Raw genomic sequence first — 288,358 nt, forward strand, 5'->3', positions numbered from 1 at the left:
GTTCCTTACTTATAATGTCAGTTGATGTCACTATTCCCAAAAGTATTTATCCCATTCTCATAAAGATCATAACCAATTAATCAGCTTGAACGAATGACCCAAAAATTAAAATTTCCTTGCCATCAATTGAATCAAATGTTGCCTATACCCCAAAAAGTTTTCTTTCTCTACACTGAGGTGAGGGACGTTCACGATCACTCGCTCATAATCATCCTTATCCCAGCCCTATTTCATCCAACAAAAGTACAAGAGTGGAGCTTGAAATAACAAAACTGTCTCTGGGGAAAGGGAGCGTATTACACCTAGCGCTCAGTTTTATTAAATCGTGGCATCGGGGAGCAGGTCTGCTTTAACCGGGTTTATCATATGAGGGAAAAAAAAACAGAGCGAGCTGCAAGCCTTCATAAAAATGTGGAACATCCGAAAATATAGCGGCCTGAGCAGAAAGCGTGACATAGTTTTCACAACGAGCTGGTCTGGGATAAAATTACAACCCATTTAGGTCAAGTCTGTATGAAATTAAATTTTACATGTATTCATTTTAAGCAGAGACAGAAGAATAAGCAGTTAAGGCCACTTGCTCTTGGGCCCTAGAATGTTTTTCTGGCACTGAGATTTGAATTCACAACCTTCTGGTTACCTGAAGTGATGAAAAGTGAGCTTCACTGTCTGGTCTTGCCATCTCAATAGCATGGGTATGAAACTATGCCTGAAACCAAACCTTACGGATAAGCAGTCTGTTTAAAAAAAAAAAAAAAAGGCAAACCTTGTAAATAAGTTAACAAGTAAAACAAGGTCATAATTCTCTAAGCTAACAGAACTTATAGAAACCTTTAGGTTATTGCTGTTCATGTTATAAAATGATGTATGTTGAACAGGTAAAATATATAAAAGTAAGCGAATGTAAATATAAAAATGCATCACATACCATCAAAACATTCATAACTGGTTCAATCATGCCATATTCCTTATTGGTTATAGTGGATAAGGAACATTTAGTGAAATAAGCTAGGCGATGGACTAACGTCTGTGTTGAAATGATTCAGAAAAGCGAATCCAGGAAGTGAAATCAGTGTAGAAAGCCGTAGTTATTACTCAAGACATAAATTAATGGGAAAAAAGTGAAAGCTGCTAGTGATCAGTAGCAAACTATCAAATTATAACCATCGAAATAGAACCATAAACTTTATAAAATGTGTTTTTATGATCAAACCATTTCAGGAGCATACATATATTTGCATGTGCAGATGGTCAAAGTGCAAAGCTGAAAATGTCATTTAAAAAAGTAGTGAAAACAACAGGCAAGAGTTATTCATGACCAAATATAAAAGCCAGTCAGGTTCCAATACGCAAACGCAGGACATGCGATGATGTTTTCTCAGCATGATCTCATGAAAAATTCATACAAATTCAGAAAAGCAAGAAGGATTTTGTTTGATTTCATATAAATGGGGTATGGACACTAACTCCACAGGGCATGTCGGGTTTGGGGAGTTTCCAATTTGCATATTAATAGATAATTGCCTTATCACTCTATTTAATATTGTGTCTTTCTACTAGGTTTTGGGCAAATTTAACAGTTACAGCTTAATCGTATTTCCTCTGCAGTTTTTAACCAATAAGGACACAGTGTTTTTACTATTGTACGTAAAAAGTGACTTTTTAGGACCTCACTGTACACATTTTGTAATGAAAAAAAAAAATACTGAGATTTAGAAAGCAGCCATGTAGATGATTCAATTTCACTTCCTGGTTCGGAGCCAATCATATTACCGTGACTGGAAAGGAAAACAGAGCAGGTGTTTGGAACAAGTCCTTTCCTCTCTTCTGCCTCTAAAAGCTTTCCGCTTGCCGCTAACACCTTGAGCGTGCAAGCAGAACCGCTTAGCTGGTCATGAGTCTTGAGTAGAGAAAGAAAGACGTCTCCTTTCACTGGATAGAATGTGGCTTTCCTTCATAACGGCTACTTCCTTGTTAAAAATAAATCAACCGTTCCACCTAGCCATGCAGAATCCCCGGCACTGCCATCAAAGCGAAAAACAAATGGCGTGTGTTAGGAGGAAACGCCGCTTTCCTTTATTGTCCACATCAAGGGGGCAATCACTTCTTATTTCCCATGTGTGGTGTTTTATTGACACAGCGATTAGGGACGCTTCAAGTGACTTCAGCCTTTATTTCCCTTTTTATTTGTCTTTGCTTGCTTTATTTCTCTTGATGGAGTGAGTCCAATTGGGTTCGCAGGCTCACAGTGTGTATATGTGTGTGTGTGTGTGTAAGGGTTTGTGTTTGTGTGTGTTTTGGTTTTGACTTTCAGACGACCAGGACGCATCATCGCTGCCGTGGTGCTCATGCGTGTCAGACAGCTGTCCCCGGAGTAAATCAGTATACAGGTATATGTGTGTATGTGCGTGTGTGTGATGATGTCTATGTATCTCTAGACAGTCTGGAAGGCCTTGGTTTGGGCCGGGATCATCACCGGCATGGCGCCCATCCGTGCCAGGTTGCCTGGGCTTAGTTTGGGGCTGCTGTGGGGCTCTGGGAGCTTCGGGGGCGACCTGCGTGTACGCCGGGGGCACGGCTGGCAACGTCGAAGGCTGGACGCTGTCTTTCAGAGGCCCCATCGAGGGAGGGGGCGGGTGAGGTTTGTGGGCACGTGGTGCGCCGCTGGGAACCATGGACTGGGTGGAGGAGGTGCCTGATCGAGAACTTCCTGAACGGGAGGAGGAGAGAGAGTTGGGTTTCATCAGCTTGGCCTTGGGAGCTTCAGCATCCTCCCTGATGAGAGAAAGAATACGATCAAATCATGTGTTCAATAAATAATTGAATTTATCATTAATATTATTCACAATAAACTATTCTTCCACCTTGCAATGTAGTCTGTTAACAGTACGCTTTGGTTGCTAAGCAACATAACGGACAAACATTAGAGCATTCTATGGGCAGAACAACAGTATAAGTGTGAAAGGTTTAATGGATTAAAACCTGGTTCAATGGTACAGAATTCAGGTATTGTGTTGCGGTCATGTGTGTGTATATCGACAATTTTACAACAGCTTTGAACTTTGAGCCAATCAGATTTTAGAACTATCCGTTTCATAATTACACATTATTAAAAGTGGACTTTTTTTGTCATTGATCAAAGTTGATTAATGCAGGCGATGTGTCATGCTTTTGAGCAGAATTGGACAACAGGTCCATCTCTGATGTTGGAGATACAGTTTAAAGAGAGAAAGAAAGAGAGATTAAATAGTTAGTACAGCTGTTATGACTCTTTCATCAGTTCTATTATCATTTTTATAGCCTTAATAAACTTGTGATTAAGGAGAGGGAGAGAGAGAGAGAGAGAGAGAGAGAGAGAGATCCAGGATCAAAAAAAGACATGGGGAGGAAGAGCAATGAGAATGTGGAATTAGAGAGCAAGAGAAAGAGGGTAAATTTTAAAAGATGGAAAGAGAGGATTATGAGTGGAAAAGATGAAGAGAATAAGACAGGAAGGACAAGAGACATGATGAGAGAGAGAGAGAGAGAGAGAGAGAGAGAGAAGGTTGAGACAAAGTCTTTTCAGAGCGCTTTTCATTCATTTTTAAGAATCATATCTCAAATCCAAACTGAACCATACCCAAGCAGATGTAAGTTTTTCATTTTGTTTTTTGCGCCGGGTGAGAGAGAGACAGAGAGAGAGAGCAAGAGAGAGAGACAGAGAGAGAGAGACAGAGACAGAGAGAGAGAGAGAGAGAGAGAGCAGGGAGTCCTGCCAGTCCACTTTCACACTCGGCAGAAGACAGGCGGTCTGGACACCGCAGCATCAGCATTTTATTATATATCACTATAAATCATCCAATATCTTTAAAGCCCTGAGGACGAGGGGCCAGAAGGACTTATGGCACGCTGTTCCTGTGCCAGCGCTATAGCTTCGAGTGTGTTCCATCATCAGCACGACAATAAAGTCAAGTACATAAACACAGCGAGGTGAAGCGTCACTTCGCTGACGGCTCTCCTCTCTCAGAACGTACATTTTTGATGCACAGGAGTCTCCCAACCTGCATTATTCATCCTCACGCTCACAAATAAACCCTGACATGTACGGGTTTATTTTAGCCACTCTTAATACTTAACTGTCTCGAAGTGATAATAAAGCACCATAAAGGTCTTAAGTGTAGAGAATTTACCTGCATTTATTAAATATTTATTATTTACACCACAGCGCTGTTGGATTCTTAAATCCGATTGGTCAGAGGTGTTTTCTATAACAGCAGCACCGACTTTAGTGCAGCTGCAAATCACAGGTTTATATTCATGCGCTCGTTTTACCGCTTTATCCTTTTCATATAAAGACATTAACAGGAACTTGTACGGTGGAAGCTCTACATAAATGTTAAAAACCTGTTTTCATTTAAGTCTTCTGTACGGAGATGTTTATTTAACATCTGTGGAAGGAGTCTCCAGTGCCAGAGCCTTGTAACAGTCAGAGGTAAAGCTGTAACGTTATGTTTTTTTAAGTCTTTAGGACTGTTTAGAGCTGCTGTAATGTGATAACCAGAAGTAAGCTGATTCAGGGACGTCCCACAAACTTTAAATAGAACTATAAACTGTTAAAAGTACAATGTGTCATTCTTGAACGAAAAATTGTAATTGTTGACAAATTGTTGTGGTGTAAGAGGAATAAAACACTTCAGGACATGCTGTTATTGGAAATTTGTGGTGGTAACGGTAACTTCGCATCATCACACCACCCTGACCTTGATTATTTTCCTATAACCGCACGCCCCACAGTGTTTTATGCCTTACTTAGCATTTATTAATCGTTCTTGAGGCACTGGTGCTTACCTGATCTCATTGGGCGTCTCCTCTTCTTCATACTTCTTCTTTTCCTTCTTGCGGAACACCAGCCAAATGATGAGAATGAGGATTAGCACACCCAAGGACACGCCCACCACAGCACCGGCCATCACTCCCATACCTCGAACATCTGGAGAAGACAACAAAACGTCACAACTGTCAGGATTATACCATCAGACAGACTCTTTTTATCTACAGCTTACAGACTTTTTACAACCCTTCCACGGAATGGGAAGACAAAATGTTAGGAGATGGTGTTAAAAAAAATCATCTCTTCAATAATTTTTACAGTAAATTCTAAAAAGTTCAGCTTTCCAATCAAATCATGGGGGTTAATTGTAACCCCTGAGCTTCCCACTGTCCACACGCTTAGCATTTAGATACACAGAATATCAACCGAATGCACTTGACTGACACACCCTTGCTCACAAATGTGAGTTTAAACGCATCCTGGGAGAGATGCTGCAATTTAGGCTAACCCTCTGAACAAGCCTCTGTCCACCGCACTGCAGATAGAGGATCTAAAGCAATCCGTCAAACAGGGCCAAGAGAATACACAGCAAACACAACAAGCCATTAATCAAGCAACCAGGGCCACTATTCTCCTTGAATAAAGTAGCATATTTCTATGCATGAGTAAGTTTCTAACGCCAATTAATGTTTCCTCGTAAACTTCCCAAACGCAATTGTGCAGCCTTTTCAGATTCTTCAATTCAAATTTAAAGTATGCTGATGAAACCCTCTCTCTCTCTCTCTCTCACACACACACACATATGCACTCCCTAAAGGCTGAGGATATCATGAACATGCTAGCCTTGTGCTGCAGCGCCATAATGAGGAGGTGTGTTACAGCAAGTAGATAAAAATAAAATATAATAAAATATATCCTTAAATCCTTAGGCAGCTGTGATGTACAGAACACACTTCTGTGTTAGTGTGTGTTGGTGAAAAGCACAGTGTTTTAATGAGGCACACGCACACACACACACGCACACACTTACAGTGAATTTTGACCTCCATGGTGCAGCTCTCCTCTCCCACATCGTTGCTGGCTGTGCACTTGTAGACGCCCGCACTCTCTCGGCTCAGGTTTCTTAGAGTCACGATCTCCGGGTTCTTCAGGTCTAAACACACAGTATTTTTAGAAAAACAATTCCTGAGTGAGAGATTGTTTATTGTATAACTCGAATTAATACAACAAGCTTTTTTTTTTTTTTTAAATCTCTAAAACAGCACTTGAGAGACACTATAGTTTTTGTCCTGTTAGTGTTGCTATAGTTCAGCGCTGTATTGTTTCCTGAGCTGAAATCTTTCTATAGCCCTGGAAAAGATGTCTGGTAGTCCACTTGTACCAAGACATGAATTCACAGCTAAAATGTCATCATACACTTTATAATTAGTTCCTGTTTGTTCCCAGAAAGGAGAAGAGCTCTCCTGGGCATTTAATAGCACATTTTAAAATTTCAGTGCTACTAAATTTATAGAGATTATCCAGGACAATGGAGCATTTATTGCTCAGCATTGACGCTTTCATTGAAGCTCCTAAACTGATGGATCGGGAGAATATAGACATGGTTGATTAGCCCTGTTGATTTACACAAAATTTCAGAGAAATTTCAGTTACATCATGGTACAGGTCAAAGAATAAAAAGGAAAAGTTCTGCTTTTAAGGACAGGAAAAACTGAGATAAAGTTAAAGTGAGTTGTGCACTTAAATTGAAATGTTAGCATTTATTTTATAAGACTTCTGTTAAATCTATAGAGATGGTGTGAATCAATGAGCCGTTCCTTCCTCGACCGGTGGGAAGAACATGCTGAAGCAGTGCAGCTTTAAAGATCGTACCCAGGAGAGCGAGAGGTGGTAGTTTCCCCACATATCTGCCCTTGTCCAGCACTCTCTCCCATTTGTAATGGATGGGATCAGATCCGTCTGTAGATTTACAGCTCATCTTCACGTCACTGCCCTCCAACAGCTGTCCCTCCATCCAGCAGCGAGGCTTCGACGGTTTAACTGCGCAAAAGACACAAGGCTGATATTCAACAGGCACGTTCTTGCTTCAGATTAATTCCATCTGTGAGACGACTTTCTAGGAAAACAGTTTGGAGCAAGGCAGATTGGTTCAAGTTGCTTATTTTGGACAAATTTGACTATTTTTTTTCTACAAAAGGAAAAATTGAAAATAGGTTTACAAGCTAATTGTCTATCTTATGTGTAACATTTCTGTACAAGATGTGTTCATGTGTAAATCTAGCTAAGAAACATGACAAGAACTGATAGACAGCATGAACAATGATAGCTAGAATTAGTTACCAAGCTTGCATATGTTTGTCAGATTCTTTGATAGAAGATCTGACTATTTAAAAAGCCAAGATGTGTTTTTATCCTGGCTGAAAGGAAATGAGAACCAGAGGTGCAAACGCCTACAGTTTGTATAAAGTAAGCTTACACACTTGTCATTTTAGCATAGATTTGTCCTGTCCACCAGCATACATCCAGGTTTTGTGGTAAATCCCGCTCCCATGTAGGATTCCCCTGCTAGGATTTTTTTATTTAGTTAGGATGTTGGCACCTCTTGAGGACAAACATCTTAGGCATAGGAGGCTAGGATGATATTAATCCTGAATGAAATTCTGCTGAGGTTCCTTTTCTGTAAGAAAAGTGCCCAGGGAGAACAGGTACAGCTAAACCTGTAGGAATCTTACAGTAGAATATTGTGATAATATCATAACGTTGCAGTAAAACATTAAGCAATTATAGGATTTCTGAACACCTGCACAGATGTTCCCGTATTCTCCCCAAAGTACCATTTAGGGGCTGTTTGGTTCCTCAGAGGACATTCAATATGTAAGTGCAAAGGAGCCCCAGCACACCATTAGCTTATACTGCATCACCAATCACCAGCTCACTCACCCCACCCTACTTCACAAACCCCCAAGTCTCTGCTCCTAGGCTCGGGCTGGTTTGTGCTGAGTCTGGAGAACAGAAATGCATGCTCTCAGGCTCTCACTGCAGGATGCAATTAACAGAGTGGAGCCGGGCAGCAGTGGCCCTTCCATCTTCTCCGCTGTCAGGATCACTTACACAGAGGAGGAGGCACTCGGGCCTGCGCCAAAGCCATTATCCTCGTGTTGAACAAGACAAACGCTAATGCCCATCCCACCGAATCGAAAGTGTCGTCGCAAAGCCGGCGGCAATTTGTATAAATGTATGCGTAAATTTGCCAGCGCGCTCTTTAAAACGTCTTTATAGAGAGCAGAGCGTCAGCAACTTGAAGCAGTCGTAACACACGTTCCTGCTGTGCGGTATTATGCCGATTGAGGTAGTGCCACATTTTGAATAGAAAACCTGATACTTTACTGGTAAGCATGCAACATACAGAAGGCTGTGAAATTCTGAGCACGCTGTTCAAAGAGTGATTCTTATTGGCTGAAAGTGTTAATCACAATAACAAACATATAATGTATAGAAAAGGTACTGAGCCAATATCACTACGTCATTAATTCCATGTAGTGCGAGTATGACGTGTTAGCGTTTGGAGTAAAAAATGCACCACCATCACAATTTGAGAAAATGACACAAACTGGATTTTCAGAGAGACTCAGATTTTATACAGGGACTCCTCAAAGTGTTATAAAAATGCAATGTGATGAGTATGGATTAAAACACAACAGGGTGTACTGTAATATAAAATAACAACAATCAATACTAGAATATTTTCCTATAACAGCATGTTCCATGGTGTGCTGTTCCTCTAATACCAATGCTAACCAATTTTATTCATCAAAGAAAAACATGGTGTACTTTTTATCCATTTATAGTTATATTTAATTTTGTGGAACATCGATGAAACAAGTTAGTGTCAACTGAATAAAACTCACTCATTTTTTTGAATTAACATGTAAAAGAAAACCAGTTCCCTGTCGTGAACCTTTGTCACCATCGTGCCTTTCTGTCATATCATAAGTAATATTCAAATATCTTTTCATAATCAAAGTGACATTCCACTGCTATGGCAAGTGCAACTGTGTCACGATGCCATGGGGCAAGAGTGCTATTTTCAGCTTGCCAACTGAGTGACACAAGACTGTCACTTCCTGGGACAAGACTTCATTAAGCTTTGTCTTTTATATCAAAAAATATTTGTTTTTTTGATAGAAAAACACCTGAGATAATGGTGATTTTTGTAGCAGTTTTGTAGTCCCTCCACACTCAAGCATGGAAAAGGCTTTAGCCTCTGACGGTAAACTCTGAAGATATGACTGTGGGCAGTAGCACAGTTGAAGGTTAATCTGTAGTGGGTAGGGACTCACCGAGGACGATGAGGTTGACTGTGTTCCAATAGTACTTCCCTCCGTTCTTCACCTTGCAGCTGTACTCCCCCGAGTCTGTGAGTGAAAGGTCGCTGATCATCAGTGAGGCATCGCCCTTCAGATAATCGCCCGCTAGTGACAACCTGCCTGCCTCGCCCTCGCTCGGGTCGTAGATCCGGCCTGCAAAGTAGGTGATTACCTGCAGAGATATCAGGAACAAAACCGAATTTATTTGCTTCCAATGCTTCAAGCGCCACAATACTTTAGCGTGGCTATTCCAAACACAAAGCATTTTTTTCAGGTTTAACAAGTCTAACAGTCTGAGTTTACTACCAAGCACAGCTTTTACTGCATAGTTTATAAAACCTAATACAAATGATGTTTCTCCATGAGATCACATCAGTTCTTACCAAAATAGGCTTCAAACAGTGCTGGGAATATAACATCATGGAAAGATGTGCATACTAATGGAGCCAATACAGCTTTTAAGACTTTAGTAGATCATTATCATTGTGTATTACTGATGTGGTATGTGTGAATGAAATATATGAAAACACAACAATTAAATTAAAAAGACCTCACTAGTAAATGTAGACATTTGGAGCTGTGTTCAGAGTCAATGACATTGACTGAAAGTGACGTTAATATTTCAGCAGGGAAAGTATTGAGTGTATTTACAGCCCAAAACAAATATCAGCATGACATTTTATGGGTTATATCAAACCGTCAGATGGTAGCACTTAATACTGTTCCTCGCTCGAGCTGATATCATACAAGAAAAATGGGCCTAAGATCAAAATGAGAGCTGAGCATAACTGAGACATGCCTCTGACATGTGTCACACATGCAACTCTATGAGAAGCACTTCAGTCCGTATTTACGCCTGAGGTCTGAACACCGATGTACACAATTTCACTATTAAATCCTCACTACGCATGCACAACTCTGAATACCGCCCTTGGACTCTACTGTAGCTTTCCACTGGTTCTTAGTTTAAAGCTAAAAAATTATATTGAGATAATTTGTGATAAAGAGTCAAGAGAATATCATGACAGAAAGATTTAAGACCCAGGAACTTCAGACTCTGGTAGGGTGTGACGACTTTCTAATAAATTTCTAATAAAAATTATGGCCACAATCTTCAAAAAAAGTCTGAATTACTCCTCTTTGGGTATAAAGTGGGTGGGGCTAATCTTGGGTAATAAATGTATGGTGGGTAGAGACTGTGTTAGCTTTATCATCATCAATCATAAGGCTGATGTCATCATCAAAACTATCCATCTGAGCAACCCAGAAATCACAAGTTAATCTAGCAAGTGAAAACTACCCAAGAGAGTGAAGCTTATCTAGCGTAGCCTACTGTGCTAGCTCTGTAATTGGATGGCTGGTATTTAGAGGATGAACAGTCCTGATTCTTGAGTGCTGAGTGCTATAGTAGGCTGGGAGTCTTAGTGCTGCCAATCAAGTATGCTGATTATAATATTAGGCCATGTCCATTATGACATTTCTGAGACTTGTCTTTTCAGCAAGTTCAGGTGGAGTTTGAGCATTTTTATAACATCTCTATATTATTTTTATTAATTCAAACGTTGCTGGATACATGTCTACACCTGTCTTTACTTATTTAGTCCACAGTGTAATTCAGTGTATTTTTTTTCTTTTGTTTTGTTTTAAATTGAGAGTCCATGTCGTCTATTTGCTCTCACCAGATTTACTACCGCACAATGGATAATCAATAGCAGACTATTTGAAATGCAGAGCCATGCATAGCAGGAGATTCCTTTACTTTAGCTAAAAGTGAGTGTGTTAGATAACCAAAGGCCAAATTGGAATGGAAAATGTAAATGTCTGCCAATTCTGAATCATCCTTTCATAAAAGTAATTGAAGAGGAAAAGCCAGCGTCGGCCAGAGAACGAGCAAGGCTTGTAATTGAAGGGCGGCTTAAATGTTCCGAAGCTCATGATGTGGACCTTCATTAAACGGAGAGATGAACACGGTCATAATTTCCATGAAGTGATTGCCATTTTTCAGATTTTGGCAGTGTGTGTTCTCTCACCGCTTTCTGCTTGGCGTTGGGTTTCACCAGCAGCCACTCGATGTCCAGCAGTGAGGTATCGGCATGCCAAAGCTGATGGTGACATGGCAGCGTGGCGTTATCGCCCACCACTCGCTTCATCTCCGTCTGCCCACTCACACGCAATACACCCAACACTGCCGAGAGAGAAAGAGAGACCTGATGAACCACGATGTCTCCTCTATTGCCCACAGTGCACATCATTTGGAGACAAAAATCTTTCAGCTTTGTATCATTCTGGAAATTTCTCTACATAATGCAGTTCTCCATTGATAAACCTAACTTCCATTAGCATGTCTCCATAGCTTCCACTATTTTTGCATGTTTTATTTATTATGTGTAATAATCTTTATCAACTTGTATTGCTTCTGTTGTTCTATCATTACAAGCCACCATATATACATATTGATAAAGCAGTTATGTTTTGATGACAATTCACTCTTTGCATTGGACTGGCAAAATTACATATTGACACTCGCGCTAATCGAGAATTATAAATGGATGAGAAAGAGACAGAGTCAGAGATAGAGCTGCTGTGAAAAAGCTCAAAGCAATCTAGCAAATTTCCCATGTTTCCAGAAGATGAAGACGAACAAACTGCAGCTATCGTAGCTAAACTTATTACAGTTAATATGAATGAGAGACAGCAAGTAACGACACAACACTCTGTTTCTTCAACTTCAGACAACGGTCTTCATTTATTGTGCTAGATAAGAATTTTCTATTTGTATTAAAGTACATTAAATTCATTTTGCAGGTGAAAGTCCTACCAGAATGGCAAGTGTTTGTACCCAATCTAAAAAAACACATAAAAAAGATAAAGATATCAACGTAGTATGTTCTAGAGTTGATATAAATAAAATACACATTAGATTTTTCTTTTTTTATTCGTAGAATTCTTACAGTTTATATGTAACTGCATTAAAAACACTGCACTTTAAAACAGGAATGCCAATCAAGCGAATTAAACTGAATAACAGAAAGAGACAGATAGGGAAATGAGGGAAGGGTATGAGGGACAGAAATGCTAAAGCTCTTTGGCTGGTTGTAATTCAGATGCCAGGGATATTTACCCAACTGCCTGTATTTGAGGGATGGATCTGAGGATTCTGAAGTTTTGGCTGTAGCTTCAGTCTCAACGGAGATCTGATTCTGGATCACAGCATCGGATTAATGCTCTGATCATCTACAACTGGAAGCAGATGATTGTGGGATTGAGGGATATGACTATCTATCATTTCCCCTGCCATATGCCAGCATTAATCCACAGGAAACCTTTTTTTTTTTCAATTGGTTCTGTTCTCTCACCAGTGTACGGTAAATCATGCCAGTATCACAGTATACAGTATCATGTACTGACCCTTAAAAAAATACAAACTTTAAGGGTTTTTCAGTTGACTCTTTGGGGGAACCTTTAAAAGTTCTACACAGAACTTACATGTGTTTCTAAGCAGAACAGTTTTTGGAGAACCCTTTATTATCTCATGAATCCTTAAAGAATCATTGAAGAGTGCATGTATTATTAACTTGTTGGTCATTATATACTTCTTAATATGTGCAACCTGTCAGGTGTTTAATATTTCATTCTGCTGGTACTTGGTACACTCAGAAATGGTTCTTTAATGGTTTACTGGGTAATTGAGTGTTCTTAGCTTCCCAAACTTGGAATACTTTCTGAGAGGGAAACACTCTGGTTCTTGGTGCACTCTTAAAATTGGGGTTCTTCAAGAGTTTTTTAAGGTTAGATTGGATAATTAATGGTTCTTAGCTTGCTATAAGGGTTCTACATTAAACCCTTTCTCATAGTGAAACACTGTTATAGGGTTCTACAAGGAACCTTTAAAGAAATCTTCTTCCTCTGAGGCACTACCAAAGAGCACTTATAACAGTTCTACCTATTCTAAGAGTGTATTTAGTATAACAATACATATAGTCTATACATTACTCAAATAAAAAAAACCTCTAGATCAAAATATAGCATTATGAAGGATACTTTCATTGATAGGTGCCGTTTGTTTTGTCTTATTGTCCTAGAATATTTATGTCTCCATCCAGAACTGTTGTGTTTATGTTACATCTAGATGCATAACTGTAATATTATGATTATGTTTACGTCACAAATTGTTATATCTATGTAATGCGTACTTTTATGACTATTATGTCTGTTATATCTTCATCAGTGGAAGATGTAATAAATGATGTCTTTATTATATCTATAATGTTTATGCCAATATTAATGCAATCAACATATGCATGGGTGTTTTTGTTTTTTTCTGGGGGGTTGGGGAGAATATCTTTGTATGAATGTCTGTGATATTGCATTGCTGTATATCTTTTATTTAATAAGCTAAAGGACCCAAGATTTGTTTTTGCTTACTAACAATATGGTTAAGTGTCCCATTATTGTAACTACAGTAATACACAGATCCAATAAAATGCTTCAATAAAATGCCTCAAATAAAATTAAAAATTAAATAAAAAGGTGATGTTTCTCATTTTCATTGCCATCAAGGGGGATCCTAGTGCATGAAGCACATTGGGTGCCATTATTATTTAATATATTATATAATATCTTGGGTGTTGTTAAATACGTTTTACAATTGTATTGCTAACAGAATATTACATTACAGTTCAGCAAGATTCCAAGTAAATCCCTAAAAATAGGTGCAAAGCTTTAACTAAAGAGGGCGTCACAATTTAAAACAGATACGTATATAAGTGCTAAGTCAATGATCACATGGTTTCATGGCATCATAATTAGCAAGCTTGGAAACATGCTTTCTGTGTCAGTAACTGAAGTAGATTCATAGAGGCGTGCCCCACATCGCTGGGTATCAAATGCATATTAAGTTTCTAAGTGGGTTAAGTGTAGGCTGGCTAATCTGAAATGAGATCAGGCCCATCCAGGTGGAGTCTGTGTGGGGTAGTGATATTTTAGGACACATTTAGGAGCAATTAGCAGAATGGGCGTTCTTCGAAGATGTAAAGATAAGATCTATGCTCATTTTCGTTGCCTGATGGGAGAGATCAGATGGATATGAGAAAGGCAGAGAAGGGAAGATGGAGAGAGAGAGAGTAATGGTGGAATAGAGTACTAGAGAAAGAGAAGAGTAATGTGTAGGAATGCAGAGGCAGGGGTGGGGGCAGATAATGAAAGAATGAGAGGAAGATAGAGAAGTTTGGTGAAAAGAAAGATTGAGAATAAAGAGAATAAAGTATTTAGGGTGAGTAAGAAAGAAAAACACTGTGGAGAGATGAGAGAGAGAGAGAGAGAGAGAGAGAGAGAGAGAGAGAACTAGCTTTTTTGAAATTTGAGATCCAGTGTTCTCTTTTTCTCCATCTCTCTATCACTTTCTCTCTCTAGTCCCATCGCAGCATCACCCTTTTTTCCTGGGTTTCTCTCTCACTATCTCTCTCCCACCATTCCTTTTTTCTTTTAGTCCCTTTCTGTCAGACAATACTTATACCTTTTTTCCAAAAGTAATCCTTTTCATATTATTTCAAATTGAAATGGATGCTCCTAGAACACAGTGTTGAAGGAATACTTCAATACGCCATTTTTTAAACCTAATCTGTATTCACTGCATCTCTAGCATGCATGTGAGATGAGGATTTTAGCACTATGGGAAAAAAAACATGCGTAACTTCTAGGGGCAGTTGTTGAATTCTGTGGGGTGAAAAATGCAAATAAAGGAGCAAACGATTAATGACTTACCCCCTGATTGTGATTCCATCAGTAAGTTCTAAAATCATCCCTGATTTAAGTCAATAAGATGCCAATTTTCAGGGCTTCCTATAATGGAATATTTTAGGATATTCCAGAGTCCACAATTCCATTACTGGGACCGACAGTCACAAAGGCCACGCCTCCTACACCAACCTAATGACGGAATATTCATTTGTGGCAAGTGATTAGACAGAAGCAGTTCATCCTAGTGGACTCAGACCTACTTTATACACTCTTTGTGTGCTTTGGCCTAATGGATCCCCTTCACTATGCTATAATAAGATGCAAGTGTGTGTGGGGAGGAATTTAATAGAGCACGACATGCTCCGGGGCTTGGCTATTGAAAATCCGCTCCTCCACCAGCCTTTGGCTCAAAATACCGGCTTCGTATTGTTAATTAGTGCACACATACACACAGAGAGCACCACAGCCTTGTTTTGTCTACAAAGTGCACACCAGGACAACTGGAATCAAGGCTGTGTGGGTCTGTGATTCCAGCTACCTCACAACCGGAATCATAGTGAACTCAGGGACAACAAGAATCACAGGGCACACTGGGACTACCAGAATCACAGTCAGCACTGGGATACTTGGAATCACAGTGAAAACTGGGACAACCGGAATCACAGTGCACACTGGGACTACCAGAACCACAGTCAGCACTGGGACCACTGGAATCACAGTGCACTCTGGGACACTTGGAATCACAGTGAAAACAGGGACAACCGGAATCATAGTGCACACTGGGACTACTGGAATCACAGTGCACACTGGGACAACTGGAATCACAGTGCACACTGGGACAACTGGAATCACAGTGCACACTGGGACTACTGGAATCACAGTGCACACTGGGACAACTGGAATCACAGTGCACACTGGGACTACTGGAATCACAGTGCACACTGGGACAACTGGAATCACAGTGCACACTGGGACAACTGGAATCACAGTGCACACTGGGACTACTGGAATCACAGTGCACACTGGGACAACTGGAATCACAGTGCACACTGGGACAACCAGAATCACAGTCAGCACTGGGACTACTGGAATCACAGTGAAAACAGGGACAACCAGAATCACAGTGCACACTGGGGCAAAGGAATCACAGTGCAGACTGGAGCAACCAGACATGATGCAGATCTTGCATCATTATCAAAGATCCGTTGTATGAAAGATGCATTCAAAGCAGCCAACATTTTGAAAAGATTTTGAGCTGTTCCATGTAGAACAGTGGAATACTGCATTGTGTAAATAACTTGAGCTTTGAGGAGACTTCACACCTCCTTCACTGAGAAGTCTTTACACCACTGCAGACGTTTTCTACAGAAATAATGTGACAGAAACTGAAAAAAAGAGGCAAAGAGTGAAATTAAGCTTGCATAATAACGATCTTAAACAGCCACTGGGCTTATTTATTATTACAAACAAATCATAAAACCAGCCGCTGTTCCTTTCTTTAATAACAATTTCCTTTACTTTTCTGTTTCTTTTTTTTCTTTTCATTTTATAACTGCAGTCCCTTCGGCGACGTACTGTATCACTTGCTTTTGAACTGTTCTAGCTGTGGCCTGCATTTTGCTCGTTATTTATGATATATACACTGCTTGGAGAGGAATGAGGACCAACAAGCTTACATAAAGGTGCACTGGTCTGCATCGAGATGCAGAGAAGGGGATTATGGGTAAGCGTAACTCGCAGAGGAATTGGCTTGCACACCTCCAAAAGTTATATTTACAACGCGCCATGCAAATACGCAGTGCAGACCAACACTGGTCGCACAGGAAGCATCAGATAGCATTGGGGCTGGGATGAGACAGAACTAGTGCAAACCAGAACTAGTTTGAGGGTCAGTGGCCAGAAGGGGCTGTTACTGACCAGTTTCAAATCTGTACCAAAGATTGACAGGATATAGAGAAAATTTTGCCGGAAAAAAAAGAAGGTTTGCATCATGCTAGACATAATTTTGCATAATATGGTTACAGATATTACGATTCTCAAGTACAGTGTTAACTAGTAATACTTAATTGCAGGCAGCGTTTGGCCTTTTTTTATAGTGAAATGCAAAACTTTCCTCTTTTTTGTTTCACTTTAGTTCACTTGGTCACTCTAATGATGCCAGTGTCCTCTTTCCACATTACATGCAAATATGTGAACGTCTGTGTTGGACACCTTCTTATCATCAATCAAATATTCCTCTGCGTCTTTGCCAGCATTATAAATACTTCCTCTATAATGTTTATAGGGTCCTCCATGTCAGGGGTTCTTACATTTTTCCAGGGATCTCTTCCAGAGTAAAAGTATTTCCTTAACTTTAAGAACAACAGGTCAAATATTTATCATCATATCAATTTATTCAGATCTTTAGAGTGTTTTTTTTTAACTTCTGAATGTTATTGCTGAGGCATAAACTACACGCAGGTGATTCGCATAACCTGAATGGGGAAGCCAGAAAATCTACATAAGCAGCTGCTTAACCTGACTCTGAATACGCCTAACTTTCCCCGCATAAATACTGACGTAACTTTTGGACTCTGAATCCGGTCCTCTGTGTGCGTCTTCATGTGCATCACGTTTGAATTCCGAGTGAATCCCATCTGGATGATTTGTCTTCAATAAAACATTTAAAATCATAAATAGCTGTCTCTGAGAGAAAGCTTATAGAGAATGCTAAGGACCAAAGAACAATTAGAACAATATGATCCAAAATATCACTGATGGGGAACAGTGGCAATCTGAATATTGACAGATGAATATAGACTCTTAATGGAGGCTAGTAGCTCTTAATTGCTGGCCTTTTAAACCTTAGCACTGTATCCTATGGACCATGCATTTAGATTTTACAGTAATACAAGTGAAATACTTAATATTTCTATTTTTCAATCTAATTCTTATTCAAATGATCAGTATTGATGGAATGGAGCACAGAATGATGTAATTCTCTGGGATCCTTTTAAAAAATTATATTATTTTAGAATGATTGTTACAGACTTAGCTTCACATTAGAGATATTACACAAAACTTTTAGCAAAATAAAAATAATAAAGTGGGCCATTCTGACCCAAAAAGAACAGACGGCTTAGTCGTGAGCTTTGTTTGAACAATGCCAGCCGAGCGTCTTGGCTGTGTGTGTGCCAGGCCACATGCCAAGTGTCTTTCCCACAGGCCTGTTGGTTTCAGTCCCAGCTTTCACCCAGGAGCGAGCACACAGCCTGCGGCACACACACATACACACACACACACACACACATACACGCACACACATATTCTACACACTCCCTTTAATAAGGACCAAATCTTGTAGAGGGAATTGCTGCAGTCTCAGAGGAAAACCCAATGGAGCTCCAGTCTCACACACACACACACACACACACACACACACACACACACACATTGGGCTCAGTGCCAAAACGGTGGCCGCTGAGTGGTGCAACACTGACACAAAGTGTACAATAATTTTGTCTTATTCCTGCTCGACTCAAAAAAGAAAAAAGAAAAACCTTGAGAGATTAAGTGCATATTTTGAGACATGATCAGAGATCTGGGGTATTTAGACCTGTTTCAGTATATTACAGTGTAGTTATTGAACAAACAGTTTGACATTAATCTTTCAGAAATGGAAGGACCACACCTCCTTTAGTGGGACTAACAAACACAGAGGCCACGCCTCCTTCACTGAGAATCACTGACGGCAGACTGAATACATTAGAACTGACAGGCCACACCTCCTTCATTGAAACTGAGTCACAGCAGCCACACCTCTTTCAGCGAGATTGAGTCATAGAGGCCACGCCCCCATCTGTGAGACTGAGTCATAGAGGCCACGCCTTCTTCACTAGATCTGGTGCAGTCGGATAGTAAATATTGACGCCGGTGTATTGATTCAGTGAATTTTTACACATCTAGTGCTTATCCTCTAAGTCACCTGGAGCTTTTGCATCATTTTAGTGAGGAATAAAAGTGAAAGATTTATCACAGAGGGTGTGTATTATTGGCATTTCCTTTAAGGATGCAGATCACAGGCAATGAACGATGTTCTCTTGCGTTAAACAGTGTACAGTTTGTAATATCTTACACTCAAGCCATCTAAAAGTCTAGAATTCTATAATAAGCCAGACAATCAATAGAATTGTTTCAGTTGCCCTCCGAAATCAATAGGAATGCTCTTTTCCCTCTACAGTGGTCAATGGAAAATATTTCTATCCACATTAACACGGCACCTAAGTGCAAAGCAAATCCATGCAGCTCTGCTCTGTGTCTCCGTCGGCACTCTTTCTGTTTCAGGACTCCAGCCTTCAGGCCCGAGGTTCAGCACTGACCCGTGCAAAATCGATAACAGTACGCGTCTGCTCAGGCCAAGTCCATTCTGCTGCAATTTGCAACTTTTATGCCCGTTAGGTAGAAAATGTAGCTGACTAGGTTGCAGAGCGAAATACATCTTTGTCTTCCGGAATCAGATGCTGACTTAATCTACGATGCAGCAAAATTTTTACCTCGTCATTGTCTTCAGTTTCCTTTCATTAAAAAAAAATAATAAAATAAACAGCCAGAAGGTTGCGAGATGCTTTGGAAGGGGAAAAAAAAGACTAAATGCCAAAACACAGTGGCGCATAAAACGTGACTAATTGCAAGAGAAGCAAGAGAAGCCTTAAAGTCTACACTGGTGTTAGCCATAAACTCTAATGGTACATGCTGTTAAAACAGCGGTTTGGATGCTGCAGCAGGAGCAGAGCGCAAACCCGCAATGCGAAAGATGATGGGACTGTGGAGCAGCTGTACCCAAGCTCACCACTTCAAGGACACAAACAATTTGTTGTGTGCTTTCTGCTAGTAAACAGAGGCTAGCACCAGAGGCTTGGGGTTTTCAGGAGGAAGTTTGTGTGAGGAGGAGGAGGGGGGTAATAGTCTGGAAAAAAGTCCACCACTGTTTGAACAAATGGTAGACATTCCACAGGTTAATTAAAAGCAGACTTGGGGGAAAAACCTGGAGGAAAAAATGCTGCTTTTGGAAAACTAGCTGAGTTACAAAGTGAGGAATCATATAATGAATCATATAACACGCCGGAAAACATTTCAGAGTACGCTGCTCCAGACATAAAGAATGTTCAACTGTTTTCTATATTTAGTGAACTACACGTAAAGCTCAATTAGATCCTGGCAATTTTATCTATGTATATTAATCTTTATAATTAACATGATCTTCAACAGCATCCAAAATGTATTATGTACTAAATTCTTAGTTGACATTCAATTGTCAAATGTCATTCAACTCCCTGCTGATAGAGGTCCAGTGGGATTAAGCCTTCGCTTCATCTCTACCTTCAGAGAGCGATGCAGCGGCACTTTAGTCTTTTAGTCTGTCCAGCTCTCTCAACTCTTCACCTGTACACTCTGCTCAAACAGATCAACTTCCAAAGCTTCGACTTTTATGCTAACACTGCCGTCAATCTTGTAGATTGCTTATCAAGCCAAGCAGAGTCTCTGCAGCGCAACTGCACCGTGTACCTGCACTGCATTCTGGAACTTTGAGTCCAAATTTTGCACCAATGTCTCCACTACTTCCATGCTGGTTTCTCTTGTTTTTTTTAAATGTTTTTTTTAGGACATCGATACCTGATCATTAACCCTCATGTTTGGAGATTGCTCCTTAAACCCTGCTCCTCTCTCAGCATCTCAACACCATTCTGAGATCTTTGGGTGAAAATAAATGCAAGACAAATCAAAGAAAACAATCCACAATGAATCCAAGAACAATATTATAACAGAATAATGTTATCCATCTAAATTGTTTCTTAGACCAATGCACTTTAACTCAATATAATTCCAACCAGTCACCTGATCAATTGCAGAATGCTGATTATTGCTTTCAGCAGAATCATGGTAGTGTATGTAAGAAATAAAACATACTATATTGTGCTGTTATAGGAAAATAATCATCACCGGGTGGAGTGATGAAGTGGACTTACTGTTTTGAAGTGTTTTATTTCAATTACACCACAGCAATTTACCAACAAATGCAATTATTATTTATTGAAAAAAAAAAAAAAAAAAAAAAAACACATCATACTTTTTGTCTGTTTATAGTTACATTTACATGCTGTAGACTTAAATGTACCCTGGAGACTCATTCCGTAAAGGTTATATAAACATCTCCTAACAGAAATGTTCACCTTTCCAATGTCCATCATACAAGTGCCTACAAACAATAATGTATTAGAATGAGGGCATTAATATGAAACTAAGGGAAAAATACCCAGTCTGAGTGGACAAGTGTGAGGAGCGGGGGATGTTTGCAAGCTGATAAGAAAGGCCTCTCTTACTTTCAGCCCTCCCTGGCCTGAACCTCAGCTCCCGCTGCTAGATTAAAACAATGTGTGGAGAAACTGGGCCAAGGACTCGACTTCCATCACCAGAGCACACAATAAAGACCCAGGAGTGCTCCAAGGTGTAGCTTTTTTACCTCCAGCTCAGAGGAACCATGATGAGCACACCACCATGCTTTCTAATACATCAGCTTCTCTTACCAAGATTGAGAAAGCAGACACCTTGACTGCTCAGCAAACTAAAATAAATTTCACGACAGCCGTAGGCTATGTTTGGCCTGCGCATGTAATGAGGGTTATGAAAGCGTCAGTCATAACAACAGGAGGGTAATTATTTTTTTTTTGGATGGCCCCAATATCATTACTTTTCCTCTCGCAATACAACTCATCCGGATGAAAACACATCTCGCTTCGGCTTTCATCTTACTTTGGCTTTGGAGTCACAGTTGAGCACTCAAGGCACTCAAGGCGCTTCAAATGTAATCAATGTGCATCCCCTTTTAGCTCACAGAGTCCCTGAGTCCAAAATAAATGGATTTTCTGTTTGCATCAGGGTGTAAAATCTCATTTCTGCCCTGCCTTGTTGAGTGCTTTGTCCACAATCTATTTCTATTAACTAAAATAGAAAGTGTGTGCAGAAAATGAAGACGGTGTGGTAATGCATTCAAAGACAACGGTTATATTTAGAGCTACATGCGTGTCTGTAAAATGTTGTATAACGAATAAAAGAATAAAATGTGATGTATCTGAAAATTGTTGTGTGACAACAATTAAAAAAATTAATATAAAATAAATAAATAAATAAATAAAAATGTGATCAAAATGTCCAAGTGTCTGGAAGAAAAAAAGTTTGTCAAATAAAACCAATAAAAAAAAAATAATAAAAAAATTGGATAGAAATACGATAGAAATGCACTGGCTAAATAAATAATTTATAGCTAGATCTATACCTAAAACATGCTATATATGACAAATAAAACAAATATAAAAAATATATATAAATAAAAAATACCAAAAAAATTTATTTGCAATGAACATAATGTTGCAATGTATAAAGATTTTTTATGACAAATAAAACAAATCACGGGTAAAATAAAAATGTGCTAGAATGTATCTAAAATATGTAGATGTATCTGAAAGGTGTTGTATGACAGATAAAAAAATTAATAAATAAAATATAAAAAAACACGATAGAAAGGTGATGTATCTGGAAAACGCTATATGACAAATAAAACAAATAAAAAATAAAATAAAATAAAATAAATGAAATAAAAATATGATGGAAATGTGATATATCTGAAAAGCTACGTGACAAATAAAACTTAAAATAAAAATGTAATAGAAATGGAAATGCATTGGCTAAATACACAATTTATTTGCAAATAAAAGTACGTCATATGACTAATTATTTGGGTTTTTTGCTTCCAAACAGCAAGTGTGTCTGCTAGGTTTCTGAACTGAAAATGTTTCTATCACGATCACGTAGCACAACAGACTCACACAAACAGAGCTGCTGCAATCATAGCTTATTTTTTTCATAATTATATTTTAGGAAATGTAAATTGTTGCTTAAAATAAATTTAGTAGACGTAAAGTAAACTCTGCTTCATTGCTCCAGGACCCGGGGGTTCGATCCTGAGCTCCGGTTACTCGCTGTTTGGAATTCCACATGTGGGCTGCCTCTGGGGTTTTCACTTTCCAGGGAAAAAAAAAAATATATATATATATATATACATTTAGAGAGTGAGAGAGGTTTTTTTTTTTCATTTTTATAGTTTGCAAAAGAAAAAGCAACACACTGGTTTGTGATATCTAATTTTCATTAAAGCCTGCTCACTGCTGAATATTTGAACAAAAAATTTGAATCACACACACACACACACACACACACATTATGTCAAGGATTATTGCATTATTGTGTATTAAAGCCTCAGGGATATACAGTAAATGATGACTAGGGATTTCTCACTCAATCATTTTAGCGAGCAATCAGGTGTAATGAAAATTGGGCTCGGCTGACCTTTAGCGTGAAGTTAATGGTGCTGTGCTGATTCGTTTGCTAATGAACTCAGACACGCGATATTAATTTCTCTGAACTAAACAGTGCACGAGTGGAAACAGTGCAGTGGCAAAAAATCAGTAAGGTGTGTGATGGCCAACGCTGTACATATGGCTACACTATGCACACTGTGCATAATTATATACATATATATATATATATATATGTGTGTGTGTGTGTGTGTGTTTATGTGTGTGTGTGTGTGTATAGAGAGAGAAAGAGAGAGAGACCAGAAGCTGTGTTTTCTTTATCGCTAAGCAAATTTATATCCTTCCTCTAAACCTCACCGAGTTCCAGAAGAGAGAAAATCGGCATTCCGTCTGTTTTCACACCACTTTCAGAGTTCATTAGATTTCTCAATGACTCTTCCACTAATAGTTTCTCTGAAATAACCATCTAAGAAACCGAAATGATCACACATGATGACGCAAACGTTCGCGCTCAGTCACAGAAACCCTAAGCACAGTTGGATGATGTAAGCGTTTCTTGCAAGGTCGGCCTAATTCCAGCGCCATGACTGCATTTCTTCCTCGATTCAATTACCACAAATGGCCAAATCATCCTCAAGCATGCATGCTGATCAGAAAGAAAAGCAGCAGGAGGTTCGCACTGACGCTCACGAGTAAATTACAGCCTCCAGCTCCTGCATTCCAGCAGCTCTGCTGCGATTTATACTCTCCTCCATCCATGACTGAAGTCTAAAAAAGCCAAATGCTAAAATATCTATGAATTTCACGGAGTCAGAGATGTGCTGGAAGAAATGCAAAACTTTTTTTAACTTCCCTTAGTCCTGCTCCTAAACTCTAATCAGCTCCTAATCATCTACGGTGAAATTTTCTGTAACGAGACGTTTAGTTAACATTTATGGAAGGAGTCTCCAGTGTCAGTGCTTTGTAACAGGTAAAGCCGTAACTTTAGGTTTTCCAACAATACATAGATAAAAAGAATGACTTTATCAAAATCTCAAAATTGTTAAAATAATGACTTTATTACAATCATTCTTTATAAATTAAAAAATTGTAATAGTTGGCACATTGCTGTATAAGAGGATCTCGTAATGACTGACTCCTTTAACATCCCTGAGTTGCGCTCCTGGTTTTACTGTGTTGTTATTTATAGTAAAGACTTACATGCTCTGAAAAATTGCTAATTAAATGTAAATAAAAACCCCCTTCATACTCAGCTATCGGCTTGACGACGTATTTTACAGATAATTAATTTTTAATCTCTGAGCTTGAATGTCACTAAGCTGTAAGCAAACAGCAGTGTAAATTTGGACTGACAGCAGCACTGCTTGCTAAGGTGGAACACTCTTCCTAAATTTTTCACATCTCGTTAGATTGGTCTTGACAACTTTGCTCAACAACACACTCGAGTTTTACAAGTTTCCTTCTCACGGTTCACCAGCAGGGCCGCCATTATGATGATGTGCTGTTTTCTGACAGCAAACAGCAGCTGAGTTGCAGCCAGTGACTTGTCTGACAAATAAGACAAACAAACAGAAAAAGTAGCACAGATTTTCCAGAAAACAAGTTTCTAACTGATGGAGAAGCTAAACTAACAAAAAGGAATGTTGCTTACAAAGATCCAGATAAGCAAATAACATGACTGTCCAGTTACCTTTTAAGGCTTACAAATTAGTGTTAGTTCATGGCTATAAATAAGACCATGAGATACGACCATGAAGAATATCAGTTTAAAGTGGTTATATATGTTTTTCATAGCGGAGCTTCACGCAAGTACTCTTGATTAGTGCCATAAACACATGGATCCACATTTATGCTGCGTTCCATCAGTTCACGATACCTGCCATAGGCTACATAACATGTCTAAACTGCAGCACCTTCACCTTCTAGCACCCTAATGGGTTCCCCTTTATTTCATTTTTTTAACTGAAGCTGCCAAGTAAAGAAAGTTCCCTTTAGAAACCTAAATCCATTAACTATCCCGAAGAACCTCTGAGGAACCCTTATTTTCTACGACTGTTTGTAAGCCACTGCATCTGCAGAGCTACTAGAAGAGAGCACATCCAAGTCCTGATGTCTTAAATCTTTGCCCTGACAGAACAGTAAGCATTCCAGTGCACTGTTTGTGTTCGCTGAAGAGGGTCATGATCTCATGAGACGTCTCCGAGTGGTGCAGCTTCGACAAGGCCAACAGACAGCTTCACGCGCTGGCCTTATACAGGCATTAGTGAGAAATCCTCCTTTAATGGCAGGAGAACAGTCATTTCTGGATGACAGCGAGTTTAGTTAGAACAGGCACTGCATAAAAAAAACAAAAGTGTAGAGAAGAAAGATGTTGGTCATAGTGGAGAAATCTGATTTTTTACATATACGTGACCTTTGCTATATTTTTGTTGAAGCGGTTGATACTTGGTAATTGTGATTCACATCATAATATACTAATGCACATGGTCATAATAACAAGACTACTGATTGTAAAACTCTGAAAACTTTGCTACAGCACAAATCTAGCCTTCTCTCAGTCCAGGATTGACAGATCTTTCTCTATCTCTTCCTGTCCTCCATTTGGCTGAATTATTAGGTAATGGATCATGGACTTTCCAAGCCTCAGCACTTCTGCCCACCGAGCTGCCCTGCATTTATTACACATGGCCCCTGTAAATTTGTTCAACCGTGTCCGACCCCCACATCCCCAGCAATGTTTGATTCATACCATGAGCAAAGGTCAGCTTATTTATTCTCGATAATTCAATAGCTAGGCTCACTGAAGGCTGGGTTGTAGCAGTTGCTGGAAAAGAAAAAACAGTGAGTGTTTTTCTTCTTCAATAGAACAATCTCATCTTAAAACCAGCAAACAGGTTGTGTCTCAAAATATAGCATTATGGGTAAATCGCAGTTATGGTTATATGTATCTTCATATTTAGATTGTATAGCTTGTAGCTGTTATGAAACAAATTCATACTGCGTGCGCATAAATAAACTGCTGGATGATCCGAATATGACTCATTATGATTGCTAATGGCAATAATTTCTATTAAATCTCAAGTGGTGGCCTCTTCTTCACACCAAGAAGACACGGAGTACTGCTTCGCCTTTTCATTAGGCAGTTTTCCGAAGATTTTCCATAAAGAGTCCATTTTCCATAAACATGTAGTAACTTTACTTAGATTGAAAGTCTCGACTCATCACATTAAAGCCGATGATCCGTGAGAGCCTGAGGCATGTCCCTTTTTGAATAAAGGATGACCCAGCAAGTGTGTGTTCCAGTCTTTGAATTCTTGAGAGGCTGGTAGAAAAGAAGGTACCGCACATGTACATTTCTGTTCCCAAATGCACTCTGAAAGGCATAAATAATGGCCCTTAAGGTCCAATTATGTACTTTGTGACTCTTAAAGGTATTCACTTTCCCGGGTGAAAGACGTACCCTTGAGGGTTCCAGTCCAGTCACAGAGTTTTTAGGAGATCCAAAAAGTGTGTACAGCACAGGTTTCCAACCCTGTTCCTGGAGAACCTCCTGTCCCACAGAACCCCCTGCTCCCAATACATTTGCTTAATTATCAGCTCTTCCTGAGTTGAAGAGTGTGTGGTAGTGCAAGGAAAACACTAAAATGTGCAGGGGATTCTCTAGGACCAGGAGAGGGAACCTGTGGTGTAAGGGATCCAAAGGTAACACACTTCTGCACATAAATCAGTGTGCTGGATCATGACCATGGAATATAAAAATCATGTTTTGCCAGAGAATTTTTGTACACTGTGTTAGTCTTACTTACATTTCCATCCAAGTAGTTCCCTGACTTTTTGGCCTAACATCCAACAAGTCATCAAAAGAAAACACAAATCAGCGTGTGTTTCCAAAAGCTACTATTATTTGAATTATTGTCATTCCGTCCATCTATCCATCCATGTACAGTGTGATGACATCAAGTCTTCATGGACTTTTTTCTCTTTAGTAAGTATTTTATCTTTGTCAGGGTTCTGGTGGATCCCAGAAACTAGGTACGTGATCAGGAATACAGCCTAGATGGAATGCCAGTCCATCGCATGCATACCTACTGTAGCCAATCCACCACCAGAGAATCCAAGAGGAAACCCACAAAGACACAGGAAGAACATGTGAAACATGACAGAGACGGTAACCTGAGCTCAGGATCCAATAGGGAATCCTGGAGCTGTGAGGAAGCAACAGTACTCCCTCCATCGCTGATCACATGTTTGAAAATCGTAGTAGCTAAGAATCAAACTTGCTAAACTAATGAAAGGGGAACGAGTACACGATCACACAATCTCAGGAAAAAAGGGTACTAATCTGTACCTTTCCTTATTGCTGGGGTGGTACCCTCAAGTGAACACCCTTTGTACCTTTAGAACATTTTAAAGTTTTACATTTACATTTCCAGGTAAAAGATGCATATTAAATGTACAAACGATAGAGGAACCACCCCAGGAACAAAAGAAAGGCATCTCTTTATTTCTGAGTGCAGAGGTCGTTGCATTTTAAGGTACAACATGTGGATGTTGTCTTTTATAAAATGTAAAGTATTTAAGACCAAGATATGAGAGGGAGAGAGAGAGAGAGAGAGAGAGAGAGAGAGAGAGAGAGACAGGTATTTCCTCGTATTTGTCTCGGAAAGTTAGAAGAGCAGCCCAGACTGTGGTCTCGGAGTTAAAGACGGGGACTGCAGTGGAGAAAACAGCCAGATAAAGTGCATCAGCACTCAGCGACGAGGGAGGAAAAGAGGAGGACTGTTTCGATGGAAAAGTTCCCTAATGTAATCAATGTCTGGACTCGGCATGATCTTCTCTGCAACTGTTTCGGATGAAGGAACTACCATGTGGCCAAAAGAAGCAGCTGGGGCTGTGTGCCAAAAATCACTCCCTCCCTCCTTCCCTCCCTCCCTCCCTCCCTCCCTAAGCAGCAGGGTGTTCTGTGAGGCCCCTTCATTAAGACAAGCTCGTCTGATTATTTAATAAACCACACGTCTCCTCATGCTGGAAACACTCCACCAGGGATTACTGCACAGGCAGACGATAAATCTGTCGATGTCAAAAAGTATTACACGAATGCAAACTGTTTAGGGAAATTGTGCTTGAAGCTGATTGGATAATCGCAAGTTAACCATAGTTGCCATAAGCATAACTTATTTTCAGACAGCAAAATAAGGATACATTAAATGTCTTGTGAGCTTGTGAGTTTTTCCTCTCTCAGCTAGAGAAGCATCAAGTCGCCAAAGGTCTTTGTATATACACAGAACCAGGTTTTATAAACTGTTTAGTCTTATTCCGGAGTCATCTCCGTGTCCCAATTATACAGTGATTAACTATACAAGCTCATTAAAGTGTTATGACACATGAAAAATTGCATAATATTAAGTTATGAATAACAATTCATAAGTCTAAAGCCAAAGCGTCCCTCTGAGCTCTGTGGAAGCAAGTCTGTAAAATGATATTGCTGTTTAAAAATGCTTACGGGAGCTGTGATTCAATATGATGAGCTCATCCAGGGGAAAAGTAATTAACTCAGACCTAAACTAGCCTCACCATGCACAGTGTGAGCCAAATAAGGGTTAGGCTACATCACGGAGTTTAGCTCAGTAATTTGCTTGTCGACGTGCAGTGTAGTAGTGTACGGTGTAGTCTTCATGGTAAAAATAATAATCCATCCGTGTTATTTCTGGTTCGCTGATCTCAGCCAGAATATCTGATGATTTCTGCAGTTTTAGCTGCTATATGTGCCATAATTATCCACCATGTGTTGGAGATCAATATTCCTTCAGCGTAGATGATAGTTCAGCGTTGATGGAGCCTCTAGATAAAGCGTCAGCATTTAAATAGGCAGACGGAGCTTACATGATGGCATATGTTGCTTCACATGGATGGGCGATTGGAATTTATTGGTGGAAAGTTGAAATCTTCTCACTGGGCTGCAAGAGCAGCAAACAAATCTCCAAATCTATGGCACCAAATGGGATTTTGGAGAGGGGTAATGAATGCCTGGCCTGCCAGCATGTGCTTTTGGTTTAAAGCTCCTGCCATGAGCTCCATTTCCATCATCACTGGAAAGCTGCTAGTTGTGACTGACGGGCAAACAGTGTTCCATGGAGAGGGTGAACAGACTGGGATGAAGATCTTCTCCACTGCCAATGGCACCAACAGCATTTCACAGACTTGCTGGAGACATCCTGCTACCCACTGATAACAGCTCAACCAGCCACTAATCCCTCCGCCCAGCCTTACGGTCTGTGTGCTGAGTAATGGCAAGGCCAGTCGGATGGTAATTCTCCATATGGAAGCTTCACCAAACACTCTCTCAATCTCCAATACATGCTGCACAAAGCAGCTAAAGCTGCAGAGGTCCGGGCAAATCGAAGGTGTCACTGCAAAGCTGGTGGCAGTTTGTATAGTGTGCATCAATTTGCTGGCATGTCTTCATAGAGAGCGAAGAGTCATTACATTACGCTGTTGAATTCTCAATAATGACTGGTCAGAAGGTGTTGATTAATTTTCTACCCGCGTCTTTGTTTTTCTAATCTCTGGCTTTTTCAGTGACAGAAAACCACTTCTAAAAATATCAACCTGAAATCTCACAAAACCAATCCACACACATAATGGCATGCACGTCCTTCTCTTCCCTCCTGCCTCCTTCTTCTTAATGAGCTCCCAAACTAATTGGCACTCATGCCTTTCCACTGCTCTCTGAAAAGTGAAGCAAAATAAATCACACTAGTAACTTGACGGAATTTCAAAGAAACTCCATCGGCCACCAGGGACGAGGAGGAAACGTCGTGCTGTGTTCTAATAAGAAGAGCCAACTGTGCCACCTACAGCAATATCACACTACTGCTAAATACGTCCCAGGTTTAAAACAGCATCATCACAACCAGGAGTTAAACTGGGAATTGTAAAGAGACAGGAGATAGGAATGGGCGCCATTTTATTTGCCATTTTACATTTTTGTGCTGCGTAAATTCCATCAAGTTTAAATGGAGCTTTTTATTTAATCTACACATGATAAAAACAGAGATGGATTTCCTTCAAAATATATAGATTTATCTCCTTGTATAATTGAATAGTAATTCAAAATTAAATCACACAAAGACCAGTCCTAGATGTGCACTACTAAAGCCAGATATTCCCCAAAAGTAAGTGCCCCCTCATAGACTCGCACGGATTTCCACTAGAGTTTTAGGATATGTAACATTATAAAAGAAAGCATAATGTGTATTTTTTTCTTAATATTATATCTTTAATTTATTTAATTTATTATTAAGTCGGCGCATGTATCCTCTTTACACTGCGATGTGTATTTTCTTGTACACTCGTTAATTTACTGACTTACTTTCAACTGAATTTCATCAATCATCAAATGAGTTAATGATTCGCAAGTGATGAAGTAGACAACACACACATTATTTACACGTTAACTGTCTCGCTGAATGTCATCAGTTATCTAGATGTATAGACAAAAACCCAAAAGGAAACTTTGTGTCTAGTATAATGAGCACTCATCTTGTTCCTCTTCAGAAAATGTTGATAAAAGCAGAAAATTTCAGCAAATTAGTGAAATTTAAGATTTGGGTGAAAATTGGCATCTAGTGCTGAGATGAACCTAGAATTCAATCCAGGAGCAACGTGTAAGCAACATATATGTGCTCTTTAATACTCTTACACACAGCAGTGTCAGTAGGACATACGATGGGGGTAGAGAGAGGAGTCGAAAGTAGAGCAGCTCAATTAAAAACATATTCAGATCCCCCACAAAAACTTGGCTCAGGAAGTGCAGAACACACAATTAGGATGTTGTTGTAGATAATTTCACTCATTTAGAAGGTGACAGTGTGCAGGGATTTTTACTAGAAACAAAAAATGGGGCTTTTGGATGGATGTGAGTCAAGTGTTCTATGGTTTATGTTTTATAGTGTAATTGTTTCATCTGGTGATGAAAACAATTTAAACAATTTGTTTAGTATTGAAATGATCTACAAAAAAGTCTCTGAGTGAGAATTAGCCTGGAAATGCCTTTAGCTATTTGCTGAAATGATTCAATCAGGATGTATTTGGCAACCCAAACAATGCGTCTCAGTAGCTGCAGTGCGTTTGTGAGGAAATAACCGAACGGATCCGGCAGTCTGGCATCGACTCAGTGAGGCCGCTTAAACAATCAATGGAGCGCGGAGGAGGAAGAGAGCGAGTGATTAAAAAAGCTGCTGACTTAAGGAGGAGAGATGGATGGCATTCCAGGAGGCGGAGTAGCCTCAGTGTCATTTCACTCATGGGGATTTTACAGTAGCCACATGATGCAACGAACGCTGCGGTGTGTGTTTGTTTGTTTGTGTGTGTGTGTGTGTGTGTGTGTGTGGCTCATTACAAGAGAGTGTATCCACTCATAAAAACGTCAGAGATGGAGGACAAGATTATGCAGTAATAATGGGGTCTTTGAACAGCAAGGAAGTATCACAGTGAGAGAAAGAGAGAGAGAGACAGAGAGAGAGAGAGAGAGAGGTTTGACGAGAGTGCAGCAGCAGTGCTAGAACAGGTTGAACTATGAGAGAGATGTGCCAACACTGCAGAGATGGAGGGAGAGAAAGACAGAGGGAGGTAGAGGCGGAGGTAAAGAAGGTGAGATAGAGGCAGAGATGGACATAAAAAAGTAGAGATGGAGGCAAAGATGAAGAAAAAGAATAGAAAAACATATGGAGTTAAAGAAAGGAAGATGGAGATAAAAAGAAAGAAGGGAGACTGGAAAGAGAGCATAAATGGAGATAAAGAAGAAGTAAGAGTCAGAGAGATGGAGGTAAATGAGAAGAACAAGAAACAAGGATGGGGGTAAAGAAGGAGAGAGGGTGGCAATGGTGGAGGAAAAATGATGCAGAGATGGATGTAAAGTAGAGAAAATGGAGGCAAAGAAGGTAAAATGGGTGGAGGTGGGAGAAAAGAAGGAAACAGAGGCAGAAATCGGTGTAAAGAAGGAGAGATGGAAACAAAGGTGGAGAACAGAAAAGATGGAGGTAAAGATGGAGAAAATGGCAGGAAATAGAAGAAAAGAAGGAATGGACGTAAATAAAAAGATAGAATCAGATGTAGAAGCCAAGAAAGAGAGACTGACACAAAGATGGAGGAAGTAAAGAAGGAGAGATGGAGGTAAAGAAGAAGAGGCAGGGAAAAGAAACAGAAGCAGAGACAGAGGAAGAAGGAGATGGATGTACAGATGGTGGGAAAGGCTTTGACAGAAAAGGACACCTATCCATCATTTCATTTTTCTCTTTGAGCTTCATAGGAATATATTCTCTCTCTCTCTCTCTCTCTCTCTCTCTCTCTCTCTGCCACGTCAGCATTCTGCAGGACGTGAGAAGCTTGATCGCAGCATGTAAGCTGAGTCATGCCTCTCATTAGCACACAGAGGTGCCCTGTTCATCAAAACGCACACACACACACACACACACACACACACACAGAGTAGCGCAGTGTGTACAGTAAGGTGATGAGAAGGTTATATTACTGGCAGTGTGCAGTACAGGCAGCGCTCGATACCAGAGAATCCAATGCACCCGAGATCATACAGCAAAGTGAGAGAGAGAGAGAGAGAGAGGTGTAGATCGAGTGAGGGATTGTCTCAACACCTTGAAAAACCATCATAGAGACTTTTCTTCATTTGTCTTGCCTTTCCATGTATCACAGAATTGTCAGTAACACCCTTAATAATAATTTTCATTACACCACCGCACTCCTGAATTCTCGATTCTGATTGGTCAGAAGGTGTTGATTCATTTTCTATAATAGCGGCTCTGACGGTAGTGCAAATGCAAACCACAGCTTTACTGTATAATACATTGTAATACGTTCTCGTTTCTATAGCAACGGCTCATTCACAGGGACCTGTACAGCTCCACATAATTGATTTTTTTTTTAAATGTGTATAATCCTTGATACGGTGAAGTTTTTTGTAAAGACATGTTTATATAACATTTATGGAAGGAGTCTACAGTGTCAACGCTTTGTAACAGTCAGACATAAAGCTGCAACTTTCAGTGTTCAAATCCCTCTTTCCATTATTGCACAATACCACATGTAAACCTTTCAGCGCTAAGAAGACTTATGACATACACACACCATAAACACACACACACACACACACACACACAGAATGTCATCACTCTTAGCTTCTCATTTGATCTTCTTGAAGTTCATCTTGGGAAGGACACACACACACACACACACACACACACAAATACAGTATACAGTTTTTTTCCACGTGACCCTGCAGTGGATTTCAGAAAACTTGTGACTACCCGAGATTCCATAAAAAGTGCTTTTTGAGTGAAACATGGCCGCCGTGGAAGTGCGCCGTACTGACGTGCAGCAGGAATGATTTTCATTTCTCACGAATAGAGTGATAAGAGAAGTAAAGTGAGTGATTATGGACAGGAGCTGTAAGGCGTAAATGAAATACTGCACTCTGTGGGCACGTGTGTGCACGTGTGTGTGCGTGCGCGCTCAGGTAGGTGTCTTGTTTCTCAGCAGGCGGGTGGACAGAAGGCGGCCTGTAATGATGACCTGGATAACAGCACAGAGGGAGTGAAGCGACAGAGCAACACAGCGTTAGCACATTTCCAGGACGCTGTGTTGGCTTTTCTCTTGTTAGCGCCCACGTAAACCCGGCTTACAGCATCCAAGCTAGCGGTCATGTCACAGAAAATGGCTTGTCTTGTTAGCTAAGAGATAACACTGTGCTTTTCTAGACACTGGGAACAACTCTCTATATGTTGTGATCTCACACACAAACTATGTCTAGATAGCTAGAAAAATGTCACACAGATGTAGCCTACTGTTTTTAAGAGGCAGAAATAGGCTAGAAAATGCTAACAATCCTCTTAAATCCTTTTTTTTAATTATGTTTTAACACAACTGAGAGTCTAGACTAAGACTAGCTGCAGTAGTCACTCAGAAGCTAAACAGCAACGCTAAGCTAAACAGCTAAATGCAGCACTGTGCTAACATTCGTGAGTGCCTAGTGCATAGTTGCTGTAGTACGTTGCTAGTCATGTTAAGTTTGGTAAGGTTAGGCTATTACATTACACAATAACATCAGCTAAGCAGCAGGTGGAATAAAATGGCGGAAAATGTGAGTGGTGGAGAACGGGAAGATTAGATATGTCATACATTTTATAACTAATAAAGCTGTATAGTATTCAATAGAACAGAACACAATAGCTAATGCTAATAGTGAACAGGATGGATGAACGACTTGTGTCGCGTCCAAATCCACATTAGCCAGCGAGTAGCTCGCCGCTCCTATAAAGCCGCTCCACAAAGCCGCTCGTGTTATTAAGCGGCTAAAACACACACCGGGCAATTATCATCCTGGCGAAGAGTGATCCCTCAAGCTGTGTTAGCACAAAACCGCTTAATATGATTCCTCTCTCAGATCACACCCAAGCTGATAAGAAGAGTAAGCGGCTTAAGTGTTAAAGAAGCTGCGCTCTTTTTTTTTTTTTTTTTTTTTTGTTTCCTTTGTGAGAATCAGCAGCAGTTTAGCCGAGTCAGCACTTTAACCCCGTTTGCACCCTCCAGCCCCAGCTTGGGTGGATTTAATTGGCTTGTTAACGAGCAGCTTATGGAACAGAGGCGTCCTGCGCTTCAACTTAGCTCCGTGTCAGAAGCGCAGAGGCTAACAGAGCTCAAAGCATATGGTTATATATGCTAGTGCAGAGGCTAATGTGTTGTAAGAAGATGTCCACTCGCCCAATTAGAAGTTCTTCATTGAAATCATAGAGAACGCATGAGGCTGTGGGTTTATTAACCGGCTGGAACTGCTTCGGTTAGTACCTGGATTCTGACTGAGTTACAAATCACTTTGGATATAAACATAAAACTAATATACTGTACACTATAAAGTTATGTACTGTAAAGTTATGGAATTGAACAGAATGGAAGAAATAAAACACTCCATGTCATGCTGTTATGGGAAAAGAATCAACAACAGGGTGGTGTGATGAAGCAGAGTTACTGCTACCACCCCACAGTTGATTATTTTCCAATAACAGCATGTCATGAAGTGTTTTATTCCTCTTATACCACAGTACATGCTAACACTAACCATTTTTTATTAACAAACGTGATGTCATACTTTTTATCCGTTTATAGTTACACTTAATTTTGTGGAATGTCCATGAAACAGGTTCCTGTTCTCACTTAGGTTATAAACGTTTTCCACATCAACCTTACTTTTTTTCTCTTTTGAAGGTATTTAGACAAAGAAAAAAACGCAGCTTGTCATGTGACTGAGAAACTACAAAGTGTAAACTCCATTACTGACACTGGAGACTCCTTTCATAAATGTTAAATAAGGATGCGTAACTGAACAGAACAGAAACATAAACAGAACTCATTCTTACTTAGCTTAGGTGCAGCGTCCACCGTACAAGTCCCTGTGAACGAGCTGTTACTATAGAAACGGTAATGTATTTGAACGTGCGCATTAATATAAATCTGTGATTTGCCTTGCAGCCTATGAAAATCATTTATTTTAAACCTCGATGCTAGACGTCTCCTGCAGTCTAACACAAATGTCACTCCCGTGTCCTGTACTCTAAATGGCACATTGTTTTCTAAATGTCACATGTGGACACACACCGAGCTAGAGCACTCACACACGCAGAGACCTCCGGCTTTTGCCATTCCCGGCACTGCAGTTACGCTGTCAAACAGCATGAGCGGGAAGGTAAAGGAGCCCAAAATAAACACGGGAGATCTGACGGCTTAACGCGGAGAGGTGGTGGAAACTCAACGGCACCTGCATTAACCACCGGCTTTGACATAATACCAGACTGCCCGCTCAAATAAAGGCTTTCACAACGATGCAAGCTATTCCGAGCAGGCGCTGTGTGTAGGAAGTGTGTGTGTCTGCTGATGAATGCTAGGCCAGCCAAGGCATTAAAATAAATAAATAAATAAATAAATAAATAACATGTACATTTAATTAAAAAAAAAACTTGAAAACAGAACCATAAACAAGGATGTATTTTTTAAGGGTGTGTATCTGGGTCACTCCTATTTAAAAAAAAAAAAAAAAAAAAAAAGTACTTTTTTTATTAAATCATTTTTCAACACTGAATCTAAAAAAAAACATGTTTTTAACCATCAATGTCTCAGGCACTCTGTTTTTTTTTTTTTTTTTTTTTTTTTAAGGCATCATTATTGACAGGCTGCATTTGCTCTTTGCGTTGTTTTTTTTTTTTTAGCATAGCATTAGCAAATACACAAAATGTGCTTATCTAGTATTCTTGCTAATTTATTTTTAATCTAATCATTGAGTTTTAATCAATTATATCAGTATTTGTTGTGCTTATGCAAAAGTGACCCCGTCAATCAATACCACAGTACTACTGAAAATATAGAAAAAAACAAACTTAATGAAAATACGTTTCTTCTTCTCGTGATCTTTAGGAAATTCACATGATGTAAATAACTGCTCAACATGTGATTTGTGGAATGTTCTATATATTCCATAGGGGTGAATGTGTTTTTTTCAGCATAAAGTGTAGTTATAAAAAGCTGAGACAGACAAAAACATTTTGTTTATGAAGATCTATTAATGATTTTTTTAAAAATCTTTCTCATAAAACATTCTCATATGCTGTATTTATTTTTTTTTATCTTTACTTTACATACAGTACAGTAAATATCACCCCAATTTTGGAATCAACCCCACATTTAAAGCAGCCACTCAGTTTTAACAGAATAAAAAAGTGTTCAGAGGAGTGAAAAGCCACACCTTCTTTACAATACCGAAGGAAACCGTGTGCAACCTGCATTCTTTCTGTAGGAGGTTCATTTCTGCTCTGAAGTGCATCCATGACAGACTCTCGCTGCCCACAAAACCCAAAAAGTGTGTGTGAGATGAGTGCCCAGATTGTTGCCAGACTGAGAAGGAGAAAACAGGAAGAGCCGATTTGCTTCACTCTCCTTAAATGCTTTCTTTCTTTTTTTTTTTTACATAATTCAAACCACCTGTGTGCATCCACATGGTGCGCTTGTTGTAGGATCAAAAGCAAAAGTGGATCCTTAAAGCTAGCACTGGAACTAACAATAAAGACAGTCAAGAAACAATGAATAACTTTGCTAACCTATAATGTTGAGGTATTGTAGCTGGACGATAATAACAAAATAACAGTTGACGCAGTTAAAAAGAAAAAAAGTCCACCTTCTTGCTACGCTTAGCTGAAATGTAGCGTGAGCGAATCCTGACAGGAGCCGTGGTATGATTTCTGAAAGCCATGTTATAATTACAAGTTAGCACACAAGCTAGCGCTTTACATAAATCAAGACACGAGGCTAAATTCTGACCGAGTGGACAGTAATATCATTTCTCACAGTTCTCACTGCTCACAGTGCATTATGGGTAATACTTAAACTACTCAAGCTACACCGTAACACTCAAGGATTTTGTTAGAACATATTCTAGGGTAAGTAAATAAAGTATGGAAGTGAAGAAAACATAACAGAACATTGTTTCGATGTCATGGCTTTGAGTTATCGTAGCTTATTTAATGGCTAGTTAATATTTTGCTAGCTAGCAGGCTATGTATGAGAAAATAAGAGATGACACAGAAGCGAAGAACATCAGGATGTGAAGCAGAGATTATTTTCCTGAGTCATAACTGAATTATATGAGTCATTAAAGCCTAATGTTAGCAGTTTGATAGCATAACTACGTATTGCTACAGTGTGTGAGCTAAAATCTAGCTCTACAGACCACAGCGACTTTATAGTAATATTTAACTATTTAACTAAAGGAGCATTGTTTCAAAGTTATAACTGTGTGTTATTGTAGATTATTTAATTGCTAGCTAATATTTTGATAGCTAGCAGGCTAGTTTATATGAGGTGATACAAGAAAATAATGTGACGACATGATGCCGAGATGGTTTTGCTTGAAAAATTGTGAAAAATCTTCCATAGTGTTAATGTTAGCATTATGTTAGCAAAACTCTTGCTACCACAGCAACAGTTATGCTAACGTAATGCTACTGATGAAGCACACCTCACACCGCACACCTCATCTTCGTCAGTCGTTCTTCTTATTGTCCCTTAGCAAAAAGCTAATTTTAAACCACTATATATGCTTGTTGTCATGGCGACATTGCTAGCTCTCATGACCAGTATTCTTAGTGGCCAATGTCTATTTAGCAGTTACCGTTTGAGCTAGTATTTAGCTAGATTTTATAGAAATCAAGATATTTAGCTAAATTTAGACAGATTGAACAGTTCTATAATCTCTAGCTCTATTTTACAATTTATGTACATTGCATAGTGCATTACAGTGCATGATGGTTAATATTTTCAGACTGTAAACTACTGAAATTACACTTAAAATGAATAGTTTGTTAGCATGAGGACTTTATTTAACATGGCTGATGTTCTACAGAAACATGTGAATTGTAGTATTTGCGAAAGTTTATGAAAATATGTTTCCTCAGATTTATGAGTTAGCTTGGCGGGTCTGCTTTTCGGCGGGGGTGGGGGAAGGGGAGTGTTAGCTCCAGGCTACCTGAGGAGAATGTTTATAGGGAAAACACACAGCTTTATTAAAAGCATGTGCTTCTTTTCGGCCACCCTGAACTCAAATATTGTGTTTCTGGAGAAATGGATAAGAGCAGAGTGTGTGGCCACGAAGGTTCACTTCGTCTCCAAGATTAAGAATGATCGCCTACGCAGACGATTAGCGTTACGCTCATTTATCTGAGAGATAAACCGCCGAAAGCTTTTATGCCAAAAAACAGTGATTAATTAGTGTGTGTGATGTAGTTGTTTATTATGTTTCGCATTTAACCTGAGCTTAAACTGCAGAGAGTTAATGTTAGCACTTTCCTCCCCTCCATCCCTCTCTTTCTCTCTCTCATTCCTCTCGGCCGGGACTGAACAGATGGTGCCACTATTTCGGTTTGTTTCCGAGTCGTTAAACAGAACTCCTTAATGAAATTGAGCCTTTCGACTGTATCACACTTGTGTTTAATTTTTTTTTTTTTGGTCAGCTAAAAAAACAATTATTTCATTTATGCATTTGTTTTATATCTATTAAGCAAAGTGGTCAAGTACATTATTATGCTATTCATATCACAGTGGAGGAGGTGTGGCCTCTGTGTGTCTCAGTCCCAAAAAGGGGGTGGGGCCACTGTGCATTGCAGTACAAATCATGGAGGCATGGTCTCTCTGTTAGTCAATTAGAGGCATGGCCTCTGTGTCTGTCACTAACTAGTGAAGGAGGTGTGGCCGTTGTACATGTCAGTCTCAAAGAGGGGGCATGGCTGCTGTGCCTGTGAGTATCTCGTGAAGAGGGTGTGGCCTCTGTATTAGTCGTTCACAACAAAGGAGGCGTGGCTGCTCTACCTGTCAATACCTAGTGAAAAAGGTGTGGCTATTGTGCATGTCTGTCTCAAAGAGGGGGCGTGGCTGCTGTGCCTTTCAATCACTATGGAGGAGGCGTGGCTGTTGTACATGTCAGTCTCAAAGAGGGGGTGTGGCTGCTGTGTCTGAGTTGCCTAGTAAAGAAGGTGTAGTCACTATGAAGGTGGTGTGTCCGCTCTACATGTAAGAACCTAGTGAAGGATGTGTGGCCGTTGTACATGTCAGTCTCAAAGAGGGGGCATGGCTGCTGTGCCTGTGAGTATCTCGTGAAGAGGGTGTGGCCTCTGTATTAGTCGTTCACAACAAAGGAGGCGTGGCTGCTCTACCTGTCAATACCTAGTGAAAAAGGTGTGGCTATTGTGCATGTCTGTCTCAAAGAGGGGGCGTGGCTGCTGTGCCTTTCAATCACTATGGAGGAGGCGTGGCTGTTGTACATGTCAGTCTCAAAGAGGGGGTGTGGCTGCTGTGTCTGAGTTGCCTAGTAAAGAAGGTGTAGTCACTATGAAGGTGGTGTGTCCGCTCTACATGTAAGAACCTAGTGAAGGATGTGTGGCCGTTGTACATGTCTGTCTCAAAGAAGGGGCGTGGCTGCTGTGCCTGTCAGTACCTGGTGACGGGGTGTCTCTGTGCCTGTTAGTCACAGTGAAGACAGTGTGGCTGCTGTGGCTGTCAGTACCTAGTGAAGAAGGCGTGGCCTCTGTGTCTGTCAGTCACAATGAAGGAGGCGTGACCTGTGTTAGGATCTAGTAAACGAAGTGAAGTTTGTTCAATACTGAATCACATGTTTGTTGTTGTATGTGTCTCATTCATTCATTGTATCATGTTTTGAAGAGACACACAGCCCTAAAATCTCAGACTCAGAGAAATCTGAGTACATTTTTCTCTTTGATCAAATATTTGTTTAAGAAGTGTACACATCATTGAAGATGTTCCATGTCAAGATCCATGTTTAGTAACGTTTACAAAATCTGTAATCTAACATCACACACTGAGCAAAGCCACAATCTGCCTCCAAGATGCTTTACATGGGGACATGCTTCAGAAGCTTCCCCATGGACAAGATGAACTTCAAGAAGATCAAACGTGAAGCTACGAGTGATAAGATTCTGTGTTTGTGTGTGTGTGTGTGTGTGGGCTACTTTTATGAAAGTTCTCTGAACTTCACTCTTGGGAGTCGTAGTAGTTCTAGCAGCGCATCCCTCCTGCGGAGTGTGCTTTCTAATAAAAGCGGCCGCTAACGGCTATTTCTGAACTCTCTGTATTAAGTCCAGCTTCACATACTCCATGTTTAAGTTTGTGTGTATGTGTGTGGTTGTGTGTGTGTGTCTGTGTGTGTATGTGAGTCCCCAGAGGGACATAATGCTGTCTTTAATTAGCAGAGCACGTCTCAGCGGGGGGACACTGCTCACCGAGAGCCGTGTCAGAGTGCTCGGCCAAATCAGAGTGGCATCCACATCCTCCCACCAGACACACATGCGCGCACACACACGCGCACGCACACGCACACACACACTTCCTCATGCCAGAAACACACCATCATCACACACATCCTCTGATGTGTATGACAGACTGTGCTCCATTGGCACAACCACACACACACACACACACACACACATTTTTATATAAATGAAAGGCCACGCCCCCTTCACTGGGACTAACGGAGACAGCGACCTTGACTCCTTTTTTGGCACTGATGTACAGAGACCATGCCTCGCCTCCTGGGACTGACAGGTACAAAGGCCACACCTCTTTCACTGAGACTGACGGACACAAAGGCCGTGCCTCCAAATCACATTCTGGTCTGTAGGTTATTAATACAAATATGCAACACAGTAGTCTATTATGATTGCAATTTCACAAAAAAAAATTTGCATTTGTTACAAATGGCTACATTTAGACGCAGGGTTAGCGTTAGCAGCACCTAGAAGCTAGCCTTACCAACAAGAAAGCATTAGCATTACTCCAGTACAAGGAGTCAAACCAAGCTAATTGGCTCATACATAAAAAAACTGAATGACTAAGTAATGAAGGGTCAGACGCCAAGCTGTTCTCATTCCAAGTACCTCATGGAACCTGCTGCTAATGCTAATCACCTCGAGAGGTCGTGGCACAAACACGCAGGGTCAAACAGGCCAAGCCGATATATACACTTAACTATTCAACTGTTTCTCGCTGTTGTTATTCCAGTCGTTTGGATGAGGAACCCAGAGCACAGGCGAAAGAAAGGAGAGAGTAGAGAGGAGAGAGCAGGGCTAGTGTGCAGCAAGATGTCACTTCCTAACCTCTGGTTGTGTCCTCACTGCATCTGACAGATACTCCGGCCCTCCCTGGAGATCTGTCTCTAAATATAGACCTTAACTCATCTTTAACTTGTTCTTTAAATTGATTCACTGTTTAATGTGCAGGACTGCAGTAACAAAATAAATCAATATTTGTGCAGGATGAGAACAATTCAGGTTCTTAAGGCATGAGAATTCATGTGCTGGACACAGAGAATGTGCTGTGCTGTGAGATACGGTGTAGCGGAATTATTGTTACCACCCCACAGTTGATTGTTTTCCTATAACAGCACATCCAGTAGTGATTTATTCTTCTCATACCACAGCATCACTTTTTTTTATAGCAGCTAAAAACAGTCGTTCCCTCACCAGCCTCTCTTTTCATCTCTATCTTGATGTTAATAATGAAAAAAAATGCTGCTTGTCATGTTACCAAGAAAAGAAAAGTCCTCTGTCCTGAAGATGCCAGAAAATGAAAAAGTTACAGCGTGGGGCGGTGTGGGGCAATGTGTGTGGTGTAGGTTGTGTGGTGTAGGTTGTGTGGTGTAGGTTGTGTGGTGTAGGTGGTGTGGGCCAGTGTGGGCAGTGTGGGCAATGTGGGTGGTGTAGGTGGTGTGGGGTAGTGTGGGGTAGTGTGGAGTAGTGTGGAGTGGTGTGGAGTGGTGTGGGGTGGTGTGGGGCAGTGTGGGACGTTGTGGTGTCGTGTGGGGCAGTGTGGGACGTTGTGGTGTCGTGTGGGGCAGTGTGGGACGTTGTGGTGTCGTGTGGGGCAGTGTGGGGTGGTGTGGGGCAGTGTGGAGTGGTGTGGAGTGGTGTGGGGCGGTGTGGGCAGTGTGGAGTGGTGTAGGTGGTGTGGGGCAGTGTGGAGTGGTGTGGGTTGGTGTGGGGCAGTGTGGAGTGGTGTAGGTGGTGTGGAGTAGTGTGGAGTGGTGTGGGGTGGTGCGGGGCAGTGTGGGACGTTGTGGTGTCGTGTGGGGCAGTGTGGAGTGGTGTGGGGCAGTGTGGAGTGGTGTGGGGTGGTGTGGAGTGGTGTGGGCAATGTGGGTGGTGTAGGTGGTGTGGGGTGGTGTGGGGCAGTGTGGATGATGTAGGTGGTGTGGGGCAGTGTGGAGTGGTGTGGGGTGGTGTGGGGCAGTGTGGAGTGGTGTGGGCCGGTGTGGGCAGTGTGGGCAATGTGGGTGGTGTAGGTGGTGTGGGGCAGTGTGGGACATTGTGGGGTGGTATGGGGCAGTGTGGGACGTTGTGGGGTGGTGTGGGGCAGTGTGGGACATTGTGGGGTGGTGTGGGTGGTGTAGGTAGTGTGGACATCCCCTAAAAGTCATATATAGAAAAATATTGCTAGCTGGAATAGATTCAAACACTGGACGTGAGGAATGTTTGAAGGGCGTGTCTTTGAGCGTCTGAGTTTGAGTGTATATGGATGAACTGACAGGTCGGATCAGGTGTATGGGTGTAAGCACTGAAATTCCCTAATGTTGTTCAGTCATGGATATACAGGTCCACAGCTGATGGAGGTTACTGCAGAATCTGAAGTGTGTGTTTTCAGCTCTGCCACGGCAGATCGCGAGTCCATCTGTAAAAACGGCTGAGGCAGTTCTACACTTCTGCCCTAATGGACAGTCGTGTCCCCTGCTGAAATTCCCGACGGCATGAAGCCAGGCTCCTGAGTCAGGTCATGATTCAACAACGGAGTCTCGTAATGTCGGCAAGTCTGCACCATGAGGCAGAGCGCTAAATCACAGAACCACACAAACCATCCATCTTCAACTTTTAGGGTGATACACGATGCTGATTAATAAAACAACAGCTCAAAAGTAAATCATAGCTGGTGGGCCAGTCACGAGCAACACCTACACACTGATTCACTGATTCACTGATTCACTGAAGCAAAAAGTCAAACAGTACCACTGCCTAAAATGTAATGAAACTGAAAAAACAAAACAATAAAAGCATGAATATTAGAATAAATAGTTGCAAACACTTACAAAATGTGTCATAATAACATACTAATAAAACGAATAAAGTAAATAAAGGAAAAAAAGTAAAAATAAGTAATAAAGTAAAAGAGTTTGAAAGTATGTATCTTAATGCAATGGGTAAATAAACATAATAATAAATTAAATTTTTTTTTTAAAAAAAAGGATTTTTGTACAGAGTCAGCAATGTGGAAAACATTTGAGACACTGCAGTCACAAAATGAAATAAATAAATAAATAAATAAATAAATAAATAGGAAAAAAAGATGCATGATGCCATATTCATATAAACAAAAACCAAATAAATAAGTAATTAAAGTAAATAAAAAAACATTATGGGAAGTGATAGATAGATAGATAGATAGATAGATAGATAGATGCAAATATTTTTGTCAGTGGATTCATGTGCATAAAAGTTCATGCCATTACGGAATTAACGGGATTAAATAAATCTTTTAAATAATTAAATAATAAATAGGTAATAAAAAGTATGTAAAACACTACAAACCAAATACATAAATAAGTAAATAAAGTGTTTAAAAAGCAATACGGGAGGTGAATGATTAAAAACAAACACACAAACAATAAATAAATAATTAAATAAATAGATAGATAGATAGATAGATTATGTATTATAAATTCGTACTCATGCAAAAGCTGAAACTTACCCAGAAGCAGCAGCAGCAGCAGCAGGGACTCAGAGGTTGCGGACATCGCGAGAGTCCCGGAGAAGACCTGCTGTGATCGCGCGCTCAGGACGAGCCCGGTTCATTAAAAACCGTATCAGAGCTCAGTTAGTGCAAGCGCGCGACTTCGGGAAACGCCGCTGCGTCCTCTGAGCATCCTCTCCGTCAAAAAGAGCCAGAACGACGTGAAAGCGTGAAAGTTCCGCTGCGCTTCTCTCCTCTCCTCTCCTCTCCGAGGCGGATGCGCTGCTCCGTCCTGCCTCGCGTGCGCTCCCGTTAAAACACACATGCAGTACACGCGCGAGCGCGCGCAGTGCGAGAGCCGTGAAGGTGTGTGAGTGTGTGAGGAGAAGTGGGGACCTCTACAGTCTGAAAACGCACACACTCTCCCTCGAGGTACCTGCATATTTGTCCATTTTTTACTACCGCTCATCTGCATATTATTATCTGCATGTCAAATAGCAAACAAAACTTCTGTATAATATTTCTAGATGATCTCTAAAAGGTCATGCATATTACTGAGTTTTAAGTCTTAAGCCTGGATTATACTTGCGTTTAACTATGCATACACCTACACAAGATGGCTGCCACATGTAACCTGCGGCCGTTTGGAGCATCTCTTGTGCAATTAACGCTACACATCACTTGGTGCAATACCAACGTAAACAGTGGAGGCGCTGTAGTATGATTGACATACTGTCCATTTTCAAGACAAGATTGATTTAATGGCCTTCTACGCTGCTGGTGTTGCCAGCCTCCTCCACTGACTCCATGATCACTGTTGACATGCAAAATCAGAAACAGTAGCTAGTCATGAAAGAAGTACCAGTGACAGCCAGGGATGCTTCGCCCCTACACTGCCCCCTAGTGGACACAGATTTTAATCCTCTGGATACACATAAGGTACGCAGATGACTATGTTAACAGTGTTGCTTGCATAGCAACACACATATTCGTCAAGAAATTTGCAGCTTTATTCATTGTACCATTTTGTAAATAATGAAATGGCATTAAAAAAAAATGTGTGATGTAAACAATACCCAGATATCACGTGTGAGATAATGTCGCTGTTCACTAACAGGAAAGATATCAGCACACTGCCATTTTTTTGATCATCTGCTCATTTCAGCCATTCTTGAGTGTAATGTTTAATTGAAACCCATCATCACTGTAAGACAGCACCCCCTCTCAGTACAAATTAATTAAATTGCACTTTTCGCATAAGATCCGCAGATTCAGAGGAGTTCCCTGTATGCAACTTTCCTCCCTTGATTCATTATAACACGCTTCAGCTTGGTAACACACGTCTGAGTATAGTTAGCAACTATTCCAAGCTTTAAAGAGAAAGGAATATTAAAAATTAAAAAAGAACGTTGTGGCAACGTCTTCCCAGTTCGCAAACAAACTGCTTCAGACATTGGTGACATCAATTGTACACGATGTGCCAACTTGAAAAGTACCTTATATTTCACCAAAGATGCTGTCCCTACACCTTGTTCTGCACCACGGGTGCTGTTGCTCTGTCTCTTCCTGCACCAAGAATGTCATCATTCCTCCTCCTACCACACTAAGGACACTAGTGCTCTGCCTCTGCCCACACGGAGGGCACCAGTGTTTCCTCTCTACCTGCACTGAGGACACAATCGCTCCATTTCCTGTTGCAGACAAGGAACTCGTGCCATTCGTGAGTGAAATGGGACTCCTGCTACCCAGCTCTGAGGCAAGCATTCAATTAACATCTACGTTGACTGGGTTTCTCTCTCACCTCTAGGCAATAGGGTATTTTATGTTCCGCCAACCCTCTGGTGTGCTGGTTTCCTGACCCTTCTGCTGGTTTCACTGACCTGTTGCTGGACGCGTTCCCAGACTCAACAGCCGGTTTAGCTGACCCACAGATGTCCAGGTTCCCAGACTCTCCAGATGCATTAGGGGAACTGCTGGTATCCGAGTTCAAAGACCCTCCAGAGAGCTTAGCTGACCCTCTGATGTACAGGTTCCCAGACCCTCAGATGCATTACCTGACCTGCCTGCAGCCGAGTTCCCTGATCATACAGAAAGCTTTGTGGACATGCTGCCCCTTGCCCCTCATGCTGGCTTCGCTGACCTGTAGACATCCAGGTCCCCTGATCTTCCTTTCACCTTTGGTGACCTCAGTACAGATGGTCTTTTAAAAAAAAAGAACTAGAAGAGTGTGTGTTTTTCACAACATTCCAGGTAACTTCACTGAATCAGCATAATGAAAACCATTGATCTGCTGCCCAGCCTCCCATGCCATCACCTGTGGCCTTCACTGCACCTCCCCTGCAATACCAGCCTTCAGTCCTCCTGGTGACTGACCAGGGGCATGGGACACCCTGTCTGTCCTTGATGTCAAGCAGTTAAAGTGGGGTCGTGGTTTCCCTCCCTGGTCACACTGCAGTTCCCATGGCAATGAAGTTTCCATAATTGTGTTCACCTGCTCCTTGATTCCTGTGTTCCTTATTTCTGGTTTTGACCATGATTTCTTTGACTGTAGTTACAGATGATCTGTATTTAAAACTGTCTGTCCGTGTGTTCACCCTTGCTATGGATAATGGTTGTGATTTCTGACTTTGCCCCAATAAAATGCCTGATGAATTTATGCACTTGTGTCCAGCCTTCAACCCACTGTTAAAATTTATAATGTTTATATGCCCCAAGCATGTGGCAGGAATGCTCGTACAAGCGGCAGGCAGACCAAAACCCGAGCACAGACCCGGGGGGATGTAGGATTGCGAGAATAAGCACTGCTACTGGAAGAGCTCAGCACAGAAGATGAAGAGTAAACAGTTTCCTGTGGTGAAGGGGAACTTAAATGACCACAGTACAGACTGTCTTTATGAAAGCAAAGAATGAGATCAGAGAATAAAATGTGGTGAACACAGATTTCCAGCAGGTACAACATATTAAACCCCAAAAGCCCAAACAGTGTAAACAGAAGTGGGGGAAAAAATGATGCTAAGAACATCATATCAACAAAATCACATGGGACCTGAGTGAAATCTTAACAACAAATCAGCAGAATCTGATATCACTAAGATTTGTATATGAAATACACTGATACTCAAAAGTTTGTACACCCCCTGCTCATAGAACGTCTTCATTTGAACTATTTTAGAATAATAATGTTGAGGCAACACACAAGTGTGTACACTTAGCATATTTAAGGACAATCGAGATTTGTAACCAGAGTTCATTGTTGGGGTAAACACACCTGCAGACAGTGTTAATCAAGGATAATCCATGATCATAGAAGAATATATTAGACATAGGTCAAAACGAGAAAATGCTAAGATACCAGGAGCAAGGAAGTTTTGGCTTAGGGATGCGAGCACAAGACTTTGCATGGAACAAAGATACAACAGGGTGTAAATAAACAGATTAATCAGGGGCTAATACAAAGCAGGTGAACACAGTGGGCAGCAGACAAATGACAAGATGAAGGGTGGAGTCAGGACCAAAACAGAAACCAAAAACACAGAACATGGGAAGGAAGAAACTGTGACAAATAATGAAGACAGTGCCTTTATCCAAACGATGATATATATTTAATTCTAAACAGTGTTCCTGATGAAGTTGTGTAGAAATCCCTTCTCAACATGGTTGAATGAGATAACCTGACCCAGAAGGCCCTTCATTTTCACACTCACTTCACACACTTTTTCCAGACCATGAGGCCATTTGCCCCAAGAGTTCAGTTCATTTGGTGAAGTATGAAAGCTGTTTTTGAGCCTGGGAGCTATCCAGAGAACCAATCCCTGGTCCACTTGAAAATGGTGGTCTAAGGCTTGCTTTAAGCAAACAGAGTAATATGATTGGTTCAGCTTGTCATGTTATTTCCTGTTTCAAGTTTAGTCATGGGCTGGAAATGGTTATGGTCAGGAGGAGACAGAATGATTTATTGGCATATAAAACCAGACTTTTATAGGACTGGAGGACTATAATTAGGTCACCTAATGTCATCAGGTCAGCTAATGCATCTGCAGGGGGTGAGTGCTTGGACTGATCGTGAAAAACGCACGTCTCATGCCTAGCTGCAAGGCTAAAAATAGCCATGTATGAGAATGGCTCTTCTTTTGCAGGTGTACCTTGTTGGTACCAAAGGAAAAGAATAAAAAAAAAAGCAAACTGATGAATCTAGTGCCTGTACACTCTGTACAAAAGTGACACATGAAATTGCACAAACAACCCACAGTTTGGAAAGATTTCTGAAGGCAAATCTGTGCTTAAGAGCCCCGCCCCCAAATGAGTCCCGAATTGGTCCTGGGACTCAAGTATTCAGGCCAAGTGTGAAAACACCCTTAAAGTTTCCAAGTAGGCTGAGCTCTTCACATTCCCAGGAACACTGAGCGTGAGACAAGAATACATCCGCACACACTCATTTACACCTTGGGGCAGTTCATCTTAGCCAGTCCACCTATTAGCATGGTTTTGTGAGGTGGAAGGAAATAAAAGGAACTTGAAAGAAATCCACATGAAGTGGACTAAGTCCTAATCAAAATGTTTTTAAAACAATTAAATATATAGATGTAAATATTCAATCATAGTGGTAGTGTATATTTAGTGTGTGTATTTTACAGGTGTAGTCCTGACCTGCATCCAGTATTCCCATCATTCCTTTTCACACTCCGGATTCCCTACAACCATGACCAGGATAAAGTGCTTAGTGAAGATGAATGAATGAATGAATGAATACACATTTGCATATACAGTTTCCTCAAAACTGGAAATCTTTCCCCAAATAATTATGAGTAGTAGACATATGCAGTAATCTCTGTTCTGACTAGTGACACATTTATACACATTATATTTATGTGAAGTAAAGCCGCAGTGATGGTAGCAGTAACTCATTATATTATTCGTCCTATTGCCCAGTGTGATTCATTTCGGGTGGCAGCACGAGAAACTTCAAAAGCTTACTCTGCCCTGTTTTTTTATTTTCCCCCTTCCAATTATTCATGAAGGTCTCAAGAAAAAATGCACGGTGGGAGGACGAGACATATAATTAGAATAAGCTGGATATGACAAGTAGCAGAAATTCAAGAGGAATATATCATAACAGTGGAAAAACTAGGTTGTGGTTTAAAAAAAATAAAAACAGTGACGACTGGGATCATATAATTATACATTATCTATTCTGCTGTGTTGAGAGTGAATCTTCGCTCCGGGGTTCACGCTCTATCTAGATTTAAGGAAGTGCTTCAAGTGCAATTTCCCTTCCTTGCACTCCTATTAGTTGCCTATTCTGGGTGCCAGCTATACAGGACAACGTTCTCTCTGCATGATGTGATTAATTCAGCATGGCCTCAGAAAACAGGCATTTAAGTTTAGCATCCCAATTCAGGTCAGACAACAGAGCGAGACGTTCACGAGAACCCAAACGGCTGCATAACTCTAGCGCAGACATTTTAATGGATACATTTTTACGCCGTATTGATATCATATCAGTCAGGGCTTTGAAGATGACGCCAGTGTTTAAACGACATGCAAACAATATGCAAACGGCCGTGCCAGAAACGAATTAGGAGCTAAGCTTGAGGTTTTGACGTAAATAGAGGCATGGTGTAAGATTGATTTTAAAGCCTTAGACCAATGTAACTTCTGGTGGGACTGCAGAGGAATGAGGGGCTTAAACCAAAGCCCACTTCATCCTCACTCAAACACCCACACACAGCCACCATCCTTGTTTACAGTGAGCTGTGTGAGGAATGAAAGATGTGAGGGCCACGTCGTCGTAAATCTGCCACTGCTCAGCTTGAAGCTGCCGAGTGGGACTCACAACGCTCCGGCAAGTGTTCATCAATCAATCGGCTCAATTAATAATCGTCCTGGAGTGAAGATTCACCAATAAATCGTCCAACTCCATCTCGCTCCTAGTTGGATAAAAGACTGAAGTCAAATCCAATATATAATTTTTTTTTTTTTTTTTTTTGCATTGGACTGCTGTTTCATTCAGCTCCATTCTCTTCTCTGGCCTCTTTTTTCGTGCTAGGATTCCTAAGCATAAAAGACACATCTCTCCGCCTCTGGTAGTACTTTCGTTTCTAGAATTTTCTCCTAATGCATTCTGAAAGGCCAATCAGGAAGCAGTCTGAGAAAAGGAGTCACAGAAGTCCTAAAAGAGTGCTCGAGGACGGCATGGCCCCAATAGGTTTCTGACTCAGGAAACAAATGAATCACCAAAGAACTGAAAAGGCTGATGGGAAAATCTGCACCGAAATCAGAGACATCGTCTGTTTTCTTTGTCCACAAAGGCCACGTTCGAGGCTTGGCTGTCAGAGAGATGCGCTGCGGCAGATAATTTGTTTGACAGAAGGCCCGTGGAAGAGAAATGAGTGTGCACGTGAGGCTGGGATAAGTGATGCTCGTAACACGGCAATGCATCAGCGTCAGGGACCGAGAGCATGATGACGGCTGTCTCAGAGACACATGAACACGGTTTAGTCGCACCACGGGATTACATTCCAAATGCATCACTGGGGGACCTGTTTAAACACAAGCTTTAGTTTGTTTTCTTTAGCTGCCATTTCAATTAATGAGATTGCTTTTGGTGAAAAAAGAAAAGTTCACATTGGAATGGAAGTGCATTAAATCAGAACTGCTTCCTAAAGCCAATCAGTCGAAGTGTGTTGGAAAGCTTGAAAAGCTTTCGACATGAGAGCTGACGTTAAGGATTTCAATCAATCATTTCATTTAGAGCGTGGTGAGCTTGAATAGGTCCCACAGGAAACACAGCACAGACAAGAAGAAGGATGGAAAGATCCAGAAGAGAGGATCAAGATAGTGAAATATGAGGTTAATTGGATAGAGAACAGTATGATTATTTACAGAACTGTCAACAATAAAATAATGGAATATAAATGATTATACATAAATCAATCAATTAACCATGATTAAGCATAAGCAGATAGAGAGGTAGGTTAAGAGAGCTTTTACTTTGAGGATCTGAGTTTACAGGATCATCCATCATGTGAACGATTGAGTAATCATCGCATAAAAATTCTCCTGAAGAGAAATCTTTACACCAAATTTAGGGATTTATACTTTACACTGGAAGGAGTCTCCAGTGTCAGCACTTTGCAACAGTCAGAGGTAAAAGCCGTTACTTAACGTTTTCTGACATCTTCAGGACAGAGGAGATTACACTTCATAAATTCAAGTGAGAGAAAAAAAGAGAGGACTGTTTACAGCTGCTATAACTATAGCTGCTATGTGAGAACAGGAATTAACTTGTATCATGTAAAATATATATTTCTAAATGGATAAAAAGTACATTTTTTAAATAAAGCAAAAATTGCTATCATGTGGTATCAAAGGAATAAAAGACATCACATCACCCTGTCATTGATTTTTTTCCTATAACAGCATGCCCCCAAAGTGATTTATGCCCTATCTGTATATCTTTTATTCATCTTAAGACACAGACTGTATGCATAATGTAATGACACTGTAGAAACCGGTTAATGTGATAAATCTGAAGAAGAGACGTGTCTCTGCACCACTTTTTAAACAGAGACGTTCCTGAAAGAGAAACCGTGGACTATTTGCATTGTTCATACAATCAGCGGTTATAAACAACGTAATCAAGCTCCCAGTAGGAGCATTTCTCCCAGCACTTAAAGCATGTGGAAGGGATTATGTTCAAGACAAAAGAATTGATTAAAGCTGATTTGTGCTAAGGGGTGTGTGCAATTACTGAGCTTTGAAGTCTGAGCATTTTTTTTCTACAGTTAAAGTCCAGTCAATCATTGTCCTTCCATCCATATGCATGTTATACCACATAAACTATCCACTGCACTATGCATGACAATATAGAGGAGTTATATACACAACATCTTTATTCATTTAGCTGACACCTTTATCGAAGAACGACTTACAAATGAGACAAAACACGATATATAAAGGTCTTGCTAAAGGACATTCAGTAGCAGTGTGTTGGTGCTGGGATTTAATAAGGAATACAGTAAGGAGTAAAAACTCTGTAGACTGCTGTACAGGAAAATAATCAACAAAGGGGTGGCATGATAAAGTGGAGTTACTGTTACCACCCAGAAGTTAATTATTTTCCTATAACAGCATGTCCCAAACTGTTTTATTCCTCTTTTACCACAGCAACTTATAGTAAAGATGTGAACTCATAAACTAGCATTATTGAAAAAATGTTAACTTACAAGCTAGCATTATGGTAAAGAAGTTAACTTACAAACTAGCAGTATGGTAAAGAGGTTAATCCATAAACCTAGCATTATAGTAAAATGTTTAATCTACAAACTAGCATTACAGTAAAGTGATGAAACTAAAACCTAGCATTACAGTAAAGATGCTAATTCACAAATGAGCATTTTGAAAAAGAAGCTAACTAACAAACTAGCAGTACAACAAACAGGCCAACATGTGAACTAGGATTGTAGTAAACATGCTAAACCCATCTAGGATTGTAAGCTATATAGTAAGTTGCTGAGTTGTTGTTATTGAGTTGAAGATAAAAAAAATCAAATCAAATCAAAACACCTAACACAAAGCTAAATTTGGATCTAACTGAAGAAAATATATGTATAAAATTGGAACCTATATTTTGAATGTATGCAGGTATCAATTTTATTAATTGAAATCTTATTCGGTTTGTGATAACGAAATAAAATTAAGTGAATATTAAATAAATCATTTCTCCTGAACTAAAGAAACAACAGGATTAGTGTGCTGACTGTAAGAGATAAATCGAGCTCAACAAGCAAACACTGTGGATTATTTCCTATCAGAAGAAGCTTTGCACTAATTAACCTTGTGCGACTGGGTTACAGGTCTGGCTGTATAATAAAGTGCTGCGTGTGCGCGTCAGGTCTTCAGTTTGTGTAAATGTGAAATGGGATGAGGAACGAGGCATTTAAACCTTTCCTCTCCCTCCTCCTCTGTGATCACGGCCCGTTACAGACGGAGCGACCGGCGATCCTCAGACGACATGGATACCAACGCTGCAGGTGCATCAATCTTTCAGCTCACGCGTTAGAACTTTAAGTGGGTCATTAAAATTCATTAAGTGGCTCTCTTCCAAAGGGCCGCTGGGTTCATTAGATTTGCAAAATGGTGTTTCTGTAAAAGTATCTAGTACAGGCATATTTTACATGACAGCATCTTCAGGGCAAAAGGGAATATCCCAATTCTCTGACTAAACAACACACACCCACACCCACACACACTCAGATCTGCCACCTGAATAGCATTTCACCTGGAATGAGTGGCATATTTATCTTTATAATTAACACACTGACTTTGTTGGTTTAAATGTCTTTCATTGCTCTATTTTCACTTCGATTAACAGTTTACTACATTACCCACAATGCTGTTGGGCTACCTGCTGTTAGTCATTCAGTGGGATTAATGCTGCATTTGACTTACTTTGGAAGTTTTTATTTTCGACCTCTATGCATTTGAGCAAGAAAGTTGGAATGAAAAAGCATAGACGCCTCCGTATTTATCTTTTGTTGTCAATAAGCTAGCCAGCTAACTGTAATGAGTGGTGTATATTTAGCTCCTTGAAATAGCAAACTTTATACGCTAACTCATTCAAAGGTAAGAAGTGCTAATTTGTTTACTATTTCTGTGAGCAGCCATGTTGATTGGACGTCGCTTGCTGAACTCGGGGTCGAGGAAATTTCATTTCTACCTAAAGAGAGCAATGCAGCCGTACTTTAGTCCTTTAGTCTGTCCAGCTCTTTCACCTGCTCATCTGTACATCCAGCTCAAACAGATCATCTTTTATGCTAATAACGCTGTCAACGACATTGTGCTCGTCATCTCATAGATCGCTAACTAGCCGAGTCACCTTGAATATCTGCATTGCATTGTGGGACTTTGAGTCCAGAGTATGCACCAACATCTTCAGTACTTCTGCGCTGAATTTCTCTTTGATATGATGTTAAATATGACGTCTCTGGAAAATGATGAGTAAGAAAAGAAGCTTTGTATTTGGGAGCTCACAGCGAAACGTGACCTGTCTGAGATCGTCAAAATTTTTTCCTCCTCTTAGACGCCATTGTAACTGCGTTAGCAACCACTAACTTCACACGAGAATAACGAAAATATAGCACCAACCAACAAACTAGCACCAGAATATTAGCACATCACAAATTTCAATCTTACCATATATAATGTGTTTCAGGGTGGAGTTTTCCTTCAGTGACTAGATGGTTATGAGTTCAAATCCCAGGATCTTTGGAAAGTCCAGCAGGAGACATGACAGAGTGTGTTACGAACAGTTTAAAAATATAAGTGATATATATTTAATAATTTGTCCTCACATATAGTCCACAGTGGAAAAGCCACGTGGGAAAGTCTCAATATTTAATATCTGTTTAAATAAAAACTCCACTTGAGTTATTTTTTAATGATGGTGTAACTGAACAAAAACACATCACTGTCCTGCTGAAGTTCCCTCATGACCCATGACACCTACATTACCAGTGAAACCTCTCTCTCACACTCTCTCTCTCTCCCTCTCTCTCTCTCCCTCTCTCTCTCTCCCTCTCCCTCCCCAGGGCAGCTAATGAACCGTTTACACTGCTGTGGGTTCAGTACGGCTCTCTGCAGCAGCCATGCGACACCGTGCGCAATACACACACACACACACACACACACACACACACACCCTAGTTTACCACCTCATCCCTGAGAGAGCAGAAACCGATCTTTTTTTCACAATTGCATGTTGTAATGATTGCTAAAAATCACCTACAACATAATTTTCCCTTTTTTTCCTTTATTGCAAGATAAAATGCCAAAATTTTCTTTCTTTTTTTTAGATTTATTACATTAAAATTTAAAATTTAAGATTGAAGTTAGGATCATCTCTCAAAGGGCTCAAATCTCTCAAATATAGTTTGGATTTTAAGAAGATTTTTCACTTATTTTGGATTTATTTATTTATTTATTTATTTAGTTGCTTTTTTCCCCCATATAGTACATTTTATTGCAAGATAAACTGCCAGAGGTTTTTTAAAAACTCCACATTTTTGTTTGTAAAATTAAATTCAGTTTTATTTACTTTTTTTCTTATTTTGGATTGAAATATAAATTGTTGTGGTTTATTTTTTTTATTTAGTGAATTTTGTTGAAAGATACATTTAAATCAGTTCTGTTTGAGGAGCATTAAACCTTTGTGGTATTGTTGGGCAAATTGCCTAAGCACCTTTTTATTTTCACTCTTGGTGAAACTGATCCATCTCCTCGACACGCTGGGTCTCGGTTAGAAGCAGCCCAGGGAGGGAAGGGTCACCTTGCTCCAAAAACCACAACACGGGGAAAAAAAGAAACGTTAGACCTATCATTTGTCTCCTTCTGAGAGTACAGATCATGTGATCACCTGATATGCATAGTCTTATGCTTATAATATTACACAAGATGCATTAACTTAGGATTATAATATTACACATTATTCATTATCTTATATTTAATATTACACATTCATTATCTGATATTTATAATATTACACATTATTTATTATCTCATGTTTATAATATTACACATTATTTATTATCTCATGTTTATAATATTACACATTATTTATTATCTCATGTTTATAATATTACACATCATGCATGATGAAGTGACATGATGTGCATGTCAGTGAAAATGCACAGCGACGATCGCAAAAGGATCAATATCGTGTATATTTATATGACCCTTGTGCCCAAATTCTGTTATTCACTTGTGTTTACGGAATAATTAGGGTTGTATGTGAGAAAATAAAGCGATATAGTACACGCGCACACACACACACACACACACACTGCAGTGAGTGGAGAGTCTTTGGCAGGCTTGCATCTGTACCCGAAGGACACACTCTGTAAAACAGATGGTCAGCAAAAACAACCTGATTCTGTCACACACACACACACACACACACACACACAGACACAGACATGCTTAGATAGGTTGTGTGAGTCAGTGCAGCACATGCTGACCACTCACAGCTGGACAGAAGAAAGAGAGAAAGAGAGAAAGAGAGATGAAACAGAGCTTTATATTAGCTGTATCTGACTTCATTAACAATGCTAGATGAACATTAATACCCATAATTCCTCATTTCCGCAGAATATCAAGCAGAAGTGGACTCCACACTGAGAAGAGTTTGCTGTAGCTCTAGGCCGCTGTTCCACCCACGGAGGGTGGAGCAGTGTCGCCTCCCCGCCAGCCTCAGCTCCACCGGTGCCACCGACGCACCAGCTTCTATAAATAACTAACCCTTCATTCATTCATCCAACGAAAAGAGGCTCAGAGAAGGCCTCATGCAGAGGCGACTCACAGCAGACTGATCCAGAGGAAACATTATCAGAGTGGAGGAAATCTGAGTTATAAAAGCACACAGGATCGAGGGTTTAACCCATTCATGCAAATGCTGGAATTATTCATTTTTATATAAATATATTTTATAAATACACTGAATCCAAATCAGAACATTAAAAAAAAAAAAAGAACAAATTCAATCAGCGTATTCAGACACATTTTTGTTAGTCTTTGGCCCAAATTTATTTATTTATTTATTTATCTATCCTGAATTTTGCATATTTAGTTTGCAAAAAGGTAACCAATTTTTTTGAAAACAGCAAAAGAAGAATGGGGTAAGAATTTTTTTTTTTAAATCATACTATTGTATATATGGATAATTTGGATTTGGATATATGTCAACTTTTATCAGAAATTAACCACTGAAGTTATTTTTGAAACTATTTATTTATTTTTTTAATTCAAATATACTCTGACCCAGTCATCTAGCCATCACAATTTGGCCCTTGTCAAAGTCGCTTAGATCCTTACACTTGCCCATTTTTTCCTGCTTCCAACACATCAACTTCGAGAACTGACTGTTCGCTGGTGTAGCAGCAACTCTGCTTCATCACACACTCTGTCGCTGATTATTTTCCTATATAAATCATTATACAGAGTGTTTTATTCCCTACTTGTTGACTCTGAGCCGTTCACATCTCCTGCTGTTTTGTCTGGGTGAAGATAGCAGAAGATCAGATGAATCGGAATGAAGAATCAGGAGTGGCTGAGGTAGAAAGCTGAGCTGATTTTTGCTTAGACGGCATGAGGTGTCAAAGTTAGAAGCGTACTTTATAGAAGTGACCGTTCCTTTCACCTACGCTGATGACAGCACAGACTACTCTGTCTCTTCACGTTCCATCACAAAGAGAGAGAGAAAAAAAAATGCAGAGTGACAACCAAGTGACAATCCTCCATTATTTACAGCTTCAGCATCTCCATCAGGACTGCTGCCGACACAAACCCGTCTTCTGTACGGTTTATTCTGGAGTGATCGTGGCTGTACAATACTCTTAAAAAAAAAAAGGACCCTAAAACAATGTGTTTCTCTAGCAGAATGGGTTCCAAGTAGAATTGTAACACTTTTACAAGACTAAGAACCTTAAAACAAATCAGAAATGGTTGCAAGTAGAACCCTGACCCTTTAAGGAAGCTAAGAACCCTGAAACAAAGTGTTTTCCTATCACAAACAAACCCTAACACTAAATATTATCCGATCAGTAATGGTTCCAAGAGAACTCTAACCCATTTCGGAGGCTCAGAACCCTAATACAAAGAATTTTTATATCAGAAATGTTTCCATGTAGAACCTTAACTATTTTACTGGCTAAGAACCTTAAAACAAAGTCGTTTCCTGCCTGAAATATTTCCAAGAAGAACCATAACTCCTTTAGAAGGCTAAGATGCCTAACTATTTTTGGAGGCTAAGAACCCTGAAAGAAAGTTTTTTTCTATCAGAAATGGTTTCCAAGTCGGACCTTCAGCTTTTTGGAAGCTATGAACCCTTAATTAACCAGTAAACCGTAAAAGAACCATTTAAGATTGTATGTAACAGGATAAGTATGTGGTACGAATGCCTAATTATTGGTCAATATTTTCCTTTTTAATAACTAGAACCTTGGTTCTTTAGTGTTTTTTTTACAGGTTCATCAGATAATGAAGAGTTCTTAACTAAGCAGAAGGGTTGTATTTGGAATTATTTCTGATAAGGAAACACTCTGTGGTATTTAGCATACTCTTGAGGGGATCTTTAAGGGTTCGTTGGATAATTAAGCATTCTTTCTTTTGTTGTAGCCTTTTACATAGAACCTTTAATGGTTCCAAATAGAACTCATTTTTTGGAAGAGTGTACCAAATGTACCAAGTGCCAACACAGTTTAGCTAAACATTTGGCAGGTTCTAAGTACAAAATTGCTAAATTATGTTTAGAACCCCGTTTAGAACCCTTTCTAATAGGAAAACACTCTGTTATAGGTTTACTTCATGTCTGTTTGCTTGTGCTTAGACTTTAGATCTTTAGATGATGGACTTTCCCGTCTTAACCTGCCTGCCGGTGCTCTGACCGCTGCTACACAATCTGACACTGCTTTCTGGAAAAGCCTCAGTGAAACGACTTTTCTGTTGCATCCTGTCACCTCGGGTACCTGCATGACAAATGCACCAACATGACAGTGCTTCCTTTCATGCCTCATCTCCTCAGCTGAGGCCTGCAACACCACTCTCAGAATGCGAACGCAAGCAAAGGTGCACCATTTCAATTCCATCGCCCTCGCTGGCTGAGAACGCATGTCAATATTCAATCCATAACGTCGCTTACAGGATGAGACAATCCCATAAAATGGAAAAACAGGCATCAGCACTTTTCTTCCACCAGCTCCTGGCGTGGTGGTACACAGCCCGCTGAGCAGCGCCGCCCATTACTCAACCTGAACCTCGCTCGGCAGGAGCTCAGAGAAGCGCAAAATCAATGGGATGTAATTTCTTCTGATGTTCTGAGGAAAGAAAGAGAAAGCGAGGGAGGGATGTGCCACCTACACATAACAGGAGAATGTGTGACCACCAGCGCAGTGGAATCCCAGACTCCAAAGACACAGAGTTAAGCTGAAGTTTGAGTCCGAGAGTGTTTATTCAATTCTGAATAAAAAAAAAGAGACAGCTCTCAAATGAAAAAGTAGCTGAAAGATAGTCCTGTGCATCCACATTTATATACAAAGAAAGGAAAAAGTCGAACAGAAAGTTAAAAAGTGAAATAATTATTACCTTATATATACTATAGACTATATACCTTAGGCAGATGTACTAGAAAAGCAGAAGACCACATCGGGTTCCACTCCTACCAGCCAAAAACAAAGTTGGAAAAAGACTAGACGATATTTTTCCAATCTGTCCAGTTTCAGTGACCCTTCCCCGAATGTAGCCTCAGCTTCCTGTTCTTGGCTGTGAGAAGCAGAACCTGATGTGGTCTTCTGCTGTTGTAGCCTGTCCGCCTCAAGGTTTGACGTGTTGTGAGATGCTCTTCTGCTCACCGTGGTTGTAAAGAGTGGTTATTTGAGATACCATAGCCTTCCTGTCAGCTTGAATCAGCCTGGCCTTTCTCCTCTGATCTCTCTCATCAACAAGCCATTTCTGCTTGTTACCACTCACTGGATGTTTTTAGGTTTTCACACCATTCTGTGTAAATTCTAGAGACTGTTGTGTGTAAATCCCAGGAGATCAGCAGATTCTGAAATACTCCGACTGGCACCAACAACCATGCCACGGCCAAAAATTTTTTTTAACATTCTGATGTTTGATGTGGACATGTGTGAAGCTCTTGACCTGTGTCTGTGTGGTGTGTTTATGCCTTGCCCCGCTGCCACGTGATTGGCTGATTGGATAATTGCATCTACGAGCAGGTGTACAGGTGTTCATAATTACACTCATTTGGACCTATAAGCAAAAAGAGAAAATAAAACTCACACACACACACACACATATATATATATATATATATATATATATATTCATTCAAAACAATACTTATTCATTTATCAATGTAGATGTTTATTTATCAACTTACTAGATCGTTCAACACTCTGAGTGCTAATAATTTGACAAAAATGAGACACTGAATCAGTTCTGCTAAACGAAGCCTGATCGAATGAATCACTTAAATGACTCTTGAGCGTAGCCTTATGCCATTTTGCAAACAGTAAACACAAAATTACAATCATTACAATCTCTTTCATCGACCAATCTTTGGGCTTGAAACCTGTGAAGCATCAAGTATAGAACGCTGTCGTCAGCCAGCACCGTAGCGCCCAAGGGTCCTGGATGACCTCAAACAGGTGAGTGACGTGCGTCCCTATGCCCTCTGCAGCCATCACTGCTCATAAAATCTCGTCGGGCTTCAACACACACTGACATGCACTAAACATCATGCAGAAGATTTACAGTAATAAGTAATAAGTCTTATCTGATCTGTGTGTCAGAATGAATGGCAAAGCACAGGTTTATCCCGCAGCATTGACTCATCCATGCCATAAATACCTCTGCTTTGAACCAGGGGCCTTATGGGATATGAAAGGAATTCAGATCAGTGGCACGGTGTGTAAAGAACAACATAACAGGTGTCTTGCTAACATCATGGAAAGCAATGAATGCTAAACATATAGCATTTTTCCATCATATATTAATAGACTGGGTGCTATGTCTCTAGCATAAGCCACGCCATAATTCACTCAGCTCTAATCCGCTGGTTCCAGTATAATCAAAGAGGGGCTACGTTCTGTAAACGGTCACATGGTACAACAGCTCCATGCCAAATGCTAGTTAGAGCTCTTAGAAGACAATCAGCAATTTTAAGACCCCTTTTTTTTTACAGCCCTTCAAATGGATTCAATTAGCCAACTGTCTTCAGGTTTGCACAGGAGGCAAATAGAGCTAACATGGAGCTAAGCAACACCATTTGCACACACATAAACATTTTTATGGCATTTACTGTATGGCCTTTTGTCCATTTTTAACAACATTTCTGTCATACAGCGTCAGAAACCACATCAGCAGGTCTGTCAACACCACAAAGCCGATTGAGGTGATTTAGGAATGGAGCTGTTAGCACTTCCTTAGCGCAGTGCGTAACTTATTTGTTAGCCGGTGATGCCGACGTGTACAGTTTAGCCAAAGCAAGATTTGCGAGACTCCTGAAAGTTATTCTTGTCTGCTTTTTTCTCACTAAGATTGTTGTGAAATTACTTTGCAGCTAAAGCAGACCAAAACCAAATAAAATTCACAGAAGAAGAAATATTTCACGTGTGGGATGTGAAATATGAATTTGCCTTGGTTAGATGCTAGTTTAGCTTAGCGCTGACTTTATGTAGACAAGCTTATGACAGCGCTGTTAAGCTCTGTGTTAGCTACATTAGCCTTGTAACTCAAGTGCAAAATTAGAGAAGCACACTTCCTGTCTGAGCTGATTGACTGCATGTGCAATTACAAGGAAATTGTATACGTACATTTCATTTTTGACTGAATTTTTTATTTTTTTTAATCGAAATGAATAGACGATCCCTGGCTTCTGTAGCATATAAATGATCGCTGAAGATAATGTGACAGCTGTCCAGTTCAGCACACATTAATAGACTGCTGTCAAGCAGATGCTGTTTATTCAAACATGACTTCATGTCTCTGCTGCCCATCAAGTCTATATTTCAAAAGTTCAATAATTAGAGTAAATGTCAGTGATTTGTCAAAGCTGTAGTTTAATTAAACTGTGATGGAGCAGATTTGTCAGCAGATTTGTCAGTTGTGTGCAGTGATTGTTGAGTTTATAGATTTATGATGGATCAATTTAACACAACTGTTTCTCAATAAAGAGCATTAAGAAGGATTATTATTAGCTTCAGACAAGAAAAAGATCCAATCTAGAATAGTATCAGAGCATAGGACCTTACTCTAGATGTCAATATGCTAATAAATCTCGTCAGAGTACACTTTACTGAGAGATCACAGATATTGACAGTGCCTTAACTCTGTAAAATATTGCTGAGATCACATTGGGTGCCAATACTTAAGCACTTATTTGTGAACACAAATATTGTGACATATTGTGAAAAGCTACAGGCATACAGGTCACTTTGCAGGTGTATCATTACTCACTGTACCCTATCTGTTGCTGTGCACAATGTATTGGCACGCTTTTTATTTGTGTAGTTTATTTTCAGTACAGCACTGACACCAAGCATCCAGTTCCCCTGAATAAATGAATAAATAAATAAATAAATAAATAAATAAGTAAGTATTAAAGTGATGTAAGTAATCTTTAACATAAAAACTAATGTGCAGTATGGAAGGTGTGATGCCTATACTTTATTTCTAACACAGTGCTGCTTGAAAACACAGAAGAAAGGTGCTAACTGCTTGGCTGAAAGTTTGGGCTTGGTGATGTGTCGTCTGTGAGCAAGAGTCTTTTAAGCTTTTGCTGAAACAGTGTTGTGTGTGTGAACAGTGAAAATTTTTTAATTCTCAAAATCATACATTTAATTTTTTAAATAAAAAAAACACCTTCAATGTTTAACTAGCTTTAAGTATCTGTCTTAATTTATTACTATTTTTATTATTGTACTTTCACTATTTTATTCTCTTATATTTTAAATATTTAATATTATTTTCCTCTTTTTGCTATTCTGATTGCTATTATATATTACTAATTACTGCACTATTATTATTTGTCTATTTTACTAGACACTTATAGTAGACACTACTTCTGGCTTATTATTTGAATTTCTTTTTTTCCTTTAAACTGTAAAGCATTTTTAGCTGCATTTTGAAAGTATGCAAGGTGCAATATAAATAAAGTTTAGCACTATTAGATGTCATATTATTATTGAAACAGTTCTAGCATACGTTTTATAACAAAAACTATGTGAAGTATAATGTTATATTGTTAATAAATATGTAGAGCAAGATTTAATTGAATAACTTAAGCAATAGACAGGCAAAGATCCGTGACTCTGGACAGTTTTTTGGGAAAAAAACAGCAAGGAGCCATTTGGGAGTCAGAAGAATCGGTTCTTACAGGTGAATTGAACCGATTCCAGACTCACTGAAAAGAGGCGGAATGTCCTTTACGATTCTGAATGTGAGTTGTGTTTCTATACTGCCACCTGCTGTACAACTCTGAGTACCACCATCACAAAAACAACCAGTACATGCAGGAATTTATTTAAAAAGAAAAAAAAGCGTAGGACAACAATGAAGAGAGAAGGATCAGTGTTCACATTTTGTATTTGTGCTCCAGCAAACAGCAACATCACAGAAAGATGAACAAATTCAAAACACTTCAAGAACAAACCCCTAAAGAAATTCCACTCCTAACTTTAGTAGTAATAAGATGAGAACTAAAAGAACGCATGGAACTAGTTGCGTATCAGGTGATAAAATAAGAAATACGGAACTGCGCACAGACACAGTCTCACACTCGTACACACTCTTTCATACTCACACACACTCTCACAGGCTCAGGGTTATACATGCTGTGCAAAGTTAAGATCACTCTCCAAAGCCAGAGCAGGTGTGTTTTATGCTGTGTGTTTGCTCTCTCCGTTTTCAACAATCTTCCTCTTCTTCTCTTCTCCTTCAGTTTTGAAGACAGTCGCTCTGTAAAACTTGAGCTCTTTGATGCTCTCTTGAATGTCATCCAGCGCTCTGGAAAGACCGAAAGAGCAGCAGTTACAAACCGCACTCAGGAAGTGTCTCAAATCAACATCTGTAGTGCACTAGCAAAGCTTCAGGGTGAGTGTAGAGCACTATTAATAACAATGTGCTCAGAGGTGAGGGGCGAACAGAACCAGCTGGGATCTGAGATGTTTACAAATGGCTGACACCACAAGCAAAAAGTTTAAAGCAGTAATTTTAGGTTGTAAAATGGGTGTGGCCTTCGTGTCTCAGTCCTAGTAAAGGGGAAGTGACCCTTGGTCACTATGGAGGTGTGGCCACGCCTCCTCCATAGTGACTGAGACTCATAGGCCACACCTCCTTCATAGTGACTGAGACTCAAAGGCCACGCCTCCTTCATAGTGACTGAGACTCAAAGCCCACGCCTCCTTCATAGGTGTTGCCTTTGTGTCCATGCTAGTAAAGGAGGCATGGTCTCTGTGTCTCAATACAAGTGAAGGAGGCGTGGCCCCAATGTGTGGATGCTAGTGAAGGAGGCGTGGCCTCTGTGTGTCAGAGCTTGTGAAGAAGGTATGGTCTTTGTGTCTCAGTCATAACTGCGCCTGTCAGTCCAAGTAAAGAAGGTGTGGCCTTTGTCTCTATGCTAGTAAAGGAGGTTTGACCTTTATGTCTCAGTGAAAGAGGCGTGGCCTCTGTGTCTGTCAGTCCCACTAAAGGAGGTGTGGCCTTTTTTCAGTCCCAAAGTAGGAGACGTGGCAGAACAGCTCTAAATCACATGGTATTAACTTATTGGCTGATTTACGTCACATTATTACTGACGTGTGGAGAACTGCTGTCTTTTAAACACTGACCTGTGTGAAGCTTTCTTCTGAGGCGCATGCTTGTACTCGTCCGGAAACCAGCGTCTGAGGGATGAAAAGGAGAAAAGCAACACACTTTTACTATAGAGTCACAGGATAATCTTTTACAAATACACTGCAGTATTCAACACAAATTCAAACCTCCGGACAGGCAGTGTTTATGACAGCTGTGTGTGTGTGTGTGTGTGTGTGTGTGTGTGTGTGTGTGTCCCAATAAAAAGCATTGCTATTATTCACTGCTCACACCACTGCTCAACTACAACACTCCTGATGGATACAGGGCTTATTCATCAGCATGTGTGGAAACCACGGGTCACTAAAGTTCATGTAGAAAAGCAGCACTGGTCGCTGTGTAATCACACACACACACACACACACACACACACACACACACACACACACACACACACACACTCACCTGCAGAGCTCCTTGACTGTGCTCACGTCGATGATGCGATAGTGGAGATGACGCATGAACTGGGGCATGTACTTGTCCAGAAACTTCTTATCAGCATGCACTGAGTTTCCTTGGAACACACACACACACACACACACAAACACACACACAAACACACACACAAACACACACACAAACACACACACACACACACACATTAAATGACTAAACAGTCACAAACACCTAAAAAACAGAATGGTAAAAGAGCTATATTCCTTTTTTTCCTGAAATGATTGTGTGATGATGAACATGAAGACTGTGTGTGTGTGTGTGTGTGTGTGTGTGTGTGTGTTACCCGCGAGAGGACACTGGCCCGGAGGTGTGTGCTGTCTGACGAAGGACAGGACCTCGTACTCGGCCTGCTGGAGTGAGATCTTACTGTCCCGCACCGCCTGTGTCAACCCTGACTGAGCACACCAAACAGCAGCGCATCGTGACACACACACACACACACACACACACACCCTGAACACGAAATACACGTCTGATCACGTGTGGATAATCATGAACTCGTCACGTACCTTCCCATGATGCTCCTTGCACCAATCCGACATGCCGTCGAGCAGCTCGTCCGGCTGATTGATGATCAGATTAGGTCCCTAAAACAATAAATACCGAGCACATCATGCAGTCCTACTACCTGCCTGAAGAAACAGGTTGAATTGGAACACGCCCCAGTGTCGAACCTCTACACTGAGCTGTTTAGCACTCCTTTCGAGTTTGCCCACACCCCGGTGCACTCTCTGTAGCAGTCTTAATGTATGTTAAACCACACTAATGGGAGTTGTTTTACACGTTACATCACTAACATACGACTCTGTGGCTGATCTGCATCACAGTTCTTCGTTCTTACCTCAGCGATGATGTTGAGGTCCGAGTCTGTGATGATGCATGCCATTTCAATAATCTCGTCCTTTTCTATATCCAGTCCTGTCATCTGAAATAAAGGCAAACGGATTACAGATTTCATTTGTAAATGATTCGTTATAAAGGCTCTAAGACTCTGAATTGTCCCTGGAACGTCACACACACACACACACACAGATGTGAGCATTTTAGACTGATGTTCCGCTCATGCAGATCATCACACAGTTTATAAACCTAGATGTACATAATGATGGACTTGCTCACAGGTTAACTCTTATAGCCAGCATTTTTAATGAACAATCATCAAAGTGAGTTTGCTAGTTACAGGTCAACACAGTGAGGATAAAATTGGGAAAATAAACTGGAAAGCAAAAACACTGATATTAATGTAAGAGCACGCTATTCTGTGTTCTTCAGCATTCCCTGTGCTTCGCTGTTCAGTGTTTTTCGGTGTTCCCTGCACTTCCCTATACTATGCTCTTCTTTGCTATTCCCTGAACTACCCTATTCCATGCATTTCACTATTTTCTGCTCTTCAGCATTCCCAGCATTTCATATTCCCTGCATTTTGCTATTTTCTGCACTTCAGTATTCCCTGCATTTCGAATTCCCTGCTCTTCAGTATTCCCTGCCTTTCATATTACGTTCTCTTTGGCATTCCCTGCAATTCATATTCCCTGCTCTTCGATATTCCATGCTCATCAGTGTTTCCTGCACTTCGTATTCCGTGCTCTTCTCTGTTCCATGCACTTGGGTAAATCCTGCGTTTCGCTATTCCATGCACTTCAGCATTCCCCGCATTTCATATTCCCCGCTCTTCAGCATTCCCTGCTCTTCAGCATTCCCTGCCTTTCATACTCTGTTCTCTTCGGCATTCCCTGCAATTCATATTCCCTGTGCTTCAATATTCCATGTTCAGTGGTGTTCCATGCACTTTTCCTACACTTAGCTATTCCATTCTCAGCGCACTTCTCTGCACTTCATATTCCGTGCTCTTCTGCGTTCCCTACACTTCACCGTTTCCTTCATTTCATATTCCGCACTCTTCGGTGTTCCCTGCAGTTTGCCATTCAGTGCTTTTCGGTGTCCTGTGCTCTTTGTTACTCCGTGATCTTTAGTGTTCACTGCACTTTGCTATTCCGTGATCTTCAGTGTACCTGACGTTTACCTGCTAATCAAAAAGTAGTTACAACAGAAAAATGAATTTACTCTTGTATTAAACATGCACTGGTGTGACAGTTAATAATTCCTTTCTCCACAGACCTTGTGCCTTTCTCTAAAATCTCAGTAAATAGTCACAGAAGCCCTAAATGGAGTGAAAACACAGGGAGGGAAAGATTTTGGCCTGGAATGATTAAGCATTCCCATCAGCATGCAAGCTGACTTCTCCAGCAAGTCCGGATGTCAGGAAACAGAAAGAGTCTTACACAGAAAACACAATTACAGTGCAAACAAATATTAAGATGCAGTTTCCCTAAACACTGTCCCAGAGATGCAGAGTACTGAATACTGACACCACATACTGATAAGAGGGAAAAGATGGAATAGACCCTGAAAGAGAACACATGGAAAACAGTAATATTACATGATAATGCATTAGTCATGCTTAGAAATCAGTCCAAGTCCACATACAGAGAATTATTGATTCTAAAAGTGATTTATTTACCTCTAAATCCACCCACACCATCCTCTGGCTCATAGTTTCAGCAGATGATGATGATGATGATGAGGATGATGTGGAGAAAGAAGCTGACATTTCCGCTGGATTTTGCAGCAGGAGGTTACAGAAGAAAGCTCTGGCTGTATGATGATGAATTAATGAGTAAACCGTTAATTCTGGCTGCTGGAGTTTAGTCCTGAAACATAAACCAGCAGCCACGCGAGTGTAGGCAGAAACCCGGCGTGTACACGATGCAATTCTCATCAGCGCCGCCATTCGGGCCAACTTCCGATCTGAAGTGTCGTAAAAAAAAAAAAATTCGGTTTTCGGCAGGTCTTCTGGGATTTGTAGTTCAGCGGTAATTTTGTAGTTCAATCTTCTCTTTGCCTTTCTTTTTTACTTTCGTTTTAAAAATCGCGTCTTGATGTTTCTGGTTTAGTTCGACGTTTTAAACTTTATTTACGCTTATCAGCGTGGCAAAATGGAAATGCTGTCACTTCCAAAATTATTGGCACCCTTAGTGAAAATGCAAATAAATAACTAATGTAAAATAAATCATAATCATAAAGAGTGATATTTTCACCTTGATTATATAGGGTGTAATTTTATCTATCTATCTATCTATCTATCTATCTATCTATCTATCTATCCACTTTGTAAATGAAAATACTGTTATTTAGTAATACGAATAGTTTTAATTATAATAATCAGAATACTACTACTACTACTAATAATAATAATAATTAAAAAAAGAAGAAGAAGAAAGAAAGAAAATTAGGTCATTTATTCAGTTATTCGGTGTGTTTAATTTTTTTTTTTATTATTATTATTTTATCTGATGGTTATTTTTGCCCATTCTCTTGAGAGGTGCCAATACTTATTTCATGCTTCATATTATTTCATACTTTTTTTAATTCGAGAAAATTTATACTACACAAAACACTTAATACTTTAAATCTATAAACTTTCTCCAAGTTTGTTGTGCTGTGCTTCTGTTTATGGCCACAAGATGTCGCTAGATCATTACTAATCATCATCACCATCATCATCATCATCATCATCATCAACCACTCAGCATTTATTATACCTCCCTCATATCCTAAACATGCAACATCACAGACAAGAGGTCACTTTTAATCCAAATATTATCCAAGATGTATTATTATTTACATGATAAAGAAAATGCTGTCAAAACTGGAACACTGAGCTTGAAATAAAAAAAAACAACCTTTTCTGCAGCAGTGTGTCATGTTCAGCTCACTGATGAACACATCTGAATCCTCAAAATGAACCGATTCACACACACTGAAGAGTCTCTGTCTGGCTCAGAAGCAAATCCAGCAGCCAGAAGTCCATTAGAGCCAACAGCTGGATGAGGAGTTTATTGGACAGCTGTAATGGGGAGACATTAAATTAGTCTCAGTCTACTGGACAAAACAAACAGCACTAATTACGGGTGAATGAATAGACTGGATTGATCTGGATATCCCAAAGCATGGACGGGGTAAATACCTTTGCTGGGTGTGTGTTTGAAAAGAAAAATTATATTTTTTATATATATATAATTTAAAATAAGTGAATAAAATAAGCAACACTTAAAATAAGTGATTTAATAAAACCCTAACTTGATATAAGATAATGTTAACATTGTCAGCATTATGACTCTATGAGAGTTTCTGTGTGTGTGTGTGTGTGTGTGTGTGTGGCAATAATGTTGCCATTTTTAAAGTTAAATATATTTATTTTATATTTATTTCAATTATATTGAAAAGCACATATGATCATAATCTGGGCTTAAAACTGGATTTCTCTGCTGAGTTAGCATTAACCTTTACCAGATCAAAGCTTTTTAGAAATGAAATGAAACAGTATTTGAAACAGTAAATAAGCGTCTGTCAGTGTTTCTTCTAAATGTCTCAGAATTTTGACATTGTGAATTTAACGTAGCTCTTGTTGAATGTGTAGCGTTAATTATGGTACATTAGCGTTCTGCTAATCAGTGTTCTGAAAAGCAAGATGGTGGCGCACATGGATGAAGCGTCTCCTTGATTCTTGAACCTTGCTAGCTGGAATGTCAAAACTTTGCTGCCCCATGTCTGCAAAAAATAAAGAAAAAAAGTGACGAGGACTGGCACCTTAAACGAACTGCTCATGAACGATGATTATTGAGATTCTATATTAATTACAGCTGAATACATATTAATTTAGCTTTAACAGTGTTATGATTATGTTATGGTCATGTTACACAAACCTCCATTCGCTTGTCTTTTAGAGAAAAGAAGTAAATGGATTCGAGTTCTGTTCTCGCTGTAATCTCAGCAATAGCGGCTAGCCAAATCAATCTCAGCTGTTCGACTGTGTTTGTTAGAGACTTGGTCTTTGCTTTCAGAGGCAGTCCTGCTAGTCGGCGTTATCTCCAGACACTCGCTCGCTCACACCGTTCACGCTACACGACGAGTGCTTATCAGATCTGCCTTGGCCTCTGAGGTCGCTGTGGAAATAATGTCTAGATTTTAGCTCTTCTGTCCGAATTGGCGGGGAACGTCATATTTCAGATAAGACATGAATGAATTCCAGGCTTGAGGTAATCTCAGTGATACAGGCCAAGTCCCTTTTTCTCACGGTCAAACATGGCAGGAGGAAATGAACAGCAGCCGAGTGAAAACATGGACGAGTAAATTGCAATTCATACAGTTTAGCTGAATAGTAACAAATTTATTCTTGTAATAAACTTTTATAAACTTCCTTACTGCTGAAGTGTTTCTCTTTGACATTGAGGAGATTTAATAGTGATTCTCAGCTGTGTTTTTAGCTTTGAGACCAGTTTGTTTTATAGGACTAGCCCTTGGTTGCACACACCTGCACAGAATTGCTGCCTTGAAGCTTCTGCAAGGATGGTGATGGTATCTTCAAGGTTAGCAAGTGAGCACACTCCTTCCTCAATGTTTCGCTGATGAGTCCATGACATTTCCAAAGGGTTGAGCAGTGAGGATTGGTGTTTTGATGCCTGGGGTTCAGAAGAGAGCCTTCCTCTTCATCCAGAGCCACTGTCTGCTCATCTAAGTGGCGTCAGAGAGAGGGGTTTAATGGCTTGATAATGAGCCTGGCCTCATACTCCTGACTCTTTTCATTTTCACACGTGGCTGTTTGTGCTGAGGGTTTGGCACACTTGGTGAAGTGAAGTGAAAGCTGTATTCGATCTCAGGAGAGTTCCAGAGAACCTAATGCGGGTCCTCTTGAAAATCTGGGATTCGCCCAAAATCAAACTGCAGGGCGGTCCACAACAGGCTTTGATGGCTTGATGATGGGCCTAGCCTTGCACTTCTTACTCATGTAGGTCATTTTCACACTTGGCTGTTGGCACCGAGAGTTTGGTATGGTTGGAAGAGGTCCAGGGAACCAATCCCTGGTTCTCTTGAAAATCTGGGATTTGTGAAAACTGAAACATAGCCCAGTCTGCATCCTGTGTGAAAGCTTTCCACTCTCGACACCAAAAAGTTGGCTACAAATCCTCAACCTATATTTGATGGATTCTGACTCTCCAGCCAGGTCGTTGTGCGTCCACTGCAAACTCAGCAAACCTCTTGCCTTGTCCACAGCATCCTCCAGGATAAACTGTAAAGAGGACTACAGAACAAGGTCTAGCCTGAGGTTTTTTGAAGCAATCTCAGCTGGGAAACAGAGCTTCTGGTCCAGGTCAGCCAGCAACTTCTAGTTCTGGACCTTGTCTCTTTTGTAGCTGTAAGGAGCTTGGAATGATTCTAGCCATCACTGAGGTGGGTTACAGGAAACAGCGGTAGGTAGTACATTGTCGTTCATCAAAAGGAAACTTTTGTGAAAATAAAAAAGTGAAAAGTGAAAGAAAAGAAGCCATGCTCAGCATCAGCAAGATTCAAACATATAGCGTCATGATCACAAGGCAAATGCTTTACCACTGCAACACCTGTGAAGTTGTTACCTGGTGTGAAAAAAATTCTTTTTTTCCTGTTCACTGGTTAGTTTATTGGATCAAGTTATTTTTCAAGTCTTGGCCAAAATAGTACTGTAGCAAAATAGTATTACAGCTATAATTGTACTGTTTTTTTCTTGCAGGTTGGTTTTTATAAACTTTTAATTGTGAAGGACATGATCACGATGTGCAGGCCGGTCTCCAGGGCATGAGCAGTGGGAAGCTGCATGCCAGCAAATTCCCTTGTAAAGGAACCGCAGCTGAAAATCCTCCAACTGCGCCTGATAACAAGGCGATTAATGAGGCAGCAGATCCTGCTGTGGAGCTGCCGTGGGCTGGAGGGTCCACACGAACAACCAGCAGGAAAAAAAGATGAAAACTGATGAAAGCAGTGCATATGAGAAACTTGAAATCGGATCTAAACAGAGCCCATGGCCGTGAGGAATGCCCCTTGGAGAAGAATGGACGATTGCCCCCCAAGGAAAATGATTATGAGAACATCAGAGCAATGTGAACCCCAGAGCTCAGTGGATTTAAGTGCTGCAGGAGGTAGAGCAAAATTTAAACACAGAAACCGTTTCATTGATGTTACAACACAAAGGTTGAACAATTTTATCCTGATTTACATACATCATGGTGCTCAAATTCTCAAATCGTAGTTCATCACAAATCACAGGTTTATATGAATATATGAATGTTTATATTATTCTAAAACATTATCGTTAGTAACAACTTGTTCTGTTTATGGTTGACTCTCCACATTATCCTTGGGTAATCACTGGCAAATTGCTGTGGTATAAGGGGAATAAAACACTTCAGGATGTGCTGCTATGGGAGAATAATCAAGTTTGGGGTTGTAACAGAAAGTTGATTACTTTCCTAAAAGAGTAAATCATTTTGAGTGATTTGCCAATGTAAACCAATGGCTTGACATTACTAAGTCCCAAGTCAAGATGTTCTCTCACAAACACACTGCATGGAAAAAGCACTAAAGTAAGAGATGAAGAACGTGGAAGAAGAGATTATAAATACGAGTGCTTTCAGGAATTAGAGTGATGGAGCAAAAGCTGTCATGAAAAACTATCAAAAGAGTGAGGCCATAGAGAGCACGGCTCCTCAGCTCAATGACATGGATGCATGCTCGCCGTTCTTTTTTTGAGATTAGAGGGAACAGCTGGAGAGAAGAAATTTCCCAGATGGAGGAGAGACTTCACACAGGCAGGAAATTGTGTCACTTGGACTGTCGCTTTGTGAAAACCTTTACGCAGTGGAGCAGGACTCCACATGAAGAGAGCGCTGAACTGGAGACTTCTGTTCATTTGATGAACTCAGCAGAGGTCCAGTGGTGAAATCACCCAGACTGGACAGACTTCTGGTCCTTAATTTGGTCTGACCTGCAGTCTCAGCTGCAGTCGTGACCTTCAGTGGTTTAGCCAGGAAATAATTTCAGATGGGAGGTGAGGAAATCTATTAAATAAATCCTCAGTAGTAGCAGTAGCAGGAATTTGTTATTTAATCATAATCTCTAATCAACCAGAGCCACCAGTAACAATAAAAACATGGCCATTTTCACTGAAAATGATTAATATAAGACACCAATAATGAGGGGAAATGACATTTTATCTTATAAAATGAGATCTCAACCTTCCACCTCCTCCATTTTTTCTTCTCCCAGAGTAAACCTCTGGTGGTCACCTCCCTATACCCCTGAGATACCAGATCAGAGTGTAGCTAGCTGGCTTTGAAACAGAAATGCCTAATCCTGATCACTTAATCATGCTTTTAATCATAGCAAATAATACCCAATTAAATATGTTTACACAAACTGAGAGATGTGTTTATTTGCTGGTTTGAGGATAATTAAATATAGAGTCAGAATGATGCATTATAGTGCAATTGCTGGTCAAAACAACACTGAATAATATTTTTGTGCAGCAGTTGTGCTATAATGAGGTTCATAAAAGGTATAGTATATTGTATAATGAGCTGTATGTTACAGTAACCATGGGATGGATTAAAAAAAAAAAAAAGTCCTGCCCACATGTCTGTTTGAGACCAATTATGAAATGGAGTGATGTAGCTGAGGTTGAGGAACTGTCAGAGACAGAATTCACTTCTACATCTCTTTTTTTTCCCCAGTGTTTCCAGTTTAGGCCACGCCCACTTTGGTTTTAAATCTGAACACAGATACAAATATAGATATGGATATGTGTTACACCACTACTGAGAAGGCAGACCTGGGACTTTTCTAATCAGCAGAGGAATACAGCAGAACCACTATACTCAGAAACACTTTACTTAAGAGTAGTGCTCATAGGCCTGCATTATACCTACATAAGCCCTTCACAGCAACTGACATTTCTAAAGGCTTATTCTAATGTGTCTGTCAGCTATCAGCTGCTTTTGTCAATTTTGATGTCAAGTTGACATGACACCTGAGACTATAACGTGAAATAAGGTTGTTATGACATTTTCCAGGATGACTTAAGTAAATGATGTCAGAACAGCTGACTTTGTAGCTTATTGATGTTAATGTGACATGACAAACATCGAACCCAAACTCACCCAAATTTACCGTCATTCATAAAATCAACTCATTTTATAAAAGATTAAATCATTACGGTGCCATGACACTGTTTATGTGTTCATATAAGCAGTAATAAGACGCCCTTTACTAAATTCTGAGTTTACTTTTCTTTCATCAATGTTGCGCTATATTCACTTTGGTTTCCTACATTACCCACAATGCCGTTCATCTACCTGCTGAGAGTGTTGATTTAGCCCTTGGTTCATCTGTAAAGAGAGCGATGCAGCGGCGCTTTAGTCCTTTAACCTGTCCAGCTCTCTCACCTCCTCATCTGTACACTCTGTCACAAACTTCTCATAGGAATGACGAAAATACAACACCAACCAACAGCTTAGCACCAGAATCACTAAACACATCATTAATATTTCAATACAAACATATTTAATGTGGTTGAGGCCAGAGATTTCCTTTAACGCGAAACAACAGAGACTGTGAAGTTTTAAAACTGTCCCGTATTTTCTCCGATTTTTTGATTCTCACTTCCTTGGATTCTCTCAGATTCATTGTTCATCCTCTTTCTCAGATATTCTCCTTCTAGTTCTCGATTCCTCTCACTTTCAGATTCTCTTTCTCAGGTATTCTCTCTCTCTCTCTCTCTCTCTGTGTATTTTCTTTCTTTTGGATCCTCTCTCTGTCTCTGATCCACACACACACACACCCACACACATACACACAGACACATGTATAAAACATTTTGTGGATGACTCAAGAACACCGGTCATTCCCTCTTTGCGCTTGGCCTCATTTAGTGCTCAGACACACTTTTCCTCCTACACACAAACACATACACAATTCATAATGACTATAATAAAAGAAAAAAAGTGATGAAACAGAGAGAAACTGCAGCCTCGCTTCCCTCAGGATATTGAATCTTTTTTATCTTTAAAACCTTAACACACACACACACTTGTGCACTTTGTCAAACAGCTCACATTAACGCTTCTGATATAATTAATGGTCTTAAAAATAAATAAAGCCAAGTGGCTCTGTGAGAACATTTCACACACCACAGATATTTCCCTGCTATTTTTCATTCTCTTTCTTATTCTAATTATGTGACCTTTTTTTGGAAAAAAAAAAACAATTTATGCATTTTTTATTTTTATTTTAATTATTGATCCATTGCTGAAGACTTGGTCTTCATGAGCACTGTGATTGGTTGAAGTTTTCTTTTCAAACCGCCACCATAAAGCTGTTTCGGTGTAAACAGGAGCTATGTGTGAAATATGTAATATTTTGTGAATTATGACATCACTCAGCTGTCAAACAAACATAAAAGAAGCCCAAGAGCAAAGAGCGAGAACAGAGAGAGAGAGACAGAAAAGAGCATCCTGAAGAGAGAAATCAAACACACATCACCGTCGTACTACACCCTGCACTTCTGTTGTTCCCATTCCTCATGAGCTGAGTAAATTATCCTAAACCACAGCACTGTGAAATTCTCGAATCTGATTGGTCAGGAGGTGTTGAATTATTATTTGCTATAACAGCAGAGTGACTCAGAGGTAAAGCTGTAGATTTTCTGACGTCTTCACCTTACAGGTTCTCAGTAACATGACAAGCTGCGGGGTTTTTTGTTTTATTAACTTCATAAAAGAGAAAAAGGAGAGGCTGGTGAGGGAACGGCTGTTTATAGCTGCTATAACGTAAGTGAGAATGAGAACAACTTGTTTTGCAGATATTCCACAACACTATAAACTAATCATAGTACATACATAAAAAGGTACAACATGCTGTTCATAAATAAATAAAAAATTGCAAATGTTGGCAAATTATTGCAGTATAAAAAGAAGAAAACATGTTGTGTTGTTACTGGAAAATTTATCTTTGACTGTACAACATGGAATGTTTGTTATTCATTCATACCTTTTCTTACAAATCAAACACACTCCAACCCCAATGTCATCGTGGCTTGAAGAATCTAAATTTCCCCTCGGAGTGACTGAGTGTATGAATGGTGTCCCGTCCAGGGTGTATTCCCCTCTAGTGTGCGTAGGATCGACTCCATCATGACCCTGATCCTGATGAAGTTTAATGGGACGATATAAGAAACAGAGATGTTGGAATTCAAGTCTAGTTTGCCATTGACGTCTGGTTCTGGAGTGGTGATGTTAAAAGGGACGTAGGAAGAGGAAGTCTTAAAAGAAGAAGAAGTGATAAAAACCTGTATCAAAATGCAGGGATTATTCTCGTCTCGATGGACCTTTTGTTTCCTGAGCAAGCAAATGTCCAGCAATCCTCTAAAATATTAAGGATTACAGAGCTAAAGATCCAAAAAAAAGTCCAATAAAGCTTGGATTTAAGGTCTTAAAGGCTGTTAGGGCATCAATCCTACACTTGGACAAAATGGATAAAACAAAAGGGACAGGGTGATATAGGGTGATATACTTCATGATCAGATCAGACTCAGTGTACACCAGGTCGCTGTCTTCTGAGAGAATGATCCCGAATAACTCTGATGCAAGAACCACAAATCTGCTAGCCAGCTGTTTTTATGTGATAAGTGGAAGCTATTTATGGTGCGAGGCAATTACAGGCGTGTCCACGCTGATAAGAGGATGTGATTACACACTCGGGGAAGGGAACTGGGAAAGGCAGCTTAGGAGCGCCAGCAGAATTAATAACTAATGACTCAATCAATATCCACGTGTCAATTATTCTACAGATCCATGAAACGAGACGGCAGTCATCTCATTTAAAGTTAAGCTTTCGGTTCAGCCAAAAAGTTGCCGTCGTAAATTTATCTCAAAAATTGGCTTCCACCTCGAAACAACACAAGGTGGAAGGTCGGCAGGAGCACGCGAGCCGCTGTGGAGCGCAATAAAAAAGCAATTATTTTCAAACATTCTGCACACGGTCATTATCCCAACACCCACACGTCCGACTCTAATTGCAGTGCGTGTGTGTGTGTGTGTGTGTGTGTGGGGTCAATCGCTCGCCTAGGGAGACTAAGAGCTTTCTGCTCTAGACCAGAAGATGGAGTCATGCAGTGGGCGTTGTGGTCCACTATAATTTTTTAGCACTACAGTCCTCCTAGGTTCGGTCTTACAGCTCTAATAGCGCCAAACATAATTGCAGGCCTCATTAAAGGTCTTTAAAAGCCGTCAGATTCGTCCCCGCTTGTTGTGTTTGCGCACTTAGAGACCAAAATAAGCCTGGATGTTAATCTGCACCACCGATGCACACTGACGCATTAGCATGACATTGTTTTGAAACGTTTGTTTTTTAGCAGGTTAGTCACATTATCCACAATTGAAATATAACTTCAATGTTTCAAGTAACAAGTTCTATATATATATACACAATGGCACTGTGGTCTAAAGAAAAAATATCCCTCACTAAAAGGTACGAAAGTCATATTTTCTGCATTAACAGATTACATACTGATATTTCCGTGACAATGTAAGCAATTTGTGGTGCGCTAGCGCTTGAAAAGTGTGCAAGAACAACAGAACAATTTCCCACAATTTGTGAGTCATGAACATTGCGTGGTGTGTTGATGTATTTTGTAATCATAGATCATTCTAGTGGAAATCAGCAAAATCAGGTAAAAATTGCGATTTGTGTCACGCCACTGCTAATTCCTCCTTCCAGCCTGTTAACGGTTTAGGGTTGTGAGTTTGCTGGTGAATTTTGGCAAGATCAGATTGACTTTTTGTCACATTTTTTTTACTGTTTATAATGCCTTGAGAAACACAAAACATATTATCTCTTATATACATAATGAGTATTATAACTAGATAAAGTAGCTAGTAGCTAGCTAAGAGCCTCTTTAGTTAATCAGCCAACTGGCAGCTCAGATAAGAGAGTACTCCATGTTATAGCTCCACATTACACACACCACAATAATGTTTTTCTAACAACAAACCTACAGCTACCTCGAAGTCTTGTTAGAATGTTTATAATGTTTGAAGATCAGCACTGATTTTTACACTGACACCAAAAATACAACCAGCGATTCCACCCTAGGTGAAGGAAAGAAGAAATAATCATTTTTGCCCCAAGCCAAAATGTTGAAAGTGAATAAAGTTTTTAGATATGCGTCTCATAAATAGCAATGTGGTGACTGCTTCTGGATTCACAGTGAGAGGAATTCTCTTGAGTGTGGCCCAAGTGACTCTTTTAAAGACAGACGCATTATTTTGCTTCATGGAGGATGTGACTGTGAGATCAAACACCTCCCTGGCTTTCTGATAGCACCAAGACAAAGCATGCAGGTTAAATCAAGCCGAACGGCTAATCACTCGTCTGCCTGCAGTGTGTGTGTGTGTGTGAGTGTGTTTGGAGGATGTGAAATGAGCACTGGGCCTTTGGATGGGAATTTGCACATTACAAAAACACCAGAGTAGAATTATTCATTTTGTTTTGCTGAGTGCTACAACCTGGATGGAAATGAGTGCTCACACACACACACATACACACACACACACACACACACACACACACACAGAGTAAAAAACAAACTAGTAGTTAAATTTTCTACTCTAAGGACGTTTTCACAAATATTATTCCCTTTGCTGAGTTCGAATCAGAGCAAAATTGATTCTTTTGGTTCTTTTGCTATTTGATTCAATTTGGTTTCACAGTGCACATAATCAAACGAACCTAAAAGCAAAAAATGTTGCCTGAGGGGTGTGTAGAGCTGAAAAAGGACTCTTTTTTTCTCCATGGTCAGAAATACAGAAATAAAAACATACATAATAGCAATGAATATTGGCTACTTTACTGCAATGATCAGGCTTCATGTTTGGGCAAACTGTGCAAATTGGAATTGAATCGTTTATTTAAAGTGACTCAAATGACTCAAGTCAGTGAGACAACTCAAAAATTTCAGCCCTAATCTTTTGTGATGCGAACATGGACTAGCTGTCTGTATAAAATCCAGTTTGAATGTGACAAAATCAATTGATTTTCAAATATTTTGAAAGTACCTTTTTGTGTATGTGTATTTTTTAAAGAGTAGGATCTTCTCCTGTAGCCTACAGTGAAGCTGAGTTGATTTATTGAGCCTCCAGGGGTCATCTAACAAACTTCACTCATGCTAATCAAGCACTGGAAAGTCCTTAAAATGCCAACGTGGATTCTCTTGAGGAGAAATGTCGCGGCCATAAGTGTGCACTAAGACAAAACACTCACCGTCTCTCCTTTCACCTTTTGATCTTTATTTTTAACAGTTCACTCAGATTAGCTATTTGAAAAGCAGAATACACAATTTATTCCTTTTATATTACAAGCTGCTGGCTTCACAGGTGTCTGAATCTGAGATTTGTGAGAGTCGAATTCCTTTTAAAGCCATACAAAGCCGAACCTTGACAGACGACGGCAAGATTTTAATGAATCTGCTGAGGTATACAGTATGATGAAACTATCGTGACAGTTTTGAGTTGTTGACATGCGTGATGCCCATGCAGCTCGTTAGCGCATATGCTGAGAGCAAACAAGAATGCATTACGTCTCATTAAAACAACACAGAGAATGCAGGCCATCCACAGCAGGCTGTTTATAGAGCTTTGAAATAATAGCTGCTTTTATTTTTGGAGCTCTAATTATAAATTTATGCACATACAAATCTCTATGACTTAATTAAGGAATCAATGGAGCATCATAATTAATTATGTTTAGACTCAGTGGGAAACTGTTTGGAGACTTGGAAAAGGGCAGTGGAATGAAATATCATACCAATCGTAGAATTAGCGGAGAGCCACAGTTGGGCCATTGAGCAAGAACCTTAGAGGTATCTCCAATTGAATGTATGTCAAGCCTGATTCATGGTCCTTAAATTAGTGTTTCATTCCTCTCTCATTCAGCAGGTCAGTGTCTGAATCAGTGAATCATTTCAGTCATAACTGAGATTCACTCTGCTTTCATTCAACAGAGCTTTTTCATTCAACAACGGACCTTTCAGTTGTTCAGTCATTCGAATAAGTGGGAATTGGCACATTACAAATACACCAGAGTAAAATTATTCATTTTGCTTTGCTGAGTGCTACAACCTGGATGGAAATGAGTGCTCACACACACACACACACACACACACACACACACACAGAGGAAAAAATAAACTGTCTACTCTAAGGGCACTTTCACATTTGCTGAGTCTGAATCAGAGCAAAATTGATTCTTTTGGTTCTTTTGCTATTTGATTCAAGTTGGTTTCACAGTGCACATAATCAAACAAATCTAAAAGCAAAATAAATAAATAAATAAATAAATGTTGACTGAGGGGTGTGTAGAGCTGAAGAAGGACTCATAAAACTCTTTTTTTTCTTGGTCAGAAATATGGAGAGTCAAGTGTATGTAGAAATTACAAAAGCCATCTGGGCATGAAGAACACAGAGTCTGTGCCAGATAAATGATTCAATAAATCAATGAATAATGAATGAATAATTAGATTAAAACCTTTTTATATATCACATCCACGTGTATCTGGCTTTTTATTCAGCTGTCAGTTAATTTATATCTGTTACGGACATGTTAAATTCATGAATGATTCTGTCTTTCTGAATGAGTCACTAAGCTGAATGCGTCAGCGTCTGTCATTAAAACACTGAGTCATTCCTGTCATTCAGGTGCTGATTCACTTCACAACTGCAAACTGAAAAACCGACACGTTGAAGCTATTTCTGTACATATCCATAACAGATTTTCACACAGACATATTATGTATATATCCATAACAGATCCACACAGAGATTTTATGTAGGTTTACTTTTTGTGTTTATCTGTGGAGCGAATCAGTGAATCATTTCGGCCATGACTGAGCTTCACTCCTCTCTCATGCAGCAGGTCAGTGACTGAATCCGTGAATCATTTCAGCCATGACTGAGCTTCACTCCTCTCTCATGCAGCAGGTCAGTGACTGAATCCGTGAATCATTTCAGCCATGACTGAGCTTCACGCCTCTCTCATGCAGCAGGTCGTGATTGAATCAGTGAATCGTTTCAGTCATGACTGAGCTTCACTCCTCTCTCATGCAGCAGGTCAGTGACTGAATCCGTGAATCATTTCAGCCATGACTGAGCTTCACTCCTCTCTCATGCAGCAGGTCGTGATTGAATCAGTGAATCATTTTGGCCATGACTGAGCTTCACTCCTCTCTCATGCAGCAGGTAAATGATTGAATCAGTGAATCGTTTCAGTCATGACTGAGCTTCACTCCTCTCTCATGCAGCAGGTCAGTGACTGAATCCGTGAATCATTTCAGCCATGACTGAGCTTCACTCCTCTCTCATGCAGCAGGCCAGTGACTGAATCAGTGAATCACTTCAGCCATGACTGAGCTTCACGCCTCTCTCATGCAGCAGGTCGTGACTGAATCCGTGAATCGTTTCAGTCATGACTGAGCTTCACTCCTCTCTCATGCAGCAGGTCAGTGACTGAATCCGTGAATCATTTCAGCCATGACTGAGCTTCACTCCTCTCTCATGCAGCAGGTCAGTGACTGAATCAGTGAATCATTTCAGCCATGACTGAGCTTCACTCCTCTCTCATGCAGCAGGTCGTGATTGAATCAGTGAATCATTTTGGCCATGACTGAGCTTCACTCCTCTCTCATGCAGCAGGTAAATGATTGAATCAGTGAATCGTTTCAGTCATGACTGAGCTTCACTCCTCTCTCATGCAGCAGGTCAGTGACTGAATCCGTGAATCATTTCAGCCATGACTGAGCTTCACTCCTCTCTCATGCAGCAGGTAAATGATTGAATCAGTGAATCATTTCAGCCATGACTGAGCTTCACTCGTCTCTCATGCAGCAGGTAAATGATTGAATCAGTGAATCATTTCAACCATGACTGAGCTTCACTCCTCTCTCATGCAGCAGGTCATGATTGAATCAGTGAATCATTTCAGTTATGACTGAGCTTCACTCGTCTCTCATGCAGCAGGTCAGTGATTGAATCCGTGAATCATTTCAGTTATGACTAAAAATATGACATAAATATGGAATAAAATGGATGTTTGTGTTCACAAGCCGATTCATTCCAAATCAGATGACTTTTAGGAGCTCTTCTTCCTTTAATCATGGAAACTTTACTAGCGCCCACTGCAGTCCTGGGCATGTAGCATGTGAATACAAGCCTTGAAGATATTGTCTCTGCATTATGCTGAGGCTTTTACGTGCAAACACTGTGGCAGTGTGCACGTCAAATGGCAAGTTGAATAAGCGTGGAGCTAACGGTGATAATAACTCTGTTTTTAGTACCCTTAACCTTCATCCGCTGCGCAGCCTGCTTAGATTACATTCTACATCACCTCTAAATTCATCACCTCTAAATTGAATAAGAGAATCTGCCTGTTGAATGAATGCAAATGACGCTCGAGGGATGTGTAAATGCAAAAGTAATTATGGATCTGTGAAGTCTCTTAAGTTCTTTTAGTATAATATGGGGCTCTATGGCATAAACTGCGCATGTGTGATAATCATTTACACAATATATTGCAATATGTTGCATCTGAGAGCAGCATTTCATTTTAAAATAAATAAATAAATAAATAAATAATACATGTAAACGCTGTGCTTTTGAGTGTAAAGTTTTTAAAAAGTTTTTTTTAGCAGAAATTAAAAAAAAAACTAGACAAAAAAAAAAAAGAAAGAAAATGCAATAAGTAATATCAGTGACAGGAAGACGAATGATAACAAATATAAATATATAAAAATCACAGACTAAAATGGGTCTTAATTAAGGTAAATGTAAATTAATGTGCTTTTTTTGATAGATGGAGCCTGTCAAAATTTTATCCAGATCACTGGTGCATAAAAAATAAAGTGCTGCTCTAATTTTCTTTATCTTTAAAGCTAAAGAGCAATGGTTTAGTAATATAGTATGTTTTTTTAACAATAACATGATAAAAGGTTACGCAATTATGATGATATGTAAATTTATTATTATAACATGACTAGCATGAACGTGTCATCCAGCTCGCTGCATGTAGACCATTTTCCAAATGCCAATAAGCACACAGTAAATTATCTTTGGCTCCTGTTGCGAGGTCTGTGTCGATACTAGCCACTGATTAATTGTGTGGTTTGGCGCTCACTCCATCACCTATAATTTATGTGGAACACAGCCATGACCTCAAAGGTATACTGAGTGCAAGCTGCAAATATAATTAACGAGAAGAAAAAAACGGGATCTTGTTTATAGATTGTTTTCCCCTCCTTCTCATATTCGATTGCCTAATTTCTGATTTCGGATTTGCACAGGCCTTGAATTCATTCGGTCATGACGTACGCAGAGCGAGGAGGCGTCCCATTAGCGTGGTATAAACATGAATGATGAATGAATTCAGGTGTTTCTCTGCATCCCGCCTCAAGCTGTTGATAAAAGTCAACCTAATTAGGCCATGATAGTGCTGCCATTAATGTGTGTGTGTGTGCGTGTGTGTGTGTGTGATATTAATGACAAATCAGTAATTATGTAGAAAGTCGCAACCGGTGCTGTTAACTTTACTTTAATGTTTCTCCTTGGAGGAATCCAGTCACCATCTTGAACTATTTTCCCAATAATCTGCTCTTTTTTCTCTACTACCTTTGCTCGTTTTTCTTAGCCTGAACATGCTAGGCACCATTTTGACGCAGGTTTTGTTCTGCTAGTGAGTTCGAAAGCTAGCTAGTTAACAAGGCAATACGACAATATTGTCTGTCGTGTCTGCTAGACTGATTGTTTTTTGCTCAACTTTGAGATTTTAGTCTCAACCTGATCGACCTGTCAGTGTTTTCTGCAGACAGATGTTACCTCATGTGTTAGCAAAAAAAGTTTTTTGTTCACTACTATTAACCATATTTAGTCTTGTAGCATGCAAATTCATACTAAACCCTTACTAAAGGGTTGTAGTTGTAGTTGAGAAACTACAAAAAAGTGACCTGATTACAATGAGAGGTATATATACGAGTGTATGTACACATACTGTGTATGTACACATACTATATATGTACGTACAATTTCTAGAAATGAATGAATGAGACGTTGTATCGATTCCAGCTCCTTAATCATCTAAACTTAGATATATAGATAAATATAATTATAAATGCAGTAATGGTCACTATATTCAAACCCAGAATACATATACAACAACATATGACCATGTGTGACGCAAACATCAGGGTTAAAAGGTTTAGGGTTAACCCTAACCCTAACCCTAACACATGGAAACTTACTCGTCGTACGTGTGAATTTTATCTCAGTAGACACTTGTAAAAATTTATATAATAGAAGTTACCCAGAGAAACTAATCCCATCTGAATAGGGCTTTTTTTTATTGCCCAGAGATATTAAAGTAAGTTGAGTGAAAAAAAAGTTTAAAGTAGTGGACTTTATTAATTACTACTGAAATCAGTTTAATGTAGTCACACAGTCATTTCCTTGTCCTGCTCACGAGGAAGACATTAAGGTAAGAAGACATTAAGACGTTAAGAGACATAAGGTAACATTAAACACAGCATAGAACCACACTCTGGTCTTCCACGCATGACTTCAGAGCAGTTATGATTAATTATAAAGCTGAAAAAGCACAGAGCTAACAGAGCTCTGTATGCATTTACGCAGCTCTGCAGCACAAGCCATAAATTCCGTGCAATTCTTCTCGAACCCTGATCCATTGCAGGGTCATGACCAGGAGAGTTGGGTTTCATTTGTAATTGTTACTGTTATATATTATTTGTCCAGGACATGAGATCAAGCTGGTTGCTGGGAGGAGAGCACTGATAAGCTCACTGATAATCTTGGCCTACTTTATGCCAATGCCATTAATCACAAATCACATTCATCACATTAGAAGTTTTGAGAGAATATCCACTCTCTGGATTTGATTCAGACTCCAGACAATACAAAAGATCTGTACGTACTATAAATCGAGACAGTCCAAACAACAACCCAATAAACACTATAGATCCCAACGCACAATAATCCTATGGTACTATGTGGTTCGATGTTTCTTCAGTTCCCCTCTCACATCTTTAACCTCCTACCTGCAATTATCTCCCATTTACTGCTTACTGAAAACAATATGACCATGGTTTCCTTTTATCCTCGTTAAATGTGTAGAGAAATCAGACCTTTACAACTTGAAGCTTGGAAGGAAGTAGCACAGATTGTTGGTGCCTCTGGTGAGTGTACGTAGCTAGCACATTTAGCTTGCTTTGCTCATTTGTTAGCGAAGCTAGTATGAAGCCGAGCACATAATGTAATTCAAATAAGCAATTTTCACACAGAGTTAATTTGTGTTTATCTTTAGGAGCTATATATTGCTACCACTGTTTCTCATCAGACCTAAAACCTATTCAGTGATTGCTGTCAAACAGGAAGCCTGTATCTTAGCAACGCTTTGTTATATTGACACCTATTTCGGTCGCTGGATTTAAGACCATTATAAGTGTTGTGTCATTCCACCACTAGGTGGGGTTGGTTATAAACAAATTAAAGGACAGACTAAAATACTTTTACAAAACATCTAACAAAATGGTTTATCACGGAACCAAATGAAAAGGATCGACCATTAACACCACCCCAGTCCATGATGTAGTGCTTGGACCCCTTAATCGCTGCTTGCGTCATATTTTCTACTTTACTGCTGGAAAATAAAGGTTTTGTAGAAGTGACATGTCTGAAACAAAGACTATCATCCAAGTTCAGACATCAGATATGTTGGTGACATCACTGTAGCCTAAAAAAACGTCCAGCAGGAATCCGTAATCTTATTCATAAAAGGTCAACGTTGCTGTAACCAATCATTCCATCCAAACCAGATTCCTCTTGATTGACTAGCTGTTCTTGCGCCTTAAACAATGATTAGCCATGACTTTTTTTTTGGCTGGGATTTCAAAATAAGCCCATGTCCATGAAACTGTTGCCTTGAGGTGCGGAATTCTTGTGAAGATGTGCGAATGTGCTGTAGACAAGATATCTGACATCTTGTTTTTTTTTTTTTTCACCGTAGGTAACACGTACCTTCCCTAACATTAAATAAATGATTACAGGGCAGCAGGATACTTTCATGCATTGCCGATGAAGCCAGGCTTTGTGAAGGATGAAAAGCTGACCTCCCAGCTCGACATGGAGATCTCGGTGGTGGTGAACGACAGGCGTGCTCGATACTCGTTAGCCGCTGCGTCGATCCTCGGTTGTCGAGCAAGCCAATTAAACAATGATTGGTCCAAAAAAAAAAAAAAAAAAAATGCATGTACATCATTATAATTACATGAGGAGAATGCATTTAATGATTCCTTATTGATAACACTGATAATATGAAGTGACAGCGTTCGGGGGAATATTTTAACATCTGAGACAACAAGGAAACAGTGATTAATTAAAAGTACACTTTGTGCATCCCTTTTTTTTTTACTTCAATCATTTTAAACATCTTTATTTATTTCTGTCTCTCATTTGCCTAGCATCAGGATCATTAGCGTTCTGTTTATTTTCTCTTGCAGGATCAGTCGTGTCAGTACTCTTTTCTGCTGAGGTAACACAATTTTATATGATCATCATATACAGTAGTTCTGCTCGACTCTCATGTAGCATGGCGGATTGATCTCCATGCCGTGCTACGCTATTCAAGTTCTGTACGTTCTTTATAGCATCTCGACTTCAAACTTCAATGCCATTTTATACCGCGCTATTAAATCTACAAGGAAAGACGCCGATCACACTTTGTACCCATTATAATATACACACTGCTGAATCCGAATCAGCCAACTGTGAAACAAAGTTCATTTTCTCTCTTTTTTTCCTTTTCTCATTAGCTCTTTTTTATGAACACAGCAGGAACCAAGAAAACAAGGAAGAGAACATGTTTGTAATTGAGCGATGGTGTATCGTTTAAAGCGGTGGAGCAGAACCGTTCGTAAATAGCACATTTACGTTCGTATGGTAATAAGTTCATTATACTGTACACGAAAGGAAAAACAAAAGCGAAGGCAGAGACAATAAGGAAGCTAAATATATTAGTTGTGTAATTCATTTCTCTGTAAATTTGGATTGCTGTTTAGTTTTGAAAAAAAAAAAAAACCACACAACTTGTCATTCGTGTCTAAACGCAGCACCACAACGTTCAATTTCTTATTCAGTGTTTTCTTTTCTTTCTTTGTCCATTTAATGCAGACTCCTTTTCAGCACCAACGTACTGCTTTATACAGAACGCATCGTGTGTCAGGATCCGATCTGAAGCACGGCACAAGATGGTTTGGAGCTGTTCTGATGTTATCAGGATGTTCCTGTTTTTTGTAGTACACTTCAGATCTCAATTGTGATCACAAACCAAACAGCCGCCGAAACTGTTGCCTCCTCTGACCTCTATAGCCTAGAGTCAGTGTTCTGTGACCTTCAACTTAGAGTTTCAGATCGTTAATATGGATATACGATCATGCAGTAGAGATTATTTCCAATAACGCTTCTTTATTTATTAACCCTGATCCTACACACCTGCTGATGTTTCAGAAAAATCAGTTTGAGAAAAAGTGCAAGTTGAAGCATTTTGTGTGCAAATATGAACAACAACAACAACAAAAAAATAGCTCATGTCCTTATCAGTCCTAGCTAGTACCAGCTAACTGCCTATCTTAGTTTGCTCTCTACAGTAGATTAGATTTATTATTGTCAGTAATGCAGGTAAGTAAAGCTCGCTGTAACTCTGGTCATGAGGAAAATGAGTTTGTGTTACCTGGTTGTATGCAGTTAAAGCGTGACATCACATCACATACCGGTGAACGTCCCGAAAATAGACATGATGTTATTTTTTGTTACATTGCAACCTTGGAATATTGGCAATGAAAGATCTCTGATTCAATGTATCGTAAATCATCTTATATTCGCTCACTAAAAAAAAGACAAATATTTTCCACTGTTTGTTTTTCTCACATGCCCCCAAACTGCAACCTGATTGGTCAGGAGGTAAAAACTTTACTTGTCTGTCTGGTAGAACCGTTAAAGTTTCTATGTAGAAATCTGCACCAGAATGTTTCCCTACAAGAATACGTTACAAGTGAGAATCCTTAAAGAACCCGTTAAGATCCCATTTTTCTAACGAGGCTTTCACAACTACAGTATTAATCCATCTGTTAGTTCGTTTGGTTTGGCTTCAGAGTGTGTAGAATTATACATATGAAAAAGAAAAACAACAAGCAACCACAAGATTTTTGGTAATGCATGAGATATCTCATATAATACATGAGATAAACCCATTCACACACATCGAACTGTTTCAAACAAAAATCTTGAATCAAAAACTGTACATTATAATTATCTTTTTTTTTTTTTTTTTTTTTTTTTTTTTTTTTTTTACATCTTGTGACTATATCTTGTTCCAAAAAGATAATTGTATTTTTTTTCCCTGAAAGCTTATTTTCCTGCCACAAGGAAGTACATTTCCTGAAATATGTAGCTTCTGAAGTGATTCACAAGATTCTGAAGCTTGTGGCCAGAAAAGTGTACAAAAGATATCAGACTCTCCTTGCTGCAGGGCGACGCATCTGAAACGGAGACGAGATATCAGTATTGTATCGAAAATGAAAAAAGGAGGGGCTTCTATAAGGTAAGAGATAACAGGAACTTGTTTTGTGGAAGTTCCAGAACTTTAAATGTAACTAAAGTATTTAAGCAAAATTAAAAAGTATGAATTGTCTTTCTTTAAATAAATGAAATTGTAATCGTTGGCAAATTGCTGAGTTATATGAGGAATAAAACACTTTGATTATTTTCCTAAACCAGCACACCTGCATGTGTTTTATTCCTTCCTTAATCTCAAGGCTTGCTATGTTTGTATGATCAGTATTTGTTTGTTACTGGACTTACATACTGTATATTAGTAAAGAATGACGAAATCTCGATCTTGTGATAACTGTAAATAAAATTTGTTCTTGATAAAGGACCAAGACTTTTGGTCAGAAATTCCAGCACAATGCGGTCCAGTCTAAGGATCGCAGCTGAATCTCAAGTGTCCGGTTAAATGTCTCTGAAATCCTGTGGACTGGAGCAAATGAAATCGTTTACTTTGCATCACTATTGCTCTTTTGCGAAATCAATAGAAAGCAGAGTTTGGCGAGTGGCTGTAGTTGTCATTTACCGCTCACAACACAGCCCACAGCACATCCTTAGAAGCTTCCAGAGAGCGGAGGCGAGTCAAAGAATGTGCTGATTAAGAGTTCCCCCCAACAGCGGCGCTCGTGACCCGACTTTCAATTAAGCAGGCAGAGCAAGAAGAGCTGCCCTTTTAAAGAGCCGCAGCGGCTACGCAAATACAACAGCACGCTTCCCATCCGGACGATGCATCATCTTCTGCAATCCATTTAGTTTCGTGATGGATCCAGTACGCTTGAGCCAACCTTTAAAAGCCAAGATGATGGATTAAAACCATGCCGTGATAACTAATTCATGCGAGGATGTTATGAAGGTTTATGAAATCTCCCTAATGCCTTCATGGAGGTTTAATATATGGAAACAGAGAGACATAAAAGGCTGAACAAAAAGGATTGATTGAAAGCGGGAGTCCGTCCAGGTTGACATCGTAATGAAATAATGTCTCCAAGCATGAATATTCAGCATTGAGAATATATATACGATTCGAGACGGGTGTGCATTAAGCATTTTTATGATGTATTAGAACAGAGTCCATGAACTATTCATGGCAAGGCATCAATAAGACATGAGGAGAGCAGGCAGATTTGCCCTTTGACCTGCGTACACACACTTCGGATGTCTATTTACAGAAAAATGATTGACATGGCTTTAACGATTTTGTAACGTTTTCCAAGTTTTTTTTCTTGTTTTATTGACCACTTACTTTTCGCCCATGATTATCTGATTCATTGGATTGCAATCGTTTTCAATCACACTGTATTTTTATACAAACTTCCACCTAGAGCCGCCAAAAGGAGGCACTTGATGCTCCAACCGAATGGCAAAACGGCGAAACGTGATGGGCTCACTTAAAACAGCGGCCGTAAACATACATCCATCTCACATCCCATGTAGATCTTAAAAAAAATGAAGAAGGAGAAGAAAAAAATCCCATCAATCCATCAAGCTGACAACATTACAGTAGACTCGCACGGAAAGGCGGGATTTACAAGCGAGTGTAAACAACACACTGTAAGCTGAAATAGAAAAAAATGTACACACTTGGATTAAGCGCTTGAGGTCACTTAAGAGAGTTCACATTGAGTAGGTGATTTCAGACACCGTTCCACGTTCCTTCCCCCCGATATGTAAACATCACGTGATCTGCATCTGCCATGCAAAATGAGTTTTAAACACACGTAGAAAATATCACGCTGAAGAACCTAAAGAGGGAAGAGAATATACAATAATGAAATAACTTCAGGTACAATTTTGTGTGTTCTTTTTCTGGGAGAACGTGGCTGCGATCCAGCTACTTGAAAAAAGTCTGAAAAACCCGAGTGGCGCAACGGAAAAGCGTTCGCCCAATCGCTGGGAGATTACGAGTTTGAATCCTGATGATGTCACAGCCAGCCATGGCCTAGAGTCTGACAGCAAAATTAGCTGCTCTGTCTGGGTGGGAGGGGCACCCACTCTCTCTCTCCTGTCAATCACAGCGACATTAGCCAATCCCAGGCATGTGATTCTCATGTATTCAGAACAGGGACGATCGTTAGAGTGGGCTAGTGGGCGGAAATTGGAAAAAGACCAATTTGGGAGAAAACGGCATACAAATCCAAAAATAAAACAGTCTGAAAAACGTGACGGTGGAGTCCTGATTGTAATGGAATGATATTCGAAGAGAAATGTTCGGTATTCTCAAAACAAGTCCAAAAATGTTAAAAAAAAAAAAAAAACAACTGTGACGATGGAATCCTGATTGTCATGGAACGACGTTCGATGAGAATTGTTTGGACAGTGTGTCACTGTGTAACGACTGGCTCAGTAAAACGTACAAAATATGTCGCTTGTTAGAAAATACCGACGTGTTCCACGTTGGGCGTCATCCAAGCAAACATCGAATATCTCAAAGGTTTCTGGTGGAACGTGTGGTTCCTGGCGAGGTTCAGTGAGAGTTTATCCTCAGACATGCGTGAGCATGCGCTTCTGCAGCGGCCGTGTCAGGTCCGAGTTCTGTGACGACGACTGCGAGTGGTGCGTCGAGGACGAAGCCGAGGCCTTGCTCGCTTTGTCGAAGTAACTGCTTGCGCTGCTGTCGCACGGGGCGTCCTGGAAGGATCCGGAATCGCTGAGTTCGCGCTCACACAGCTCGATGGAGCTGGAGCCCATGGCCAGCACGAAGCGGCCGCCGTAGTCGTACAGTCGGTGGTTGGGCGCGGCTCCCAGCGTGGAGTAGATGTTAGTGAAGGACATGCCTGTGGGTACTCGCTGTTTACCCAGCGTCGCTGCTCCGGATGGGTTGCGAACTTCAGCCGACGTAGTGGCGTTGTGCTCCTTGAAGGTGTTCACGCTGTAATAGCCGTTGGTCGGATCCTGAAAACACACGAGACACACACAGAATCAGGGGCGGGCCATATTATGACACATTTCAACAGTACACAATTATTAGTATTATTATTACTATTATTATTATTATTATTATTATTATTATTATTATTATATACACTTATTTCTCACAGAAAATGAGGGAAAATAATGTAAAAAATTTATTCTTTAATCAAATTTTAACAGATTTTAAGGTTTAATATTAAAAAGAAAAAAAAGTATTGTGACAATGTAATGATAAATTCTGTGATTAAATTTCAACATTTCATCATTAAAAAAAATTATACAAAATTTTAACATCAAAGAAGCTGCTTCCAATTAAATTGTGACAATTTAATCACGATAAATTTTAGGATTTTCGTATTTTAAAGATTGAGTTCACATCAAAGCATCTGTTTTTAATGCAAATGCGAATTAAAAAAAAATAATTATAAAAAGTTAGTGCAATATCTGTGACAATTTAATCACAGTAAATTTGGTAAATTTGAAATTTTTAAAATAATTATAGAATTTTGTGATTTAATATTTTATCAATTTTATGATTCAGTAATTTAATTGATTTTAATATCATAATTTAAACATGATAACATGATATTTCAGAAATTGTTTTGCGACATAATTTATCATAATATCGATATTATATCGTCATATCACCCAGCCTTAACACCAAATGTTACCTTCTTCCAAAACTTTTATTTTTCCTTTGATTTCCCATCCTAAGATTAGAGTCTAGTTAACAGCCACATTCACGTTAACACCATCACAGTCAACGAGAAACCCTGAACGCGTCCCACAGCGGGATATTCAAACAGGTTTTCTGTCTTTTTCAGCCCAAAATAAGCTGCATGAAATTATTTATACACACTCGAAGCCAAGGTCAAGTTCGAGCAGTGTTAATTATACTCAGCGTGACATGAAAATTAGGGAACAGACTGAGAAGTGCCTCGTGTTAAAAAGATTACATGGTTTAGGGGTGTGAAATAGTCGTCTCGTGCATAAACAGTCAAATCTGGTTATCGGCTAATTAAATGGGCCTCGATGACTCGGGCTGGAATTAGTGTTTCTGAAAAACAAATCCTCTCTGTTTATTTTGGTTTCATAAATAATTATTTTGTAAATAATTTTCATAACGGATATTCTAGGAAAGAGGAACGTTCTCCTGTATAAAGATTACAGTGCTAAAGATACAGTATACGAGAAATCCAGCACAACTGTAACACGGCATGATTTTTTTTTTCTCTAAATGCACACATGCAGCCGTGACTTCATAACATTCATATATATTCCTGTCCAAAACACATTTAAAAAATTATGGGAATTTATAGAATGTTTCTGCTGTTGCTGGAGATAGTTGTGAAAAAACTCCAGATAAGTTAAAAAAAAAAAAAATAACTAATCCAGATGTTTTTCTCTAATATTATTTTTTGTACATGTTCAAAAACTGAAATCACACACTTGTGGTCAAGGTTTGTGCATGCTAATTCCATTTAAAAGATCGTGAGTAAAAAATAAAAACAAAAAAAAACAAATAACGTCTTTCTATACTCTGGATCTGCAATTTATTATTACGGGAATTCATTTACGCGTCTTTTCTTTTTCTTTAAAAATTTCCCCTTGTTTTCTTCCCAATCTGGTGACCTGCCATGTCCCACCCACCAGCTAACTCTCCCCTATCATACGACAGCTAGCATCAGGAGAAAGCGAGAAATGCTAACACGTTCTTCCTCCGAGATATTTTCTAACAGCTGCTCATGCTGCCTCACAGTGTAGTGTAACACATCTGGAGGAAAGAGCTATCTGCCCTCTTCTGCATACACTCTTCTGCATACACTCCATGACTGGCCAGTGCTGCTGTGATTGACAGGGGAGAGACAGTATGCCCCGCCCACACACGGCACAGGAGTGGCTGTTGCGTTGTCTGGATTGGAATCTACAATCTCCACCTGCCACCTTTCACTTTTTTTTCAACAGTCCGAGAGTCTCTGAAGCTGACTGCTGCACATTTTTAACACGTGTTACAGTGTTACAAGCTTTCTCACAATCTTGCAAACAGAATTAGCATGCTAACAGCTAGTGTAGAGCTAAGTGGACACAATTACACAGATTTCAGTTTTTGAACAAAACGTAATATTTTGGGGTTTTTTTTAATAAATTTTTTTTACCATATATGGCACAAACTGGGTTTTTAACAAATATCTCCAGCAAGTGTGGATGAATCGTGCTGTTTTTTTGGACAGACACGGAGAAGTGTCACACTTGTATATGGACGCATTTACAGAAAACAGGTGTGTTACAGTCATTAGCACTGTACCAGTTGTCCTGTATATATGTCACACAGAGTAATGAATTATTAATCAGATTTCTCACGATGTTAACATTATTCACATGTTAGAATGTTAAAATTGTCCCGGCTCTCCTTTACCGTGATATACAGCTGTAATTACAGTGATATACATGAGTCTGTTTTTAGTGAGTGAAGTTTAAAGAAGTTAGCTATTGGTTCATTATTAGTGACTCTGCGTACTTAATAAAGTCAGCGCTAATAAACTGAGGCTTTCTCCCGACTTATTTGAGATGTGACACAAGTAGAAGTAGAAGCACTCGAGGGCGAAGTTCACTCAGTTTATAATTCTTTTCATTATTATTATTATTATGATTACATTCGAGTGCAAAAAGCTCAGGCCTGTCGACTGAAGCCTGAAGCAAATATTAATTGGCTTTTCATTAAATGGACTGCGCAGGCATGGGAGCAGCGTGACCCCTATTACCTCCCAATTTAACCAAAAATGGATGAAAAAATTTAAAAAAAATCACACTTCAGCACTTCATCCAAGCTTTACACTAGCACTTTGATTTAAAAGTTATTTTGAATCCATATCAATTCTCACTGAAGACAACCGAGCAATGATTTAAAATATTAAAATGGACAGTACAGCGGAATACATGATTTTTTTCTCGACAAAACCCACCGACACATTTATCACTGAAGAAGCAAAAAAAAAAAAAAAAATCGACGATTTATTTGCAGTGGATGCACCAATAACAAGAACAAAGTGGAACAACTACTTTTCACGAAATGGAAAAAAAAATTCTTTAATAAATAAATAAATTAACTCATTTAAAAATATATTAACTTTTGGTGTTTTATCATAATATAACTTAAATGATATGCTTCATATTCACTATTCATTTATTTATTTATTTATTTATTTGCAGTGTTAATTAGAGAATTTTCAAGTTCTAGTGAATGATCTAAATATATACTAAAAATTATATATAGTAAAAATATATATTCTATATGGTAAAAAAATTCTAAAGTCCCCAATAAGCTTTCCAAATAAATTCTGTTTTGTTATATAAACAATTTTTTAAATTAAAAAATGCATTATTATGATTATGATTAAGATTGATTACAATGATATTTATTTATTTATTTATTTATTTATTCATTTAGTTAGTTTATTTAAACTGCCAAAGTTTTATTGGGATCGTATTGGGATTTCATTAAATCAAACACTTTAACATTTTTTCTTAAATGCAATATTTAAGTTTTATTTAGTTATAATAATATTTAGTTTTTGTGATTATACAGTACTGAGACCCAAATTAGACTCTATTTAGAAAGGTGTAGGAGATATTTTAACAATAAATTAAATTCATTCAATTCTGAATCAGGCACTCTGAGGAGCTATTTCATGAAATTTAATTCCTTCACATTGAATTTATAGAGCTCCAGCGAGGATGTCAGATTTGTCTTTTGCGTTAGCTAGCTAGAGAACGAGTTATAGTGCTATAGCTAAAGCTGCAGTGTGTATCTGCAGTGTGTAGCTGTAGTGTGTAGTGTAGCGAGAGAGTCAGAGGTGTTAGCTCCTGACACACAGCGTAACCTCTCACACCGTATCTATCCCGACTTGCACCGTCTGCTTAGATAAGTGAGTCGGACACGACTCTGCCAGACAAGTGTGCTTAATGAAGACAGACGAGTGAGAGCAGCTCATCAGCTTCACCTTAATGTGCTGGAACTCCTCCTCCTCTTCCTGTAGAACCTCCAGCTGCTTCAACACAGACTCCTGCTGGAACTCCCCACGCTCCATCTGCAGCCGAGAGAGAGAGAGAGAGAGTGAGGGGGAGAGAGAAGAGAGAGACGAGAGCAAGGGAAAGAAAGAAAAAAAGAAAGAAAGAAAGAAAGAAAGATATGAGAGAGAGTAAGGAGAGATAGAGAGGGAGAGAGAGAGAGAGAGAGAGAGAGAGAGAGAGAGTGAGGGGGAGAGAGAAGAGAGAGACGAGAGCAAGGGAAAGAAAGAAAGAAAGAAAGAAAGAAAGAAAGAAAGAAAGAAAGATATGAGAGAGAGTAAGGAGAGATAGAGAGGGAGAGAGAGAGAGAGAGAGAGAGAGTGAGAGAAAGAGTGAGGTGGAGAGAGGAGAGAGAAGAGAGCAAGGGAAAGAAAGAAAGAAAGATATGAGAGAGAGTGAGGAGAGATAGAGAGGGAGAGAGGGAAAGAGAGAGAGTGAGGTGGAGAGGGGAGAGAGATGAGAGCGAGGGAAAGAAAGAGAGAGAAACAAAGAAAGAAAGAAAGAAAGAAAGAAAGAAAGAAAGAAAGGAGAGAGACGAGAGCGAGGGAAAGAAAGAGAGAGAAGGAAAGAAAGAAAAAAAGAAAGAAAGAGGAGAGAGACGAGAGCGAGGGAAAGAAAGAGAGAGAAGGAAAGAAAGAAAGAAAGAAAGAAAGAAAGAGAGAGAGAGATTACCAAATCATCACACTGTAGAAAACTCGGCAACAGAAGGACGGAATACTTGACTCAGGGGCGCGGGGTGAGACGGGCTGCAGCTCGAGTCCAACTCTGTTCAATATTTATATCAGTGAGTTATCAGGGTTACTGGAACAATCTGCAGCCCCTGGACTCACGCTAAACAATACGCAAGTCAAATGTCTGCTCTACACAGACGACCTGCTGCTGCTGTCTCCTACTGAACAAGGCTTACAGCAGCACCTGGACCTGCTGGAGCAGTACCGTCAGAACCGGGCCCTGACAGCCAACCTGGCCAAAAGCAAAACTGTCATCTTACAAAAAAAGGCCAGATCTCAGGAAAACAGACACCTGTGCCTCAGGAAGCTTTGGTCTGGGAGTGAATGCACTAAGAGAAAAAGCACGAGGAGAAAGAGCACGAAGCAGCATCGTTGATCCTATTGCGCTGTACAGATGTGAGGTTTTTAGACTTTGCTCATCAAAGTCTAATCAGAGTCAACCAAATTACTGAGCAGATAAGAAGAGCGTATCTGGAGCACTGGGACAGTCAGAACCAAACCCAGTCCAGATCACACTGCTATCGAGCCCTAAACAGAGAGTATGAACTGGCAGAGTGTCTCTTCACTGTCAGAGATATAAAGCAGAGACACATCCTGAACAAGTACAGGCTGAATGAGCGGAGTCTCGCCGTGGAGAAGGGCAGACACAGGAGAACCTGGAACACAGGAGAACCTGGTACACAGGAACACCTGGAACACAGGAACACCTGGAACACAGGAGAACCTGGAACACAGGAGAACCTGGAACACAGGAACACCTGCAACACAGGAGAACCTGGAACACAGGAGAACCTGGAACACAGGAACACCTGCAACACAGGAGAACCTGGTACATAGGAGATCCTGGTACACAGGAGAACCTGGTACACAGGAACACCTGGTACATAGGAGAACCTGGTACACAGGAGAACCTGGTACACAGGAACACCTGGTACATAGGAGAACCTGGTACACAGGAGAACCTGGTACACAGGAACACCTGGAACACAGGAGAACCCGATACACAGGAGAACATGGAACAGAGGAGAACCTGGTACACAGGAACACCTGGAACACAGGAAAACCTGGAACACAGGGTAACACCTGGAACACAGGAACACCTGGAACACAGGAGAACCTGGAACACAGGAACACCTGGAACACAGGGGAACACCTGGAACACAGGAACACCTGGAACACAGGAGAACCTGGTACATAGGAGAACCTGGAACACTGGAGAACCTGGTATATAGGAGAACCTGGAACACAGGAGAACCTGGTACATAGGAGAACCTGGAACACAGGAGAACCTGGCTGCTCAGAGAACAGAGCCTGTGTGCTCACTGTACGAGTGGTCAGGTCGAGACAGAGCTGCACTTCCTCCTCCACTGTGAAAAATATCAACCCCAGAGAAACACCTTCACTAAAAAAATCACACACAAAATACCAAATTTCTGCAGTTTAACAGGGGAAGAAAAATGAAGAATCAGTCCAGGAGAAGGAAACACTGCAGCCTTCACGGTACAGTGTGTGTCAGAATCGAGAGCCTGAGGGACAGCGAGACACAGAGTGTCCTACACACACCCTCAATATACACACCATGTTCACACACTCACCTGTCAGGTTGTTGCTGCTGTTGTTGTTGTTGTTGATTGCTTGTTATGTTTTTTTCTTTTGTAATGTTTGTAATGTCTAATTAATGTGATTTATAACATTCATGCCAATAAAGTACTGTTGAACTGAACTGAGAGAGAGAGAGAGAGAGAGGAAAGGGAGAGAGAGAGGGAAAGAAGGAAACAGAGATAGATAGATAGATAGATAGATAGATAGATAGATAGAAACAGAAAGACAGAGAGATAGATTCAGATAGACAAATAAAAACAAAGAAACAGAAGACAGAAAGACAGAGAGAAAGAGAGAGAGAGAGAGAGAGAGAGAGAGAGAGAGAGAGAGAGAGAGACTTTAAAGTGAGGGATGACAGCACTAAGCACACCGTGTTTCAGTATTTTGCTTATTGAAACAGCACCGTGAGCTTTTCGCTCCAATCGAGCAGATTTTCACAGCAGGAAGCGAACGCTGAGGGAAAAAGGGAACTGGCAGGACTCACCATCATCTGCTTCACGCCCGCGTGCTCCTCCGTCTCCCTCGCCGCGTTATGATCCTTGTGAACGATCTCCACCCGGATGTCATTTTTTGCCGAGACGACCCCTTTGAGACCTGAGAGACAGCGCAGTGATTAGTCAGAGCCGTCATCTCAGAGTCACTGAGCTTCAAAAGCACCGGCCTCCCAAATCCCCACTGAACGTCTAGCACTACATCACAGCGCTCTACTTAGCTCATTACTGCAGCGTGCATTGAATTGTTCGCTAAATGGGGGAGAAAAAAATGAAAAAAGTGAGAAGTGAGAAAGGAGAAAGGAGCATGCAGCTGGATCTTACTTTCAGTCTTAATTGTGCTCGAGAGTTCTCTCTGGCGAGCAGAGAGCGAGACGGGCAGTGAGGACATTACCAGGTGCATGTCTTCTGTGGCACAACAACACAACAACAAACATGCAAATAAATATGATAGGGTCAGAGGGGGACAAAAAAATTCCACCACGACTCTATTATTTAACTTCATGCAAAACCAGGGCTGTGTCTCAAATCAAATATGACCTTCTACATAAAAGAATACACTGTATAGTAATATTTTTATTAAAAAAATTATTTATTCTGAAGGAAAATAATGAAGGAAATAAAAGCTATCCAGACTAAATAATATTTTACAAAGATAAACATATCATTTTAGATATGGTGAAGTGGTTTTTTTTAACATCGCTGGAAGGAGTCTCCAGTGTCAGTGCTTTGTTACAATCAGTAAAAGGAGCTTATGCTTTGCTGTTCTCAGTAACATGACAAACTTGTTTCTCCTACATTCCACAATATTAAATGTAGCTATGAATGGATAAATAGTATGACATATCGCACTTTCATAAGTAAAACTTCTAATCGTTGAAGAATAAAGAGGAATAAAACACTTCACAATGCGCTGTGATAGAAAATAATCAACTTCGGGGTGGTAACAATATCTCTGCTTCATCACACCACCATACTGTTGATTATTTTCCTATAACAGTCTGACACAGAGTGTTTTATTCCTTATTTTTTTAGTTCATTCTGCGAAAAAAAAAATGCTGCCTGTAATTTCTTATGTTCTGTTCAGGTTAAAACCAACTTTGCTTGACTTGCATATTGAGCAGGAGAGAAAGTAGTAACTAGGTCAAAATTTTAAAAAATTTGGAAAAAAAGTTATTTTTTGAAAACAAACAAACAAAAAAAAAACCAAGGTGTCCCATTTTGTTTAAATTCCTCACTACATGGCCTGGTGAGTAAGACAGAACTTTACTAAGAAGTGAACAGAACATAAGGGGTTAATATTTTGCCATACAGCCTGATTCAAATCATGCGGAACGAAAGAAGAAAAAACAAAAACAGCGCCTCTCTAAGGACATGTTCCAAACTGGAGGTGAGGACTAGCTCTGCTTGCTGCTCTCGTTCTTCGCACATTTATCAGCCCGGGGGAGAGAGGGAGAGAGGGAGGAAGGACGGGAGCTGCGGCACTTACTCCTCTGCAGGCGAGCGCAGCAGAAAGCCCCCAGGGTCCCCATGAGGACGATGAGCGCCAGGAAAGCTCCCACCGCGACCCCGATGATGACGGCCAAGCGCAGGGACCCTACGGAGGACACACAGAGCCCGGGGGGAGTAATCAGTGAATAAAAAAATGCAGCAAATACTAAATCTGAAGTCCATTCGTCACTTGAGACAGAATAGAGGCGAGGTTTTCTTAACATCAGCTTCAGAGGAATCCTACAGGGAGAGTCACTCGCTCTTCGCGAGACAGATCTACAGTAATAAATGAAAATGGGGCAACGTTTGAATGAGAAAGCACCATCTAATCCCACATAAATATTTCAAAAGGCTCATAAATGCGAACAAAAAGCGATTTAGGGCAATTGAAATTAGATTACAAATGGAAGATCGGAAAGTCATTATGGAATCTCACAGACTTAAATTGTTGACATTTACCCAAGTAAAGGAGCTTACCAGGGACTCGTTGCCCTCGTACTCGAAATAATCAAGGTGGTGTGCTTAATCACTCCAGAACAGGGGTACAGGAATAAATTAAACTGTCTCTCTCTCTCTCTAGACACAGACACACACACGCACACACCTTGTTCCTTGAGGCGAATGATCTCGGTGTCGGAGCCGAAGCTGTTCCAGGCCGTGCAGTTGTAAATGGTCTGGAAGTCGGCGGGGACGATGTTGCTCATGGTCAGAGTGGAGATGACGCCTTCCTCCGTGCTCACCGTCTCCACCGTGTACCTCCCCGACGTTCCCGACTCCAGGACTGTCTCTTTCCAAGACCAGGCCTGGAACAGATATGGAGATTTAGGGGTTTTTAGTTGTAAAGACCTTCATTATAGACTCTATATGAGACATACACAGTAGATATGACACATCGTAGACATTATATGAGAGATAGATAGCAGATATTAGACATAATAGATGCTATATCAGGCATCACGGTTGGTATAAGACATTATAGACAAGACATCTATGATGCATACATTTTAGATATTAGACATTATAGATTCTATATAACAGATATACAATAGATATTAGACTTTATAGCACTATACGAGGCATACGAAGTAGACATTAGACATTATAGACACTATAAGAGGCATAGATAGTAGACATTAGACATTACAGACACTATATCTAGATATTAGACATAAAAGACACTATATGGGGCATATAAAGCAGGTATGAGACATTATAGACTCTATATGAGACATGGTAGATATTAGACATCATAGATGCTATATCAGGCTGTAAGACAGCAAAGACACTACAAGACAAAAACACAAAAGATATGAGACATATATACAGTATTTTATGAGGCATATACTGTAGGCGTCATGCATTATAGACACTATGTGAGGCACAGATAGTAGATACGAGACATTATAGCCACTACATGAGGCATGGTGCTTTTATAACACATTCTTAAGATAAACATAAATTCCTTTATTCCTTTATAAAGCAATGCTGGAGAATTTATAAAAGGTTTATCTGAGTAGATGTGAGGTGACATTCCAGGCTTTATCACTGATCAGGACTGTTACTTTTTTTTTATATTTTTATCTTGCATGTTATTGGTTTGTTATTTGTTATGAAAAGCAGATTCAAGACACTTTTGGAAAATCACAGGATGTATACATAGTGCTTTATAACCATATTTTAAATGAAGGCTTTAATTTTAAGGCATTAAATCATTCCTTAGGCATATGGGTTTTCGTAAGTAAGTGAAATTATACTGCAGCATTTAATTTCATGCTCCTGTAAGAAGATACGGTATAAGCAGATACAGTAAATTCTCAAAATATCCATGCAAAGATTATAAATGTGTTATAAACACCCAGAGGAGGAAGTACACAAATAATACGTTGCCAAATATTGCCCATGAGGGACTAAACACTACACTGCATGTGGAAAGAGAGTGTGAAAGGCAACGTAAAAGCATCTGAAGTGAGAGATTTGGTGTCTGAAGTCTCGGGAGGACAGAAAGGTAAGGAGTTATTTTAACATCCTGTCCCCAGATATCACACCTGCAAAAAACCCTGCAGCTAAACATTAGCCCGGCTAGCCTGGACATGGGGCATAAAAGAATAGATCAGACGCTAATAGCGACCACTTTCTGTCAATACGAACACACTTTGTTTACTTACTTTAGTTAAAAAACAAAGGAATGTAACTATTTTTTTAGACTTTTGAATTTCTTGTGTTCTCAGTGCCCACACACACTGAACGGTCCTCAAGAGACAAAACACACATTTCCTTTAAGCCCTATTAGTCTCGGATGATAAAGTCGGCCATGCTTCAGAGGACTGGGTGTCTTATCGCCGGCCATTATTCAGCTTTATTTTCCAAAAAAAACTCGCCTTCTTCTCCATGCAGTGAACATACGGAAAGATTTAATAAAGGAGGACGCTTTGACGTTTGGAAATCATACAGAACAAATTTATTAGGCGTTGTGTTTGTGTGTTCTCTCGCTCCTTTTCTTTCTTTTCTTTGCTATCTGCTTGATGGTAGGAATATTCTGGAAAAGATGATAATTCAGCAAGGGGATTGGTCAAAAGAGAACAATGTTACAGAAACATATAGCTTTAAGCTAGCCTTGTATTTTTGTATATTTACGCTCTATAATCTCTGCTATCTGAATACCCAAGTGACAAATTTGTTTTGGCACAACTGCTTTTTCTCCTGTTGTTTTTCCTTCCTTTTTTGTTAGATAGAGAGAAAGGGTAGACATTGTGTTTTTGTTGTTTGAAACAAACAGATAGTTTGGCATTTCAGTGATATTTCAGTTTAATATTTTGGCATTATCCACCCACAAAGGCAAAAAGAATAAAAACAGAAATATTTTGAAATAATAATAATAATAATAATAATAATAATAATAACTCCGAAAAAAAAAAAAAGAAAAAAAAAACAGATGAATTTTCAGTCTCTCAATTTCACATTATGATATAAACTGGGGATTGAAGGAAGGGAAGTAAGTAAGCAAGCAAAAATTATACACACAGACAGACAGATAGATAGATAGATAGTTAGATAAACAAATACATACATACATACATACATATATACGTTCTTCTAGCGAGTACTCTGTCCTTCATTCCTTCCTTCGTCCCTCTCTCCCTCCCTTCCTTCCTCACTTTAAGGAAGTATTCCTTCCTCCTTTCCTTCTTTCCAGCAAACATTTGTCCTGTATCCCTCCCTCCCTTCCTTCCTCCCATTCTTTCTTGCTTCTGTCCTTCTTTCCTTCTTTCTTTCCTGTATGTATTTGTCCTTCCTTCCTTCCTCCCTCCCTCTCTTCAAAAATCATATCAGAGGACGCATGTATTAAACACACAGGCATGTCACTTTCATCCTCTCAGCTTCGTAATCACAACGTGAAGGAACAAAAGCTGCCACTCTGTAGCTCCGCTCCATCTTGTAGTAAGTGTAACATTTCTGTCTGTATCAGTGCATCTTGTTTTTGAGAGAGAGAGAGAGAGAGAGAGAGAGAGAAAGAGAGAAAATGGAGAACAGCACTCACGATGCGATCCGGAGGAGGAGTGCTGCGGATGAAGCACTTGATCTGGCCTTTCTCTCCGTACAGAGCCTGCTGCGTCTGGGTGCTGGAGATAGTGGGAGGGCCTGAAAGCGGGCATGACAATCAGTCTGTGTAAGTGCCTATCACACATACACACACACACACACACACACACACACACTCTGCCTGCAGGGGCAGGACCACACCTACACACCACAGAAATTCAGAGCATTTATTCCTGTTTATTTCTCAGCCCATTATTAAATATATATGTAACCGAGCTGACATGAGACTCCACTCACATGGCTGATATTTTAAAAATACTATGAATGTAGGTTGCAGTTATTATCAGTGTGGCCAGGTCAGTGCTTTCCTCCAGGCTCTAATTTCTTTTTCTCTTGCCAGCAGACGCAAGGCTGAGTGTTTAGATTGAGTGTTGAGTGTTTGGCATACATTAGATTCATTATAAGAATGAATAATGGAGGAAAAGTGGAAAAGTATTTTTAAAATGGAAGAGGCATCCTAATTTATTACACACGTATGATTTCATAGAATCAAAAAAATGCTATAATACACAAACGTAGAAATAAAAATATAGATATCCTGTACATACAGACAAAAAAATGCAGGTTTGTAGATTAAAAGGACAACAACGCATTTTTTTTATCGTATTCCCATAGAGAGTTTTATTTATGACAAAACAGAGTTGGTTTTTACCCACCATTTTATTATTAAATATGCATTATGCAAGGAATAAAACACTTGGTGTCATTCTGTCACAGGAAAATAATCAGTGATGGAGGTACTGTTACCAAACTCAAGTTGTTTTATTCCTCTTACACCACAGCAACTTGCCAATGATTGCAAATTTTTATTCATCATAGAAGGACATGCTGTTTTTTTATCCATTTATAGTTACATTTAATGTTATGGCAACAAGTTATAAATAGTAAATGTAAATAACATGTAAATAAGTTACAGCATCGCAGCTTGTCATGTTACTGTGAAACCACAACATGTAAACTCCTCTGTTCTGACTAGTTTCACGTTAGCTGGCACTGGAGACTCCTTCCAAAAATGTTCTTCACCAAATGAAAACTTCACCATTTCAACGATTAGTTTTTTTTAAAATTATTATCTGTTTGTGTGGCGTGTCCGGCGTACAACCCCCTGTGAATGAGCTGTTACTATAGAAACAGGCCTTAAAAATCATGTGTTAAGGTTATAATTTCAAATCCCAGGACAAACAGAGAGCCAATGTTGGGTCACTCTGGATTTAAAAAAAAAAAGTCTCCCAAATGAATAAAAATGTAAATTCAGAGCTTTGCCTCTGCCTAAGTCATTATGCACCTCCAAGATCAGCAGATTTTCCATTTTAATTGGATTAAAATCTTGGGATACACACTCATGTTCACGCCGGTGAGCTCCCACAGAGGCCTGCTCTGTTCTCTTGCAGAAAAAGTGTGAAACAAATGTTCTTCCTCCTCCCCTTCTTAATTACACACGGCTGCAAAGACGGTAGGGAGGCATGAGATAGCGTCGTGGCCCTTTTCAGCAGCGGCGCTGCGTTTCGATTGACTCCGCCTTGGGGAGCCGAACAAAATCAGACAGGGGGATCGGCACCGTAAACGAGTACTATAATTAGACGGCTTTATCTCGTGGCCTCAGCCTGGGAGCTGCTCCCGAACATTGGAGGATAGAGAGAGAGAGAGAGAGAGAGAGAGAGAGAGAGAACTCGAGGGAGGGATGGAGGATGTGGAGATTTATGGCTTGTGAATAGGAAGCAGGAAGTCATCTCTCGCCCATACACACTGGGAGACAGAATAATAACAATATGTCCTTTTATTTACATAATGCCCTTCTCATACAAAGAAAGGAAGGAAAAAAGAAAGCCAGGAGTAAGGGAGAGTAGAATCCAGATTCCCGAATCCAAAGCGTGTGTTTTGACCCGATGCTAATCACATGCTGATGCTAATTCTGTCTGAGTCAGCAGTGTTTCCCTTCATGCTAGGGGTTAACAGCTAAAACACTGCAATTGATCTGTTGCTGCACTTCAATTTGTTCTTTCAGTTCTGTAATATCGCACTCATCACACACACAAACACCCACACACACTGATTATTAACAATCTGTCTCGCTAATATAGCCACATTACAAAATCTAAAGTGGCTATTTTTGAGAATTGCTCTTAATTACATGTTTTTTTGCATGCAGAAAGTCTACATGGCGATTTAAACATTTCCAAGCCCAACATAGCATAATGATTCAGGTCAAATATTTAAGGAAAGTATTCCTTTTCTGAAAGAACTGAACGCGTTTCGACCTAGCCAGGTCCTCAAACACTATGCAGGGAATAGAAACCAGATAAAGAATTCATAAAGCATTAAAACGACTTATTGCCTTGCTGAGGAAAGGGCCAGGTTATTGCAGGAGCTCAAGGGCGCTGGGCCCTCCATCAAAATCAAAACGATCCGAGCTCACGCCACAAGCCTTTTCCATCAGACTGAATAAGCATAGCCATATCTGACGCTAAAACCTGCCCTTTAGTAAAGCATGAACAAAACACAGGGCTTTTTTCTGCACCCGGGTGCCTTGGTGGAATTTCTGACACGATCACGCACACCAACCCAGGGATTATACGTCCACATCTGTGAAACAAAGTCCCGAATAGCCGGAATAATCGATACTTTAAGATCAATTACATCGTTCTCGAGGCACGTTGCTCAACTCCATAAGAATTTTGCTTATCATTTATTGATTACTTCAAAGCAACGGTGGAATTCAGAGCAGATTCGAGCGCTCGGAGTGGTTTTGGCCGCCAGGCTTTCATAAAGTGCAAGCAGCAGTACTGGCTAAAGAAATCGCACTTCAAAGTCTCATATAGAAACATTTTGTATACTACACTGTCTTAATTTCCTGGAAGATGTCATTACATTTGTTATTGTGTAATGTACTTTTTAAAAATGCATTGCTATCTAACAAAGAAAAAACTTACAGCATAATCGTAATGGTGAAGTAAAGAGAGATGTTTACGTAGCATTTACAGAAGGGGTCTCTAATGTCAGTGCAAGTTTTCCACCATGAGAAAGTCTTCAGGACAGAACAGTTAACGCTTTGTGTTTCCTTGATAACAAAACAATTTGCGTTTTTTTGGAGTATTAACTTGATGGAGATTTTTGGATTATTAAAAAGATGGAGAAAACAGAAAATAACATGTTTCACAGATGTTCCACAACATTAAGATAAGATAAGATAAGATAAACTTTATTGATAGTTAAAACTATAACTATATATACACCCTTAGGAATAATAAAAGAAATAAAATTATATAAAATTTATAAAATGTCACAACATTAATCGATCTGTGACAAATAAAAAAATTAGAATTGTATTGCCGTGGTATAAGAGGAATAAAACACTTCGGGGCGTTGTACTACAGAAATGATAATGTATTAGAACGAGCGTATTCATATAAACCTGCACTACTGTCGGAGCTGCTGTTCTAGAAAACTAATCAACACCAGAATTCAGAACACAGTGGTATAAATGAATTTAAACATCAGTGCCAGTATAACTGCTGGATGTTACAGTTTATTTTACGGATTGCATCATCTTCTTTCCTGAGCCCTCAGAGAGAGTTTACGTATATTTACCGTTGACGGTAAGAGTCACCACCTTCTCCCCGACTCCGACTCGAGGAACCACGGCCCGGCAGACATATTTCCCAGCATCCTCCTGTTTCACGGCCCTCAAGGTCAGCGTGTTCTCGTTGCTAAGCACCTGAAAGGAAAGCAGACTGCGTAAACTTTAACACTGTCACTTTAACACATTTCGCTCGCACGCTGTCTCTGTCTTACTTCATTAGGAATAAAAATGGGCAGATGCTCCGAGTTCTCTAAATAGAACGTGCGAGATGAGATCTGCTAACATACGGCACACATGCTGCTGAATCTGTGATTGGAAGGAGTAAGTGATTATGCTGAACATGTTGGGAAGGGGATGGATTGCACATATGTGATTGCACATATATCTAAACTTGTTAATTACCATTTTAAGAAGAGTTATGGAACCTATTTATAACAGTGCTAAAGTTTAATGAAGTTTAATTGTTTCATTATGTTGAGATGGAGTAAGCATACCACGCCGTGGCCACGTTTCATCCACACGATGGTGAGCGAGGGATTTCCCATCCAGGCGCAGTTAAAGACGGCGTCCGAGCCCAAATCCACCTGCAGGGACTGAGGTTCGGCTGCGAGGCGGGGTCCGACTGCACACGTTACAGCAGCGAATATCATAAATCTCAAAGTTATATGCGTCTATTTGACAGAGTGGTACAGGAAAAGTGTAACTCACAGTAGACGTCGACGTTGCGGCTGATGTTGGTGCTTCCGAGCGCGTTGGTGACCTCACAGGAAACCGGCTCGGTGAAGAACGAGTGATCCACAGCCACCTCGTACGTCTCTCCCACTGCATCCCGGATCACAGTGCCGCCTTTAGCCCATCTATTGTGAGACCAAAAAACTCTTAAGAACACATCAAAGATGCTCCCTTTTTTCCCGCAGCCAAATCACTGCGCTTGTCTTTTATTCGCAAGCTCCTGTGAAGATCTGAAAGCGACGTGTCTAATGTAGGTATTTTCACAGTTTTTTCCCCCATTTGCGCCTTTTCGTTTTCTTCCCGTCAACAAAACATGATAGAATAATGGAGCAGCCATTATGAGATTCTTGTGCACTGTCACCGCTATTCACATGCCCTTTAATGGAATATTGAAAAAAAAAGACCTTGGCCAAGCTGGAGCTCAGTTTAAAAGGAACGGAACGAAAGCACGGCAGATGGACAGCCATTTGTGTTTTTGAAGGCAAAACCAAATGTGTTCATAAGATGAAATAAATCAAGTGGGATTTCAGTGATTTTTTGTGCACTTGATATGCAAAGGCCTCTTTTTTGAATGTAAAAAATGTTTCAACTGTAAAAGGAAAATGAGATTTCATTTCATATTAGGCTCGATGAAGAATGTCTAATGTTTCATATTAGATAAAATAAGATGTTAGAGTGACATGACTGTCTAGCAGATGGCTCAATCATGAGTTTGAATCCCAACAAAAATGAGAGACTATAGGCTGAATTGAAATCTGAGACTTAAGTTCAAAAGTTACATTCAATATTTTTACGTTGGGAAAGTTTTCTTGTATTCGGCTTATGCAGACACACAACTTTTCTGGCCGACCCATTTAGATGCACATGCAGTCCACGTCTCTGAGGTTGCCTGATTTTCCTTGTGTAGGAGTATTTGGAGTTGTATCTAGACTGCCACCTTTAATGCACTTTCCTTTAAGTCTGAACAAAAAATGGGGGATAGAAAATGCGGACTGAAATGCAGACTGCATGTCCATTTTTGTTCACGTGCAATACGATGTAACGTACATGAATGGAACAATTAAAAAAATACAGTTTATACAATTTAGAGTTATAACCTAATATACAATTTAGAAGGCAAAATATTGAAAATATAGTAAGGATGATCATCATGAAAAGGGCGCTAGTAGTGATAATCATTCTAATTACGCTATCACATGCAACTGTATCAATTTTTTTTTAATTTCCCCCCATTTTTCTCCCAAATTTGGTCACCTGCCAATTCTCTCCCCAATCATACTGCAGCCAAAAGCTGAGAAGAGTCTGGTGAATCCAGCCAACTGCATCTTTTCAAACTGCTGCTCATGCTGCACCACAGGGCAGTGTAACACACTCAGTGGAAAGTGCTTTCTGCCCTCTTCTGCATACATGAGCTCACAGACGCCCATGATTGGTTGGTGTTGCTGTGATTGACAGGGGGAGAGAGAGTAATGCCATCCCAGTTGGTCAGTTTTGCTGTCTTGGCTCCACGGATGGCTGTGGCATTGTCAGGATGCGAATTTGCGATTCTGCAACGATACGGTGAACACATTTCCACTTACCAACACATGTTCCACCCACATTAATCGGTGGTGAGACTATAAAATAGCACTTGATGCAGCACATTCTATTTTTTGCATGATGAACTAGAGCTCGTAGCTAATATTTTGTTTCTCTGTGACAAAAAAATAAAGAAAAAAAATCACTTTCTATAGATGGGTGGTTGTGTCGCTTAGGATTAAATGTAAAACGTGAAAAACACCTCCATTGTGACAGCAGATTCAGCCCTCAACCTCGCGGAGTGATATCAGGAAGACCTGGAAAATGAGCTGGCAATCGACGATGACTAAACTGAAAGGGAATTGGGAACATTCCCACAGCCACAGATTTGCATATACATTAAGCATTACCATTGAGAGTGAATGAAAACGAAGATCAGACGTGGATTACGACCTTCATTTTAAGATCAAAGGAGTGACGATGTTGGTTTGTTTTCTTCAGATCTTCTTAGCAAAATTCAATTTCCTCACAAGCTGTTTAGTTTATTACTGTAAACCTTTTCTAACAGTGCTAACAAAAAAAAATGTCAGAAACAGATTACATGCGTCTTTGACATTTTAAATGCACTGCTGCTTTTCGTTTAATCAAATCGGTCTCGGTGTTACAGCACTGTTACAGAACACGCTTCCTGACAGATGAATAGGTCTCTCAAATTCCACCAAAGTACAAACTACATATGTACGCTACGTTTCGCCGTCTGCTAAAGCAACAGGCGTCATGCTGTGAAGAGGCGCGCTGAGTAAACACAGCTTCATTGTCTAAAAGATACCGTCTATCTGCAAACCTCCAAACTAGACGAGTGCAGAGGAGAGGAAATCAGAGGAAATCATTGTGCTCTGTAAGAGACTGAGGCCCCCCGTCGCTTTTTTCTGCAATGGGAAAGAAACATGCCGGGTGGCACATGCTATCTCCCAGAGGCTCCACATGCCAGAATAAGCCCTCAGACGTGGCAAGGCGACACGAGACACGGTGAGGCGAGGTGAGGCGAGGCGAGGCGAGGCGAGGCCCACCCATGACACCTGTTAAACCCTATTCGTGTCAGGCTTTGACTTTTTTCCCATTAAATGCTTCTGAGGTGACAGAAGATGAATCAAGAGACGACAAGTTTCACCTCGCAACAGATTCTGTTGAGGAAAAAAACAAATAAAAGCCTGGAGAGATGTGAAACAAGCCTCATTTACACGTTTACATCACACTGTGCTCAGCAAGAAGCAAAAAAATGCACTTAGTCCTAATGACACAAACCATAAAAAATACACTTATAAAAAGGTAACAGCATTGATGAAAATATAAAACTGAAACCTGATGGCCGGCATCAAAGATGGAGGAACAGATGCAGCCTTTTTCCTTGTTTTTTTTGTATTTATTTTATTTATTCTTTCTTTTTTTTTAATGAAACAGAGATGTACAACCTTTAATTTAAAAATGTTTTTTATGGTTAAAATATATTTTATATTCAACAGAGAATTAAATCAGACACATAATGTGATAGAAAGTTTGTTTTTCTTTTGTAAACTATTGTTTAATATTTTTTAAATATTTTTAATTGCTGCTTTAATATTTCAAACAAATATATATATTTTATTTGAATAGAAATTTTTATTAGTTTTTATTCAATACATTAATTTTTTTTATTATCATATTGCTTATTAAATAATAATATTTTAATAGGACTTATTTAATAATATAATATAGATTAATATTTTGACCCAAACAGAATTAGTATTGTATTGTGTAAGGTGAGTGAGTATTGTAATATTTTTTAAAGTATTGTTGTAATATTTTAATTGAATATTTCAATTTAATTGCTATTTTTGTTTTTGCATTCTTATTTCTTTTATTATTTATTCTTTAATTATTTATTAATAACAGAGCTTTAATATATTATATGTAATAATACAGTATACTATTTGACTCAAACGGAACAAAGTTTCACTCGCTCTTTCCCCTCGTGGCTCGTTTGGATCTCCGATCGTCTGATCCTCTCCATTTGCTTCGGATTCTACCTTTTGTTCCTGTGTATTGAATCCGGACGCATTGTTAGGAGAGAGCTTTCATTTTTGTGCTATGATTGAGACCAAGGTTAAACCTTTGAGACTCGACTTTCTGTGCTGGAGAGAAAGAAATTCTGAGCACTTCATCCCAATTTCACACACAGCTGAGCGGCCTGTCTGTCTGTCTCTGTCTGTCTCTCCGTCTGTCTCTCTGTCTGTCTCCCTGTCTGTGGCTGTGAGACTAATGCAAACTTCTTCCACTGGAACTGAATCCATTTCCTTTCTCATCACTAAAACCTCATGCAAACCTGAGCATCAAGCATCAAGCATAAAGCGCTGTAAGCAAACTGCATTGTTTCCTATAATCACGCTAACGCATCGCTAATCTCCATAAACACCGAGTTTTGTTCTGACGTGTTTCACATACGAGAGGCGTGATGATGCAGGACGCTGAGCCTCGCACCGCAATTCAAACCAATTCAAATATTTATGTAAGCAAAAACGTGCATGAATATCTCATTGGGTAGCGAATGAAATCCTTCCTCCTTCCTTGTTTTTGCTTTTCCGCTCTCTGATCCCTTTTGAAATGTGCACATGATGTCCCAGAAGCGGTTCTCCCGCCATCAATAATTTATATCGTCTCTCTGCCGTAATTAAACAGAGGAAGTCAGTTTATTATATTATTAAAGCTGTGTTTAAGCAGGATGTGAATTATTCTCGGGCGAGGGAGTTGAATGAGCGATACATGATGTTACATCTATTCTGTGCTACACAACACAACAAGTCATTCATTCATTCATTCATTCATCCAGTTTATAGTTATTTATACATCAGATGGATTTATCTTTAAAAAAAGAGAGAAAGGGTTTTTTTAGTCCCCTTTGACCACACCATAAACCCCCTCTTCAGCAACCATAACTCACTTTACAGATTACACTGGGGAAAAAAGTGCAAGTATAATGTGATATCGTTTATTGAACGCTGAACTCACTGAACTGCGTTACCCCATCCTAAAAAAAAAGAGTAGAAGAGAAACAAGTAGAAGTCAATACCAACATTGTTGACTGGGATGCTTCTGTAATTTGTATGGCTGAAATACTGCCTTAAAATATATTTCAAACAGGAAGGAAGCTACTGAAGAAAAACTATTTCAGACATTTGACCTTGCTGTGACCTTCACCCTGTTTGGACCAATTTCAAAATCTAATCAGTTCATCTGTTAGTTACAATGATGATTCCAAATAAATCATATGAACATTCAACCACTCGTTCTTAAGATATCGCTGTAACAACAGACACTCAGAGAGACGCACAGACAACCCAAAGTGTGCAAAGAGCTATTTTTCTCTCAATGTATTATAAAAAGTTAGCAGGAGTGAGATGTGTGGGCTGATGAGGAACAACGCTAGTGTGTAAACTCAAAAATCATCGCCTCAAGAGCGGGGGTCTATACACGAGTGGGCTAATGCTAAACTAAAGAGCTCTATAAACAAAAAGATAAGGCAAAAAAGTGGGAAGGAAACAAGGCTCAGGAATGCATGAGTAAAGTCTAGGAGACTTTGTGACAAAACAAAGGAACAGGAGGAGATAAAAATGACAAATGAATTAAAGGCAAAACTAAGAACAGGTGGCCACATTAGGAAACAGACCAATGATAGACCAAGGACAGGGGCGGAGACAGGACCAGAAAGCAAAACAAAAGCATGTTTAAAAATACGTTTACATGCAGCAAGATTGATGTGAAGGGTATGTGATGGCTGGGTAGGTTGTGTTCTTTATCCAGAAACTTCCACAACTTGTGTGTATAGTGCTAGTTTATTTCCTCGGCCTCTGCTCATCTCACTTTTATGCAGCTTCTCAGAAAAACATATGAGATTGACATGGATTTTATGAGGACGCCCTTACAAAAAACCCCAAGGCTAAATGAGGTTCCATGAGGTTGTGTTATTTTAGCTTTTGTCGATTGCCGTTTATCGACATACACATGAGAATACAAAGAAAATCAGTGTTTTTATGAAACTTTTGCAAATCCAGCATAAATTTTTAGCTAGGTTTGGCTTACGCAAACATTTACGCACAACTCTACACAAAGATTCGTGAATGAGGCCCAGTGTTAGTTCAGGAAAACTATATAAGGTAGAATTTTTAGATGAATTCAAAATTTCATGATTTGAAGTTTTCCCAGGCTGCCACTTGTGTAGCTCTAAACACATTTGACAGCTTTACGTTTAATTTAGCTACACTAGCCTTGTACATCAAGTTTAAAACTAATGATGTTGACCTCGTGCCAAAAAATGTCTTCGTTTGGGGTAAGAGTAAAATTATGTATTTAATTTTAAGTCATGAGTAACAATGGTTATTAATTCATGTACAAACTTTCCAACATGTTCACTGTCGGGTTTGCTCAAACCTGGTATTGTAATTCAGGTCTAGTAACATGTTCAGAGCTGCCTGGCCACAAAACCACGGACAAAAAAATGGCGAAACCATTAGAAGATGTTCGGTTCTCTCTCACCTGTACTGAGTGACAGGCGGATTGGCCTTGGCCGAGCAGTGAAACTTGACCGGATTTCCTTCCAGAATCGGCTGCGGCTCCACAGAGAGGTTCACCAGAGGAAGATCTGCAAGAGATGGAGGAAGAAGTCAGCCTTAAACACACACACACACACACACACACACACAGTGAGCCCAACACTGCAAGGTGGTTCTCGCTAATGAAACATTAATCAGAAACGTTCTTCATAGATAACCGAACAAACCCAAAACTAATGATGCAAAACAAAAACAAAAAAAAAAAATTGGAATGCTTGATAAAAAGGCTCGATAATAAATTTTCCATTTAATGCGAGCGACTTTGCATTATGATTACTGTGACTTGTGGCTCGCCTGCTAATTGCTGAATTAGAATTTAAAACATTTTTTAAAAAAGTGCTCATGATTAAAGAGAGTGCTTGCTGAAAGTTACACAGTGATTATGCAAACGCCGTCCACATTTCTCGTGAAGCCAGGAAGACTTGAGCAGCCAGGCTTTTTAATTGATGGGTTTTTTCTTTCATTCGCTTTCGGGGACAAATAAAGCAGACAATACACTAATTACAGTCAGTTTGGACATGGATTGTCTACAAATGAGATATGTAGCGCTCATATCGAATATCTTATACCAGAAGTGTTATAATGCACCTGAGTAAGCTCATAAGCTCATTACCAAAGCCCTTGTGGGTAGAATTTCCCAGATCTAACTAATCATTTAATTCCTAGCCCCTTTCTGAGTTAACATGGAGGTGTACGAACAGTGAAAATACAACCAGAGTTTTTTATGACCACTAGTTTAATAAAGCTAAAAGTCACAGCTGGTCACTGACTACTGCATGCGGCGTGAAAAGAAGTCAAGCTGATCTTAAACGTAGAGAAAAATGACACTGAAGCATTCTAATAAATGATTAGAAATATGAATAAAATGGAATATATTGCACCCATGGCTAACACAATAATGGCATCAAAAGTCCGTTAGCAAGAACTGTTTGGAAACTGGAACATATAAAGAATAAATCACTCCATGTCATGCTGTTATAGGAAAATAATCAGCGGCCTGTTGGTGTGATGAAGCGGAAGTTGATTATTTTCCAATAACAGAACATTCTGAAGTGTTTTGTTCCTCTTATATCACAGCAACTTGCTAACAATTACATTTTTTTACATTAAAGACTGAAATATTATAAAAAAACATTTAACATTTAATGCTAGTTCCTGTTCTCGCTTATGTTAGAGCGACCATATGAACAGTCATTCCCTCAACAGCCTCTTCTGAAGTTAATAAGATAAATCTATTAGAAGCAGCTTGTCATGTTATGAAGAAACGTAAAACGTAATCTCCTCTGTCAATTTAAGCCAAGTTACTTTTTGCATTTGTTTTTGCTACAGATTTAAAGAAAATAATGCTGTATTTAAAAGGGGGCCATCGGAGATGCTTCTCTAAAAGAGCATGAACTTATCATTTGGACTTAAAGGAAACTGAAGGAAGCTATTTGGCATTTCTTGTCTGTAGGCATTTTCAAAAAAAAAGAAAGGGAAAATATTGATTGGTGAGAAATGAATGAGATGAAACACACACTTTACAGTGTACAAACATGCTCATGGCAGGGGAGGCTTTTAAAGTGACCTCCAACTGGAAGACAATCATTTTCAGGTGAATAAGAATCTTGAAATTGATTAAAACTTGTTTTTTTCCTCCTTTTGCTGCAGTTGTCTCAACTAGAAAATACTCCTGGAGATACAAGACATAAGAGAAAAAAAAAGAAAAAGAGAGTGTCAACTGTACCATGAAGATTCTTTAATGATTGAAGAAAATTAATATGTTGCGTAATTTACGTCTTCAACCAACGCTATCCGGGTAAATACAGAAAAGAAGCTCTTACAAACACAAATATTCTTGAGCGAGCTTAATATTTTGATAAGGATATTTTTCTTTCTATTAGCATGTTCTGTTTAGATTTCGACCTCACAACTAGCGTATATGTAGCTGTGTTGTAAGCTTGCCATCCTCCTATTGGTGGATTTTAGATGAGCGCCATAGCAGCGCTTACACGCTGAGATTTTAATCTAAAATTTCAGACACTTTGCTGTCAACTGTCTAAACGAAATCTCATGTTGCGATCTGCGTTGTAAGACCGCTGACCTCAAGTCACGACCAAAGAATTCTTCCACTGTTTATTTGTGATTTTTTATTTGTGATTTTTTTATCTGTGTTTTTTTGTCTGTGGTAGCAAAATCAGGCCAAAAATCGCTCAGCATGATGTGAATTTGGTTTCGGAGGCATTTACACTCAGTGACTGACACGCAATGAACACCTTCTTTTAATTTCCACCTACGAATAGAGGTAAAAATATAACATGTCTCTTCAAATTCTAACGAACGACGTCTCCAACATCTGATTGCTGCACTCCGATCTTGTTTAGGCATTTTTCCTGAAAGCGAGGCGTACACATCCCTCATCTCTGGAAGGTCCAAATGTGATTGAAAACAGCAGCCTATAAAAACACTGGCCACCCGCGAGCTTCGAGTCCTCATTAACAATCGAGTCACGTCAGAGAGAAAACACGTTTGGACCTGAGACAGATGTTTCATTCATAATGCCTTATAGTGACTGCTGAGTAACAGAGCGCACAAATACCGATGGGGTTTGAGGAAAATAAAATAAAATACATTAAAACCAACAGTTCATTAATAAATAAAACCTAGTAATTATTCACAAACTGCTGTAGTGTAAGAGGAATAAAACACCTCAGGATGTGCTGTTCACTTAAAGTCAGGGTGCTAACACTATCTCTGCTTCATCACACCACCCTGTCATTGATTATTTTCCTATAATAGCACAACATGGAGTGTTTTATTCCTTATATATTTTAGGTTCACACATAAAATTGACAAACAGTTCAGAATAAATCAGAACAATTCTTGCTAATGGACTTTTCACCCCTACTGTGTAAAATACTGGTACATTTGGAATTCCAACATCACTCCTTTTTTTTAACTTTTTTTCCTTCAAATTTCTAAGTGTATGATGGCATTTATCTAATAAATAATTGCAAATGGATTTGATCTTAAAATTCTGTATTGAATCTTTTTACAGGATTTTTCGTTTTTTTTCTCCTTTTCAGGGTTCAATAATTAAGTATTTTAGACATTAAATAAAAGCATCATTAAAACATGCACTTTTGTCTCAGTTTTAATTTAATACAACGTGACAGTGTTGATGGAAGTTTCTTAGCAAATACATTAAAAATGTATTGTCGAAAGAATTTGATATTTTTGTCATATCGTCCAACCCTTGCTCTTCATTCTGGGCTAAGTTTAATAAATGAAAAAGTGCTGCAGAAAGAAAATGAGAAAAATACAAAAACATTATGCTGCCATAATAAAAATGCTGTGATAAAATTCCTGGGTGATTTATAAGAAATCAGAAGCACCTCTGCCATCCAAAAACACAACAGAAACATATTTTCAAACTAAACTGCTGCAAAATTCAGCATTAACATCTGTTCTTAAAAGTTTGCATCAGGCTTTAATTACGCGAAATGACAGAGGAACATGTCCGAAGTTGTTCTACAGTAAGGTCTCGTGAAGGAGGAGGCTATTTTTTGCGTAAGGAGCTCTGGAGGGAACTGGGTAGTGCATTTCTGTGAGTTTAATAAATCACCTCTTGTCACTTTTTCCCTTGAAACAGAATCAGAGCGTCCTCAGAGATGAGAAAGCTCACATCCATGTTAGACGCCTGCTTCACATCTGCATTATTAATTATTCCTCAATGGAGCGTATTGTTTTTTTTTTTTTTTTTTTTTCTAGCTGCTCTTATTTACAGTGTAATTATGGAAGAGGCGCTGGGAATCGAACGCACCCGTGACCCCGGTGATGAAGAGACGGGACGGAGGGAATGAAACAACTCCACCAGGGCAGAGTTAGCAGAATTAGCAGAGTGGCTGGATGATATAACCGTGATCTTTGTTGGTCTGTACCAGACACCATTTTAGATTTTAAACCTAAAGCCCTAATGGTGAATGACCAGGCTGGTTTGGCTGGTGCTTCATTTTATTTTAACCTTTTTTTATTTTATTTTTTTATAACATCACCTTGTTGCTTGCTCTAATGCAGTGATTTTAGTTTTTGGGAATTCATTCAGGATTTGTGAAACATTTTGGATATCAGATGACTGTAGCAATACACTTTAGCTGTAAATGTAACAACAAGGTGGTGGAATGAAGTGAAGTTGATTACTTTCCAAAAAAAACCAGCATGCCCTGTGCTTTATTCCTCTTATACCACAGCAAGTTTCTAACAAATCCAATTTTTTAAAAAATTATTAAACAACATACTTTTTATCCTTTTATAGTTATATTTATGGCTGCAAATCAAATTAGTTCCTGTTCTCATTTATGCTAGAGCAGCTACAAACAGTCATTCCCTCACCACTCTCTGTTTTTTCCTCTCTCAAAGTAAAAAAAAAAAAATACACGCAGCTTGTCATGTTACTGAGAAACCATGAAGCAACTGAAAAGTTCTTAAAGTTACAGCGTTACCACTGACTGTTACAAAAGCCCTGACACTGGAGACTCCTTCCATAAATGTTACATAAACATCTCCTCAAAGAAAATAAATGAGTGGTGAACAGTAATGAGTGTCAAGAGTTCAAACTTTCGTAGCATTAATCGACTGGACATGAAAAGAAATGTTTACGGAAAACATGCCGTTGAAAATCGCTGCTATTAAACATTTAGTGAGGCATGGCTATAAAAACAACATGCACGACTTGTTAATAAGCTCATTTCTTTTATTTAAGAAAAGTTCTTTTAGTTTAGTAGTTCTTCGCCACCTCATCCAGAAGCTTCCTGGTGTGACGTTCGCATCACCATCTCCTGGGAGTTTTCTTTCAAACCCCAGCAGGGGTTCGAATCTGCTCCATCATCTACCAATCTGAGGTGAAGTACAGCATGTGCTCAGAAAAAATATCTCAGATAATTGATAATAATAATAATAATAATAATTGAAGCCCACATCTCCATTTACCTGCACAGGTTGGAAAGGAAATGAATCCTAACACCCGGTGTGAGAACGTGAAGACTTGCTAATTGCAAAATTAATCACAAGATCACACGTTTGTAGCTTGTATCGCTCTCAGAGGATGACCTGCATCACAGGAGCTTGAACCTGATGGTAAATATGCGATGTGAAAAGAAAGAAAAAAGGTCACAGCAGGGTGCTGAGGAAACGTGGTGGGAAATGGCTTGTAGGGAAAAATGCACCATTGTTTTGCATGACAAATTGATTTAAAAAAAAAAATAAAAAAATAGCACTTTTCAGGAGTTGTGTCACAGATAAAAAAGTAAAGTGGAATTTAAACCCAGGAACAATGAAGCTGTCAAAAGTAAAACAGCTTCTTAAACCCCAGTTTACGCTGCATTAGTCATGCTAAATATCTCCGAGGATTGAAACACACCGAGGAAAACGCATCTTGTCAGATATGAACTGTTTACTTCGTAATGTTTCTAATAGAATCGGTCATATTCGCGATTTTTTTTTTTTTTTTTTTAACTTTTTTCCCCACAGATGAATGACTAGTGACAGTTGAGGTTATATAAATGCAAATACACACTTTTTTCAACAATATGTCTGTCAGTGGATGCTCGTCTAGTTAATAGCAGAGTGTCTGGTAGCAAACAGTAAAATGTGGAAAAGCATGCACATGACATGGCACATGACACACGACACACAACAGTAGTGGATTATTTCTCATTAAAGCCAGGTGTTTGAGTGAGTTAGTAAAATTAGGCTCACGCTGGATGTCGATGGTGACTGTGGCCTCTTTGCCGTTGGGCGCTGCTTTGTTGGACGCTCGGCAGGTGATGCGCTGGCCGCTCTCGATGTTGGACGCCGAGACGTACAGCGTGCTGACCGTGCTCTCCCTCTGGCCGTCACGCAACAGCGTCTACAAACAAATACACCAGCAACAGATCAACGTAAACCGCAGACAGCGTGGAAAAACGTCATATTTACGTCTTGTTTAGCTCCGAACCTGTTTACTGTTTAACTGTTTATCTGCCGTACAACAAAAAGAAAAGAAAATATTCAGATAGTGCAGGTAAAAGAGGTGAAGAGGAAGAAAGAAAGAAAGAAAGAAAGAAAGACTGATATACTCCCAACTCAAATGAAACTTTGGTAACACTTTCTATCACACTCATATACGTAAATCATTATAACTTTGCTTTGAGTTCTTTGTAAGTCCTTTGTAAACATTTTATAAACTCTAAACGCCTCCTAAAGCTCTAATAATGTGCTAAAAATAATTCTTTGATAATTTGTACAGTAAGTGCTAGCTTGAATGGTTAGTTAGCTTAAAGCGTTCATTAGCTTAAACTGTTCATTAGCTTGAACAGACGCTGGACGATCTCTTTTGAATCAGGAATACATAAGTATAAGAAGAAAAAGTAAAAGAAATAGTGACAAAATCTTCTCTATAACTCTGATGCTAACACAACACACAGGTACCTACAGTACAAAGTGAATGAAAAGATGCTAGCTAGACTCCGTTAGCCTTTTTATCGAGGGTGCAGACACAGCGCTTCATCACCTGAGACATGATCAGGAGAGGATAAAGCTGTAGCTACAAAAAAATGTCCCACAAATGAATCCAAATACTCGTTAATTTCCCATAGTCTCTATTAAAGCACGTAATCAGCATGAAAAGCTCTGAAGAAAAAAAAACGTTTTTATGAACTTCATTTCTTATATTGCATTAAGTTTTATAATGAAGTCCCTAAGAGCACAATAGAGAGGAGAGATAAGTTCAGTCCGATACGTGTAACCGCGCTGACATTAACACATAACCCAGGATTTAAATCAACACTGTGTCTTCTTAAAAGAACAAAAGAGATGCTATCGTTTTCATATTCCTCACGAGGCTCATCACGCTTACGGCGACACTGTCGGAGTGTTCAGACTTTTTTCTGAAAGAAGAAAAAAAGCAGAAACGAAAAGGAGAGCAACTCTGTCAATAACAGCAAATCATGCAATGAGAAGTTAAATAAAAAAAAAGATCTGTCTATCTATCCGTCCGTCCGTCCGTCCGCCTGTCTGTCTCTCTATCTATTGGTCTGTCTGTCCGCCTGTCTGTCTGTCTATCTATCGGTCTGTCTGTCCGCCTGTCTGTCTGTCTAAATTATTTTCTGGGTACTTTGGCCTTTGCTGTCAGCTGGTCTTTAATTAATTATTTTATTAATTTCCTTTTTTTCTTGGCATTTATTTGGTTTATAAACTTCCAGCCATCGCTATCAGTCATTCACTCATTCATTCATTTATTTATTTCTTTTTTCTTGGTATTTATTTGATTTATAAACTGCTGTCATTCATTCATTCATACATTTCCTTTCTTCTTGACATTTATTGGATTTACAAGCTTAAGCATTGCTATCTTTCATTCATTCATTCATTCATTCATGTTTTTACTTATTCATTACTCATTTTCTTCTTTGGACACCTCTGATTTGCACATTACTTTGTGATTAACTATCTTCCTGGCCATTTCCTCATCATGGAGCCTTCATTTAGTAAATGTTTGGAAACGTGGACTGGATTGGAAAGTAGTGGTGTCTCTACTAGAGCTAAACAACTAGTAACTAGAATAACTAATGACTAGGATCTGAATTTGGAGTGAGCAATTAGTCGATATTCTCCAGTGTGCATCGGAAGGGAGGAAGCGCTCCAACAAAGGAGTGAGAGTACATCTTTCTTCCCACCACTGTTAGAGAGAGAGAGAGAGCGAGATACAGAGGGAGAGGGAGAGAGAGAGAGAGAGAGAGAGAGAGAGAATCCATTTTCCACCCAGAGCATATAAAATTGAGCAAACTGCCCTGAAACCCATCCATAATTGAGAGCTGTGGAATGTCTTCCCTTTTTGTTGTGTTTAAATCAAGACACTGAAGCTTCAGACGGCCACCAGGATTAAATTATAAAAAAAATTTCACTTGTCATTAAACTGACACGGCTAACCATTCTGAGGACACGAGGAGACGGTGGCTTCATGAAATAATAATGCTTCGCTGCAGTGTGAAGCGATCCGGCATGTCATGTAAGGAATAAAAGGAATAAAACACTCCGTGTCATGCTGTTATAGCAAAATAGTCAAGGATGAGGTGGTGTGATGAAGCCGAGTCACTGTTACCATCCTGACATTGATTATTTTCCTATAACAGCATGTCCTGAAGTTAAAACAACAGCATGTCATAATTTCTTTTACTAAATATCAGTGTGTAGAGATGAACACAGCCTCACACACACTTGCTCTGGAAATTGCAGACGATTGCGCAGCAGCTTTGGAATGGTGTAAGGCTCAGTAAGTGGCAGCGTTTGCCTCCTGTGCCTCTCTTTACTCTAACACGCCGATTTAAATGCAGAGTGAATGCAGGTGATACCTTGGAGTACATGGCACCGTTGAGCACCTCTCCGTTACGGATCCAGATGATGGAGGCTGCCGGCTTGGCGTTGTCAGCGTGGCACGTCAGGTTGAGCGGGTCACCGGCTCTCAGACTCACCACGGGCGCTCCGATGATCACAGGGTCGTCAGGAGGAACTGGAGGATAAAATGAATAATGGATGAGATGGTGATTCGTGCAGAGAGGACGGCCTGTACAGCGAGAGAGGATGGACAGAGAGCCATCATCTCATCATACCATCATCATCTCATCATCTCACGGTTAACTTGAACAGGGTCAATTATTAAAACAACAGACCTTCTACCCTAATGAATCTCTGATATTCTTGTATTTTACTGTATTGGATGTTTATCAGTAATTTGCATTTATTTATGCAAATGAGCCTTCATCTATTTAAATTATATATTTGCATATTTGCATATAATTAATACTAGCAAAAAAAATTCGAGGCTAAATGGAAAGAAAAAAAATGTACAAAACAATTTGTTGGAATTTAATATTATTTGTTTACATATTAAAAATGTTTTTAATTCTGTTTTTTTTAGTAGAAAATCATAAATCCAATACAAAACATGAAAGTAATGACTAAAAGCATTTTGAGAAATAAAATAACATTTATACCTATCTCTAATATCAATATCTATTATATCATTCTCTAGGGATAGCGATGAACATGTAAAATTTCATATCTTTACTTCTAAACATCGAAAAAAATAGAAAAAAATTTGATAAAAATGATTCAAACTAAAAATAGCAAATAAATAAAATAATAAATAAATAAATGAATAAGTGCAACAACCAAGCAAATAAATAAATACAAAAAACAAGCACATAGACACACAGATAAGTACATAGACAGACAGACAGACAGACAGACAGATAGACAGATAGATAGATAGATAGATAGACAGACAGACAGACAGACAGACAGATAGATAGATAGATAGATAGATAGATAGACTTCATGTTTGCACTTTAGTTTATTAAATGTAGTTTATAAAGGAAATGAACACATATCATAATGACACATAACCTGATATTTATAGCAGGAAAAAGGTTTTTTTTTACGGATAAGTGACATGACGTGATTTTGCCTGGTCTTCTTCAGAGTGGCTAAGTTTCATGTAATGTGGCGTTTAACAGGAAAAAACAGTAAAATAAACATTAGTGCTGAGGGTTTTTTTTATTAATACAGTTGAAGAGAAAACATGTTGCAGATGTAATATATCCCGAAAATTTTTTTGAGCCAAATCATCATTTCTACCTGTAGTAGCTGACTTTAAAAAAGAAAAGCCAAATGTCAGCTAAAAACAGACAAAAGCAGTTGATGGGATGAGCAGGGAGGGGAAAAAAACTGGCGGTCCTGAATAGCACTGATTGCGACCCTCTCTTTAAACACCTCTGATCACTCTGCTTTCCATTCCCACTCAGCTGAATTATTGATTGAGCACGCTGCTCATTAGAGAGCATATCTGGGGCAAGTCGAAATCAAAGGCAGCAAGCAGGTGGCACATCCTGGCTACTCTGGAGAGACGGGAAATAGAAAGAGAGAGAGAGAGAGAGAGAGAGAGAGAGAGAGGTGAATGAGTGAAGAAGCCAAAGGGAGCACTAGGAAGAAGGAGTCGCTAACTTCATTCCCAAACACACACCTCTGACTTCTAATTAAAGCCACAATCAGTGTTTACTTCTCACATATTTTCAAAAATTAAAAAAAAAAGAAATGAGTACTGTGACATTTGGAGAGACAGTGAAAGAGAGTCGTTTATGTCTACTGCCATTCTGAGAACTTCATATGAGAAATTCATATCTCTCAGAGGCTTGTCAGGTTTGGCCTTGACTCGTCTGTGAGGAAAGCTCGAGGTGATATATTACCCAGAATTACCTCACCAGAACCAATCAAGTCGCCTCCTCCAGCTCGGGGAGTCGCACACCTCTGAAAGTGAGCAAGCAGCTCTCACGCTGGGCGTCGTAAATATCGCACTCACGCCAGCCATCTTTCTTGTTGCGGAGGAAAAATTATTGTGCGTGGAGAGCTGCAAGATGAATACACAAAACAGCGCTCTACTGTTAAGTCACTCTACTGTTAAGTAAGAATTAAAACACTTGGGGCCGTGATGTTATGGGAAAATAATCAATGCTAGGGTAGTGAGATGAAGCTACTGAAGTTACTGAACCCCCCCTGAAGCATGTACCGGAGTGTTTTATTCCTCACATACCGCAGCAATCTGCCAAAGATTAGAATTTTTATTTATTAAAGAATGTCACATTGTAATTTTTATCTGTTTATAGTTACATTTAATGTTATATATAACTTACAACAGCTATAAACAGTCACTCTTTCACCATCCTCTCTTTTTTCTCATTGTTGAAGTTAAAAAGACAAAAATAAGCAGCTTATGTCATGTGATTAAAAAAAACTCACATTGTATAAACTGTTGTTGGGAAACTTGCAAAGCGCTGACACCGGAGACTCCTTCTAAAAATGCTAAATGAACGTCTCCTAACAGAAAACTCAAACAAACAAATCAACAATTCCACAATTTTCTTGATCCGCTTACCTATAAGTCGTTACTATAGAAACGATAATGTTTTAATATAAAGCTGTGATTTGTAGCTGCACTATTGTCAGAACTGCTGTTATAGAAAATTAATCAACACCTTCTGACCAATCAGAACCAAGCGGTCAAAGACACTGTGCTATAAACAAAAAGCAAAACAATACCTCTATGGTGTATCGACCCGCCGTTCCTGTGCAATCGTTCTTCAGGTTGAGGGAACATTTATGACATTGTATGAACCGATTACCCAAGACAACTCACTTCATCAAAAAAAAAAAAAAATCCCTAACTGTCGCCTACCAGTGCCTTCCTCGTCTAAACCATCATTAGTATGGTCATGTTTGCAAATATTCCTTAGCGTAATGGCTCTAAATTGACGGTTTAACATGGCCAGGCGATAGATTTCTCTCGAGTGGGCGAGTGGACCGAATGAATCGCCCCTATTTAATTGGCGCTCACAGCAGCAGAAACACTCGAGTGATGCCCAACACAAGCCCGGCTCCTTGGCACCAAATTACTTTTCTCGCTGCCCTCTTGATACATGTGGCCCTTGGGACATTTCCCAGACTTGATCGGTCTGCGGAGGTGAGGTGAAAGAGGGAAGAAAAGAGAAAAATGGAGCAATTTCATGTTGTAAAAAAAAAAACCTGAGAGGAGGCGGCGCTGGGGGGAAATGTGACCCATTTTCTAATGTACCTGCAGCTGTTCACTGATCGGGAGATGCGTTTTCTAACAGGAGGAGGTGGCAGAGAGGGATTAATCACATTCATGCTGCATTCGGATGCACATAAGCGTCAGTAATTAGCCTTCTCTTCCAGCCAAATGAACTGCAAGCAGTCATGAGAGCTCTCTTAACAAGATCGGACCACACCATCTACGTGAATGTCTCAGTGATATAACTAGATCTGCAAAGGTGTTTGCGTGGTTTTTTTGGGCTGACGTATGTTGTTGTTGAGGAAGGCAATAAGCTTAATGTGGCAAAACAAATTCATTAAGAATGATGGCAAAATAAAATAATCACCTACTGGAACATGGTTACCACCTAATGATGCTATTATGATTGGAGATAAATATGCTTAATAAATACCACCTGATGATGCGAGGAAGGAAATGGTGGAAAGAGGTAGTGCTGGACAAAAATAAAACCATTAACATGGTAAAATAGATAGATAATGGTCTGTGTTGCTTAAGTAAAACATTTTAAGGTGTGCTGTTAGAGGAAAATAATCAACAGCAGAGTAACTTACCAGTAACAGCACATCCCATGTATTTTATTCCTCTTACGCCACAGCAATTTGCCAGTGATAACAACAACAACCTCTTTTTTTTCCTTTTTCTTGAAAGTAATAATCCAAAAAACGCACTTAAGATACTGCAAAGTGTAAATTCCTCTGACACAAAGCACTGATACTGGAGACTCCTTCCATCTGTCTCACCTCAACACCTTAACAGTTAGACACATTTTCAATCAGGTCCGTGCGAATGAGCTGTTACTATAGAAACAATAACATATAAACCTGTGATTTGCAGCTGCACTACTGTCAGAGCTGCTGATATAGAAAACAAATCAACACCTCCTGACCAATCAGAATCCAGAATCAAACAGCACTCTGATATAAAAACCTTTATAAACAATTCCACTTTCTACGTCGAGGAGTGAGACAACAGATTGGGGATAACGCATTATTTTAAATATTTCCAACAAGAGAGATTTTCTATTTCTAATAATTTACAATTACTGAAGCAGATTTTTACATCGCTAAATGATTTTCAAAGACACTTTTGGTTATATAAGTTGCTAAATCGACACAAAGATGCAATGTTTAAAGGTTTAAATATATAACGTGTGTAAACTTGTTGTTTAGGATTGTTTAGGTTTGTGTGGATTTTCTATATCTGGTAAACATTGTCCTTCACGTCCTATTCACTCAACAGCTCACAATACCTTTATAAACAAACACAATGCACACATGGCCTTGCTGCGCTGACATGTAAGATACCGCACAACACTGTGTGCATCATCCTATTCCAGATTATTTGCTTGTGATGAAAAGCATTGTGTACCAATCCTCCTGTCACACACCTCAATTGAGAGGCTCTAAACCCGGAGCTCAGAGCTGTCCTTGTGTATGTGTGTGTGTGTGAGACTTCACAGTGTGTTGTGTTTGCTGTGTGACTTAAAGACGTTATCTAAACGTCTGTGAATATTTGTGGCTGTTGGCATAGTCTGGTGAACAAACTATAATTTCACTGGACAATCAATATATTAAAAAAGCACATTTTTATTACATTTGATGTCATTAACCGCCAGTGAGTAAATATACACACACACACCTGGTCATTGATGCAGTTCAGCAGTTCAACATATAAAATCATGCAGATACAGGAGCTTCAGGTTCAGAAGCTTCAGTTGATGTTCACATCAAACAACTTTCACACACAACAGTCTCGAGAGTTTACACAGAATTATGTGGGAAAAACCATCCAGTGAGCAGCAGGTCTGTGGGTGAAAAAACCTTGCTGATGAGAGAAGTCAGAGGAGAATGAGAAGGCTCCGCTAATAACCATTAAAATAACCACTCTTTACAAGCATGTTGAGCAGAAAAGCATCGGAGAACGCACAACACATCGAACCTTGAGGCCTTGTAGCCTACGTACTTAGAAATGAAGGTCTCTTTCACCAAAAAATATATGATAAAATGTCATTCAATAAATAATTAAAAAGAAAACAGTAGTGGACTCAGAGACTTGCACTCCATTGCAGGAATGACTCCACCTCTAAGATGTTTAGAATCATAACCTAAGGACAAACCCCATATAAGAAGCAGAAATTACCCACTGGAGAAGCACAAAAACAACCAAAGCAAGGCACTCAGCTCTGAGTCTACATTCTTCAGTTTTCATCCAGTTCCTACCTGTTCTCAACTCACAATGACAGTGTCACAACAAGAATAGCAGAGCAGAGTGTATGACAGTGTATGACAGCTCACCCTCCTCTCCTCCCATTCCTGCAGCTCCCTCTCAACCTCAAATGCCATAACACCATTATACTCTGCGATTTTATGATTTCAAAGCAGACACATAAAGCCAAATGTGGTGATTCTGGGACTGGGGTTCCAGGATGTTGGCGCTTATGAAGTTTGGATTTTCAAGGAGCGGGAAACAAATGCATCCTAGAGGATAGCTGCCACCATGATGGGGCAATCTACAAGCTAGAAGCTGTCAGTGGAAAAGAGCGGAGCTGCAGATGTGCCCACTCCATCGCCGTCTGGCCAACAAAGTGTGGCATTTGAGAAATGAGGACCAGCTGTTCCAAACTCTGGCGATTTATGGAAATTAAAGTTTAATGGTGTTTGCAAATGGGCAGTTAGATCACCTCGAGCTCACATTTACATCACAAAAGGCTCTTTAACAAAAGAAAAATGGAGGAAGGAGTACAATATCCAGGCCTCATGGTTGGACTACTCCAATTTTCTTTTCAGCCTGTCGTTGTTTGCTTTTTATCTAGACCAATCTACCACAGAGGAGGCAGTGTTCGGTCTGACATTAACAGAAGGCAGACAGGAGGCGAGGAGTGAGAGGATTGTTTGGCGAGGGCTGCAAATATTGGCTTGCTTGCTCACCTAAAAATGGAAAAAAAAAAAAAGTTTGCTTGCTGACAGTCTTTCCCAAAGCTGGTGTTCCAGCTCAACTCGGTGATTATCTCCGGAAGACAAGGAAGAGAAGCAAGTAAGCAAATAACTCATTTGCTTTAAAAGGCCAAAAAGAATTGATGTTTTCCATCATTACAACTGATTTAGACAGAGTACCATATATTGTTCAACAAGACCCTAAGACAAATTTTTGCCATAAGAATATTGGGACAGAGTTGGAGAGTTAGGTAGCTTCCATACAGATTACTCTGTTTGTCAAGTCTGTATCAGAATGAAATTGCCACCATTCTGATGCCCCTTTTAAACAAGAGACTGCTGGTTTGTATGGAAGCTAAAAGGTAGTACTTGGGATCTAATTAGCCTGAGGTGTCCCTGCTTAGAATCATTTATTGTATTGGCTCTTAACCTATTCAGCAGCCAAGCTTACATGATTATCCAAGTCTGCTCCTGCTTGGAGGTTCAGGAGTCATATTACAATCAAGTGAGGAAGGTAAACCTCGCTTAGATTTACAAACGGCTTTAAACACTGAGATGAGACATGGATAGAGTGCTAAATTTCCACAACAAGCCAACAGGCCTCATTAAATTAGCTGGCTAAATATCAAGCTTTTAATGACAGATAAGCAAAATCAAAAGAGGAAGGAGTTTGCACGATCCCTGGTGGAGACAAGGTATAGGAGACCAGAATGGGCCTTCCCCTGCTATCGGTCTTCCCCTACACATTCTGAGCTTTGCTTATCAGGGTGAAGAAAGACAAAGCGATTGTAGACTGTCTTACTAGTTGTGGTCATGCTTCGCTGTCCTCGGAGGAAATGAAGTGACAGACTGCACTGGATCATGACACCACCCATACATTAACTTCATTACCTCAGTGAAGGCTTGGCTCACAGCTTTGAATGCAACTTCTCAGAAATCTGTGCGGGTTTAAATGTCAGGCTAATGGCTATGCCCAGGGAGAACCTGATGATTTGTCTCTCCTGCCAACGGACCAGTGAAAAATAAATAAAACATAAGAAACTAAAGAATAAAAACAAATGGTTGCCCCCTCATCTATAATTAATCATTTTAATGGACCTGGAATCGCCAAGATCTTCACTTCTCTCTAAGTAAGTGGCTTGAGATTGCTTTGCCGGAGCTTTGGTGCTCATGAGCCAGAATAATGAACTGATACCTCTGGAATCCATCATGGCTTTAACAAGCAGGAGAGATCAATAATGATAATTAGGCCTCGTTTTGCCTGCCTGGAGGTGCACATTTGCATCGGAATCTCATTGATTGATAATCACAGGAGATGGAAAACATATCTGAGGTCTTTTACTACAGTTGATTAGCCCTGATTTGAGAGGGTTCCGAGCTTATCTGATTCCAATGATTACCAAAAACATTTGGTCTTTAAGATCATTTACTTTTCTAAATTTTAGGTGCTGGAACACATACAATGGATATAAAAAATCTACACATCCCTGTTAAAATGGCAGGTTTTTGTGAAGTAAAAGAAAGACACTAAGATAAATCATGTCAGAACTTTTCTCCCCTTGAATGTGTAATTGCAAAGTATACAAATAAAGTGAAAAACAATCAGAAACTTACAATAACCTAGCTGCATAAGTGGGTACACCCCTAAACTAATACGCTGTTGAAGCACCTTTTGATTTTATCACACCCCTCCGTCTTTTAGGCTAAGAGTCTATCTGCATGGCACATCTTGACTTGGCAATACTTTCCAACTCTTTCTTGCAAAAACATTCTAGATCTGATAAATTGTAAGGGCATCTCCGGTGCACAGCCCGCTTCAGGTCACCCCACAGATTTTTAGTTGGATTCAGGTCTGGGCTCTGGCTAGGTCATTCAGAAACACTGATCTTCTTTTGGTTAAGCCATTCCTTTGCTGATTTGGATGTGTGCTTTGTGTCATTGTCATGTTCCTTTTTATCTTCAGCTTACTAGCAGACACCTGAAGGTTTTGCACTAAAATCGACTGGTATTTGTAGCTATTCATGATTCCCTCCACCTTGATAAAAGCCGCAGTTCTGGCTGAAGAAAAGCAGCCCTAGAGCATGATGCTGCCACCACCATGCTTCACCGTGGGTATGGTGTTCTTTTGGTGATAAGGTATGGCACCTAATAAAGTATGATACCTAACATACCTTTTGGAATTATGGAATTATTATACCTTTTGGAATTGGTGTCATCAGACCATAACACATTTTGCCACATGGTATGGTGTGGATGTTTTTTTTTTTTTTGTGAGAAAGGGCTTCCGTCTAGCCACCCTACTCCATAGCCCAGACATGTGAAGAATATGAGAGATTGTTGTCACATGCAGAGAGTAATCAGTACTTGTCAGATATTCCCGCAGCTCCTTTAATGTTGCCGTAGGCCTCTTGGCAGCCTCCCTGGTAAGTTTTTGTCTTGTCCTTTAGTAAATTTTGGAGGGACGTCCTGTTCTTGGTCACTGTGGTGCTCTATTTTCTCCACTTGATGATGGTGTTCCATGGTACATCTAATGTTCTGAAAAAATTTTTGTACCCCTCTCCTGATCGATTCCTTTTGATAGTTTCATTCTGAACAAAGCCAGATCCCCAATTATAAAAGGGTGTGCACACTTATGCAACCAGGTTATTGTAACCTTTTTTATTTTTCCCTAAAATGTTTCTGATTGTTTTTCACTTAATTTTTATACATTGTAATTTCACATTGAGGGTGGGAAAAGTTCTGAAATGATTTATCTTGGTTTAATTTTTTTTCATCACAAAAGCTTGCCATTTTAACAGGTGTGTGTGTAGACTTTTTATATCACACTGTAATTTCCTGGCAATTTTATTGCAAACTGCGACCTTTTCTACAAGAGCAGGCAAAACCATCTTCTCTCACTACAGGTTAATAATACAAAAATGCAGCATGTCAGAAGACATTCCCATGTTAGAAAACTTAACAGGACAGCTTTACCTCTGACTGACTGTTACTATGTACTGACACTGGAGACTCCTTCCATAAATGTTACACCTAAATATCCTCACAGAAATCTTCACCATATCAGTGATCATACTGACCTAGGACAGTGAGGCGAGCGGGTCGAGACCTGATGCCAGCCTGGATGCCCTGACACTCGAAGCTTCCGTCATCAGCGAGCTCTGTCCTCTGGATCAGAAGGTGGTACTCGCCTTTGCTGTGATCACCCACTACATCGTAGCGTGGATAGCCTGGAAAACAAGAAGGTTTTTCATGAAACATAACCTGCTCATTAACTAACATAAACTTCACCAAAAAGGCAACCGGATGCAAATGTACAACCCAGTCATTCATTTCCCTTCCATTTTTCCTAGTGGGGGGGTCGCAGTGGAAACTCCTCTGTGTATGGCTACAGATTAAAACTCCTCTTGGATCCACAGACATTGAGACAACTGTGAGACATAAGCTGTCCAGGGAGTCCTGAGTCTGCCCCTGGGTTTCTGTCCAGTGGGACGTGGCTGTTACAGCTCTATCGGAAAGCTGACCAGAGGGCATGTATGTAAGGTGCCCAAACCATTTCAACTCTGGCTCCTCTAAGTTCTGAGGAATAGTGGCTTTACTCTGAGAATATCCCAGATTGTCGAGCTCCTCACTCTAATGTAGAAAGTAAGCCCAGCAACCCTGCAGGGGAATCTCATCTCTGTCACCTGCACTCATGACTTTATTCTTTGAAAGAACTTCTCACCCTATTGTCCATGTCTTATACCAGTGATCAACACTGTTCCTGGAAGTCTACCTTATACCAAACTAACACTTTCCAACCCGAATCAAGTCAAATTGTTTGGATTATGGCTTGAAGTGAAATCAGTTGCTGACCATCATCATATTCCATGTAACTGTGACTACCTTGCCTCAATTCAACAGCCTGGTTGTACAACCAAGGTATAATTTTCCCTCTTTTGCGGCATTCATCCAAAAAAAAAAAAAAAAAACACCCCGCCATGATAAAATAGACCTAAAATAAACTGGATACAACATGCAAAGCTACACGGTTATCCTTGACCGACTCTTCTGACAGAAAAATTAAATAAGAGCTGTAAACATTTCAAATCAAGAACCTTGACGCTTAAGTAGTGACATTTCTGTTTTACGTGATTACGTGCGGTGAAAAAAAAAGTTATACTGTATTTAATATAGTCATGAAAACATACAGAATGAAAAGATTGGCAAAGATCCATGAGATCCTTAATTCAATCTAAAAATAATATTTACTAGGAAACTCGTGGCCAAAAACAACATGACCTGGCATGTGCGTGTAATAAAGAATGATGGAGGAATTAAAAAAAATGTATTTGTCTACTATTGTTAGTAAATGTGTTAATTCAAAGATCATTGGTTAATATTTGTCAAGCTAACAGCTCGTGACGGAGCAATCTAATACAACACTCGGCTGACTTTGGCCCTCATTAAGGGGTAAACCCCCACTACTACGAAGTCATCCAATCACCTATTAATGCAGATGTTTTCTTTGTCGAGTACCTTGAAGGCAAACGGAGCTAAAGAAGGTGGACTGCAGTATGATGGTGATAGCCCATTGATTCATGCTAATTCAGTGGAAATGAGCAGTGAGCACTCCTACATCCCATTAGCTTTACTGTTTTGCTGATGGTCTCATCTAGAATCAATGTAGTTAACTTTTATCATTTGCTGTCCTGGGGCTCCATTTTGCCTAAAATCTACTGAAGCAGAACATCATCCTCTTAGAGTAGGAACCTATTGTAGTCATTTTTCATTTTCCTTTTTAGTAAAAGTCAGAGGTAAAATGGCCTGATAAAACCTGCAAAAGTGTTTCAGGTTAAGTCTTAGATCAGCCATGATTTAAGTAAGAGTGGGCTTAGGAAACTGGGATGAAGGATGATCAAAGCAATAACAGATGAAGAAGACGGTTAAAAGAATAAGGCTGATGTAAAAAGAGAAAGATGCCCGAGTGGCACCGTGATCAGTTCAGCCCGTGTTCATTTCCAGGTGCTTTATGAGTGGAGCTTACAGAAGCTCGAGAAAAAGTCTTTTTTTATTTTTAACATTTTATTCGAATAAAAATGAAATGTTCAGTTAGAAACAAATGTTGAAGAGAGAACGAGCCGAAATACTAAACATTCAGAAAATGTACCAATATAGAGGTGGATGAATCAATAGCTATCTGTGCTATCATTTTTTTCCCCATTTGTAGCAAACAAGTTCGTTCAGCAACCAGAAAACGAAAAAAAACAACTACTCTTTACTGAATTATTATGATTATGATTATTATTATTTATTTTCCCCTGAAATGTCAATGTCAAGCACTTTACAGAGCTCCTTTTCTGAATCCCACTGCCTGCTGCACTAAACACATCAGCCGAGACATGATCCTGTTGACGCTAGATCGTTTTTACCAAGCGGAATAATTAGCATTGTCCATTAATTAGCATCACGACGGATGTCCTGATTTTGTTCAGAATTAGGAACATTGAAGTACTTACGAAACTGAGCAAAATAAAGGCGTGAGGCTATCGAATAGCTCTCCTGTTTACTTCATGCACTCAGATCGAGGTTAAACATACCGAGAGAACCTAAAGACGCTAGCTAGATTAGAATAATATCTTTTACGTGTTATGATGGGAAGTACATCACAGCTCAAAATGTTGGCCACATGTGATACACAATATGCTCGTATACTAATTCATTTCATTTAGTCTGTATTAATACACTTAACTAGCTAACTAGTTGGCCATACATTATTGCATTACATTAATCATTAGCTACCAGTTTTTACGTTGAGTACGTGACAATACTGCCATATGAAGTGCTACGGTATACCGCATACTAGGAGCTAAGGAAGAACCACTTTTCCTGACTAGGATAATAAAACCCTCGACTTGGGGTTAGTGTATGTCATTCAGTGTTATCTTCTTTGAAAATGAACGCGGTGATAAAGACACAGTAATACACCAGATATCATGCACACTGCTAGTATACGCAGTTATCACAATGGGGATGTTTTAAAGCGGACTCTGCCTACATTCTGCACAATGGTAAAGATTTGGAAACCCCTCCAGCTCGCCATTGATTGCCCACAGAAGTGAAGAAGTGTTTATCCCGTGTAGCAGCTGCACAGGAGCGGTTATTGAGTAGCTCACAGTGTTTAGCTAAGCGTCGGATTTCAGCCCTCAGCACCTTTATACTGCAATCCAATGAAACACCCACCTCAGGGGGATGCCTTCATGGCTTAGAGTGAGGCGGAGTGAGTGGAATGGGACAGCCGAGCCCTTAGAGGCTCAATTAAAGAGCTCGGGCTGTGACTAAACGCCGCCCAAGGTCGCTGCTAAAAAAGACAAATTTGCAGTGAAGCTAACGCAGCAGCTGACGCTTATTCCATCATCGAGAGTACGCTTTAAATCAATAACACACACAGCCTGGACAAGTTTCTCCCAGCCAACAGATCATCAACAGATGTGCTCCAGCTAATAAATCATGACTCGATGACAACATGTAAGTTTCATGAATAGCTTATGTTCTGTTGTGTGGTTGTGACATTTTGTACGAACTTTGGCCATTTTTTTTTTGAGTAATCTTTCCAGTAGAGCTCTTAGAGAATTTAAATAAAGTACTAACATAAAGGTTTAAATTAATGTAACGTTTAAAACTGTGTATACATGCTCTAAATGTAGGTTTGAGTACGGAATAAAAAATCTCAAAATTATATTTAGATAACGTATTAATATGTACAAAAATAAACAAACAAATCTGTTAACTTCTTTATTTTACTTTATGTAGTGACAAAAAATTATTATCTTATACCATATAAAAAGCCTTGGTTTAATTTTTATTTTATACCGAATATTTTATACTATCAGTCTCAGCGGTCCCTGGTGGTCTAGCGGCTAAAGATCCTGCGTTCTCACTGCCGTGGCCTGGATTCGATTCCTAGGCAGTTAACCATCAGAAAATTTTGCTAAACCAATCCAGTCCACACCAATATCACCTTGATAGTAATGTTAAGGGTTAAATTATCCCTAATTTATGACAACAAACAATTGAGATTTGAGAAATGGTGATTCATTGGGGAACGTTCTGTTTTTTTGTTTTTTTTGCCGCAGTGTTCTTTGGTTCTACTCCTTTATCATGTCTTTTTTTTCCCTTCGTCTTTACTTACAGTTTCTCTGCAATTAGGTTTTCTGCGCTGACTTTTTGTTCTTCTCTCTGTTGTGTAATTTCTCATTATTTTTGCTTTTGTTTCCTCCTACATGTTTGTAGCTTCCAATAATCTGGGAGGCCGCCAGGGTCAAAAATGTCCATTTATAAAGAAAATATTTTTCTTGAGTGGTATAAGGGCATCAGCGGGGAATGTGTCTCTGCCGTATCTCCTGATTGGCAAAACTCTGCAAATAAAAGAGTCACACAGTGTTGGCGAAAAAGCTCAGATTTCACGCCCCTTTGTTCTTCCTAAATCTTGTGGTTAAAAAAAGAAAACATGCTGTTGTTTACGTGTTCCCCTTGTCATAATTAAAAATGGGTTTCATTGACCTGGATTGCGCCTCACAGGTGCAGAAGTGATGTTCAGGACACACGTGCAAGCTCTTTGCGTCTTTATTTGGGTTATTGCATAAATTAACAAAAAAAAGAAAAGAAGAAGAAATCGAATTCCTCCACACTCTCAGAAAAAAGGGTATTAAACTGTCCCGTTCCTTGTCTCTAGGGTGGGTCCTTTATCCTTTGTACCTTTGTATATCCTTCACCTGGAAACGCTGATACAGTGTACTTTTAATAACAGAATTAGACCATCGTTCTCTTTTAGAGGAAAGCTTCAAAGCCTCTACACACATGTTATTATGCTGTACTAAGGGTACCAAAGGTGTGCGTTTCGTTGTACCACCACAGCGACGAGGAACGCTACAGTGTAATACTCTTTCTTTCTGAGTGCACTCGTGCGCTTAGAGTGAAGCGTCACTACTGCAAATCAATACAAAGTTCTTTTATCTCATGATGAACTATTTCCATCCTGATGGGCGTGGTGTCTTCCAGGATGGCCCCGCCCCCATCCACAGGGCACGAGGGCTCACTGAATGGTTTAATTGAGGATGATAATGATAAATCATATGCTATGTCTTCATCTTCACCACCCAACTGAGAGAGTTGGAAGATTTGTAGTGATGTGTTAGACAGTGCTCCATCATCTCCATCATCATCATCATCATCATCATCATCATGCTAAGGAAGTGTTACTATCAGCTCATGCTTACCCAACACCTTTATGGTGACCTAACACACTTTATGTTGTTTTTTTTTTAATCCCCCATCCACCAAACAGACATTTAAGAAATTGAACCTTACGGCTAAATATACAACTGCGCACAGCAGCATGGAATTAATTCTCTTTCATTTCACAGTTTATAATGCACAAGATAATAACGCTGAGTCGGGCCAAATTACTTCATTAAAAACACCAAACGTGCAACCGGATTCATGGTGCGATGTGACGGCTGTGTTTCAGAAATTATTTAAACCTACCTGAAAGCATGAATTGGGTAAAATTGCTTCACCGTACTAACAGAGTGTGATTTCATTTTCTTTTAATAGCAAGCTTTTTTCCCTTATCAATGTCCATGACATTTGATTTGGCTGGAGACAAACAGTTAGTTCCACGTCCTCTCTGAGCGAAGAGCAAAGAACAGCAACATGAAGTACAAGTTATGTTATGTCACCGACCTGACATGTCCCGATTAACTCCGAGAGCCAGGCCGTCTTTGACCCACAGGACCATGCCGTGATAGCCGGTGATTGCGCACGGTAGAGTTACAGGCTGCCCTGCCACCACGACCACATCGTGAGGCTGCTGAATGAACACAGCACAGGATCCTGAAACAGAGAAGACGAAAAAAAAAACGGTATTATCACTTCATGATCACACTTTGAGCACATTCCAGAGGATAAAAAAAGACCTTTTTAGTTGAAGAGCAGTTGTAGATGTTGTAACACACACACACACACACAATTACAGAATGAGAGGAAAGCAACAATTTTTCTGAAGAGAAGTAGAAAAGTCTGTACTTCAATTATTTATTTATTTATTTTTTTACGTAAAGAACAGTCCGTGTCCTGCTGTTATAGGAAAATAATCAACAACGGGGTGGTGTGATGAAGCGGTGTTACTCTTACCACCCGGAAGTTGATTATTTTCCTATCACAACACATCCTGGAGTGTTTTATTCCTCTTATACCACATCAATTAGCTAAAAATTACAAACTTTTTTAGTTATTAAAGAAAACAAGTCATATTTTTTGTCCGATTGTAGTTACATTTAATGTTGTGGAACATCTGCAAAACAAGTTCCAGTACTCACTTACATTACAGCAGCTATAAACAGTCATTCCCTCACCAGTCTGTCTTTTTTTCTTAAAAAAAAAAAAAAATCCCCATCAGGTGTAGTACCGCAAAGTGTAAATTCCTCTGTCCTTCACATGTGAGAACCTCTGACTGTTACAAAGCACTGACACTGGAGACTCCTTCCATAAGTGTTAAATATGTTTCCTCATAAAATGATTCGGCAGAGCAACGATTATGTACTTTTTTTTTTAAAAAAATAATAAAATACAAAAGCTAGCACAATGCTGTATTATATGAAGTATTGCTGTACAAGTTGCAACTTGTAATTCTCCACCCACAACCAGTAAAAACCAGCAAAAACTTGTAATTTCAACTCGTCAACTTGGGGTAGTCTCAACTACCAGTTCCTTCCCCGTTTACAGTGTGATATCAAATCAGCATAGCCGCGCACAATGTGGACAGTGTAAAGTCCATGGGGTTTTTTTATGTTTTTTTCATGTTTTCTTTTCAAGTCCATGTCGAATGTGCCGAAGGTGGGAAATGATGTTATTACGCTTGCACATTACCGCTTACGAGGCACCACGGACGCAGCATAACGCTGTATTGTGCTAGCATAACACTGTCAGATCGTCTCATAACGGAGCCTGAATGCAGCAGAACTTAAGATGATTATTGAACCTGCTCTTTCAGGTAGATTTTATTGAAATGGCTCTTTCAGGTAGATTTTATTGAACCTGCTCTTTCAGGTAGATTAGGTAAACATTTTTGCAAGGTGGCAATTGCACGTGTTAATCCCCTTCCACCCCACTGTGCACCATTTGCGCGTGAAGTGTTATCTCATTAAAGCCGAAAGGAACAGCTTCTTCACAGGAACAGTAAGACATTCTACAAAAACAGGTGATGAAGCTCAGAGAAGCGTTTGCTCTGTAAACACATTCTTTGCTCTTTCTGAACATCATATTGACATCTCAAGCAGACTTTGTCTCCTGTTTACCAGAGCAGCTCGTCCTTTCCCCTCAGCCTCTTTTTTCTTTTTTTTGGTCTTTAAAGTGAAAGCAGATGACACAGTTTGGTTCTCTGGGGATTCCTCTGGTAGCGTTTGTCTTAAATTCAATAAACTCTGGCTCTCAGATGGAGTTTGCATTAAAAAAAAACATCTTATATTGTTGTAAAGGAATGTCCATGGGACAACGGGCATCATTTATTCGAATTTAATCGGAAAACGTTCGCATTCACATAAGAAATGTGGTACTCATGAAAATCCAGTTAGCTGGGAAAATGTTCTTATGCTACATTACGCTCCTGAGTTTGTAAGTTTCTATATAAGAGGAATCACTAATGTGAACCTCAACTGATCATATAATTAGCGATGAGAAATTACTAGAGAAACTCTAGTCACATTATACACATCTTTTTCTTGACCTTTGAACAGTCATTTAGCTAGCGCATCCATAGTTCGGTTAGCTTATATAACATCCTGTCACTTTGTCTTCTAAAACAGCAGTGCTAATGCATACACATAAGCAGGGGTGTATGAGGACTTCTTACATAAAGCAGAGAAGAAAAAGGAGCACACTAAAGAAAGCCGGAGGAGAGAAAGAGACTCAGCTACACTCAGACGTCTCTTTGTTATTTATAACCACTGAAAATGATTCATTTGTTCAAACCAAATCCACAAGGATTCAGCAAGTGATAACAATTTCACTGAATTCCATATATGTAAAATATATGACCACTAACCCCACCCCTTATTCCAACCTTAACCTTAACCATTTGTAAATGCTCTTCCTTTTTAATCCTTATAGATGTGAAATTATGTGTTTGTGCTGGAAAGGAAAAATGATCCTGAGAGTCCTTCGTTTAGAAGACTGATAATTCACTGATGCAAGGCTGTGGAGAAAGAAAGAACATCAGCAGTCTAAACTTAGCCTTTTTTCTGTGCTGAAAAAATTCCAATTTGGTGTGGCATTTCAAATATGTAAACCAAGGTATAATATTTTCCTACAAGCAACAAAAGTTTCTTAAAAAAATCTTCATCATGAATGTAAGACGACTGCTAGCAGTGATGGTTACAAAAAGGCTTAACACTCGCCAAGGAATGCAGTGTAAAATAATCAGTTGGCCTTGTGTGCACGGGGAAGACGATAACCATACGGAAGTTCATTTTTCAAATAATTCCAACATTAATGGTCACATTTGTGACCAGAAAACATCAGAACAACATGGACGATCAATGTGGACTACAAAATGATGCATGATGTATCATGATGAATGTAAAAATGATACAGATGATGAATAGTGAAGGGTCGTGCTTTCCCAGTTTTCTCTCTACACATTTCCACCATATGGAATCCAACACGATCCGCCTCGCTTGCTAGAATTCCAGCAAATCGGTCATAAGAGTTTGTCATGCTTCTAAGTTGAAAGTGCTCAGAACAGCCAGTGCTGAGGATCAATACGAACAGAAGCTATGGCACATATGATGAAATATGATGGTGGCACTGGTCCAGGATAATACCAAGAGCTACTGCAGTCATGCCCTCGAGTGCTAATCCAGAGCATCGATGCAGATCTGAGCTTCGGATGAAATTAATCACTAAAGCCTCAGGAGCAGGACGAGCGGGAACACCTCGGAGTTATTTCTGAATACATGGAAACCTTAGCAAGCACCACTTCCTACATTTACATGATCAGTTTATCAGTGGCACAGCTTCCCTGGGTCCTGGGTTCAAACCTGAGTTTGTGTCAGTTTCCTCCCATATCTCAAAAACATGCTGGTATGTGGATTGCCTATGCTAAATTTCCTAGCATCTAAATCATCTCCTAGATGTGAAACAGCATGAGAATGGTGCCTTGTGATGAACCGTCTCATCCATGGTGTATTCGCACCTCCCATCCAGTGTTCCTGAGATAAGCTCCGGATAAAGTGCCTACTAATTACTGAATGAATGAATGAAATGTTACTTGGAAAAAAATCTGATATTCTTGTCTGCTTGTTGTTTAGCATTTTTACATGACTAATGTGTGGGTGTCATGGGAATGGACTCCAGTTCCCAGAATGCACCATGGCCTTCAAACATGGCCGCCATGGACAACACATCCCAGTTCACACAGCCATTGATTCACATATATATATATATATATATGGTCTCCAAACACACATAACACAAAGTATTTCTCAGTGTTGTGTATCCCCGCTCGTGTTCCCATTCACATTCAACTGCTTTTAATTCTGCTTTCATGTTTCTGGTTTTTGATTCTGGTTTTGCCCTGATTCCCATTTGCTAATCACCTGAATTTTTTTTTTTTTTTTTGAAAATGATATTGTTTCAGGTTTTTGGATCTGTTTGCCTTTCTTTTTAAAAAATAACACACTTCCTGTGACTGCAGCCGGTTCTGCCGCCTGACAGTGGGTGGCGTCTCTGCTTCAGAGATTTTAGCAAAATTTGTCCTTGAATGGCTAATCTATTGTTCAAAAAAAATTACTCAATAAATAGTTACAAATTTATTTATAAATTCGTATATTTTATTATCATTTTTATAATTGATTGTAATACTAAAGAATACTAAGGAAAATTACTAATACTAAATACTAAAGAAAAAAAAAACACCTCTATGACTTGTTAGAACTGTTTCTATATAAATAGTTATGCAATAAAATCAGGTAGAATAATAACATAAAAGTGATTTAAAAATGATAAAAAATACACGAAGTATTGTAATAATAAAAATAATATGAAGATTAAAAAAAGTAATCTAATAGATCTAACATTAATTGTGTGAAACGGAAAATGACCATATTGTTGCTTTAAACAAAAATTCACCTGATATTTTCTCTTGGAGTTGAATGGTTTAGATCCAGATTTATTTAATACCCCAGAGCTAAATCCCAACTTAATCAAGGTGAGAATTGAATTTTCCTTCATAACTCGTGCATGAAAAATGACATAAGTAAAAAAAAAAAAAAAAAAAAGGAAAGATGGTTTAACTCAATAGCTCAACATAACAGCAAAGTGAGATTTATTATTATACAAGCGCTTTTGTTTAAGATGAGCCCAGGCGCTCAGGAAAGCATGCACGCTTCGGTTCTAATGAGAGCCTCGGCTGAATGGATGAATCTGTTCATTATGTTCTGATGCTCTGCACGCCTCTTCCCCGTGGGCCCACGTCAGATCTAAACAAATGAATTTTCTTATTGCATTCACAAAGCCTCATTTCCTGCACCTGGAGTTACGGATCACTGATTTGCTGTTAGCACAGTGGCTAACTTTGTTCCAGCTACATGAAGGGGGTTTGTCTTTTGGCCAGGAAAGTTTACTAGTTTGAAGAAACAACATTATCATGCGTCATCAGAGGATCTGAGGCGTGTTCTTTACACAAAAGAATCAATTAGCTCAAATCCGAATACGCCAGGTATTCGCTTTCCTTAAAACGTTTAATTTTCCAGGGATTTAGAGAGCACGCTTGAGGAGAATCATTACGGTGGGCTGATCGGGGAAATCGACGTATGAGAGTCTCTGGGTGATGATGAGATAATTCCAGGAAAGATGGACATCTGCTCTTGTCTGCCTGTTTAGGTATTAAAGACTTGAAGTTAAACCAACAAAAAGACGCTCACTGGGGAAAAGAAACAACGGGAAAAACAAGACAAGACGACTACAGAGCTGTTACTTGGTGCCATGTTTGGACACCATCTGCTCATGTTACACAAGTCCTTCCTGGCAAGCTGATAATTAACATCATGGCAATCATAAGTACCATAAGCATCTTTCATGATAGTTAAGATTATGTAAAATTTTTTTCTCCACTTCGCTGACCACATCTACAAATATATATGTGTGTGTGTGTGTGTGTATCTATATATGTATATGTTCAATTGACCAATTGTTGTGGGTGGTATGAAAGACTGAAATCCAGCATGCAACTAAGGCCCCGCCCACATGTTTTGAAAATGTATCCCGTCCACATGAACGGTGTTTTTAGAAATATCAGGAAAATATTTGAAAATGTGAAAATGCTCACATGAGCCCTATACTGTATATTTTCACACCAAACTCCTCCAAATAACGTTAAGAACTGTGTATCGAGCAGTAGGTGAAATGTGACGAGAAAAATGTTCTACAACCAAAAAAGACCAAATACAACGACGAATTTGTGTGGAGAGACATTGAGGTGGAAATTCTGCCTAACATTACAAAGTGTTTTGTCCAGGTCTTATCCAAAGTCCTCGCTCGCAGTGTGGTTTGTAGCGCCGGAGCGGTGGATTAAGGAGCTGTAAGAGTAGCCTGCTGAGTGCTCGTCAGTTTATCCTTTAATCCTCTCCTATTTTATTAATGCGACAACTTGAAATAACGAATTAAAAACATGATAAAACAGCCTAGATCCTGTGTACGCTTTTTCATGACCTTGATTTTCTTTATATTTACTTCTTTTTAAATGTGTGACACTGTATTGCAGCAAATATATATGGGCGCTGTAAAAGGCAAGAGTTTGTCCTCAGCGATGGTTATATACTATTGAAAAACCCTGTCTTGGACAAAAATCTGGCAACATCTGGGATTTTAAGAATCTGAATGGGGAACCCAAAAATTCAGCGTAAGCATCTGTGTAACCCAACACTGAATATGCAGAAATTTCCCTATCATAAATCTGGATATAACTTTTTTTAACATAATTCACTGACTTGGAATATTGCCCATAAGACCCTTTTATTGCCCTTTGAGAAGCATAAAGCACAAAGCTGCCTGAGAAACAAGCAAGCATCAAATAACAGCCTTATTACAAATGATTATTTTTGTCTGCATGAGCTAGTAAAAATGGTGTGAGGACGCTGGTCATGAATTGACACCCAGGATGTGGAATTATCATCTCAAACTGTGAGCAGGAAATCCATGAAGTATTAGATTGTCACTGTTACGCTTCTGGAAGATTGCACCTGCTTTAGAGGACGAGCTCCTGTACCAGAAAACAGGTCCGTTTTTGTCTCTTTCTCTCCCTTTTCACAGAACGACGAGTGGATGAGAGTGGGAAATAGAGCGCGGATCACTTTGATTCCCGGATGGATTCCATGAATGAAGGAAGAGTAGAGTACGAGGTGGTTCAGGAGAAGAAGTGAAGTGCCAAATCATCTCAGCAAGACTTTCATCGATTGCAAGACAGCTGAAAATGTCTTAAAGCTTAAATATAAATATCAGGCAAAGAAACTGAAGACTTTGGTGTCCCGCAGCTTTCGTTATTATTAAACACTGACTTCCAAAGGAGCAAGATAGTAGATTCTCCATTAAAACCTGAAATGGAGCCAACTATTAATCAACCACAACACACTGTGCTGAACTGAACTGTGCTGGAGAAGCTGTTCCTTTTCTCCTTTTATCATTACCATAAAGAAATTATTATTCAACTATTTTTATCTTATCGTAATTTAAATAATAAATTACGGCAGTAAATCTTCTCTACAATTTCTTTCTACAATCTACCAGCAGCTTTCAACTTTTCAATTTTTTTTCAATTTAATTTTTTTTGTGTCCTTGTTGCCTTCCTGTTCATAGACCTTGTTTATTTGTTAGGCAGAATAACATGTATCTCTATTTTATTGTATTGGGATTTGAACTTGAATTTGAACTACTGGATTGTTATTGTTGAGCTACCAATTCTTTATGTTTTTTTTTTTTAATTAATTTATTTTTTAATATCAACAGGAATTCACGGAAGTTTTATTAAGCTACACAATACAACATAAAAAAAACCTCCACAAGGCTGGAGAAAGAAGCATCCTTTATTGCAAGCTCCTATTATCTCAGAGAAGTTCCAGTCGTGAGTTGTTACTACCATGAGAGAAAATGTTTCCTCAGACCAGATGTTTACCTGACCCTGAAACCCTGTAATACAAAATGACAGAGAACATGACTCTTCTTCTTTTGTTGGAAGATGTTGTGTGCTACTGTAAAGGACAAGGTTTTGTTAGAAATCAAACAAAAAAAATAGAGTGTTAATGAATGTCGTCAATCTGATAAAAAAGGGGTTGATATGGAAAAGAAAACATGCATAATTCTAACTGAATTACCTACTTGAGTAAGGAAGAAAAAACTCTTGGGGTTGTGCTGCTATAGGAAAATAATCAACCACAGTGTGGTGTGATGAAGCTGAGTTACTTTTACCACCCTGAAGTGTTTTATTCCTCTTATACCACAGCAATGTGCTGTTTTATAAAATTGTAAACAGTTACAATTTTGATATTTATTAAAGAACGACATCCTATTTATTATCCATTTCTAGATACATTTAATGTTGTGTAACATCCATGAAACGTTAGTCAAACTAACCTCATTTTTTTATTTCTCTTAAAGTTAATCAGACAAAAAACATGCAGCTTATCATACTTCTCTGAAAGCACAAACCATAAACTCAGAAACCTTAAAGTTACAGCTTTAACTCAGTTACAAGGCACTGACACTGGAGACTCCTTCCATAAATGTTAAATAAATGTCTCCTAACAGAAAACTTCACCCTATCAACAGCTGTACATTTTCGTTTATTAGATAAGCTTTATATTAGATATTAGATTTATTAGATGAACCATATAAACAATAAGGTATTAGAACAAGGGCATTATTATAAACCTGTGATTCGCAGCTGCACTACAGTCAGAGACACCTTCTGACCAATCAGAATCCAGAATTCAACAGCACTGAAGTTTAAGGTATTATAAACAGATCCATGGGCAGTGTAGGACTTCCCGAGAGAAGCTGCGGAGACAGAAAGACAGTAAGTCCTGCACGGATACAGAATCACGATGCCAAACTCCCACGTGTGCATTGTTACCGACTGTGGAAGGACTCCGAGTTTGGTTGGTCTTCAGTTAGAGGGGAGGAAGAAAAAAAATTCTCAACACTGCATAAACAATTCAGCAGCAAACACAAGTGAGGAAGCCGAGAGGTTCTGAGAGGAAAGAAACGATGGCTAAGGCACTAATGATCTCCTACTACAGCATCTCCAACCTGCTGCATGTTTTTATAGTTTGATAGAGTGGGGAAGATCTCCTGCGGTCGTGGAGATCGCTAACTGAGGCTTTTTAAGTGTTTTGCTCAAGAAGGACGCAAGGCGGTTTGTCTTCTGGAGACAAATCATTTATAAAGTGCCAACACAGGGCTCTTTTCAGACAATAAAAAAATAAATAACCAGGATGCAAAGTGATTAACACTCATAATTCTGACTAATTTCCTCAGCTCCTGTGCTCTTGGCTCCATGTTATTTAGTAAATTAGAGCATTGAATCCAAAATAACAGTACATCTGGGCTAATATCATAAATATTCATGGCTCAGGTATTGTCCCACTGTTGTTTTTCTCTTATTGGCTTCTCTAATAACCAGAGTAGAACACACTGGAATATTTCCCATCAGCCCTTATGATGGAGCCAGCAGCGCATGACAGAGTTCATCATCTCCACTACACAGCCTAATCTTGTTCCCCGAATAGAACACATCCTTCCTCGCCAATAACTTCTCTTCCTAAACCACAAGGAGCAGTGCTGTGGATTATGTTTTATTTTTCCCAGTGACTCATAAGGTCCCAGAGGGAAAGGTGCGCTGGTCATCAGCTATTAGCTGTCATGTTGCTTCTCCTTGAGAGTCAGGCAACACTGACCTCATTTTCTACACCTGTGAAAGGTGTGAGTGTTGTGTAGCGCTCTCTCTCTCTCTCTCTCTCTCTCTCTCTCAGCTATTCCCGAATGAAGGCATGAAGTACATGTGCAATTCAAAAAATATCTATATAACTATTTCTGCTGTCTGTTACACCGCAGTGCTGTTGAATTCTCCATTCTGATTGGTCGGAAGGTGTTGATTCGTCGTAATCGTTGGCAAATTGGCTGAGGAATGAAACACTTCAGGATGTGCTGTTTTAGGAAAATAATCAATGTCAGGCTGGGAACAGTAACTCTGTGATTTATTTAATAAAACTGATTGGGGTGCCATGAATTTCACTTTTTGCAGATGCAGCAAATACTGATTAGACCCCGAAGCATCTGATTGGTTTTCCATAGACCTCTTTTATCAAAAAAAAACATTCAATGTGGTTGAATAGTGATAGAGTATACAGAGTCCACATTTCCATTATACATGGTCAAACTTCACTCCTGCTGTTGCATTTTTTTAAAACTTCATTTCTCCTTCAGAATGAGTGTGTGTAGCAGTGGTCAGAGCAGCAGGAGTCATTTTTTTTTCTTCTCAAAGCCCTTCCAGCAGAGTTAGTGTCGGGGGAATATAATGTTGCAGGTAAACTCCAGGCCTCCTGCTTTCGCTGGCCTTTCCTAGCTCGCTCTCAGCTTCAGAGCTGCCCAGGGCTACAGCGGTGCTTCATGGGAAGTCCAAGATTCTCAACATGTCTACAACAACTTACCTCTCATATAAATCTGTTAATGGAGATAAATAGATTCTTTATACAGATGATACATGCTTAAAGGTGGCTAAACAGGGATGATAGAGGCATTGTGAATTGCAAATTACTTCTTTAAACCAAATGAGAATGGCAACTGTTACATACGTACACGACAAGTGATAATTGCAGCTATGGTCGTAAAAAAAAAAAGGCTGCGCAACAATAAGCAGCACAACGTTCCAATCTCATTAACACTGGTGTGCAGGCGTTGGTCCCACACAGGCAGCGCACAACACACTCCAGCACGGCTAATTAGAAAAGGGATCTGGGAGCACGCGCTGCGGCGCAGGAACCCGATCAGCGACTGCGTTTTTTTCCCCACTTGCTTTACAGTTCGGCATAAACTCATAACAAAGCGCTACATTATTTAACGAGGCGTTTCTCACAGCGACAGGCAGCCCGAAATTACACACTTCTCCCAGTCTAATGTTGCATTGATGTTGTGGAGGTTTATATTTGGCAGCAGGAGGAAACAAAGACAGAGACAATGTGCAAAATGTATTTTTACTGACATGAAGCAATTACATTAACTAAGTATGATATTCATTATTAATTGATTTTGCTGTAGCAGATAAAAAAAACACACGTTGTGAAAGATTCTTTGCTCATGAGGTCCTAGAGTGCATTGTATGACATGCTTACATTATTGGCAGCTGATTTTAGTGCCACTCTGAACAAAGACAGCTGATGACAATGTTCCAGCAGTGTCAGAAATGTTTAAAATCCACCAATAGGAGGTTGGCATATGACGACACTGAAAATGACAGCTGAAAAAAACGGAAACGGAAATGGCGAAACATACATGAAAGAACATCCTTATTACCTCACTTTTTTTGCAACCTCATTTTGTCCGTTTGTTCACATTGGTTGTTGATGTAAATGACATAGCATGTAGTCAGTTTCTGTTATCATTAGAGGACCTTCATCATATAATCTGACATGGAGAAAACATGTCATCACAGTCTGCTATAGAATTCATCCACGATTTTATTGGGACCAACTCACATTGTCATGTATTGTGTTATGTGCAGTATGTTGAACTTGTGCGAGTCTCATGTTCTAATATCATTTGTGCTAATAAGAATATAATCGAATAATCTAATATGAATACGCTAATTTACTCAATCAGATTCCAAATGTGTAAATGTGTCCTTGGTTGGTGGACCAGATTTACGGACAGATGAAGTAAATTATGTATTCTGTTGCCACCTCAGAGTTCAAGGGTTCAATCCTGAGCTTGGTTAGCCATGGATCTACGGTTGATGTATGTCCTCCCACATGCATGTGGGTTCCTCCGTGTTCCGCCCACCTCCCAACAGCCCAAAAAGTTTGACTGACTTCTATGAATTGCCCCTAGGTGTGAATGTGTGTACTGTATGCTTGGTGCACTGGCATCTGATCAGGATGTATTCTCACCTCACACCTAGTGTTTCTGGGATAGCCTCCAGATCTACTGCGACCCTGACCAGGGTAAAGTGCTTAGAGAAGATGAATGAAAGTATTTCATGGTTGTCACATTAAATACGTTTTGATTCTGATGTCTGGTCCGTACTTTTTATATTACCTCTAAGCCCAAGTGATTCCACTGCTCCAATTTCCAGAAATTTGAATTTGATTTGTTTGAATTTGATGTATCTGGCTCGTGTGCACTTCACGCCTCCACCACATGCTCAGCTTGGCTTTTGATTCACACGCCGACATGTGGGCTTCACCTGTGGGCTGGTAAGTGATGAGGAAGGAGTCGGACTAAATTACTCATGCTTGGGGAAGCCACTGCCTAAAGGGTCCTGGATACGATTTCCCCTGTATGGACGAGTGACCTCGCTGACAGCTCGCTCACGGCCGAGCCTCTCCTGGCTGAACTAATGGACCTAATATGTGGTGGAAAGGTCAAGTCAGTGAGGATTACGGTGTACTCCTGAGCTGACAGGCTGACCTTATCATGAATAATGTCCTGGCAAAGCACTCCCCTATCATCATCGGGCTCCAGCTTAGTCTCTGTAGCAGTAGATGGGGGGAAGTGCTTGGAGAAAGCTTTGCTAGAGAGAACAAATCTCTTTATGGTAAGCTCTCCTTGTCACACCCATCATTCTCACGCTTTGTCTTGAGGAGCGTGTCTTCATTCGGAGCGAAATTAGCAATAAAATACAGGTGTGTTTTCTGGTTTCTTATTGCTTAAAGGACATATTTGTGATGGCTTAGTGATTCTGGAGCTAATTTGTTGCTTGGTCCTGTATTTTCGTTATTCCAGGGAGAAGGTAGCACTTGTTATTGTTTTCGCTAGCACAGATACAATGGCTTTTAACAGGAGAAAAAAAATCTGCAATTCCAAACACTCAGGTCTAGCTCCTAAAAAAAAGAGCAAGAGCTTCTTTTCTCACTCACCAATTTCTAGCGAAGTTCAACATCATATTAAAAAGAATTCCAGCATAGAAGTAGTGGCGACATTGGTGCAAATGCCGGATTCAAAGTCCCAGAATGCAACAGAGCTACATGACACAGTTGCTCTAAGGTACAGCAGAGGCTAGTTAGTGTTCTGCAAGCACTGACAGCGATATTAGCATGAAAGCTGAAGCTTTAAAGCTGATCTGTTTGAGCAGAGTGTACAGATGAGGAGGTGAGAGAGTTGGACAGACTAAAGGAATAAAACACTGCTGCATCACTCTCTTTATGTAAAGACGAAGCAAGGGATACATCCCACTGCACCACTACCAGCAGGTAGGAGACAGGAACGGCATTGTGGGCAATGTAGGAAAGCATTAATGAAAGTGAAATGAGATCAACATGTCAATGAAAGAGGTTTAAACCAAAACATGCAACTGAGGATTTAATTACAAAATAAATGTTGTAGGTCATTGAAGATAACATGTTAATAATAAAGATTAATATGCAAACAGCTTGGTATATTTCCTCCTCCTCTAACACACTCATGAAAGGCTTCATAATCAGCATATTGTTTAAAGGAGCCAGAGAAACCCTCCAATGTTCTCCTCCTGGAGCAAAAAAATCAAAAGAGCTTAAATGTCAGAGAGGATACAGCAGCAGGTTAAGTAACCTGTACCTTGCTAGGTATTACCTGACTCGGACAGAGGCATAAGACCGCGAGTAATGGAAATGTCAATCGGTGTGGAAGTTCGAGTCACACACACACACACACACACACACACACACACACACACAGTGCAGGAGCACGGCATGCAGTGTCATAACCACACTAGTCAAGCTGCAGTGAACCGTGCTTGGCAGCGCCCCTGGCTTCATCCATGTAAACAATCCGCTACGACGTGGGAGGGCATGAGGAAACCGCAAACACCCACCGCTCAGACTCTACACTGAACATGTCCATCTCTGAAAATCTCACTCGAGAGCCTCGCCAGTCCAACAGAGAAGGTGCGAGAGAGATGCAGATAATGAGAGAAGATACGAAAATGCTGAGGATGAGACACAAGTGTCAGGTTAAACAAGCTTACACCAAAGCGCTGCTGAATTCTCGATTCTGATTGGTCAGAAGATGTTGATTCATTTTCTATAACAGCAGCTCTGACAGTAGTTCAGCTGCAAACCACAGGTTTATATTAATGCGCACATTCTAATACATTATTGTTTCTATAGTAACAGCTCATTCACAGGGAATTGTATGGCAGATGATGTACACAAGCTACCGTGAATAATAAACACATTTGAAAAACGTGTTATTTAAATGAAAAATGTATAGCCATTGATATGGTGAAGGGTTCTGTAGAAAGAGATTTATTTTACAGTTGTGGAAGGAGTCTCCAGTGTCACCATTCTTCACGACAGAAGAGTTTACATTTTGTGGTTTCTTCTTTGACTTAATAATTTGAAAAGATAAAAATAAGACAAGCTGGTGAGGGAACGACCCTCTATAGCTTCTATAATGAAAGTGAGAACAGGAACTAACTTGTTTTAAATGTAACTATAAATGGATAAAATGTATGACGTGTCATTTTTCAATACATTAAAAATGGTAAGGAAGAGAACACTTCAGGATGTGCTGTTATAGGAAAAGAATCAACTTCGGGTGGTAACAGTAACTCGGCTCCATCACACCACCAACCTGCTGTTGAATATTTCCCTGTAACAGCATGCTCCCAAGTGTTTTCTTCCTTGATGCCAAGTGGCTAGTCAGACAGCTGATTTTTTTTTTTTTTCCCAGTTGTTCTCATAGTCTTCATGCCCAAATAAACTTCAGTGACAGACAGAAATCACAGCTCAATCTTTCATTCAGCTGCAGTCTTGTGATTGCCATCAGGGCCTCTGAAAGTCAGCAATTAGACACACACATTTCAGTGATTAGCTCAGGCTCAACAGCCTGGCAATCACGTCATAATGAATTCTGTCAAACTCGGCAGCTTCCTCTGCCGTCTCCCAGGCTAAAGAGATTTCACCCAGTCCCAGTTCTGAAGCACTCAACCAGCTGCCGCACTATACATCCAGAAAACTCTGACACACGCTTGTTTAAAATATGTCAAGCTGTTTTCACCCTTGGTGTTAATTATGCCAGATAGCTGTGGGTTCTGTAAAAGAAAGCATTAATCTGAATGTCCCAAATCATCTCTCCAAGTTAATAACTGACTGGAGATCATTTCCAAAGTAATATTCCGATAAAGAGCCACAGTGAAAACCTTGGGTTTTTCTTTTGTTATGTCAACTAATTTTAGAGTAATAAAGTTGGAATCTGGTGGTTCGTGGCTGCTGGATGTCCCAGTGGGAGATGTTTTAGTTGACAGACCCCTTCGGTTAATAACGCAACTATTTCAGGTTCTCATCTGGAGAAGGTAAAATGATCAGAATTTGCTTTGTGAATGCTCAGTGTTTTCACTGCTCTGGCTTTCATTAATTCTCACATGCCAGATCTGTCTCGGCGAGGGATACGGAGGTGTGAAGAAAATTATAGAGTCTCAGTTTGGCTCCACCATCGCACAGATCTGCAGCTCACTTCGAATGGATGTAATCCAATTTCTGAGAAACAAAAGCAAACAAAAGACATAAAAACCATAAGTAATGGCCTAATCTGAGAAATGCTTGATTGGGGCATAAATAGCTTAAGTTAAGTTAAGATAAATATTAAAATAATGAACAGTTTTTTTTAAACTTTTAATAGAAATAAAGAGTCGGCTACAAAGCCAGATTCATTAGCTGTTGAGCTAAATGAGTCAATTTAAGGGTGTAGGGCTTAAAAGCTTCACAGATGTAGTATACAGGGGATATTCGGATTAGAACACATACGTTTGTCTTCTTTGGAAGGATTTAGACCAAACGAGCCAGTCTGGGAGCTAAGTGAGAAAGCAGCTTTAGAAACAACAATACTATCGATGGGTGAGACAGCAAAGCAAAAGTGACTCTCTACTGCCTCAAGCATGCTGAGCAACAGCCACTTTAAGCTCACTTTAAGTATATGCAGTGTAGCCGGAGCTTTTCAAGCCTTCTAATTTCCTTCTTCTTAACACTGACAGCCTGGTATAAATGCAATAAAGGCAGGTTTGACAGTATCAGCAGTATTTACATGAATCATCAGAGTAATATTATTCAATTTGCACCCGTTGGTGCTCTAAACGGATTATGACTACGGAAAAGAGCCAGCTGATACGCTGTAATCTCCTCCATTTACAACATTCTTGACATACTTAAGGGGAAAAAAAAAAGCTAATTCAAAATTGAAAGCGGTTCAGAAAATAGAGCTGCTAATGAATTTACATTGGAAATCATCATTCTTCTTCTAGTCCTAATATTAATGAGGGTTTGGGCAAAATTTTCGCATGATTATATAATGGTGTTTTAATAGTTAATACTGATAATGACCTTACTGAGACTGAGTAATGCTGCTTGTGCTGAAGGTCAACTCGAGCCTCATTTTTTTTTTCTTATATGTCAAGACACGCTGCAGCCCCGGTCCTGGCTAATTAAGTTCTCTAAATGAACCGTGTCATTGCTGATGAAAAGAGGAAGAAGATCCTGATGGGTCAGCAATAATTGTCAGTCATATCAGTGAAGCTCTGTTTAAGCTGAACTGTTGGTCATTTTTGAAGGTATACATCCACATTTACAATCCAAATAGGCTAGCAGAAATCCAAACTCAAGTATGATGAGCTAGCAGAACAAGTAACTAGGAAAACCAGGGGTCCGTTCTTCACACTTGGATCACAGAGTTAGCTAGATTGGATTGTTGATGATATGATTTTAGATTGACCTATTTTTCAAAGCCGTAGTCTGATTTGTTACCAAGACAACACATCCGCAAGCTCAAACCTCTTTCAGCTTACTGAAAGTGAACAGGATTAGATCACACATTTAGGAGCACTATATATCTACTAAATCAAGGTTGTTATTGCAAGTTAAAGTTGTGCTCTTGTCTAAGTTAAAAGTGATTTGAACACACTTACGGTTTAGTTGGTAACTCTGCACTATGGATTTATATCTATAGACATTTTTAATTAAAGTGTTAGCACAGGCATGTGAGATATATTGCCATTGCCATCCACAGCATAATTACAGGAGGACTACTGCAGATATATTTTAAATATTTTATGGGTCTATTCATAATAGAGATTCAACTATGCCTTCTTAAATACATTGTGTGCACAGTCTCTTTAGATGAGTAAAAATAAACCAAAATGTGACGTGAAATGTATTGCAAACTCGAAGTAGAAAACTCTTGTGCAAGCATTTTGATTTCCCGACTCTCAGGACTTCTCTGGGCTTCTGTAGCACATGCATTAGCCAATTACTGACTTCATTATCAGATTCTCAATATATAAGCCCATTCCAGGCAAAACAGGATCACTGAGATATCTCAAGCTACTCAATCCGGCTACCTTATTCAAGATGTCAGGTGTGTGTGCGAAGAAGCAAATTAGCCTATTTGGAATTATCACAGTTAGAAAATCTGGTTTACATTATCTTATCTTGGATTTGTTAAGCAACGTGTGAAGAATGGAAGAATAAGAAGACCACAGGTTAGAACTGCAAAAGCATGCAGAAGAAAGGAGGTTAAATAAAGAGACGAAAACAGTGAACCGATAGAACAAAGTACAAGAGACGTGATTCAATGGAAAGCAGAATATGAGCCTGTGTCACTGCCTGAGTGAAAGTGTAAGACAAAATACCCTGATCTGTTCAACAAACGTCACGGATATCCTAACACTAACAACCAATAACAATCACTTTTATCAATATCTGATAGACATGGCTAAGAAATGCAAAAGGAGGACAGATGCTGCAAGGAACAGTAAATAAGGAGCAAAAGTAAAGGTGGAGAAAACAGTGAACAGGTACAAGTGATGTGAGTAAATGAAAAGCAAATGAGTGATGTAGAAAGCCAAAACATTGAGGCAGGTGCACAGAGTTTGGGACACCAAAGGGGGCCAGTAATAAATCCGGATATGATAGCGACTCTTGGTACAGAATAAGCACCAACTGTACTCTCTGAGAGATACTGTAAAACAAAATAACCTGAGCTGGTCAAAAAATTCACAGAAATTTGCGCTAACAATTAATAACAACCACTTTTCTGAATGTCTGACCCATGGATTAGAAAAAAAACAAAAACAGTGGATAAACAAGGAACATTTTAATAACAGTTAAAAGGTGAGACTAATTAGAAAAGACATGAGTAAATAGATGGTAAACGAGTAGTGTAATTATGTAAGTATTGTGATCACTGCCTGAGAGTCACTACAGGACAACGTAACTGAGCTGGTCAACAAAAGTCACAAAAATACTAAAGATTTATCAAGTTCACACAAGAGAAGTTATGAGTCCTAACAACCAGTAATAACCACTTTAATTAATAGCTGATAAACAATGCGTAGAATTGCACAAGCATGTTAGATTTTACTAGGAACAGAATAAAAAGGAGCTAAAATGAAGAGGCAAAAACAGTGAACTGGTGAAGTGACATGAGAAAATGTAAAGCAAGCAAGTGCAGAGCAAAGTACACAGTTTGGGAAGTCAAAGAAGGTAATACTGAGAATGGATATGGTACCGAATATGTACCAACATCACTGCCTGAGATCCACTGTAGCACAACATAACCTGACCTGCTCAACAAGAGTCACACAAATACTATAACACTGAGCACTATAACCAGTCACAAACACAAAGCTGCCAATCTTCACACATTTCACACAGGAGCTCCAAATGTTAACGTCTGAGTACACTGCAATGGCCAGTGTCAAAATACGGCAAATGAATCTTCTTATTGTCTGCAATAAAACCAGCAGATGTGCAAATCGACATATGAAGCTGGAATGATTGACAGCCGTGTAGGTGAAAGCCCCTCCCCCTTCTCACAAACAACATTGGTAATGTTTCAGCTGGTGTTCTTGTCTCGCTCTCATTTTCTCTCAAGTTAAACAGAGAATGTTTTGAGTTCAATGTGACATAAAATCTACCGATATATGTTCGAGTTGTAAACAGACAAGTATCTAGTTATCATCAGTTAACTACATTTATTAGGGAGGCCACCAAAAATTTGCAGCCAAAAATGCAGGGGAAAAATGGCATTTTTCGTTTAATAGTTTAAATAGGCATACAATGAGGCGTCGAATCTAAAACAAGCTCCCACTCATCTGTTTCAGTTAAGATGTAAACACTTACATCTAGACTTTCTTGTTAATTGGTACATATAACATTTTTCTTAGAGCATGAATAACGTGTGCATGTAAACTTTTTTCTAGTGTCTACATCTTAAGGAAAACAGACGACCAGCAAGCACCTGGTGGTTCCTGCAAAACCTCACATACATGCGCACTCAAGTGACTTGTAAAAGGTCTATATCAAAAACATACTGCCAACCCCAGGCAGCTTACATACATGCTGCATGAGCTTTACACTTCCATCTGCTGAGATTATCAATGAGGATTGGAGCCAAAAATGTAAGAAAGTCCCAAATTTCTTTTCTCAAAAACTCCAGCAACATCAGAGCCATTTTTCAGGCTGGTGCTCAGAGCGACAGGCCTGATGCTGAATGACTCATTCCACAGGGACTGAAGGGACGGATTGAATCAACCTCAAAGTCATATAACCAGTCTCGGCCCATCAGGAACGTTCAGGTGCTGCGAAAACAAGTTATTTCATTTCTGTCACATGGCAGGAAAGATGGTGGATGAAATGAGTACTAGGGCAAGTTCAGTATCAAGATGGATTTTATTATTAATGGATGCTCACTGTTATTCTGCATCAGACTCAGCAGGGATGCATTGATCTTGTGGTTTTTACAAGTATTGAACTACATATCTTTGTATAATTCATAGCAAAGTTACACACTGAGTCAGCATGTTACCTTCTCTAATCTTTCACTACTGTGACCAAAGTGACCACTGGCCCAAGAGGAACCCTTTCCTTTGGAGTTGATCTTGCTGTGTGCTGAACACATCTGTGTTCACTAAGTTAGTAGGGATTTTTTAATAATGTTAGAGAACAAAGAAAAGTGGGACAACTAACGAATAAAACATGAAGCGTGCATCATATTTGAGGAAAATAATTAATAATAGCAGGGGGCAGGGCTGGGGGGTATGATGCCAAAGAAAACACTATTTTCCTAAAAAAGCATGCCACAAAGTATTTTATTTCTCTTATACACAGTGTTTTCTCCCACAAATACATTTTTTAATTTGTTCTACAACAATAACATGTACATTTTATCCATTTATAGTTACATTTCATATTGTGAAATGGCAAGAAACAAGTTACTGCCTATGTTATACTGCATGTTACGTTTCCAACAAACCATAAACTCAGCACAATTAAAGTCACCACTTTACCACTGACTGTTACCAAGCACTGACACTGGAGACTCCTTCCATACATTTTAAATGTCTCCTTATAGGAAATTTCACCATATCAATGATTATACATTTTTTCTTCATTAAATAACAAATCATGTGTAGAACGACGGACACCTTTTGACTGACCTGTCACATATTGCACCACAGAAATGAAAAGGTGGGGTTTGCATGATACAGAGTTCGTGTTAATTTTAATTTTTGTGTAAACTTCATACGTAACAAATCCCCCCTTGTATGATCCTACATCAAAGTGTATCCTATCATTTTGTTTTTAATCCCATTTTTCTTGTGATTATCTGTTACTCAGTTTGTATACACTCTTTGTGCAATAAGTTCCCTTGAGTAACTTTTTCTATTTTCCAAATGATTCTAGCTTTCAGTTTTATTTACGAGTATGGGTTCACCTTGCCTCACTCTCAGTGATTATACTCTTGTTATGGACAACAGAAGTGATTATTGGATTAACCCAAATAAAGAGACAGCACTCACATCACTCATGGTTTTGCCTTTACAGCGGTCCAGACGCTATTGAAAAACAGTCTCGGATACTTCAAATCATTATCATTACATGACAAAATTTTTAAAAATCCGGTAACCTTGGAGACACGAACTGCACACAGGTGGTTTTTATAATCTGAATGAGGCCTGCGGAAAATTGACTTAAGAAGCTGCGTAACCTCAGTCTGAATATATGCACCTTTCCTTGTGGAAATATTGACCTAACGCTACACCTGTACACTATAATGATTTCTCAAGTTTTCATCCTCATGCTGTCTCAAGGAGTTTTGAACATCCAGTTGTTTCCACATGTTTATGGCAATTAACCGTATCAATCTAAAAGATACAGGTAAAATATGACAGTCATCTTTATCTCTATCCTAATCTACCTAGCCATAGACTCAAATAAATCATAGTGCCAAAGTCTCTTCCTTAAATTTAACTGATTCTTTGCGTGTGATCCACAGAGAACATAAAAGCCTTATGAAACAAAGGAAAGGAAACTTCATTCACGACAGAAGGTAGAGTGAGAGAGAGGAAAGAAAGGAGCTGAAACTTTTTTCTCTCCTGTATAATTTCTTCTCTAATTTACACATCTACCAAACGTCAATGTGTTGCATAAATAATTCTTCCAAAATAACTTCTTAAATTCCTTCTCTCTCGTCTCAGAGTCAACAACCATCAGTGAAACGTTCAACAGATGAGCGGAGGATGAAGATTTGCACTGAAAAAAAAAAAAAGAAATATATTCTCTCTACTGAATGCATTCATTTGAAATTACAGATATGACAGGTGAGCCTGTGATAAAGTGTGTGTGAGTGTGTCTGCGTGATAGTAGATGGTGTGTGAAGCCATCATGAGTGCGTTCAGGGTCCGGCGTGGATGTGGGAAGGAGCAGGTTTCACTGCGAGTGTGTCCTGGTGTGATGGATGAGTTTGGACAGACGAGTGCCAGGGCTGACACACGGCATTAGGATCAGGGCAGCGGCACACCGGAGCCACGGCTATAATACACTCTCTCTGGGCACAGAGGGGCAGAGTGGGGAGGTCAGAGAGAAGAGCCAGAGGGACGAGGTGTCAGGATGAATAATCATATCATGCAAACTCAGAGGACACTGGACAGACATGCAGTCCGTCTCGACTGTATACTGAAGAAACATTCAAATGACAGTGTGGAATTCAGTAACTATATAACTTATATATAGCTTATGCTTATATATATACATATATACAGAGAGAGAGAGAGAGAGAGATAAAGTCAGTACTCAATATCAAGACCACTTTAATTAGATTTATGTCTAACTATTATTAAGTCTTAGAAGCATACTAATTAGGTCCAGGACCTTTTTCGGTATTCAGTCGTCAGAAGTATTATAACTCAAAGATAACATGTTATTCAGAGGCACTGCTCATCTTGAGGACTAAAATTTTTAACAGATAACATAATTAGTGATCAAATTATAGATAAAAGAATAATTGAGCTGAGGAGTGCTCGGTCAGCTTATCCTTCAAACCTTGAGCACGTTTTCTTTACAGGCGAGCACATTGAATTGACAAAAACATCAGCATTATTTTGTTTACTCAAAATTAAAAGCAGGATAAAATAGCTTGTGTTTAAAGTCAGTGGTCTAGACTCTACTGAAGAATGCTGTCTCACACACTACAACTCGAAAAAATCTGGCAAACCAGATCTTTAATAATCTGAAAGAGAGCACAGAAAATCAACTTTAAGCATGTGCGTAACCCGATTCTGAATACAAGGAACTTTCCTTGTATAAATATTTGTGCCAACTCTGAATATCTGCTCTTCCCGAACATCCTTTTAACACACTTAGTACTGTTTGCCTTTATTCTTCTACACTGTAATGATTTATAAACCCACTATCCGATGTCACTCAGAAGATGGTGGTTCTGCTTGGAGTCTGATTCCTCTCGAGGTTTCTTCCTCATGTCATCACAAGGAGATTTTCTTCACCGTTGTTGCCTCTGGCTTGTGCATTATTGGTCTGAATCTACATTGTGTTAGAAATATGTTAGATGTCTATAATTTGTGTTTTCTGTTGCATTTGTGCTCTTGGGAAAGATGCTGTTTGCACTCAGGTGTATGAGCTGATGTTCCTGTGTGGGCGATTATGACCGATTTAGATCAATCTGATGAAATGCGTAAACAGTTTCAGTTTTCATGGTTTTAAAACTCTGTAAAGTTTTTTTTTTTTTTTTGAGGTAAAGACAAAATCACCATGCAATAATAAGTACGAAATACAGAAATACAGAAAGCAGCATTAAGAATACATTTAGGCAATTTATCAGAGCCCGTGAGTTACACAGCGTAATGTTTAATACGAGGACGCTGGAGAAATGGGCCATGTCTTTATGCTAATGTTGCCACGGGGTAAAGGGGCACGGCTCCAAGCAATCCGAGCGCGAGCTGAGAAATAAAATTTTATTGGGGTTGATGTTGCTCAAGAGCTCAAACTAGCCGTCATGCATGCAAATGAGTTTTATAAATGCACGAGCATAATATCAGCAAATAGCCATTTGGTCTGTGGCAGAATTAATTATTATTTTGCTTCCCTGCCAAAAAGTCAAACGCCCAACTGACGAGCTTTTGTTTGGGAAAAGCAGATAATTGTTGGGCTGTTTCTTTGAGAAGTATGAAAAATAAAAGCAGAAGGAATGAACGCTGACTCACAAGTTGTTCAATTTTGTCAGGCTGATTTGTTTTCTTATTCACTTTGAATGAAACAAACGTAAAAGCAGAGCAGAGATCGTCGCGTTGTCTCTCTGCCAGGTCTTTTATATTCAGTCCTGTGTTTCTCTCTGACACACACACACACACACACACACACACACACACACGCACACACTCTCATGTTCTCATAGCAGTAGTGAGATATGATGCAGCGGAGCTTTAATCTTTTTCACCCCAAGGTCTCTGACTCCATTACAATGTGACTCCTCTTAGCTCTCGAATGTGACGAGGCCTATTGTGTGTCACATCTCACCTCATCATGGCTATAAATGAGCACACAGGGCATCGTGTATCATCGCATCACGAGTCTCCACTCTATAAAGCCCGGCATCGCAAAGTCTGAAAATCTGAATCAGCTACATGAGCTAATTTAAATCTAATCTAATTAAAAAACGTGCTATTTTGACATTTTATTACCTTGGACAGATGGCAGGTTGGTGTTGGCAGCCGTAATCGAAAGCCAAGACCAATTAATTAATATGCAGTGTATCATAAAATAAACCTTTCTTTCTCTAGTTTTTTTCTTGCCTTCCTCATTTTTCTTCATTTTTTCGTTTTTTATTTTCCTCTCCAGAAAGATAAATCTTTTTTGACGTGCTAATATCACTGCCATCCCTGCACTCTAAGACCGTGATTTCTAATACCTTATTATTTAATTCTTCCTTAAGTGGCCATATTGGCAATTTCATTTCTGTCTGAGTGTGACTGGTCAGAAGGTGTTGATTAATTTTCTATAACAGCAGCTCTGACAGCTTACTTATCTGAGCATGAAATCAAGAAAAAAAAACACTTATACGAGAATTAAATTCAGAAAGAAGCACTTATCTGAGCATTAAAACCAGAAAAAAAAACATTTATCAGAGAACTAGACCCAGAAAAAAAAAGTTATCTGAGAACTAAAACAAGAATAAGAAAGAAAAAAAAAAAAAGAAAAAAAAAAAAATTATCCAAGCATTAAATCCAGAAAAGCACTTATTTGATAACAAGATCTATAAAAAACATTAATCTGAGCACTAAGTCCAGAAAAATGCATTAATCCAAGAATTAAATCCAGAAAAAAAACTTACCCGAGCACTAAGTCTCACTGTAATAGGTTGTACTTTGTTAAACAACAATACGTTTTTAAAATCCGTTTACTATTAGTCGTAGATAATATGGAGCGTCCGCCGTGCAAGTCACTATTTTTGAGCAGTTACTATAGAAACACTAACATATCGGCACATTAATATAAACCGATCGCTCATTTTACAGCCGGAACTTCTGTCCGAGGCAAAATAATACACACCTCCTGACCAATCAGATTCGAGCATTCCACTGCACTGTGGCATAAAAGCTGTAATTACAATACTAACGTTAAAACCACACTTTCCTTAACATATTATAGTGAAGCATTAAGGACTCCTATTTTTTTTACAAGCTAATGAAGTTAAAACTGCTCAGTCTAAGACTTCTGGAGCCTGCAGTAAGAGCTGATCTGTGTTCACTCAGGGCAGCGTGAGGAAAATCAGGAGCACCGTGTCACATTATCACCTAAATGACCAACAAACCAAACGGCACAATCGTTTCTTCCTGCAACAATCCGGCTGTTCTGCGCTGCACTTTCCTCTCCGGCTCGGTCATTACAAACACATCTCTCAAAGTCTAAAAAGCAAAAGTTTCTTGGGGTTAGTTTGAGTTACCAAGAGCGCTCTGTAATGAACTTTTTGCCAGCACCAGTTAAATGATTAAGGTTCTCTCCTAACTGCAGTTCATTACATTCAGTTAGAATTAAGAATTATTCTTTCATAATAAATGAATAATTCTTAAGTTAAATCCAAAGAAGTGTCCATTTGTTTTTGTGGCTATTTTTTAAACAATATAGAATTAATCATTAATCATTACAGAATACAAATTATTTTTAACTATGAAAAATAATTCCTTTCCCCACAGCCACTACACCATAATAATAATTTAAAAAAAAATAAATAAAAAAAGCTCGTACCCAATAGACTATTTGTCATTACAGCCACCAAAATGTCCCAAAATATCTTATGCAATGAAAAATGTCCTCGGTATCTCCTGACATGCTTATTCCCTTGAAACTGCCTTAGGCAAATTTAAAGTTGTTCTCTTCTTTGCCTTTTTGTGTTGTCGCGATCCCATGAGGCAGAACGTAATTTAAGGAAAAACCCAGTCTGGGCTGATGAATTTGGCAAATATCGGAATATCTTGGCTGAACACTGGCAGTGAAGTTCGAGCTCTGAAAACACAGTCTCCTGCAACATGAACTTTCATCTCCACTGCATCTTACAGAAATAAAACCCTTTTTTTTGTGGCAAAGCAGCAAAAGATTCACGCGCAATTAAATCAAACAGACACAGTATTCATTTTATTGCACTCAAGTATATTTACTGCATTTATTTCCTTCCCATTTTCCCTGAAAGTCATCCAAGTTTGGCAGTGAATGTGCTTCTTGTTGTCAGGACAGGATCTTAGCAATTAAAACTAACACTTAAGGTGGAAAAACCGCAGTGCAAATAAAGTCTAATTGAAACTGCCAAATGCCTCAATAAGTGCTGGGCTTTTCATTTCCATAAATACCTCGCCAGATATAATGTCGTCTCTGAGGATCTTGAAAAAGGTTTCAGACGGCAAAAAAGCAGACGGGTGTGGAGAGAACACGGGAAATGAGACACTTCAGTCAGCTACAAAATGGGAATTTGCTAAAAAGAATAAGATGATATAAGGGGGAAATAAATAAATAAATAAATAAATGAGGAGGAGGAAAAGTTGCTGTGTAGATAAAGATAAAAGATTTTTTTTTTTTTAAATAAATGTTCACATAACAGATGTGTTTCTGTCTCTCCGTGACTGTCATGGCTGTCTTTTCATGATAAAGTCCTTCTGCTTCTTTTTCAGGCTTCTTTCTTTTACTTATTTCAGTTATTATGTTTCAAGGTAAAGTGTAGGTCTAGTGAGCTGGAGTGGGCAAAAATGCTGTTTTCTAACTGCTCTAGGCGCCAGAAGTTTACCTGTGTTGCATTTGTACGTATTCCTTTGTATAATGATACTTTAATATATACAGAAATAAATTAAGAAAAAGGAGGAAAAAGAAACAATTCTGTAAAAAAAAAACATAAAACTGTTACACACGATATCTCAGAAGAGTTTACTGTGACATAATGTATCACGATATCGATATTATATCGTCATATTGCTCAGCCCTTGTTTAAAATCCCCATAAAATAGTTTGTGAGCTGTGTTTTGATTCCGTACATTGACAATTTGGTGAACTAACTAAATATGGAGAACAGTGAAGAGTTTAACAAGAGCCTGTTTTCAGCTGTGGGTGGATTTCTCACCTCCGTTTTCATCCACGCATGTCCACTTTAACAAGGACTGTATCCTAGATGATGAAATTTGGTGTGTTTTTGGAGTTGTGCCATATATCGCTGAGCCGAGGTTGACCGTCAGTGCCGCTGTCACAATATCAGTCAATATCACAATAACACATATCAGTCTGAGGTAGTGATCAGTCTGAGGTAGTGATGAGTCTGAGGTAGCGAACAGTCTGAGGCAGCGATGAGTCTGAGGTAGCGATCAGTCTGAGGCAGCGATGAGTCTGAGGTAGTGATCAGTCTGAGGTAGTGATCAGTCTGAGGTAGTGATCAGTCTGAGGTAGTGATCAGTCTGAGGTAGCGATGAGTCTGAGGTAGTGATCAGTCTGAGGCAGCGATGAGTCTGAGGTAGTGATCAGTCTGAGGCAGCGATGAGTCTGAGGTAGTGATCAGTCTGAGGCAGCGATGAGTCTGAGGTAGTGATCAGTCTGAGGTAGTGATCAGTCTGAGGTAGTGATCAGTCTGAGGTAGCGATGAGTCTGAGGCAGCGATGAGTCTGAGGTAGCGATCAGTCTGAGGCAGCGATGAGTCTGAGGTAGCGATGAGTCTGAGGTAGCGATCAGTCTGAGGCAGCGATGAGTCTGAGGTAGCGATGAGTCTGAGGCAGCGATGAGTCTGAGGTAGTGATCAGTCTGAGGCAGCGATGAGTCTGAGGCAGCGATGAGTCTGAGGCAGCGATGAGTCTGAGGTAGTGATGAGTCTGAGGTACTGATCAGTCTGAGGTAGCGAACAGTCTGAGGTAGCGAACAGTCTGAGGTAGCGATCAGTCTGAGGTGGTTATCAGTCTGAGGCAGCGATCAGTCTGAGGTAGCGATCAGTCTGAGGTAGTGATGAGTCTGAGGTAGTGATCAGTCTGAGGCAGCGATGAGTCTGAGGCAGCGATGAGTCTGAGGCAGCGATCAGTCTGAGGTAGCGAACAGTCTGAGGTACTGATCAGTCTGAGGTAGCGAACAGTCTGAGGTAGCGATCAGTCTGAGGTAGCGAACAGTCTGAGGTAGCGATCAGTCTGAGGTAGCGAACAGTCTGAGGTAGCGAACAGTCTGAGGTAGCGAACAGTCTGAGGTAGCGATCAGTCTGAGGTAGCGATCAGTCTGAGGTAGTGACATTCAGGCATCAAACAGCCCCAAGTTGGTAAAACGATTCTCCGAAAGCTCACACAAACTCCACCCTCTTCAAAACTCCAACCATTTATTCTCTGGCAGGTGGTGGTTGGAAAAGTGAAAAAAAAAAAAAAACGCAAAGATGAACCATGCCTGTTGCTAACATGGTGCTTCTGTAGAGCAAGGTCCTAGAGAGCATTTCACTGGACGATACCAAAATTAGAATGGTTCTGAGTCAACAGAAATGTGTATTTTTTCCCCAGAAGTAACAATCTATATAATTAAAACAAGAATATATCCAAATATTGTGTATTTTTTCCCCTAGACATCCTATCGTATTGGCATCCATAACCTTCCAAACATCATTACATGTTGATGAAATGTTCTGCTTCTCCTCCATCACTGAATTTCTACAAGACGCTAAGATGCAATCAGCAAACAACAGGTCAGTACACTTTCCCATGAAATAGCACCACCATGGCAGCTGAGACACACAACCTTATTCATATGATCTACACACAGGAAGGAGCATAGAACACGTCAGACAAGTACAGGGTGAAATATCTAACACCGTCAAACAGAATGTGCTGGAAAGGACCAGGAACGTTTCTATAACGAGAGTCTGAGATGTCATTTAAAAAAAAAAAATAGAGTAGAAATAGTTTGTAAAGCAGGAACAGCAGCATTAACCAACCAAAAAGTTCCACAATTAGATCAGATCTTCTCACGCCAAGAAGCCGAGCAGCGATCGAACTTTTCCGAGCAGATGCATTCCTTTTTAATTTGCTAAATTTAATGATCAGCGCAAACGTGCTAATTATTTCAGATGAGCAAAAGTGTGAAACGGAAAGACAATAGAAAAATCATTATTCTGCAGGAATTAAAATGATCTAATGAGTAAATGTTTTAGCTGGAGGCAGGCAGCCTTGCGAGGCAGAGCGATAAACAATCGATGTGTTTTAGCAGGGCTAAGCAATTGCTGGTGAATGCAAGACCATCAGATTCGAGAGGAATCAATACTCATATGTGGGTTTGTGCAGCTACAAAAGGAAACACAGTAATTTAATGAAACAAACCTCTTATTATATTCTGTCAGGAGCGCACGGCTCTGCCTGCATTATCGACCGAGTCACTACTTGTTGCAGCGCCGATCCTATTAAACCTCTGTGTAAAGCCATAATCTCAATATTATATTCAGGCCATGAGAACATTAGACACGTGCTGATAATCGATTTGAGGAAATATTGTAATATCCAATGCATATGATATTGTGAAAATATTGCTATTACCCCTGTGCTCCATTTAGTGGGTCTCTAGTTGCACAGCGTTATCAGAGGACATTTGTGAGATGATGAGAAGAATTCAGAAGGTCACAAGTCTCTGTGTCGTGCTGTTACAGGAAAAACATCAACGACATGAAGAGGTGAAGAGTTACTCTCACCAGCCTGAAGTTGAGTATTTTCCTGAAACAAGTGCTGAGGTGTTTCCTTCGTCTTATGTCACAGCAGTGTGCCAACAATTTAACAGATACAACATTACCATATATTTTATTAATAATGAATCATATATTTTATCCATTTATAGGTACATTTAATGTTGTGGAATGTACCTGATAGCTTGTCGTTCCCTCACCGTCCTCTCTTTTTTTATTTTTGAAGTTAATAAGACCAAAAAAAGCTTGTAGTGTTACTGAGAAACCACAAACCATGTCTGACGTCTCAGAAAACGTAAAGTTACAGCTTTAGCTCTGATTGTTACGTGTTACAAAGCGCTGACACTGCAGACTCGTTCCATTACCATCAAATAAACACCTCCTTACAGAAAAAAGGTGCCATTTTTAATCCATTTGTGTGTAGCATACACAGTATGAGTCCCTGTGAATGAGCCATTATTACATAACTGTTAACGTATTAGCATGAGAGTGTTAATGCAAACCTGTGATTTGCGTTGCAGACACATTCTGACCAATCAGATTCAAGAATCCAGCATTGCAGTGGTATAAATAAATTTCATCTCAGCACATCAACCAGGACACAAGGAGCAGTGTCTGTCTCTGTGGTTGTGTCAGCATGCCTTCACAGAACCACAGGATATCATGTCACCTACATTTTGTGCAGATATATTTAGCTGCTTGTGGTTTGGGGCTTATTTAGAATGCAGTGGAAATTTTAAAACGGCTCATTTAGATCAAAAAAGACCTTCATATCACCACTGAGTGGCTCATCAATTGGATCATGTCATGACACACGAGTCAACACAGCTATTACAGCGGGATGAAATATCAAGCCTTGAGGATGACAGTGCAACATGCAAGACAATAGCGGTGTAAGACAATGCCGCTTTCTGTATCTGAATCTGTTTACTGCTCCAAATATCTGAATGTGGACTTACTGCTGCTGCTACTCAAAACTCGGAAAAAACCCGATCTAGCCCGAGTTCCTGACAAAACACACCTGATGTCACAACAACATATTTCCCTTTGCATCACTGTCTACTTGCTCAAGCTTGATTTTATTTGTAGCGTTCGTGTTTTAACAGCTTTGTAAGATTTGTAACGAACACTATAAGGCCAAAAGTATGTGGACACCTGAGTATGGAACATGCCACTCCAAAACCATGCGCATTAACTTTGAGATGTTCCCCCTTTATACGTATCATAAGCTCCACTCTTCTGGGAAGCTTTCCACTAGATGTTGGAGCGTGGCTGTGGGGATTTGTGTTCATTCAGCTACAAGAGCATTAGTGATGTTGGGTGAGGAGGTCTGGGGTGCAGTCGGTGTTCCAGTTCATCCCAGAGGTGTTCAGTGGGGTTGAGGTCAGGGCTCTGTGCAGGACACTCCAGTTCTTCCACTCCAACCTTCACACACCATGTCTTCACGGAGCTCGCTTTGTGTTATGTTGATCGTATACACCGTTTCTTATCACTAATCACTCGGAAATAATCTCTGTTTGTAACACGTTATCTGTTTATCCTGAATATTCGGTTACATCCCTAATACACACGGAACAGGTGGTGCAGAATCAGACTGATCCATACTGCATGACTGACTGCATCCAAGCATCACAACATGATATCAACCAACACGAGCAGCAGAGCGAGAACACAGAAGCCTATGAAGAACATACACTGCCATTCAAAAGTTTTACAACACCTGGAGTTTCTCATGTTTTATTCCAGATTATTCCTGATTATTACCATTCATACCAGCACTGGGGTTAACTTTAACCCACACATACTGTATGTGCTGGGCTTAAAGAGTGATTAACACGTAGATTAGGTCTTTGCTCTAATAAAATAACGTCATTTCTAACATTTCTCAATCCACTTTACATTCTTTGGTCGGATGTTCAAATTATAAAGTATTTAAAATGAGATCATTTAAACAAAGCTGCTAGAATAGCGTTAAAATACAGACCATCACAAGATGATGAATAAACAGAGCAGCCAGAATTAGTCAGGCTTTATTTAATCCGATGTGTCATTATTTATTCAGATGCATCACTGCTTTGTGCCAGAAATGATTCCGCTAAAAATAAAAGAAAAAAATAAATTAAAAAACATGTTACACCTGTTCCACATTTATTTTAAGCATTTTTCCTTAAAAAAAAAAAAAAGAACATTATTACTTCTTAATTTATTGTGGACATTTTTATTTTATTCTAAAAAGTTTATTTATTCAATTAAATGTTTATTTATTCAATTATGTTATGTATGCTTCCTGGAGAAATAAATAAATTTCTTCATTTATTTAAAAAAAAATCTTGATAAAATCCAATATATTTGAAACATTGTTCTTGTTAGAAAATGTATTTCTTGCTGCATTATTACTTTTAAATCATTTTAGTTAATGAATCATTATAATTCATTTTTTTGTACTTTTGTAAAATTGATTTTCTCTCTATTGCATTGCTTTCTTCTGGACTCCTGACCTCAGACAGCTGGTGGATTGAGAGTGTGTATATATGTGTGTGTGTGTGTGTGTGTGTGTGTGTGTGTGTGTGTGTGTGTGTGTGAGAGTGTGTACTCATGTTTCAAACCCACACACACACACCGACAAGCTTCCACTCAAACCCACCATGAGAACATCAACTGTAAAAAGTTGGATCAATAAGAGTTCACTGTTCACTCAGTCTGCATTGTGCGTTTAGAGAACGCTGCACTTTCAGGATCTGAGCTGAGAGTTCGAATCACTTCATTTTTTCTGAGGAAGAACAGCTTGAGAGCAGCAGAGCGAAGTCTCCGTCTCTGAGGTCAGCAAAATGCTGATCTTTAACGTGTCCTTCATACGCAAGCTCTGAATTTTAGACACCAAAAAAAAGGTCTTCTTTCACTTCTTTCATCATGTAAGAGCAAGTGTAGTGAGGACAAAAATGAGCTGATTTGTGCAGAAAACAAATACACACACACACACACACACACACACACACACACACACACACTGTCCAGTCCACCATAAGGGCTGTGAGAAAATTGCAAGCAGACGGCAGATGGCACATAAGCATGCAGCCCGCCTTCACTCTGAGCTTTTGCACTATGCATCAGATTTACCTGACACACCCCCCCCAAAAACACACACACACACACACACTCAAACAAATTGAATCTCAGGATTCTCGCTATGGGTGAGGCATCTATTCTAAAACCCACTCTCATCTCCCTCTGTGCCAAATGCCTCGACTCAGCAGAGGCCGGAGAGTTTGGTGTTTTTGCATTTAAAGTGTCTTTCCTTCAGACCGTGAATGAAAGGTGTGTATCTTTAGCTACAAGTTCCAGTGTGTGTGTGTGCTGATTGTTCCCAAACCATCTCCATGTATCTATCAGCCCACACCTAACAAGGGTGGAGGAATCAGTAGCTCCTGCACCTGTGATAAAAAGGTTACAAGTCTATTTTATTTTTTAATTTTTTAATTTAAATCATAATTGTGGGGTCAGTAGACTAGCAGTCACCAGCATTTTAGGGGTTTCTGTTAGTTTTATGTCTTCTTTTCTTGTTCAACAGCCAGAGAAACAAAAAACCCTACCTCGATCCTAAAACTAACATTGTCATTGCGCTGTCATCGTCACTGCACAGGCAAAGAATTTCCGTGTACAGCCAACACACATCATACAACATGACTCAATGTATAATACTATATATATAACTCTCATATATCTCTCCTGCTACCCTGAAAAATTCATTCTCAGATCAATGTACTTTCTTGAAAAATCTGTTAATTCAGGGCAGATTTTCCATTTAAGTAAAATATAATGGCAGGTTTATGTTAAATTCATTAAACAGAAATGCATACACTTATGGACTTATTAGACTTACTGGAGTATGTAAAAGCTACATATAGCCATAATCACTTTTTTAGAACGTTGTCACCTGGTTAAACATGTCGATGTCACTAATGATATCTTCCACGTGCACCGTGAAGAGAAAACACACAGCTCATAGTGGAAATATTAGCCAACAACTTGCTAGTTTTTTATCGAGGGCACAAACACGATGTACTCAGACACTTTCTTGGAAAAGGATATCTACAATGGCTACGAGTCTCCCTGTACACAGGAATTCATACATTCCTTTATACTGTTTACACACTCGGATACACTCATGTTAATGCATTTAACTAGCTAGTTAGTCTATTTAACATTTATAGAAGGAGTCTCCAGTGCTAGCACATTGTACCATTGTAAGAGAAAGGCTTCAGGACAGAGGAGTTTACACTTTATGGTTTCTCAGTAACATGACAAACTGTGTTTTTTTTGTCTTATTAGTTTGATGAGAGAAAAAGAGAGATGCTAGTGAGGGAATGATGGTCTTTAATTGATTAAAAAAAATGGTGTGCATGATGTTGGCAAATTGCTGTTTATAAGACGAATAAAACACTCAGATACGTCCTTTTATTGGAAAATAATCAACTTCAGGGTGATGACTGTAACTACTATTTTTATATTACAGCCTTACATATTTGGACTTTAAGGACAACTGATGTACCTGGAGGTTTTTACACTTAATGATAATTATATGTACACTACAGCCACATGACCAGGTAGAAGATGCATAGGTACTGTCATCCAAAAACAGAGTTCTGTACTCATGAAAACAAATCGCTAGGTAAACATGAACAATATCTATAACGCTAACCAAATACTAACAATAAAGATCGAAGAAAGCAATGAGGAAGTGAATGAATAAACGTTGTCTACTGACTAAATGTATATACTTCTTGATGTATGAGGTGCACTTAAAGAGGATTAAATATACCATGAATTATTCTGAATAAAAAAAAGTGATTTTTTTAAACAGACGTATCAATAACACCTTTCTCTCACCACTTTTCTCTCAAACAGTGTCTTGAGAATGTCAGAGGATGATGAGATAACAGCAGGGGGTCGGATTTGTTCTGTTCCTCCAGCCTCGGCGGACTTCTCCTCGTCTCAGCAGTACGAGTCTGTGGTTCACAGCACCTGACAGCTTCATCAGCGTGGCGCTCACCTGTCAGGGCTCAGAGTGCGCCGGTCCTGCTCTCTCCCTCAACCCCAGGCATGTTACAATCTAACACCATCGCTCCCGGCCGCGTCTCATTACCACGTGCCACGGGAAATTACTTACTGGAGGTTACTCGCATTTCCACAAGGCAGTGCTTCTTCCCTCCATCAGAGCCGCTAAAGAGTTTGTGGCTTCTTCTAGACATTTTACTGAATTCCCCTCCTACTCTAACGCTCAGCTTTTTTCAGCTAATCAGCTCATTAATGCCGGATCGGTGTGCTCGAGGAGGAACGCATGCGAAAAGAGGCGAGAGGGTAGTGCCATGTGGGGGTGGATGGTGTAGGGATTTATAGGAAACACAATTATGCAAATGGGGAATAATGAAATTATTATTATGGATCGAGTTTGTGTGTCGTTTGTGCACTCTTTGTTACAGACAGAAATCACTTCTTCATCTGTATGTACTTAAATTAAATCATATTACATATTATAGAACTCACAAGTTTTCTTTCTTACTTGACTAATATATATATATATATATATATATATATATATATATATATATATATATATATATATATATATATAAATATAATGTGTGTGTAATTGTGTGTGGGAAAAAGGCTTGCATTAGAAAATTGAACACATCTGCTCAAGAGATTTATCAAATAAAGTAATACTGAGCCACGTCTGATCCAGCGATTTCATTTACATTTACATATTTCACCAAGACTTTATCAATTATGACGAGAAAAAAAAAACACAAGACCACATTCCTCATTTTCACATTGTCTGCTTTCCACTCTAATCCTTTCTAGCGCATCTGTAGGCAACAACACATGCAATCCATTTCATTTTCTTGTTAAATTAAGACTTATGTTACTACTTCAAACAGACATCTCTTTATAATCCTGCAACAAGACATTTGGTCACATCAATCTTTTTTTTTTCTCAGATTGTTGGATACACCGCATGTCTTCTGCCAAACGGTTGCAATTAAATAAAAACTTAACAAAGAAAATGTTTATTTCACTGGTTTTGTCCACATGTGACCATCGCATTATCTGAAAACGTCTTCAAGCTCCGCCCACTTGGCACAACCGTGTCACGTTGTATATCACAGACGAGCTTGTTTTCTGATATTTGTGTCAATGCATGTGTCATTATGATATACATGTCAGTTTGCTTTGTAAATCACACTGTGTTATAAAAACCTTTTCCTCACAATTTTTTTTCTATCATCCCAATCATGCAAATGATTTAGCTGAAGGCAGCTCATCAAGAAAGAGATGGTTTCCACAGCCATAGATTTTTTTTAATTTCATTTACTCTCTCTGGTCTGATTAGTGAAGTGACGACTAGAAAAACAGAAAGATGATTAGACAGAGAATTATGTGTTTATTCACCGCCTCATGGAGTTCAATAAGTTAAAAAAGTGGTAAGGTGAAGCGCCAAATGCGAAACATAACCGCTTCAAATCGATGTCTTATTTAGCTCATTAGCCATGAGCTAATCACTAATGGTTAAGCATTAAAAGGTAACTGCTGTCTCCATCCAGTCTTGGAAAGTAAGTAAGGAATTTTATGTAACTGGATCTTCACAAAGTTTACTTGAACACGCTTGCTCTAGAAAGTGCCATAAATCTGTGCTTAATTTTAGGATAAACTCAAACTGAGCTTTGGATTAGCTTGGAATCAAAGCAGGTCAACGGTGCCAAAATGTTAATTAGCATCCCGCTTTTGCCAACAGGACATTACGGCTGGCACTGACTCCGAATCTGCACTGGAGAGAAAAACATGCCAGTGTTTGTGTTGTTTTTGGACTTTGTTACGAAGCACCTGCTCAGGCATTGTTCCACGGTTCGAAAAGCTGCCGTTCGCTCCGCAGGCGTCTCTCAGACTCGGAGTGCCAGGTAAGGTGAAGGTGCAGGGCGGCGTGGGCGAAATGTCTCGGAGCAGCTGCTGCCATACGAGCCTGGAGGAGCAGCCAGAGTCAAACACAGACCCCCTGCATGCTGAGGCTTCGAGTGCTTTCACCTCAGAGACAGCTGAATCCTGGCAGCCGCAGCAAACCTAGCATTACCTCAGCAGCTGGGGCCGTGAATGGGTGCAATTACAGCCATTAGGTTGCTTAATTAACAGATTGCTGTCAGCCTGAGGAAAAAGAAAAAAACAGTGACTCATTTTCCTCCCTCTCCGCCCAGTCTGTGCCCTTTCAGGAGGCTATGCACACTCACGACTACTCTGCTTTAGCATACAGCTTCATTTAAAACTTAATGAGCTTTCAGCAACTTCACTAGGGTTCATTATAGCATGAATTAAAGGGCAAAAAAATTCTTGGGAAAGCGTCAAATCAATAAGGTCTGCAATAAGCTCCACTCACATGGCAGGAACTTCAAGTCAAAATGACCTGCTGGCACAGCGCTTGCTCGTTTGCTCTCTGTCACATGGAGACTGAAATATTTTTCCATAAGCATCTGAGGCCACTTCTCACATCTCCACCTCATTAACCCACCATTAACACTTTGGTAACTCTTAGAAGCAATTTGATCACAGGCTAATTCACTGGGGACTTAAGTCATACCGTATGATTAATATTAACAAACAAAAAATGTTATTTAACAAATACAAATGTGTAATCATTGATATATATGGTGAAGTTTTCTGTAAGGAGATGTTTATTTCACATTTATGGAAGGAGTCTCCAGTGTCAGCGCTTTGTAACAGTCAGACATAAAGCCGTAAGTTTTCCAACATCTTCAAGACAGAGGAGTTTACGCTTTGCGGTTTCTTTGTAACAAGTGAGAACTTATTTTGTGAACGTTCCACAATGTTAAAGGCAACTATAAATGGTTAAAAAGCATGACAGCTTTACATTAATGCACTTTTTCTACTATTATTGAATTACTGTTTCTATAGCAACCACTGCATGTGCATGTGACATCTGCCAGTGCTGGTCAGGTTTGACTGGAGAGCCATCAACGTGCCAACAAAGCCTCAGCTTCTACTTAACGGATCAAGGTTCAAGAGTTTAGCAGTAAACCAGAGTACGCAAAAACATAGCGACATCCCTGTGACATCTCCGCCCACGACGTGTTCACATTGCATGCGGGATCTGTTTAGCAGCTCAACGAAGTGTTTGACAATTCACATCTGCTGCCTGTCCAGAGACTGCCATCACTCCTGAAGCAGCGGGCATAAAGCAGACTCATCCGTGCCAAAACGTGGACGCAGTCGACTCAGAGCTGTTAGACGAGCGCAGCGGATTATTACGCCATGGAGATGCCGTTGATCTCCTGTCAAAGTGAAGACCCAAGGTCCGAAACCTATCAGACAAGAAATATGGATTGTGATTTTCATATTTAGAATAATGCTCGTGTAGTTCTCCAGCCTGAGTGACAGCGATCTCGCTGCTTCTCGATTCAGTTTTAATAAGGACACGGAGAGCGGAGCACACATGGCACCATCCTGTCAGTCGAGGTAGCAGCGCCACATGCCTTCCAGCTGATGCGTCACGTTCCACTTCTCATAGCCGTCCTTGATTTGTGAAAGCATGTGACCGGGTCACGGGCTTCCTCTCCATCAGCCACATTACAGAATGTTCCACTTCATCCTCAAATTAACTCTTGTATTTTTTTATTCCTAAGTCATGGATTTCTTTTTCACCTGAATCAGGGCATTTTTATATGTATGTGTACATATATATATATATATATATATATATATATATATATATATATATATATATATATATACACACACACATATATACATATACACACATATATATATATATATATATTATATATATATATATATATATATATATATATATATATATATATATATATATATAGAGAGAGAGAGAGAGAGAGAGCATTCTTACTGTAAAGAAAGTAACAAAGTACAAAAGTTCTTAAGTATTTGGATTTGAGTTTTTCTAAAGTCATATGGTGATTTTTATCATCATACAGCTTCAGATCTAAATTCCTAACAAATCTACATCTTTGTATTTATCAATTGTGGCGGCTAGCTGTTAGCATTCAGCTAGTTTTTTATGGTCAGAGTTATTAGCATGCTAGCTAATGTTTAGGAGATTAGGAATAAAGTTGGTGTCAGCCTTAGCTAATGTTTTCCTACATTCCTTGGTTTCTTTGAATTTTGTGAATCTTTCTTCCACTTTTACTTTCATCCTTTTAGTAAATTTAAGTAATTTCCTTTGATTTAAGGAAAGAATTCTGGTATTTTCTCCACCTTGAAGGTTACACTGTACTGTATTTTGTACAAAACCGTAGCGTATTTTTTACAGGACTAGGTATTTATAGCAGCATTTTACTGTAAAACCCACCAAATATACCTTTTAAAAAATTAACTGAAGAATCTGTTTACTAAAGCAGTTCATTTCAGTACACGAAAAAAAATCTAATTACACAACAGATACTTGGTAAAATTGCCAAAAAAAAAACAACCCACATGGGTTATTGATCTAAAATATCAGGCTAGCTAGCTAATATTAGCTAGTGTACAAAGCTTAACTAGCATTACTGAGCAATTTCTAGCTTTACGTCATGAATGTAACAAATAAATAAATGAAAAAAACTTCAGATAAAAAAACTAATAGAAGAATTCACAACACAAAGTTCTGTTACTGCTTTTAGTGCTAGGTTTTACTCTAAAATTAACGATGCGGTATGTTTTACTGTATTTTTACAATGTAATCTCAGCTGTAGCTGTACAGTATAACCTACAGCACTGTAAATAGTTTCCAAGAATACAACATGGGTACTGTACAACTGTAAAACACATTATACAACACAGTGTTTTATTGTAGAAATGACAGAAATCTGTCGTCTCAGGCATTTTAAATGCAAGACACAGATAGCATCACCTTCTTTATATATATTTTTAAATACTTTTTTGCCCCATTATCTTTGGAAGAATTGAGCCATCAAAAAAAAGAATTAATGAAATAATAATAATAATAATAATAATTTTTACTGTTGGGAAAAAATAACATTTTTGTATAATAAATAAAATAAAAAAAACCCAGAGTCTTTAACCCAGCATTAGTTTTAATCCCACTGAGTTCGTTTGCTGTCTGCCTGGTTTGAACTCTGAATTAATTTAATTGAAATTTCAGTTGCCTCATTAACCTCTGTAGGAGTTAAATGAACATGGTGGCATTAGTGTGCAGATGTGAGTGATGTTTGCGAGTTATATTGTCTCTCTGCAGGGATAAAATCTGTGTGTGTTTTAATCCTTAGTAAGAAGCTGGTGGTAACACCTGACTCACACACTTCACACTTTGTGATGTAAATAAATGACACTCTTCTGACACGAGCATCATCGTCTGACGGCGTGACAGATTCGCACTTCACCACACGACCAAATAAACAAAGTCATTTTAGAAATCCTGAAAATTAAGTGATGCGTAGTTTTAAAGGTAAACAAACAAACGCTTTTTTGACGAGAATGACGAGAAACTGAGATATTATAATAGGTAGGCTTGGGTGATATGACAGTATTATATCGTTATCATAATAAACTGCATTGCGAAACATTTTCACGATATCAGGAAAGCAGTTTTGTCATATCGCCCGGCCCTAACGTCAGGTGTAAGGAGTGTGTTTTGAACACAATGCTGAACATTTCTGTATTTCCCAAACCAAACAACTAACTGTTACTTTATCACTCAGTGAAGCCACAGTGATTTTTTTTTGTTTTGTTTGAAATGTGCAAGTCATTCTGTTTCTAATGGTGTGTGTCTTATTTTTGAGAGATAAACACTTGTTCCAAGAAATGTTAAGTGTTTTCTGAGATGGTCCACTGCCTGATCCATCCTGATGCCCTACTTCTGGTTGGAGTTCTCATCAACTGGAAATCACTCGCTGCTGCTGAGGATGGCCTTATACGGACTGCCTGAAGATCACTGAGATTACTGAGGATGGTACCACTTAAAAACCATGAAGATGGCATTGGACCACAATTCATATGAACAGTTACATGCTTTGATGGCTTAGGACTGCAATTTCTATGATAGCTTTAGGACTGCGGTTGCCATGAACAGTTTTGCACTCGAGTCTCCATCAGAGGACAGCGGATAGATGCAACAAAGCAGACTTCATGTGAAAACTGTAATGAATTTCCTGGTTACACAATTGCACTATTTGACCATGTAGTACACAGTTATAGAAGGGATTTATTTATAATCTGTTATCACCCAGATGAGGATGGTTCCCTTTTGAGCCTGGTTCCTCTCAAGGTTTCTTCCTCATATCATCTCAGGGAGCTTTTCCTTGTCACCGTCACCTCTGGCTTGCTCATTAGGGATAAATTTATAGATTTAAAATGTATATCCTGAATGTATTTATTTCTGTAAAGCTGCTTTGTGACAGTGTCCATTGTTAAAAGCGCTATACAAATAAAATTGAATTGAATCGAGTTGAACTGAGGAACCGGGGTTTCTGCTTTTTCGCAGTTTCGAGGCTGGTGAAGGAATGACTGTTTATAGCTGCTATAATGTGAGTGACATTCCACAACATTAAATGTAATAAACGGAAAAAACTATGATGTCATTAGTTAAATTTATTTTTTTAAAAAATGCTAGTAATGGCAAATTTTTGGGGTTAAATAAGAGGAATAAAACACTTCAGCACGTGCTGTTATAGAAAAATAATCAACTCTGGGCTGGTAACGATAAATCTGCTTCATCACAACACTCTGTCGTTGATTATTTTCCTATAGCAGAGCAACACAGAACAAACACATTTCCTATAGATACTGAAATTCCTCTATAGTCATGAAAGCTACGCTGTTATGATGTCGGCCGTCTCTCTCCATCAGGACATGCTCCACTTGTGGATCAACTTTTCACGTACAAACGTCGTTCATTGTGCCAGGATACTGCCGTGCTCTCTCAAATGGAAAATAAAAGTGTGTATCAATCGGTGAAAAATTGCGAACGCACCGCGGTGCTTTACTTCTATGCCTCGTCACGGCTGTCCTTCATTAAGCGACACACACACCTGCACACTCCGCCGTTCGGCATCTGTGCGTAATTAAAGGCTGCCGTAATTAATGAGATGGATCTGCATTCGCCAGATCGGCTTGCTAAATCCTGTCAATAAAGACGGTGCGCGCAATACCCTCTGAAACTGACTCGGAAGGCGTCCAACAAATAAAGAAATTCCTTGGGAGAAAACAAGGGGGGGTCAGAGTGAAAGGAATGATGGGAAAGCGCTCGGCAAGGACAACAAAAATACTCCTTTCTCCTCTTTTGTTTTGTGTGGCAATCTGCATTCTGGGGAGAGACTCTTATTAAGTACACCAGATGCAAATGAGGAGGCCCAGAGACACACACGCATACACACACACACACACACACACACACACACACACGCATACACACACACACACACACGCACACACAGGGATGGTTCTCAAAGAGACTTGGCTGGCATTCTTGTTGCTTTAACCCGCTTCAGTGCGTTTTCATTAGCAGCCTGCACTTTCCCCACTTCCTCCTCCTGCCGTTGTTAATGCACAGAAAGAAGAGGCAGACTGCGAAGCGCCTGTTACTTCTGTTTATCACTGATGAGGACAAAAAAGAAAGTTTCCAGAAATCTGGTCCAACTCTAAAAATAACTCAGGCAAGGTTTCCCCTTTATCTAAATCGCTGTGATATTCTGCGTAAATACAGTACAGGTTTATTTAAAGCGCTCTGTCGAATAATCGTTCGGCTCAAACCATTTATGGAAGGAGTCTCTTTTCTCTTTTCTCTTTTCTCTTCCGACACGTGAAAGTCTTCAGGACAGATGAGTTTTCCCTTTGCAGTTTCATGACTTTTTTTCTTCTTAACTTTGAGAGAGAAAAAAGAGAGGCTGGTGAGGGAACGACTGTTTATAGCTGCTATAACGTAAGTGAGAACAGGAACTAACTTGTTTTGCTAACTATATGACGTTCTGTAATAAATAAAAAATTGCAATCGTTGGCAAATTGCTTTCGAATAAGAGGAATAAAACACTGATGCTGTCATTGAAAAATAATCATAAGTGTGATGGTAACAGACCAACCCGTCACTTTTTCTACAACAGCACAATGTGACTATTTTATTCTTCACTTATATGAAATTGATGTTAGGAATGCCACATAAATATCAATTTTATCCCTACTCCCATTCCATTTTCGGGGTAAATTGTTAAAAAAATGTTTTCTAAACAAGATTATATCATTCTTTCGGAAAATATTTGTGTGTCAGTCTGAGAAAACTCTTCACACGGCAGCATTTTGACACTTACTACTGTAGTCCTGAAAAATACAGACTTTATCGAACTGAAATATGTGTCTATGTTTGATGTATTCATATCATTTTTTAATATATTTAACCAAAATCTTGATCAAAATCTTTTCTTTTTCTTTGCCAGAATTCAGCCACAGTGACATCTGACAGTTTTCCCAGAATGCCACACGTAAGGAATGACCACAGCTTCGTATTTTTCTGATAAATGAAACGAAATCAAATGCCTTCAGACATTTTGCTGCGACTATATGATGGCTCCGCATCACCTATTTCAAATTTCAGGTTGAAGAGTGTTGAGAAGAGTGCTGTCCAAGATAATAAATCCAACTACACCAAATCTGTGTGGTACAAGCCTCCCACTAAAATGATACACACCATCAGTTTGACATGTTTCTGGTGTTCACCTGGAAACAAGCTCGCAAACTTTCCCTCCTTCCTGGCTACTGAGCCTGAAATAAGAGAAGACGATTCTAGCGTCAAGCTGACATGAACCACCGGGTCGGACTGGATCTCGTCCAAACACTGAGAACAGAGACGAGAGAGAGAGCTGCAGAGAGAACGAGTGCAGAGATGGCTTTCCTGATTTCACTTAAGAGGGAAGACAAAGACATGGAGGTCCAACAAGGAAAGAGAGTATGGCTAAAAACAGTAGAAGACGATACATCATTTAATTGTTTTGGAAGAGAATGAAGGTTTGGTACTGAAGGAAATCATTGACAGCTTGACATATTTTATTTTTTCCTCTGAAAAGTGTAGCTATATTTGTGTATCAGAGTGAATGCTCCAGCCTGCACCCAGTTAACCAAAGCTAACACTTATAAACACACGGCTCTTTTAAATTACGGCTGGAGAGACGTCTTTTCACATGCAAAACGAGAAAATCTGAAGCGGAAGATTGCCCAAATGGCTGCTTTTCTCTTCTATCACCATCTTTTTGAAAATCTGGAGGATAAAACCCAGCCAGAGAGAGCATAATTACACCAAAATAATCACACACACACACACACACACTGTCTCAACCGATAACAAAGCTGTAGAATAAAAGATAATGCAAAAGATTCAGAGTTTATTTCTGTTGTAGAGTCTTTTAGCAGCAGAACTCGTGTTAGAACAGGAGATGACTGGTTCTGAAGAGCGTGCACAGATAAAGTAAAGGCCGTTATGATATTGTTTGACCTTCGCCGTAATTAAAGCAACAGTTCTGGGATTTGGAGGGAAAAACGGAAGGGTGAACTTTACATTTTAGAGTGCAAACAGCGAAATAATTCACTGCAAGTTAAGAAAGTCAGGAAGTCTACAGAGATCCGTTTGGGAGCCGGTGGTTAACCAGATTTAGCGTTAGTACTTCCTCGTTTTGCAGACGCCTACACAGTCCTCACCACTTTCTTGTGAAGTATTAAGGCTCCTGAAGACGTGTTTTAAAGCACATGTACCGGCCGGTGCTGCCAAGAAACTTGCTTTTGACTCGCCTTTCATCTGCTGACCTTATGTCTGATCCAGAACCTTGCTGCAAAATAAAATCTGTTTTTCTGACACAGACACTGCGGGTCAACACTTAGCGATGTCAGCTCCACAAAAGCCAGACAGAGAGATAGAGATAGAAGAGGAGAGAGAGGTGCATGATGGGAATACTCTTTCGGTGGGGAAGATATCAGTTAGCAACGGGGACTTAAAATGAAAAAAAGGAATGAAAGTGCGCTTTCTGAAGCACTTTAAATCACTCCGCTGAGCCATCTCATCTCGTTCTCTGCCGTACTCTCTGCCTCATGCAATCCCTTTTTTCCCTTCTTACACAAAGATTCTGAAACACTGCACCTAAATTATGAAAAACGAGTCCAATTTTAAGTTAATGACAAGCTCCACTCCTCTGGCAAAAGCTGTTTTTGGAATAGCAAATGAATTGCAGCACAGCAACTGCCCCGAATGACAGATTCGATACAGACTACAACGGCAGGCGGCTAAATAACACACAATATTGCTTTCTGGGTGAAATAACACCAATCAATAAATTGCTTTCATACAAATGTGTGACGTGCTACATCTTCCTCAGGTGAACTTCAGTGAAGCAACCGAGCACAGATGTCTCAGTACGATCTAAGATTAAACGTTCATGTCATAGTTAGTGTTTCACGGCTTGAAACATTATCACTATACTGCATTGCCGTTTAGGATTCAGGTTCAGGTTATTCCTCTTATAACACAGCAATTTGTCAATGATTACAATTTTTATTTATTAATCAATGACACATCATACCTATTTAACCATTTGTAGTTACGTTTAACGCCGCAGAACTAATTCTCACTCGCTTTATAACAGCTATAAACAGTCGCTCCCTCGCCATTTTCTGACTCGTTCCTGTCTTTCCGTTATGATAACAATTGCGTGTTTTTTTTATGTGGAGCATCTGCCATACATGCCCCTGTGAATGAGCTGTAAATTTAAAAATGTTAATGTTTTAGAACAAGCGCACTGATATAAACCTGAGATTTGCTACTGTAAATTAATCAACACCTTCTGACCAATCAGAATCGAGAATTCAGCAGCACCGAGGTACAGTCCCCTCCGCAAGTATTGGAACGGCAAGGCCAAAACTTTTTTTTTTTTTGGCTATACACTGATGACACTTGGGTTTGAGATCAAAAGATGAATATGAGATGAGAGATGTGTTAAACAACTTAGAAAAAGGCACCTTTGGTGACAGACCATGCAATTTTTACATGAGCAAAAGTATTGGAGCGGATAGTCTTAAAGTAAATTAAAGTAAATAACGCTTAATATTTGGTTGCATATCGCTTGCTTGCGATAATTGCATCAAGCCGGTGACCCAATGACATCACCAAACTCTTGCGTTCTTCTTTGGTGATGCCTTTCCAGGCTTGTAGTGCAGCTTCTTTCAGGTGTTGTTTGTTTTGTGGGGGTTTCTCCCTTCAGCCTCCTCTTCAGGAGGTGAAATGCTGCTCAGTTGGGTTAAAGACTTGTGATTGACTTGGCCAGTCTAAAACCTTCCACTTTTTTCCTCCTGATGAAGTCTATTGTTGAGTTGGTAGTGTGTTTTGGTTCATTGTCTTGCTGCATGATGAAGCTCCTCCCAATTAGATTGGAGGCATTTCTCTGTAAGTTGGCAGTCAGAATGTTTCTGTAGACTTCTCAACTCATTCTGGTGCTAACATCATGAGGTACTATCAATAAAGATTAGCAAGCCCGTTCCAGAAGCAGCCATGCAAGCCCAAGCCATGACACTACCTCCACCGTGTCTGACACATGAGCTCGTATGTTTTGGATCGTGAGCAGATCCTTTCTTTCTCCACACTTTGGTACAGGTTAATCATGGTTCCTGAACTTCTGTTTTGTGGCTCATCTCTGTATTTCATTGCAAATTCCAATCTTGTCTTCCAGTTCTTACTGCTGATGAATGGTTTGTATCTTGTCGTATGACCTCTATATTTCTGCTCTCAAGTCTTCTTCAAATGGTGGATTGTGATAGCTTCACCCCTGCCCTGTGGAGACTGTCGGTGATGTCACTGATTGTTTTTTTTTTTTTAGGTTTTTCTTTACAGCTCTCACAATGTTTCTGTTGTCAGCTGCTGTTGTTCTCCTTGGCTGACCTGTTCCATGTCTGGCTGTTAATACACCAGTGGTTTCTTTCTTTTCTATTCCAAACTGTTGTATTGGAATTTTGCTTGTGCCATATCTCTGGTAGCTCTTCTCTCTTTTCTCAGCTTCAAAATGCCTTGCTTTTCTCAAACACAAATGACTTCATTACATAGCAAAAACAAAAAAAACTGACCTTGCCGTTCCAATACTTTTAGAGGGGACTGTATATCATATGGTGTATCATATCACCAATATGTCTACTTACAAGTCACAATTAAAATAGTGCATTTCTGGTACATATGAAAAAGATCCTTTCTTAAAGGTAAACTGCAAGCATTTTTTTATATTTTAAAATCCAACATTCTAATATCCACTGTCATAAAAACAGAGCAGGAGTCAAAGGTTCCAATATAAAGCTAATAAGAAAATCCAAATGAGAAAATGCCAGTGAAGACAGATAGAATTTTTTTTGTGTTCCACAGAACAGATACATTTTAACCAACATTTCATTTTAACCACATACGCTCCCCAAGACGTGTGACTTAAAATGCATAAAATTGTCACTTGTCACACTTGAAGTGCAAATTGAGCATGAAAGTGAATGCTAAAAAAAAACCCCACAAATATATTGTTTTTGCTTAAGATGAAAAAGACACGTCTGTGGTAATGGGTGTAGGTTTGTGACGGATTGTCCGGCAGACGTCTGAAACACACGGGGTCAGAGGTCACAGTAAAAAAATCCTTACTGCATCTCAAAAGGTGATATTGTATATGAATCCTTGGTCTAAGCAGCGCGATGATCTACCACTCTTACCCACTCTGGATATCAAAAGCAATATCTCTTGCTTTCCTAAGCCTAAGCTCTGCTTCTCCTGGCGGAGGTGTGAGGAACATGCAAATTGCTATTGATGACTGTGATTTACATCCTCCATCACGCTTGCGGTTGAAAACACACATCAGAGTGAGAGAGTTGAGCGCCGCTGCTGTCAGATAGACAAACAGAGAGCAATGTAATGCATGCAGGGCACAACAAACTAAAATATACATTAAATATTGAAGGTCTGTCCATTCTGGGAAAAAAATGGCAGTTAAATATTACAGGATTGAATTTTTCATTCCTAAAATCTTCATTCATCAAATGCATATCATTTTATTTTATTTTATGGCGGACGCTGCAGGGTTTAACTGAGGCTCTACACATCTAAGTTAGACTCTAATAAAAGGTGATTTGTTGCAAAGCAAATGACAAGCTAATAATGCTAACTTGAATTAGAGAATGTGTCTACTTCAGTGAGTGTCATGTCAAGTCATGTGATGGTTATCGACTGCCTCAAAAACACACACACACACACACACACACACACACACACACACACACACACACACACACTGACCTGGACTACCACTCAAGGGAAGGTTTGGGAACTCCTTCCTACAGGGAAACACTATGAGATCCACTCTTGCTGTGGATGTTCATCATGTGACCTGTATGGTCACCTGACATGCACTAGAAGGAGAACTGCTTACCCTACATTCAGACTAGCGCATGACAAAGTGACATGTACCTGCATTACACAGAGCTGCAATTTAAATAACAATGCTATAAGCAACATTCAAACTGCGTGACAAATTAAATTTTCCATTCGATGCAAATTAGGTATGATGCAGGAAAATGACAAATCCAAATGACTGGTTCGAATGATTCCTCGAATCTATGGTGCGTGTATTCCGACGTTTCTTCAGTTCCTCACTCACAACTTCACTTCCTACCTGCAATTAGCTCCCATTTACTGTTTTTTTTTGTACCAAAATGAAAGAAATGCTTTTAACCATGGTTTCATCTTGTTCTATCATATACAACCTTTCATTAAATATGTGTAAAGAAAAATAAGGAAGTATCTTGGAAGGAATCGTTAGTTTGCTTTGCTAATCTGCTATCAAAGAGAATCGAGCAACCCATTTTCACACTGATTAGCATGTCATTTAATTTGTGTTGAACTTGTTAGCTTTAGAAGCTATACATAACTTGTACCACTCCTCATCAGACATTAAAAAAAAAAACGCTGGACCGTTCATGCCCACTAGTGACAAAAGTAACCCATGCTACACAGCTGCCTGGGACAAAGAGCCAAAAATAAAAAAACAGGTTACATTTTCCTATTCATAGCTGTGAACTAATCACTAATGATTATAGCATTAAAAGGTAACAGTTGTTGTTTATCTGAACCTTTGTGAGCATGTGATTTTACGTAGATGGATCTTCACAACAAAGTTTACATGAACACCCTGGTACACCTTTTTGTACTGGAAGCTTGAAGGCAGCAGTTTGACCCCAATATAACCTCAGCCTGAGGATCACCCACAGTCTGGGCAGGATTACTGACAAGGTCATGGAGGGAAAGGAAGATGAAAGACCTGCACAGAAGCACCAGGCTCTCAGTTACACATGTGGTGAAGCTGTATTTATCAAAATCGCAACATTATATGAAGATGGGCATCTTATTTCTGCATCCCGGAAAAAAAGCCAATCGAAATGCAGTGAGCTATGAGATTCATCCATTTTCTCATGACTGACAAGTTAGCAGCAGTCGGGGAAAGAGCTACACTTAATAAATCAAACCTGACAAGTCGTCCTGCACGCACGACGAGCACAACTTTTACTCGCGTTGCACTTTTTTCACTCTGCAGCAGATTTAACCACCCAACTGATCTACGAAATGCCGGGGAACACTGCAGCAGTGGGAAAAGCAGCTGAGAGTTTCAGAGCTAAAACACAGTAAACGATCCTTCACTTACTGAGTGTGCTTTGCGTGCCAACTAATAACCTGAGTAAGATATAGAATGAACTGGGTAAAGGTACAGAATGTGCAGTATTACTGCATGTTCAGGAGGTGGACTCAAATAAAAATAATGCAGTTTGCTCCAGTGTGAAACCATTCAATCATGACAAACTCATGATTAAAAACTCAGGACCAATAAATCATGATAAGACATGTTGCTATAGAAAAGTAATCAGCGGTGCAGTGTTGTGATGGAGTGGAATTACTGTTACCACCCCGAGGGTTTTATTCCTCTTATACCACAGCAATTTTCAACAGCTACAATGTTTTATTTATTGAAGAACAACATATCATACATTTTATCTGTTTATAGCTGTGGAACGTCTAAGAAACAAGTGCATTCCTGTTAGCCCTTATGTTACAGCAGCTATAAACAGTCATTCCCTCACACTTCTCATTTTTCTATTGAAGTTAATAAGATGAATATTTCAGCTTGTTACCAAGAAACTTGTTTGGAAACTTATCAGCGTACAGTGTAGTGTTTAATTCTTTATTTGAATGTTATTGTCTTTAAAAAATGAAGTAATGCATACTGCGAGATCCCAAAAGTGTGTCTCACTCGGGCGTGCGCTATCCCATCGTGAATGCTTCCATGGATAGTATCATGTCTATAAACAGATAATTCTACTATATCAGCATGTAGCATGAATGCTCACTGCTTTGTGGGCTATTCCCATAATGATATCAATATGGTCAGTTGCTTTGACAGTCCAATAATCTACTATACTGAATTAAACATAATTTCTGATAAACAGCCATATGTGCATACTGAAAGTCAGTTTTCACACACCTGTGTTGCTGTAATTATACGTCTTACTTCCTTTGATTTACTTCCCCCGATAACTGTTTCCTCATGTGCTGTGAATTCATGGTGTAGTACATATAATAATCATTGCTGCAATTAAGCAGCGTTATTATTGCACAAGTTCATGCATTAAATGAGGAGGGCACCTCTGGGGGAAGTGATGAAAATCAGCCAAGCAATCACACATGTGTGGCAAATGGGAGCAATGGTAATTAAGCACTAAAGATGACAAATAGTTCTTATGAATAAATATATCATCTTGTTTCACCTGCTACCAAAAAACCTACATTTAGACCTTCATCTGCAGCATATTTCAGCAGGAGGAACCTCTCACTAGCCCCTTTACCTGCAAAGCTATGAAATTTTAAAGCAACCTAAACATTAGGCAGCCTTGTGAAGTATTACTGGAGCAAATTGTTTCATCTAGCAGTCCATTACATGAGAGGTGGAGAGAGAGAAAATGCCTTAGCATGTGAGAACAGCCTGCAATACTCATTTAGATCAGTGCAGCTCTTTTTCTGGAAATTGTTCAGAACTTAAAGCTTTTAAAGTAAAGATCTCGATGTTTCTATTTATATACAAGCACAGTTGGTGCTAAAAAGCTCTAAATATTGAATTCCACCACCATCAATTCATTACTCCAATATACTGACAGATGCAATGATTTTGTGCAATTCTGAGATGTTCAAATTGGCAATTGTGTAATATCAATTACAGCCAGTGAGTTCTGCAAGAATTCCTGCCAACTGAAAGTCTGGTCCAAAAGTCTGTATCCGCTACCAAGAAGTGTTTCTATTTCTTCACTTATGAATGATGAATCCAATTTTGTCAAATAATATTGCCAAAAGCACTAAATCCAACACAGGGCTCAAGAATCGAGCTACTTCATTCTTGGACCTCATATGTTAGCAATGGATAACTTATTTTTTTCACAGTGACATGAGACAGATTGGTGCTGCTCACAGGAAGGTGTTAGTACGCAGTCCGGATCGCAGCAACAAGTTGGGAGAAATGGGGCAAACCAATACGCCTGGAGTCTTGAACAGAGTATTTAGATATTCATCCAAGACATTCATCTAACAGGCACTCAACATATTATAATTACACTTCATAATTTAGAAGTGGGGGGCATGGTGGCTTAGAGGTTAGCGCATTTGCCTCGCACCTCCAGGGTTGGGTGTTTGATTCCCGCCTCCTCCCTGTGCTTGCAGAGGTTGTACGTTCTTCGGGGGGTTCCTCCAGGTACTCCGATTTCCTCCCCAGTCCAAAGACATGCGTTGTAGGCTGACTGGCATTTCCAAATCGTCCATAGAGTGTGAACGGGGTGATTGGCATTTCCAAATTGTCCGTAGTGTGTGAATGGGTGTGTGTGCAATTGTGCCCTGCGATAGGTTGGCCCCGAGTTCCCTGGGATAGGCTCCAGGCTCCCCCACAACCCTGTGTAGGATAAGTGGTACAGAAAATGGATGCATGGATGGATGGATGGAAGTTAGAAGTACACTTCAAGAAGAAGAGAGTACAGGTAGAGGTGTAGGTGTGTGAAGAGTGTACTTAATCTAAAGCAGACACTGTCATTTGCACCAGTTCTTATAAGTCCCACTGAGCTGACGTAAGGGAAATGAGCCTTTGAAACATGGCTATGTGTAAGGCACCTATAGTGGAAATCTGAACACAGATAAACAAATGAGTGTGATACATCCTGATCGTAGTATTATAAGGTGCTATCTGTACGAAGAGCCATTCTGAGATATGGGGCAGCGCGTTTTGACATTCCATCTAGCAGAACTCTAAGTAAGGAATAAAATATGATGAGGAGTGTTATTATAGGAAAATAATCAATGATGGGATCGTGTAATGCAGCACAAGGCAAAGCAGAGTATCTGTTGCATCACATAATGGAGTGTTTTTATTCCTCTTATACCACAGCAATTTAACAATAGTAACAATTTTTGTTTAATAAAGAATGACATATTATACTTGTTATCCATTTATAGTTACATTTAACGTTGTGAAATATCCAAATATCTGAGTTAGTTCCTGTTATCACATACCTTACAGCAGCTATAGAGTAGCTACATACTATATCAGCTATTGTAGCCATACTGGCATTTTTTTTTCCTTTCTCTTGGATAGAAAATAAATCCGCTTGTCATGTTACAGAGAAAGTGCAAAGTTCTCTGTCCCGAAGACTTTCAAGTATTTAAGTGGAGTGTCAGCCATACAAGTCCCTACGTAAGTTGTTACTATAGAAACAATAATTTATTGGAGGGAACTTTTTATTATTCATATATTTTTAATATTATACCCAAAGTTACATACACAAAAGAACAAATTTTTGACCAAAATGCCAGATAAATCCTTATAATACAGAGGTCGCTACATGTCAAAATTAATAAGTTTGAGTAAATATCAAGTGTTGAAATATAACAAACATGTTTCGATTAAAAAAAATTTTAACTTTAGTGACCACATACTGTGTATTGAAAGACTGAAGTGTCCCTCATTGCACAGTCCGTTTTATAGAGTATATTCATTTATTATATTATATTCACTGCTGGGTACAGGGTGCCTATAATTCTGTCATCTCTCCGTCAACAGTTAAAGCCAACATACAGAAGTCAAGATACAAAGAGCAGAGGCGTCACAACAGATCCAATTTATTTTGTGCAAAGATTTTTAATCTTTTAAAACTTCTGAAAGCTTTTTGACAAAAGACATGAATCAGAGATGGTTCATTATTTTTATATACAAGCAACAAACTAAATGTACTGACAGTGATTAAAATGTGCACTCCCAAGAAAAAAAAGAAAGAAAAATGTCAAAAGCATTTTCAGTTTTCCCTTTTAGAGAGGATATTATATGTTATTCTATTTTATATTACTTATTCTTACATTTCTCCACTGGTTTTTGAAGTTACCTCCCCAAGTTCCTCCACAAAAATATACTTTATTAAAGAAAAGGCCTTTTCATGTCCTACAGGTGAGCTTTATTCACACACTCCGCTTTGGCTGGAGTTAATTGACAGCCTGCTGAGACTAAGTACCTAAAAAGGTCAGAGTTTCTTTCAGTGTCCAAATTGCCCAACTTCTGGTGTAAAGGTCGGAGTGGCACCTCATAGATCTCACACTGCGCTTCAAATGATGACTGACACACTCAGAGCTCGATGGTGTTTATGGAAAATCGAAACAGTGTCTTAAGGATACAGCGCTGGACCGGTCTCGCCGAGCTTCCCTACAGAGTGAGATGTTCAGTCGGAGAAGAATGAGCGTCTGCAGTTCCAGTGGGAACAATGGCAAAGTGCACAGTGCAAGTCCACTGTCATGCAATGCAGTGCAACACTCTAATTTAGTTGCCTTTAATGATCATTTATGCAGAGTGAAAAGCAGTGAAAAGCAAACCTGCAACCTCATTAACCAGTAGAACCAATCCGATCTCATGCAAAATGCACAGGAATTCTAAAACCCAAGAGAAAGCCACTGGATATCATACAAACAAAGTCACAAGCAAAGCTCCACCCACTAACCCAACCCCTCACGCTAACTATAACCATCTGTAACTTTTTGTTAAACCTTCAGGTTAATTAGTGTCAGTCCACATCAATTTGCCTACAAGCTGCAAGCAACGAAAAGCTCCACATTAACATAAGTCATATTGAGCAATTCTACTCAATTAGCCCAAGATAAACAGATTGCACTTGACACTAATTGGTGAGGTAACAATTTCACTAGAACAAAAGAAGCCTCAGAAGGAAGACTGTAATGGATTTATATCCGAGCTGCCATTATTATCATCTTTGTCTATTTATGTCATGTTAACCAAAGTCAAACACAATGGACCATAATGATCCTAATGCATAAAATAATACACTGATGCATTAGCAAAGTGACACACATCAGCAGTAATGAGTGATCTGTATATATATATTTCGGATATATACGTAGATATTTATACAGGGCATTCCAAAATAGAGAACTCCACACATAGAGAACTGTGTATTCCAGCCACACGTCAGTTGTGTCTTCATCACTGGACATTTGTGGACGTCCACTTCCCGGTTGGACTGCAACACTTCCAGTCTTATTGAATTTGTTAATGAGTTTGACGACAGTGTGGTGTGTGATGTGTTTGCCATGTTTCCTGTTAAAGTTGATCGTAATCTTGCGTCAGCTTCCCGATCCAGCCATGACAATGATTTCAATACGTTCTTCTGTTTTTCAAAGGTATTCTAAAAGGCTACCTGAAATACACATATATATATATATATATATATATATATATATAAAGTAAGTATGAGTTAATTTCCCCTCTGTATGAAGACTTCTGGGACACCCTGCATATGTATTATATTTCCTTACCATGTGAATTTTTCAGAAATGATAATGAGCATCACATAAGAGGCCTTTTTGTTGTTTTGTTGCTGCAGTGTGATGTGTATGTCGAACCCAGAGTGCCGAGGTTAACCTAGCATGGTTAATGCGGCAGTGTCAGTGCAAATAAACAGCCTTGGAGATGGAGATGGAGATGGAGCAGCACAGCAGAACACTGAGTCTTTTAACAGATGGTTGAACTTTGGAGAAAAAAAAAAACAGCTAGTCTGAGCAGGTCGACTGCATAGAGTTGACAAACTAACACCATACACACCAACACGTCATTCTTATCTACTGCTTTGTTAATGTACTTAAAGGTGCAATAGCTAATATTTTTTATGTCTTCCTAATACAAATAATGTAGAAAATTATATAGAAATGATAAAAAAAAATAGCTTAAGCCATTGTCTCAAAACAAGTGTATTACGTAGCTGAAAAAAAAAAATCCAGTTTGAAAACATGCCATCCAGGCCAGAATGTTGCTTGTCTCTTGTCAGTCATTTATAGACACGCCCCCAACGCCCCTAACGCCCCTTCACGGCCTCATAAATCATTACGGTGAGAAGTTGCATGTTTAGAGTTGTAGCTTGGTCTTTGCTAATTGTAGCTCTAGTTAGCAGGCTAACTGTAGTTGAACCACCATAAGTTTCAGGGGTGTAGCTTTGTGTACGTGGGTGGAAATAAGGGCAGGTTCAATGTGTAAAAAAAATAAAAAATTAAATCTTATTCAGCTCCACCCATTTAACCATTCGAGACCTATTTTTCAGAAATCTTACCTAATGCACCTTTAAGGCCAGTTTTTAAGTTTCTTTCTAGAACGATTACTAACAATGCTAACTTTAACAATGCTAACTTTAACAATGCTAACTTTAACAATGCGAATGCGATCTAATATCATCACTATAATCTATCTGCTACTAAGTACACTTTGAATATACCACAGCAGTCTGCATTGCGGCAGCTAATGTTCAATTCAATGCAATTTTTTTTAATGTCACAAAGCAGCTTGACAGAAATCTGGATGTTGATCCCTAATGAACAAGCCAGAGGCAACAGTGGAAAGGAAAAACTCCCTGAGATAACATGAAGAAGAAGAAGACGCAAAGTTGTCCATCCACATGTAGTTCCATCCACAACAGCAGGAAGTGATTAATTAGCATTCAGCTAGTTTGTACGATCAGACCAGACCATTGCATGACCAGGTTCCTTTGCTCCTCTTGAACGCAGCACTAATTTACCTTCAGGACCTAAAATCAGTGTTGAATTTGAGGCAGATATCTTTCCCACACTTTTAGTTTCATACTTTGAGTAAATTTAATAGTTAATATTTTTCTTCTGTACCATGAGTAAAGACATCATCTTTTTTCTAGATGATCTATTTAGATGACTAACTGCACTTTTACATGAGTAATACATTTGGTAAATTTTACTACCTCTGGTTTACAGGATGTGATGGAGATCTCATACTGCAACTGTTCTTCGCAAAGACAGGATTTAAAGGTTTTTCCACACCAACAAGCTCTTTAGAGAGCAGCCACTTGTCCTTCACCACTCTGCAAAATGAAGTTCTGTACCTTCTAGACATCCTGCTCCAGGGTCAATGCTAATAGTCTATAAAGAAACTTAATTAAATCTGCAACGTATCTCTTTGAATTACACATACGCGTGCAGGGTTTTCAAGGAAGGCTTCGAATGCAAAAACAGGGAGGGAAAAGGAAATCCACCCACACTTAATTGCCAGAAATACTAAGGTGCACCTCTCGAGAAAATCAATTAAACTTGCACAGGCCTTTTTTTTTTTGATCAGGAGAAATTATGGCAGCAGTGTGAGAAAAGACGGCTCACCATTTTCCCCAGAGTGGACTGACTCTTTGATATACGCTTTTAACATGACAAAAGTTTCTTTTTGAAATACACCTTATCGAAAATCTTTTTCTTTCTAGCAGGGAGATCAAAGCAAGAGCTGCACAGGTAAATTGTAATTGGAGAAAAACTCAATAGCACTCTGCATCACCTGTTAATAATAAGGAAGATCATAAAGAGGGCCAGCAGAACGGGAGTAATTTCCCGGGCAGACGAGTACGACTCTGCGGTATCAAGCCGTAACTGTTTCAGACACTGTGAAATATGAAGCATGGCTCATAAAACTAATGAATTCTTTGGCTTCGGTAATATGATGCACTAAAGAATATCTGCGAGATCGCTGAGCAATCAGAAAAACGACCTTCAAAGTCTTTCTTCTCTTATAATAAAAGAACTTGGACTCAAGTTCATTTCGATTATTATTAAAAATTATTTTCTTTAGAGCAACATGTGGACTGCAGGATGGGGCGTAATGGATGTTACGTTTTTGTCTGTGAACGCCAGTATCAAGGTGAATAAGGAAAGCAGAAGTATTCTCATAGGAGAAAAGCAGAAAGCATTAGCAAAGCTGGATCTCCTTTCAGACTAATGTTGAGAAGCATAGCTGCAGGCTCCCACTGATCACGCTCAGTAATCATCAAGCCCAGTCCCCCTGAACGATTACTCTCCTAATTGGCAACAATAGCTTCGGTGGTGCATGAGCTCCAAATGAAGTAATTAACAAATGTGCTTTTATTTATTTATTTATTTTTTTTCAATGAGGATTCATTAGCAGCACAAGGTGAACGGAACCTCCTGAGATGGTCACAGAGATGTGGTTGCTTAATATTAATACTAATAATTCCCTCCCAGTCAAAAAAAAAAAGAAAAGGTTGGAGGTTAGAATTAAAATTCAGAAGCTATTGCTTTCGTTCTTTTTGTTTGCCCATGTATTCATTTCTGTTTTGATTTGTTGATGCACAAAATGTACATGTGCATAATATTTTTTTCCCCTCTTCATTTTATTGCATTTTTTCTCTCCCTCTCTTACAAATAGCTTTAATAGTTCACAAAATGAAACTTTATATTACACAAAAACACTAAAAAAAACACAGTTTGACAGCAAAAACAGATTTTTTTTTTGCTGTCAAATTGTGTTTTATTGTACGTGTTTTTTCTCTTTTCTTTAATTTTTTTGGCTTTTTTTTCATAGTTTCTCTTCCATTTATTAACTTTTCCTTTATATATTGCTAACAAAGTCCTTATTGTCCTCCAAAGACAGGGACAATAGTGGGGTTGGACACATATACACACACACACACACACGTATATATACTTTGTGGCCATTTGAAAGCATAAACCTCATTCATGTCGGACACAGAACTTTCTCTCAGCTGTATAAGCAGCCTCATAAACATGACTTGTGATGTGATTGATGTCTCACTAGCCTTCATCCTACATCTTAAATCACTGTCAAATTTCCAACAGCAACAACAACTTTGCTTAAGGATCTGCAACTTAATTGTTCTGCGTTTCTAACATATTAACATATCCGGCAGACAAGAAATTACTAAAGAGAAATCAAAAGAAGGGCTGTATGTCACAAATCTGAGCTCGCCGTGTAACCTAATCAGATGGAAATGAGAACATGAAGAGGCTGCTCATTAGGCCGAACAAACTAGGACAGCTTGGAGATTTATTGAAAGAAGGACACTTACTTATGCAGGCTAGACGGACATAAAAGCAGCCAACGGCAAACCAAAGACATCAAAAGGTAGGCGAAAGGAACTAGATGTCTCCAGCTCAAGAGACTGGCACAATGTTGAAGAGAATAGGAGCACGGCTAATGAGGGAGATAGCATTTCCATGAGAAAGATCCGAAAATGAGCACCATAGACTCGGGCTGTCTTCACGGGGATGTTTAAGTGGAAAGTTTTAGAGGTTACTTCTATAGCTGGTGTAAAATTTTAGCAATTCTGTGAACTGATATCGATGATTTTGCCAAACTGACTAACTCATATAAATGACTCTTAATTCTCAGTGGTTTCTTTCACATAGTAGTCTGTTTGAACAGAACCTTGGCGTGTTCTCCCCTTCGGTGCCGGGTTCATTAGGTAGGTGAGAACACAGGAATCATATTCGGATCTAAGAGCGTCTGAGGGAGGTGGTCTCGGTCCACTTTCAAGTGAACTCCAATGAGAAACTATTCGACTCTGAATCGATCCGACTGCACAAAGTGAATCAAATATGCAGTGTGTTTTGTGTTGCAGTGTTTTTGCAGATGCGAGTTGCTAAACTTAACCCGGCGGTGCAAACTAAGCCTCAAGATGTTTTCAACCCTTCATGCCCCTAAGACAATGTTTTGAAACTTTTTGAATCCAAACCCAATTAAAAAAGCTAACGAACCAAAAGCATTAATTTGACTCTGATTTGAAAAGGGTAAGTGTTCTCAATGAGAAAGTTTTCACAATTCCTTCTCAGTATTCAACTGGAAACTCAATCGATGTTCCCTAGAATACAACGATTTTGCAACTGTCTGTTAACCTGTAAAGGCAAAGTCCAACAAAGTCATTAACTGTTTGGTGTTTGATACTTTAAATGTATTTAAAAATTAATTCTTAAACTAGTCATAGAATAATTAAGCAACAGCTAACACATAACAGTACTGCAACCAGTGAAATTACTGCTCATTATTATACCCAGGTGTTCTATTTATTATCTATTAGCACATGGTTTAAAAGGAGTGGAGGCAAGCTGGATAAACGAAGACATCTGTGAGCAGGTCTTCATCACCGAGGGACATGTTAAAATAGCTTGAGCACACAGATCATATGGATGGCTTTAAAAAGAACTAAAACCCGCTGAACATCGCCTGAAGCAGAATCGAGACAGTCACTGGGAGATGGAGACTTGGAAGGGACCAATAAGACATTCCCTGTATGAACAACAAGGGGGGGGAGCCATTGTTAGAAAAGCTCAGCATCACACAAACTGCAGGATTCCTTTACATTTCCCACTGGATTCCCAAGAAGTCCACATCAGCACAAGTAAATCTGGAAACACAGTTTTTCAGTACGTTTCCTAAAAGCTTCCTGTCCACAATGAAACGAAAGAAACTGTCTGACTCATGACTTTTGACCTATGATTTAAGCTAGTAATCTTATCAGCAGTCTTTATATGTGTGTAGACTATGAGCCATGGAGCACAGACTACACGGATATTAGCTTTTCCCACCAATACGAATATCTCGACAATAAATTTGTTGCTGTAGCACTACATGAGTGTCTGATTACTGACTGACCAAAGGCAGGATCTGGGGGCTGGAGTACAGTAGGTGAGTGAAACGTCAAAAGAAAAAGCGAGCGATTTTCAGGTACTCAGTGACGTTTTGCTGTGTGTGGATGCCGCAATATAAAAATCAGCTTCTCTGGCTCTTTCAGTCTTTCAGGCTTTCACTCCGTTGCATCACATTCTGTGTGAATTATGTATAATGTGTTGTTTTCTCACATATAAGAATTCATAGTGGTATAACAAGATAAACAATATATATACCTTTGAAAAGGTTTATCATATCAACTGCCATAGTGCTCACTACTACATCCATTCATTTTACATTCATTCTTTCTTTTTTTTTGCTCAGTGGTACCTTTTTTGGCCATTTGACCAACAACCATCTGGGCACTTGCACAAAACATGAGCTACAACTTCAATCCAACCTACCAAATGTGAAAAAGAAAACACCCTGAAAATGCTGTACATATGATTTTGTATTTCTTAAAATTTCATTAGCTGCCTTAGGGCTTGACACCTGTACTACTGCAATTTTTTTCATATCATATTTTCTCTCTTTTCTCCATTTTCATCCATCAGGTAACACACTGGGAGCTTCAGTGGAAGCCCTGGGACCAGCAGGATCAGTAATATGACACAAGGAGCAAAAGAGATATTAGATGTATGAACACGTTTTCATATCAGTTGACAGTGGGGGAAAAAAAACGAATGGTGAGCATTAAAACAAGAAAATAGCCTGTGACAAAATGAGGCTTTGTCTCTGTCAAAACTGGAATCGGCTCTAAAGGAACCTGAGGCAATTCAGTAGAATTATTCACCACTTAACCAACAGAAATCTATTTTTACATGTTTTTATGACAAATTTTGTCATAAAAACAAATTTAATCAAATACTATACATTTTAGGCTGTTTGTTCAATACAGAATGATTGCGCCTATAAGAATGTGAAGTACAGCAGAGAAAAAGAGTCACACACTTTACGCTAAACCAACACAGCAGATCGCTGTTTAGCTCCACAGACTGGCTCATCCGTAAATATTTAGTCATTTATGACCACACTGCCAATAAATATTAAAGTAGGCCAATACTTTATTGTTTAAAACTTATTTGCATAAATAAAAACAAATACATTATTATAAAAACACATTAGAAAGTAATACAGTAATATATATGTTAATCTTCTAACTATCCTAAAGCTATCAGCTCCCTGAAAAACGAGAGCTAAAATCTCACAAGAAATCGAGGAAATTAAAATTCCCGAACCCCAATAGTCACTCATTTTCATGCACCAGGCAGCCTCCTCTTGGCCATGTTTAGTCACAGTTTTGCTGACTTGCTCCTGTTGCCTGGCAGCAAAGGCCAAAGTTCAAAGCAGCGCTTGTCCAACATGGCTAGCGCGGCCATATGAAAGGGCCTTTCTCCTCCAGCTGGCGGCATGTGGAGGAAATAAGAGAGGCATAACTTGCATCCCGCTCGTTCGGTATACTGGCATGTTCCCAGCTCTGTTGATGTGACAATGCATGAGCGCTATGACTGGCACTGGAGATGATCTGGGGAAATAGGAAGTATATCTGACAACTTCACGTCCTCCTGTCCTCTACCATCTTTATTCAGTATGAACAGGATCGTAAAGATCGTACCTGGTGTTTGCAAAGTACTCAAGAAACCCTGCCTTGGGTCCATATCACGTGCCCTCGGGACAGCTAGATTAAAATCATTCTGTAAAAAGCCTTACACACCTCGAACATTAGCACCTACTTGGTACCTGGTATCACTTTTCTCCGTCCTCGCTACAATTCTTGAATGTGATTTCTTTTTGAGGACGGCTCAAGGTGGACCAGGGTTAATTTAAAATGGACTAATAACTTATTTTTATGAGTGACTTTAAGTCAGGACAGTCCGGCCCAATATCGGACCGAATTAATTAATGAATTTTCATTAGTCTCGAATAATGGCCATGTTCTAGAACAACGCGTGTCAGAGTCCAGGCCTGGAGGGCTGCAGCGCTGCAGAGTTTATCTTTCTACCTCATTTAACACACCTGATTCAACACATTAGTTCATTCCCAGGGTCTTCATGGGCTGGATCTGTTGCCTTAGAAGAGTGTAAACACAAACCTCTGTAGGACTGTTGCCCTTAACAGAGCTGCTTGATCTACAGGTCAAAAATGTCCACACTAAAGATTACTTTCTGCATGCAAAAGGTGAAGAAACTTTCTTCTAGCATATGGTATGAAATGAAGTCCAGTACAAGTTCATTAGAATTTGGTGATTGCAAAACTATGACAAATAGAAAGTTTGGTAATAAACTGGTGAGTTGAATCAGGTGTAAACCTAGTAATTAGCCTGTACGTTTAGTCAGGTGTCCGAGCAGAAGGACCCCAGGCCTAAAGCTGGTGTAAAATGTAGAACCTTAACCAGCGAACTGCTGTACATGCTTATCCTAACAACCTGTGGAAACAAAACAGTGGGTCAAGAGTTAGATGTTAGATATGTTAGATGTTCAAATTAGATGGTTGGTTTATGGAAACAGGAGTAGGTCTAGCTGCACAGACTACCTCGGACATTTTTGACCAGTGGATTTGTTTTTTTTTTTTCTATTTAGTTCTAAAGCACGAACATTCTTTGAAACTAATGAAAAATTCATCAAATTAATTTCAGTCCAGCCATAACTGAATCATCCATTTAATAGGGGTAAATTGAAACTTGTTGAGAATATTAACCATATTAACCATCAACAAAAACAGATCCATCTGCCTTTCAAGTGTAGCTTTTAGCATTTATTCATGCCAAATAGCCTACTAACCTAAATTTATCTGTATTTATCATTGTACTAATACAATGTTTTTGTAAAATTATCTATATGTCTTACTTCCTAAAGAGGGGGTAGTAGGATGGTACGTTTTGGTAAAATAATAAGACAAATATATAATGTTGGGATCACTCTGAACCACTGTAAGATTTCTTTTTTAACTTTTCAGGTCTATGTAACCATACACATCCTACACTTACGCAATTTCAGCCCCCTTAATATCCGATCAGGTTTTAATGTAAATTCCTCTCCTGAGTGTGTCAGTGTAATGTGCCTGGTCATGTGCAGAGAGAAATCTGCTACAGTTCTGTCACGAGGGCAGCACCGTCTTGGCACAAACTCACCGAATGTGTGTGGCTAATGACCGCCCTGGTCCCCTGTAATTCAAAGATGAAGACGTCCTCTCAGGCCAAGTGTGAAAGTGGGGGCTGGAATCTTCATGGGTGGGAAGGTTAAACAAAGAGCAGTGCCACTGACGGTGCAGAGTTAATGAGTCTCCCCAAGCTCAGCGCTTTCTTTCTGCCAAGCGCATCACCAGTCAAAATGCTGCACAGAAGAATAGCTTCAAGACTCAGGAATTAGGCGTGCTTCCTGAGAGGTGGAGGTTATCAGCACACAGATTGCCCCAAGTGAAACGAAGACATGGTCTGTCAGTGATGTCAAAGGAAACATATGTCAAAGTCACTCTGTCACATCACATCACTTCACGTTTAAATGTCTTGACAGGTCTCGTGCTGCCTCAGGGAAGAGTGAAGAGTTCCCTTTGTTGATCTGGCCACTCAATTCGAGGTCAGGTACATGGATATATTGGATACTCATAGATGACAGTTCCCATTTCTTTGCTAACCCTGGACCTCAAGGTTCTCCTTGCCATCAGCTGCACTCTAAAAGAGCCCTAACTCTTTTATTGCCCTTCATGTCTCCGAGTCTCCAGACACCATCAAACTGACAGAGACATTGTGATATCCATGGGACCAGGAGCCTTTCAGCAGGCTCTAAAGCAACTTTCCCGTAGGCTGCAACAATGACCTTCTCATTCCAGCGCTCGCCGTGGTCCAGCAAAGTTCCAAGGTTTTTCATGTTCAAAGAGACGGAGATGACAGATGAATCCCCTGACGAACTGATTTGTTCTCAGGAAAGCGATTCATGTTTGGTCTAACTTTTAATCATTCCTGCTGGCTGTTCATTAAAAATGTTCGACGTGCACTGAGGAATGAAGTGGGATTTATTGTGGAGTGGAAACAGTTGGGGGAAAAATAACAGCTTATTATGTACAAGTGATGTAGGATTTGCCTAGGTTCTTGTCACTGAATAATGATTGGTGGTTGTTTTCCACAAAAATAAAATGCACGAAACAACTCTATCGTGGTTATTGCCTCCTGATTCATTCCGGGAGATTTTGCATGCAGCTCTGGCTTTTCTTCTCACATTTAGCCTGTTCTGATTGTAAGCTGTAATCACGTGTTGATTCAGCCTGAAAAAGATGATCGCGCTCAGCGACAGCATCTCTTTATCAACCGTCACTCTGCTGTCCTCAAGTCAGGGATGATAATTTGCACCTGATTTCCATTAAAGATGTTTGTGCACAGCACTCTGTATTTCCTGAACCTGTGTCTCTGTATTGCGGTTTTCAAAGAACCTGGGTTTTTTCTAAAAAAAAAAAAAGAAAAAAAAGGAAAATAACAAACTTATTTATTTGTTTTTTATTTAATATTTGTTTTTTTGTTTTCCATATAGAATGTATGTACGTGTATTTGTGTGCAGTTTTTCCAAGGAAGCAGATGAGACCCCACCACCAGCACCAGCACCACCACCACCATCACTGTCTCGTATCCCTCCCAACAACTCCAGGCATAATGAATTAAAATCAGTGCCATGAGAATCATGTGGAAGAACCCTGAGGCACTGAAACAGGAACCTCATGCCTGTCTCCATCACATAGCTAAGTACTAGCTCCTTGCTACATACCTTCAAATGAATTGAGAAAGTAGTGCACACTTGGGGGCCACAACAATGAGTCATGGCAGGAGTGAGGGCCTGTTCAGAGGAGTGAGAGAGCAGCAGCAGTGTGCTTAAAGAAGCCATCTATGTGCTTGCTAACTACTGACTACACTCGGGTTAATGGGGAATCAGTCCATTCTGTGTTGATGGGATGGTTTAAAGGTTCCATGCTAGAAATTTTATTATATTAAATGTACAAAACCTGCTATCTTAATAGTGCAGTCCAGGTGCAGGGTGTAGTAACTGGTCATCAGAGAATAGTGAAAAAAACTGGAGGCAGTTCTAAAGCCAATGGATGGGCAAGGACGTTCAGATGCAAACGTTACACTTATTTACTTCTCATTAATAAATCTGAAAATACTTGGTGATTAATGTAGAAACATTGTTTTCGTTAGCATAAATTAACTTGGAGGTGAGTTAGTCATGCACTTCTCCACTTTCCTGCTGTGTACATAAAATCACTGATGAATTACCGAGCTAATTAACTCACATGCTAACTTATCACAGATTGTTTCCTGATGACTGACAGCTTAATGGAAAGAATCGGAGGTGACGCCACTGTTCAGTCCCTGGTGCCTTGTTTCTTATTAACAAGTACGGAGGCAATGAACTTTTCCGCTAATCAGTAGACTTGTAATTAGCTTGCTCACAGAACACACACTCTCAATTATGAAAGATGAGTTGAAAATGCCAGACAAACCTGAGGCATACATTTAGATTTACTCCTGGTTTCCTATTCTCCAAACTGTATCCACTTAAATGTGAGCTAGAATCGAATCTAATCTACGAATGTGTTCCTAGGAATAAAATATACAACCCTTCGGTAACACATAAGCCTGAAATCTTAATGAAAGAGGTACCATTTACTGTTTACTGCACCTCACTGTACATATATCTATCTATCTATATGCATCTATATCTATACATATCTATACATATCTATATATATATATATATATATATATATATATATATATATATATATATATATACACATATATATAGATATAGATATAGATAGATAGATAGATAGATAGATAGGAGCTTTAACAACATGTTTATCAAATCACCCTAGAGGCCATTTTCCGTCTCTGAGAACTGCTGGGATCTTTAGTTTACAGGACCCATCATTCATCCGAACAAGATCTGCTACACAAGTCCTGGTGTAAAAGGCTTGCATTTGACTCATTTGGTCCTGGATCGTTCACGAGCTCAAGCTGGACCATTTAGATTTGGTCCGTAGCCAAGCGAATGCGTCAAAATGGATGTGGCCAGGCTCGGGTGTGTGATTTGTGGTGCGATGGATGCAGCTGATTGAATTATAAGTGTGCCAAAATTAAATTTATAGCGCCACAGCAATTTGCGTAGACACTGAAAGCAAGTCCCTCTCAATGTACAGATGGTGTCATTTATGGGTGGGAGGAAGTTGTGGCAGAACTGTAGGGCTAGGCTTTATTCAAACAAGATGATGGTGGATGATGATGAACATTTAGGGATTTTTGTCTACTTTAGAATGAGGAAATTAAATCTTCACATGCAGTGATACATTCATATGTTACGTTGTGTATTATGAACAGCGTACAAAGTAGAAGGTCTCCAGACAGCTATGTTACGAAAGAGTCTTTCTTTGTTGTTGTTGTTGTTTGTTGTTGTTGCTGTTTTTATTTCTGTCTCATTTCTCGTTCCTCATGGTTAGGTTTTATTACATCCAACTTGTTTATTGTTTGGTAAATTCTGTTACTTCTACTCATCTATCATGTGGCATGGGTAACATCTGTTCAGTGCATTTCCATGGAAAACTGAAAAAACTCCAAAATATGGGCTGGGCGATATGACAAAAAAATATCACAATATTTCAAGACATTTCTATGATATGCGATGAGTATCACAACGCATCGTTTCCTAACAGATCTACCAGCACATCATTAGAGCTGTATTTAAAAACAAAACCTTTCCAAAAGGGTTTGATGATACTCATATTTAATGTGTGCAAAAATAAATTGAAGGAAAGAAATTGAACTGTTTTTATTATTATTGGAAAATAATCAACTTTGGAATTGTCAGATTAACTTCGCTTCATCACACCACTCCACTGTTGATTTTTTTTCCTAGAACAGCATGACACAGAATGTTTTATTCCTTAATTATTACCCCTAGACTTCCATTATGAATAATTTTGGAGTAAACTGGATTTTTGTTGTTTGGTTGTACAGGAAATTAAAAATTGTCATCTCGGGTAATGGCTACAGATATGGTGAGGAGATATCAGGTCAAATAATAGTGGCGTATTCTTTAAATTGTAGTCCGATCTTAAGGGAGAAATTGTTTTGGAGAAGAAAAGCATGTAACTTCTGGCAATTTGGTCTGACCTCAGCTCTTCTGGCTGTTCTGTCCTTTTGAGAGCAAAACTTTCTTGCTGCAAGAACATTATTAAAAATGTCCTTTAGAGAAATGACTTTTTCCCAGATCTGCGCTGTAGTGACGGAGTTCAAAGCTACATGCAGAGAACAATTATTACAAGCTCCCATGGCAGTAGCTTTTGCTTCTCCATCACAATATGGCATCAAACCCCACTGTTTCTCGGTGTTAAAGCAGAGGCAGACACGTTCAGATAACACTCTTATTTTTGGGAAAAGCTAGAAAACTTCTTTTCTTTTTTGAATAAATAAAAAATAACACCTGAGTCTGATGTTTATGGTGATTCAGATTGTTGATACGACCGATTTGCATTAACGCTATAAAGTCAGCCTGGTGCTTGTACTCGGTGCTCCAGCGTCACCTTCTTCCCCTCTGAATGCCGCCGTCGCTGTACTCGGGCCTCCTGCGTCACACAATCAGTCTCTGTTCAAACGGGAGAGACACAGCCAAGTCAATCTGGCCGTAATTCCGAGCTCTGTCACACAATTCCCAGAGACACCGAAGCCCTTATCAGATCAGCAGCCAAATCCTTCACAGTGCCTCCCATCCCGCAACGCAAAATATGTCTTCCTCTCCTCATCCTGTGCAGAATTTAACAAGGCTGTCAGCATGTTTACCAGCTTATTTACTCTCTCAACCTCTGCCAGCAAAGACCATATAACAACCATTTGCAACACTGGACAAATAGGTGGAGGCGTCTCAGTGATTCACTGTCGCAATATAGAGCGCAAACCCACAGAATAAAGTCATTCTGATGTTTCCTGAAACTACTTCCGCCAGCAAATGACAGGGAAATGAACAATCAAATTACTGCATGCATAGAAAAGAGTTGACAAATACACAAAGACTCAAAAGAGTCACAGAGGAAAATGGAAAGATCTTGATAAAGAAAACTAACAAAGCAGATTGTAGATAAAGTGTATGATGGCCTCAAAGCACAATCCGGCACCGGTCCTTTTGTACACCATGATCACAAAGCAAATCCTGACAGAAAGCTTCAAGGAATCGTTTTCAGCGACTCCCATTATTGGACTTCACTCACAGATTTTAATAGTCTTTGCTGCATGGCTGGTATTGCTAGTTTTATTTGTGTTGCATGTCAATTTGGAGGCCATTTATCCCACACTGTAATCAGGCGAGATGTACTCTGAATGATTCAGATGGAGCGCCGATTGCACCAAGCAGCCCCTACATCTCCTGCTCCTCCGTTATTATTTTCTCCTGACTTATTTATGGCCTAATCGGTCTGGGCTGGGATCAAATTACACAACCACAAAAACACGGAGAGAGGATCCAGCGGGCAGTGCCGTCTAAGCAGGCAGATGGGGGCCGTAATAGCGCGGTGACAGGAAAACGAAAGATGGTGTACCTGCTTACTTCAGAACAACTTTCCATACAGAACCTGGATGAACTTAGGGTTTAATTTTCATCGTAACTGCAGTTTCAAGGCACAAGTCTGTGTGCTAGTTCAAGAACATCAAGAGGAACTTTATCATTTATATCATTTTATCAGAACAAGCTAGCTGACTATATGGTTGATGAGATTAATCCGAAGATGACGTTTTGTGTAAGAACAATTTAATTTAACATTTATGGAAGTCTCCAGTATTAGTATCAGCACTTCAGGACAGAGAGTTCACGCTTTTCGGCTCCTAACTGACTTATTTCATAGATGGTCCATAAGATTACCTGTAACTATAAATGGATAAAAGTTTTTAAAATGTAATCATTGGCAAATTGCTGCGGTATAAGTGGAATAAAACCGTTATAGCCATGGTAACAGTGACTCCTTTTCATCACGCCACCCTGTCACTGATTATTTTCTTATAACAGCACGATACAGACTGTTTCATTCCTTACGTATAAAATTTCAGCCGTGGTAATAACTAAATGAACACGGTATTCTTGGGGGACATGATGTTTCCATGTTTCTATTCATTCCCATCATTACAAGGTTTGTTTGAAAAGCTTTACACATTTACCAAATCCTAATGAAAGGAAAAAAAACAGCCTTGGCAGGATGAACAGCTCTAGCTACGTGTCCGACAAATGCTTGCTTTAATTGTCAGCGGGGACACTGACATCATCTCATTGCTGGCATTTTCGGTGTGTGGGCTGAGGAACTGAAAAGGCGGAGAAGCAGTGCTGTCAACGCTGGCGCTTTTTTCTGACACTTAAGCAGTTAACACGATCCCTTCAGGAACTCAGCAGCAATCAGAGAGCTGCAGAGGAAGATGCCAGGAAATCCAATCCAGCGCTGCCTCTCTGGCTACACTAAGGACATCAAGTTGTGATTGTGGATCACGGAGAGTGCCATGGGGTCCGCAGAGAGTGAAATCTTTATCAAAGTGTCTCGTTTCTGCACTTGCAAGGCCACCGGCATGGTCACACCACGGATAAAAGGCTAGGATGGAGGAAGTGGTTTCTGGAAGATGTGTCGGATCACACAAACAAGTCCTGCGTTTCTGCTTCTCCAGCCACAATGCTCACATTGTGCTGTCAGCAGATGCTAAATAAACACGGCCCTTTGTCTGTAACACAAGGATTTGCGAGCTAGGAAGGGGGAAAAAATACATCCCAGGAGGCTTGTGCAGACGCAGACCATTCAGTCAGGCGCACCTGATAGCTTTTCAGTGCCTGGGTTGCATGCAAGACTGTTTAAACAGTTACCACAATGGCTCATAAACCATTAAAGGGACTGCGAATGCATGCAACACTCTTAAATGTTTATGCCTTCAATGCATTGTCATGTTAAATGTATCACACTCAAGTAAAATGAAGGAGTATAGAGTAGGGAGAGAGTAGGGAGAGAACGAGGGACAGGACTGCTGGATGGATCTGACATAACACAGCGACAGATGAGCCGGAGAAATCTGCAGGAGCTGCAAACACATCGTGACAGTGCATGCTAGGGAACGTCTTATTGCTGCGGATATCCATAGAGTCAACCAGGTCTCCTTTTCCACTCCGATTAAGCACGAGCTTAATTCTTTCTGTTTTTCATCACTAATAATAAAAATGAATATACAGCATCATTATCATCTTAATTTATCCAATACTTTATCCTGTAACCCAAAGTATTCATGATAAAGCACATCAATGGAACAACGTGCAATCTTTAATGAACTAAGTATACGCTTGTATAAATGTATCACGAGAACTAAAAAAAAATTCTTTAACCTAAAAGACCAATGAAAAGTGCCATTAATAAACTCGGATGAACATTTATGTGTATTTTTATGTAAAGCTTCTTAATGGTCACTGGAACATATTCACTGAGAGAATTCATTTAAATAGTCACAGACAAAGAGTCCTTGGCTTTTCCGGGTATAAAAAAATTGTGAAATTTTTTTTTTTTGTTACTTTGCTCAAATTACAAACAAAGCACTCTGCAAATGTTTTGCATTTTTTAATTTATTCACTGTTTTAAGGCAGAAGTTAGTTGTACTATTAAAAGCAGACACAGTTTTCGACCAATCAGATACTTTTATAACGTATAATGTCTGTTCATTCAGCAACCCGAGAGCCGTGAATAGGAAGGTTTAAACGTGTATGTTATGAGCTAGAGCTCACAGTGCTCATAATGCATAATGCTGTCTTGAACACTATTCCAGCATTTAGATGGTGAAACAATGTCTTGTACATGCTGCCTCTGCTGAGAAAAGTGTTGAAGATGGGCTAGAGTGGTTTAGGAGATCAGCAAGATATCACTTAAAGTTTCACAGAACAGCTGTAAGAGAATATCTGTCTCTAAAGAAATAAGATATTTTTAAAGAAATATGCCAGGATTTTCCATACAATTAAAATATTTTGATTGTTGTTTGTTATACTGCATCCGACTTACATCAAAAGTCAGAACTCGTACTTGCGTCATTATCAGCTCTGTGTGTTTGAGCTACAAAGTGAAGAAAACAACATGGACGCCTCCATGTTTGTGTCCTGTTAGCAACAAGCTAGCCAGCTAACTGAGCTGTGTGATGTATATTTTCCTCAAAACACTGAGCTGTATGGTCAGTGTTATAGATTTAACAAGCAAATATGGCTGTATGTTTATTGATCTAAAGCAAATGCCTGTATATACTGTACTGTATAAGTCATTTAAAGGTGAGAAGTGCTGCTGTGTTTACTGTTGATCCTGTAAGCGGCCATTTTGATTTCACGTCACTTGCTGAACTCTGGGTTTAGGTGACTGTCCGAGCAGAGGGGGCGACTAAGTTTTTCCTAGTTCCTAGGTCTGAAATTCCAAAGTATGACTCTAATGCAGCATTATTTCCTTGGGAAATACTGAATTACCAGCCAGAATGACTGGTTTAGCTAATTGTAGTATAAAATATGCTAAATGATAATGAAACATATCTCCTATATTAATATAAAAATCGTAATATTTAACACATCCTCATCAACTTCATCTCACTATTCCCTTTAGAGCAAATCCCCGTTGTCATCTTATGGGCCATTAGCTTAGCTGAAGTTATACGTTAGAGCCCTTCAAAGCCCATGGAATCAAGGCATTGCTAACTAATTCAGCTTTCTACAGCGACTAAATGTCAACTTAAGCTGTTGAGAAAGTGAACCATAACCAAGAAAACTTCAAAAGCATGGAAGAGAAGAGTTGAAGAATATCACTTTTGCTACACTAAACTTGTGTCCTCACTTTTATTGATTCTGCTGACGAGTTAGCAAGCTAGTCAGCACACTAGCTACAAGTTAGAAAGCTGAACTGATTCTGTGTAAAGCACAAAACAGACATGACAAGCCGGACGTGATCACTGTGGTTTAGGAATTCTGTTTCCAGTTTGTGAGGTGAATTGAACAAGAGCGTGTTATAAACTGTTTTGATATAGACCGTAAATAATGGCAAAAACATTAACGGCTAAGTGCTAAAGGAAACAGGAAGTAGGTAAAAAGCAGTACTTTGTGTACTTTGTGATCACTGGATCATATTTTAATCCCAGAAAGAGATAGATTTGGATTTTAATTTGATTTTGCACCAAGATGACAACGTCAGTGCTAATGGTTGAGAGAAAAGAAGCTATGGAAAGCCTGAAGGAAATGCTTGTCATGAACATATGAGGAAAATGTACATTAGAAATATCAAAACAAAATTATATGATGAAATGGTTACATCAAAAATTGACTGTAAAATAATTTCACAGGAAAGGCAAAAAAAAGTGTGGGAGCCAATTAAGGTGTTTTTGCAAGATGGCTAGAGAGTCCTTGGGAAAGCAGCTTAATATACAACTGATTAGTTTTACATTTGGATCGCATACTTAAAAAATAATAAATAATCATTTCAAATCATGTCAGGCAAATGAATGTGAACGTACATAAACATGTTCTGTAAAATCTAGCTCTTGTGCTCCTGACCTGCACAAACACAACCCGGGTTTCCCGAGTGCAGCGCTCATTTGGGTGCCATCCCAAACACACTCCATCTCAAGACTCGAAAGAGGGAAATAAAACCTCTCCTGTTAGCCTGAACGTCTCTGCACATATACACTCGTAAAAGTTGTAATAAAAGCGCTCTCTGGAGATTTGACGTAGAGCTCCTGTGCAGCTGTGAACGGCAGCGGCATTAAAAGCTTTATTGCACGTGTCAGATTCAAATTAGCACTTTCTACTGTGTTCCAGCTTAATTGGGTTTGCTCAGCTGCGTATCGTACACACTGAGCCCGGGAAAAAAAAATCAACAAATAGCACGCAAAGCGCAGCTGAGAGGAAAAGCAACTGCAGTTGTAGTTTAAAATAAGACAATACGAATGAGGAAAAAAAAACAGCAGGATGTTTAGATCATCTTGACTTCTATGGTGTCAAGAATAAACCATGAACCCCGAAAGAAAGAAATTGAATTCTAGAAACTTCTACTAGCGAGTTACACACTAGTAAGCATCACTGAGCATATAAAAAATGCATACTTTAATACAGCCCATTATTTCTCTTATCAGAGAGGAACAACAGAGGCACAATGCAAACAAACCTGAGTGTGTGTGTGTGTGTGTGTGTGTTACTCTGATACATACCACTTCACAACTGTTACAACTGGATATCAGCTGAAATCTGAAGATCGAACACACATCTGAATCTGATATGGAGCGGATGCACATCTAAAGCTGATGAAAATCAGGATCTAGGTTTAGATTTGATGTGAATCAAATGAAAACCCCATTTTTTTAAATTTTGCAATTTTTTTTTGCAAATAGGTGTCACAAAAGTGTATTGTTTTTCTACATCCCCATCTGATGAAAGTGTCCCAGCACTTAATGAGTGTCTGGATTTCTCTCGAAATAAAATGCTTCTGCGTGTGTGTGTGTGTGTGTGTGTGTGTGTGTGTGTGTCCGTGCAGCCACTTGACTGTGTGCAGAACTTTTAAGCGTGATAAAGCCTAGATGTGGATCTGACGTTACCTTGAAAAAGAAAGCCACACACTTCATTTATCAGAAAGGAAAGTTATAAATAACTGCAAGCAAATCTGTTTCTGATTCTGATTCCTACCACTTCACAGCTGATATCAGATGAAATCTGGATCTCATTCATTTACTCCTTCATCCTGAGTATGCACTTTATCCTGATCGGGCAGATCCGGAGCCTATCCCGGGAACACCGGGTGCAAGGCGGGAGAATTCAATCCGGATGGATCGTCCACACTTTTACACACACACATAGGGGCAATTTAGCAAAGCCAAACCACCTATCTGGATGTTTTTGGGAGGTTGGAGGAAACCGGAGAACTTGAAGGGAAGCGACATGGAGAGAGCATGCACGCACAGCAACCCGAGCTTAGGCTCGAACCCAGGACTCTGGAGATACAGCAGTGCTGTATAAATCTAAATATGATATGGATCTGATGCATGATAATCTACATTTAGAAAACAATAGTGAAGCCTGATAGAGCCAAGATGTGGGTGAACATGAAGTACATTTGCACTCATAGATCTGAACCTGGACCTGATGGACCTTTAAGCATGATGTGCATGAATGTGTGATATGAATATGAATATGGAGATGTTTTCTCTAAGAAAAAAAAACAAGCCCATGTCTAACAAACGTACAAACTCAAACCATTATTTGAATTCTGCAACATTCAGCCCTCATTGCAAACAAGCTCGAGAACTCTTTATCCTTTTCACACCAAGGCAATTTTCCTTTGACTCGGAGATGATGAGGGAAAGCGCTCGCGGCGCAAAAGCCATCAAGCACAAACCCATCCAAAAAGCAACAAAGAAAACAAAACAACGCAAAACAACACAACAAACCCCACAAGCACAAACTAGAGCTAGGGATTACATGCTGAATGAAGTGCTCGTGCACTTACCGAAACCTGAGAGGCAGAGGGCAAGCAGGGGAATGCACGCGAATGGAGAGAACATCTCTTCTTCTGGAGATGAAGCGCGAGCAGACACGGGCTCACGAGCTCGGAGTTGAGTTTCCGCTTTCGGGCTGCTTTGTCACAAAAAAATGAAAATAAAAATAAAAGCAAAAAACGTCCCGTATCACGTCTGCGTGTGTGTTCTCTTCTTCCAGTAGAAATCACGCTTTTTTTTTGGAGGGCTCGTGGAGCTCGGGTGTGTTGTGCGGGTCTGCGAGTCACGCAGCCACGATGCGCCCCACGCGCTCCGTTACTCTCTCGCTTCCTCTGCTCGCGCGCTCCGACGATGCAAGACGGACGATGCACATGCACAGCGGAGGAGAGGAGAGGAAAGGAGAAGAGAGTAGAGGAGAGGAGAGGAGAGACGAGTCGCGAGCGCGCGCTGTGAAGGAGCGCTTAACTGAGGCGCACGCGGGGAGAGGTGGCGTTTAACGGACGCGCGCAGATGCAGGAGCGAATGACATAGGCGCGCGCGCGCGCACGCGGGGGTTACACTGAAGTTGATGCGCTGAACCTGAATGGAGTTGGGGCGCAGGAAGGAGAGTGCGCGTGCGCACGCTGCCAAAAACCCTCTCAAAATGAGCAGTGATGCTTTAAATGCGTCAAATGCCGCCGTGCCACCAAAGCATGCACTAAAGCATGCACTAAAGCATGCACTAACACCCCAGCATGCAATTCTACAAATTTTAGCTGAAATTATCCTTAAGCTGAAATGAAAGACTCGAGTCATTTACATTTATCTAGTTATCAAATTGTTCTAAAGTGTCATGTAGGATCTCTCGAGTTCCATCAACACCTTCATCCCCAGCTTCAACCTTTCCACCCTTTCATTCAGTTTGTTCCAAATAATTCCTGATTAAGCTACTTTCTCCAGCTCCTGCTGAAAACGGATCTCCAGTTCACCTAAAAGAGCCGAGTCAAAGATTCGACTCAAAGAATCGACTCAACGACCAGACTAATTCGTGAACGACACATTTTTAACTCTTTGCCAAAAAAGGTGCCAGAGCGGTATGAAAGTTGTTCAGGTAGTCTAGTGATCTTTATTATTTATATTCTGTTACTTTCTCCTCTGTTCCTTTACAGTAACTTTTATTTTATAAAGCCGGAGTGTATGTGCATGACTGGAACCCACGTGCTGCTGATTCACACCTGCTTTTACACCTGGACAAAATGACTGAATTACACAACTCACAAAGTTCAGTAAAGTGAACGGAAAATGCACTTTTAACACCTCTTTTTGGCGAGATCCTCTTCTCAATGCATATGCATGATCCAGAGAAACTCTTTCCATGTCTCCATGGATGTGCTTATATATTTTTCCCCATGGATGAGCTTGGCATCCTAATTGTGCCTGAAGCATCTGGAGGTTCCTCATTTAACAGGTATTCTATTGTATGACCAACAGATATTAACAATGAGACATTTATTTAAAAATCCAGTCCAAAAAAGTGTCAAAAATCCCATTTATTTATGAAAAACATTTCAGTGAAATTTAGAATATTATATGTATTGACAAATCAAGCTGACCAGGATTTTCAGCTTTTAATTTCCAACAAAGGTCAAGAAAAATATTGAAATATTTCTTTTAATAGACCATGTGTTAAATATTTGCTGCTTGGTATTTTATGATTCATAGCTGATTAAATGAAACTGCTCTGCTGATGCTACTTTATAATGCTTTTAAAAGTATCATGTAAGCAATAAAACTGTTGTAGTGTGCTGTTAATGGAAAATAATCAACAACAGGTTGGAGGTGTGATGAAGCGGAGTCACTCTTATCACCTAGAAGTTGATTGTTTTCCTATAACGGCACGTCCCGAAGTGTTATATTCCTCTTACACCACAGCAATTTGCCAACGATTACAAATTTCTATTTATTAAAATTATAGTTACACTTTGTAGGTGTTGTGGAATTTCCACGAGACAAGTTATGACTCACATTATAGCAGCTATAAACATTCGTCTCCTCAGCAGCCTCAATTTTTTCTCTCTCTTGAAGTTAATAAGAAAAAAACACAGCTTGTCATGTTAGCACGAAGCTGCAAAAAACGTAAACTCTTCTGTAATGAAGATGTCGGAAAACTTAGTTACAGCTTTACGTTTGACTGTTACAAAGCCCTGACACTGGAGACTCCTTCCATAAATGTCAAATAAACACCTCCTTTAAAGAAAATCGTAATTTTTTTTACGAGCTTCTGCTGTACAAGTCCCTGTGTACGTTGTTACTATAGAAACGATACTGTATTAGAACCAGCTGTGATTTGCAGCTGCACTACTGTCAGAGCTGCTGTTATAGAAAATTAATCAACACCTTCTGACCAATCAGGATGCAGAATTCAACGGCGCTGTGGTATAACTGTTTGATATATATATCATACTGTAATAATGTTTCATTTTGCATATTGCAACAAGCAGATTTTCAAGCACAAAGTTAAGTTGTGTAACTCACTCTGACACTGATCGAGAACGAAAACGGCGTTATAAAGAACTTTTCCATTTCTAAAGAGAGAGCCGGGCACTCGGATGACTCCAGATGACTTCTCAGCATTCATAAATATGTATTTTGCTCAGCCACAGTGCATGCGTGGAACAATATCAGTCGAATTCCCTCTGACTAAAGAACCCTCCAGAGTCAGCTTTGTGTTGTGTTAAATCCTCACATTCGACGAACAACAGAGTGGAGTCTGTGGAGATTTGTGCACAAGCGAGCGAGAGGACGGGGTTAAAAACAATGTGAAGCTGTTCAAATACCAACAGTGAAATCACTTTCTGTTTGCAGATCAGCTAATTTATGCAAACAGTTCGCAGACTTTCACCTCTCAGAAAGAAATGACAATATTCTTTATGTAAGCTGGAGTATCTCGAGGCGCAGTGAAGGTGTGTAAAAAAAAAAAAAAAAAACGAGGAGGATTATGGGTAACAGTGTCTACCCTGCTGTAAGAATGTCCTCTTGATGAATAATTGGTCCCATTATGTACACTGTGGCCCAGAATCTCAACCCTACAGGGACAATGGCCATTAATATGGTAAAGAGAGAAAACAAATGCATTACATTATATAGAATCCACCGAATAGAATTAATAGTATTTTGAAATTATTTTGCTGCATGATGCAATCACAGCCAAAAGACAAACAAACAATAAGACATCTGTTATTTTTTTTTAAGTCAAATGCAATCTATCATAATCACAAATGATAAAAATCTGATCTGACTCCATCTTTAATTATTAAGGCATCTTACTCAGGTGATATTAAATATTGTATTAGGCCTCTATAAGCATCTCCAATATTAAATTCCTTTCATGTGAGAATAAAATTGAAAGTTTTCACCCTCTCCTATGGTTGCACTTATACACTATGCAGTATCTATATTTTATGATTCACTGTGCATTCAAATCAAATATGAATTGTCCAAATTATTTCTTGATAAATTACGTAAAACTGAGATTTCTTTTCGTGTGAAATCCTCGCATGAAATCGAAATCTATCAGATTATCCCCTTTGCACACCACAAAGTTGTTATAATGCTGCTCATGCAAACCGAAAAGCTGAAAACGTTCTCTCAACTACTGACACCTCATAATGATGCAGTTTTTGTCAATAAAATACATTTTACTGGCTTATATTAGGTATAAAACATACTTTTTTATCCATTTATAGTTACCTTAAATGTTGTGGAACATCCACAAAATAAGTTATTTCCTGTTCTCACTTATGTTGTAGCAGCTATAAACAGTTGTTCCCTCAACAACCTCTTTTCCCTCTCTCTCTTTCTCTCTCTCTCTCTCTCTCTCTCTCTCTTTCTTGAAGTTGAGACAAAAAAAATTCTTGAATTCTCGTTTCTGATTGGTCGGAAGGTGTTGATTCATTTTCTATAACAGCAGCGCTGACACTAGTGCAGCTGCAAGCCACAGGTGTGTGTGAATGCACTCGTACTAATACGTCATCGTTTCTATAGTAACAGTTCGTTCACAGGGACTTGCATAGGAGATGAAGAAGCTATTTATTTAACATTTATGGAAGGAGTCTCCAGTGTGAGCACTTTGTAATAGTCAGTAAGTTTTCCAAGCATGTAACGTGACCAGCTGCAATTTTTTTCTTTGTGAAAACTTTTCTCATGGACGCCTCACAACATGAAAGGTATGTAGCCATAAAAGGATAAAACGTACGATATGTCATTCTTTAATAAAGAAAAAAGAATTTAATTATTGGCAAGTTGTTGTGGTGTGAAAGGAATAATTCACTTCAGAGTGGTAACAGAAATTCTTCATTAACGTCATCACACCACCCTGTTGCTGATGAGTTTCCTATAAAAACGCAACCCACAGTGTTTTAATCCATACTTCTCTCAATACAGCATGTAATATTCTCTCTGTAGTGGTGTTGGATCAGCGTCTTCTCTCTGTCTTACTTTGGAAAGCACAAAGTTGAACAGATCGTTCCTGCGGGATGAGGATGATACAGCACTGAGTGACACTTCAATTAACCACCTATTCTCCCCCTCGCGAGTTTTCCAGGCACAAGGCAGGTCATTAAAATATCTTTAGACCGTGCAACATTTACTCAAGGCCAGTGATTAAGAATCTGTGCACTGACGGCTGACCAAGGACTTCCAGCGCTCTCTGAAGAAATAAAGCGATCTCATTGTAATTGTGAAAGGCCAGACGATGCCGTGTGGTGGGGAACCATGGAGTGATATATTGCCTGTAGTCTGTTTCAAAACAGATCATAAGTCCAAACTTGGATGATTCCTGGCTTTTTTAACTTCTTGGCACTGACAGCTTTCTTTTTGTATTTCTGCTTTTTTTTTTTGAAGCCCTTTCATGGCTCTCTAACAGACCTTCCGCTGTGTATTTGAGAAAGTTCCCCCGAGCTGGCATTATGGGCACTGCTCCCTCCTGGCACTCTGATGTCTGCTGCCTTTTCGACGCAGCAGGGATCCCGTCAGCGCCTGACAATATAGATCAAGAGCGTTTTAGTTCCCTGATGTGCAGGTGATGCGATGTTTTGTCCCGATTTGAGGGTGAAAAATGAAACGTGGCATTTCCTGAACACTGAGAAACCTCTTTGTTCAGTCTCCCAACATTAAACTTTCTATAAATAATCTGAATAGCAGCATGTGCTGTGCGTTTAGAAGGGCAACATGCTAGAATGGGCAAATGTTTAGTATCATTAGCTTAAGCAGTGAAGTTCTGTAGTTGATGGATGTACAGTATGATGTGCTCAAAGCTTGTTTAACACAGTTTAACACAAGCAGGGGTCACAACAACACGGTGGTTCATCCATACTCACAAACCAGACAGAGCTAAGAACAAGAAACGAAGTGACCTAATACTGAAATACTCATTCATGCACAGCTTTGCAACCACATGTAGATAAAATAAACAACAGGGAAAGGAACCACTAACCATTTATACCACAGCATTGTTGAATTCTCAATTCTGATTGGTCGGAAGGTGTTGATTAATTTTCTATAACAGCAGCTTTCACATAGAAATGACCGATTTATTTTAAACAGCTTGTTCTTTATTGTTTCTATAGTAACAGCTCATTCACAGGGATTTACACAGCGGACATGCTACATACACGGATTAAAGACAACGTCTCTAATTTTCTGAAAGGAGATTTTATGGAAGGAGTCTCCAGTGTCAGTGCTTTGGAACAGTCCTAGGTAAAGCAGTTTTATGAAGGTCTTTCTTGGCAACGTGCCAAGTTGCATTTTCTTGTGAAGTTCAAGAGAACTACTGTTTATAGCTGCTATAACCCAAGTGAGAACAGGAACTAACTTATTTTGCAGAAATTCCACAATGTTAAACGTAACATGGACAAAAAGCATGGTGTGTTGTTCTCATTCTAATCTTCATATAAAACCCGTTGGAATAAAACACTCTGTCATGTGCTGTTCTAAGAAAATAATCAACAACAGGGTGGTGCGATGATATAGAGTTACTGCTCCCAACCTGAAGTTGATTATTTTCCAATAAAAGCCTGACACTGGGTGTTTTATTCCTTTTTATATAACAGATATATGCCGACAGTCAGGCTGGACATGACAAGGACACAATATCTCGAGGGCATAAATGACTGTCACATGTACTTCAGTGTAGAGTTGAGTGTAGAGCTGTACAGCCTGGTCAAGTGCTCTCTAGAGGTATTATAAGAAAGATGACCCAAAGTGGACAGATGGACAATGGGGTGAAAAATGATTCACTCAACTGTTAGCAGGATAAAAAAGAGACAAGCTAAAGCCAAATACGAGCAATACAGGTGATACAAGTTGCTGTTTTCTTTTTCATTATACATAATACTTACATAACAATTCTCTCAGGGCTATAATTTTGCAAATCATCCCTGACAAAAACACCTTCCTCACTTTAACGTTTACACACACTGCTCTGAAATGAGTCATGAATGCTAATGAATCACAGCGTTACTTTTACCGAGACGTCAGTTAAATAAATACACAGCACTGTGTGGGTGCGCGTGCAATATTTTAACTGAGACAAAGCGTCGTCTTGTGAGTTGAAGCCAAAATACTACTACTGTCTTTTGTGATGATTGTAGAAGATGGGAAGTCTAATAACGGTTAAAAGGGAAGATGATACCAAATCTCAGTGTGATGAAAAAAGGTAACTATGGTCAATCTATTTTTGTTTGTTTGCCTGTTTGTTTGGTTGTAGCTGCTATAATGTAAGTGATAACTGGAACTAAAGAGTCTCAAGGACATTCCACCACATTAAATGTAACTCTGAATGGATAATCAATTACAATGTTTTGTTCTCTTATGAATAAAAAATGTAAATGTTGCCAAGTTGCAATGAAATTTGATGAGTGAAATGAAACTCTTCAGAATGTCGTGTTAAAGGAAAAAAAATTATTTGTGGTGGTAACAGAAACTCATCACATCCAGCTTCATCACATCCAGTCCATTGTTGATTAGGTTCCTATAACCGCATGACTGGAAGTGGAAGTGGAAATCTTTTCCTTACATGAAAGAAAATAGTGGCAATAGTGTTTTCAAGTTGTCCAAACTGCTCAAGAGCGTTAGCTTGCTGAAATGTAAGGGAGAAACCTTAGACAATTGATGACTGGAAAATGATGCAATAATTTCCACCATTTTTCCCCATAAGTTGGTCACCTGCCAATTCCCACCCACCAGCCAGCTCTCCTATCACACAGCAGCTAGGTCAGGCAGGGTGAAGGCTCGAACATGCTTTCTCGTGAAGCCAGACATCCGCTGCATCCTTTCTCAGAGGAAAGCGCTGTCTTCTGCGTACATGAGCTCACAGGCGTACATGATTGTCTAGTGTCACTGTGATTGACAGGGGAGAGCGAGTTTGCTCCACCTACCCAAACAGCTAAGCCAAATTTGCTGTCTTGGACTCTGGTTGTGGCATCAGTGGGATTTGAACTCGATGATAGGGTGAACACTTCGCGCCACTCAGGAGCCCAATTCACTAAGCACTGTGAGTGCTTAGCAATTAATAATGTATAAATTAATAAATAAAAATCCTAGCCATGACTGAATGGAAGAGAGGTGCAATCCAACCAAAGTTAACCACTCGGTCCTGTCTCTCGTTCTTCTTTGTCTTTCTGTGATGCCCCACGTGGCTCCTGACTCGAGTCTATTGCCCCAGTGGGAGTGTAAATTGTTAATTTCAGCAGTGTCAGCTTGGCGTAGTGCTCACACAGGCTTATTAGTTTGCTGCATCAAAAGCTTGATAATGGCCATCCTGAAAATTAGGCTACTCTTGGCACGCGGTGCTCAGCAGATTACTGCTGATCAGTTTGCAGGCAAAAGAAGTTCAGAACCGAGACTGTGCCTTTATTGTAGTTGTTTTAATAAAACAATATACACAGGGCAGTTATACTTCAAAATCTGAATCCGAGTAATGAGATGTTCTCTAAGTAATGAGATGTTTATGTCAGCTGAGGTTAGAAGAGTTTTTATAAAAGGAAGTGCTGTTGGTGGAAAATAATCAGTGACAGGATGGTGTGATGAAGCAGAGGCACTGTTTAGTTCCTATAATCGCTGTGTTATAAATGTGTTTACAGATGGATGAAGTAATGCATTCTCATTTGGAGTTTTCAAAATACAAAACAATTTGATGTCAGAAACAAAGTGTTTTGTCTCCCTTTGAGCGTGCTCTACATTCTGACAATCTCAGCAACCATAAGTCACTTGTAATGCTGCAGATTTGCACTTAAAGAGAAAAAGTAATAAATGGTACATGAGAAGCTCTCCATCTCTCTCACTCTCTGTCTCTCTCTCTCTCTCCCTCTCTTTCTTTCTTTTGCTAACTCTACAGTCAATGATGTTCCTTGTCGGTGCAGACTGTGCCAACTTTCATACCTCTCAGCTCATGAGCTGTGGTGAGCGAGCCTTTATCTCCCACAAACACACATCCGATTGCATCCTGAGGGCTTTTATGGATAGGTATGTGGGTGTGTGTTGGTGGAGGGGCGCTTATTCGGAAGGTTTTATTTGCAAATGACTCGTATGCCCCCTTCCTGGAAGATAGAGGCGACCGAATCGCTTTATTTCACGGAGCATTTTCCGTGATCATGATCAGCAAGCGCATTACATCCACTGCATTATTCTCATTAGTCCTGGCTGATTGTACATCTCTGCTCGAGTCACATCTCACTCCCAGTTTGCTGCGGTTATCGCATTGGGGGGGTTTGCGCTTGGCGAGTGTAATGTGGGTGATGCAAACTTCCATCGCATTTATAACCACATGAGTAATGACAGTGTCATTTGAGCAAAGAGAATCAACTCAGCACCAGGCCGTTGTCAGATTACAGACATCTCTACGCTATGACATCTCTTTCCTGCCAGGCTGTTCTTTCAAACCAGCTATTGGCTGTTTAAAAGGTAGAATTCTCCACTGACCTTAGATTCATCTCATCTTCAGATGAATTAAAGGAAAACTCCACCCTATGTAGAAGTGATTCTGGTGCTAATTTGTTGGTTGGTGCTGTATTGTCATTATTCCTGTGAGAAGTAGTGAAGTCCCAGAATGCAATGCAGCTATATGACCCAGTTGGTCTGAGTCACGGCAGAGACTTGACTTGGCTAGTTAGCAATCTAAGCAATGATGAATCATGAAATGATGTGATATTGAAGCTTTGGAAAGCTGACCTGTTTGAGCAGAGTGTACAGATGAAGAGGTAACAATGCCGGAAAGCCCGAAGAACTAAAGTGCCGCTGCACCACTCTGTTTTGGTAGAGATGAAGTCAAGGCTAACTCCTACTCAGAATTTCATCACAGAATAAATCCTGGATGTCATAGAGATCAGATCTTTGATGGATTTTTTCCTTTAAAGCAGCTTTTCTGGATAGACTCTGTACGTCCTGGTATAAATCATCTTATTCTGTAATGGCGGTTTTCAAACAATGACAAATACGCAACCAGTCAGTTTGTTGACCTACAATAAAAAAGGGCTTCTCACATACTTCACATTAATTGGACCATTTTCAGGCCCACAATCGAGTGCATTTGTGATAAAGTACTTGCTAATTATGCTAAGTGGCCCAACCTTGAGCCGTGCTCTTTGGCAATCAGAGCAGAATTATGTTGTTCAGCTAAATACCATGCACAAGCATAATCGAAATAAACTGCTTTTATACGGGAGGGCTCGATTTGTGAGGTCAGGTCAAGAAAAATTCTTTAAAAAAAAAAAAATTCAAAGTTTGAAAATGGCACTTCCACACACACACACACACACACACACACACACAGATCGATACAACTGCAAGGTTTTTATAAAGACAATCAGCAAATCGAATCAGCAAGCAGGGACGTTATCAGACAGGAAATGGGTTATATTAATACTCCACTCGCTCTAGCACATGATTGTTTCTATAGTAACAGGGAGTTGTATGGAGGACGCGCCAAATAAACACATTCAAAATCACGTGTAAGCATTAAAATGGTTAAAATGGGTAAAGTTTTCTGTAAGGAGATGATTATTTAACATTTATGGAAGGATGTAAATATAAATGGATAAAAAAAATCTGTTAAAAACTGTAATCCACGGCAATTTGCAGTGGTATAAGAGGAATAAAAGCTTTTCGGTGATTATTTTCCCATAACAGCACAACATGAACTGTTTATTCCTTACATAATAGAGAGTTCAACATATTACGCAAAATGTATTAATAGTGTATTTCACTTAATTCTTAAATTATAGCGCGTGAGTGAGTGAGCATGATTGGTTAACTTAGGTTGGTATTTACACCAAAGTTAACAGATAAATTAATTACCCCTATCATTATTATATTGATTTACATGAAGTAATAAAAAAAAACCTTTTACATTTGATCTCTTCCCTCTTCATAGTCCGATTTCAAAGTCAAGGTGCCTCCATATCAACATCATCTCTCAACATGACAAGCCGATAAATATACTTTGGATACTTGGACGCTTGTGCTGAGACGTAATCCCTGTATTGATTTTGTGGGTTTCCTGTAAGTCCTGTACGCCTTCTAATCATATGGTCAACAAAAATCTCAGCAGAGACGTTTTGACACCATGGATCATTGACTCAGCATAATTCCCATTGTTGTATTTCCAGCTCTTAGCACTGAGCACATCCTGAATGAGCCTTGATCAAGCTCAAGTCTGAGCTTATAGATTTAATTAAATTTTGGATTAGTCATAGTCAAAGTGTGGAATCTATTTTCTCCCCGTCTCTGAACAAGCAGGCTGTAAATGAGACATATTATCTGCTACAGCTCTACATCTTCTTCAGCTACTTGCCGAGTGCACTCATGCGGGAGAAATAGAGTTCCTTTCCTGAAGATTACTAAGAACAGTGGGCGTCAGAAGGAATGATCATCGCCAGTTAGGTGCCAAGTTGGCCCCAGTAATAATAAGAACCACCACATTTCCATCTCTATATAAATAATTGCTTTATACTATGTGTTGATAAGTAAGGAGGATATGACATGGTGTGCTGTTACAGGAAAATACAGTGGCTTGCATAAGCTTTCACCCCCCTTTGTACATTTCCACATTTTGTAGCTTTAATACATGGAACTGAAATGGATTTAATTGGGATTATATGTCATGAATCTAAACAAAGTATCCCATTATAGTGAAGAGGGGGAGAAAAATCAATGCAGTATAATGATTATTATCATCATCACTCTGAGAACCATCCCTAAAGTGAAGCATGGTGATGGTAGCATCATATTGAGCGTTTGATATTGACCGTCTGATATTAAGCTGATATTAGCTCTGGATTTATACCCACCCATCTCCGATTCTGTTTGAAACCAAAACAGGAAAGCGGCTAGAAATCCAGAGTCTGCTAAGAAAAGCTAACACTGGGTATCCTACGTCACCCGACTCCAGCAATCAAGACAGATGTTCCAGGGCGTCTAGCTGTGACCCTCCTCCTGGCACAAGGTCATCCGAGATTCCCTGAGGTCTGGATTGGGAAACATGATCCCTAACTCTTGCCTGAAAGACTTCATGTTTATTTTTTTTCCTGTTCGAGTTTTTGACAACATTGCCTTCAATTTTTCAAGGCTCCTTTAGCTGTGTCAGCTCTATCCTTCCTGAATACCAGCTCACCATGCCTTCTTTTCTCAGTAGTACATGAAAATACATAGAACCATTTGCATAGAAGGAAAAGAAAACCATCAAACTGATGCCTTGGTGACTCATAAAGTGACCAGAGTGCTTATTAACGACACACACACACAAAAAATCTGATATGGCGGTAATGTAATATCCAGGCCAGGTGTGTGGTGGTGTGTACGACACCGCGAGCTCATCAGGAGCGTGTGTAATAAAGTCCTTCAGGACATCCTCCCAGCATATCTTTTACTGAATCCCTCCATCACTCCTGACAGCTGCACTGTACCTCGCTGCCAACTCACCACGCTGAATATACCTGCACAAGGAAAAAACCCGTCTTTCCTTCAGTGTGTGTTTGAGGAAAGAACACAATTTGCTACTTCATGTAAAAATGCACAGCTTTGACTTTATCAGTACTGTCTGGAGTACAGTAGTGTTCAAGAATCATTGAAAAAAGTATTTAGTATTTAGAAGTGATGTAATATTCAGGGCCATTGTGAAATGAATTACTGTATTTCATAATGATATGGCATATTTCTTCTCCAGAAATATTCACATATGAAAGAACACAAAGCTTAGAATGCAGAGACACTCTGCCTGTTTTGCTATCATTTCAAATGAATATGTTAATAACCAGTCTTCTGATTGGTGTACGGACTGAATAACAAAACATATGATTGGTCAAAAGGTCTTATTTGAAAGCAGTGGGCACTGAATAATGAAGCAGAGTTACTGTTACCGGTCTGACGTTAATTATTTTCCAATAACAGCATGTTTAATTCCTTTTACACAACAGTGATTTGGCAATTATTATTATTTTTGTTCATAAAAAAATTATACTTTTCATACATAATCAATAACATAACACTTTTCATACATAATCAATAACAGAAGCTGGTAAAAGAACAACCATTCCTGTACCAGCTTCTGTTATTTTCTCAGTCTTGAAGATAATAAGACAAAAAAAGCACCTTGTCATCTTACCAAGAAAGTCCTGAAGCGTTTCCCTTGCCGCAAAACTGTTACAAAGCGCAGACACTGGAGATTCCTTCCAAAAATACTACTGTATTAATGTTTGTTTATAATCTGAATGAAAAAAAAATCTTTTTTTACTATTACTGTGAAGCCACAGAAGGATTTATCATGATTTTTCCCCATCTCAGTGCCAGATGTCTGTGATGAAGCTACAATTTAATGCGAGTCTGAACGCCAAATAATTTCTAAATTATTAAGCAATATGTAAGAATTATGACTTTTAAAGCAGCTCTAAATACCACATTTAGATCAAATCAAAACCACAGAGGCCTCTGCTGAAGGTGCAGTCGCTGAAATAAAAGCACAGAATGAGAATATAAACCTTCTAATGCTTCTTTCTCTCATAAGAGCAAAAGACTGGAAGCTGTCAGGTTTCTTTACTGGCTTCCTAATTACACTAGAGTTCCTATTTTATCAGAGAACATCAGCAAATATTAATAATCTGGATTATAAATGTGGGCTTTTAGAAAGCTCTGAAAAGTCCAGCTCAGCAAGTTGATATTACTTCTGAGACTTGGAGCTTGAGCTCTGACATACATCCTGAACCTAAAGATGTGTGTAGGCTGGAGCCGTGCCATCCTCCAGCAGCTCCCAGACAAGCGGAATCCATTTTCAGATGAACACAGAACAAAGAGTTGCAAACTGGGAATGAGATTGTCCACCCCCACTTCGAGATATAAAGTGCGCGTCCACTAACTTGTGGCAGCTAATGCTTCTCTCTGCATAAATTCCATTTACCTCCCGCACCACACAAACATCACGCAGAGCCTCGGGCGGTCAGTGTACTACAACGAGGTCATGAACCATGGATGTTTTATTCACTTCGCTTTTTGAAAGAAACAAGACATTAAGTAAGGAATAAAACAACTGACAGCGTGCTGCTATAAAATAATCAGTGACAGGCTGGTGTTGAAGCGTAGTTAATGTTGCCAACCTGAAGTTGATTATTTTCCTTTAACAGCACGTTCCAAAGTGCTTCATTCCTCTTATACCACACCATTACAATTTTTAATTTATTAAAGAACAACATGTTATACTTCTTAACTTGTAAGTTAGCTCCTGTTCTCACTTACATTATAGTAGCTATAAACCAAAAAAAAAAACATATGTTGTCATGTTACAGAGAAAGCGTAAACTCTTCTGTCCTGAAGTTACTGTTACCAGTGTGATTTGGTAATTATTATAATCATTATTATTTTTATTCAGTCTTGAAGATAATAATAAAAAAGCACCTTGTCTTGTCATAAACTCCTCTGTCCTGAAGACGTTGGAAGGCACTGACACTGGAGACTCCTTCCATAAATGTTAAAAAAAATCTCCTTACGGAAAACGTCACCATATCAACAATTACACGTTTTTTTAATCCATTTATGTGAAACGTCCTCCACACAATGCTATGTGAATGAGCTGTTACTATAGAAACGAAAACGTATTAGAACAAATGCATTATGCGTAAAAGAACCAACACTCAACACCTTCAGAATCAAGAATCAGGACCAAGCATTCAGCAGCGCTGTGGTATAAAGTGTCATCGAGTGTGTGAACCTTTTGTTATGGTTCAGCGTGATGAAGGTGGACACTAGCTAGCTTCTCAGCCTTTGCAGTGTCTGAGCTCTCATTAGCACGTGTTGGACAGGCGCTGGCTTTAGTGCGTGCCTTTTTCTCCGTCCTGAGCTTACTGACAGATTCAAAGGGCAAACGTCGTATCTAGCCAATCAGCACGTCTACCTCAGAGTGTCAGGAAATCAAAACCTTTCACTGAAGACGTTTCTTTAACAAGATGTCCACTGCAGAGATGTGTGATGTTTTCTGTCTGTGAAGACTCGAGGAAGAGGAAGACGAAGTTAATGCCAGCGTCTCATTCACATTCATGAGATGTTTAGATTTATGTGTCACAAGATCCACACTGGGGGTAGAGCCAGGGTTGATAATGACACTCAGTTTGCCTGAGTTGTCAAAGCAGTGTATATTTAACCACACTGTGCCTTCAGGGTGTATGATTAGGTAAACACATTATGTGCAAATGAACTTGAGTCATCAGGTAAGTATACTAAACATACAAATCCACCACACAACACATTATCGTCTTTGAAAATCCCTTAATGGTTCTTTGGTTGTCCCTCTGGGGCAAAGATACAACAGAGTGTTCCCTTAAATCCTTTTAATTATCCAGTGAACCCTTAAAGAACTCTTGAAAAAGTGTAGGCTACAATTTATTGTGTTATTTGTGTCACACTGATTTTACATTTATAAATATGTATGTAAAGTCAAGGTAAAAGTCATTTTATAAAAATCATAATGTCAATACACGCTCTGTGCATGCTTCAGATAAATAACTTAAAACACGAATTAAACCGACTGTATCTACCACACCTCAAATAAACAGCAATTTTTCCTGTCCTTGTCTGTTATACACCACCTTGAAACTGAATATAATAATAATAATATTATTTTTGCATTAATGTCAGAATCCATTTAACATCTCATGCTTAAAACATCCTTTTCCACCAGTCGTCCATTAAAAGCTTGCTTTTTCTTTTTAAAGATTTTATGTCATTTTTGTTTCACTTAACCCTGCACATGAACACATTCACCCCTAAGAAATATTCCTCAAGGAAGATGCATGATACCTGAATTTCCTGAAGATCATGAGAAGAAGAAAACTATGTTGTCTAAGTTCACTCTTTTTTTCTTTATTTTCAATGATATAGAGATATTGATATTGCCAATAGCGCGGATGCGATTTGTTTTTTTTTTTTTTTGTATTTGCTAATTCTAGGATTGCTTAAAAATCCTCTTGACACTGTTACATATTTAAGAGCAAAATTATTATTTAAATCAGCAAAGAAACCTTGTAAGCACTTTACAGTGCGTCTGTAAGTATTTATGTATTTAATTCATGTCTTTTATTTCCTCTTTATGTTCTTTATTTTGATTTTATTCACGTAAACCCATTTATTCCTTCCGTAGACTTGTCTAGAGTAACTAACACACAAGTAAGTAACTAACACAAGTAAGTGCAAACAGTTCTTGAATATTCTGGACGAATTCATACCACTGAAGGATTAGAGACTAATTCCAAAGCTATACACAGTATATTAGGGATGTAACTAAATAAGAATACATTATTTGGAATTATGAGACATCAGGTTGAGGGCATTATGAGGGCATCAGGTTGAGACTAGAGGTGTGTATCAGGCCTGAGATCCAACAAACACAACAAAAAACAGTGCATGAGTGAGTTTAGGCCACACCCACTTCAGGTTAAATCCAGATATGGGTATTTGGAGCACAATACAGATACACAGAGTGGCATTGTGTTACATCTGTACAATCTGTACAATGAAAATAATGCCGTATAAAGAATAATGATGCTTAGAATCCAGTGTTTCTGAATTTGGTTCTTGGAGCCAGTCAGAGTCACAAGAGGGAATATCAGGGGTTATTATGAACCAAGCAAGCAACAGCAAGGATCTTTAACATGTGCGATCTTTTTATACCAAGCTTTCAAAGTACAGAAAAAGGAAATGTGGCCTCTTATTCAGGCTACATGCAGTTACAGTTGCCTTCAATATATTATATTTTGTACATCCTCAAATCACTGTGTGTGTGTGTGTGTGTGTGTGTGTGAACACTGTTGAGCTCAGGGATATGCTAGCCCATCCCCAGACACTTCCAGTTCTGTAATTAGTGTCTCTCTCTCTCTCTCTCTCTCTCTCTTTCTTTCCTTTATGACACATGGTTGGAATACAGAGAGCCCACTCAGGACCTCCTTTATGTCCTCAGGGATATTATGAACTGCTAATTAACTAATGGCCTCGGATACACATTTGTTCATCACATCAGCGCATCAGTAATAGATCCAAAGAGGCCGAGCACCTTTAATCCGTTTTCAACAAGTGGGCAAGGAAGGCAAAGATCAGAGGTGTGAGGTGTTGACTATCCAAACGACAGAGTGCACCTCCATGCCTGATTTAGAAAGTAGTTATTACACTAATATTTCTATTAATATGCTTGTATTCATGCTCTGGTTCTAATTATTGTTTCTATAGTGTTAAATTACACAGGGACTTGTATAGCAGACGCTGCACACAAACGCATTAAAAAAGGATTTTGTTTCAACAAAGAAAAATGAATAAACGTTAATATGTTGAAGCTTTCCATGAGATGTTTATCGAACAATTCTGGAAGGAGTCTCCAGTGTCAGGGCTGTGTAGCAGTCAGAGATAAAGCTGCAAAGTTGTCCGACATCTTCAGGACAGAGGGGTGTACGCTTTGTGATTTCCTGGTAAAATGACAAGCTGCGTTTTTTGTTGTTGTTTTTTTTTTGTCTTATTACAATACACTTTGCTCATGATGTTTATATATGACCTTGCACATCATGCGCCTGAGCATTTATCGGCAACTGAAGTCGTATACTGTCTCAGTCTTCTGGATTTTATCATGGAACGGAAAAAGCTCTTTGGCTCTTGATTGCATTCCTATCACCCACTGTGAGAAAACAGTTGCTTGATTACTGCTTGACAGATGTTCACATTTAATCACAAAAAAAGGTCATGTCTGAATAACACTTAATTCCGGAAAAAAAAAAACAACTCCACTGGTATAAACAGAGTGTTTGTGTTGTCTCTTGCACTTGCTAAGGTAGACTTGTGGGTTTATTATGCTAATTGGTAGGACCTGTTGGTTTTAGGGCTGTCTTGCTGTAGCCTCTTGTATTCTCTGCTGAATGGTAATTAATTGCTTTAGTTATGGTTTCAGGTTCAGAGATGTCAGCATTACAGAAAAAAAAAAAAAAAAAAACTAGCAGCAGAGAGAATACCCAGAATTTCACTACAAAAACTTTTATGCTTTTTTGGTGGATGAGACAACTAATTATATTATATCTTTTTTTTATTTGCACCAAGCAACAGTAAGAAAACAGCGAAGCAAAACTCTGGTGTGACTACATAAGGATAATAATACACAGCTCCTCTATTTTTTACAGTCTCACTCACCTGGTTTCTACTGGCTCACATGACCACTGGTTATAAATCCACAAAGCAAAGATAACCACTAACCATGCGATATCCGAGCAATCACTGATGAAGAGTGGATTTCAGAAGTAAAGACATAATCTTGTAATTCTCGCTCATGCTGCAGCATGCAAACTTTTAAAGTTTTAAGGTATACTGACAGCGTAATATGAAATCAAATTGATCTTAGAATTATTCCACGTTTAAGAGAGAAAAAATAAATACAACCTCTCACTGTTTTGAGATACTAAGATGCAGTGTCAAGAAAATTCAAAATAAAATAAAATGGCTGTATGATCTATAATTCACAGAAACAAATTTAATACTTGCCCTTTGGTAGCTTATACTGACTTGTAGTTTTGCTGAATCACATTATATTAATCACCACCAGTTTAAACACCACCCTGTATTTTGCACTTTAATTACAAATACTCCAAATTACTAATTCATTTAGTACTTTTTAATCTGTTTCTAGTTGCATTTAATGTTGTGGAATGTCCATGAAAAATAAGTGATGTACGTTAAAGCAGCAATATGCATTCCTTCACCAGCCTCTGGTTTTTTTCACTGCGTGTCATGTTTCTGAGAAGCAAAAAAGCACAAACTCCTCTGTCCTGAAGACTTTCCCATGGTGGAAAAACTTACTGTTTCAAAGCCCTGACACTGGAGACTCCTTCCATAAATGATAAATAAACGTCACCTGACAGAAAACTTAACCATATCAACGCTCTACATTTTAACATACTTTGTTAAATAACAACATATTTGTAAGTGCATTCCTGGAACCAACACTCAACATGTGGAACATGTCCCTGTGCATGAGCTGTTACTATAGAAACAATAACATATTAAAAGATTGATATAAACCTGTGATTTGCAGCTGCATTACTGTCAGAGGTGCTGTTATAGCAACACTTTCTTACCAATCAGAATCCATCATTCAACGGCTCTGTGGAATAAATATTATATCTAATTAAACTCAGAAGCCTTTCAGCATCAGATATCACCTTCAGGGTGTCTCAGTTAAGATCTTAGCCTTCCTCAAAGACACGCTGCTGGCTGTAGATTAGTCCATTTTTGCAAAGTAAGACCCACAGTCATCTTAAATTCACAGCGTGTCCCCTCTCTGCTCATCCTCAGACATCCCTGATGATTAGTCGCCTTGATCCCCTTTTTGACTCATGTAGAACTTGCAGATTTTGTTAAGTCCAATGCTCCGCTAAAGTGGGTTTATGTTTCTGTCGCTCAGTGGGGTGAAGTTTTTAGTCAAGGCCTTCAGGAGGAATGTGGAGCGGTGCAGCGGTGTAGATCACAGCGGCCGACTCGCCTCTTCCTGCTGCAGGATTGTGAAGCGTGTAGGAGGAAGAAGCTCAGTCTGATTCATCTCAGCGACTGTCAGGTACTTTCTGAGCATCAGTTGTCTCAAAATAACACTGAAAACAAAGGAGTTAATCTGTTAAATATTTTCAATTTATACCGTGGCACTGTTCTGGATTCTGATTGGACAGAAAGTGCTGATTAATTTGCTGTGACAGAAGCTGGGCTCTGTAAACTGTCTTTTCGAACTGACTTACTTCCCAATGCCTGTGTGAAATATCACACAGCTATTTTCAAACATGTCATTTTTCCACCTCTCATTATTTTTAGCTTCCTGTTTTTATAATGCGATCCAGTTGGGAGGAAACCCCGAGGCAGGCATTTGGGCAGCAGCGTCCTCATGATGCATGATGTCGTCTTCTCTCTAGTGGAATGAAGCTTGTCAGGAAGCATCAGTGTGACTCACCTCACACACATCAACACTGAAATCTAGCTGTGCTCAAAGAACAAACCTTCAGCACAGTGGCAAGTGTGCTTACTTTCTGGATTATTGCCTTATTTCTAAAGCCACCATGTAAAATTTATGCTCTCTAAAGTGTGTATTTTGTACAAATCCCCATACATTATGAAGAAAAGCTCCCTGTGATGCAAGCTAAATTTAAAGGCACCCCTATTTCTTTTTATACATCAGAAATGGTTAAGGCAGCGCTGCTTAATTAGACACAGAGGAATATGACGGAGCGCTGCTGGTTCGGTCGAGAATGAGAGCGCAGCAGATGCCTCAGGGGTGATGGACCTGTTTTTGTGTGTCATTCTAGGGGAGATAAATGCCTCCTTTGTCCTCACATGGTGTCCAGGGTCCCTGATGAATGATCTCCACTGCTCCCGCTGTACATCCATTCCTCATACCAGGATGAACCTGCTTCCAGGTAAACCCCAAGACAGACACAGTGAAATTCAGGCCATGGTGACATGGACAAGAGTTCCCGTTCGCTCCAGATTTCTGGTTGATGCATTAATATCCGTTAAAATCGGTGTTAATTATAACCCAAGTCCCACTGGTCATTTTTTTTAAAGGGATAAACTGTCCACGCCTATTTACTGTCATTAGCTGACCACTATGGCACGTATTCAGCGACTTATGCCATAAACATACATGAATGTTTACACAGGGAAAGTTCCTTGTATTCAGAGTTGGATTAGGCACATACTTATTTTCTCTATTCAGTCACTATTCAGATGATTAAAATCACCTGTGTGTGCTTCACGCTTTACCAAACGTGAAAAAAATCAGTGACAGAAAATGCAGCTTAAAGAAAGTAGTGATTTTTTTCTTTCCTTCTCTGTCAAATGTAATATGATGTAACATAAAAGCAAGAGACAATTTAAGAATCAAACGTGAAACAGTTTAATATGATGCTATATGACTGACAAAATGGCAAACACTGAAAGAAACATCAGCTTATAAAATAGCACTTGATCCAGCGCACTATAGTATTTCACATTTTATTGCTCTTACAGGTAGTCATGGACACAACTCAGTGATACCACAAGATAAGAAATCTCGAAATGTGTGCAAGGGATAAAAACTATTTCATTTCTTTCACAATTTATTTCACTATTTTTAATCGAAGAATGAATAAAATAATGTTTTTGTTTATATATTTAATATTAACCTGGAATAGCTTTCCGTAGGTTTTTTTTTAGCGTATTTACAGCCAAGACAGAAATTTCAGCATGAAATATTTACATGTTACATTAAACTGTTAGACAGCAGCACTGGACTTAATAATGCTCCTCACTATAGCTGAAAAATGAGCTTAAGTCAAAGGTCAGAATCATGTCTAATTGAGACACACCACAGTTTTACTTAAGCTGCGTAACTGAACTGCAAAATTTCTGAACAGTGTTTAAGCCTGTAGTTATGTCTGAGGTCAGAATACCATTGTATGCAATTTCAGTATTAAATCTTCACTATGTACTCTTAATTCAACTCTGAATGCATTAAATACAAGCATATGTTAGAGCTCAATTCATCCGTGACAGAATACGCCGAATGAACGACTCTTTTTTTATAGTGGTACACCGCAACTAGGCAGTTTTAAACCTCCTTGAACCGCGAAAGCGTTGAAGCCTTCTGGTGCCATTATCTTATTACGCCATTAAGTATGTTGTTGTTACACAATAGCTTTGACTAGTCTATTAATAGCTGCAGCACAATCTGCAGTGTATATGTTATCTCCCAAGACAGGACTGGTATATTCAATACTCAATATCTGTCCATATGCTGGCATCTCTGATTACCCTTCCTGACTTGAGTTGGGGTTAACTCATCCTTCGCACGCCTTTGGATGTCCCCATTCATTAACCTTCATGTAACCATTGGATATTGTGGGAGAAAATCTATAAAGCAGACCACTGATAGAAGATGGAGGGTGGAATGTTTTAGAGAGGTAAGGCCATGCCATATAAAGTCAAGTTCCAAGCATGGACCAGAGCACAGGATGGCAACATCAAAGAAGGCCGATCCATAATCAAAAATGATAATGCAGGCACAAGTCGGAATACTGGAAATGTTAAACAGGGAAAACCCGGCTTAGAGAAGCGAGAACAAGACTGTACAATGAAACACAGAACAAGACAGGAAGTAGTGCTGCCGTCTCACAGCTCTAGTGTTCCTGGTTTAATCCTGAGCTTGTGTCTGTTGAGTTTTCATGTTCTCCCTGTATCTGTCTGGGTTTCCTCCAGGTTATCCAATTTCCCCTACCTTCCAAAACAGCTAGGTGCCAGTAGTTGGACTGGTGACTCTAAATTGCTCCTAGGTATGAATTAGTGTGTGATGCCCTGTGATGGATTGGCATCTCATTCCGAGTGTCTTCCCGCATCACGCCCAGCATACCCGGGATAGACTCCAGATTCAGAATGCTGACCAGGATAAAGTGCTTACTCAAGATGAATTAAAGAATATCTGAAGATAGGGTTAAGATTTGATTCTTTCGTAGGTACCATCATTTTATTTTTAAATCCTTGGGTCTTCTGCATTTATAAGTTCCCAAACTGCACTCCTGGGGGCTTTCTTGAAGCAGATAAACCTCTTTATTGGATGCTGAGTTGACCATTTGTTAAAAAGCCTTTAAACCATAGCTGTTAAATATTTCAAAACTGAGTGCTGCACAATTATTGCTAATGAGCATCCAACCCTTACACCATCAAGATAATTTGCTTGAACAACACCGTAGTGAGAAACTGAATTGTCGCTTAGAGTCTTTGACCCCGATGAAAATTTTACATCAGGATATTTTTATGTTTTCCTAAGGTTGCTTTTTAACAGTGATGGGCCATGTTTTGTGTTTGGGAACTCCTCAGATGCCATCCTTCCCACCAACTGCTTATTACCGTCTGCCCTGTCTTCTTTTTTTTTATAAGGCGAAGGCTATAAGGGCTTCCATTAACAGAGAAAAGAGATATTGATCAGCGCCCATTATATTGCACATAACGCTGCATTGAGCATTTCAAGTCCCTTAAAAAAGCTCGTCTGCTCTCTGTTTCAGGACACCGTCCATCTCAGCTCAGTTTGACGTGCAAACGCAGACAGATTAGTTCATTCCTCCCTGCCTGCTTTTCTATTACGAGCTCTCCTATATATTTGCTGTAAGATTAGTTTCAATCTCGCTGCTCTCCATGTTGTGCAGTCATTCTGATAGAAGAGCTGTGGGGGTCTAATCTCACACCTGTGTAAATCCTCTCCGTAATATCTCCACTGCACCATCTTCACTCACCCCCGGCCCCGATGAGTTCAACCTTCATAATTTGAACCAGCTTCTCAGCGTAGCTAATACAAGCTGTGTTGCTGAGCTGCAGTTGGCTTGCTAATATGAAGGGCCTGATTTTCCAAGCTAATTTTAGAGGTTTCGCAGTGAGTTTCATGGATATAGAAGGAAAAATACAGAAAGGTGACAAACTCTGGTTACGTTACGTTACGTTATTTTTGCTTTCATGGTTTGGCTTGACTTGGACGCGCCACTTGCAAATCAATAGTTCTTGTGACTGGTCACATTTATCACTTGATGAAACATTTCTATCCTGATGGGTGTGGTTTCTTTCCAGGATGACCCCGCCCCCATCCACAGGGCATGAGGGCTCACTGAATGGTTTGATGAGGATGACAATGATGTAAATCATATGCTATGGCCTTTGGGGTGATGTGTTAGACAGAACTCTCTAACACCATCATGCAAACACCAATTGAGGGAAAATCTTTAGGAGGAATGGTGCTCATCGCTCCAGTACCGTTTCAGAGATGTGGAAAATCAGTGCCAAGGTGGGCTTAAGCTGTATTGGGGTTTGTGGCGACCCAAGATGCAGATAGTGGAAATTTGTGTACACTCCTGAGCTATAGTTATGTGTACCATAATTATCAGCATCTGCATTTTAACTCTGGATAAAACATTCAAACCCTGGCATCCTCCTCTTTGATCCACCATGAGGCGTTTATTTTAACAGTCATGTGGCTAATTCAGAGTGACATATTAAGGCCATGTTCACACGTTGCTGTGGAATAAAGAAGAAATATGAAAGAAAGAAAAGGGAATAAGGCACGTACATCATTACATGGTGACTGACATGTTTCTCAAGCATTTCGTCACACAAAACCATTTGTGACAGCACTTTCTGAAGATACGTCTGAAAAAAAATCCCAGCATTTGATGAAAAGTGACAAAAGCTAATATGCAGTTTTCCTGTTTGATTGAAAAATGATGAAATACAGATTGAGTTTCAATGGGGCTTGAAATGGCGCCGGTCAAGCCGTGCATACCTTATTTCACACGAGACGAATCGGCACACTTACAGGTACTGTGTACAGCTCAGTATTAGTATTCTCTACAGAGCGGAATCAAATTACCTGTTTGCACAAGCATACATTCATAGACACAACAACGGCTCAGAGAACACGGCTCTAATGAAAATAAAGATTCAGTCATGGAATTCCTCTAAATGAGTTCCAGAAAATTTTGTGTCAAGGCATTTGCCATTTCCATCTCGGGGGGAAAAAAAGGAAATGTCATTTCTCAAGTGCAAAAGTGGAGTCTAATCACTGATGCAGGGAAACGGACAAAAAAAGGCAGTTGGTGTAAAGGAATTCTAATTAGCGTGAATATGATCAGAATGTAAAAACCGGAACTGTGTTTGGTGGCTTCTCCCCTTCAGTACGGTTCTTTAGGTAGGAAAGAACACAGCAATCACACTTGAGACCGAGACAGTCTGAGCGAGATGGTGTCAGTCTGTTTTTTAATGTGAGTTCCAGCACAATGAGAAAGTGAGTCGACTCTGAATCGAGTGAATCTAACGTGTTTTGGGTTGTGGCATTTTATTTGGAGATGTGAGCTAAAACCTGAGTCAAAGGACCGAAATGTAGTGCTGCAGAAATGCCATTTGTTCAGGAGATTTGGAATCAAGAAACAAAAAGAAAGTGAATCGACTCTGAATCAACTGAATCAAACGTGTTTTGGGTTGCGGCTTTGTTTTTTTGGGTTTTTTTTGAGATGTGAGCTGCAAACCTGAGCCAAAGGACCGAGCTGTAGTGCTGCAGAAATGCCATTTGTTCAGGAGATTTGGCATCTACAAAGAAAAACAGACAATAAAAAGTGGATGTGATGCACTAAAAGTTTCTATAATGATTTAATCGTTTATTCAGCGCAGGCTCCGTGTTCGCCATGGTCACATGATTTTCTGATTTCTACATGCACTTGGCAAAAGTTTTTTTCATTTCATATTTCTGACCAATGAATGAAAGAGTTTTACAAGAATGTTTTTAGCTGCATGCCCACAAGCCAATGTTTTTTCTTTTTGGTTGATTTAGCTGTGTGCAGTGTGAAACCAATCCAAATCCTCTAGCACACAAAGCAAAAGTACCAAAATCCTGCTCTGATTCAGACTCCACAAATGGACTAATCAGCTAATGAACAGCCTTTCCTGACTTGAAGTGGGAGTCTTAGAGCAGGAAAACACTAGAATATACAGACAGATGGGTCTTCAGGAGCTAAGCAATGATTATAAACACACTGTGCTCCTGTCATGATGTCATCATGTGCCAAAATAAATAAAAAAAAAATCTCTCCATTAGTCTCGTAAGTTTATGAAAAATATCTCTCCAATTAAATCTCCAACGGAGACCCCAATTGCCCATTTGGACAAGGTCCTGTTTTTCATAGTGTGGTGAAAAAACTCCCAAAGAGCCTCCTTTAGCAGTCAGATTGAGGGTAATTAGAAGAAAACCTCTAAAAGTCATTTGTGGTGATGTTTGTCCCCTGTGGAGCCTGTTGCCAAGACCTCCTCCATCAGCAAGGAAGAGAAGTAATCCTTGCACCATTGCTGCGGCAGTGTTTAAATTGGGCAGTCTGTAGACATCCCTCAGGGTTGAAGATGAAACTGGGCTTGAATGCATGAATTAGATCCTCTGCAGTTTAATTAATCTGGCTTAAGAAGCAAAAAAAAACTTTCTATGTCATTGGAAGCACCTAAAACCTTTGGTGATGTGCTCTTCCCCCTTTGAGGACATTAAGTTCCTGTTAAGAATTCATCAGGACATCTATATGCACAAAGCATTTTACCAACTATCCAACTTCCTGAGCTTTCCTGTCCTTTTTGCTGTTTATATTTGGCTTTAGCTTATCCTCGTCTAGCCTGTTAGCCTGCTTATCCGCTGTTGTTTGTTAATATCGTCTCCTGAGATCAGCACAGTCTGCTGTAACTTGTTTGTCCATGATTTTGACTTTATGCTCGTATTTTGCATCGACTGCAAACATTTTAAACAAGTCAGCTATTTCATTTAAAATGCACTGGGGGAAAAGTTAAAGAGGACCTACACAGAAATGTGAAAAGTGTGTGTCATATGGCGGAACAGCAACTGGCACAAGCAAGCTTCAAAAAACATCAAGAAGCTCAGAAAAAAACGTTGTTCTTTCTTTGTGTATTTAATTTTCACATTTATAGTTATTTATTTTCACATTTATATTTATTTTTACATTTCTATTTATGTATTAATTTTACTTATTATATAATTACTTGTTTTTTCTTTTCTTTTTTTCTTTTCTTGCAGAATATATTGTAGCATCTCCAAATCTTAAAAAGCATCTAGCACATGATTAAACGTAAATGTATAACATAACCTTGTCGTGGCATGGGTGGATTTTGTGATTAAGAGGCTGTCCTTGAGTTTGTTGCTACAACACATCAATAAAATGCATGACTAATAGGCGTCTTCCTGCCTTCCCTCCACCGCTGACTCGCTCCCTGTACTTTTCTCCTGTCTGTCAAATGTACACAAGCGTATCACAAGAAACAAAGGACTGGCATGAAGAAAACAGGAGCAACATTTCAACATTTCTTAACATACTTCATTTAACTGATTCATTGATTACGTGTTAAATGATCAAAGTCATAGGGAGTACAATAAGGACCATAGAAACAGGTGATAGTCAAACAAACAAGGCTTTTTATTACAACTTTTAAATGGCGCTGTTTAGGGATGCATCGATACTGATACCGGTATCGGATATGAGCGATATCCAATAGTGGTGATATCTGAAGTGATAAAACATCTGATGGTGTTTAAACAGTGCGTTTACATGGTTTAATTGCTTTGGCACGTTTCCTGGCACATTCTTAAAAAAGATCAGGTCTGTAAGTGCATCACCACACCAGTCTGTAAGTGCATCACCAAACCAAGCAGCGCAGAGGCATATTTTTTTCTTGCCAAACATCATAACACATTCAAGCAGAAGGAGACGTTTGAAAAAAAGGTTTAAATTTGTGAAGTAACTCCACCAATGAGCCACCACAATGAAATTATACTTTCAAAATGCTAAAGTATAGTGTCAGAATGACAACTTTCAATAAAACCTTGGTTATCTTGTCACTATGACGATGAATTTCTCTGTAGCTACTCGGTTACAGGATTAGTTATTAGAGTATAGCTGTCAAATCAAAAGCCATGCAACTTATTTAAACAAATGTATATTTACTGTACATGTATTTAAGCATGGTACATATGATGCTCTATAACACAATACAGTAATGTATGTAAGAATAACTGGGTAATGAAATCATTAGAAATTGCAGTAAAATACAGTAACTGACAATCACATTTCATTTCATCATTTTATTGGATGCCTACATGCCTCTCACCTGCAGCATCCATTGCTTCCAGCACTGACATGTTGCAATAAGGCCGATGGTCATAACTTTTCCATCTCTCGGCAGAGATTCCTCAGATTCCTCTATTGACTTGAGCACTCTCTGTTAAAGGTACTGTTTAAATGTGATAAAACATTAGTTGTTCATTGCTAGCAGCACACAAACATAAAGAGAGCTAAATAACATGAATGATGTCATGGAATGCTTAACACTGTTAAATACTCAGTATCCATGAGTACCAAAAAAAAACATATACTCGTACTCCTACTTGGCTTTGTAACTACAGCACACAGTTTCAAGTTTCTCCGAATTTCATTCCAAGAGAAAATGCATAGGGTTTTATGAAGAACCGTCCTCATTTCCGCAACATCCCGTCATTAGTGTTGTAATGGTGACAGCCAGGTGCAAACAGCATGTAACCCGGTTCGTCACACTCAGTCCGACGTTCTCCAGTGACTCTTATCACAGACATGGAGGCTGACTGAGAGGACTCCATTCATTGCTTTAATAACAATAATATGCTTGTATAGTGTTTTCAACACTCCAAATATGCATCTATTGTGTGAAAAAAAAGGCAGTACACAAACACACGAGAGCCAATTCTAGCTATAAGTGGTATAAGGACTCACCAGGAGGCTCCTTAAGAACGCAGATAAGCGGATTTATTCTTGAGTGTGGCCATGACAGTGGTGCATTTCACATTTATGTTTTAATTGCAAACTATCCCAAGGACTATTCTGGAGAATATTCTGCAAACTGTCAAATATTTGACAATAGCAAGTGGGTTTCAGTGAGAATGCAGAGGAAGCGGGGATGACGGTGGCCTGCTTTCCCCCTAAAGCCCTCAAGCCTCAGTGCAAAACACACATGAATAAATCAAATCGCTCAAAAATAGGACATGCCGAGAAGATTGATGTCAAGTTTCTGAGTCTTGAATCAAGCTTCTTCTATTTTGGCTGTGCACAAATATCTGCATAATTTCCTCTCCCTTTATTTGTTTGGGGGGGTGGGGGGCGTTGGTAGGTTTACTTTTTGATATAAAGCATATATAAAGAGGTATTTCTTCTAGACTGGGTTTGGATTCTTAATTATTAAAAATGCTGGGAGTTTTCATAATGCTCTGGGCTACTTAGAGATCAGATCTCTGTCATAACCCGAATATTTTCATAAAACACTATAAAGCTGCACAGGACAACAGGCCGTTCTTAATCAGGCCAAAAATCCACAAATAGGGAAAACAATCAGCAGTCAAAACTCGAGGAAATAACGAGCAACAGAAAAACCAGACACGGGATATAAAGTCTCAGAGCTGCAGTCAAATCCCAGCACTCGATTAGCACTCAAACACACAAGTGAACTTACAGAGACAGACATATGGGATTATGTGTTGTGAATTTGTCTTTACTCTCCCAGACTGCATGTTCTGCTGGATGATGAGGCTTGTAGGGATTAGCTTCTGAAAAAAACTTTGGAATCAGATATTGGCAGGAAACAAAAGAGGAAATGTTTCCAAAAAAGAGTTTCACAGAGCAACATTGTTGAAAAGTTCGATCCAGCTGAGTGCAATATGTCGTGTGAGGTAAGCAGTAATTTTGAGTTTTTCACTGATGTGGAACTGTTTCAAGGCCCACATATTGTCTGTGCCGTCTCTATTGTTGGATTTAATTGGTTCTGTGCTCCCACGCCAATGGTCCCTTTTTTGTTCCCTCCTCAGGTATTCTGCACTATTCTCACATTGCCTCAGTGTGTGTGTATGTGTGTGTGTATGTGTGTGAGAGAGTGTTAGACACCCACAGTGCTGGTTTTGTCTGAATAACAAGGCATTTTCCCCATTTGAACAGAGCTCCTCTGCCTTAGAGAGCAAAGAGCAAGACAGCATGCTTTGTAGTGGGATTGTCAGCGCATTGTTTCTCCGTCGTCATGCATCATCGGAAGTTCCTCGAGCCGACATACAATTTTTACGTGAAACAATCGGTTAAAAATAGGCTCAGTGCTCATTTTCCCAGCTGCCAGTTCCACTGAGATTTCTGTGAGCAATTATTGAACTAAGAAAAAAAAGGTACCACTTTAGAATAACAATACATGAATTATCACTCACTAATTCCTGAAATAATACTTACTTGAATATGAACTAATGATGAGTTAAGACATGTACTGATCATGAACTAATGAAGAGCTAACCTTAACTACGACGTGAGTCACTCATGCGTGAATAACGACCCACTTAAGTACATGTTAGTATATGTATGTTAGTTAATGTATTAATTAACGCATAGGGGTAAACTAAATCAAACATGCGCTATAAGAAAGAATATGAATTACATGTGCATAATTTCAAATTGTTTATATAATGGATAGGTGCTGGATTACTTTCATAATTTACATTGATCTTCCTATTAATTTCACTGCAATGCCCCGGGCCCTAGCCACCCAGAGCACATACTAGTACTACAGTGGGATTTGAAGAGAAATGGATGGAGAATGATGCAAAACGAGTTGAGATGAAATTATTGGTGTTTATTATTAGTGCGTCTTTCCACATTCAATAAGGAGGATCAGTGTAAGTTATGAAAGTAATCCAGCACCATACAGTGATGCTTGTGTACACAGCTGCATATGGCAAATGATATAAACAATTTGAAATTATGCATGTTTAATTCATATTCTTTCTTACAGAACATGTAAGTTGTTACTATACATGTAAGTTTTTACTATACACAACCCATATGTGTTAATTAATACATTAACTAAACATATACTGACATGTACTTAAGGTGGTCGTTATTCATGCGTGAATTCAGAAAACTCACATCGTAGTTAAGGTTAGCTCTTCATTAGTTCATATTTATGTAAATATTAATTCAGGTATTAGTGCATGATTATTCATGTACTGTTACTGTAAAGTGTTACCGAAAAGAAAACCTCCCTGTGTTACCAAACTAAAAAAAGTTAATCCAATCTCTGAAAAATCAGATCCATGCGCTCCAAATGAAACATGCAAAAATCACATGTAGAAGTAAATGAATCGTGGGTTAAAAAAAAAAACATTTTACACATTAGGTAGTAAATGAATTGTGCCAAAATCATATGTGAAAATGAATGAAATGTGTAAAAATCACATGAGAAAATAAATAAATCATGTGTATAGAATCACATGAGAAAATAAATTGATTAGTTGTAAATGTCACATTGGAAAATGAATGAATCATATGTAAATATTACATATGTGAAAAGAAAGGAATCACATTTGAAAAATGTATGAATCATTTGTGAAAATCACATTTGAAAATAAATGAATCGTTTGAAGAATCACATGGGAATAGAAGGGTGTTTTCACACTTCTCACACTTTCAGTGCTCCATGTGGTCTCAGACCCATGACTCAACATGTTTTTTGTTTTTTTTCTGCACATGAACTCCTCTAAAGTGATCCACATGTGAACCGTGCTCAGGCCTCTGAAGGTTCGTTTGTGATTCATTTTGTGGTGCACTTGATTTGTGCCTTGTGAAAACAACATGGCCTCGGTCTGCGTCACATTTCACTTTATAGATAAAGAACCTGAGAGTTGCTGTACTTACATAGCTCCAGATTTCTGTTACCTAACAGGAAAACAACTCAAATGGCTTTCGGAGGGGTCATGTGGTCAGCAGCGTTAGTGTTAGCAACATGACCGATGGGCTAATAGAGCCAATATGACACTAGCAATTATGCTATAGAGCTTAAGTTGTTGTAAAAATAGTATTGTGTCCATGACAGGAGCAATATTTACTCTATAGTGCTATTAGTATACAGTATGTGTGTAATATACAGTATGTAGTGTATACACGTACTTTCTCTACACCAACCACTCACATGAGCTAATCAGTCAGCAGCCCTGTGGCATGAAGCTGAGTTGATTTTAATGGTTCAGCATAAAAAAATAAAAACACTTCTGGTATTTAACTTCAAATCTGCTTTTCAGCCAAATCATATCATTTAACCCAAATGATAGCATCATGTAAAGCAACTATTTTGAACAACAGTATTCAGCGTTATGCGTATTCACTATGAAACGATGGTAAAGGCAAAGTCATGGTGTGAACAACAAGCAGTCTGAGATCTCATCAGTGCTAAAATCACAAAGACAACTCAGTCCCCTTTTGAGTGCACTTGTACTGAGAACACCAAAAGCACTGAAGCCATTTGCAGCTAGTTCCCTTTCGGGTTCACTTTAACAGGACTGAGTACGGTTCATTTAAAAAGAGCTGTATGTGAAAGCTTTGTGTTTAAAAATCATCTGAGAAACCAAATGAATCGTGTGTAAAATCATGAGAAAATAAATGAATCGAATGTGAAAACAGACACGTGAAAAAAAATGTCTAAAAGAATGCATAAATCTCATGTGGAAAATGTGTTTGATAACATATAAAGTGTCAAATAAAAAAACACCTTTGAAAATTTCACATGGGATTATTGACGTGTAAAGGGAATGAGAGTTTTCTGTAATGGATAACGCAGGAGTTCTTTCAATCTACCCTGCGAATCAGAGTGTGTAAACAGGTGATTATGTGATATTTTAGAGGAAGCCTGTGTGTTTATGCTACATTTTCAAATTCATATAAAGGAAAGGCGCTAGCGGGTATGCTGTAAATGCCACTGTGCCTCCAAATGATTTCTCTCAAACCTTCCATTTTTTTTCCCCAAAGTGCTGCCGTCTTCAATATGTATTAGAAAAGAGGATAGAGTTTTATTCTTTGCATTGACTTTTCCAGCTCCCCGTAGCCTTCTCCTGTCTTTAATTATTAATTTCGGAGAATGTGTTATTGTATTCATTCAGAGGACTCGGCTTTTTCCTCACCTCCGTGGAAATTGAATCCCGTCACCGTTGGCAGTGAAGCAGGCGGCTCAGCTCCTAATGGATCGAGTGCATATTGAACACTTCAGGCCCTCCTCGAGGTCGCTGCAGCTTAGCGGAGGAATTAGACGAGAGAATTGAAAGTGGAGAGGAGGAAAAACCATCAGGATGAAAGAGCTTATCTGCCATTGGCTCTTTGGATGTACAGAAAGACGGGAATTTCTAGACTAATTGATTCAATATGGCGAAATATCTGCCATGAAACTGCAAATTAAAGCACATGCTCTGAATATATTTATGTATGATGCTAAAATATTGATATGTCTGTTTGGAATAATGTATTCTTGTACAGTATTGACTTAACAAAGTAAAAAGTTGTGGTATGCTTCATGGTCTATACTGTAACTTGTGTAAGGGATAAAACACTTCGGAATGTCTTTTCCTTATCATGTTACTGAGAAACACAAGAAGTATAACCTCCGATGTCCAGAAAACTTAAAGTTACAGCGTTACCTCTGAGTGTTACAAAGCGCTGACACTGGAGACTCCTTCCATAAACGTTTCCTTACTACGCAACTGTAGTTAATGTATTAGAGCGAGCGCATTAATTTAAACCCGTGATTTGCAGCCGCACTACCGTCAGAGCTGCTGAATATTACTCAACACCTTCTGACCAATCAGATTTCAGCAGCAGAATACAGCAGCACAGTGGTACGTGATTATAATAGATATTTTTCTTTCTTCATGGCAATTTTCTACTTCGTGCATTTTCCGTCTTTCAATTTTTGAGTGTGGCCAACCCTCTAACTTATATACAGTATCTGTGTATCACGAGTGCACTTTTAAAGCCAGCGTGTGTTCTCCAAGCACTCCAACCCAACAGAATAAAACACTCAGGACCTTTTTAGACCCTGAAAAAAGTGTGTATTGGGCACCGCATGACGGCTTCTAATGAGAGCAGCGGCGATCCAAGAGGACCAACAGGTTCCCTGGAGGGCTCTGAACATGGCTAGGGTAAACTGTTTCAGTGTGTGCTTTGAGTCCAGGGATACAAAAGAGACGAAACACAGCAGGGAGAATGAGGGAAATGGGTGAAAAAGATATTGCACTACTGGAAGAGAGGCTAAAGTTGGTTTTCCAGCAGCAACTGTAGCCTAGCAAAGTTGTTTAATTGTGTCCTGGAGTTAAACAAGGAGCCATTTTTAGTGTGTAGTAACCTGTCAATCACAATTCATAGGAATTCTTATCACCGAGAAAGCTTTAATAAAGATCTTTTTTTTCTTCATATATATTAGCCAGTGGTGGTCATAAACCATTTCAACAGTTCTTCTGTTAGAGAAGACAGTTATATTTAACCTTTTAATCTGTAAAAATATATTTAAAAAAAAAATTCGTCATGCTACTGTCTTGATGTATTTTCTGATCTAGTTAGCTAGCTAATGTTATACACGTGATAATTTGAATAACGTTACGTGTTAGAATTACACAAATAATGTAGTATGCTGCGATAAACAGGGTTGGTTTAAAAATGTTTTGTTTGTCTTTATTTGTTCTTTGCTATTATTGCTGTCTTGACATTTTGCTCATTATTTTGTCGCGTCGATCGTGGCTTGTTTCACTTCCTTCCAAATTAGCTAAGTGAAAAAAATGGCTTCTGTTTGTCACAGGAGACACAGTCCACTGGCTTAAGGGGTCTGGCTAAAAATGTAGATTTATTTTTTATTTTGAGTGCCGCTTTGCCACCGTATTGTCTCAAAGAGTAATCGGGCAATATACGTACGTAATAATGATTTCAGAACCGACTTGTTCCGCATTTGGGGGGCTGAAGGGAACCTCCCCAGAACTGCCTGTGGTGCTAGCCTGCTGGAGTGTGTTGGTGTTGGAGATTGTTATGGTTGGTATGGTTGGTAGGCTAGCATGAAAGTGTTAGCATGGCTAAGCCCTAGCTGTCTTTCAAATAGATATATAAATAAAAAACCATCAGTACAAGGGTTCATTTTTTGGCACTACAACAGATTATTTACAGTTAACAAATCTTTTAAGGTGGATTATTTTGGATTTTTGTGGAACCTTTCGGCTCCTTACCTGATCTACAAGGTAAAAACACACAGATAGGAGACAAGACTTGCGCATTAACTGTGTTCGAATGTCATTTTTGCTGTAATATAGAAAGGCTTTTAACAGCTCAGCCTATTAAAACCATTACACCACAGACTGACTGCTACAAATAACAAGGATATGGGATGATGTGTGTCTGGCTATTGAAGCTCAGTAGCTCTTTTCAGTCTCACACTGGAAAAAAAAAATCTCATAAGAAGCAGAACACGAGGAAGAAAAAAGCCTTCTCTAGCGGTAGTGTTTAAGCATTATCGGCAAAATGAGCACATTAAAAAACAGAGATTTAAGCAGTGCTCACAACATGCTGTGTTTTGTTGTTGTTCTTTTATATTCCTAATGTGTGGTCACGTTGTTAACACAATCATTTCAGTCTGTGACAAATCTCGCTTTATACGCAGGGCGTGTTGGAGCCATCATGAAAGGTTTATATCTGCTGTAATGATGGTTGTAGTTCATTGTGCAGGGAAAAATATTAAAGTGGCTAATGATGTGGAGTTGTTGCTTGCTTTTATTTCCACGCAGTTATTCAAGCACACCCTATTAACTTGATGAATTGCTCTGATGAATAGAGATTGCTTTACATGGCTTTTTTTTTTAACGCTTCCAGGTGTGTGGTGAATATCTAACTGTTTATTTCCCAAAATTCCTGAAAGAATTTCAAGTCACCACATTAGGGAAGATTTAAACCTTTCTGGACTCCCTTTTCTCCTTCCCTGTGACTTAATTGTGATTATACCACAGTGTTTCTGAACTCTCCACTCTGACTGGTCAGAAGATGTTGATTATCATGAATTCTCCTCTCACAGCATGCAGCTGTTGCTCGGGCATGATGTGCGCTGTTTCCTTTTGATTCTCCCTTCATGTGCTTGTTTGTCATTGGTGCGTTTCCTGATTGTGTCCAGGTGTGTCCAGGTGTTCTTTATATAACCTGTTGTGTTCTAGTCTCGTCGCGAGGTCTCGTCAGTGTTACCGTACGTTACTAAACCTTGTTTCTAGCCTTGTTTTCCTGTATGGTTTGCCATATTTTCTATACGTGCATCCTGCCTCTCAGTGTTTGTTACGTTGATTCATTTTCTCTAACATCAGCTCTAACAGTAGTGCAGCTGCAAATCATAAGTTTATATTAATGCACTCTTTCTAATATGTTATCTAATATGTTAACTAATTTATTCTACTCGAGTTCTACTGGAAGCAAATTAGAGAAACTCATGTCAGGAGTCTCCATGCCAGAGGTTAGTGCCAATACAAGGACACAGCTGCCAGGAACTCCATTACTGCTCTCGCCAGGAGCACAATATCTGAAAAGGTAACTTATCTTAAAGGTAAATATCTGCATTTATATTCTCCTAGCATCCAAGGTTTGGAACAGCCTTACCCAAGGTTTGGAACAGCTTTCGCTTTCATCATTTTGGTTGAGGAAAATGCTACTTGCGCATTAGCACCTGAATCTGAAGCGAAAGGCCATCGGTAAATCTTCACCAAGACATCAAATTGAATCGGGTTGTGCCGTTCTGTTTATAAGCTGCCCCATATACCAGTTCAATAATGCCTACAATTAGTTTAAACATCAACGACGGCCCGTGGTCTTCACCAGAGCGAGCTGAATAACTCCTTCCACTGTCCAGTGAGCTGTTTCACCTGTCTCACTCCTTCATTAAAGATCTTGAGAAGAGACCGTGAAGAATCAGTGTCACGAAGTATATTTTAGAGCAACTCATTAGTTTTCGTTCTTTCTTTGTTTTTTAAAGAGGCAAGCACCTGATGAAAAGCTTTAAAAAATATTGAAAAATATTATGCTCAAGAACAATCCCCACTGCTATTAGTCTCATAAATCTAACCTGCAGATGATTAGGAGGATGTGAGTGAACAGAAGACATCACTGGGGAAATTAGCCATTGATGGGAAGCCATTAAAAAAAAACTCTATAGTAGGCGGTCTACAATTATGGAGATGAATTTCGATTTACGCACACTGAAAGGAGTCTCTGTAAAAATAATAGACATGATGATCCAATGTATCTGTCCATCTTCATTTCATGGCTGCATGGTGTTTTTATTCTAGAAAAAAATCTGTATGTGCACACACACTGCTTATGCAAGTGCCACCTCGAAAAAAAAAAAAAAACTCGATTTTTAACTTTCAAAGCTTAGCAGAAACTGAAGAGTATTCCAGCTCGTAACACCCTCTTATCCCCACATATACTGATCTTTGTTAACTTCTAGTCTTTTTTACTTGCCTGTATCTCAAAATTAACTGCATACATCACTTCACAGTCGACAGCCCTCTTCATACAAGAAAAGCTGGCCCGTGTTCAAGTTATTCCAAAACAGACGTCTAGTGTCACTTCATTTAAAGCATCTTAGAATTTTACTGCCACCTAGTGTGTATGACACTGGAAAAAGAGCTGCTATGGTTCATAAAAGAACAGAGTATTCATTGGAGTATGAAAGGAAGTTAAAGAGCGAAAAATGAATTTGTCAGGTTTTAATAGAGATAAAGAGATTTGTCAGTCCCTAGTACGATACTTATGAGATTGAAAAAAATATTATGTATGAAAAGTAGGTGTTTTTTTTTAACAGAATCCGGGTTTGTTATTGTGCCTAATTGAAGTAGTTCAAACCTGGCTCATTTACTTATCATTACTGGAAAAATATGAGAACCTGATTCCACTGAAGAAAGCTTCGGAGCAGTGGTGGCTCAGTGGTGAAGGCTCTGGGTTAAGGGTGAGAAGGACATGAGTTCCAGCTCAGACACTGTGAATCTGCCAATATTTGGCCCTTGAGCAAGGTCTTTAACCCTGACAGCTCCATGGGTGCTGTGTCATGACCGACCCCAGCTTCCCAACAAGCTCGAATATACAAAGGAAAGAATTCCACTCTACTGTACTTGCATATGTAGCTATATTTTCTGTAGGTGTGTATCACAATGCCACTATCTGTTTCTGAATTTAATTTTAAACCTGAAAGTGTTAATGTGGCCTAAACGGTTGTTTTTTCTTTTCTTGATTTAAATATGAACCCTACTTCTACGCCCCTGGAAAAGCTGCAAAACACTGGGAAAAACCCAGAGAGAAATGTCAGCATGGTGTGTGAATTCTGGCTCTGACACCTCCTCAACCTCAGCTACATCACTCAGTTGATAATTGGTCTCAACAAGTAGAACTCGACACCAACGGCGTTGACAGGGATGCTTGCGTTTCCAACAAGTCATTTCCTTTCAGACAGTTGTCCTTGCTGTGACCTTGACCCTGTTTGGATCAATTCCAAAATCTATTCACTGATTACAATGCTAATTCCATATAAATAATACAAACATTCGAGCACTTGTTCTTGAGATATCGCAATAACGAGACTCTGAGAACGGAAGCATGGACGGATGGAGAGACTGACAGACAGACAGATGGATGGACTGACAGACAACTAGATATGTGCATGGGATGACTGTTTTCAATTTAATCTTGCTCCCTCTGTTATTATTTTTGTTTGTACTTGCTTGTATTTCCCTAATTCAACCACCACATCCCTGACCAGGCAGTTACTACGGATGAATTAATGAACGCTGTAATCGAACATGGTATTTCTTCATATCTGACCGCTCATGCGCATGAAAGTAAAAACCTCCCTTTCACTCAACTTTTTTGTTGTGTCCTGTGGGATCCCTTACACCACTAATCCAGTAAAGTCGAATTTCTCCACATGCTGCATGCCTGCAGGCTTCACTCCTCTTGTGCTTATTCCACAATGGGCCACAGAATCAAATGCACACTCAGAACATGTTGGGGAAGTAGAATCCTCAGAGAATGGAGCTCCTCGATCAAATGCACCAAAACATTCAACTTTGACAGCCTCAGTTTGAATCTTATCTAGGTGATGACAAGATACGTGTGTTAAGATAAAGAACTCTGTTCTGTTTGCTCTCCAAGCCTTCCTTTATTGCTTTCTGGTCAATGGTCCAGTTCTGTCCAGGTGTTATATTAATTTATATATGATAAAGCCCCATTGTCATGGCAACTGCATGCCTACTTTTGCCTGGAAAACATCCAGAGGTCCCATGATGTACATGCTGTGATGTGCGTTTATTTTTCCCGGAGATAAAGCACAGTGGCTGAAGCATGTACATAGCTGTGTTGTTTCATATTAAGGCTGTGTCAGTCATCATGCACAAACAAACTCACTGAGTAGGAGGCACAATATGTGAGCTAAGACAAAAACCTGGAAAATAAATAACAAACTGATTCCATAATAAATATGTGACAATTTCACTGTTTGCAAGAACCCTTTCCACTTACATGAATTTCTGAATAATAATAGACAAACGTATAATAAAACATACAACCCACTATACTTTTCATGTCTCTATTGAACACACTGATGAATCATTTATAGTCCAAGCTGGAAAAAGTGTGTGAAATGATTGCATTTAATATTTTATAACTAGAAGAAACTCCTTTAAAAGCAGTAACCTCCAGGAAACATGTCCTGTATCTGATGAGCAGACTTGCACAATGGAATTTCAGACCATACTTTCATCTGAAATGTTTCAGATGATCAATATTTCTGTGATTTCTTGTTTTTTTTTCATTAACAACAATCTGCATGCCCATCTCTGTAGAAACTTGGCCATTACAAAACCATTCTGTTGGTGTGTTTTGGGTCTTCTTGTTACATCATCCAACTTCTATTAAGATTCAGGTGACAGACTGCAATGCTGACATCCTTTTGTAAAATATTTTGATACCATTTTGCAAAAGGCCACCAAAACACACACACACACACACACACACACACACACTTGTGGCGCAATTTTCTGTACCAAATGTTTAATATTTTTAAGCAGAACTGCTCAGAGCTATGTTTGGAGGACAAAAAGCCACTGCACACCACAACTTCATTACAGTTGTGAAGCATGGTGATGGGTGCATCGTGGTTTGGGGCTGCCTTGCTACCACATGGCATTCATTTTTTACAATATCTGCCATCTAAATGTTAATTGAAGCTCAATGTTGCAACAGGTCAATAACCCAAAAAAGCTATTTAATTAACACAACAGCTTACAGTAAAAAAGTTTGTGTCTTGGAATGGCCAACACAGAGTCCAGACCTTAAGCCAGTTGAGCAGTTGTGGCCTGAAGAGGCTGCTCATGCAATAAATTCCACTATGCTCGAAAATTGCTCCTTTAAGTCCATAAAAAATCCAATCAGCAACTGCAGAAGTGGTTTGGTGGAGGTTATTGTTGCCAAATGAAGATAAATACAAGGGTTCACATACTTTTTTCTATGACTTATTTATCAGGCCTCATTTTATGAGCGATTCATAGAGAAATGCAGCAAATTCCAAGGCATTCACAAACTTGAACATACAGGTATTGTATCATATGCCATATGTATTACAATAGAATAGTGATGTGTTTTATGTATTTTGAAAGTGGTAGACATTTTGCTTTTTTTAAATGAATAAATTCTAAAGAAATGAAAAATGAGTTCTACAGAAGAATGAAACAGTAAGCTCAGCAATAAAAAAAAAAGCCTCAGACCATGGAAGACCCTGATACTGTGTGACTGATATTGACAGGATGTGGGCACAGAAGTATCAAACATTTCCTTAAAGAAAAAAATATACACCTTGACCTCAAAGAACCACAAGAACGGAAAGCCTCACGAGTCCAAGCACATGTAAGACAATAGTTAAGAGTAATAATAAATACATAAGAGTCAGAAGTAAACAAGCCATGGCTGGAGGATAAGGATTTTAACAAGCCATCCCAGCTGACAGACTTCTGTACATGAAGGAATAAAAGGATGGCCCTCAGAGCAGACAGGAAGAGATGGTGGTGGATGATGGTGGATGAGACGATGGTGGTTGAGGTCAAAATGTTTTGCTCAGTTCACTAATAACATGCTTTCTCTCTCTTAGTCAGTCCTCAGTTTCTTCAGAGAAGATTGCTGTTTGAGGTTCTCTGCCCTGGTCCACTCGAGCATGGCACAAACCAGCACAAAAGAAAAGCTGCTCCACTTTTCTCTCTCCTTTTCTTTGTTTTTGCTACCAAGAAAAAATAAGCCTGGCTAGGATCAGTGCAAGTGATAACAGGGATATCTCACGCAGGGCAGGTCAGCCCTGGGAAACATTCCTTACCTAACCATCCCTTATTGTCTTATCATGGCAGAAACAGTGAAGTGTAGCGATATTGCAAGAAAATATAATCTCCAACCACTTATTATTCCTGGTGTGATGCATCTACGTGCACTCTATTATGAAGGAACAAAAATACCGAAGGCACTTTCCTCAGCGCTAATCAACATGGGTTACGTTTTTCTGCTGCTTAAAAATGTAATTACTTATGAAAGGCAACAGAGAGGCAGTTATGAATCTCACTTCACCGCATGCAAATATATCTGGATTTTAATTCATGCAGGGAAAAAAAATGATGCATCAAAAACAGCAACTGTAACACTGATATTGAATATTAGCTTTATTATATTCCCTGTGATGAACTGAATTCTACTGTTGGTGTAGATGGCAAATAGAGTTTTTTTTTTTTTATTTTCTCACTGACCAACTGCTTTTCTTCTTCCCCTCTGAGATGATCTTTCTTGCAGGTAGTCTGGGAAGCCAAAAGTCAATAATTCAGTGTACACATTTAATATTTACTGCATATGAATATAGCAATCTAGCCTATGGTTAAAAAAAAAACTGTTCACAGAACATCAGCTACATTTCGGGCTTGAATCTTTACCTCTTTTCTGAGGAAAAATAAGGCTCAATTTTTGGCACCCACATCTTCTTTGCTATTATCAGCTGGCTCAAAATTATTTTGGCTCTTGTGGAACATAGCACCAACCACGAGGTCATAAGTAGAAATACATAGAAGTGAGACTGGGGCTGATTTGGGGTTGATTTGCTGCTGCTGGGGGTGGCCCAACATGGATGGCCTGAAGATCATAGGGATTGCTAGGGATGATGTCACTCGGAGACCGCGGAGATGGCTTTGGACTGCGGTTCATATGGGCTGTGGTACTGTGATGACTTGGGGCTGCAGTTGACTTCACGTGAAAACTGTAATCAATTTCCTGGTTACACAATTGCACTATTTGTTCATGTAGTACACAGTTATGGAAGGGATTTATTTATAATCGCGCTATCCGGTGTCACCCAGATGAGGATGGGTTCCCTTTTGAGTCTGGCTCCTCTCAAGGTTTCTTCCTCATGTTGTCTCGGGGAGTTTTTCCTCGCCACCGTCACCTCTGGGTTGCTCATTAGGGATAATTTCATACATTTACAATTTATATCCTGGTTACATTTATTTCTGTATAGCTGCTTTGTGACAATGTCCATAGTTAAAAGCGCTATACAGATTAAACTGAATTGAACTGATTTCTTTCTAGCCCAGACTGTAGATTCATGCAGACTGTCATCGAAATCCGTGATCACACTTGGTGAAACTAATTTATTTAAGCCCATTTTGCTGACACATCCATAACATATCATCAGAAGTGATAAATGAGGTGGATACTTTTTTGATCACTCATTTTTCAAAATGTTCCAAAGCTAGCCCAGTTTAGCATAAAAGATGTGACAGAAAGACAGAAGGAATAAGTGGCACGTTTCAAGTATACCTTGGAAGCTAGACACCACCGAGACCTGTCCCAGAGTGTTAATTGTCAGCTGCTATTAAAAGAGGCACATTAGACCCTGCCTTATAGATAGCTTTAGATTTAGCGATGCATGTTTAACCAGTACACCATCTGCTCTGTGGGTAGATTTACCAAAGATGCTAAAAGGGCCCACAGCTTATATTTTACATTATCCTGCAGCTTTAAAGGTAGAAGAAATGCAATTACCTTTGAGGAGACTAGAATCATAGCAGCAATTACCGCCATCTGTACAGTGTTTTTCCATGTAATAGTGCCGTTACCTGCAAATTTATGATCTGGTATATGTGTCTGTGTTTCATCATCCCAAAGTCCACACTACCACCTGAATGCCCAGTCATTTTCCAGAATGCAAGATTACCTACAAATTTCACAGTCTCATCATTGCATAGAGATCAAAGCACAGCGTCGCTGCCTCATAGCTCCAGGGCTCCCTCCTGAGCTCAGGTTACCGTCTGTGTGCAGTTCCCTATGGTCTTGTTTCCTTGTGGATTTCCTCTGAGTTCTCTGATTTCCTCCCACCTCCCAAAACCTGCCAGTAGGCACACTGGCTACACCATCCATGTCCCATCCAGGGTGTATTCCCACCTCATGACCAGCGTTCCAGGGACAGGCTCCGGATCCACAGTGACCCTGACCAGCATAAAATGCCTAATGATAAGAAAAGACTTAATGAATAACTCTGCAGGTGTAATATTCCTCATTGATATCAGTTGACCAGGAAGTTTCCGATCAGCACAATTTGCCTGCAGATTTACAAACCTCAGCCTTTTGTAAAAATGTTATGGTAAATAGGTTGATCATAAAATCCAGAATATTAATAAGGGTCTTGAATTCATTACTGAATGAATGAATGAATGCTGCTCTTTAGATATAAGACAAGCACATACTTTTTTCTTTTATTTTTTTTAGCTGAAAATTGTAGCATTGTCAGAGACTTGCTCCAAAATTGCAATGGATCATTTTGACGTGAACAGGACAAAACTAGTTTCAACAAACGCCGCACTCTACTCTTATTGATCCTTCCAATTTGCTTTGGCTTTAGACCTTTCTGTCTTTCTTTTGCTTTGGCTTTAGTCCTTTCTAGCTACATTGTTGAGAAAATGCATTCTTTCCATGGTATAAATGAGACCGATATTAACACTTTGCACTGAAAAGAAAGAAACTTCCAGCATTTTCCCTCCACTTTATCCCAATTTTGCACTTGGCCCTCTCAAACCAATGCAAGCCCACTTTCCCTTCATCACTGAAACCTCACACAAGCCTCATCATGGTGTTGGGCAAAACAGACAATTATTCTCAGCAAGTGCAGTAAAATTAGGACAGTATTGTTCCCTATAATCAAGAACTAATCTCTGTAAACAGAGCAGTGATGAGTTTTGTCCTTGAACATGAGGTAGAATGTGGTGTGATAAACTGCGGCTCATTTTTTTAAACAGACTTAAATATTCATGTAAACAAAAAATATGCATGAATATGATAATAGGTAATGAATATTTTTTTCCTCTTGTTTTTCTTTTCCTCTCTCTAATCCCATTTGAACTTGGGTACGAAGCCCTGTAGGTATTTTCCGTGCTGTCAATAATTAATGTTATCTAATTGTTGTAATTAAATGGATGGTGTTGCTCTGTTGTTGGTGCTGTGCTTATGAAGCGTGTAGAGGAGGCGAGAGGTGAGTGGTCTGGACTTGATTGACAACTACACAATACTACACCTGCTTCTCTCCTTGAAGTCACGATTCTGGTTGATCAGAAGGTGACAATTAATTTACAATTACAGCAAACTACAGAAACAGAAGTTCATCAACTCTAGACCCAAGGTCCATGCAGAAGGCCTGGATGTGTTTCTCAGACTCGTCTCTTCTCTGTTTCATGAATAATCGATGAATTTATCGATCAGAAAAACCCTGAATAAGAATAACAACATACAAATCAATCAAAACAATTGAAGACAGTGTAGGAAAAGGCGAAAAGGGGGTGAGCGCTCTGCTCTTTATGCCTTAGCCGAGTGGAGGAACTTGACCAGATTTCCTTTTGGAGATGTTCACCAGAGGAAAATCTGCATGAGCCGGAGGAATTCAGCTTCAAATACACCAACTCCACAAGGCTAGCGCTGTGAGGTTGCTCTCGCACTACCTGCTAATAAAATATTGATCAGAAATGTCCTTTGAAGATAAAAGAACAATCCAAAAACAAACAAAGGAAAAAGGACCAGGTAACTCCTTTAAATTAAAATCCGTATTAATGGAAGTGACTTTTCATTAGGGTTAATTGTGGCTTTCCTGCTAATTACAGAACTAGAATTAAAAATCACTTTTAAATGCCTTAAAATGCCTGTGATTAAACAGAGTGCCTTCTGAAAGTAACAAACACATTGATTATGCTTGTATTCGAAATTGATTATGCAAACCAAAAAGCTACAGATGTGAACTTAACCTGAAGTGAAAGATTTTTTTTTTCCTGCAAGGTCTTCTAACTGAAGTTGTTTTTTTTTTTTTTTGGACACATTTAAGTAGCAGCAACTTGGACTGTTGTGGATCTGGAAAGCAAATGAAGGTGTTCTGTCTCTATATACCATGAGGGAGCAAAGTATCTTTATTTTTTTTTTTATGAAAATGTCAAAATATAAAAAAAATAAAATAAAAATATTGTATGGAGAAAAATATCTACACTGATCAGCCATAACATTAAAACCACTGACAGGTGACGTGAATAACGCTGATTATCTCATTACAATGGCACATGTCAAGGGGTGCGATATATTAGGAAAATGAACAGTCAGTTCTTGAAGTTGATGTGTTGGAAGCAGGAAAAATGGGCAAGCATTAGGATATGAGCGACTTTGACAAGGGCCAAATTGTGATGGCTAGACGACTGGCTCAGAGCATCTCCAAAACCTAAGCGTTTGCAAGCAGAAGAAAAATAAAAAACAGTAAAGGTGAGTTGTTCTCTTGCGTCCTTCAAAACTTAAAAGCCATTTATCAAGTTTGGGCAGAGCTGAACGGGAAAACCTAAAAAACTTGACACTATGAGAAGAATCAAGCCAGTGGAGGCAGTGTGATACCCTGGGCAATGTTCTGCTGGGAAATCTTGGGTCCTGGCATTCATGTAGATGTTACTTTGACACGTACTACCTACCTAAACATTGTTGCAGACCAAGTACACCCCTTCATGGCAACGGTATTCCGTAATGGCAGTGGCCTCTTTCAGGATAATGCGCTCTGCCACACTGCAGAAGTTGTTCAGGAATGGTTTGAGGAACATGACAAAGAGTTCAAAGTGTTGAATTGGCCTACAAATTCTCCAGATCTCAATCCGATCCAGCATCTGTGGGACGTTCTGGACAAACAAGTCCGATCCATGGAGGCCCCACCTCGCAATTTACAGGACTTAAAGGATCTGCTGCTAAGGTTTTGGTGCCAGATACCACAGCACACCTCTTGTCCATGAGTCCATGCCTCAAAGGATCAGAGCTGTTTTGGTGGCACAAGCAGGACCTACACAGTATTAAGCAGGAGGTTTTAATGTTATGGCTGATCTGTGTCTGATGTATCCAAAATTTTGTTGCTTACTTAATTAATTTATTTGCTTGGTGGTTAGTTGACTTGTTTGTTGGTTGGTTTACTTTCTTGATTGTTGGTTTGTTTGTTTGTCTGCTTGTTGGATGGTTTGTTTGTTTGCTTGTTTGTTGGTTTGTCGTCATATCTTCATCTGAGCAGTGAGCCATCCTTCCTCTGGTGTTGTGCAATTATAGTTATAATTAGTGAGTAATATTTATTGGTGCCCTGGTTGATTAGTGGTTTAGGCACAAGGACTGACAGAAAGCTGTTGATGAGTGTTTAACCCAGGTCTTTAACCATCAGCTGCTCAACTCTATGCTTGTATTCTGTCTCATTTGTACAGTAAGTCACATTGGATAAAAGCTTTTTTAATTAACAGAGAGGGTTTGAGAATGAAAAGAAGGATGCTGTTTTTGTGAAGGAAGCTCTAGAGGGAAAAGAGAAGGTTTGATAAATCACCTCTTGTCACTTTTCCTTCAGTGCAAGAGACAGCGCATCCTCAGAGATAAGAAACCCCGACTCCCCATCCAATGGCAGCTTCTCTTCTGCACTGGATTATTAATTATTCCCTCATGAAGCTTGTGGTTTTAACACATTTCTAATTTACAGCATAATTATTAGAGAGCCGAGAGCCTCTGGGTATCAATCTCAGCCATGACCCTCATTATGAGGAGGGAATGAAACAACTCCACCAAACAGTGAAGGGCAGAGGTCGATTTATCCAGGAATGGAGGTGCTGGAGCTCCTTCTCGTTGGCTTTACACAGCAGTTTAGCTGGCATGTGAACTTGAGGATACATATTCTTTGGGGAAGAGATAAGAAATAAGGATTAAGAGGAAGAAATTTAATTACTGAGTGCAGCTCAGTGACAAGCTTTAAAAGCAAAAATTGTAAATTAGGAAGGAAATGAAGGAAATGTGCACACCAAAACTGGTTCTGGTGAAACTTGTCATTTTTTTAACTGAAAAAAGTAAAAGGCAAAAAAATTGAAATGATGACTGTGTTGCAAGTCTTTATTACTTTTAATTTATATTTTGGTTTGAAACATTAGTGCAAGGATGAAGAAAAGATGCAATACTTTTTATACGTGATGCTAAAGGAAGTCTCATCAGCGGGCAGAGTCTGTTTTACTGAGAAAGAATTTAACAGTGAAATTAGATTTATGAGGAAATTAATGTATTAACAGTAGTTCCAAAATGAAATCAATTAATCAAATATTTTATCCAGATTTGCACTCCAATGCTATGGAGTTCTGGATTCTGATTTGTCAGAAGATATTATTGATTAAAAAAATCTCCTTTTCTGTAAAGAAGTTTATTTAGCATTTATGGAAAGAGTCTCCAATGTCAGCATTTTGTATCTGCATCAATTCCATGTTCTTTATAATATAATATGATATAATATAATATAATATAATATATATTATAACAAGCTCATTTGAATACAAAGCTACAAGAAACCATGGTGTGTATCGCTATTATGGATCCATCTGTCTTGCTGTTGTTGCCATAGCACTGAAAGATAATATAACCTATAAGTTCTAAGCTAAGCAGGGACCTCATCTCAGCCTGTTCACATAAAGAAGATGACGCATATAGCAGCAGTGAAGGTCTATTATCTCACGTACAAAAAAAAAGCTAAAAAAAAAAAAAGGTCAGCTAATAAATGAGAGGAAAAAGAGATGAAGGCAAAATGTAGGTCTCTCTTTAAGCACCCTGATCACCCTAATTTTCATTCCCACTTGGCTGAATTATTGATTGAGCACTCGGCTCATTAGATAGCATATCTGGGGCAAGTTGAAATCAAAGCCAACAAACAGCTGGCACATCCTGACTACTCCAAAGAGACAGAAAAGTAAGAGAGTGAGGATGGGGGTTAAAAAAGTGTAAAGGGCCAAAAGGAGTGCTAGGAAGAAAAGGGAACAGGGAGAAGGAGCTGCGGTATTTGATAAATGACAAGGAAAGTAAAATGGGTAGGTGTGTCCAAACCTTTGCAAGGTACTATAACATCTAAAACATTATTCATGATAGTTGAGAGAATATATAATGAATCCTTTATGCCATAATAATCAAAGGCAGCTCCAAAAATCGTTCCTTCAAGCCTTCCTTCCTCATGCCCCGACAGTGCTTCAATCATCTAAGCAATCAGCATTGCAGCCATGTTTGCAAATATGCCTCAGCGTAATGAGTCCAAATTGACAATTTAGCACAGGCTAGTCGATAGATCTCTTTCACGCTGACCAATGGACTGAATTAATGGCTGCTGGTTTAATTGCTGTTTACATCAGCAGAAAGACTCCAACATTCCTTAACACAAGTCTGGCTCCTTGTCACCAAATTGCTGTTCTTACAGCCTTCATGATGCATGGGTCTCTGGGGTACTTGATCAGTCTGCAGAGAGGAGACAAGGTGGAGCAATTTCAGGGGGAAAAAAACAGACAAGGTGGCACTGTGGGAAATGTGACCCATTTTCTAACGTACCTTCAGCTTGTCTCTGATCTGGAGATGCTTTTCTGACAGGAGGATATGACAGAGAGAGATTAATCACTTTCATGCTGGGTTAAGTTGCACACAACTATCAGTAATTATGCCTCTTTTCCAGCCAAATGAACTGTAAGCAGTCATGAGAACCCACTTAATGAGACCTGATTGCTTCAATCAGAGTGGTGGGATGGTAAATGCAGTGAGAATCTATACACATAACGAGTTAGCATAGCTGTGTTAAGGGAGTTTGTGGTCAGTTAATTGCCACCTCAGTTAACCGTAACACATTTCAGGTCAGCCTTTAGGGTTTCCTGCTATGGCTAATCGTGATCTTGTTATAATACAGCTGAAATTCCACACAGCCATCATTCCTTTAGAGGTTGAAATAAAAAGAGATGTGTATACACATTAACATATAGCCAAGAGCAAAGAGGATACCCACAATGAAATCTGCCAATGTGTTTTTTTCATTTATGGCTCCATTTTGGGTGTGAAGATGGCTGAATAAATGTTATCGTCTCACTAAGGTCATTTTAATCACAATCCTCACTACCTGCCAAATCAAATATCTAGCAGGAGGTGCAGCACACCAAATCAGTGAGACAAGTGTGAAAGAACGTAGAATGGATTTTTTTGAAGTGCACCTAACGATTTCGCAATCAGCACTTTTGAATTGAAAACGAGAGGTAGGAACATTCTGCTGTAGTTTAGGGAATAAAGTTGGGGACACTTTAAATTTTAACTGTATCTCTCAGACATCTTACAGTTGCTTAGCTATTAAAACGTGGAACTAAGTGCATAGAACAGTATCTGCATACATAAGAGGATATATATCTGCATACAGAAGAGGTTTATATATATATATATATATATATACAATAAATAACTAGTGATGCCATATGGTCTCATCAACGCTCCTGAACCTTCCAATCCTGAGTTGCCTTTATTGTTGCATTTATAGCCTTCATTGTTTACAACGATCATCTTAAATTAATTCACCACATTAGAGTCTATCCCAGATCACAGGAGCATTGGCTATGAGGCAGGAATACACCATGAAGTGGACACCAGTCCATGGCAGGGTGTTATGCACATCCACATTCACATCACAGGGTAATTTACTATAGTCTCTCCACCTGGAGGTTGGAGGAACCTGGAAAACCCAGAGGATATGGGGACAACAGGATCTAGTTGTGGGAGTGGTTGATGATGGCATTCTGTTTCTGTCTCTTTACTAGGCTATTTATTATAATTATACTGTGTTTCCATAACAGTGTGACAATTCAATTTCGAGACAAATCATCCTCAACTACAAGTGGAGTCTGGATGCATTAGTTTGGGGCCGCTAGAAAGGCAAACCTTTAAAGCCTGAAAGGCAGCTACAGCTGAATCCTTTCATTTTAAGATTCTCATAGTCTTGCCAGCTTGTTGACTGTGATCTGAGCTATGTATTTTATGATATTATGATATTGTTTTTTAGATTTGTTGACCTTGGACTGTTTATCTGATTTTGCCTTAGGATCATACCCCTGTGTGTTTCTTCTTGAGCCCAATATTGAACGTTTTTTGTGCGAATGCTTTTGAAAAAAACAGTTTGTGCTTGCTTGGAACTTTGTAATTGTGATTTTACTATTAACCTTCTATATATCTCGCTTCCCCACTTCCCTTTACCTCACGTGGAGGTTCAAGTCTCAATTGTCAGTGAACCAGCACAGCTATGGCTGTTCCTCTGAGGTTTGGCTGGTGGAGCTTATGATCTAATAAACAGCAGCACAGCTTTGGGTATGTTAAAACCCTCTGAGATATACATGGATCGAGGCATACTGTTGTTAAGGCTTGAGTCCTGGATGATCAAAGCGTTTCACTCTGTGACACTACTGATTAAATTAGCGCCTTACTTATTACGCTCATCATGAGCCAGATGAGAGAAAGCATGAGATAATGTAGTAGCTCCAAGACAGAAGTGTGGCAGAGACAAAGTATAGGAGACAAGGCAGAAGTAGTATCCAATCAGGCTGAGTTGTGCATGTCAGGGGGAGAAAGACAAAGAGAGTGGAGACTGTCTGGCTCTAGTTGCGGTCATGCTCCGCAGTCCTCGGTGGAAATGAAGTGACAGACTGCGACGAATCATGACACCACCCATACATTAACTTCATTACCTCAGTGAGGACTTGGCTGGCGGCTTTGAATGCAACTTTTCAGGAGTCTGTGTGGGATTAAATGTCAGGCTAATGGCTATGCCCAGGGAGAACCTGATGATTTGTGCCTCCTGCCAACAGCCTGGCTAAAAATAAATAAATAAATACATAAATAAGTGGGTAAAGAATAAAAACAAATGTTCCCCCCTTCATCTATAATTAATCATTTTAATGGACCTGGAATCGCCTACATCTTCACTTCTGACTAAGTAAGCGGCTTCAGATTGCTTGGCTGGGGTTTTATTGCTCATGAGCCAGAAAAGTGAACTGATACCTCTGGAATCTATCAGAGTTTTAACAAGCAGTAGAGATCAATAATGCTAATTATGCTCAAAGGTAGGCATTTGCATTAGACTCTTAATGATTGATAATCACAGAAGATGGAAAACTTGTCGGAAGTCTTTTGCCCTGATTTGAGAGTGTTCCAAGCTTATTTGATTCCAATGATTACTTTGCAGATTTCTTAAAAATCTGAACTAAAGTTGCTCTTTTTGCAAGGTTTACTTCTCTCATTCTGTCTAGGGGAAATACTGAATTCCCAGCCAGTGCTAGCACAACCTTTGACTTTTCACCTGTTAGCACAATGCTGCACAATGCTAACAGTCACAATGACTCAGCTCATCAGTAGAAATCCGTCTTATCTGCTTGTCAGTTGATTGATTTGTGAACAAGCACTTCTAAGAGAATTTTCTTAAAGAAAAGGAAAAAGGGAAAAGATATAACCTCATGCATGCTGGTACATCTTTTCAGATAGAGGGTTGTATAAAGGGTTGGCAGCTTAACTCAGCAACATACAGTATGTTTAAAAGATATGTCAATAGATGCTCAACTGATGTGAGACATTTTATCCGTAATCAGACTTGGGTTAGAAAGGGTTGAACTTGATGTTCTGTAATCTGTAATTAAGTAAAAAAAAAAAAAAAAAAAAAAGGCTGACTTACTGTAAAACATCACAGCACCAGACTCTGTAGTACACTAGTGTACTTCTGGTGATGACGTGACATGTCAAACAAACATGAAAACTAGACTCACACTATGACATGACATTATACAGACCTTTACACAGATGTTATGAATAGAAGAAAGCGGTTACAGCATTAATGTCATCTGTAAATATTTACTGTGATGTGATTTTACTACACAGTGTCAGCTATTTGCTTCAGCTTGCCATTGATCGTTCACAGAAATGAAGAGGTGTTTATCCTACGCAGGCGTCCACTGCTGCTTGGTTAAGCACCGGATTTCAGTCCTCAGCACCTTTATATTGCGATCCATAAAACACCCAATTCACGGGATGCCTTCAAATGCCAGAGTGAGTGAAATGGAGCAGCAAAGCCCTTAGAGGCTCAATTAAAGAGCTTTGTCCATGACTAAATACTGTTCAAGGTCACTGCTATAAAAAAAAAAGACAAATATACAGAGAAACCAATACCACTTATTCCATCCCTAAGACTATGCTGATTTAACTGATTAGGTTAGTTTAATAATCAAAGAAACAGTAACAGAACTCATGTTCAACATTAAGCATTTGTAATTAAGCATTTAATGATCAACACTTAAGTGCTGCTTTAAGTGGATTCTTATAAACACACACACCAAAACGGGTAATTGAGTGAAATATGGTACTGAACCCCAGCCCAGAATTATATCTTCATACTATCAGTTGAAGTCTACTTAATCTGTTTGTTTGCTGTTGCATTATATATATATATATATATATATATATATATATATATATATATATATATATATTCTGTGGTGCACTAATTTATTCTCCTGTTTATGGATTAATTCTAAAAAAGTAAAATAAAAGGCATCCTCGAGTTCAGTCTGCCTTATTGCTAATGGAAGAATGTGCTTTGTGGTGTATGGAACATATGGAAGGAAGTATTTTTAGTATGGCTGGGTCACCTTACATGCTTATGCAACTGATAACAGCCAATTATTTTCTTGCTATTGAGGTAAATCCACTATAGCCGTCATGCGCATTTCTGCATGTGTCAGCCAGTGGTCGAGTCTAATCTGTTATTCGCTTTGAGAAATACTGTATTTTTGACATCTACAGTAGAGCCCTGGTCCAGAAGATGCAATATGGCAGGAATTTGAGTAATTTCTGGCTCATAACACATAATATAACACCCATAGATGTTAGTTATATGTATGGCAGCCAAAATGTCAAAAAGTCCATGATGCTCCTGCGCCGCAGTCAGAATGAAATCTTTAAAAGCAATTTGCTCCAGATTTTAAATTACTTTATGCAATATATATATATATATATATATATATATATATATATATATATATATATATATATATATATATATATATATATATATACAGTCAGGTCCATAAATATTGGGACAGTGACACAGTTTTGGTAATTTTGCCTCTGTACACCACCACAGTGGATTTGAAATGAAGCAGTCAAGATGTGACTGAAGCGTAGACTTTCAGCTTTAATTCAAGGGGTTTAACAAAAATATTGCATTAACTGTTTAGGAATTACAGCCATTTTTTACAGAGTTCCTCCATTTTCACAGGCTCAAAAGTAATGGGACAAACTAATATAATCATAAATGTTAGGATTATTTTTATTACTTGGAGGTAAATCCTTTGCAGTCAATGACTACCTGAAGTCTGGACCCCATGGACATCACCAAATGCTGAGTTTCCTCCCTTGAGATGATTTGCCAGGTCTTTACTGCAGCCATCTTCAGTTGCTGCTTGTTTGTGGGTCGTTCTGCCTTCAGATTTGTCTTCAGTAAGTGAAAAGCAGCTCAGTTGGGTTGAGGTCAGGTGACTGACTCGGCCATTTAAGAACATTTAATTTTCAAGCTCTTGGGCTGCTTTCACAGTATGTTTTGGGTTGTTATCCATCTGTACTGTGAAGCGCTGTCCTATCAGTTTTGCAGCATTTGACTGAATCTGAGCAGAAAGTATAGCTCTGTACACTTCAGAATTCATCCTGCTACTTCTATCAACAGTCACATTATCAATAAACACCAGTGACCCAGTTCTATTGGCAGCCGTACATGCCCATGCCATAACACTGCCTCCACATGTTTGACGGATGATGTGGTAAGCTTTGGATCATGAGCCCTTCCTTTCCTTCTCCATACTTTTCTCTTCCCATCATTCTGGTACAAGTTAATCTTGCATCAGAACTGGTCAGGCTTTTTTTTTTTTTAGAGGTTTTTTAGCAAAGTCTAATCTGGCCTTTGTGTTCTTGAGTGTTACCAGCGGTTTGCATCTTGAGGTAAACCGTCTGTATTTACATTCATGAAGGTGGCTCTTGATTGTAGACTTTGACAATGATAGGCCTACCTCCTCCAGAGTGTTCCTGACTTGGCTAGATGTTGTGAAGGGGTTGTTCTTCAATAAGAAAAGAATTCTGCAATCATCCACTTTAGTTGTTTTCTGTGGTCTCCAGGGCCTTTTGGTGTTGCTGAGCTCGCCAGTGCATTCCTTCTTTTTAAGAATGTACCAAATTGTTGATTTGGCCCTCCTAAAGTTTCTGCTATCTCTCTGATGGGTCTGTTTTGGTTTCTCAGCCTATTGATGGCCTCCTTCACTTGCATCTCTCTTTGGACGGCATATTGAGAGTTCCCATGAACAGCTACCAAATGCAAATTCAACACTTGGAATCAGCTCCAGACCTTTTATCTCCTTAATTTATCATGATATAAGGAGGAAACAGGCCACAGCTGGCCATGAAACTGCTTGTCAGTCAATTGTCCCATTACTTTTGAGCCTGTGAAAATGGAGGAACTCTGCAAAAAATGGCTGTAATTCCTAAACAGTTAAGGCAATATTTTTGTTAAAAAATAATTATATGTATTAATTATAATAATTATAGTGTGTGTGCGTATATGTATGTATGTACGTATATATATATATATATATATATATATATATATATACACACACACACACACACACACACACAAATAAACACACAGAGAGAGAGAGAGAGAGAGAGAGAGATAGTGTTACAGGCTACTGCCCCGGCACCACAACCACATCATGAGGCTGCTGAATAAACACAGCACAGGACCCTGAAACAGAGAAGACATGAAAAAGCAGGAAAATTGTGAGAACAATTTTTTTTCATGACACAAAGCATTTTTTCTTTCCTTGTTTGTTTCATGAAGAAAGTTAGAAGTAAGGCAGAGATTCGGATATGCGAACAAGCCTGTGTATTTTTTGTTTGTGCAAAAGAATCCTTTGTTACTTGGATTGCGCAGCTTCATTTTCATTTTTTATTGAAGGAAGCACACTCTATAAAAGTGTATGGAAGTAAAAGTAATTCAGCCGGCACAACAAACAGACTAATCTTTTCTTCAGGAGAAATTCCAATTTGTTTTGGCATTTCAAAAATGTATGAAAGTGAGTGTGGAAAGCTGAACAGTATTATAGTTGCCCACAGTGTGTGATGCAGTAAACTTACAGTAAAGCGTGAACTAATCACATAAACGGCAAGGTTAGCGCATAGAGGGAATATTTATTTACACATGTAGGAGTGAAGGAGGGGGGAAAGTGCAAAAGAGAGGTGCAGTGGTGAAGGAGTGGGGAGTGATGGAGGGTTTGAGGTACGCCCAGCTGGAGTCTCAGTGCCAAGCTGTAGGCCAAGGATTTTTGGGCTAATCTGAGAGGGTTAATTGAGCTCCTCTGTCAGTGAACTGCATTTTTTTTACACCTCCTCCATCCATGAGTGCCTGAGTTCGACTCCACCTCTTGCACCTCATGCATTGTTGAGGTTCACCAAGTTTGTCATGGATGTGAGATGGCAGGATGAAAAAGGAGTAAAGGAAGATGACCAAGGATGGTGATGACGGAAATGATGGAGAATAATGGATATGGATAGATAATGATGAAACATAATGGAGGATGATTATGGATCATGGAGGATTGTGGATGATGTACTGTGATAGATGATGGAGAATAATGGATGATGATGTTGATTATATAGGACAGAGGATGATGAAGGATGGAAGATGATGTATGATCATGGATGATGATAAATGATGATGGAAAATGATAGAGGATAATATATGATGGAGGATAATGGAGGGTGGAGGGTGGTGGATGATGATGGATAATGGAAGACTATGGATGATGATAGAGGATGTTAAAGAAAAATGGATTATCATGGATGATGGGAGATGTTGGAGAAGGGTGTAAGATGATGGAGGATCATGATGAATGATGGAGGATAATGGATGATGATGGGGAATGATGGATGATGATGAATGATGGATAATAATGAATGATATAGAGTAATGGATGATGGATAATGATGGATGATGGGGAATTATGGATGATGATTGAGGGCAGAGGATGTTAAAGAGAAAAGGGTGTAAGATGATGGAGTATGATGGATGATGAATGATGGAGGATAATGGATGATGATGAAGAATGATGGATTTTGATAGAGGATGGAGAATGATTGATGAGGATGATGATGATGATGATGATGATAAAAGGAAGCAACACCCATGAGGTTACGTATTTTAATATGATTCAGCACAGAGGTCAAGTCGACCATGATATTTTCAGTGAGCAGATCTACCAGGGTGGAAAGTTCTGCATTGTTCTACATCCAGGATGTGACCCAATGTGATCAATATATAAAACATATTTTATTAGATATGCATCACAGCTTCAAATAAGCCAAAATAAGACTTGAAGTTGAATAAAAAAAGTAGTTAACTATGTAAATTTTTTTTTACATTACATGTTTTTTTTAATATTTCCACCATGGCCTTATGTGTCACAGGGGAAAAATAAAACCTCGCACTGCTCAGGTGGTTGATAAAAAGAAGTTATTGGTGAGGAGGGATTGTTCTATTTGCGGAACAAGATTAGGCTGTGTAGTGGAGATGATGAACTCCGTCATGCGCTGGTGGCTCCATCACAAGAGCTGACGGGAAACAGCAGTGCTCGGGTGAGAGGAAAAACGGTGTGTACCTGAGCCGTGAATATTGATGCTATTAGCCCATTACTTTGGATTCAACACTATAATTTTCTAAATAGCACACAAGCTGAGGAAACTAGATCAGGGATGCCCAGGTTGCGTCCTGGTTTGGGATCTCTTATTGGCATTTCATAAATGATCTGATTGAAGACAAACCGCCTCATGTCCTTCTTGATCCGAACAGTTTAAAGCCTAGTGATCTCCAGGGTAGGAGACGCTGTAGTCAGAGATCATTAGTGCCTTAGCCATCGTTTCTTTCCTCTCAGATCTCACTTTTTTTTCTGCTGAATTGTTTATGCAGTGTTAAGATTGAGAAGATTTTTTTTTCATACTCCAATTCCCTCCCACTAGGTAGCAAAGCACACGCGGGATTTTTTTTTTTTATTGCGATTCTGTATCCATCAAGGGCTTACTCCTTTTCTACACTAACTGTGGAACTGTTATTTATCCACACGATGTGCTTTGAGATGTAGTACATTTAATAAAAAAACAGATGATAATTTAAATATTTTAGCATTTGTTCATAGCAGAAGGTGTCTAGACAGCAATAAAGGATGCAATAAATTATTCTTTTTTTTATCTTCGGATAACTGACTAGTGAGGAAAGGTGGTACAGTTATTCTATGCGTAAATTTGGCTACAGTAGCAAGAGTCTTAGTCTATTTTATGTGTTGAAATTAAAGCCATTCACCACAAAACCAGACCCAAGCACTTATCTAAACGCAGACACACACACATGGATGTACATGTATGTGTGCAGAGCTATGCATAGCTCTAATATTATCACAATCTGACAGTTAATTGGTATGGAATAACCCACTCTGTGGCATGCTGCTGTAGAAAAATGATCAACCACGTGAAGCAGAGTTGCCACCCCCAAAGTTTCCCAATAACATCACATCCTGAAATGTTTTACTCCTCTTCTACCACAGCGCTTTGACTACAATTTCTTATTTATTATTTAACTTTATATAGTACATAAAGAGATGCTTTATGTAGATGATAAATGAACAAAGACACATTACCAGTTTAGTTGCAAATTACTTCTTCATACCAAGTAATACCAGGAAAAAAATACACAACAATAAGTACGAAAATGTGCTAATCTCATTGACTCACTGACATTCAAATGGAACAAAAGGGTTAATTTATTTTATTAATTAATTTATTTATTTATTTTTGTTCACATCTGTATAACTGCTGGAGTTATGAATGGTTTAAGTTAAGGGAGATGTTTGCTCTTATAGCTTTTCAGACAAATTTAGTCAATGTTTGTAACAAAATCATAGTTACAACTATAACATTTTGTGCAAGACCAGGCTGAAGATGAATTATGTTCATAATTGCTGCAATTCCTGCTTTAATGGTCTGGTTACATGATCTAACCACAAGTTATGGATCACTTGATTCACAAATTGGACATGACAGAATCTCAGGATTTCTTCTTTTCTTTTATTCATTTATTTTACGAAATAATATTAGTCATACTGGATATTTTTTTTGTGCACTACTATTCTAAAATGTTACTGGGAGCTGCATTTCTCCAGCTCTCTACCTCCACTAGTTCCTCAAAAAACATCAGGTAATGAGGAGAAAGCAAAATGTGTGTCAGTTATTTGGTACACTGCAAAACCCCAGAAAATGATGGTAAGGATGGACACAGCACAAGGACTGCCTACGCTCAATCCAAGTATCTTTTGAAGCTGGATGTGAGTGAGGAAATGAGATGCACTTTTCAAACACACCTCCTGACTTTGAAAAGCTGTGTCAAGAAATGCAAGCTAATTCAGTGCAAGGAATGTTCCTTTGGTTTTTGTCACATGTTATACATATGTTACTGACATATGAAGTAATGTTCAAGTGTTAGTTAAAATATAGAATAGTGCTAATTTATGGATTTGAAATAAAAAACTTTGGGGTCACATAAAATCTTGCTGAAAAATTGTTGTTAACCCCTGATCTAACACTAAGTTTTAGTTTATTATTTTTTTTTAATGCTGAAACTGTTACTCCTTTTAATTGCTGTTGTTTCACAGCTTGACATGCTTCTACCTCTGATTCGACTCTTGACAGATTTGATAATTAGCTGACAGGTTATTATTAGCTGGCAAGCTCAGGGAAACAAACTCAAATCTCTCAAAAACAAGTCGATCTGCAAAGTGAACGCAAGAGAGCTCAAATGTCAGGAAGGACAGACTCCGGAGCAAGTTAAGTAACGTGTACTTTGCCTGCTTTTACGTCACTTGGACATGCCAAGGTAGAAACCAGCACTTAATGGAAATGCCAGGGATGGCGTGTGAGTTCGAGTCTTATATACAGCACACACACACAGAGCGCAGAGTGTCATAACCACACTTGTCAAGCCATGGTGAACTTTACATCACATCAACCCCGCCTTCACCCACGTAAACACTCCACGAGGAAGGGAGAGGGCATGCGTAAATCGCAAACATCCAACACTCGGGCTCTACACTCAACACATCCTCTCTCAGCAAATAAAAGAGGAGAAGGTAATAAGTGTTACAGATTCCCCCTTTTGGGTTGTGGTTTCCATGGCGATAAACACAATGTGCGTTTATTTTTTTTGTTTCTGTTCTAATCTCAGCTCCACCCCTGTCCTGTCATTGGTTTGTTACCTTATTGTGTCCACTTGTTTCATGTCAGCTCTTGATTAGTTTGTTTATGTATACGCTAAGTCTTAGGCTTTTTTTCCCAGGTTTCTGCATGTTTAGAGCCTCATCTGTGTTAGTGTTTGGGTTTATGGATATTCCACACTAACAGCCCTGAACCACAAACTGTGAAAAAAAAATTATTGTTATTTTGACTTAATAGGTCATTATTTCAAGATGTCATTATTTTGATTTAATATCTTTATTTCCACTGGATAACTTGTTATTTCAAAATATTGTCATTATTTTAACTTAATAATGTATTATTTTGACATATTTTTCACTATTTCAAAATGTTATTTCATTATTTCTATTTAAATAAAGCATTTTTTGGATTTAATATTTAACACCCCATAAACTAATGACATAGCACATCAGCTTTTTTTTCTGTAATTCATAGGAATTGATGAGTTCTCACTCTGAAATATAAACAACAAAAAAAACAGACCAAAAAGAAACTTCAAGAGAAGATGAGAGGAGAGATAAAGCATTTCTTGGCGGCTTCCTGCGAAATACATTGATTGATACAGTCCTCTTCTCACTTCTGTCGAAATGCACATAAAGTCTGAGAGCTTCAGTGTTCAACAGATGAAGGGGGGAAAAAAACACCATCTGCCGAATGCTTTAATCTGAAATTACAGGTGAGCTTGTGTGAAAGACGGTGAGTTAACACATAACGAGTGTGTTCGGGGTCCATGGTTCAGTGGATGTGGGAAGGAGCTGGTTTCAGAGGGAGTGTGTTTCATGGTGTGATGGATGTGCTTGGACAAAATGATCATATGAAGACGTGAAGCCTGTCTACGCCTCTGCACCGAAAATATATTCCTTTGAATTCTCAAATCCGATTGGAAGTCTGATTGGAATTGGAATATTTGAGAACGTGTATTTATCCTCAATATGGTGAAGTTTGCTCTAAGGAGATGTTTATTCAATATTTATGGAAGGAGTCTCCAGTGTTAGTCTTTGATCAGTGCTGATCAAAAAGGTTCATAGCGTTGAGTGGATTTAGCATTTCGATGTGAATACATGTCAAAACTCATTCATTTATGTCTTAGAGTACAAAACGCAGTCATGATGGAACATGCATAAAGCTGAAATCCAAAGCTTTGAACCTGCAGCGAAATGCTCACCTCTCCCTGACGCACTCCCGGGGAAACAAGACTCGAAAATACTATAAGACATTTTCAAAGAAAATGCATTAGCGTTTGTCCACATTCAGGACTCCTGCGAATCTAAAACAGTCCGCTGATTTCTATAATTTGTGCTTTCTGTTGCTTTCGTGCTCTTTGGAAAGATGCTTTATGCACTAAGGTGTATGCGCTGATAACAATTTCCTGCGTGAATGACAGTGACTGATTTAGATCAATCTAATCAAATGCCATACAATTTTTTATGGCTTGAAAAGCTTTAAAATGTAATAAAAAAGTTGTTTCTGAATTTATTTTGAGGTAAAATAATAAATAATTTGCATTACAGCCAGATAACAGCATTAAGAATACATTGATCACAACCGGTGAGTTATACGGTGTAATGTGGGCCGTTTAATACGAGGACGCTGGAGAAATGGGCCATGTCTTTATGCTAATGTTGCCACGGGGTAAAGGGGCACGGCTCAAAGCAATCCGAGCGCGAGCTGAGAAATAAAATTTTATTGGGGTTGATGTTGCTCAAGAGCTCAAACTAGCCGTCATGCATGCAAATGAGTTTTATAAATGCACGAGCATAATATCAGCAAATAGCCATTTGGTCTGTGGCAGAATTAATTATTATTTTGCTTCCCTGACAAAAAGTCAAACGAGCTTTGTGTGGGAAAAGCAGATAATTGTCCAGCCGTTTCTCCAACAAGTACGGCAAATAAAAGCAGAGTGAACGTCTTGTTCAATTTTGTCAGGCTTTTTTGTTTTTATTCACTTCAAATGAAAAAATGTAAAAGCAGAGCTGAGATCTCAGTGTTGTGTCTCTGTCACGTCTTTTATATTCACACAGAAGACATGTCACACACTCCTGTTCGCGTAGCAGCAGTTAGATGTGATGCAGCGGAGCTTTAATCTTTCTCACCCCAAGAACTCTATTGCTGCATGACTCTGGTCTGCTCCTGAAAGTGACAGAGTTTATGTTTGCGGTTTCAAGCAAAACCAAAGAAGACGCCCTGTTAACTAAGCAGGAAGTCGAGAAGGCTTCGTCAGCCCGGAGTCCAGCGCATGATGCCGTGTCAGCGTGGCCACTCAAACCGCCAACATCACTACTTTAAACTGGTTTATAGTGGCATTCACTTTAGATTAATCAACATAGACATATTAGATGGTTAAATTATAACACTAACTGTACAGTTTGCTTTTTTGAGAAAGCGAATAAACTCATGATCACTAATGTTAGCTGGCTAGCTTGTTGCTAACAAACAGATGTTTTCATGGAGGCCTCCATGTTTTTTCCAACTTTGTAGCTAAAAATTTAACTTCTGAGTTAAGTTGAATGCTGCATTAGAACACGTGTTGGGGGTGAAGAATGTTGAATATGAATTCCAGTGATCCGTGGCCGAGAGTCAAGAGAGCAAAACTGGCTGTGGGTGGGAGGGGCATACTGTCTCTCCCTTGTCAATCACAGTGACACCATGCAATTGCACACATCTGTGAGCTCATGTATGCAGAATATAGCAGGTAGCACTTTCCTCCGAGTGTGTAACGCTGCCTTGTGCATGTGCAATGGTTAGAAAAGGCACAAAGGTTGGATTCTCATGTCTCGAAGATTTGCTAGTGAGTACGAATTGGCAAGACAAAATTGGGGAGAAAATGGGGGTAAGAATGATGGTTGAGTAAGATAATACAATAAGACCAAATCTTGGTAAAGGACTTTTGTAACTTCACTTGCTCAAGCTAAGTAGTTTTCAATACCACAAACACAAGAGCCTGCATAGACCCGAAGCTCCATCTGTGCTGCTCTGCACTTCCCTCTCTGATACGTCTCGTTCCATTACGCATCAGGTATCCAACCAGGTCACTTACATGCTTAACCGACTTCTGTCACGCTCTCGGCTTTTAACTCTAATTGGCCGTCTGAGATCTGGCCTTTCCGGATAGAAGACATGTGCCTGCAGCTTCCTCCAACCTCGTGCAAGTTCAGTGTCCTTTATTCATCAAAGTGACGCAGAATCGAGCGCATATTTGAGCATGTGAATGAATCTGCGTCTGATTCATGAAAGTGTAATATGACTTCAAAAGGAGTGCAAATGAATCTGCTTAAGCCGGACCGACATACAACACACCTCAGTTTACCCTCATCTACATCGGATTTTCATCGAACGTGACCTAATTTACACCAAGTTCTCTGTTTAGAGAGACAGAAGGAGTCTCCAGTGTCAGCTCTTTGTAACAGTCAGAGGAAAGTTTTCAGGACAAATGACTTTAAGAGACAGAGAAAAAAGGACAGGTTTAACGTAAGCGATAACAGAAAGTAACTTGTCTCAAAGACATTCCTCAACATTAAACGTAACTATAAATGGATAAAAATTAGAACAATGGTAAAAGTACAGCAAATTCCTGTGGTATAACAGGAAGTTACACATACCTGTATAAGATTGAAGCAATTGTGCTCATTACAATATAGCACCAGGATTTCAATCAGATGACAAAAATCCAAAAAAAGGACAGATTTTACTGTCTATGAGCACAAAAATTACGTTTCACCATGCCAACACCAAGAGACAGCACGCCATTTATATTCTACAATACGCAAAAAAAAAAAAAAAAAAAACAGTCAGGGCTGGTGAAGTTGGCAAGTGCGTATTGTAATATCTGATGGGCTGAAGCCTGGCAGAGAAGATGGAAGTAAGAGATTCCAAGTCGAATGGCAGACGCTGCTATGAGCTCCTGCATCACAAATGTTTAAAAAATATATATATAACAGTTTGTTACACTGAAGTAGAACTGAAAAAAATCCTGATCCGTCACCAATTAACTGAGACAAAGTGTTCATTTTAATACACTGCACCGACTTATCATTTTCCCCCAAAGTCTTCCAATTTGGCAGAAAATGTGCATCTTTTTGTCAGGAAAAGCTGTAGGCAATTATAATAAACACTTAAGTGGGGAAAATGCAAATAAAGTCTAATTGAAACTGCCAAACGCCTCAATAACTGCTGGGCTTTTTATTTCCATAAGCGCCACGGCTGTACTTTTGCAGATATAATGCTGTCTCGAGGGACTTCTAATAGAGCTGCAAAATAGCCGGATTGTTAAGGGAGATGGGACCAGAGAAGCATTTAAATCCACCTCTTATTACAGGAAGGTTGAATGTTCAATAAGGAATCCCACTCAATGGATATAATGCATATTATTTATAAATAATAATAAAATAAACGCTTGTCTGAGAAGGAAAAATGGTGGATAAATAAACAGAATTCAAATATATGTTCAGGGAAGCCGCAACCGATGGTGATTCCACCAACTTGGAGGAATACACGGCATCAGTGACCAGCTCCATCAGCAAGTGCATCGATGACATCACTGTCTCCCGGACCATCACTACATGCTCTAACCAGAAGCTGTGGATGACCGCTGAGGTGCGTGCGCTGCTGAGAACCCGAGACTCCGCCTTCAGAGCAGGTGACAAGGCAGCCCTAAGAGCAAAGTGCACACACGCACAGAGAATCCACAGCCACTTCAAGGACAGCGGCGACACGTGGCGCATGTGGCAGGGCATCCAGGCCATCACAACTACAGGACAGCATCACCTGTCTGTGACAATGATACCTCTCTTTCAGATGCGCTGAACAACTTCTACTCTCGGTTTGAGGCACAGAATAATGTGACAGCGAGGAAGACCACCCCTCCTCCCAACGAACAGGTGCTGTGTCTAACCACGGCTGATGTGAGGAAAACTCTACACAGAGTCAACCCACAGAAGTCTGCTGGACCAGAAAACATTCCTGTCAGAGTGCTCAGAGAATGTGCAAACCAACTGGCAGATGTTCTCACTGACATCTTCAACACCTCCCTGAGCAGTACCGTCGTTCCAACATCCTTTCCAAGCCTCCAACATCGTCCCTGTGCTGAAGAATAAGGACAGTAAGGACACCTATGTTCGAATGCTCAGTGTTCATAGACTTCAGCTCAGCATTTAACACAATCATTCCTCAGCACCTGATTGGCAGAGCCTGTATGCCTCCCTCTGCAATCTTTGACTACCCGACTGGGAGACCTCAGGTAGTCTGGATTGGGAGCAGCATCCAACAACACCAAATTCCTTGGTGTTCACCTGGCGGAGAACCTCACCTTGTCCCTCAACACCAGCTCCACAGCCAAGAAAGCCCAGCCTGGTCTACTTTCTGTGAAGGCTAAGAAAAGCCCATCTCCCAGCTCCATCCTCACCATATTCTACAGAGGGACTATCAAGAGCATCCTGAGAAGCTGCATCACTGCCTGGTTTGGAAACTGCTCCGTCTCGGATTCCAGGACCCTGTAAAGGTTAGTGAGGATGGCTGAGAAGATCATCAGGGTCTCTCTTCCCTCCATCACAGACATTTACACCACATACTGCATTGTGGACGACCCCACACGCCCCTCACACACACTCTTCACCCTCCTGCCATCTGGCAAACGGTACCGAAGCATTCGGGCTCTCACGGCCAGACTGTGCAACAGTTTCTTCCCCCAAACCATCAGACTCCTGAATATCCAGAGACTGGACTGACACCAACCCACACACACATATACACATACTCAACTGAACACCACTCCGCCCCCTTTGCACATTTCTTTTTTAAATTGCTGCTAAAACTAAAACTGTACACAAAATACCGTACTGACCACCTGCACTCTTGCTGCTAACACTGTATGTATCAGAGTAAGTACATAGTGTCATAGTGGAGAAATGTTGTTTTGTTTCTCTGTGTACTGTACCAGCTGTATATGGTTGAAATGACAATAAAAGCCACTTACCCTGACGTGACTTAACACAATTTCAATGCTGAATAGTGAAGAATGATTGTTGACAAAATAATGCTAGCATTTATTAATGAATTTCCATCTCTGACAAATATAACACATATTTATTAAGTCATTAATTGTCTTATCCATATTGTCAATAAAGATTTTACTCACATTTATATCTGACTGTGCTTAATATTTTATAATTGATTAACACTTTTCAATTTAATCTCCTGATTATCCGTTTGCCATTTTTTACACCTCAGACAAGCATATTTTTTTTTGCAATAATATGCATCTAATTTATTTATTTATTTAATTATTGAATAACTGTTGGAGTGTTTCAAATGAGCATGTAATATATACCTCTCTCTGACTTCTCTCTCTCTCTCTCTCTCTCTCTCTCGCTCTCTCTCTCCTTCTCTCACTCACTTTTTATGACATCATCTTTATGCCACTTTTAAGGATATTCACATAATAATTCACGTATCACATTTTCTTTGAACTAGTTTCTGAACAAAAAGAAAAAAAAACAATAGAATAAGATTCTCATCACAATTTAGTAAGTATGAGATTTCATTAAAAAAAAAAAAGCCCATCTGATTGGTATAAATGGATTGAACGGCAGCATTACTCAACCAAAAGCTGAACAGTGATCGAACGTCTCAGAGCAGATGCACTTCTTTTTAATTTGCTCATTTAAATGATTAACGTCAACATGCTAATTGTATTACATGAGCAAAGAGTGAAATGGGATGCAATAGAAAATCATTATACTTAAGGAATTAAAATGATCCAATGAGTAAGCGCATTAGTGGGCAGCTGGAGAATAAACAATCGAAGTGGTTTACGAGGGCGAGGTGTTCAGCGGCTCGTGTGAGACCATAATACTCAGAGGAATCAATACTCATATGTGGGTTTTTGCAGCTACAAAAAGAAACACAGTCATTTAATGAAACAAACCTCTTATTATATTCTGTCATTCCTTAGCACATAGCACACAGCTTGAACACTAATTATATTATTAACAGTGTCACTACGTCTTGCAGTATTAAACCTCTGTGCCATAATCTCAATACTGGAAATGGAAATTAGCCATTGCAGGTTCCTAATTTGTTCCTGATTGTTTCTAATATCATATAGAAATATTCTATAGTTAGTATAACTGTCATAATATAAGTGTTAACAGAAATTAACTTGTCTCATGAACATTTCACAATATGAAATGTATATATACTTTTATTTTCCCATAACTGCGTGTTCCACAGTGTTTTATCTCTTACACAAGATACATTGTGTTACAATATGTGTGATATTGTTATCATTAAGTGCCACTGTTTCTACTGTTAGTGTTCAGTATACACAGCATTTTCAGGCTCTATTAGTACATTCTTCATATAAATTCCGTCTGATTTAGAAGGTTGCAAATGTTGTAAAGTTCTAATTTTGTCCAGATTTGAAGGTGTTGCATGTACCTTCTTCTAAGACGTTCAATTCCAGACTTCTGAGAGTCACTTGAAGTTTTGGATATGAATATAGAAACCTGTTAGGAAAAAAAAATCAACATTTAACAGTCAGCAGGCCGTAATTTTTCACATTTCAAAGTTCACATTTTTTATAATTAAAAAAAAAGTTTTCCACACTGCGAAATGTAGTTATGTAATATTGACAATTTAAAAAAAAATTAATAAATTGTCATATGATTGTGATTTGTTTAATTTAAACTTTTTTATTAAGCTATTTATTAAATAACTTTTTTTTAATGCCACCACCAGGTTCTACTTGTTTATCACATTTTCAACATTTATTCCATTGCCTTGAATGGATATTTTGGGGCTCGTGGCTATGGCTGAGCAATATGATGATATAATGTTGATATATACGTAACAAATAAAGATAAATAAAAAAGTCAACTTTTCTGAGATATTTCCAGAATCATCAGTATTTTTTATAACATTTATAAATTCAAATCAGCTGATTAGATGTTGAAATACTGTCCTGAACGTTAATATTTTGTATATCATTTGTCAGAGTTCTGTCCTTTACATTCTAAAATTATTTAAACAAAAACATTGATCTAATATTTTTACAGGTTTTCTTAAACTGTTTTGCTGCCATTTTGTTAGTAATCCTATACACCGTGATATATATCATGTATCGTAAGTATTGTGATATGATATTTTTGTCATAATCACCCACCTGTACTCCTGGATTTAGCATGTGTATCCTCATCTGATTACTATGAGTTAAAGCAAACATCCTGTGAAAATTGTTGGCAGTAAGGACTTTTGTAGTTACAGTACTTTTAATTCAGCACATATTGTGCATTTAGAGAATGTTGCGCTTTTAGGATTTAATTATCTTTTCGAATCATTTTTGCCCTCAGTTTCCTTTTCACTAGGATCAAAATCCTCAAGAGAACAGTGGAACAAAGTAGTAATGGCCAAATGTGGACTTTTAGCATCAATGCGTCCTTCAAGTACAAGAACTGAATTATTGACATGAAAGCTTTCAGATTGTCTTTCATCATCTGAAAGTAAAACCCATTGAACTATATCAGGGATAAAAAAAAAAATTAAAAGATTTGTACAGAATGCCCACTCGTACACACACACACACACACACACACACACACACATTTTAGTAGAGTTTGATAGTTTTGTTTGAATTTGCTTTTAAGTATTCTTTCATCAGACGCTGAATACAGAAGAATGTTTAGTTATGTGTTCCTAAAAGAACTTTATCAGCTCCATGTCCATGCAAAAAAAAAAAAAAAAAAAATCTCTACAGTGCTTTGCATAAGTATTTACCCCCTTAAACTTTTCCACATTTTGTAGTATTACAAGCTGGACTTGAATGGAGTATATGAACTATATAGTTTGCAAAATTATTTACAAATCCAAAATGTCCACCGCTAAATTAGTTCTAGTGCAACCAGTTACCATTAAAAGTCACGTAATTAGTTGAATGGAGTTCTGAACAGAGTTCACCTGTGTGCAGTTAATGTGTTGTGTAAAACATCAGTATAAATGCATCTGCTCCTGGAAGAACCCAGAGGTGTGTTATACCTAAACAAACAGTATCTTCAAGACCAAGTCCAGGACAAAGTTCTGGAAAGTTCAAAATTAGGTTGCACCAGAACTAATACATGGGTTTATGGCAGTATTGTGTGAATATTTTTAAGCAATCACAACCTTTACTTTCTCTAAGTCCCTGGTGGGCTAGCAGCGAAGGCTCTCATGCTCTCATAGCCACAGCCTGGGTTTGATTCCCGGGCAGGGAACCGACCCAGCCACTGGGAGTGTATCCTCAGTGTCTGGCCCAAGCCTGGATTAAAATGGGAGGGCTGCGTCAGGAAGGCATCTGGCATGACACGTGCCAAATCAAACATGCGGTCCAATGATCCGCTGTGGTGACGCCTAACAGGAGCAGCTGAAAGAACAACAACTTTTACTTTTTTGCAAATAATTTTGCAAACTATATTGATTTTTACCCCAACTTCAATATTATGGGTTATTTTATGTAGATTCATCACATAAAATCCAAACTAAGTCAGTTCCAAGCTGTGGAAATGGTCAAAGGGGGGTGAATACTTTACAAGTCACTGTAGTATTTTTGGGTATAACAAGTTCTCTATCCTGATGAGCTCCTCTTGATCTCCTCTCCTCTAAAGTGATGGTGGTAGCATTTGATGTCTTCTGGATTGGTATCTGCTGTGTGATAGTTGGAGACCTGGATAAAGGTCAGAAATGAACCAGTGCAGATGTAGTAAATACAGCATAAGGACTGACTGATGATGTACAGGCAAGAGGCATTGTAAAGGGGAATTCTATTTGCACCATATTTCAGTCTTTTCAAATTTCTATTCAGGTTTTCTTATGCACAGTTAGCACCGCACCAATAGCTCATACTCGAGTATTTGAACTGTCCACCAAAGAGTAATCTTATCACATTTCCCACCTGTTCCACTATTGTGACACCTCACATCTCTGCACTTTGCTCACACTAGCCCGAGAGCGACCCTCAACCCCATGAGATCACTCTTGCTCATTCCCACCTCCATTGCACTCTTGAACTCTACCATCAACGTCAGGAGAATCTCAAAAGTTGATGAGTTAACACCAGGGCCTCTGAACCTATAACGAGCCGTCTTTCCTGGCTGCTTCGTCCCGGGAGGCTGAAGGTAACACGGTGCCAGGTTCATGGCATCTGACAGCTTCATATGTGCTCTGCTCATCTGTCAGGTCCAGCTCTCTCCCTCAACACAGAGCCCATTAAAATCCAACGCAGTCGCTCCCAGCCCCATCTCATTAACACACGACCTGGGAAATTATTTACTGCGCTGAAACGTGAGTTATATGAGCAGGCTGCCATTACAGGGTGATGGAGGGCACGATGTGTGCGCCTGAATGACTTGGAAACTAAGCAATGTTAATTCTATTACTCTACATTTGCATAATTCAGCTGATCCCCATATCCTGGCCTTTAGTCCCTTTTGCACATTTGATTGCTGTCTTCTTCCACACTTCATCTTCACATCTTCAGTAAGCATCAAGATGGTGGTGCATCCGGAGCCTGTCCTGGGAGCGCTGCGTGTGAAGCGAAAGTAAAATACACGTGAGTGAGAATAACATAGCAACACGCTCTGTTTAAGTGCTGCTGGCATCGGAGGTGAGAATGTGCGGTGAATCTAGAATGCAAAACCAGCTTCATCTCAACAATAAGAAGCTATCTTTTTGACAAACTTTCTCATTATTAGTATCTGAAATACTAAGTAAGGTTATTTTGACAAACCTTTTTATTATTAAAACTTGGTGAGTACTTTTGTGTATTACTGGATGTAAGACTTAAAAATGATAAAATGTAATTGTTTTTCAGTGGTGTTAATTTGTTATAAAATAGATGTTATTTGCATAAAATAGATCTGTAGTTTGCATTTTTTTTTAAAGTAGAAACATCTCAGATTGCATATTCATTCACACAAAAACCATACCAAATATAAAAGACATTCTATTTTACCCATTTGACACAAATTTATGCAAGACCCTGTTAGCAAATCAGTCTTTATTCCCTTTTCTAAACTTAAGTCTTCACATTTTTAGACAAGAGTATGCTCTAGACAAGAGTAAAGACAAAAGTATAGTGCAGTGAGTCTGCTCCAGCAGTGCAGAAAATCCTTTGACTTGTGGGATTTTAAGGTTAATTCTAATTATGCCACAGATTAGCTTGGAACCCAGTGTAGCCTTTTTAAGGCAATGGTGCCCAAATGTTAATTAGGATCCTGGAACTGCCAAGAGGATTACTCTCTCCAGCTCTATTGTGAAGTGAAAATGCTAAAAACATGTCAGTGTTCCTATAGTTTTTGTTCTTTGTTAGGCTGCACCTGCTCAGGCTTTGTGCCACAGTTCAGAAGCTGCCTCTTGCCCTGACGCTCTGCAGGTGCCCTTCAGACTCTGAGTGCCAGGTAAGGTGAAAGTGCAGGGTGCCATGGGGGCAAAATGGCCCAGACCAGCTGCTGCCTTATGAGCTTGGACCCAAGGCTTCGCAAACTTTCACCTCAGAGACAGTTGAGTCCTGGCAGCAGTGGCAAAACTAGCATTACCTCAGCAGCTGGGGCTGTGAATGTGTGCAATTACAGCCATTAGGTTGCTTAATTAACAGATTGCTGTCAGCATGAGGAAAAAGGAAAAAAGCACATACACACTCCTGCTTTGATTTAGCATATGGCTTCATTTAAAAAGTAATAAGCATTCAGCAACTTCTCAGTGTGTTATTATAAAAGCTTCAAAAGGGCAAGTAATTACTTGCTGAGAAAGCAGCAAGTGATCAAAAAAGTATCAAACCAAGTAATGGACCACTCATACAGGCTAAAATTAAAATCACTCAAACTTACAATTATTGAAAAAGAAATGATCACACCGTAGTGACCTTGTCCATTAATCTACCCACCTCTGTCACACTCCCTCAGTACCTGTCATGTTGGTCTTTATCCAAACTCACTTTCAAAGCCTTTAGCTGGTTTTATTCTTTAATTGGGCTGGGTTCAGAGCTGGAGTCCACAACTTGTGTCAGTATTTACATGGGGAAAGTTCCTCGTATTCAGAGTCGCTTTACGCACCTACTTAAGTTGATTTTCTGGGCTCAGATTATTAAAATCACCTGGGTTCGGTTCATGCCTCCGAGATTGCCAGATTTTCTAGAGTACAGGTGTCTGAGACAGGGTTTTTAATAGCATCTAGACCACCGCCTTTAAACACAAGCATTTGCCTTGTACCTGAAACAAAATCAGGGATAAAAAATATAGACTGATAAAGGAAATAAGATTAAAAATTAATGACATTTATAATTAATAGTATATTCCCGTTATATTGACAAATATATCATTATGTAGTCCATGGTTACGTTTGAGGCTGAATAATGATGTCCCCGGTTTCAAATCAACTCACCTTTAAATGTGCACCATATGAAGATAGATGGTGTATTTTCTCATCAGTGACAGAGGCCTGCTTCTTCCCCGCATAAAAAGTTCCTATTTTTGGCCAACATTGCCCTTCTCCCAGCTCTGCTTCATTAATTCCCCACTTACACATTAGTAATGAACTTTTAATTACCATTTCTTACCTAAAGGACTGCTCTAAGTTACAGAACTGACAGCTTATTACTTTATATCACGCACAGTTTCAAAGACACTGCCTCACAAGGGACTCCTTTGCGGCATTTCTACTGACAGAGTTTATACTGGCATGTGATAAGCCATAAACTTGAAAAGGAACATAATTATGATTCTCTCTCCATTATTTGCTAGTTTGTTGGGGATCTTCACTATGAACTAGCTGAAAAGACTACTCTGGGCCATAGTTTAATATTTTTACATCTTAGCAAAGTGAATAACCTGTCAACAAACTAAAACCTACTTACATGATTGTGGATATATTATACAGAAGAATACCACACACTCTTTCTGTTATTTCTCATTCTACACCACTTATGTGATCTGAGTTTTAAATTAGCATTCTGGTTCCATAAGTGTATTAAAGGTGTGTGTCTTGGCAGAGGGTTGTACAGTTTCAACCCACGTTTGGGGAGGAAATCCAAAGACGAAGGTTGCAATGGTTTGGCCATGTGTGCGTGATAGGGAATGTAGAGCCATTCCACCTACCAGCATGTTTTTGGACAGTGGGAGGAAACCAAGGAACCCAAAGGAGACAGGGAAAAGGACACTAACCCAAGCTCGAACCATGGACCCTGGAATTGTGAGGCAGCAGTACTACCTGCAATGCCACCATCCCACCCAAGCACAAGCATTTACCTTTAACCCCAGGGATATGAAATGCCAAATGAAGGATCTTTTCTGTCATATGTAATACCCACAGCACCATAAAACCACCTTAATTACTGGATATAGTTTGAGTCCTTGAAAAAAGTCAAACAGAAAATCAACAGGAGGTACTCTTATTGGTAAGCAGTGTTACCAATGTCTTAAGCCAAGGAGAGTTAAGGTTGCCTCTCAGCCTTGGCTAAATGATGTCACACGTGCTCTTAGACAAGAGTGTAGAAGGGCAAAGCGAACGTGGAGCTTCAGGTCTCTTATGATATTTTAAAGGCCTGCCTAATTAATTATCAAACAGCAGTAAAGGAGGCAAAATCAAAGTTCTTTTCTAAATTAATTGCAGATAATGCAAACAGACCTAAAGCTTTGTTTAAGACAACTGACTCAGTTTTAAACCCTATTACTAATGTCTTTCCCAATGCTTCCACAGAGACCTGTGAAATTTTTTACCTTATTTCATTCACAAAATAAAGAATATGAATTCTACTACTGTACAGTCTAAGTTGGCATCTCCAAATCTACTTCCACCCGCTAGCTACATGTCTCAGGTTTCAACCAGTTTCCTCATCCCAGCTAACTGACGTAATTTCAACGATGAAGTGTTCAGGTTGCAAGTTTGATGTGCTTCCTGCACGTCTTTTCTAAAACAGTTGTTTTTAGGACGATTAATCCACAGCTATAATTAATAGCTCCCTAGCTAACGGGCTAGTTCAAACTAGGTTTAAACATGCAGCCTTTGTTAAAAAAAAAAAACCATCTTGACTCAGCAATACAAAGCAACTTCAGGCTTTTGGAGAGAGTTGTTTATTCACAGCTTCACTCTTATCTCAATACTTTTAAAATCTTAGACATGTTTCAGTCCAGTTACAGATCCTTACACAGTACTGAGTCTGCTCTGTTGAAGGTCACTAATGATCTTTTGCTTGCCCTGGACTCAGGCCCATGAATTGTTGTAATTTTGTTGGATCTTAGTGCTGCGTTTGACACTATTGACCACAACATCCTTCTCAGTTGCCTTGAGTGTATGGTTGGCTTCCAGGGTTTGGCTTTGCTTTATCTCGATTACAAATTGTTCAAAATGCGGCAGCTAGGTTTTTAGGAGGGTCTAGAAAGAGGGATCACATTCCCCCATACTGGCTCTCTTCACTGGCTTCCTGCTAAGTTTAGAGTTGATTTTAAAATTCTGCTTTTTTGTATAAAGCATTGACTGGTCTTGCACAAAAATACATCAGTGACCTTCTTCACCATTATTCTCCATCTAGAACACTCTGATCTTTCAATCAATTACTTTTGTCTGTCCCCCATTGTCAATGTAAATCCAAGAGTGATCGGGCTAGTTTCTCCTTTCTGCTTCATTATTAGCTATTTTTAAATCTTCCCTTAAATCATATTTTTATTCTTTAGCTTTTGAAAATGTCTAGATGTTGATGTTATTGTTTTTTTCCCTATTGTACAGCACTTTGGATCACCTTATGTTATGTTTGAATGTGCTTTACAAATAAATGTTGATTAACTGATTGATTGATTGATTGATTGATTAGCCCATGCTGATTCTCTTTCTACAACTGTTGGAACACACAAGTTTGGAAGCTCAGCAATTTGCATCTGCTACCTCTCCAGGGTCTGCCACCAGTAAGCCTAAAGCAGGCTTGGCATGGCTCAGCTGCCTAGACACAATCAATTTGCACACAGAGTCATTAGACATGCTCACACAGGAATACAAGGTTTGCAGATCCAAATTCAGCTTGCAGGTTTGCAGGTCTAAATCCACAGATATAAGTGCAGCAGCATATGACACAGGAGATGCACTCGATTTCCTGTCAAAAAAGTGAAGACAAGAAATGAGGTCCTAAAAATATCAGCCGAGAAGGACAGATGTGTGCCCAGGTCTATCCCGATTCCCCCGTATTTTTATATTAATGCTCGTGTAGCTTCACCTGCCTGAGTGACAGCGATCTCTCCCACTCATTTCAGTTTTAATAAGGACATGGAGTGTGGAGCACAAATGGCATCATCCTGTCAGTCGGGGTGGCAGTGCCACATGCCTTCTAGCTGACACATCATGTTAGACTTCTCAAAGCCGTCCTTGATTTGTAAAAGGTCTTTCTATCCTTGAACGACTGCTCGTTACAGAACATTCCTCCTCCTTAGCCCCAGCATATTTAGGAATGACTAGTAACTTTACCGTCAATTCAAACTTCATCAGAATAATTAGCATCATTTCAAAACAAAAACAATCTACATCTAATAAAAGATTAAAGCAGATCATTAATACATGGAACGAGAGCTAAACTTTAATTACTTTCACTCCTGTTGAGTTTATTTGCTGACATTCATTTGTGGGAGATAAATGAATCTGACTTTCGGGTCTAGATGTGATGCAGTGTATCTGGGTGCACAGCTATGTTAAAAGTCTTGTGCTGGAATTCCTCAGAAGTCAGTTCTTGGTCAAGTCTTGTGCTGGAGTTCCTCAGAAGTCAGTTCTTGGTCAAGTCTTGTGCTGGAGTTCCTCAGAAGTCAGTTCTTGGTCCACTCTTGTGCTGGAGTCCGTTCTTGGTCCACTCTTGTGCTGGAGTTCATCAGGGGTCAGTTCTTGGTCCACTCTTGTGTTGGAGTTCATCAGGGGTCAGTTCTTGGTCCACTTTTGTGCTGGAGTTCATCAGGAGTGAGTTCTTGGTCCACTCTTGTGCTGGAGTTCCTCAAGGGTCAGATCTTGGTCCACTCTTGTGCTGGAGTTCCTCAAGGGTCAGATCTTGGTCCACTCTTGTGCTGGAGTTCCTCAAGGGTCAGATCTTGGTCCACTCTTGTGTTGGAGTCAACTTTTGTTCTCCTTAAATACTAAATTGGGTAGACTGATCTCATGTCTTCGTTTATTAGCGTATTATCTACCCCTGTAGCACAGCATAAACAGACACAAAGGAAAATTCATGTGAGATCATTCTTAAAAGATCATTTTAAGAAAACTAATCCAAGCTGAAAAATTGTTAGCTGCTGTTAACATTGATAACAGTGATACACTCTGCTCAGGAAGAATCATGTGACAGAAAACAGAAAGCTGTTCATTATAGGAGCAATGTGACACGCTTGCTAAATTTGACCATGCTCTCTCGAATGGAAAATGAAAGCGTGGATAAATCAGCATGAAAATCACAAATGCACAACAATGCTTGCACGCCTTCCTTCATTAAGCCAGAAAGCCACACACACCTGCTAGCTCCGCCATTCCACATTTGTGTGTAATTAAAGGCTAATTAATAAGATGGATCTGCATTTGCTGGATTGACTCAATAAATCAATGTGTGTGATACCATCTGGAAACAAGTCGAAAGTGACGGTTGTATTTGGAGGTGCAGGGTGAAACCGGTGTTTTCGGAAAGGCACTTAGCAGGGCCGACAATGTATAGTACATCTCCCTGTTTTTAAGGAAAGGAACATCATATGCAAATGAGGAGGCCAAGACACACAATTTAAGAGCTTAAAAAGAGATTTGGCAGGCATTCTTTATTCTTTAACCTGATTTAGTGTTAAAGAAGGATTTTCCCCACTGCCTCCACATATCATTATTAAAATATAAATGGAACTGACAGACGGCAAAGTGCTTGCTGAATTTATTTGTCTACAACAAGAACAAAAGTGAGCTTGTGAGGAAAAAAGTGAAAAAAAAAAAAAAAAGAAAAGTGAAAATGGGTGTAATGGGAAAAAAAACACACAAAAAAAACATTGTGTGATCAATGAGACCCCAGGCCAATTTGCAGCAAGAGCGTTTCTAATAGTCTGTTTCAAGCGCCAGCCACAGAAAAGATTTTCAGTTTTAAACACTCTTCAAGCAATCAAGGAATGATAAATTCTTTGGAAGCATTCTCAACTTGAATAAAGTCAGCTGGCTGGATGTCAAGTCGCAAGAGTTTTCCCATAAAGGAGACATTTTATTATTATTTATTATTATTATTAGATTTTCCAATAACGTCAGTGTTTTATTCCTCTTATACCACAACAATTTACCAATGCAAACTGTTTTTTTTTGTTATTAAAGAATGACATGTAATACTTTTTATCCATTTATAGTTACATATAAGACTGTGGAACATCCACAAAATAAGTTTGTTCCTGTTATTATATTCCCTAAAAATGCAAACTCCTTTGTCCTGAAGACCTTCCCAAGGCCGAAAACATAATACTGACTGTTTTAAAGCACTGATACTGGAGACTCCTTCCAAAATATTTTAAAAAAATGTATATCTTACAATAAACTTCACCATATCTTCACCATAACGTGTACCCCTTTCAGTTCTGTATTTTTCACAACTATATATAGTAGAAAATGTCAAACGTTCATGATCTGAAGAGTTTCCCAGGTCCTCAAGCACATGACACAATTGTGACTCTTGAAAGTGAACTTTAGACTGTTCTGTATGGAAGGCGTGCACATTTATACGGAATTTTAAATTCCCTCTTTGGGGATAGGATAATAACATCTAGGTAACATCTGTTGCGTAATTCAATGTCTTACTAACCTCCTACTGAAATGTTGTAGGCAGTCAGTTTGACAGGTTTCTATAAAAGTTCACAAAGTTTCCCCTCCTTGAACAGAGCTGCTGGGCCTGAGATAAGAGAAGACGATTCAAGCGTCAAGCTGACACGAACCACCGGGCCGGACTGGATCTCAGCCAAACACTGAGAACAGAGACGAATGAGCTGCAGAGAGAACGAGTGCAGAGATGGCTTTCCTGATTTCACTTAAAAGGGAAGACGAGGACATGGAGGCCAAAAAAAAATAAAAAATAGATCCCACAAGGAAGAATTGTAGGAGTGACAAGAGTAGAACAGCAAAAAGTGCAAAAAGTGGTTGGGAATTTAAACTGAGCTTTAGTGTACAGTGGAAAGATACTAAATACTCAAGAAAATGATGGACAGTTTTACATTTTAATTTTTTTCCTCTGAAAAGTGTAGCTATATTTGTGTGTCAGAGTGAATGCTCCAGCCTGCACCCAGTTAACCAAAGCTAACACTTATAAACACACGGCTCTTTTAAATTACGGCTGGAGAG

The 288,358-nt window shown here is 39.3% G+C and overlaps 3 protein-coding genes across 6 annotated transcripts; all 3 read right to left on the bottom strand.

Moving 5' to 3' along the window:
* Positions 1–2,296: 2,296 nt before the first annotated feature.
* LOC113544897 (CXADR-like membrane protein) lies at positions 2,297–44,946 on the bottom strand. The gene is given in 8 exon segments (XM_026943962.3): positions 2,297–2,552; positions 2,554–2,775; positions 4,828–4,969; positions 5,841–5,963; positions 6,683–6,850; positions 9,151–9,349; positions 11,208–11,362; positions 44,631–44,946. Coding segments are annotated over 8 exon segments (1,173 nt in total). The 5' UTR covers positions 44,677–44,946; the 3' UTR covers positions 2,297–2,434.
* Positions 44,947–63,673: 18,727 nt separating this feature from the next.
* smfn (small fragment nuclease) lies at positions 63,674–68,294 on the bottom strand. Its single transcript, XM_026943679.3, has 7 exons — positions 67,993–68,294; positions 66,313–66,396; positions 65,981–66,058; positions 65,755–65,866; positions 65,421–65,529; positions 64,994–65,047; positions 63,674–64,172 (listed from the first exon to the last, which is right to left on the bottom strand). Exons 1-7 carry the CDS (start codon positions 68,260–68,262, stop codon positions 64,046–64,048), a joined length of 834 nt encoding a protein of 277 aa, XP_026799480.1. The 5' UTR covers positions 68,263–68,294; the 3' UTR covers positions 63,674–64,045.
* Positions 68,295–86,716: 18,422 nt separating this feature from the next.
* kirrel3a (kirre like nephrin family adhesion molecule 3a) lies at positions 86,717–212,007 on the bottom strand. 4 transcript variants are annotated; one of them, XM_026943998.3, is made up of 16 exons: positions 211,370–212,005; positions 137,724–137,873; positions 132,080–132,229; positions 122,795–122,952; positions 120,162–120,312; positions 114,349–114,454; positions 108,238–108,386; positions 108,024–108,151; positions 107,538–107,664; positions 103,888–103,988; positions 100,954–101,152; positions 100,348–100,455; positions 99,183–99,263; positions 98,852–98,961; positions 95,968–96,054; positions 86,717–91,948 (listed from the first exon to the last, which is right to left on the bottom strand). In XM_026943998.3, exons 1-16 carry the CDS (start codon positions 211,422–211,424, stop codon positions 91,538–91,540), a joined length of 2,271 nt encoding a protein of 756 aa, XP_026799799.1. In that variant the 5' UTR covers positions 211,425–212,005; the 3' UTR covers positions 86,717–91,537. The 4 variants fall into 4 exon arrangements, with proteins under 4 accessions (XP_026799799.1, XP_026799798.1, XP_026799801.1 ...); XM_026943997.3 differs by having other exon boundaries at positions 99,183–99,266; positions 211,370–212,004; XM_026944000.3 differs by lacking the exon at positions 99,183–99,263 and having other exon boundaries at positions 211,370–212,004.
* Between the last annotated feature and the right edge of the window lie 76,351 nt (positions 212,008–288,358).

Source organism: Pangasianodon hypophthalmus, chromosome 17, assembly GCF_027358585.1.
Source record: "Pangasianodon hypophthalmus isolate fPanHyp1 chromosome 17, fPanHyp1.pri, whole genome shotgun sequence".
Taxonomy (NCBI): domain Eukaryota; kingdom Metazoa; phylum Chordata; class Actinopteri; order Siluriformes; family Pangasiidae; genus Pangasianodon; species Pangasianodon hypophthalmus.

Bases quoted from the DNA above. Each gene is read 5' to 3' on its own strand.
- kirrel3a (XM_026943997.3), bottom strand. From the start codon at position 211,424: ATGTTCTCTCCATTCGCGTGCATTCCCCTGCTTGCCCTCTGCCTCTCA. The intron at 120,313-122,794 runs GTATCACCTGCA...ATTTGTTTGTAG, and splicing joins ACGGTGCCATGTACTCCAAG to ACGCTGTTGCGTGACGGCCA. The intron at 107,665-108,023 runs GTATGCTTACTC...CTTTCCTTTCAG, and splicing joins TGAAACGTGGCCACGGCGTG to GTGCTTAGCAACGAGAACAC.
- smfn (XM_026943679.3), bottom strand. From the start codon at position 68,262: ATGGCGGCGCTGATGAGAATTGCATCGTGTACACGCCGGGTTTCTGCC. The intron at 65,530-65,754 runs GTAACACACACA...GTGTGTTCCAAG, and splicing joins GGGCCAGTGTCCTCTCGCGG to GAAACTCAGTGCATGCTGAT. The intron at 64,173-64,993 runs GTCAGTGTTTAA...CGGTCTTTCCAG, and splicing joins CAGAAGAAAGCTTCACACAG to AGCGCTGGATGACATTCAAG.